This window comes from Ambystoma mexicanum, chromosome 5p, assembly GCF_040938575.1.
Source record: "Ambystoma mexicanum isolate Mex_15411 chromosome 5p, UKY_AmexF1_1, whole genome shotgun sequence".
NCBI classification, from domain to species: Eukaryota; Metazoa; Chordata; class Amphibia; order Caudata; family Ambystomatidae; genus Ambystoma; species Ambystoma mexicanum.
The window spans coordinates 1,324,309,034-1,324,597,391 of NC_090930.1; positions in this window are offsets into that span (position 1 = coordinate 1,324,309,034).

Consider the following 288,358-nt stretch of genomic DNA (forward strand, 5'->3'; position numbering starts at 1 on the left):
AACACATGTTATAGCTGGTAATGCACTACAAGACATGTGACTACACATTAGAAGGGCGTGTCGTGGGAATTGTACCTTGGATGTATCAAGAGGTGTCCTGTGTAAATCCCATACGTTGGTATGCTTTCTTGCAGAATTAAGTGTCAACTAGGTGGACAACAATGAGTCACATTGTAGATTCTTTGGCTAGAAATATAAAAGAGACACAACATATCTGTGTCATGCTGTGTCTACCAAAAAGTCTCACGGATGTTGTTTGTTAATATTAAGTTGAGAATCCTGCAAGGTGTATTACCGTCTCGATGTTGGTGTTTCACATGGGGTCAAAACACTGCCCCATCTGTTGCTAGTAGTCAGGGGTGTTGATGAAGTCAATGATTGTGTACACCGAGTGTTCATGCAGTCATAAATGTGGATAGATGCAATTACAGGTCTTCTCAGGTTGTGCTAAAGTGCAGAGTTCCTAGGATAGCTAAATATGCGAGCGACATTAAGTGTCTGGTTGATTAATTTCCAGAAAATCATCAGACTCCAACATATCCTAGCACTGATACGATAGATTTTACTTTTCATGAACATTCAACATCTTTCACCAAACATATTGGTATGATCAAGGCTTTTCTTGCGTTCACTTTAAGCCATAACCAATTTCTATTCAACCGACAATATCATCTCTAAACAAAAGGTGTGGCCAGGGGCACAAAATATGCATCCTGGCAAATCTTTGTTTTTTTCGAACACACTTACGTCTTTTGGAAACACGATTTTGAGAAAGAAATTGTAATTTGGAAGCGCTATATAGATGATGTTCAAATTGTCTGGAACGGAATGCCTGAGCAGTTTATCTCTTTCACCAAATATCTGAACAATAACACGTTTGGGATTGAATTCTCTAGGTGCACCAATAGTAACTTGCTGGAATTTCTTGACTTGAAGATTGACATAATTAACGACACCTTCCATACCAAGAAGTTTAGGAAAGCAACAGCTGTTAATGCCACGCTACATGCTAGTAGCTGCTAACGGAGGGAAGTTATTAATCACATCCCAGTTGGGGAATTTCATTGTGCAAGAACAAATTGCAGCTCGCAGGCAGCGTATGAGCAAGATTGCAATTTTATTGAGCAAAGGTTCGAGCAACAAGGATATACACCGCATTGTGTTCACAAGGCATTACAAAAGACTTACCTCCTCATGATTGATTCAATTTTGGAACATACTAGTTCTAAGACAACACAGTCTACTCAAGAAGTTAACTTTATCACTAAGTATGTACAGGATAGTGATTGCCTGTACAAAATATTGACCAAACATTGGCAGCTGTTACATTTAGATCCAGATTTAAGTCAATACATTACTACTAGACCGAAGATCATTTTTACTACAAATACGACTTTGAAAAATAAACTGAGTCCCTCTTTTCTTGAACCCCAGCTTGATCAACAAAAACAATTCAGTTGAGTTGGCTAAAACGTAGCCCCTCTGGTTTCCATAAATGTGGCACATGCAATTTTTGTCAATATGCGCTCACCCCTGCGACTAAGTTTACATGCCATCATGGCTTGAAAATACATATACGTGATTTCATCAACTGCAAATCAAAATACATTGTTTATGCAATTTTATGTGTTTGTTAAAAAGTGTATGTTGGCAGCACCATACGTGAGCTTCGAATAAGAATACGAGAACATCTCTCACACTTGAATAGCCAGGACCGGAAGTTACCATTTGCAGTACACTGGCAGACCTAGCACCAATTGGATAACAAAAAAGACATTCAGTTCGTTGGATTAAAACAGGGGACGCGCACACACCAGTGGAGGTGACCGCCAGTTACTTTTACGACAGCTAGAAGCCCGGACAATTTGTAAACTAAGGTGTACTACACTCGGTTTGAATAAGGAACATGAATTGAATGTTTTCTTTTGACGATTATAGAAAATGTGTCGAGTGCAAAGAGTCTGTTTTGCTGTATAAATGTTCTTTTGAATTATAGTGCCTGGTGACATGATTAATCGTGCCGGCAACATGGCGAGGAGTTAGTAATATCAGAGTGCACTAACATCTTTCTCCGATTGCAAAATGTTCTACAGATAACTCCTTGCTATGATACTTATCACCTGTGAGGGGAGAATGTGTAGGTCTTCAATGCATAAAATACCCATAATGTGACAAAATTCCAACATCATTTGTTAATCACTGACATGGCTGCGACTAGCTGTCCTCAATTTTCAAAGGTTACTATCAGTCTGTGAGAACACATTTGGCCAAGAAACATCTTTTTAGAGTTCACACATTAAGTGAACAAACTTTGGTTCCCAGGTATTTCAAGTGGCTATAAATGATCACACATTCTGATTCATAGGGCAGGCTGTCATTGCCTCCAACATCCCTTGTCTATTACCTGACATAGTCCAGACATCCGGGAGATATAGAATGTTCACATAACTATAATATCATCTTTACAATTTCATATTTTGAAAATGCGAGCTCTAGAATGACAACTTTGACTATAATTTATTCAATTGTTTCTATTTTTCGCAACAAGGCAACATTATTGAAAATATTCATATTCTGGAAATACAAGCTCCTAGAATGACAGGTCTGGCTATATTCTACTTAACCGTTTCTATTTTCTGTGATACTAGGTAATGTGACCGGCACTGCTCACTTCATGTATCATAAAGATATACTAATGTGTGTTTGTGCACCATGCACGTCATATCATATGTGACTCAAATATAATTCCTTTGGGCAACGTTAATCTCAGAATGTTACTTTTGTTCATTATCTATTTTATTTAGTTCCAATATTCATAAAATTAGTTTATGTGACTGCCATAGGAAACCTGAGGCTTAAATAATTTGAAGCAACTTGTAGTTGCGTATTTCGCACATGATACTATATGCCGATCGCATATAATGCCTGTAGCAACAGACGACTTTAGTTACAAATTAGGATTTTTATTTTGTTTATGGGTACCGGGAGTACCGTGGGGAAAGTCATGTGACTGGACCTGACCACGTGACTTGACGTGGTTTCCTATTTAATAGTATGAAAAGCACGGTCGCGAGGATCACACAAGCGGAAATGTGCGAGTAGCTAACACCACTGTAAAGGTGACATGGCGAGTTTGGCATAACCCAAGCAGATATACGGTAATCCACCTCAAATAACCCTGTAACGACGCATGTGTGCCATACAGTCTGATGCTTTTTCTGGAAATTAATTAACCAAACACTTAATGTCGTTCACATATTTACCTATCCTAGGAACTCTGTACCTTAGCACAACCTGAGACAACCTGTAATTGCATATATCCACATTTATGACTACATGAATGCTCAGGGGTACACAATCGTTGGCGATATCAACACTCCTCACTGCAAGCAACAGTAGTGGCAGCGTTTTGACCCCATGTGGAACTCAACATCGAGATGGTAATATACCTTATAGGATTCTCAACTTAACATTAACAAACAACATCTATGAGATTATTTTGTAGACACAGCATGACATTGATATGTTGTGTCTCTTTTGTATTTCTAGACAAAGAATCTACAACGTGACTCATTGTCCACCTAGTTGACACTTAATTCTGCAAGAAAGTATACCAACGTATGGGATTTACGCAGGACACCACTTGATACATCCAAGGTACAATTCCCACGACACGCCCTTCTAATGTGTAGTCACATGTCTTGTAGTGCATTACCAGCTATAACATGTGTTTGCTCTATTGCCCCTTTTTGGTTAGAGGTAGTTCCTTGTGACAATGAGACAGCCAGGCGGCTTGATGGAAATTAAGATGGGTCTTTATTCAGACTATTTCAAAAGGATAAAAAGAAAAAATAGGCTTTAATCAAAAATTGCTGCAATGTCATTTCTCTGTGCTTATGCTTCTTCTCTGATTCTTGCAGGGGATCTGGTAAGGACTTCTGGCAAGGCTTCTCCTACTAGTCCTCATACGCCCACCAGCCTTGAGCAGCTCTTGATGTCCTGTCTGGTTCGATCTGCAACAAAACCAAGAATGAACACACTCTCGCCTTCCAGCGTTGTCTTTATATAGGCAGAGTTTAACAGGCCAATCAGTGTTCACTTCCTCCTCCAGTCTATATAAACTCTCCCAAGCCCCGCCCCCTTTTCCCTTGAGGCATTGCAAGCTGTCCTCGACCTTGACCTCCACCCGCTCCCTGTTCCAGTCATCTGTGACCAGGTGAGTTCTTAGTTCTTTCCTGGAAGGGTTTTGGTGGGTCTCTGGGAGTCTCGTGTTTTTGTCCTGCTCTAGTATGTTGTTACAACGCTGTCTTTCATAATCTGCAGCTCCGCGGTTCTCAGGTGGGTTACAACTGCCAAGTACCCGCAGGTTCCCCATGCCACGGCAGCCCCGCCTCTCCCTGTTCGCGGTTCCTTGATTTCTCTGCCAGCTGTCAGAGTCGAACGTCGGCGTCACTTCTGGTTCGCATGAGTGCGATGTTCTGACTCTCGTGTGTCCGCCCGAAGGTTCCATGTCTTTCAGACTGCTGCCAGATTCGAACGTCGGCGTCTCTGCTACTTCGCAGAAAGGCTGCGTTCCGACTCTTTTGGGCCCGTCCTGGAGTTCCATATTACATTTCTCTGTCTGTGCTTCGCCTGGCTTAGATATCTCCTGACCCCATCATACCCCAACCAGGTGGGTCTCTGGGTCTCGGGCCCCTCCGTGGTATAACTGACCCTCTTGACTGTTACATCCCTATAACAGTTCCAACCTTCCTGACTATGGTGTAATGAACTAGTATATTGACGTACACAGGTAATCTTACATACCAATGTGTTTGGCCTTTTATGTCTTACCTTCTATTACACACCAGGGAAGGATGATGGATCTACATAATGCATGCAAATCTTGTGGTTCTTTGTAAGCACAGTATTTAATGGTCTCACATGGAATGTTTTTGCACCCGCTAGAAAAAGATACAGGTTTTCAACAACAATTGCAATAATCTCAGAGGTCTAAAATCACAAAGGTTGCATTAAGACTTGGATAATATGGCAAGGGTAACACTTTCATTGAGAACCTACATTCACCCCAGTTGTACGCAATAGTTTTTCATTGGTTTTTGATATCAGTGTTTAAAATGGCTTTGCAATTCTGGTATCAAGTGTTTTCCAAGATCTATCATCTCAATCAGATTGTCAGTGACATAAAAGGCCAAAAGTTGAGCTAACCATTTGTGGTATTTGGAACCTGATCTCTTCATGTTGAATACTTCAGTTTGTCACATGGGTTGGCATGACAATTCAGTATGCTATTTTTGGTTTACTGTTGGCATACCCTTAGCAGAAAAAGAATGCTAACATAATTGTCATATGGCATTATTAATCGAGTTTTCTTATGTTTCTTTTTCCCCTCAATTTCTCCCTTTTGTCTTCATTACATTCTTGTTTTCCTTTGCGTTTGGCATTTATTACAACTTATACAAATTACTTGATGTATTTGAAATATGTCCAATCCTTCCCTCTCTTCCACTTCATACAATGGTATGGTTCATTTGCTTTTCCCGTTATGTTGTTTAGTTGATATGTGCAATGTGATTACTTTTTGGACATTGATTAAGTGGTATCGTAACAAGTCTTGCCTTGAAAAAGACTAAAGGTGGTCGAAACACGTGTTGGCAATGATTGGCAAAGAGTGAATCAAATGACAACTGTGATTAAACATGGACTGCTTATTTGAACCTGTTCTTATTATTAAATCTAACATTTGTGACAGCGCATCTCCTTGGAACAAAAGCATCTTTTGGCCAATTCCCATAGAGTCCCATAGAAGTCTATGGGAGTGGGAACTCGGAAGCTTCTGCAAAGAGTAAGCCTACCGTGGCCGCTGTGCCTGGCAGGATCAAACTCATAGTTTGCCGGTCCAGAAAGAAGGGTGCCGGTGAGTTTACCAGCATCCTTGTTTCCAGACCGGCACACTTGTAATGAGGCCAAGAGTGTCTGAAATACGGAGTGTATCAAAGAAAGTCTGAACCAAATGTGAGCACAGAGATATCCAACGAATAGACAACCTGTGGTGGCAAAACCAGGAAACTGTTAAAGAAAAGTGGCATTGAGTTTTGACATGTTGATACAGGTGGACAGAGAAGAAACACAAGTTGGTAACCAAGTATCACAAGTCATCTGTTGCGTGACCTGTAATGGGTGAATCGGCAACTGCACCTAGACGGTCCGATGGCACAGCGAGTAGAGCGCTCACTTTGACATCTGTGCAGAGCCTGCTGACGTAGGTTCAAATCCCGGCAGGGCCAAACTCAGCCTTTCATCCTTCTGAGAAAGATAAATGAGCACCACACACCGTGGGAAATAACAAGCAGCGCTCAGATACCTAATATAAATGCTAAATTATTATTTATATTATTATAGACCAAATTACTCTCTCTCTCTGGTTTTAGAACAAACCAAGGGCAATCAAGAGCATCACAAAGTGCCAAGGATTATCAGTTGCGTTACCTGTAATGAGTGACCTGTGTGGTCCGACAACTGCGCCTAGGTCGAGATGCCCCTATGTGGGAAAGAATCAAGGAAAGCCATGATACGAGGCTGTGTGATATAATAAGTGCTGAAGTGAAAGAACTGATCTGTGTGAACTATTAAAGGGCTTGAAAAATTACCAAGCTAAACTGGAAGTTTCATTGAAAGTCAAAAGACTTCAACTGACTGTACTTATGTTGGAGGAGCTACCTTCTTGGGGAAGGGAAACCCGATATATCTAGAACTGTGTTGAACTTGGGGAAGGGAACCCTGACATATCCTGGAATTGTGTTGACCATTGGGGAGGGGAACCATGAGACTTTTTTGGAACTATTTTGACTTTGGGTAAGGGGAAGCTGAATTAAAAAAAAGAGCTGTAACAAACCCTGAACGTTGTTCTGAACACTGTTTCTTTTGGTACTGACATTCCTCTACACATTTAATATTTCTAGTTGTGAAGGCAAGTATAGGTTTTGGACACAGGCAGAATATTGAGTTGAACTTAATGACACATACTATCCCTAGTTTCTTTAGGTAGGGAAATCCCACCTTAGCTTAGGGCAAGTTAGGCCTTACTCCATCCTGAAAAATAAATCCTTTTTTTAAGAAAAGTGAATCTGTTGTCTCTGTCTTGCTTCATGATGCCTTCATAAATGGTGTCAGGTGTGGGATACATTTAATTGATATAATTTGAGGGACCCATATGTGGCTGGTAATTCAGCCCCCCTCAGGGAAGGACATGATTGTAAGAGTTCAAGATCAAGATTGAATTTCGGAACTGAAAAAATCAATTACCTGTAATTTACAGATCCTGGCTAACTGTCAAGATCTGTTCTATAGGTCAGAACTCCTTCTTGATACCCTTCCCTTGGCCACCTATCATTTGAAACACAGAGACAAAATGTTTTAATTATCAGAAAACCCCAGGCCTTTATTCGATCCGGGGCCTTAAGTCCTGTACACCTAGAACAAGGGTCCTCCTCAAACCCTTTCCATTGTTCTTCCCCGAGTTAGTGAAAGAGGAGAACAGAGAAGAGAACCCAAAGCCTATTAGAGCAGTTGAGATTGAGGCAATTTCTGACACCAGCAAGGACGTATAATGTTTTTTACATGTCTGACTACAAAGGGAGTGCGGGTGAGGCTATATCCGCTCCCGGACCAATGGCTTCTTTAGACGCGCTGCTAGCTGAACGGGCTGTACATCAGATACAGGCTGAAGCAAGATTACAAACAGGGTTGGGACGTCTGATTGCTGCTCAAGAAAAACTAAATATGTCACAGGGAGTTCTTCAGCCCTACAAAGAGGGGGATGATGTAGGGAATTTCTTCTTGAACTTCGAACGATTAGCAGCTCAGTTCTGATGGGGGGATGAGTTAAAACTATGCTTCCTGGGGCCCTTGTTGAAAGGAGAATTGCAGGCATCCTACCAATTATTAAACTTCTCAGTAATAGCCTCTTTTGCTGAAATCAAGGAAGGTCTTTTACAGTCGTAAGACCGCATTCTCATTCTTGAGGGCTTGTAGTTCCTGGGATAATCCCTGGACGGCACTGAGAAGCTCCTGGACTTGCTCAGCCATTGCCATGGTTGTGATGATTTGTTGGCGTTTCAAACTGTTATGTACTTGTCCCTCCTCCCCCGAACCACGACTCTTCTCCTCCTCACCTGTGTCACTGGTGTCAGGCTGCTTGAAGTCAAACTCTGTCTGGATTTGTAGTCCTTTTCTTTCTTTAGATGTAGGTTCCTACCTCGAGAGGAAGCCACAGTGACTGTCTGCAAATGGCAGCCCTGTGGCCCCTTTCCCGAAGAAGGACTATGTACGGGGAAAAAGCCCAGTAGGCATAAAAAACCAAGATGAAGTAGAGTCTTGTTGTGGATAGCTTGAATCCAATGAAGGTGTGTCCTGATTCCTGGGACAGATGCTGGATACCCGGTATACCGTATCAGTTCTCGGAATCAAAGGTCCTTGATTACCACAGGGAGCAGAAAGACACGTGGTAACAGTATAGGATGAAGGCAGAGATGCGAAGATATCAAGATTCAGGGAAATTTCCTGAGTTGCGGCTGACCATGTGAGAAAGGAGGCCGGTATCCTATGCCAGCGAGCAGCAGAGGTAAGCAGGGAAGTAAGAGGCTGAGTGCTGATGCAGGGAAATGTCCAGAGATGCTGATAACCATGAGAGGAAGGAGGCAGGTCTTCCACGGCGGCGAGCTGCAGAGGTAAGCAAGGAAACAGGAGTGCTGCGGTAAGGTCATCCGAAGCAGGAGACGGGAGTGAACGAGAGAGAAAGCACGGGTGGGACCCATGAGAGCGAAAGAGGTACGGGAGAAGCCCGAAAGTAAGAAAGAAAACAAAAAGAAAGCTGTACATGAACTGGCAGAGGCAAAAGGGAAACAGAATGAAACAGACAGAAGCGGACACAATACACCAGAGATAGAGGACATGGTGAGAAATCCACAAGTAAAATGGAAAGGAAAACTAGTGTTTGTCTGCAGAGAGCAACAAGAAGGAAGCGCTTGCAACACGCCATCCGCCAGGAGTGGAGCAGCTAAGACCCTCCAGGGGCGACCATGATGGAAAAAGACTATTCTTGCATGTAAGGAGTGGATAGAAACATGGAGGAACGGTTTTATGGCGACCTAACCTCCACCTATGCCATAAGCGCCAAGATCCTGCGCGCATGACACTTACAATGGGTGGGTCAAACCAGAAACATTTGCCATCAGAAATCCAGGAACCTTTAGTTAAGCCCCAGGGAAACACCAATTGAATTAGTTAGATGAACACATTAAGAACACTCTATTGTTGTGGTTAGGAAAGAAAACCCTGCCTGAAGTGTTGGAAGCCTTAGGCATAGAACAATGTGTTAATTCCCTTCTCCCTCACATCAAAGAGCAGTTTTCCAATTGAATAAACCCACCCTCTCCTTAGCCATTAAAACAGCCCAAAACTTTTCTCATGCTAATAGTTACTTTCATTTGTTACATCGAACCAAAGAAAGGAAGGAAAACAGGGGACCCCGTCAACCACATTTTTCTCCAAAAGAGATAATTGATTTCTCTTACCGATTGAGGGAACCTATTAGCAGGGAGAAAGGAAAGATAGAGAACACCCCAGACCCCAAACCCAGAGAGGAAATTAAGAGAGAGGATAGTAGACCACCTAAGCCCATGATTCCAATTTGTTTCTCTTGTAAAGAACCAGGCACTTGGCCAGAAATTGCCCACAAATCTAAAGCGAGGAGCCAATGGAAATTAGGTGTGTGGTAGGGGAGGACTGGGATGACTTAGGGTCTTATGAACAGATGGACATTTCTTTTGTGGAACATCATCTAAGTTCACTTACAAACCAATCTCAGTTAATGGAGTCCTGGTTCAGGCCCTAGTAAATTTTGGTAGTAAGCAAACAGCAATACGAACCAATCTAATACCGCCCGAGAACTTAAGAGGGACATCACTAGTAAAAATCACATGTGTTCCTGGAGACCAAGAAGTCTACCCCAAAGTGGCTACACCACACAAGTGAAAGGGACAACTACCAATTTCCCTTCAGCCATCATCCCAGGGCTGCCAGAGGAAACCATTATTGGGACCGACTTCCCCAACTTCTCATCATTATTAACGGAGGTCAACAACTGCCACTCACAATGTTCGCCATTCAAAACCTGGCAGGCAGAGCCTTTCTCAATCCTGACTTCTGTATGCTACTGGTCATCAATTCTATCAGAATTAGCATCTGCACCCCCACGGGCCTCGAGAAGCTATCAGCATATTACCCTTGTGCGGGAGGCCTTATTTATAGGGGAAGGGTATGTGAGAAACCTGAGGGTGTCCTCACTTTCTTCTCCCCAACATCCTCTGCTCAGGTGGATTGGGAAAAGCCATCGCTTTTGGATCCTGACCCCGGCCCTGGAGATACGAGGGAGGATCACCTAGGTGGAGGATATTTGGGGAATGGAAGGAGGGTGTCCATAGGTGAGACACAGTATTCCCATTGCCTTTTCATAATGAACCCTTAGTCCCAGAAGCTTTTATATGGTACTGTTGACCGCTATCCTTTCCTTCCTTTCAAAAGGACCCTCAGGAGTACCATTACTATAGAGCAACTAAGACATTCTCTCATTATATCGCAATGTTAACACCCCTCAAACTCCTTTTATTGTGTACAAGATATATAAAACCCAAGCCAAACCATGGAGTAATAACTGGGAATAATACACCCTGATGTTCAGTCTTTTTCCCTTCCATACACACCCACTGTCCCACAATTATATGCTTTTAAGACTGGACGAGGAAGAAGCAACTACGAGTAATGCACACTTCTAGTCAATTTCACCACTTTACTACGGAAACGAGGAAGAGGACCATGGAGGAAAACCATTTTGAGGGTCAGGCATGTCCCCTGAAGAGGTGTTACTGTGGTCAGGCAAAGGACTTGCCCCTGCAACCAATTGAGAGGTCACAGGTGCATAAATTCAGAGACTGGTAGAGAGACAAGGAAAACCTTCCTGGCGAGTAGGATGCAGCTGTGCAGCAGGCATGAGAGGGGCCGATGGAGAGGATGCTGAGTATTGCAGCAGGGTGAGAGAGGCACTGCGACCGTCAGGGCAATGAGCAGGTTGGAGCCCCTGCAATCTCCTATGCCATTTGTTCCCAGCTGGAGCTGGGGAACACATGAGACTCTGAAGAGCTGCGAGCCGCTGCAGCGAGGTTCACATGTGGCGAGCGCTGCTCGCTGGAACTCCCGATGCGTACCCTGGAAGCAAGTGGAAGTCGGAGAACAGAAGAAAGAGCCCCAGAAGAGCTTCCAAGAACCGGTGAGTGTGATAAAGGGAACACTCCTACAGGGATGCTCCAGGGGTGGGAATTGGACAATTGCTATTGCCAATCGAACTGAATCCTCTGAGAAAGTGGTTTGGAGACCGAATGAAAGAATAGTGAATAGCGAACAAACTGCTAAGTATTTTGTGAAATGTAGCAACATTTATTGAATACTGAACTAAAGAGAAGATGTGGAAATTATACGAGTGAAAAGCGAATGATGTGCAATTATGAACACTGTGAAAACTGTTAAGAAGCATTTATGAACAAAGTGAAAGCCGTAATGAGCACTTATGAATAAAGTGTGAAGCAAGTGTGAAAGGCAAGTTAGTGAACTTTGATGGACAATGTGAAAGCAAGGTGGTGGAAAAGGATAAGCACCACAGAATTAATGGAATACAAGTTGTGGCAAAGCCAACAGACTGCCAAGGAGGACACTACAGCAAATGGGGATTATTGACAATGTTTCAGAGAGGGAGCCTGTGCTGGAAAAAGGCCTGATGGAGTGTTTGAAATACTAAGTTTGTCAAAGAAAGTCTGAAGCAAATGTGAGCACAGATATATCCAGGGAATAGGCAACACATGGTGGCAAAACAGGAAACTGTAAAAAAAAAGTGCCATTGAGTGTTGACATTTTGATACAGTTTGACAGAGAAGATACACAAGTTGGTAACCAAGTATCACAAGCAATCAGTTGCGTGACCTGTAATGGGTGAACCATTGGGTGTGGGTGTGGTTCAGAAACTGTGCTTAGACCGAGTGACTCTCTCTCTGATTTTGGAATGAACCAATGGAAATCATTGAACATCACCAAAGTGCCAAGGGTTATAGGTTGCGTGACCTGTAATGGTCTAGACCGAGAAGCCCCTACGTGGGAAAGAATCAAGGAAAGTCAAGATACAAGGCTGTGCAATTTAATATGTGCTGCAGTGAAAGAACTGATCTGTGTGAACTATTAAAGGGCTTGGAAATGACCAGGCTATGCTGGAGGTTTCATTGAAAGTCAAGAGACTTGAACTGACTGCAGTTCTTTTGGAGGAGCTACCTTCTTGGGGAAGGGAACCCTGAGATATCCTTGAATTGTGTTGAACTTGGGGAGGGGAACCCCAAGTCCTTTTTGGAACTATTTTGAACTTGGGGAAGGGGAAGCTGAAACAAGCCGGAGCTGGAAGAAGCTCAGAACTTCATTTTGAACACTGTTTCTTTTGGCGCTGACATCCATACACATATATATTTTTAGTTGTGAGGGCAAGTATAGGTTTTGGACACAGACAGACTTTTGAGTTGAACTTAATGACACAGACTATCCTTAGCTTCTTTAGGTAGGGAAATTCCACCTTCCCCTGGTGTTTCTTGCATATATTGAAAGGGCTTTAGTTTCTTCACCACGAGAATGACTCCCTTCTCCTTGTGCTTGAGAGTTCTTCTCTGTGATGTTTATTTTGCCTCTCTGTCACGGTATTAGCAAAGTCCCAAAATCCTTCTCTGGGTTTCAGTGGACTTATTTCTGCCACTGCGACGAGGAAGATTTCCTTGGATCTCTGTTTCACTGATGTTGGGGTCCCAGACCCTTGTCTGGTGGTCAGTGCACCTATCTCTGCCACTGCTGTGAGAATATTTTCCTCCGATGCTTGTTTCACTTATGTTGGGGTCCCAGACCCTTCTATGGTGGTAAGTGTTATCTCTGCCACTGCTGCAAGGAAGATTTCCTCAGGTACTCAGTTCACTTATGTTGCGGGCCCAGACCCTTCTCTGGTGTTCAGTGGACTTATCTCTGCCACTGCTACGGGGAAGATGTACTAAGATGCTTGCTTCACTTATATTGGGGTCCCATACCCTTCTCTGGTGGTCAGTGGCTTTTCGGTACCACTGCTACGAGGAAGATTAGTTTGGGCGTATGGCTGACTCTTCTTAGGCCTGACAGCCATATCACTCCTCATGAGCAGAGGGAGAATCACCTGAGCCTGCCGCGCTTGCATCCTCGTGCCCCCTGTGGGTCTCCCGTACCACCCGTTACCTTCACTAGGGCTTTGGTATATCGCCTGGGCTTCCTGGGACAGTGGTACATCTTGCTGGCTCTTCAGGCTTCTCTCCTTCTCTTTTGCAGCATTGCTGCATCTCGGTGTGCAGCTCCGTTCGGCTCTGCTTCTCCTTGGTCTTATGCCTGAGTGTGTTCCAGCAAGACCCCATAAGGATTCTCTCAGCTGCTTGCCTGTGTTCTGCATTCTTCTCTTCCTCGGGTTTTCCTCACGTCTGCTGTCCAGGCTGGAAACTCCAGCGCGAGACAGTCTCCGTCTCTGCTGCTTCTCCCGGCGGGACTTGACAAGTTCTTTAGTCCATCGTCTCTTCTTATACATTGTTGGCAGTCCCGCCTAGGTGGACTGTCAAAGTCCTTTGTTACTTTTGACACCTTGATCTTAACCTCGTACCAGTACTAGCACCATCAGTAATCTTCATGTATTCTGTGCTTTTCTTGGTACTTTCTGTTTTGGTTGTATCCCAAATACATTGGTCTACTCTCAAGGAAGTGGCTTGTAATGGAGGGGGGGTTAGGGGAGGTTGGGGTGTGACATTCAACAGGCTGTACCACCCTAGGTGATCATCCTTATCCCCAGAAGGAGACTCCCTCCCCATGAGGTCTTCCCGCAGTAAACCACCCCTAGGGGGACTATCGGGTAGGGGCTGCACCTCCCTAGGCTCATGGAAAAGGGCTCCCTCTGGGGAGAAGTGACAATACCTGATGAATCGTCACACACGCCACCAACTTTCCGGAAAACCATGGCCTGCATTAATATTGTTAAGGAACGTGTCCAAAAAGAATACAAGATTGTGGGTTTGTTTTAAAAAGGTTTCCTAAAATTAGATTTGGGCCTGTGACTTCGTTTGGCTTCTGTGTCTCAATGGCTACTCACACTTCTTGAGAGAATGTCATACAATCCTCTTTGTTGATCTTAGCTATGATCAAACTAACATATTTTGAAAGTACACTCGTGCAGCTCATAATCATATTGTTGGTTCTTCTTTAACTGCAATGTTTAAGAATTTATGCAGCTTTTTAAGTGCGACTACAATTCAAATTTTAATTCTGTTTATTTGAAAATGTCTTTTGCATTTTTGATGCCTGGGAACTGGATGAGAGGCACCGCAATTACACGGTATAACGTCCTTTCATCGCAGAATGTTATTTCGCAGGGTTTTTTACTGTGATTTTTAACAAAAAAACCTCATATAATTTTGTAGGGGAGTTGGAACAATATATATTTGGGGTGTGGGTGTACGGGATCATATAAAAATAAAAATGGATGGGGCGTTTGAGTGGGTGAACCCCCACTCCCCCAAAACATTTTTTTATTAGTTTATTCGTTGAAAAATCCGCTGTAAAAAACACTGCGGAAAAACATCCTGCAATTAAATTACAGATAACCAATTACACACATGTCAGAAGCCTGTTTCTTTGAAGATAAGATACGTTTGTTCCATTAGTAATAAAAACTCATCAAACATCAAGGTTGTAATAAAAGCCCTCGTTAAGCTTGAAGAATATTTAACCTGTGGGTTTCCCAGAGTCTGGAAATGAAGTGTTAATAAATAGCATGTGGTCTTCTGTGACCTTCACATTCTTGCCAAGCTCCAGCAGGTTGCAAAAAGTGTCAACATTAAGGGGTAATTCATAGAATTCAGCGCATATGTGGCGCACGCAGCTGGCGCACAGTGTGCGCGTGCGGCAGTCTGCGCCAGCCGCCTGCGCCAAAATCCATTTCCGCGCACAAAATATTCATGGATTTTAACATCCATAACCAGCCGTGGCACAGAGTGGCGCAGCAACCCCACAGCAGCGCCAGTTACGCCCCTAACCCCTCCCTGTGTGCCATGAACAGCGCACAAATCCCATACATGGCGCACAGGCCAGTGGACCAGCATACAGCCCCCCAACCACGAATGTGAGTGGGGTACATGTATTACGGGGGTGCGCGGAGAGAATCACATGCGATTGGCTCTGTGCGAGCGGGCTACGTGTATTTCGGGGGTGCGCGGGAAGTTATACATGCGATTGGCCCTGTGCGAGCGGGGTATGTGTATAACGGGGGTGCGCGGGAAGTTCTACATGCGATTGGCCCTGTGCGAGTGGGGTATGTGTTTTTCAGGGGTGCGCAGGAAGTTCTACACGCGATTGGCTCTGTGCGAGTGGGGTACATGTTTTTCAGGGGTGCGCGGGAAGTTATACACGCGATTGGCCTTGTGCGAGCGGGGTACGTGTATTCAGGGGGTGCGCAGGAAGTTTCACACGCGATTGGCCTTGTGTGAGCGGGATACGTGTATTACGGGGGTGCGCGGGAAGTTCTACAGACGATTGGCCTTTTGCGAGCGGGGTACGTGTATTTCGGGGGTGCACGGGAAGTTTCACACGCGATTGGCCTTGTGCGAGCGGGGTACGTGTATTTCGGGGGTGCGCGGGAAGTTCTACACGTGATTGGCCCTCTGCGAGCGGGGTATGTGTTTTTTGGGGGTGCGTAGGAAGTTATACACGCGATTGGCCTTGTGCGAGTGGGGTCCGTGTATTACGGGGGTGCGCGGGAAGTTCTACATGCGATTGGCCTTGTGCGAGCGGGGTACTTGTATATCGGGGGTGCGTGGGAAGTTCTACACACGATTGGCCTTGTGCGAGTGGGGTCCGTGTATTACCGGGGTGCACGGGAAGTTCTACACACGATTGGCCTTGTGCGAGCGGGGTACGTGTATTTCGGGGGTGCGCGGGAAGTTTCACACACGATTGGCCCTGTGCGAGTAGGGTACGTGTATATCGTGGGTGCGCAGGAAGTTCTACACGCGATTGGCCTTGTGCAAGCGGGGTACGTGTATTTCAGGGGTGCACGGGAAGTTTCACACGCGATTGGCCTTGTGCGAGCAGGGTACGTGTATTCCGGGGGTGCGCAGGAAGTTTCACACGCGATTGGCTTTGTGCGAGCGGGGTATGTGTATTTCGGGGGTGCGCGGGAAGTTTCACACGCGATTGGCCTTGTGCGAGCGGGGTACGTGTATTTCGGGGGTGCGCGGGAAGTTCTACACGCGATTGGCCTTGTGTGAGCGGGGTATGTGTTTTTCAGGGTGTGCGCGGGAAGTTATACACGCGATTGGCCCTGTGCAAGCGGGGTACGTGTATTACGGGGGTGCGCGGGAAGTTCTACACGCGATTGGCCTTGTGCGAGCGGGGTACGTGTATTTCGGGGTGCGTAGGAAGTTTCACACACGATTGGCCTTGTGCGAGAGGGGTACGTGTATTTCGGGGGTGCACGGGAAATTTCACACGCGATTGGCCCTGTGCGAGCGTGGTACGTGTATTTCGGGGGTGCCCCAATGAATTGCCAGTGTGTGTCCTCCCAGGTGTGCCCTCTCGCCCCTCCCCAGGGCCTGCAGGCAGACCACAACACAGGGGAACACACTGCACCCCTGGCCATGCCCTACGGGCAGCCCATCCACCCTGTCGAAGCCCCCCAGCCAGCCCACATGTCACCACGCACAAGTGAGCACTGACACATGTCCCCCAGCACCCCCACCCACCCAGCATTGAGGGTCAGGCCCGACTCATGTCCCCCAGGACCCCCACCCACCCAGCATTGCCGGGCACCTGCCAGGAGGCCCCGACTCATGTCCCCCAGCACCCCCACCCACTGAGCATTGACGGGCACCTGCCAGCAGGCCCCGACTCAGGTCCCCCAGCACCACCACCCACCCAGCATTGAGGGTCAGACCCGGACTCATGTCCCCCAGCACTCCCACCCACCCAGCATTGCCGGGCACCTGCCAGCAGGCCCCGACTCATGTCCCCCAGCACCCCCACCCACCCAGCATTGACGGGCACCTGCCAGCAGGCCCCGACCCATGTCCCCCAGCACCCCCACCCACCCAGCATTGCTGGGCACCTGCCAGCAGGCCCCGACTCAGGTCCCCCAGCACCCCCACCCACCCAGCATTGAGGGTCAGACCCGGACCCATGTCCCCCAGCACCCCCACCCACCCAGCATTGCTGGGCACCTGCCAGCAGGCCCCGACTCAGGGCCCCCAGCGCCCCCACCCACCCAGCATTGAGGGTCAGGCCCCGACTCATGTCCCCACCCAACATGTCATAAAGATGCACATTCATGGGCCTCATGTCCAACAAAATCCCACTGCATGCCACCCCAGTCTTCAGACACAACCGAGTTTCCATCCACCCCACACTGAAAGGCCTATTACTTGTCACTAACCAAAAGTTAACACACACACACTGGGTGTGAGTGATTGTGTAAACCCACATTGTGACATGCACTAAACCAAAGAGCAAATACCACACATGGAAGTAAGAAATCAAAATGTATTGTGCACAAAAATATCAAAATAGTTTCAAAGCATGTAAAGAATTAGAAACAAGAAAAAAGGGCATGTCCTAAAAAAATATTAATAATGATGGCACAATCCAAATGAATGCAAAATAAAGTTTGTCAAAAATCCTTGTCCAAAAAAGTAAATCCAAAGGAAATCAAAATTCAAAAATCCATTGATCCATGGGTATGGGTATTTCGGGGTTGCGCGGGAAGTTTCACATGCGATTGGCCTTGTGCGAGCAAGGTACGTGTATTCCGGGGGTGCACAAGAAGTTTCACACGCGATTGGCTTTGTGCGAGCGTGGTACCTGTATTACGGGGGTGCGTGGGAAGTTCTACACACGATTCGCCTTGTGCGAGCGGGGTATGTGTATTTCGGGGGTGCGCGGGAAGTTTCACACGCGATTGGCCTTGTGCGAGCGGGGTACGTGTATTTCGGGGGTGCGCGGGAAGTTCTACACGCGATTGGCCCTGTGTGAGCGGGGTATGTGTTTTTCAGGGGGTGCACGGGAAGTTATACACGCGATTGGCCCTGTGCAAGCGGGGTACGTGTATTACGGGAGTGCGCGGGAAGTTCTACACGCGATTGGCCTTGTGCGAGCGGGGTACGTGTATTTCGGGGGTGCGTAGGAAGTTTCACACGCGATTGGCCTTGTGCGAGAGGGGTACGTGTATTTCGGGGGTGCACAGGAAATTTCACACGCGATTGGCCCTGTGCGAGTGTGGTACGTGTATTTCGGGGGTGCCCCAATGAATTGCCAGTGTGTGTCCTCCCAGGTGTGCCCTCTCACCCCTCCCCAGGGCCTGCAGGCAGACCACAACACAGGGGAACACACTGCACCCCTGGCCATGCCCTACGGGCAGCCCATCCACCCTGTCGAAGCCCCCAGGCCAGCCCACATGTCACCACGCACAAGTGAGCACTGACACATGTCCCCCAGCACCCCCACCCACCCAGCATTGAGGGTCAGGCCCGACTCATGTCCCCCAGCACCCCCACCCACCCAGCATTGCCGGGCACCTGCCAGCAGGCCCCGACTCATGTCCCCCAGCACCCCCACCCACCGAGCATTGACGGGCACCTGCCAGCAGGCCCCGACTCAGGTCCCCCAGCACCCCCACCCACCCAGCATTGAGGGTCAGGCCCCGACTCATGTCCCCACCCAACATGTCATAAAGATGCACATTCATGGGCCTCATGTCCAACAAAATCCCACTGCATGCCATCCCAGTCTTCAGACACAACCAAGTTTCCATCCACCCCACACTGAAAGGCCTATTACTTGTCACTAACCAAAAGTTAACACACACACACTGGGTGCGAGTGATTGTGTAAACCCACATTGTGACATGCAGTAAACCAAAGAGCAAATACCACACATGGAAGTAAGAAATCAAAATGTATTGTGCACAAAAATATCAAAATAGTTTCAAAGCATGTAAAGAATTAGAAACAAGAAAAAAGGGCATGTCCTAAAAAAAATATTAATAATGATGACATAATCCAAATGAATGCAAAATAAAGTTTGTCAAAAATCTTTGTCCAAAAAAGTAAATACAAAGGAAATCAAAATTCAAAAATCCATTGATCCATGGTGAGGGTAAAATATGTTTTTAAAAAAAATCCCCTGTCCAACTATGTACAAATATTGCAACAAGGGTCCATGAGCCCAACAAATGAAATGAAACCTATATTAAAAACCCTACCTAATTTACAACTATATACAAAAACGTGGGGCATTGTCCAAGCGTCCCAAAAGAAAAAAAAGAGAAAGGAAACCTATCACTAACTAACTATATACAATGGCGGCGGGCAAGTCCTGCGGCTCACTCTGTGATGTTGTGGGCCAGGGCATCATCGAACTCCATGTCTATCTCCTGGAGGCGGGCCTCTGCCCTGGCCCCGAGGTCTCGCAGGGATGCATCCATGGCCTGTTCCAACTCCCTGCGAGGCACTCAGACCGCCTCAATGCCCGACGCATGGAGAACTCTGCCCTGACCATGGTAAGCTGCGCCTCTTCCGCCCGCCGCCGCTCCGCATCTATCCGCTGGCCCAACCGCAGCCACACGGAAGACACTCCCATTCCAGGGTCCTCCTGCCCTCTGCCCGAGCCCTGCCCCTCTGATGTTGATGGCCCGAGCCATCATTGCTCCCACCTAGAGCCTGCTGCTGCTGCTGTCCATGTGCCCTGTCCGATGATGCCTGCGCATCCAACATCTGCTAGTCTCCAGTTGTTGGGGTGTCCACCCCTGCTGGATCGCCAACTCCTGACTCTGGCAGGGATGGGATCTCCACCAAGCTGGCTGTGTTGGTCGGGCCAGGTCCACAGGGGGCCCTGGTAGAATCTGGGCTGGAAGACGGCAGGGAGAACGACTGGCGCATAGTCTCCACAGAGTAGGAGAGGTCCGTCAGAGTGCGCGACACATGTAGGAACCCACCGACCATGGCCCCTCCCAACTGTGCCACCTTGCCATGCAGCTCTTTGTGATGGCGTGCATGCTCCCCCCAGGAAGCACGCACATCATCACAAAAGACACGGTGGTGCGACGTGACACCAATCAGGACGGAGCCCATACGGTCATGGGACTCCTCGTCTGCAGGTAGTGGAGAGGCAGATGATGTGGGCCTCCCCCCTACCTGCGGACGGGCCTGGGAGGGGCATCCCTGCTGGTGCATGGTGGTGCAGTCACAGGGTCAGGGACAGCGACATGCACAGGTCCCTCCGTGGTGACCTTTGCTGCCTCCTGACCCTGGCCCTGGACTGCACCACTCGCACCAGTGGTACTACCCCCACCAGGCCCCATGTGCAGCTCAGTAGCAGGCTCCTCCTCCTCTGTGGAGACCACCAACCTGGATGTCTCTGCACCGTCTTCCGCCTTTGCAAGCCCCTGTGGGGGCTCACCCGGCCCTTCCGCTACAGCCGTAGTGGCAGACGCGGCACCAGTCCCCTCTCTCCCGGATGATGGCAATTCCTGGGACGGTGGTTGGGCCTTGCGTCACTGCCTGGTGGAGGCATCCCTGCTGCTTAGCTCCACAGCGCCATCTCTGCCCTCTTCTTCATTCATCCCCTAGACAGGAAGCAATAACACATGAGTGGCATTGTCAAACGTCACTTCCATCCTGTCCCTCCACAACACATGGGTCAATGCACGCAACACACATGCAGAAACTGGCACGGCGCAGGCAATCAACAAAAATGTTGCCTTAAAACTCACATGCGTCATGGCTCATACTGATCCATGCACACACATCACCAGAGGGCCATGCATCATGGCTCCTACACCACTGACACAATGGATACAACGGTGACCGCACTGCATGAGTGAATCTACACATCGTCACAGACATGTTATCATGCATCCATGGCGTTTGAAAGTCGCACACACACTTCTCAGACACACAGACATGCACACCATACATGTACATGAGAGCAGCACCCATCCCTCACCCCCCATCCATGTCCAGGAACAGGGACTGGCATGCATTCATGTGTGCATTCTGCATGCATCTCCCCATGTCTCATTGGAACACATGCACCATCCATGTGGTTCACGCATTACTGGTCTCACATGCATTACCATGATGTCCCGGCGCACACACATCCATACATGGCCTATGTTACACATACAGGCAGGTAGCTGACTACCAGCACACTGCAACATGCCTTGTTTCACACAGCAATGCATGGCCACTTACCGCTCGAAGGGTCTGGGCGTGGAGCGCTGGGCTTATGCATTCCCGGACCCTCATCTGGATGTTGCTGAGGTGGACCCAGCACCCCTCTGCATCCTGTGCATTCACGAGGCACCGGGCCTTGTTGAGGGTCCTGGACCTGAAGTCCTCCCAGCACTTCCAGACGTGCTTGATGTCACGGGTTGCCACCCCCTCCGCGTTGATGGCAACCATGACGTCCTCCCAGATCCTCTCCCGTCCTTCCCTGTCGGCGCGCAATGGAGTGAAAGGGGCATCATAATGCCCAGGACATGCTCCACCAGGACACCAACTTCCTTCTCACTGAAGCTGGTGGCCCTCTGCCTCTCTGGCTTGGGGTCGCCAGTGGTCTCGGATGGTGTTTGCCCCGAAATGGCGACCCCCGAGGCAGGCGTGGTTGGGCAACTGGGTTCTGGGGCTGGGCAGAGGAGCAATGGTATCCCAGTCGGGAGTCTTCTGTTCCAGCAGGGGTGGACACAGCAACTGGACCCCTGCAGATGGCTGACATGCAGGCACCAAATAGCAGGGCACGTGGGCAGCGGGCAGGCAGTAGCAGATGGCAGGTGGGAGCGTGCTCGGGGCTCTTGGGGGCAGGAAAATGGCCTTTTGGGCAGGAGCATGGTCTTCCATGTGTTTTCGCGTGGCCAGCTTGATACGGAGTGATTTGGCACATGAAAAAAGTGCACGTCAGCGTGTAATTCGAGGAAAGGCCCTTAGCGTGTAAGCACGTCTGTGACGTAGCGCGCACGGGCGTTTCCCTCAACAGGGGTGCATAGTGGATCAGCACGTGAAAAAACCACACGTCCGTGTGTGAATGCGTGTAATTTGAGGAAAGGGCCTAAGCGCGTAAGTGACATGACGCGTGCGGGCGTTTCCCTCAGCACGGGTTAAAGGTGAGCGGGGCCAGCAGTTCGGTCAGGAGGAACACTGTAGGCACATGCAGGGCTGCCCTGACCTAGACACGTGTCCCTGGGGCAGCAATGTCATCTGCTACCCTGACCAGCCGGTTGTTGGTAAGTGCAGGGGCAGATGCAGCCAACAACACCCCGGTTGTGAGTCTACCAATCAGGACAGTCGCGGTCAATGACCCTGGCACAGCGGATGTTGCTGTGCAGGGTCCATTCCAGGGCACACAGCAGCCACTGACGCAAGTCAGGCCTTCGGTCGTCCTTCAACCTGCCACTCCCTTGGTTCAATCCACCGGTCCCACTGGCCATACTGATCAGGGCGGCATTCGCCAGCCAGGGTCCGCGCCACCATACAAGAAGGAGGAAGGTGTAATTCGAGGAAAGGCCCTTAGCGTGTAAGCACGTCTGTGACGTAGCGCGCACGGGCGTTTCCCTCAACAGGGGTGCATAGTGGATCAGCACGTGAAAAAACCGCACGTCCGTGTGTGAATGCGTGTAATTTGAGGAAAGGGCCTAAGCGCGTAAGTGACATGACGCGTGCGGGCGTTTCCCTCAGCACGGGTTAAAGGTGAGCGGGGCCAGCAGTTCGCTGTACATGCCTTTCGTGGAGACCGACGTATGTGTTGCTACTTCGTGTTGTTTCACGCGCCATCACAACTTCACAGCGGATCAAGGATGTATTTCTTATTTTGGCGGGGGTATTGGCTACGCATGTTTTTCATCATCACGCTAGTCTGACGGTGAGTCGTGCATGCTATTTTTCCCACTGCAGGTGCCCCTGTGTATCGCGTACCTGTTTTCGAGGTCATAGTAGCCTGCGTGTCCCACGTGTATGCGTTTTTCGTGTTCATGTGTGCCACCGCGTACTGTGGGAGGTTAATTCCACGCAAATAAGGCTGCAGGGGTTGCGTGCACGGTTTTACTGCAGTTTTGGGGTGCCTGAGTGTTGCGTGACCCATCACTTCATCACCGGGGTCACATACAGCCTTACAGGTGCAGGGTTGCTGTTAACATCTTGCATCCCACCCCCTTCACCCCAATTGCCCAGGACAATTGTGGTGCATACCTCCCATTGGCACTCATCCATCTGTGCCGGCACTACTCCATCTGTGCCATGGTTGGGAGGCCACCAAAGGTGAGGGGTGCCTCAGCTGGGCGTACTCCTCATGGTGGGCATGGTCAGGGACGTGGCCGGGGTGACCAGGGATTAGGGGGACTCCAGGGTGTCGAGGGTGGCCGCAGAGGGGGAAGAGGCAGGGGTGCGCCACTTGGGCATGATGTTGTGCCATGTGTCGGTGCAGTCATGCCACCACCCCCTGTGGTTCCGGTAGATGCAGTTCTTGCATCTGGCACAGGCGCCCGTGTGACCCAGCAGTCCGGTTCATCGACTGCCACGGGCCCAAGGGTAGTGATAGCTGCAGGTGCAGCTGTGGACACCACCACCCAGGCTCAGGGTCTGCCAGCGCAGGCTGCGTTGGCACTTGAAGAGTCACTGGAAGATTTCCAGCAGGTCAGGAGGAACACCGTAGGCACATGCAGGGCTGCCCTGACCTAGACACGTGTCCCTGGGGCAGCAATGTCATCTGCTACCCTGACCAGCCGGGTGTTGGTAAGTGCAGGGGCAGATGCAGCCAACAACACCCCGGTTGTGAGTCTACCAATCAGGACAGTCGCGGTCAATGACCCTGGCACAGCGGATGTTGCTGTGCAGGGTCCATTCCAGGGCACACAGCAGCCACTGACGCAAGTCAGGCCTTCGGTCGTCCTTCAACCTGCCACTCCCTTGGTTCAATCCACCGGTCCCACTGGCCATACTGATCAGGGCGGCATTCGCCAGCCAGGGTCCGCGCCACCATACAAGGAGGAGGAAGGTTGCATCTGCAGCACAGGCTGGGACCCCAGACACAGCCATGGCCTCCTGCACATCAAGGAAGAAGCCTTTCTGCAACCAGGAACTGGAATCCTTTGTGGACTACGTGCAGGCCCACAGACGTGACATGCTAGTGGGGCCGAATTGTCAAACTACGGCTGCCCATCGGAATACCCACTGGAAGCATGTTGCGGATAATGTGAGTGCATTTGGCCATGAGGTGCGCACAGCTGCCGAGTGCAAGAAGCGTTGGAATGACTTCAAACGCAGCACTAAGGCCAAGCGTGCCTCTAATTACAGCATGACTCTGGTGACTGGCGGTGGGCCACCACCTGAGGAGGATCATCTCACTCCGCACGAGGCACTCGTTGCGGAGTTCATACCACAAGAATTGCTCGAAGGAGTGGGAGAGATGCAGGACTTTGATGCCCAGTCCAGTGAGTGTTGTTGCGTGTATGTCCAGCCCATGTGTGTTTTGCCTGTGTGATGTGTTGTGCTTGACTGCCACTACATGCTATGTGTACATGGTTTTCACGTGCTAGTCATGCAATGCTTCACTGATGCGTGCTTGCTGTGCAGGACGGTGGACATGTAGAGCAAACGGGGACTGTCCTCATCACCACACTTGCACCCTACTCACATGTTAGTCACCCATATGCCCCTCCGGTCCATGTTTCTGCTCTCTGGCCCTTCTGCATGTAGCCAGGGGTGGTTTTCCTCTCAGCACTGGGACTATGTCATTGCATGACTGACGTGCATGTGTCTGCCTGCATGCGGGTACTCCACGTAGGCATGCTCCCTTGTCCCTCCACCCCCCTGCACCCCAATTACACCATTACACTTTTGTGCAGCATTTTGGCGTACTGCAATGGCCTATTCAAGCCTCCTGTGTACATGCCGACTTCCACCAGCCAACCTGCCAGACACATGCAGTGGGGTACATCCTCTGCCCTTCATGCAGGGTGTATCACTTGGACTGTGCAGATGGCAGATGCTCCACAGGGACATGAGTGCCCATTCATGCTCCATGTGCATTCCATGCATGCCCCTATGTGTCCTTGCCTGGATGATCATTGTAGTACGTGTCTTGTGTGAGCAACATTTCTTGGGATTTCTACCGCAATCCCATGCCCACTCTGGCCCTGTCCTGTATCACACACATGTTTAGGGTGTCACAGTCTGTGTGGAGCACAGTCCTCCCCCAGTTTCAGGCCCACTGACTGTCCAACTGATGTAGGGGCTTTTGCACACTTGGGTGTATTACTGAGGGTTCATCATGTGTCCTGCTTACTGTCCCATCATTATCTGCTGTGTTGTTAGTTGACTCAGATGATCCCATTGATGCTATTCAACACTGTCTGCCAATACACAGGTCTCTGTTCAGCCTTTTTCACTGAGGGGGAGGGGGGGCTTTGCTTGTAGCCATACAACCCATTGCATGCGCATTGCATGTGATGCCTGAACTAGCCCTTCCACTGGCTTTACGATTTGTGATACACATCATGAAGTACTTGTTCATGTAGATAGTGAGTAACATACACATGTTCTGCACTGCATCAACCCTCTTCTGAGCCGTGTAACACCGTTCTACATGCCTACTCACTGATGCAATGTCAAATTTACCAGGCATGCATGGCAGGTTCTGTTTTGTGTGTGACATGTCTGCTTCATGTGTCGGCTGTCTGTGTGATGTCTATGTGTATGTGTGTCATGTGCTTCTGACATGTGTACTAATATTTTTTTCTCTCCACTTTTCAGGTGATGACTCAATGGAGCCAGAGGATGGTGTTGTCATGCCAGGCACAGGGTTGTCATCACAACCACAACCCGGGACAAGTGGGGGTCGTGAGGCCGTAGACCACGAGAACCCACGTGTGCTCCAGTCCATCTTGTCTTTGGCTGGCTATGAGTCCAGCACAGATGACCACTCTGACAGCCATGTTGAGTTGGATGTGCATCAGGTCCATACGTTAGGGGTGAGTGATTCTGATGTGGACACTTCTCTGTCTGTGACACCTGCACTGACGGGCCGGACAGTGGTGGGACCTCCGCCTGTGGTGGATCGGGACGCAGGGTCACCCTCCACACCAGTCGCTGATGTGCCTGGGGGATCACGTAGACGGGGGCATGTAGTCGTGCAGCCGCGGGCAGTGCCAACCCAACGAGGACGCACAGTCATTGGGTCCCGCAGGTGTCAAGCCCAGCAACGCAGCGGCCGCGCGCCACCGAGGTATACTGAGTGGGAGCAAGACATGACTGCCAATTCAGAACGTCAGGGGGCAGCACTTGATAACATCGCTGCGAGCATGGAATGTGTGGCCCAATCCGTGCTCCCCCCTGCTAGGCAGGTGCTTCTCCAGCGGCAGGCGGTGCAGTCCATGGCCCGCTCGCTCAGGCTGGGCATGGCGGCCTCTGACAGGGCATGCCAGGCTGAAATGTCTCTGCGTCAAGCAATTGCTGCTCATGCAGAGGCACACATGGCGGCCCTGAGGGCTGAGTCTCAGTCCCTCAGATCAACTCTGGATGCCCGCTTGACATCCCAGAAGGTGCGGTCAGAGGAGAGGTTTGAGCAGCTTGAGCGTACCATCTCGGCTGAGCTACATGCTTGCCGGGAGGTGCATCGGTTGTCCAGCCAGACCACGCAGGAAGAACTCTGTGCCACACGTGTTACTTTGCAAGAGGAAGCACGTGTATCACGGGAGGTTCTGCATGCAGACCTGCGTGTCATTGCCGCACAGAACCAAGCTCACCCATCCGGCAGACTTGCTGCCGACGAGGGGCCAGCTGCTCCTAGGCATGGTCAGGCTCCTGTGCCATGTCGTTCTTTACAGGATGAGGCAGACTCGGACGACGGATTATCTTCCACACAGGTCGTGGTGTGCAGGCATTGAGCCCATGGAGGTTTTTTTTTCTCAACATCATTGCATGTGGGTGTTGAAGTGCACCCTGTCCATCCCCCCTCCTGTGGCCATTTTTGATTTTTCCTTTTAGTTTAGTTAGTTAATATTAACTATTTGATAGTTATTTTAATTAGGTTATGTAGGTTGTTCATTGTTAGTTTAATTAGTTGATATAGTTTAATATTGTTTGGCTATTGTGCATTCATGTGACGGTGTGGTGCTTTGTGGCTTTTGAAAGCATCCACTGTATGTTCCAGCTGGGCCCTTCAAGCTTGTCTTGTGTATGTGTTTGCAGCTTAGGGTCCTGACTCACATAGGCCACTTCTGCCTCCCTTATCCATGGGCTCGCTAGGATGGTTCAGTGTTACAAAATATTTCACAAGGGCTTTGGACTTCCTTAATTACTGTGGTCTGTCTGCTGCTGTTCTACTTGTGTTAACAACCTTAGTGGGGATTGGTTGTGTTTCATCCACCCCATGTCTGTAATGAATGTGGGTGAGTATGTGATTGATTTCTCCATTAATTGATGTGGATTGTGATGTATGTTATTTTCTTGCCTGTATATGTGCTTGATGCACTTCATGCCGTAGACAGTAGCTTGCAACCTTGGCCTGTCAAAGTGACAATGATGGTGGGAGGAGTTTGGATGTAGCTCTGTAACCGTAACCTGGCCCAGTGACAACCAGCATGTAGACACACACACAGGGAACTGTCAAGCCTTATTAATTTATTTCATGCCCTTTCTGCAGGAGGATGAGCCTCCAGACTACCTTTGCCAGCAGACACAGGGACGACTAATACAGAAAACTGGGCACGTTCGGTGGTGCAGACGTGTGGATGTGTGCGCAAGCAGATGCACAGGGCTTGTGCTCAGACGTCCGGCAGAAGCAGGCGTGTTTCCAGGAGATCCTGGCAAGGTGAGCAACACAAGGGCCCACACCGCAGACTACCTTCCACCAGGCCACTTGCACATGGATGCTAAGTAGCACCAGTGCTGTGGAGCTTTGCCAGGCATTGTTGGAGAAGCACACAGTACAGCTGACATGTGTTGAGGGCCAAATGCAAAGTGCCTTTACTAGTTGTCAGGGGCACATGCAGGGGCCATCAAACATATCCTCGAGTACCCCCTGCTCCATTGAAGCAGAGTAATTAGGGTACTAGCGTTCCTGGCCAGAAACTGATACAGCGCACAGGGACAACCAGCGAGGCTCAGACCTGTGGTGAGTGCATGTCATTTGCATGTGCAAATTGTCATGTCCACTACCTACTTAAATCTGCGGCGGCCAGAACGCAACTTGTACTGAAGTTGCACCTTGCTACACGCGTCTAGCAGCTCACCCAGGGACCATTGTATCATGTCTGATTCTTGACCCATTGGTCTTCCATTTTCCGCGCGGCCACATGCGCCGGCATTACTGCATTGACAGTGTATGTACCATCGGTGGCCCAAGCTAATGTATGGGTACATAGCAGCAGACAGGGGAGTTTGTTTGTGGAGATATCACTTACTTAGGGGCATGGATGCGGGTGTGTGTGTGTTGTAAACACACATTCAGATTAGTAACTCACGCTCTCTTTGCAGCATTGAAGTGCTCCTGTTACCGGTCCTGAGAGTGTGCAGGCAGGAGGCCAGCACTCACCCCAGCGATAAGTGTCTTTTTGGCTTTCATTTGACTGATTTGGTACAATGTGCCTGATGAACTTTTTTTCTCTGATTGAGTATGTGTTTTTGTGATTAGTTGTATTTTGCCTACTTTACCTTGCAAATCCACATCCACTCTCCTGCCCCTCTTTCCGGTTATCCTGAATACCAATGCCGGTCCATGCAACATATCCCTGACCCTCCTTCCCTGCAGGGGTCTCAGAGGCCTGTGTTAGTTTGATCTTGCAGGCACGCATACCACAGAGGGGGAGGTTGGTTCGTGCCACTCCTGCGCCTGGACACCGGAGCTGTGACAGTACCCATCAGTTGTTGCATCATCATTGTATGTTATGTACCGTGAATGGTACCCATCCTGTTGGACCATTGTTCAACTGTGCTACCTTGGTTGTTCTATCATTGTGCTTGTACATGTGCTTTGACATTTCCTGCTACCTCAAGTCATCTACTGGAGACTCTTCCAGGGTTTTTTGGTGCCTACAGCCTTTTTCACTGGTTTGTGGGTTTGCCTACTTGGAGTTCTCTGCCATGTGGCATTTTTACCAGTCAAGGTGGCCTCTGAGGGGGCTGGACCCTATTTACACGCAAGCTGGAACATGGAGTCCAAGGGGTAGGGTGATCCTGTAGCCAGGTAGACTTAAAGGAAGAAGGCTACATACCCCAGAGACAGTTGTTCAGAAGGTCACAGTGATGTGTAAGTGAGGGCCTTTTGTTGTTGGACAGTTGGCTTGGCCTACAGTGTTTTGGGCACTCTGGCATTGTAATTGTGGGGTACTATGTACATGATGTGTTGTGCTGCTCAATGCCTGTTCCTGTGTTGTCTTTACCTTTCAGGTGTCAGGGGATTGGTGTGGTTTGACATGCTGGGGTGTTCACATGGCCAATGTTCACATGTGATGTGTACAGGACACTGAGGGTCACTTGATTTCACATGCATATATTGAGTGCATGTCCCTAATGACACACACAGTTGCACAATGATCCACCACACGTACATCCACCCATCAATGGCCACAGGTGCACACAGATTGCATTTTCAGGCCCGCGGTGTCCCTGCAGCACATGATCTATTGCCATTTGGGTACCCTGTAGATGCATCATTTGGTTGTAGATTTCATTAGTTGTTTTCATGTGATGCTCAAGGTGTATCTGCAACACAATGGCTGCTCAAAGTGCTGTGTGCTGTGCAGAGTGTTGCAGGAGACAGACATAGCACAAGGGTTTGGGAGTTTGGATTTTGCCATGCCCAATGTGCATGTGAACGGGCATTCAGTGTTGTGTTCATGCTACGACTGTTAGAAGGCATTTGTGTCTGACTTTGCATGTATGTGAGGTTGTTGGTCAATCATTTCATCTGATTCCATGTGAGGCATCATTGTCTCATGTCAGTTTCCATTTATGACATGTCCCTTTGTATATTATTGGTCATGTGTTTGTCTTTTGCTATTGCATGCCATGTCATGGTGTAGCAGAAAAGGGTGATGTGGTTTGGCAGGGTTTGGGTGACATACCAGGGATTGTGATGGACTGTTTTGCAGGGGTGTGTGATACACACCTTTCATGTGTTCCTTTTGGTCACACAGGATTGTTTATTTTTAAGTAGCTAGGGATACACACAATGTGGCACTTCCGTTGGAACATTCTCAGGGTGGTAAGGTTGTGACAGTTGACTGTCTCTTTGTCATCATCGATTGTCACCTGGTATGTGCCAGGCCTGTGTGCACTCCGCAGGGGTGGGAGTTTAGGTGAAAAATGTGGCCAAAAGCTGGGTCCGGGCTGCCTTGCCACATGCCCTGTGCCCTCCCATGGGAAGCACCTGTGCCTGTGTTTGGGGATGTGGGGGCACCAACATGTCCACCGGTACCTCCCGCCGTGTTGCAACATTGTGGAGGACACATGCTGCTACAATAATCCTGCACACTAATGGGGGTGCATATAGTAGCTGCCCACCAGAGCGGTCAAGGGAGCGGAAGCGTGACTTGAGCACTCTGAATGTGCGCTCCACTATGCCCCTGGTTGCAATATGGGCATTGTTGTATCTTACCTGGGGTGGTGTGGTGGGGTTCCAGACTGGCGTCATCATGTGGTTGCTCAGAGGGTAGGCACTGTCCCCTGGGGAGGTGATGATAGTTGTGATTATTAGGGTTTGGGTATTTGTCTGTGTGTGACCTGCAATCATGTGCACAGGCGTTTGTACTCACCTAGGAGCCATGTGTCGCCATGCTGCCCAGCTTCCAGGCCCGGCTCAGGGCGGACATTCTGTATATGAAACTGTCATGGGTGGAGCCGGGGTAGTTTGCATAGACAGAGGTGATGATTCCTTTAGCATCGTATACAACCTGCACGTTGATGGAATGCCAGTGCTTGCGGTTTCGATAGATGTGCTCAGTGGCCCTGGGTGGACGTAGGGCCACATGGGTGAAATCTATGGCACCAAGCACTTTGGGGAAGTGTGCCACCCTGTAAAAACCCTGGACCACGGCCTGCCTTTCTGCGGATGTTCTGGGCATGTATATGTGCCTGCGGACTGAGGGGCGTGCAGTGATGATTGCCAACACCTGGTGTAGGCAGCGTGACTGCGTGGCCTGTGAGACCCCCCCACTATGGCAGTGGTCCGCTGAAATGACCCAGTGGCCAAAAAATGCAGGACATTGAGCACCTTCTCCAAGGGGCAAAATGCTTGGGAGGACAGGGTGGGGGAAGTAAGGTCATTTTCCCACTCCCTGATGAGGTCTAGGATGATATGAGGTGGAAACCTATACCTGCCATAGACGTGGGCATCCAAAAAAGGCTGGTCCGGGGTAAAAAAATGCAGGCCTTGGCTGTTCTCCTCCTCCTGCAGTGTCCCACGATCAGTGCTGCAACAAATGGGGCATTCATCGTAGCTGTATATACGTGTTTGTTGTTTGCATGCACTTTTATACTGTGCGCGGGGACGCTTCCGCCTGCCTTCATGTGGCGGACGCGTTGATGCCTATGTGCGTCTTTTGCTGTGCGCGGGTTTCCCGTATTCGAATCCATGAATACGGGTTGTTCGTGTGCGTGTGGGTGTTCCGTGCATTTCCCTGCAGTACTTTCCCAGTTACGCCTTGTTTTTCACGAATTGTTCCTCATTCCGCGTGTTACGCCCCGTGTCCCGCCCCTTTTTGGTGTGTGCGAGGATGTTGTGCGTGTTCCCTGTGCGCATCGCACACAGCGTTCTGGATGTTGCAATGACGTGTACGCCCGTGTGCGCCATGCATGGGTTTGGTGTACATCCCGAGAAAAACACGTGCAGGGACTTCCATGAATCGCACGCGTGCACGTGCGCTTACTTTTTCACGCTTGCACCAGCTTGCGCCACTTTTTTCGGCGCAGTTTTGTTCCATGAATCGGCCCCTCAATAACCAAATAAAGGAAAACAGTCTTAGATACCTGGCAATTATGGTACCACAAAAAAGAGTTTATTCTCACATATTTTTCATGTCATGTGTACCATCAAATGGTTTAAGAGTACATTTATTATACATCACGCGATACTCTGCATTCAGGGAGATGTCTTACCTTAAGCCACAGCTGTAGCCTTCCAGCATCCTTCCAATTGCAAGGGATAGCTTTCATACCTTTACTACTTGTATATGTTTTTGTTCAAATAAAACATCAAATAATGTGTTGTTGGCTCCTAGGATAGACCTAATATTTTAAGGCCCCCTCTACCAGAAATACATATAGCGGGTCACTTCAGAATGGACTGGAGCACAACGTGAAAGCATTAAAGTAAGGTACATTGCTTTTATTCCTTCATTTTGTCATCCAGCCCATTTTTGTTCTGACAAAAGGTGGAAGTGAGTCACAGGGCATAATTAATATCTCCATTGTGCCTTTCTCCTCAGTCTATATGAATACTTTGTTTTATGCCTGCATGAGATTTTCATTTAGGCATAGAACGAATAGATTCATATGGAATCCGCCTCGGTTTTGGACATTGCAAAAGAGGGGGCTGATTCCATAATAATCAATTACTAATGCGTCTACAAAGTGTAATTTGAATGCGGTTTGCAGGAAAAGTGAGGAGGACAGGAGAGTTCACCTGGTATTAATTTGCCCGTTTGCACTTCAGTTTGTGAATGTTTAAAATTGCATGCAGCAGCCTAACAGCACATAAGTGCAAATATTTGTTGTCCCCTGAATGCAAATTGCATTGAATACAAAATGACCCCCATAGAAACTGCCACTGTTTCAAACTCATGTTAAATATAAAATATTGATGATCCGGTACAGCCATCAGGTTATAGATGCAGCTAATAAATAAGAAGACTATTCCTTTGCTTGCATGTATAGAAATGAAATATATGGGTAGCTGATGTAGAAACAGACCTCATCAAGTTAACTATTTTCTAATTTAAAAACCACATTGCCTAGTGATACATGTGAAGCATCCATTTAGTTTTGACTTAACATGAATAATTTTATGTTAATAGCAGAAATTAAGCTTCATTTGGAGTTCGGCGGCAAGTGGAAAAAGTGGCGGTTACGGAACTACCTCCACCTTTTCCACTTTGCCGAATCAGGGCTTCCACAAAATGGGCGCTAATTCCACTGGTGGAATAACTGAAGGTGGAATTATTGCAGGGGCTAATTACACCAGTTTTGGGGACTTATTCTGCCACTGTTAATTCCACTGGCGCAATTAGCCTGTTAAACAAAAGAGGTTATTCAGCCACTTTACAAGTGGAAATACAACCCAAAAATAGTGGTAATTCTGTCAACAACACAGTGCAGTTAGCTCCACCTAGAAGGTGGCAGTAAATGCACACAAGTGATGAAACTGAAGCCACAGGTGCACCCAATGGACACAGGAAGGGTACATAAGGCTCACACCTTCTCCAAACACACTTTCCAACGCCACACAGGCACATACAGTTGCCAACCTGGAAATGCAGCACCTCATCCTGCACATTGAGGTGCACATGCAGGAATAGCACCATAGAACGCATGATGCAGAGAGACAGAGGAGACGCCATGCAAGGCGAATTCCTATTCCCCGGGTCAGGGCATCACCATGGGCATTAATAGATGGCCAGTTCATAACTCTTTACCAGTTTAACAGGGAGACCATTGCTGAGCTACTCTTCCTGATCCAGGATAACATTCAGAGCAGGATCAACATCCAAACGGCCTTATCAGTGCTGCTCAAGCTTGTGTCAGTGCTGCATTTCCTAGCCTCAGTACACTGTGGGCATACTTCACAGCATGTTGCAGCCCACATTTTCAATCATGCATGTGCTGGGTGCACTTTTGTGGCATGCAGCCCACTGCATCTCCCTGCCCACCACTCCGGCACAGATAAATGCCATAAAGCCATGGTTTTACTCATCAGCCCAACTGCCCAACATAATAGCAGCCCTAGACTGCACCCATGTGGCCTTGGTGGTCCCCAAGCAGCAGAAAATGTATACCACAACAGAAGCTTTACCATTCACTCAATGCAAAGAAAGAGAGAACCACAAACGTCCTCCTGTATTTTTCACTGACTTTCAATAATCAGGACCAAGTGCACACCTTGAAGTCATAACATTTATCAACTTCTAATCTGACAAACCATACTGTTTTTCAATTAGAACATAATATTTTTTATTGTTGACTAATCTTGAGTCTCCCTTTTCTCTTTTTGTGTTAAAAATACATAAATCACATAAAACGTGTCACAATGTAGTTTGGGTTTGGATAAAGCATACAGTATTATCCCATACAATACATCAGACAACAAAAGAAACAACACATAGATAGACAGTGATGGTTTAGTTTCTTAATGATTATCAGGTACTTAGTACCTATCACCTCGCAGGGGTGTTTTATTAGCAATGGATGAATTTGCAAGGAAGGGTGTTGATGCAGTGCATTTTGGCCCACAAGGTAGAGGTAGACCGCCTCCAGGCTTGGTCTCCTCTTTAATTGAACCGGGTCTTCATCAGGACAAAAACTCGATAATATAGTGAGGAATAAAACCTCCAAAATCCAGTGATGCTTCTTTATCTAAAACATAAAAACAAAAGAAAAGAGTCTCATGGTTTTATCAGGTACTCTCATGTAGTAGAGCACAAAAAAACTCTCATGTTGTAGAGAGCAAACAAAAGGGGTGATTCCTTCATCGTAGTCCACTCACCTTTAAGTGATGGACAAGCAGGGACAGGCTAAATTACTGTTGCTGTCAATCACAAACTTTCATGATCAGTGCCCTATAGGACAACAAAACACAGGAAAAACCCCCTAGTGCCTTTGGGCTAAGCAAAATTGAATTTTCATACAAATTGACAATATTTAAAATGACAAGCACTCTGGGCTCAAAAACCAGACCTTCTCTGTGGCTTGAAGGGGTGCGTCAAGGATGGATCCGAACACAGGTGTTAGTTCTTGTTCAGGCGCAGCATATTCATGCAGGCAATACGCCCCAAACCTCTAGGGGCCAAGAAAGTGCAACTGGTTGTAAACCCTCTGCTTTATCTCCCACAGACTGTGGCCTCTTATTTCTCTAAGTTCAGAAAAGCCATATATCAATGATTAAAAGGCTGTTGTAAGATATTTATAATAGTCCGTTCTGATGCAGCACACAACTGCGTGCAAACCCGCTTCCCAGTGTGTATACTTGTTCGGGAGGACCGGAGGGCGGCTCAACCGCGGTACGTATTGTAATTCGAAGAGAAACTCGAAAAAACGAATTTGAAGGAGCCTCGAAAAGACTGCCACTATGTACATAGTGCACGCCTCACCTTTATTCTCTTGACGGATGGAAGGAAACCCGAGTCACTCAGTGTCTCCAGTTGCGAGCGCCGTCTCAATCGCTGTAACGAAAACTGGAAACTTTGCGCCCTTAAAGAGGTATTTAAATTACTTCCTGAATATCACAGGGGTAAGTCAGCTGATCACATCAGCTGATCGCTTCCCGATTTGTGTGTGACATCAAAAAAATAACTGAGGCAGATATCAGTTATTGAATATAAATGATAGGTTGTCTCAATATTGGCTTGCCGAAACGGTCCAGAGTGCACAGAAGCGCACACCATTCGAAAAATCCATATTGACACATCACTACGTCCTGTGTCTTATGAAGTAGACACAGGGTGGGGACTGAATAGATAGGGAGGGCAAACATATCCCGAGCCCATTATGTCCTCGGGTTGCAAAAATGCAGTAAAAGGTTTGAACAAACTGGTTGAGAGAACTGGTTGGGAAAGCTGATTGAGAACACACGTTGAGAAAACACGAGGCAACGGGGACCAAAGCTATTCAGGGAGCGGCAGAAAAACCCATGAATTTTGGATTTTCTAAATTTTTCCCAAAAATTGCCTCGAGACCCCATAGGGCTGGAACAATGAAATTATTTAAGGAATTGATAATACATAATCCTAAAAGGAGGAAAAAGGACATATTTCTAATATCAGTCCGCACCGTGAGGCACATCATTCCCTGAAATTTGACAGGCATCCACAGTGTTGCCGGTGGCACTACTAACATGCAAGATGCAACATAGACAAATCAATATATCGTTTCCTGTGGCACAACAGTCAAAATGACAAAAACAGGAATGGTATATTGCGTAACAGAATTAACGATTATATAACAATCCTTTTTTCAAAAACAATTTCCTGCTGTTTCAAACATTCAATTATATGTGTATTCTTGTCTTGCCCTTGACTTTCCAACTTTATTTTCACTATGTTAAGTGATTCCTATCACCAGTCTATAACTCTCTAAGCCTGCATGTTGTTAGGGACCTTCAAAACACTGGACATGTCTTTGCTTTAGGAACCCTATATACCACAAACCCCTCAATAAACAAAAGCATAGGGTATAACCTGTTGTGTAGACACCATTCACTCAATGTACAGGTGACCTATGATGCAGATCTCACCATCTCACATTGCTGCACCCGCTTCCCTAGTCCCAACCAGGATGCCATGGTCTGCAGAACAGCACACTGCTGACCTAAATGCAGAGATACAGAGGGCAACGGACATCGATTGTGGGTAAGTACAAGTGCCACCACACATCACAAACTTGCATCACAAGTGAAATGCTACCTGGGGGAACACAATACAATAAACAATAAATGCATGCCATGTCAAAGCCCTGTGCATGCAGGAGCTCTACTCACACCCCACACATTACAGCCACCAACCCATAGGACTAGGCCATGCGGGAAAATGCTGTAGCATGACAGTAACACATAATGCAATAGCAAGTAACTAATCCACTAAGAGTGAACTACAGCTACCACAATGCATAGGGAAATCATACCTACACACGTGGTAGAACTGTTTACCAATGCACAATAAAAACGCAACACTACCAGGCAGTGATGGCATGTATGCTGCAAAACATGAATGCCATTCCACAAGAGCAGGAACACACAAACCATTAAAACGCACAATTACAACGGTATGCACCTCAGGACACAGGCATAAAAACACAGTATAGGACTACCACGGACAACATGTACATTGCTAATTCTGTCACAGTGCATGAATGTTACAACTGGTGTTTGAGAGATGCGTGAAAGGGGAATCTCAAAGTGATATTGCATATGTACCCTTTGTAAGGAACTCATGGTGGCAACAGTAAAGTCAGACACAAGTGATCACAATTCAAGGGTGTTTGTTAAACTAGATATGCAGGTTGGAAAAATAAATGCCTAATCTAAACCTAGCAATCTTCGACCATCAAATGAAAAATAAGGCAGTTCTAGTGGCATCTTTTCAAATAAAAAGGGCTGATACTAAAAAAAACTATTGCCAGTCCTAACACCTAAATACAAAAATAGTGTGGGATAGGGTTCACAAGAAAGAAGTGTTCACAAATGATAAGTTAGGATATGGTAGCCGGGGTTCTCCCTTCCCCACGTTTTGAGCACGGGACAAGGTGGGACTTCTGAGCAAAGCACACTTTCGAGCTTTCCCAGCACGAGATGATAGTTCCGTTCCCAGCTATGAGGACAGTCAATGGTCAAGGATCTTTTCTCTTAAAAGTCTCTTGCCTTCCAGGACCTGATGTATTCCAAAATAACAAATAAAAAGTTACTTTTCGTTTGCACATTGGGTGATGATTTTTCACCCCTGCACAGCCCTCTTCCTGGCTTAGATCCAGCTTGAACGACAGCCTCCCTCCGTTGGGTTCACTATGGCTTTGCTTGCATTCACAAGTCTTAATGTCCTTTTAAACAATGAACTGTGGACATCCCTCTGTCGGGTTAATGTTTGTCAACACACTGTTCATTCCATCGGCACCCCTCTGCCAGGTTCACTCTTGCCAACTTTTGCCATTCGCACTATTTCTTCTACTTTCTTACGATGCAGGATTCACTTCCCTTAGCTTTACACTTTTCTGCCAGTCAAAGACTTTCGACTGTACATAGGATTTTGCTAGACCCCTGTATGACCACTTTGACCCCTTTCTCGCCTCGTACCCAAGGTCTTCTGGTAACGGTAGTTTCAACAAAAGCGTCATCGCCCAGAGTTTCTCAAGTGAGCATCCACATGTTGCCGGACTCCTCTACAGCTGGTTTTTCCCCTCTCGTATTAACAGTTCTTTGTCCTTTTCTTTAATAAGCCATTTGCTACTTTTGTCCAACACAGTTTGGTTTCTTATCGGCTCTCCCTTCGACTCACCAGCTGCGATGAGACGCTTGGCTTTTCTTGCCTCTGGAGTCAAAGACGGTACCATGGTGGCCAGCATCTCTCCCTGGTTTGGTTATCAAAGGAGGAGGGCTCTGTGTACTGTTGACATGTCCTGTAACACACGCTGGCTATTGTTTGCAGTCTTACGTTTCCTTCCATGGAGGCTTTGCAGGCTTGGATCGGAAAGGGTAAGGTTGCTTCTCTCCTTATCACCCTTTCGGTTCTTGCCGCCTTTCTCCTCCTCTTGAACTGCCGTACTTGGATAGCTAAGTCGTTGTGCAGTCTGCCTTGCTCGTAGTGTGTTCTTGTGCTCTACCTTTTATCCCTGTGGGGAAGGGAAAGTGCCATCAGGTGTGTGTGATTTTGGTCAATTGCCTGACTTTGCCTGACCCTTGTATTGGGACATGTCAGGTAAACGGCTCTGTGTTAGTCCATTTTCTTTCGTGGTGAGCTAAAGTGTTCGTGTGGAAAAAGGGGGGGCAGTGTTTCTGAATATCCTATGTGGTAGGATGGGGAAAAGGTGTTAGAAGAAGGGGGATACCACTCTCACCCGTCAGTGTCCCACTTCCACTTCCTAAGGCCCCCCCATCCAGGTGATGCACCCTCACTGGTCCACCCCCAGGAATTAGATCCAATAATGATGGCCGTGTCCTGGCCACCTGGATGACAGATCCCTGGGGACTAGTTAGGGAGACACCTTCAGGTTTATCACATACCCTTCCTCCATGCGATGTAGCCACATTTGTTTCACAGGGGAACCGGGAAATGAAAATCTTAATTTACCTGGTCTTTTCCTTTTCGGTGTTCCACAGTGAAACAATAGGGTTGTATGTCTAGAAACCATTGCATGACCCGAGGGTTGGAGTCTTTGCGATGGATAATCCAAACTAGGGGTGAGTGGCCGGTAACGAGCATGAATTTCCATCCTAATAGGTAGTACCTAAGATGGGATAATGGCCCACTTGATGGCCATGGCCTCAAGTTCCAACACGCAGTAATTTCTTTTCACGTGGGAACAGTTTATGACTGGTGAATACTATGGGGTGGTCACAATCCATCACAAACCTGGGACAGGACAGCTCCTAACCCTGTAAGGAAGGCATCCATCTGTAAGACATACTCTTTGGAAAAGTCGACTACCTTCAGGATTGGGTTCTGGCACAGAGTCTGCTTCAAGGTGTTGTAACATATCTCATCCTTGTCGTTCCAATGAAATTTCTGGGGTTCGCCATTCTTAAGTTTATCTGTCAGCCGGGTTGCTTTGTCTGAAAAGTTGTGAATAAGCCTACAGTAATATCCTATTAAGCTGAGAAAAGCTCTAAGGTCTCTTTTGGTCTTGGGAGTTGTATCTAAGGCAGCTTTTACTTTCTCATGTTGGAGCTGTACATTCCAGTTTCCTATGAAGAAGCCAAGATATTTTATGGCTGATTGGGCCAATCTGCACTTCGCTTGATTAGCAGGTAGGCCAGCGTTTCTGAGGACTTTCATGATGGTATAAAGATGGAAGAGATGGTCCTCCCAAGACTTACTATAAATGACGATATCGTCAATATAAGCTCCACAGAAATCGGAATAGAGTTGTAGTATTTGATCCATGAGGCATTGGAACATGGCTGGCATGCCGTGTAGGCCAAAGGGGAGGAATAGAGGCATTGAAAACGCAGTCCTTTCCTTATCTAGCCCATATACGGGAACCTGCCAGTATCCTTTGGTTAAATCTAGGGTAGATAGAAAGGTGGCTGCTCTGAGTTTATCTATTAGGTTATCGATGCATGGCATGGGATAGGCATTGAAGTCCGAGATGGCATTAACTTGACGGAAGTCTATGCAGAATCTCCACAAACGGTCAGGTTTAGTGACCAACATCATAAGAGAGGACCATGGACTTGACGATGGTTCACTAATATTGGCTTTCAAGATTTTGTTGACTTCCTCGATCACTATCTGTTTACAAGCTTCTGGGAGTCTGTACAGTTTTACATTAACCACTTTACCTTTGGGTCTAATATAGTGGTATGTACCCTTCACTCTTGCTGGTTTTTCAGAGAATTCATCTGGAAATGAGATCAATACATCTTTTATATCTTCTTGTTGTTGGATAGATACCTCGGGTGGAATTAAGTCTAAGTTATCTATGTCTTTGGGAACCAGACAGGCTAGTACTTTGGCATGGGTGGCTGATGGGTTCCCCTGCCAGTCTTTCAAGAGATTTACGTGATACAAATGGACCTTCTGTTTTCTGTCCGGTTGGGCTACTTTATAAGTACAGGTTCCCATTCGTTCTACTATCTCATAAGGTCTGTGTCACTTGGAGAAAAGTGTGTTTTCTGAAGTGGGTAAGGGGACAAGTACTTTCTGTCATATGGAGAATGATCTTAAGTTAACTTTCTTGTCATATGTGGCCTTTTGTTGTCTCAGTGCCTTTTCCATATGAGTAAAAACTAAGTCTCAAACCAATTTCATGTGTTCTTGCATTCTGGTGGCGGTTTGCGAGATGGGAATGGGGGCCTCCTTTCGTTCTTCCCAGGTTTCCGGAGCACATCCAGGACATCTCTGGGCTCTTGTCCATAGAGCAATTCAAAGGGAGAGAAACTTGTGGAAGCCTGGGGGGATTTCTGCACTGCAAATAGTGCCCATGGGATCATTCGGTCCCAGTCTTGCCCATCCTTGTCTACCAATTTCTGCAAAATTAGTTTTAGGGTTTTATTGAATCTTTCTACCAAGCCATTGGTTTAGAGATGGTGCACAGAAGTTCGTAAGGTGGTAATGTGGAGTAGCTCCTTGACTTCGGCCATAAGCTTACTCATAAAATTTGAACCCTGGTCTGTTACTATTTCCTTGGGAAAATCGACCCTGGAGAAATACGATAGAAGATGTTTAAGGATCTGCTGGGTGTTCTTGTTTCACATTGGGAATGCCTTAGGATATCGGGTTGCATAATCCACGATCACAAGGACATATTTATTGCCTAATCTGGATGTCTCTAGAGGTCCAATTATGTCTATACCAATTCTTTAAAAGGGGACTCTGTGATCAGCGACGGGTTCAGAGGGGCAGGTAATGGGATGTGCATGCTGGTCTTTTGACATATTTTGCACGTCTGGATGAAGGTTTTTATATCGACATGGATACCTGGCCAGTAAAACTTCCCACTAATATGCACCTGGGTTTAAGATTGTCCTAAATTCTGCCTGGTAAAATGGGAATGGTCGATCTCCAGTACAACATTTTGGTGGCTCTTGGGTATTACCAATTGTGTTTTTACTAAACATTCTATAGAGGTTTTTCTTCTATAAACCAATCCTTGCTTTAAGAAGAAAAAGGGGCTCCCCACCTCTAAGCCGTCTTCCTCCAGAATTGCTTGTAGAAAAGCTTCAGCTAGAGCTGGATCATTTTGCTCGGCGAAGTCTAGGTGGGGATAGATGGTGGGCTCTTCTCCCTTCCTTTCTTCGATGTTAAGAGAGTTATCAGCTCTCCAAAAGCCTAAGTTACCTCTCTCTATTTTATCTGGCTCACTTTCTTTAAACTGAGGAAATAGAGCTCTTTCCAAAATTCCCTGAGCAATTTGATCTCCCCGACTTACCTCAAAAGGGATCTCACAATGATTTTTTAAGAGAAACTTCACATATCCCAGGAAGTCGGTATCAATAACACCTGCTAAGACATCTATCCCAAACTCACACGCTAGGTCAGACTTTGAGGCCAATCGAATGTAGAACCCCAGAGGATGTATCAAAACTAATTCTGTAGGATTCATTCCTCTTTTCTCAGGGGAGATAATAGCTTCCCTATTGCTACAGATATCAAACCCTATTGATTCCTTGGTGGCTATGGAAGGGTTGGAGGCTCTCTGACTACGTTTTTGAAATTGTAGGGTTCCCCAATTAGTTTCAATTGGGTCACATCCCACTACTGACACCATATGCAAAAATGCAGTGAACATTTATTGTATTTGCAAAACTGCACATGTCATGGTGCAAATGTTTTCTAATATGTCCTAGCGTTTTTAGAAGCAGGGCAAACCTAGTGCTTTTCTGTGCAACATTGCACTTACATTGGTGCAAAATGCCTGTAATCTGGCCCCTGATGCTTAGTAAAGGAAGATCAAACAAAGGGGCCCCTGACAGCTGTTTACATGACTCATGAAGCTAGCATGAGGTTTTATAATTCCAGGAAATAAAACATATCGTGCAACAGGCCACAGAAATGCATTGACTTATTCAGCATACCCCCGCAACCATGTAACATAGTATTAAAAGAAAAAAGGTGTTACAACCATGAGGGTCTCTGCTAGAATACAGGGCCAAATTCGATGTAACATCATTTATTAATAATTAATCAAATTACAAAGATGCATAAATAGGTAATATGTCATTATGTATGCTGTATATATCAGCATTTGTGTAATTTATTGATGTGTCATGTTGCTATGAGATTTGGAAGAAATAGGATTTTGAACTCAAAACATTCCAGTGTATAGTTCCCACCCTCTCACATGTTCAGAAATATGATCAACCTAATAAAGTTGAGGGCGGGGTGTATTCTCTGGGAGTGTCTGCCTGTTAAGTAAGCCAATGTAAAGACTTGACCAATCAAAAAGTGTGAGGTCATGATGACATAGTATGGGAATAATTACACTTATAAAAGTAGAAACACACTGGTTATAAAGAGAGTGTTCTGGAATTGAATGCTGCAGAGAAGCAGAACCCCTGTTCAAATTGGATGAATGATAATCTTGGATTTTTAACGTGAAAGGTTTAATAAAAACGAAATACGCAAATAAAAACAAAAATATCTGGGGCTGCAAAGGTCCTCATCCATAAGGAAGCCTCAAAACAGATTTACCAGAAGAAGCCCTGCTTTCAATGAGGGGAGAAACCGGAAGGGGCCAGCAGACTGGGAATTCCCTGGAAATAGTCAGGGGTACCTTCTGACGTAGTGCTTAAAATAAGTATTTACAATTCAGCATGAACATTCCCCAGTGTAATTAAACTAAGGCCCTCTTGAACCTTTTCTCTGCTTAGTCCAATGACTGGGTGGACTGGGAGGAACTTCCACTAGGAGGAGCACATTCCAAATAGAATGTTTGAGCAAGTAAAGTGGGAATTCTAAACCAAAGTCAGATTTATTTTGGATGGGGGAAAAATTAAATTTCTGCACAGATAAATTGCAGCTCTTTCTGTATCCAAAGTTAATCAAATGAAACCCTGCAGGTGTAGAATTATACCACATTGAATCCCTGCGGGTGTAGCATTATATTGGATTTGTGGAACAGTGCCCATTTCCATATCGCTATGATTGATTGATAATTTGTGACTTGTAATATCCATAGCTACTTAAAAAGATATATTGGGGATGAAGGAGTGCTTGGCTGTGACACTTCCACGTCCATAGAAAATAATTTAGAAAATGATGAGAGTCAATTGCATTAATCCTTCACTCAAAACATTACAGAGTAGGGCGAGGACCCTGCAGCAATGCGATCAATCTGTGAAATAAAGAGGGAGGGGTATTTATTCCTTTTACAGAAAATGATAAAACTATATTCCTATGTTGAATGCATGAACCACAACAATGTGCATTTTAAATAGATAGCACAGTTTCCCTAAACATATGCCGATGGACCCTAAAGCAAACTACCATTGTTTGTTTTTATTGCCATGCCTATGCTAGAACCCATCTGTACCATATCTACATGGGATTGCATTACAAAGGGGGAATTAATTTCAAATGTAATTGACATTGATGTTGTTTTTATGTGCAACCATTACCTATACTTGCTATTGAAGAGAATAAGTGTTTTAATTTGCTATGTGAAGTAGTTGAACACACTGGCCAACAAGCTGTGATGCAATTATGGACTTGGATTGTTTAGAAATGTCATTGTCTTCTTAGAGTTAGACTCAGAAGCAAAATGCATTGATCTGTTGTGTGATTGCATTTGTACAGGGTTTCTTAGTAAGATGCACACAGGGAGGCCAATTCTAGTTTCTGTAAAGCACTTACAAATCTACTAATTTCATTGTGGTTATTACCTTTCAATTGATTTTATATGAATACAATGAAATTGTGATTTCCTTATACAACCTGTGTGCATCTTGTCCAAGAATTGTGGGGTGGGATTGTATATGGAGGGGTGTTGAATTAGTGATAACCACTTGGTGAGGGATGATTATAATGCACAAGATATGCTGACATATCCCACACCCGGCCCCCACTTCAATTATATGGCCTCTCCACCTCTGACCGGTCTTACAGCAGAATGGCATATTTACACCACATGACTATAAGCCACCACCCTGCCATTCAACTTGATAGTTGTCCTTTAAAGGCACCCTAGTTAATGGGTAATTTGGTGCCAGGCACATAACCATTTCCCCTCAATTTTGGGCCCCTTTACTTTGTTGTACCATGAAAGTGATTGCTATCATTGATATACCCGTTGCCCCAAAGAATTTGAAGTTGCTGAGATTGCCAATCCACTCCCTAACGTGCTATTGCTGGAAACAGCAGTCAAACCTGTGGTGACAGATGAATTTGGTATGGTGTGGCGAACGCAAGACATTTCCATGTCTGTTGAATGCAAAATCAAATTTGAACTATTATAGACTACAGGGTTGTTTTATCAATGGGTCTGTATTTACATATTCAATGCAACACTAAAAGAAAATCACAGAGTCTTTGATTCTGGTGAACTAAGATCTTGGACAAACAGTTTCTATTACATAAAAGTATTAAGGAAGGGGCTTTATTCCCACTACACAAATTATGGATCCCATCAGTCCCAACCCGCATGCTGAATTGTGAACGGTGAGGGGTCATGAGAGTTGACGCATGAAACATCCAGAAAGATGCAGGTTGCAGACCTTAGCTTTTATTGCTATGATATGTGCTTAATGTACAGTCTTGAAAATCAAGTGCAGTGCTTGCATTCTTTGCTTCCCTGGTCCGAATCTCGGGGGATCTATTTGTAGATTCCAGAGCTGGATCTGCAAAATACAAAGCTGTTTATATAGTATTTCGGTACTACTTAGGGGAATGGGAATATATTATGAATGCCTTTTAGATAAAGCTACAGTAATGCCCAATGAACTACCTGTATCTACCAACTGCAAACTGGTCCCTTCATGTCAAACTTAGTGCTATTTTGAACATAAGAAATGCTATTCCTCTTACCATATATAAGAAAGATTGCTGTCAGTTGTGGGTCCATCCAAGCTGCATGCTCAAAGTCGAGGTGTGGCTCTCCTTCATCAGATGTGAATGCATCTGCACAATGCAAGGCAGCGCCTTCTCTTGCCCACATTAGACAAAGGTCAGGGCAGCAGAGATGGTGTAAGAATAGACAACCACTGTCTTCCCTTAACTCCCATCTTAAGAAAAAGAAGGCTTACCACCAGACATGCTTCACTTTGAGCCCCACCTATATGTGTGTGTTTAAATGCCCAGGCAATAATCCAATGGATCCCTGTTTTTCTCAGTATTGGACTACTCCACGAACATGGAGCGACCACAAGGATGTGCCCTGTCCTGTAAGTTCTGCTTTGATTGGCCAGAGCTTGGAAGACCACACCTGCCTCCACAGCACACATAGGCACTTATCCCTACATGCATCGAAAAAGCTGCATGCCAAACCTGCTAATGTGGCACTGAAGAACAAAGTGTTTGGTATTTGACAGAGTAAATACTGAAATGTTCTTCCTGTAAACTCTCTCCCTCTCCTCTTTACCATTACTATTCAGTACAGTATGATATGTTAATATACAGTGCATACTGTACAACACTGACAATGTAATCATCGTCAATGCATGTCTCTCACTATATCTCTCCCTCTGTGGAATATGTTTCTCTCACTACATTTCTTTTATCACTTACAGTAATGCAATTTGTTCCTCAGACAACCTGGGTTCATTATGTTATGTTACTGTACAGTGTATTCAGAACACCTCTGACAATAGTAAGTGTTTTCAATACCAGTCTCTCACTGCCTTTACCTGTATATCTCTATCTCCCTTATTTTCCTTAACAGAAACATAGCACTTGATATGTGGCGGATGTTCTCTCAGCTGGAGGTTCACAGAGTGTGTTTGTGAAATCTTGTTCCTAAACTGCACCAAATCAGTGACAATTTGGAGATGGTGACAAAGAGCAAGATATAGAAATTGTATAGGAGATTCAGGAGGGTTATGTTGGGACCCCCCCATGAACCTTCCACCTTCTTCTCCCCACACCTACCCTTTTATGCCATGTACCCTTGTACCTCATGCCATCTTTTCATCTGCTGCCACCTTTGTACTCACTCCTTCTCCTCACCAACCCCAACCCTGATACCACTCACCCTGCCCTCCACTACAACCACTGTTGTACTCCTGCCTTCTCTTTACCTGCCTCCACCCATGTATCCCACCTTCTCCTCAATCACGCACATCCTCCTAGTACCGTGTCAAATACTTGATAAGTTCTGGGAGGCGTGAGGACTTTGCTCCCGTAGTGTAGGTGAAGAATTCACCATACCAATGTAACTCTCTGTCTGATAATACAGACAGAGAGATCTATTAGTTGAGATATGGACACTGAATACACCCTTGGATTTGCTAACAGGATGATGAGGAAATCAGCAGCACCGGAATACTTTATGATAGAAAAGAAGAGCTTTTAGCAACACGAGAGGGAAAGGCCGAGACCCAGGCTAATTCCGTATGGGCTAAACTGTGTATGTAACACGTTAGAACCGTACAGGTAGACTAAATATCCCTCCCTCAAAATGACAGAGTAGGAAAAAAAAAGATATAAGACAGGGGTCTTACCAGAGGAATGGTTTCTTGTAGAGATATTCAGAGAGTACACTCAATATGCCTTGCCCACAGCGTACTATCCTGATGGCATGAGGACGCCTGGTGGCGGTTGTGGTCAGTAGTCTCTAGTCCTCTAGGACCACCTGTCACAACGGCACGTGGACACCTAACGATGTTCGAGCACCAGGGTTGGAAGTCTGTAAGTTCCTGCATTGTATTATGTAGGCAAGGCAGCTGAGTGTAGGTCTTGGGAATTCCAGATTTTAGGGGAGGAATAGCAGCATTCCGGGGAGTTGGCGAGCATGGATGCGGGAAGATCTCCAGTAGACAGTCCGGGTCCATTAGTGTGCGTAGAGGAACGTAGACAAAATCAGCAGGTGTTCGGGCAGTCGAGTTAGAGGTCCAGGTCTGTTTGCCATGCAAGGAAGGACGTAGACCAAAAATGCAGGATATCGGAAAGTCGAGGTAAGCAGTCCGTGTCTAATAGCCGTTCGTGGAGAGATCAAGGACAAAACAGGTTTTGCAAATAGCCGTCTTCGTTCCTTGGTCGTAATTTGAAGGAAGGCAGTCCACAAGCACAAGCAAGGGAAGACAGGAACCAAAAGAGTAAGGACAAGGAAAAAGTGGACAAGAATACAATAGACTTCATAGGTTCTTTATAGAATTAAAAATCGGAAGCGCCATGTTCCTGTACATGCAAGGATGGGAGTTCTTGCTGTAACATGACGTAATGGGGAAACAGCATCTGCCGAACTATGAGCAGGGACGAGGTGTGATCTACTGAGTGTTGTAACTGCCTTCGGAAAACGGGTTTCAGAAGTGATGATGTAACGAGCATTGCCATGCCTCCTCAGCGATCTCCGTACAGCTGGAATCTTGACATACCTGTAACGCTCACCTGATTCCCACGGAGGCGCGGGTCTTGGCAGGAAGGTGTCTGTAACACGAAACGTGATGTGCAGGATTCGGTTGGCTTCTGGGGTCGACCCTCTCCGCACTGAGTGTCGAACTCGAAGGGTGAGGCTTCTGCAGGTGAAACAATATGGGGATTAAAGGTCTGGGTTGCTGAATGTCCCTATCTCTCTCCTCCCAGCTTGACCGTTGAACCCCCCTCCCAGGTCAACGTGCTCACCTTAGATAGGTGAATGCTGGGCTCTCCATCTGCGTCTAGTGCAGGGTGCCGTTGCCAGTTCCTTCACTGGTGAAACGTGGGCCTCTTGACTTCAGAGGATGGGTACCGTCGTTGACTGCACGACCGGTAAGTTTCTGGACACCTTTAGTCTTTATAGTCTTTTATGCATGGCACTGAAGCGCCTGGAGTTGCGTAAGTATGGCAGCGCTCTTACTGTCTCTTTCTTTGTCTTTGCAGGAGACGATGCAGAATGAAGAAATCTGGAATTCGCCACGTGCCGGTAAGTGTGACACTGCTGTTGTCTTTGCAGGTGAAGATGCGGCGTGAAGAATCCGGAATGCACTGCGTGCCAGTAAGTAGAATAATGCTGTTTGTCTTTGCAGGTGCAGATGCAGCGTGAAGAATCTGGAGTGCACAGCGTGCCAGTAAGTATAATAATACCGTTTATCTTTGCAGGTGCAGATGCAGCGTGAAGAATCCGGAGTGCACCGCGTGCCAGCAAGTATTATAATACTGTTTATCTTTGCCGGCGGAGGTGCAGCGTTAGACACGGCCGCTGCCGATGGCTCAGGTAAGCAAGCACTGCGTGTGAAAGTTCGTTCTGCTAACCTGTTGTTTCTGGTCTTTTGCAGGTGCTGATGTTGCTCAGGTACAGGAATGGTAAGTATAGTTCTTGCAGGTTCAGGATCCCAAGAAGAAATGCTGGAACAGACTTGGTGAGCGTTCTGCTGCAGATGCAGAATAACGCGAAGCACGTTTCATCAATCGGGTGCGGTTTAAATAGCCTTGGAGTGATGAGGCGTCTCCTTCCACGGCCCCGCCTAAGTAAGAAAAGAGTTCCTGCTTCCAGAAGAGTTCCAGTGCTGTATCCAGGGAATGGAGCTGCCCCACCCAGGTAAGAAAGTAGTCCCAGTTCACCAAGGACTTCTAAGAGTCTGGCAAGTAAGCAGCATGGTCTGCCGCAGGTAGGTCCACCCAAGCACCTTCACACCAATGATGAGCCCGGCGCTTCCAGTGCCGGGACCGATGCTTCTGATGAGCCTGGTGCCACCGGTGCCAGGACAAGGTCCAAAAGGTCCCTGTGGGGACCGGCTGGTGCCTAGGATCAGGTTTAGGGGCCTGCTTCCAAGGACGTTGGGCTGGTCCTGGCTCCTTGGAAGCAGTGATCATGACAGTATCCCCCCTCAAGGCCCCTCCTAAGTGTGTCTTCTCCGGGGGCTTTGGCTTGTCGGGGTGATTCAGATGGAATCTCTTGACCAGACGAGGTGCGTGGACGTGTTCTGAGGGTTCCCACGACCTTTCTTGGGGACCGTATCCTTTCCAATCAACCAGATAGTATAATTTAGACCTGGAAATCTTGGAGTCTAGGATGTTCTTCACTTCAAATTCGAGTTCTCCGTCTACCAAAACGGGCTCTGGGAGTTCAGTCAATCGGGTTTCTGGTTGTACTGGTTTTAATAAGGAGACATGGAATACTGGATGTATTTTCATATGCGTAGGTAATTCCAATTTGGCAGCCACCGGATTGATTATGGCAGATATGAGGTAGGGCCCAAGGTATCTCGGAATGAAAGTGCGGGGTCCTTTTAAAGGCAGGTGCTTCGTGGATAACCAGACTTGATCTCCTACAGCGTAGTGAGGGGCCTCTTTACGGTGCCGATCGGCTGCCTTTTTGAATTGAGCTTTAGCTCTTTGCAGATGGGCAGTGGCTTCCTTAAAAGCACAGGTAATCTCCGAATGCAAGTGATCCACAGCAGGTGCTTCAGTTTCTTGGGGAGGATCCAGGTTGGAGGTTCTAGGATGGTGTCCATATAATAGGAAAAAAGGAGTCTTCCCGGTTCCAGAATGAGTCGAATTGTTGTACGCGTATTCCGCGATCCAAAGAATGTCCTTCCAGGGGTTTTCTGTTTGTTGGAGCATGCAGCGTAGATATTGTTCTAGTGTCTGGTTTGTCCTTTCGGTTTGTCCGTCCGTTTGGGGATGGTGGCTGGTTGAAAGTCTTACATCGACTGGGGCTAGACGACAGCAACTGCGCCAGAAGTGGGAGATGAATTGACTTCCCCTATCGGAGACTAAAACCGAAGGCAAACCGTGTAAGCGAACGATGTTCGCCAAGAATTCCCGGGCCAATACTGAGGCTGAAGGCAGACCCTTCAAGGGTATGAAGTGCGCCATTTTCGAGAATAGATCCACGACTACTAAGATGGTAGTATATCCCAAGCATGGAGGTAAGTCCGTGATAAAATCCATGGACAGGGTATGCCATGGAAAGGGAGGGATGTCAAGTGGCTGTAATAGGCCGGCTGGTTTTTGCTTTTGACTTTTATTCTGGGCACACACACCACAGGAGATTACAAAGTCTCTAATATCCTTTTTCCACGATGGCCAGCAGAAATTTCTTTTAATCTTTTCCATGGTTTTGGTAATGCCAGGGTGCCCCTCCATTAGAGAATCATGATAACCGGAGATTACTTGTTTTTGTAGCCTCTCACAGGGCAAGTGCAATCGTCCTCGGAAATATGGTAGGTCTTGATCTACTGAGAACTCTTTTCCCTTTAATTGCCAGTCCTGCAAATCGGTCGGAGTTAGGAGCGATTTCACCGTGTTCTTGATGTCTTCAAAAGATTGAGTGCTGACCAAACCCAAAATCCTTTGTTCTGGGATTATGGGTATTGGATCTGGATTGATCAACTGTTCATCTACTCACATTCGGGAGAGGGCATCCGCCTTTCCGTTCTTACTACCTGGTCGATAAGTAATTATAAAGTCAAATTCTGCCAGGAACAGGGCCCAGCGAAGTTGTCTGGAAGACTGAGCTTTGGCTGTCTTTAGGTATTGTAGATTGCGGTGGTCATTCTTTACGGTGACTGTGTGTCTGGCTCCTAGAAGATAATGCCGCCAGGCTTTAAAGGCCGATCTGATGGCCAAAAGTTCCTTGTCCGTAATTGAATAGTTGATCTCAGGAGGCGAAAACTTGCGGGACCAAAAGGCAACCGGATGTAGTTGGTTTGTGACCGAATCTCTTTGTGATAACACTGCTCCCATAGCAAGACTAGAAGCATCCGTTTCCATGATGTAAGGAAGTTCTGGGCGAGGATGTTTTAAAACAGGTGCAGAAATGAATTTAGCTTTTAAGTCTTGAAAAGCTTGTTCCGCTTCAGAAGACCACTCAAAACGTTTGTTCTTTTTCAACAGAGCGGTGATGGGCTGGACTATCCGGGAAAATTCAGGAATGAATCTGCGGTAAAAGTTAGCGAATCCTAACATGCTTTGAACTCCTTTTACAGAGGTTGGTGATGGCCACTTGATAATTGCATCAACCTTCTTTGAATCCATATGGACTCCGTTAGGTGACAATATGAATCCCAGGAACTCGACTTCTGTTGCGTTGAAGACGCATTTCTCAAGTTTAGCAAAAAGACTATGTTGACGCAATCTCTCGAGAACCTTTTTAACATGTCTCTGATGTTCTTCTTCCGATGATGAATAGACGAGGATGTCGTCAATGTAGACAACTACACACACGTCAATGAGTTCCCTAAGGACATCGTTCATAAAATATTGGAAAGCAGCAGGAGCATTACACAGTCCAAAGGGCATCACTTGATATTCAAATAGCCCGTACTTGGTGCGGAAGGCCGTTTTCCATTCATCGCCCTCTTTGATCCTTACCAAGTAGTAGGCTCCTCTGAGATCCAGCTTTGTGTATATACGGGCGTCTTTGACTTGGTCCAGGAGTTCAGGGATCAAAGGTAACGGGTATCTGTTTTTAACAGTGATCTGATTCAGGGCGCGGTAATCTATGCAAGTTCTAAGGTCTCCTTCCTTTTTCGGAACGAAGAACAAAGCCGATGATGCTGGAGATTTGGAAGGACGGATAAACCCGTTAGCTAGGTATTGGTCCAGGTACTGTCTGAGGTGAAGGTTCTCTGGCTCGGTGAGGGCATAGATCCTGCTGCAAGGAGGAGTTGTTCCAGGTATCAGATCTATTTGACAGTCGTAAGACCTATGAGGGGGTAGGGTGTTGGCTTGATCCTTCTGGAAGACGTCTTGGAACTCCTGGTATTCGGGAGGTAATTTGAGAATCTCCTCAGAAGAGATCGCTGCCAGTGAAACATCAGGTCGAGGATAACACGTGGTAGAACACTCTGGAAACTGAACCGTCTTTGCTCGCCAATCAATCTGAGGATTGCGCTTCTCCAACCAAGGGATTCCCAGAATGATCTGGAACTGAGGGGCCTTGATTACATCGAACACTATTCTCTCCCGGTGTCCATTATGACTCAACAGCGTCACTTCTTGGGTGGCATGCGTTACTGGTCCGGAGGCTATCTCCGTGCCATCCACAGTAGTGATGACGTCTTTTACTGCCTTAGGGACAAGGGGTAGATTCATCCTTGACACCATTTCACGGTCCACATAGTTACCGATTGCTCCGCTGTCAATGTAAGCTTCAATTGCGTGCAAACGATCCGGACGTTCAGGACTAATGAGGACCATGGGTATCACGAAATGCGAGGTCACAGGACAGATCTTAACGCTCGGCAAGAGGACCTCTACTCTTGTCGGGCGAGGTCGTTTCCCTGCTCAGAATTTGTGGTACAGGTATCCGCGGCTCCTACAGTCTTCCTAGCCGGTTTCACGGGACAGTCCCGAAGAAAGTGTCCTGAATTACCGCAATAGAGGCATAATTGCAGCTGCCTTCTTCTTTCCCGCTCTTTCTGGGTTAAAGGTCCTCTCATGCCCCCTATTTGCATGGGTTCCGCAGTGTCAGCTCCCTTATTCGAGGTCTGTGGTTTGGAAAACACTCGGGTATCAAATCTGGAGCGATCTGCCTTCCTGTTCTGTAGTCTATGGTCTAGTTGAACAACTAAGTCAATATAGTCTGAACATTCTTGTGGAGGATTCACAACCTGCGCTAGCACATCCTTGAGCTCTCCACGCAGACCTCTGTAGAAAAGCGTTATTCTCTTGTCCTCGGGCCATTGTGTTTCCACTAAGAGTCTATTGAAAGAGGCTATATAAGTCAAGAGGTCTTGGTTACCCTGTCGTAATGAGAGAAGTTCATTGTCCAAGGCCTGCCCTTGTGCATGTCTTGCGAACAGTTTCTCCATGCTGGCCTGGAAGGCTTGAAAATCGTGTAAAACCGGATCATCCTGGGTGACTAAAGGGATCAACCAATCTGCAGCGCTGCCACTGAGATAAGAAAGCACGAAAGCCACCTTGGCCTGGTCAGTTGGGAATGCAGCTGGTCGACATAAGAAGTGCAGGCGGCACTGGTTGATGAACACTGCGAATTTCTTTGGATCACCAGCAAAGCGTTCGGGCGGAGCCAAGGGCATATTACCGGGCAGATTGATTTGCACTGGATTTGAAGCTGAGGCAGAAGGGTAACTTCCTCCTGGAATGGGCAAAGGTGTCTGTCCTGCCTGCGTTTGTAACAACTGCCTAGCAAGGTCCTCTGTTCGCTCCTTAGAAATTATCAGTTCTCTTCTTAGAGAGCTCGTTTCCTGGTGAGCTGCATGTACTTCTGCTCTTAATTCCCCAAGCAACTGGGCTAGTTGATCAGTCTCTGAAGTTTCCATTGCGCCTGGGTAGGAGTTTAGTGGTGGGCTTCGCGTTCTGTAACGCTCACCTGATTCCCACGGAGGCGCGGGTCATGGCAGGAAGGTGTCTGTAACACGAAACGTGATGTGCAGGATTCGGTTGGCTTCTGGGGTCGACCCTCTCCGCACTGAGTGTCGAACTCGAAGGGTGAGGTTTCTGCAGGTGAAACAATATGGGGATTAAAGGTCTGGGTTGCTGAATGTCCCTATCTCTCTCCTCCCAGCTTGACCGTTGAACCCCCCTCCCAGGTCAACGTGCTCACCTTAGATAGGTGAATGCTGGGCTCTCCATCTGCGTCTAGTGCAGGGTGCCGTTGCCAGTTCCTTCACTGGTGAAACGTGGGCCTCTTGACTTCAGAGGATGGGTACCGTCGTTGACTGCACGACCGGTAAGTTTCTGGACACCTTTAGTCTTTATAGTCTTTTATGCATGGCACTGAAGCGCCTGGAGTTGCGTAAGTATGGCAGCGCTCTTACTGTCTCTTTCTTTGTCTTTGCAGGAGACGATGCAGAATGAAGAAATCCGGAATTCGCCACGTGCCGGTAAGTGTGACACTGCTGTTGTCTTTGCAGGTGAAGATGCGGCGTGAAGAATCCGGAATGCACTGCGTGCCAGTAAGTAGAATAATGCTGTTTGTCTTTGCAGGTGCAGATGCAGCGTGAAGAATCTGGAGTGCACAGCGTGCCAGTAAGTATAATAATACCGTTTATCTTTGCAGGTGCAGATGCAGCGTGAAGAATCCGGAGTGCACCGCGTGCCAGCAAGTATTATAATACTGTTCATCTTTGCCGGCGGAGGTGCAGCGTTAGACACGGCCGCTGCCGATGGCTCAGGTAAGCAAGCACTGCGTGTGAAAGTTTGTTCTGCTAACCTGTTGTTTCTGGTCTTTTGCAGGTGCTGATGTTGCTCAGGTACAGGAATGGTAAGTATAGTTCTTGCAGGTTCAGGATCCCAAGAAGAAATGCTGGAACAGACTCGGTGAGCGTTCTGCTGCAGATGCAGAATAACGCGAAGCACGTTTCATCAATCGGGTGCGGTTTAAATAGCCTTGGAGTGATGAGGCGTCTCCTTCCACGGCCCCGCCTAAGTAAGAAAAGATTTCCTGCTTCCAGAAGAGTTCCAGTGCTGTATCCAGGGAGTGGAGCTGCCCCACCCAGGTAAGAAAGTAGTCCCAGTTCACCGAGGACTTCTAAGAGTCTGGCAAGTAAGCAGCATGGTCTGCCGCAGGTAGGTCCACCCAAGCACCTTCACACCAATGATGAGCCCGGCGCTTCCAGTGCCGGGACCGATGCTTCTGATGAGCCTGGTGCCACCGGCGCCAGGACAAGGTCCAAAAGGTCCCTGTGGGGACCGGCTGGTGCCTAGGATCAGGGTTAGGGGCCTGCTTCCAAGGACGTTGGGCTGGTCCTGGCTCCTTGGAAGCAGTGATCATGACAATACCATTGACTTTCACATCCCTTTCCCATTTGAAGCCCTGCATGCCAAGCTCCCTCTGCCCACAATCCATGGCTCTGAGAAAGAAGAGTGTTCATCCCCTGTTGCCTGATAATGCACTGAAAGCCATTTCACCCCAGGATAAGCAAGTGATATCATCCTTGCACAGATTTCCGGGGGTGATTATCTGCCACCAAAACTTTAAGATGGTCTCCACAGATGCTGCCTTGTCGGTAGACTTATGCATGAGCAAGCTTTGGGTACTCCTTAGGCTATGACCAGATGAACTATTTTGGTTTAGTTCATGAAATTCTAGGGGAGTTAAAACCCCAAAAAGCTAATGTTTCACCATAAACATTAGCAGCTGAATAAATCTGTGTGGTCATTGTACTGCATGATTCATAATTTGTGGGTGCACTCCAGGCACTTCTCCTTTACAAACAGCAACATACCATTCATAATTGTTATCTCTTTAAAGAGGACTGTGTCCTTTATGTCCTCAAAATAAATCAGGGGTTATGCGCCATTCTTGGAGATGCCACCCCAGACATTTACTTTGATTTGATGCTTCAGGGTGGGCTTTCTTGAAACATGTTTTGTATTCCTGAATGCCATCCTTGTGAATCCTCCCAGGACAACAGTAGTGCCACCCACTCATAGGGCATCACTGAAGTCTTCCATCGTCTCCATTTAGACCGTCATGCGGGCCACCCACTGTTCAATGCTGATGTCAGAGATCATAGAGCAGAGCCTGTACTGTATGAAAAAAGCATGGTTATAATACAATTAATGAACACTCGCTTGGTTAAGGTGAGGGACAGCTAGATGATATTAGGTAGAGTGGCCTGAGTGGGGTGAGATGGAATGGATAAGGTGGAATGGGTGAGTGGGATGAGGGAGAGTGGGGTCAGTGGGCCGCGACAGAGAGGCGTGAAGTGAATTATAGTGGGTGAATTGGAGTGGGTGAAGACGAGTGAGTCAGTTGTGTGAGACAGAGTGGATAAGTGCTGTCAGGTAGAGTGGGTCAGTGTGGTTGGGTTGAGTGGGTGAGGTAGAAATGGTAATTGGTGTGAGGTAAAGTAGGTGAGTGAAATCAGGTAGACTTGGTGAGTGGGGTGCTTCAGAGTGGGTGAAGTAGACTGGCTGAGTGAGATGAGGCAGAGTGGATGGGTTCAGTGTGGTAGAGAGGAAGAGATAGAGTGGGTGAGTGGTGAGATAGAGTGGGGTCAGTGGGCTGCAGTAGAGTGGAGTGAGGTATACTGTAGGAATAGAGTTGGTGAGTGGGGTGAGGTAGTGTGGGTGAGGTAGAGAGCATGGGTGAGGTAGAGTGAGATGAAGGAGAAATGGGTGAGGTAGAGTGCTTGAGGGGTGAGGGTTGAAGTAGAGTGGGGTGGGGTGATGTATAGTGGGGTGAGATGGAGTGGGTGAGATTGATTAGGTGTTGTCAGGGATGGCACTCTATAAAGAGTGGCACAGGACACCCAGAAAGGGTTTGGGTGGTTGTGCCAAAAATAAGTGGACAGATAAGTACACACACAGCAGAAAGGAAAGAGAACGAAGAGTAGGCAAGAGTAGTAAGGGGAAAGGTACAGAATGAATTCCCTCTTGGGGTGTATGCAGATATAGGAAAAGAGTATTCCACGAACCTTAGGAAATACTCTAGCCTTCTGCACAGTTTGCTATAACAGAGGCCCACGCTGTTTGCTCATGGCTTGGAACAGCAGCTATGGGTGTCTGTAATGTAGAAACGAGACAAGGGAAGGGGCAGAGGTTGACTGATGGGAACCAACAGACAAGCTCTGTACAAAAGGGTCTACAAACAGTACAAGAGAAGATACTTACAGACAAATCCAGGAAAGGAGGTTGATAGCAAACTAGCAGAAGGCAAATGAAGGGAAAGTCATGTAACATGATAGGATAGCAGAGGACAGTAAGGAACAAGGTTGAGAGCTCAGAGGAGCAGGAAAGCAATGAGCAAGCCCACAGGAGCAGGGCTGTAAGGTAGAGAACCCAGAGGAAAAGGGCTTAGGGCAGCAGAGCAAAGCAGGCTGCACGGCAAGGAACCCAGAAGGGCTGGGCAGCAAGGAGTGGGCCCTGAGGGGCAGGGCCGCTGACCGTAAAAGGTTGCAGAGGACTGTAGAGGGCTGCTAGGCCGAGAACCCAGCGGAAAAAGGTAGGTAGTAGGCAGCGGAGCGTGATAAGCTGCAAAGTAGGAAGCCCAGAGGACAAGGGCTGTAGGCAGCCGGAGTGAGGCAGGCTGTAGAGCAGGAAGCCCAGAGGACAAGGGCTGAGGCTGGAAGACAGCAGAGCGTGATCAGCTGCAATGTAGAGAGCCCGGCAGGGCAAGGGCGGAGGCTGGAAGGCAGCAGAGCGTGATCGGCTGCAATGTGGCGAGCCCGGCAGGGCAAGGGCGGAGGCTGGAAGGCAGCAGAGCGTGATCGGCTGCAATGTGGAGAGCCCGGCAGGGCAAGGGCGGAGGCTGGAAGGCAGCAGAGCGTGATCGGCTGCAATGTGGAGAGCCCGGCAGGGCAAGGGCGGAGGCTGGAAGGCAGCAGAGCGTGATCGGCTGCAATGTGGAGAGCCCGGCAGGGCAAGGGCGGAGGCTGGAAGGCAGCAGAGCGTGATCAGCTGCAAGGCAGGAGCCTGGAAGAGCAGGGCTGAGGCAGGGAGCCCAAAAGGCTAGGGCTGTAGGCGGCAGGGTGTAGCAGGGTGCAAGGCAGGACGCCCAGAGGAGCTGGACTGAGGCAGGGAGCCCAGAAGGCTAGGGCTGTAGGCAGCAGGGTGTAGCAAGCTGCAAGGCAGGGTCCAAGCAGGAGTGATGGTAAACAGCATACAAAGATCCGTAGAAAGACACGAAAGGTGGAGGAAGGTCTCTCAATGCAAGAGGCTGAGTTACTGCAGGCAGCAGCCTTTTATACTGCCTAGCCCAGCACAGAGGCAGGCTAATTGGTTGCACCTGGCTAAGCACACCTGCAGACAATCGGCCATCTGCCTCTCTGCTCCTGAGCTGGTGGAAGCAGAGCCAATCCCGAGGGCTTCTGGGGGGTGTAGTTCCTTTGATGACCAATAGGAACAGCCAGGAATTGATGCTTATAGCCAAGTGCATTGTGGTATGCGTAGTTTGTTGGAAAAAATAATAAAGCACCAACGTCTTGCAAATGGGAAATAAAGTCCCCAAAGTAAATATAGATTGATCCAAGAGTCTGTTGTAAATAAATGATAAACAAATAGTCCATATTGAGCGCAAATGGATGCGCCCATGGGGCAGGCATGACAGTATGCCCCTCTCTATAGGCCCCTCTCCAGGCTCCCTGAAGACCGACCTACAAGAAGAATGTCTGTCACACCGTACAAGAGTCTTAATCCAAAAAGGCACATCATGAAGCACCAGAAACGGTTTAAGGTTGCAAGGTGAGAGTCTTGAATGACGGAGACAGTACAAATGTTCTGAACTTTAGATGTAGAAATCAGAAAAGACGAAGTCTTTGGAACACAAACCCCAACTGTGTGTGCATGAAGAGAGGAACTGCGAAAAACTGCTGCAGGCTCCATGATAGATTTTGCTTTGACGGGCAACAGTATGATGCTGGAAGGTGGAGACATAGGTACAGCAGAGTTGGTAGCTTTAGGAAGGTTTTCCAAGACATCCGGAGCAGCCATGACAACGTTAGGGTTAGCCGCAGAGAGTTCAGGAGTCACATCGGCGGTTTCCCCATGATTAATAGACAGTTCAGAGGTTACAGCAGCAGTGAGATCTTGAATGGCTGTAGAGAGTATCAAGGCTGTAGCAACTGGGTGTGTGGGAGCCAAGAGAGAACCAGCGGGCTGGAACGTACCTGAGACTGGTAGAGTAGAGTCTGGCAGTCTTAGTGCTATAGATACACCAGCAGGAACAACTGGAGCAGTAGTCTTAACAGGGAAACCATTCGCTGACTTTGCAACAGTTAGCATGGTGGATGTAGGATCAGGAAGAGAAGGTGCTGCGGGATCAGGTTGTGTAGCAGAGGATTCTGCTGCAGCTAGCACAGCTGCGAAGGAAGTAGAAATCTTGGCATCGGGAGCATCAGAATTAGCAGTAGCTTCAGGAATCACAGTAGCTATAGCAACCTCAAGATTTGCAGCAGGGACTTCAGGAGACTCAAATGTGGCAGGGAGTTTAGGAGCCACAGCATCAGGAAGAGCATGAATTGCAGTTGGAAGTACGGGTGCTGTAGCAGCTACAGACAGTTCAGGTGTTGCAACCACTGGTAGATCGGGTACCACAACCACTGACGATTCAGGGGGTATCGAAGAAACTGGAGATGTTGATTGCTCAGGAGTGTTGTCTGATAGCACAGCCACACTTTGGCAAGCCCCGCTTGCCAACTCAGCATGCTCGGAGTGAACTGCGCCAGTCTCCTCAGCTGACGTTGTCATTCCAGAAGAGGTTGTAAGTGTGAGTACTGGACAATAGGCAAGGGTGAGGGCGGAACCATCCTTTGACTCAGAGGGATTTCCAATCAGAAGACCACCCTTGTTTTGTGGTGTAATGGCTGTGTGAGTGATTTGACCCACGGGAGGAGTTAATTCTTTTCTGTCAGTACAACAACCTGAGTTTCTGTGGCTGGAAGGTGAAAGAGCTGTGTCAGTCTTTAGAAGGGATACATATGCTATATTTAGGTCTTCCATCTGCTTGGTATAAGTCTGTATACTTTTCTGCGTGGCAATTCCAGGCCTTATCATGTCGATCTCTAAAGATAAGATGTCAGGTGTTGGACATAGTGTCAGATGGTCTGGTGACTTGTGTCCCTTCATAAGATTCTTATAATGCAAATAAACAAAGTCATCATAGAGGTCTTCGGTCTTTCTTTTAAGGCGTAGGAGTTGTTCGTGTATCAGGTAAGTATCATTAGTTTGATCTAAAGCTTCAGAAGCTGGTGTGGCAGAAAATTCGGTTGTAGCAATGGGAAGACTGACCTTGGGGTTATTGTGGTTAGTAGATACTGTGGAAGCATTAAGACAACCGATGGTTAGTATAGGTCTTTTGTACCCAGGACCAGATGCACAAACCTCAGGATAATGACTGCCTTGTCCTGTCAAATAAGGGTTTCCAGCATTCTGGGGAGCTTGCCAAGCTGATCTTGCGCACATCACTCTGGCAACAGCGTATTCTGGTTTAGAGTCTCCCACAATGAGTGCTATATCCTTGGCTGTTGCGGTGTTAGAAGGCTTGTCAGAAGATGCAGGAGTGTTTTTCACTGTTTGGTTTAACAAGATCTGTAAGAATTCATTATCTTGCTGTAGCTCTGCAACAGATAAGGACTGCGGATCATAGTCGCAAATGTCATAATAATTGTACATGGAAGAAGGGTCAGCTAGCCAGTGAGTATAGTACCGTGTTTGTAAATCTTTGTTTACTAAGGCGAGACTGTCCTTTAGACTAAGCTTCTTGTTTGCTGTCTTTAGGGAAACCATAGGTTTATGCAAAGGTTTCTTAACCCGAAAGGAAAGCATCTTTGGTCTGTGTGTGCCTTTCCGGCCTATGGAACAAGACATTTTTGGCTCTTGCATTCTGTCAGGGATGGCACTCTATAAAGAGTGGCACAGGACACCCAGAAAGGGTTTGGGTGGTTGTGCCAAAAATAAGTGGACAGATAAGTACACACACAGCAGAAAGGAAAGAGAACGAAGAGTAGGCAAGAGTAGTAAGGGGAAAGGTACAGAATGAATTCCCTCTTGGGGTGTATGCAGATATAGGAAAAGAGTATTCCACGAACCTTAGGAAATACTCTAGCCTTCTGCACAGTTTGCTATAACAGAGGCACACGCTGTTTGCTCATGGCTTGGAACAGCAGCTATGGGTGTCTGTAATGTAGAAACGAGACAAGGGGCAGAGGTTGACTGATGGGAACCAACAGACAAGCTCTGTACAAAAGGGTCTACAAACAGTACAAGAGAAGATACTTACAGACAAATCCAGGAAAGGAGGTTGATAGCAAAGTAGCAGAAGGAAAATGAAGGGAAAGTCGTGTAACAGGATAGGATAGCAGAGGACAGTAAGGAACAAGGTTGAGAGCTCAGAGGAGCAGGAAAGCAATGAGCAAGCCCACAGGAGCAGGGCTGTAAGGTAGAGAGCCCAGAGGAAAAGGGCTTAGGGCAGCAGAGTAAAGCAGGCTGCACGGCAAGGAACCCAGAAGGGCCGGGCAGCAAGGAGTGGGCCCTGAGGGGCAGGGCCGCTGACCGTAAAAGGTTGCAGAGGACTGTAGAGGGCTGCTAGGCCGAGAACCCAGCGGAAAAAGGTAGGTAGTAGGCAGCGGAGCGTGATAAGCTGCAAAGTAGGAAGCCCAGAGGACAAGGGCTGTAGGCAGCCGGAGTGAGGCAGGCTGTAGAGCAGGAAGCCCAGAGGACAAGGGCTGAGGCTGGAAGACAGCAGACCGTGATCAGCTGCAATGTAGAGAGCCCGGCAGGGCAAGGGCGGAGGCTGGAAGGCAGCAGAGCGTGATCGGCTGCAATGTGGCGAGCCCGGCAGGGCAAGGGCGGAGGCTGGAAGGCAGCAGAGCGTGATCGGCTGCAATGTGGAGAGCCCGGCAGGGCAAGGGCGGAGGCTGGAAGGCAGCAGAGCGTGATCGGCTGCAATGTGGAGAGCCCGGCAGGGCAAGGGCGGAGGCTGGAAGGCAGCAGAGCGTGATCAGCTGCAAGGCAGGAGCCTGGAAGAGCAGGGCTGAGGCAGGGAGCCCAAAAGGCTAGGGCTGTAGGCCGCAGGGTATAGCAGGCTGCAAGGCAGGACGCCCAGAGGAGCTGGACTGAGGCAGGGAGCCCAGAAGGCTAGGGCTGTAGGCAGCAGGGTGTAGCAAGCTGCAAGGCAGGGTCCAAGCAGGAGTGATGGTAAACAGCATACAAAGATCCGTAGAAAGACACGAAAGGTGGAGGAAGGTCTCTCAATGCAAGAGGCTGAGCCACTGCAGGCAGCAGCCTTTTATACTGCCTAGCCCAGCACAGAGGCAGGCTAATTGGTTGCACCTGGCTAAGCACACCTGCAGACAATCGGCCACCTCCCTCTCTGTTCCTGAGCTGGTGGAAGCAGAGCCAATCCCTAGGGCTTCTGGGGGGTGTAGTTCCTTTGATGACCAATAGGAACAGCCAGGAATCGATGCTTATAGCCAAGTGCATTGTGGTATGCGTAGTTTGTTGGAAAAAATAATAAAGCACCAAAGTCTCGCAAATGGGAAATAAAGTCCCCAAAGTAAATATAGATTGATCCAAGAGTCTGTTGTAAATAAATGATAAACAAATAGTCCATATTGAGCGCAAATGGGTGCGCCCATGACGCAGGCATGACAGGTGTCCATAGAGTGGGGTGGGGTAGAAATGGTAATAGGGGTGGGGTAGAGTGCTTGAGTGGCTTGAAGAAGGTAGACTGGGTGAGTGGGATGAGATGGAGGGGTACGTGTGGTGAGGTAGAGGGTGAGGGGTGAAGGGTGAGGTAGAGTGGGTGAGGTTGAGTGAGTGGGTTGAAGTAGAATGGTGTGAAGCAGTGAGGAGTAAGGAAGGGTGGATGAGTGGGCTGAGGTAGAGAATGGTGTTGTATTGTGGTTGAGTGAGATGTGGTAGAGTGCGTGATTGAGATGAGCTAGACTTGGTTATTGGGCAGAGGTAAAATGGGGTGAGGTATACTGGCTCAGTGGGGTGAGTTACAGTGGGTGAGGTATAGTGGGCAATGTAGAATGGGTGAGTGGGGTGAGGTAGAGTATTGGGAGGAGGAATTGAGTCTGGTTTAGTGGGGAGGTGGGAGATGAGGTGAGGTACAGTGGGTGAGGTAGAGTAGGTGAGGTAGAGCGGGTGAGTGGGGTGATGTAGAGTGGAGTGAGGTTCAGTGGGTGAGTGGGGTGAGGTACTTTAGGTGAGGTACAGTGGGTAAGGAAGTGTGGATGAGTGGTGTGAGGTAGAGTCGGGAGTAATAGAGTAGGTAGGTTAATGGTGTGAGATATAGTGGAGTGAGATAGAGCAGTGTGAGGAAGAGTATGCTACAGTAACTGACCTTACATTTCTATATTTCCAGCAAAGACCCGACAAGCATGGTAGCTGACATAATTTCTGACATTGATTCTGTGAACACGCTACTGTCTTGCTTTTAGCTGCCAAACTGTCTTCCCGTCAACTTGTTTACTTGTTTCAACATTTTAGCCATAATCTTGCACAGATTCCTGAAGTGAAAGGACAGACATGGAATAATACTGTCAAATACTGTAGCCTAAGGTTATTGGCAATGCTTACAGCCTTCTATAAGGAGTAGTAACTTCTTCTTTTACATATGTTGTATCTATACAACATTAATTAATCACAGATGACTAACGATCACAGACAGGTTTCGCCCTGACTAGGGATTGTCACAAAAAAAATTAAAAACTCTTCCACTGATGTAATATTGCAGGTAGACACAACACAACAGAAACCTTAAGTAACCACACTACATTATCATTGTAACACAACACAATCACGTCGTATGTTGCCCCTTCTTAGCAGGTTATAGTACACTGTACATTCAATCACAGACCCAATGTTTCATTTATTTAGACCAATACAATCCAAGACAAACATACATACGTTCCGTATATATTACACTTCAAGCTGGACTCCTTGCACTTCTAGGAGCTGGCCAATGGCTGAAACCCATGCTGTGTGGCATCGTCGTGTTCCCAGGGTAAGCATGAGGTATCCTCTCAGCCATCCACTTTGACCACAGACTACAGCATAATGAAGCTGCACAACACTTAGGCCTCTTGATGCCTGTTTATCTTCTTTCGTGGATACGATTTCCCAATATTGTGGTAATACATGCAGACTGCATGAGGGAAATCCTGGGAGAACCAAGCCATTGCTGGACTGCTGGAATGGTATACCCCCACACCATAAATCTCCCTGAGCTTGGCACTCATCTCTGGCAGATGCCTTTACGCGTCGCAGGCATCGAAGGCAAAGCAGATGTACAGGGAGCAGGTACAGCTGGTGAGGTGCTCACAAGTTCCACTGGCCAGTGAATATCTCTAAGGTACCTCTAAGGTACTTTCCAGAATGGGGCTCTTTCCACCGTGTACAGTAGGAGATGGGGTACCATACAGCGTTGACTCCACCATCAGTCCAAGGCCCCTTAATAATGGTAACATTTACCACCATAGGCAGACAGTAACTGGTCATGTTAAACATGTGAGCATCTTTCAAGTAAGTGAGGATGGCACAGGGACCACTATGCAGGAGGATAACATCTCCTTGCCACAGGGGCACCATTACCCACCCCACTGCAATGGAATGATAAATGCTAAGGCACATATTGTAAGAAGTGATGCACATATTTTAATGAATGAATTGCTTATTTTTGCCAGAGAGTATGACTGTGAACTAATGTACAATAGAATGCCTGTTGGCTGGCAACGGTATTCGAACTTGTGCCTTTCCAGTAGTGACACACAAGAGACACCAGCTTTGGCTCTACCATGTAATCACTAAATGAAAGGCCAGAAAATCCCAAGTGGACCAGGGCAGCTGCAAGGCTGTATGAGGAACAACATAAAACGTAGTAAACGCTGGTGGCATGTATGTAAATGAATCAGAGTTGGATCTTAAGAGGGTTTGAAATGTCGCAAATAATGTGGTGTAGGCACTGATAGATCCTGCTCAACCTTCACTCTCTAAAATCCAAGTCACAATATTAGTTGCAGTAAAAGTCTGCTATTAGAAATTCTACAGCCCTGTAACAAATAAAATAACAACATACATGGCTAATTCTAAAACATTGTTGGTGTTGATTGCATGCAATAGGCGGATGAGTGATAACACTTCGACCCGACCATGTGCATGGCCAGTGGGCAGCGTCGGGTTCCACTGTGCAGAGAGTGGCTAGTGCAGTTACTTTCTCTAAGCAAATCTGCAAACATTTTTTTTTAATAAAATCCAGCAAGGTCAGCTGAATCCACAACTCTTGAGGACACGTACTGTAGATTGTCATTCTTAGGGAAAGATTGGACATATGGTAGACCTAGGGCACAGCTTCCACTTTCTTGTCAACAGCATTTCTTGTTTCCATGCACTCTGTGGGTGCAGATCATTTGGCAGACAAGTTAGGTATCCCTGAATCAAGAAGTACTGATTCCATCTGCTCTGTGCCCATCTCCTGCATCAGGCATCTCCTTGAAATCAATTGAGACAGTAGAGCCTTGTTAGGCTTTTGCCATTCCTGGTCAATCGCTTTTTGCGTTGATTTTGATACTGGAATTTAAACTGAAACTGGAGAGTCACACTGGCTTAGCCAATCCCTTGTTTGCATGTATGTGCCCAAAGATCACATTATTTTTGTTTCTAAATATGCCTGCCCTTACCCTCCTCACCCCCCTCCGCCCATTTTGGCATTATTCCTACTTTGAGTATGTATTTCCATATCCTCTATTATTTCTGACACATATAAGACCATTACATGACTTTTGTCCTCCACTTTGGCTCTTATCGTGTCTACTTTTTGCAGTATCTTATTTGTGTTCTTGATGTTGGCCTTATTTTATTCTTTACTGTTCCTACTTTTGTTGTTTTTGCCCCTATTATTTTCCCTGTCCTCACTGAAATTCTGACAATCTTATTCACCCCCTCATTTCCGTTCCTCTTCCTACTAGTATTTCAATTTGTCTCTGGAATGCATTTTTATTGTGCAACAATGCTTGCTCTACTTTTCAGCACTTCATGTGTCTTAATCTATGATTTGTATATCTCACTGAAACGTGGGTGTCTTCTATTAATCCTGCTATCCCTGCTGCCTTGACTTCTTACTCCGCTTCCTTTTTTCATTCTTCCCATCTATCTGATACTGATGCTGCATTGCTGCTCTTTTCTTTCTTCATGGTCTCTTTAATCTCACCCTACTCATCTTCCTACCATTTCATCCTTTGAATATCACTTTGATTCTTTCTCTAACCCCTACTGTGTCTCTTTTCTTACAGTGTATTGCCCCCAGTGCTTTATCATCCTTCTGTGTTGATATTGATTTGTTACTATCTCTCTTCTCCCTTCTGTAATTCCTGTCATTCTACTTGATGACTTTAACAAAACATCTCTTCTTTACAATCCTCCTGTTCCCTTTTTCCTAGTAACAATTCTTTTCATTTATTTGAAACACCAACCCCTCTTTTTCATATTTCTGATCCATCTCTTGATATCATCTTTACTACTCTTTAACTTTGCTGTTTCCAAATTTCCTTTCCAAGCTGCTTACCACCCTTTCCTCTCTTTTACTTCTACTTGTCAAATCCCTCACCTTTGCTCCACTGCTTTTGTGCATCATGATATTCATCATTTTGACAGATCTTCTTTTTCTTCTAACATTTATTTTTCTTTTAAGTTGTTTTTCTTTTACTTCTTTTGCTTATATTTCCTTTCTTCATCTTTTATCTTCCATGTCTTTCACATTGTACTCTTTTTACCTACCTTTTCACTTTGTTCCTTCCTGAAAACCTCCTCAACCCTGGTTGACCTCTGTCTACAATTTACTGGAACAGAGAAGGAAAACATTTCACTCCCTTTCCAGTCCTGCTGCTCTCTCTTCTCTTCATGCTTCTTGTGACTACCACTCTCTTATTTCATCAACAATGTCATGCCAGCCTCACCTTTCATTTTCCCTTGTTAACATTCATTTTATTAATTGATCCCTGGCTGAATTCTCCCCTCACTACTGTGGATTTACCTTTTTTAATTAGCCCTCTAAAATTGGCAATGGCTGTTATTCTTTTTCCTTAATTTAACCTTCACCTGCTTTAATCCTCCTGTTACATCCTCACTTTCTTGCTTACCACCTATTCTGAAAATTAACTTTCTCTTTTTTACTTACAGGATAAACCTACTGGCTCGGAGATTGGACGTCTTTCAGACAGGCTTCTGTAAGGGAGAGGAGGAGAGACTACCACCAATGTGTTTATTCTCGGCATGTTCAAAAGGGAGGCCATGGAGAAGTTGAAGCCATTATATATTGTATTAATTGATTTCTCCATAGCCTTTGATAGCATACATAGGAGTACATTGTGGGCTAAGCTAAAGTTATCAGACTGTCCTTCCCCTTTGTTGGAAATGCTCATTGCGCTGCATCCAAACACCTGTGTACGAGTAAGATTGAATAGGCAGGGCCGTTTGTCTGCACCCATTAAAGCTGTGGATAGATTAACACAAGGCTGCCTTCTAGCCTCCCTTTTGTTTAACTTATTTATCTAAGATATTGCTAGTGCTTTTGTTTACACCCGTTCCTTTCCACCAGGGTGGGATGCTACTCCTGTTAATTACTTGTTGTATGTGGAAAATATGGCCTTGCCCGACAGTACCACCATTGGTCTGCAGAGGTAATTGACGAATCTGGAAATGTACACAAGGGTTAACGATTTAAACATTAATGTAACAAAAGCAAACGTTTTTTTCATTTCGCGCTGGGAGGAAAAAATGCTATCCTGAATTTAATTGGTATTTGAGTAATAAGCAAAAATAATTTTGTTAAGATACAAAAGGGGGGTGGCGCGCACTCTAGTTCCCAGCTTTGTGTACCTTTTAGTTTTCCTCCCTCCCCCCACTGTGGGATTTATATTGTGCTATTGGAGGGGAGTTGGTTCCTGGCTACTAACATTGACTACAGTTACCAGAATTCCTTGAGGCCAAAATTGGCACTAATCAGCAACACCTGAACAGACTGCCTCCCTGAAGATTGCAAGAGGCATGAAAGCGCTTGGAGGAGAAGAGCAACTGAACTGCAGAAGGTACACAAAGCTGGGAACTAGAGTGTGCGCCTTGTCGCCACTTTTTTCTAAATATTGATTCGGGAGTCCCGGACTCTAGAGGCGCAGCACCGGGGTGACCCCTGCCTCACTTAGGAGAGCCATAATGCTGGTAGTCCCTCCTCTGCCCACCGTGGGATTTATATTGTGCTATTGGAGGGGAGTTGGTTCCTGGCTACAAGCATTGACTACAGCTACCAGAATTCCCTGAGGCCAAAAATGGCACTAATCAGCAACCCCTGAACAGACTGCCTCCCTGAAGATTGCAAGAGGCATGAAAGCGCTTGGTGGAGAAGAGCAACTGAACTGCAGAAGGTACACAAAGCTGGGAACTAGAGTGCGCGCCTCACCGCCTCTTTTTTCTAAATAATTTTGTTTATCTGGGGTTTCACCTGGATGAAACAAAGGGTGAAACCAAACTTCTAATCCATAAAAAGTCCAAAATGATTGCACTTGTAGCCTAAGCAATTCAAATAAATAGAAGGTTCAGGTATTATTCTCAGGTCCCTGTAGTTGAATTTTACACCAAGAAGGTTTTACTGGTTATCACTTATGGTGCAGAAACCCTGGTTTTCTTACTTTATGCTCAATTTGATACAGTTTGATGGCCTCTTTTTTAGGAGAGTTTTAAAGATTCCTCAGGGTGTACCGGCACAAGGTATAAGATACGAATTCGGGTTACACTCTATCGTCGTGGAAATGATATGGAAGAACCTGAGGTTGTTAGTAAAAATTGTCTCTGTGGAAGAGAGCTCCATTTGGTGGCCCTTAAGACAACTTTTAGAAAAACGCTCCTGCAACCGTTTGAATAAGTGGACAGGAAAGTACCAAAATGGCTGGACCTTAGAAGTGCTACAGCTGTCTCCAGATCAGACAAAATAAAAACTGTGCAAGACTGACTGGATAGATACTATTGAAGAGGTACAGAGGTATCGCCTGTTTTCCGGAATACTGTTAGACGTAAGGCCTCCCGGTGTGCTCCTACATTACCTACGAAAATTCCCCGATCAATACTGGTGCATGCAACTCATGTGTCTCCACTTAATCTCTTCCCTACCAAAGAAATCACGTGAGGGAGAGAACAGCTGGAGCGCAATTGAAGGTGCTGTAGATATTGTAAAGAAGGGCATCATCAAAACGATGTATCATTTATTGATGGTATGCAATGCTTTAACCCCCCGTCGTGCAATTCATTTTAATCATTTGATCCAGGATCATAATTATTTTAGAGGGTTGGATACGTTTGGCAATATATTTTCACCTGAAAACCAAATGGATGTCTTGGAGCGCTGCACTTTTAAAAATAACTGCTCCCATGATGAAGCTATGATTAAGATGAATTCCTTTTTATTTATTTATTTGTAGTTTTTATAAAGCACTACTCACCCATAGGCCTCAAAGCGCACAATCTGTAGCAAGAGTTTTTAGGGTTGTCTAAATTATTAATCTGTAATAATGTTTTAAATGTTACTGTGCAAATGTTATGTTTAATAATGTTTTAAACATGTTGATGTCTTAACTAAGAGTTAGGAATGTATAATTATGTATCTTTGTTGCCTTTTTATATAATGTTGCATGCGCATGCTTAAGTGTCAGTGTAAATACTTTGCTATCGTGAAACTGTATAACTAATAAAAAGAAAAAAAGAAAATATAACCCTATGGCTGCTCCCTTGCATTCTATTCCATTGGCTCATATTCCACTGATATACCTGTTTTCCTTCTTTACTTGATTTTTTTCAGTTCTTCTCTTTCCTATTGTAAACATGTCAATATTCTTCTTATCATTGAGAAGCCTTCTCTTGACCCTTCTCTTCCGAATATCTATCACCTTTTTCTTGGCTTCCAGTCTACATATCTGGCCAGTGCGGTCTACTGCCAGTCATTTTCCTGCATGGAGTCTAGCTCTCTTCTTCCTCCTCTTCCTCCTTCTTCCTTCTCTTCAATCTGGGTTTCATCCTGTTAATTTTCTTGACACAGCTGTTCTCCAAATGTTCCTGATCTTTATGCTGCTCTCGACATGGGAGATCACTCTATTATCTGCTCTTCTCTTTCCCATCTTGGTATATCTGCCATTGTTCAAATGTGGCTTTGCTCCAATCTCTTTAAATGCACATATTCTGTCTTGTGGGTTGTGAAATGTTCTTGTTCTTCACCCTTGCAGTTCAGGTTTCCAAGGATTGCTTCTTGTGCTTAACTCTTTTCTTTGTATACTATAACCCTTTCTTCTATCATCAATTTATTGGGCTTCCATTGTTAATTCCACACTGTTCATTTTCAAATGATTTTCTCTTTTTTTCCTTCTTTGACTCACTTGATTCCTCTCTTTCTGACTGTCTGCGGTTGGATGATTCTTATTCCCATCACATGAATCCCTCAAAAACAGAGATTCTCTTTTTCCCTGTACCTTTCCCACATGATTGTCCCTCTCCTTCATCTATCTCATTTTACCTTTACTCTCTTTCTCTTTCTGGATCTGCGTTAGGTTGGGTCCATGGCCAATAATGACTCTGACATCTTCGGATGTATAGACAACTTCTCTACTCTGTTCCTGGTACATGAATCCAGTACATCAAGTCAGATAAGTATAAGGGACAAGAAACATCCACCAGCATCCTCTCTCAGTGATCACATCCTCTCAACTGTCATCCATGGAACCCACTCATCATACAACATTCTCTCACTATGCATTCCGCATCAATCACTCACAGAATTCCATCCATATACAACAGGTGCAGGTAAAGCATATCTTCCCCCTTTACCAACACCCAACAACACCAGAGAGTGATGGACACACCAGACACCCAACTGTGCATTGTAACACACTTCACATTTCATTAACATGTTGTTCATAAAGTCCCACCTGAAATAAAAAGGTTAATCTAATTAACTCCACAACATGCTATGACATTGCTTCAGCCCAATTTCAGCTAAAACTCTACAAGTCCATCTGTGAAGGAAAAGCTATTAATACATTTCTCAGAACAACGCTAAACATATCTATTAGCAAACAATACATTTATTGCACTCTTTACCAACCTCCACATGCACATTAAGATGCACCTCACTCAACCTAACAACTCACTCACTTCACTCACCTCACTCATCACCTCGCTGCAGCACCATAATAACTCACTTACTTCACTCACTTCACTCACCTCACTGCTGCACCATAATAACCACTCTCAGGACCCACCCGGCCATCCTGACACATTCTGCACACTCAGGACCCACCCGGCTATCCTGACACAAACTACACACACTCTGGACCGACTTGGCCATACTGACACAAACTGCCCACACACAGGCCACACACTCAGGATCCACCCGGCCAACCTGACACAACCTGCGTGCACTCAGGACACACCTGGCCATCCTGGCACAAACTGTGCACACTTAGGGCCCACCCGGCTATCCTGACACATTCTGCACACTCAGGACCCACCGGCCACCCAAACACATTCTGCACCATACTCATCACATTTCACCACTCACTTCTACCACATTCCTCACCTTACCTCACTCCAAATATTGGTGAACAATTATACTACCAACTGCATACACAGAACTCAACTACTACTATTACTCTACTTCTCTTTTTGAAATGGAAATTGCCATAAACAACAAATAAAACAAATGACAAAAAAACAAAAAAACCTCTCAGATCCATTAATCGCACTTTGATTGCTCCTCGCCCCTCCTCCTGCCGGCACCAGTCGTTACAGTAACTCTGTGGAGCACAGACGTTTCCTCACCTGGCCATCCTGAAACAAGCATATGTCTGCTTCACCAGTTGCCGCACCACAGTGCGCTGTATGTAACTTCTCAGCCACTGCACACATCCCAAAGCCACCATTGCACCTTCCTTGCCAGCTGTAATGCAGCCTTCCACTCCTCTTCTCCTTTTCTACGCGGCACCCTCCAAGCTTCAATTGCCACCGGCTCCCTTATTCACAGATCAACAAGGCAACGCCATCCCCATTGACAACACGCCGCTCCGTACACCACGGCATAAAAGAAGAAAGTACCTTCCAATCACAATGTTCCATGGACGCAAAACATCAACTAAGCATTGAAACACTGCAGGGTTCTCTTTTCTTTTCTCCAGCTCCGTTACATCGAATCCTCAGTTATGACTGCTTCAAAACGCCTATTCAATCGCCAACTCCCCAGGCATTCCATACAATGTCATCAATTGAGATAAGCTGCTGAGGAAGACGGAGCTCTCCGCTCCAACGGTTTCTTTGACTGCAGCCCCACACAGACCCTGCGCTGAACAATGGCCTCGCCTCACGTCCTCAAAACTGCTCCAGAATGCGGCCGCCAACAAGTAAGTACTGCTGAGCACTTCTATGTACCCAATGATGCTTCTGGCCCAGCATTCTGCACTGCTCAGTAACAGGCCTCTAAGCCCTGAGCTCCAGGCCCCTTCAAAACTCGGTGAAAGGCTCCCAGCCCCTCTAAAGTTCTGCAATGAACTCCAAGTCCGACAACACACTGGCCGTTGGCCCTGACACTCTTTTAATTCTTCACTGATTGGGCCTCCATGTCTCCACTGCACCTCGCAGCGTCTCTTCAATTGTTGGGCCTCAAAGTCCCCACTACCCTTGCAGCGCCTCTTCACTGCACCTCGCAGCGCCTCTTCAATGATTTGGCCTCAAAGTCCCCGCTGCCCTTGCAGCACCTCTTCAATGATTGTCAATGTCCCCACTGCCCTTGCAGCGCCTGTTCAATGGTTGGGCCTCTATGTCTCCACTGCCCTTGTAGCACCTCTTCAATGGTTGTCCCTCACTGTCCCCACTGCACCTTGCAGCGCTCCTGGTTGGGTGTCCTTGTCCCCACAGCACTTTGCAGCACTCCCACCTGAGAGAGGATCTTCTCAGCCTTTGGGGGGCAGTGGATGAACCTTCCATGGTGCTGTCCCCCAGCACAGCCAGCATCCTCGTCGCCAATGTTAGGTTGGGTCCCTGGCCAATAATGACTAGTTTTTGGATGTATAGACACCTTCTTTACTCTGCTCCTGGAACATCAATCCAGTACATCAAGTCGGATAAGTATAAGGGACAGGAAGCATCCACCAGCATCCTTTCTGTGATCACATCCTCTCAACTGACATCCATGGATCCCACTCATCATACAACATTCTCTCACTCTGCATTTCTCATCAGTCACTCACAGCATTCGATTCATATACAGCAGGTGCAGGTGAAGCTAGACATAACAATCTACTCTCAAATTAGGCATCATCTTTAACTCATCTCTTACATTTGCATATCACATTTCAACTCCTGCCTTTCCTGTCTCTATCAGCCTTATAACGTTCACAGAAATGATCTGTTGCTATATGTCTTTTGCTTTGGTATTTTCATATTTTGACTATTGTCCTTCTCTTCAGGTTGGTCTGCCTGCCTATACTTTTGCCCCTCTCTAGTCAATGTTTATTCTGTTTGCCTGCCCTGGTTGCTTCCACCCTGATTCCATATATATTCATCTTTGGCTGCACTTTATTGGCTCTCTTTTCCCTTCTTGTGTATTGATTTCAAATGTATCAATGGTCTTGACACTCTGGATCTTTCATCCTTGGTTTCACTCTACCGACCCACTCATACACTTTGCTCTTCATCTTGTTTCTTTTGACAGTCTCCTATCCCCTTGTGTTCAATCCCATTTTCGATCTCTTACACTTGCCCTCTAGTTTTCTTCACACGCTTCTTCCACTCTGCCATTCTTTAGTTCTTCTCTGAAAGCTCACCTTCTTGCCTATTCTTGAATGGAATATGTACTACGTCTGCCTTGTTGTAGACCACTTCTATTTTTGTAACAGTTGTATTTAAAACAGTTCCTGTTTTTTAAAGATTTTTTAAATTGTTATCATACTCGTTCTATTTTAAAGCAATCAAATCCTAGCTACTCAAATCGAGGCCCACTCATGCTCTTTCTTCAAACATCTCAAACTCAGTTGGTATTTTAATGTTTTACTGGAATTTCAGGGAGTTAGATTCACTGCATATGTTTTCAGTGACTAAAGTTCGTGCAGTAAAGGTTTCAATGAATAATCATAATACCACATATAAGCTTTGATTCCTCCTCCTGCTGCTTATCTTAATTCACAACAGAGGAGGCAAACAACCAGAGTACTTCAGTGAGAATCCTAACCTTAAAACTAGAAATCCTGAATGTCTGGACATGGAGATTCTTATTAGTTCTTGTTTCTTCTTTGCGGAGTGTGGGGCAGAGTATGCTCTGGTTTTCGTTCTGGATTTTAATTCAGCGTTATACCGTTGCTGGTAGTTTAATAATCAGGAGCCTTCTTAACCCAGAAGCCAGCACGAAGCACGGTGCGCAGAGTGTGTTCTGGTGTCTGCTGGTGAAGACACGTTTGCAGTTTTCTCTGTCTGGGTTTTACTTCAGCGTTATACTGGTGCTGGCCCTGTAATAATCAGAATCCTTCTTAACCCAGAAGCTAGCGAAGCGCACTGTGCAGAGTGTGGGACAGAGTGTGTTCTGGTGTTGGCTGGTGAAGACACGTTTGCAGTTTTCTCCGTCTGGATTTTACTTCAGTGTTATACTGGTGCCGGCCCTTTACTAATCAGAAGCTTTCTTAACCCGGAAGCCAGCGCAAAGTGTGGTGTGCCCAGAGTGGAGCAAAGTGTGTTCTGGTGTTCAGGATTACGGCAGTACGGACGACGAGCTGTCCAGATAAAAATGGTTCAAGGTAACATATTCATCGTTTGTGATAGCAATATGAAACGCTTGTGCATTGTCTATGTCCCAGTTGAACAGTTGTTTATCCACCCTCATACCACTCTGGAACTCCTCCTAGGAGCCCGCTTCATAATCATCTATCCAGCTTTAACCAGCTGAGCTTCATACGAACAATGCCAGGAAAAGTAAGTGACAGATCCCGATTGCACAACCTTAGATAAGTTAAGATCTACAGAAAGGCACCCATAAAACAGGATGCTACAGGCACAATCTGTTTAGATACCGCTAGAGCACTTACCCGTTCAGTGGCTGCTGGAAACATAAACAAACAAGTGAAATTGTCAGCTGCAGTCAAAATCACTGACTTCTATCAACCTGCACAAGCTATTGCAAAAACTGCTAAAAAGGAGGAGGTTGCCGGTAATACAACTGCTTGACTGAATGTTTCAAACTCAGATTTCAGCAACATCGACAATAACTCATTATTAGCACTATGTTATTCCCTCAAAGGGGCTGCAGCGGCGTGCATTACACCAGCGCCACTTGTCAAAGGCTGTGAACCCCAGGTCCCAAGTAGTGGAGTCATAACTGTATTGGTGCACCAGAGCCCTCTAGTTTCTCAGGATATCTCTCAGCGTTCAGAGCCTCCGGCTTCAAATGCTGTGTTACATCTGCCTGTGTGCACTCCAGGCCGCAGGCTTTTCAGCAGTTGTCAACGTCTCCAAACCTTTTCCCAAGTTCCAGGTCAGGGTCAGCCATCGAAGTAGATGAATGCCTGAATAGAAGCTGTTATAGCAGTACAGTCGATTCCAAAAACAGCAACAAAACTACTAAGGGATTTGTTCATTTTGCTGTCAAGATATTGTTGAAACTTTGCAGAGTCATATTGGCCGAGGTTCAGAAGCAGGGTAAAAGTATTGCCTTAACTGACCAGCGACTGCAAGGTGAGGGGACAAACTGTGAATGCATCAGTAGTTCTCTCCCAGTGGCGAAAGTTGTCTCAGCTAATGCAAGCCCTACACATGATGCAACTATTGCGCCAACGGACATGAAGTCTCAGGAAGACGTACATTCTGATCTCACGCTGTACAAGACAAGAAGGGAATGACGTTTGGCTAAACGCACAAGAATGCGCAAGCAAGCAGTCAATCGGAAAATACCCCATATACTTAAAACGCAGTCAACTGACTTCTTTAACTCTACTACAATCGCCCCTGAACAAACCAATTTGATGAAGAATAAGAAAACATCAGTTCAAAGGCGTAATACCTGACAGCGGTCCACCGGCATGTTGACCAGCTGGATATTAGGTGACGTCTTACAGGCAGTTCAGCATGACATGGGAAATGCAGTGCCTATTGTATCATTGCCACATAGCGAAAGGACGTCTCCACCAACTGAACACAAGATAGATGGGGGGCCTATTTCTATGCTAGCACCCCTGATGGCACTCCTGGCTCCTCTTGTTCCATCTGATATGCCAACACCATCATATCCCTTCTGAAATAGACCTAAAACATTTAGGATGGGACGTGGTCTTTGACATTTAGTGCAAAACGCACTAATAGATCAGGCTGCTGAATGTTTGCAAGAAAATTCCAGCTTTGCGTTTTTTTTTTCATCTTCAGATTTCAGTTTTGTTGAGCCCGTGGACTTCAATGGTGTAAACTTTATGAGAGTGCACTGCCCCACCACAGAGGATCCATCTTTCATACGTTTACATCAAAGGTCGATCCAGGACGCTGGATACGTAGTTGATTGTCTGTCTCATGGGAGTCCTACACCCCTTGTATTGCCAGCTCAGACTTCCATTCCCACCCCAATGGTGACTGTGCTAACTAAAGTGGCAGTGTCTGAAGATGCTTTGGGCTGGGAATGACTTAAGACATTTTTAATGAGAGAGTTGGTAGAGGCAAAATTAATTTTAAGAATATCAAGTTGGAACACTTGAGGGCAGAACCATTTCTTGGATTCAACTGGTTCTCTTCCTCTTCTCAATAAGTTCAATTTGATTCTGCAAGAAACCTGGCTCACCACAAAAATCCATTAGCTACTAAGGGCCCCCAAGGATGCCCCTCGGGTGGCTTAATTTTTGGGATGAAGCAAAATGTTCCTCTGAAAAGTGTGAAACTGGTTACTTGTACTGATAATGTTTTGGCTATTGAGGCAGTGGTCAAATGAGTAATGGAGCCCATAGCTGTGCTCTTGATCATTGTCTATGTGACACCTGATACTATGAACTTGGAAAAGATCCACAAGACTATTGACTTTACCTGTACCACTTGGCTCGCATCTGCTGACTATGAATTTATCCTGCTAGGTAAGGACTTAAACACAGGCTGTAGAGATCATGACTTGTGCATGCCTATAAGTGTGTTAAGCCGGTTAGTGTGATGACAAAGCAGTGCAGGAATAACATGGGAAAGCGATGGGTTGACTTTTTTAAGGACTAGGATCTGCTGATGTATAATGCTAGAACGCCCGGGGACTGTCCAGGACAAAGCTACTGGCCACTGGGGAAAAAAACTTCTACCTTAGGCTACTTCTTTGGGAGTAAAATCTTCTACCTTAGACTACTTCTTTGGGAGTAACATCTGCTCCGAGAAAGTTATGTCCCTTGAATCACGAAGTACTGATTTCAGTGACCATTCCATTTTGATACTTATGTTAAATATACAGGTCGCACCAAGAGGATCGCTGAGGGGGGGCTTGAAGTAAACCATGGTGTTAATAGGATCTGTTGGACCCTAAAAATATAACTAAGGTATCACGATCCATTAACCAACTGCTTAGGTATGAATTGGAATTGGTCGAGGATTATAGTGTGAGCAACATAGGCGATTGTTTTAAAATGCTTGCATTGAAACAGGCTTGGTCAACCAACAATATCTAACCATCCATGACACAAAACCTGCAAACGGTTTTGATATCGAAATTCGTGATACCAAGCACCTTATGCGTAAGCATATAAGAAAAGCCTGAAGTGAGGAGTGCCCACGCTGGGTAATGGTGGCCAAAATAAGATGAATTAAACAAGAATACAAGAATTGGTTGAGTAGAAGGAGGTTTTCTGTCCTCAATGTGCAGTCGAAGCAAATGTTTGCTTCGCTTTGCAACAGTTAGGTATGGAACATTTGGCAATTGCTGACTAAGGCTGAAGGGGACAAAAGATGTTGTATGTAAAACCCCTTATCTGAGCAGAAATTGATAGAATAGATACAGTTTAAATACATAACCACAGCAGTGGAGCCCATTAGTGTAAGCCAAGCTGCTCCACGGCCCTTGTTTCCAAGTTCCAATGATATGTATACTGCTATTGTGCATTTGAAGGGATCCAATGATATGTATACTGCTATTGTGCATTTGAAGGGATCCCGGGCACCTGGACCCAATGGCTTGTCAAACGCGGTACTCAAAGCCGACCCATGGGCATGGACCACGATGCAAAAATGCCTATTTGACAAAGTTTGCAGAGAAAGAAAGGTACCAACAATATGACAACAGGCTTAACTGCTGCCTGTGTATAAGAAAGGAGACAGAGAACAGCCAGAGAACTATAAACTACTTTGTTTTCTCGACGCTCCTGGGAAATTGTTCTCCACCTTTGTCTTGCACACCCTACAGAGGTGGGCGGATGAAAATAACATACCACATTTTATGCAGACTGGTTGTCGCCCTGGTTCGGCATCCACCCACAACATCAGGTGTATGGATATGTTGATACGTGAGGCCACCACAAAAGGGAACCCCGTATTATATATATGGATTTCAGCACAGCGTTCAACACTGTTAACTGCACCCTATTACAGAAGTTGAGAATGTTGGATTGTCCATACCGGCTACTCGCTATTATAATCCATCTTCACACTACCACTAGTGTCCAGTTGCGACTGGACAGTTCTGGATCTCTGTCAGCTTTTGTGAAGATAAACAGGAGGTTCAGGGAAGGATGCATGCTGGCTCCCTTGTTATTTAATCTCTGCTTGGCCGATCTTCCCAGGCGACTGCTGGATGTCGAGGCCTGCCCTGTTAAAATAGGTCCCGGTCATATAACGAGCCTGTTGTACGCAGATGACCTTATCTTTCCCGATTGTACTATAAGTGGGGTTAAGAAAAAATGCAATGCCCTCATTGAATATGTGCATTTGAACGATTTAGTAACCAACACAAGCAAGATAAAAATGATGATCGTCCCCGGGCACAAGATGAACCGGGTCAAACTGGGGGTTGATTACATTAGTATTGAATGTGTGAATAGCTACCCCTATTTAGGATTGGAACTGATGGCCAGTGGGGATTACAGCGCAATCATAGATGGTAAGAAAAGAAAAGCTCGACAGCTCACATTTGCAATCAACAAATTCTCCAAGCAGACTGCCAGCTACTCAGTGGAAGGGATCATTGAGCTCTATAAACACCAACTATATTGTATGGGCTTGAAGCTCTAGCCAGGAGGGATCTGAATGGTTAAATATCATGGAAGGCCACTTTTGGAGGAAACTCCTGAATTTACCACCATCTACTCCTATGGCTCACCTCCTTTTGGAATTTGGACTGGTCTCCTTAAAGAGCCAAGCCCTGATACGCAGAGGGACGCTATATATTAAATCTAGATTGGTGCCCAAATGCCGTTGCTGCAATCCATGGGTCAGATCCATGACACTGTAGCACCCTGTCGGACCGGTGTGTGCAATTTTGCAATGTTAAACGAGGAGTGTTTCTCTACCATTGAGTGTTTCCCTGACTTTGAACATGGCACATACTTTGAAACATTGAAGGCCATTCATAAAAACAAGATTGAGCAATGGGATTGGGTAAATAATGACACCCACTTACAAACACTGCACAGCTATAAATATGTATTCAATATCTCCCATCGGTATCTCAAAACACAGCAGTATCTTATGAAGTGCCCAAGTTGGTAGTACGTAACTTTGTGCTGCGTCTCCAGACTAACCATTTACCTGTATTAGCATTACAAGGTGCCTATACTAAAATACCTCTGGAATTGAGAATATGTCAAATTTGTAAAAATCAGATCAATATTGAAACCCCAAGGCATGTATTGATGCTGTGTCCAGTTATTGTTTAAATTAAGACTCAAATTAGGGCATATAGCGCTATTCCGAATCTGGGCAGTTGTGTTTGCATGCTTAAAGGTATGAAGAGTAAATGCACAGTGGTATTCTAATCTACTAACACTATTAATTGTATTCATTGTCTTACAAATTAAATTCTGACGATATTATGTTTTGGATTTTGTTCCACTAATTCTATTCTTTCTCTTACATTTTCTTGCAAATTAAATATTTATGATATATAGGTACATGATTTTTAAATATCTTATTGTAATAATGTATTATCGTAATATTGTCGTAGGATAATTAGTGTTTTAGCATTGTTTTTAAATTGGTGATAAATTGATAGTTTTGCAAAGTTTTTTTTATCAATATACATAAATAAATACATAAATAAATAAATAAGATTCTTCTACTGAGATTTATACTTACGGATTGGTTCCTGAGATTTGTACTTTCTGATTGAGTCCTGATTTTGGAAGAATTGAAGATCGATGTTCAGGCCTTCCACCTGTATCTGAACTCCTCTATCATGACTAGAGACAATCCAAATGTGCAGATATTTCTGCAGGAAATGCACATTTCTAACGAGCAGAGGCTTTCAAAATTCTCCACAGATTTGTGAAATCCCCTGCAGATTTTGAAATGTTTGGACAGCTCCCCCCTTTGCAAATATGACATTTTCGACTTTAAAAAGGTTTTACTTAGATTTTGACTGCTCCTAAATATGACCAAATGCTTTACAGAGGTTTGGACAATCTAATTGGTTTATAAAGTTTTGCAGTTATAGTAGCAGGACTCCAAGAAAGATTTGGACACTCTGGTTGACTTGTGAATACTCATTAGAGGCCAGATCATACTTCATGATCCAGGATGCACTGGGAGTCACACTCGTAGATTTTCACAGGCTGCAGTGATGAGATTTAGAAAAAAATGCATTATCAGCTTTGGGGTTTAGACTCTAGGCAGTGGAAAGACAAACTCCAGGTCTTCTTCTAAAGAATGTTATGAAATGTGACTGATCAAGCATGGTAGGTGGATATAGTATGCACGGAGGAAATTATCGCTACCCGACCTAGGGATCAGACAAACAAACATGTGACACTGTTTAATTTGGAAACTACAACTACAATGCCGTACTACAGTTGTGAACGGAGCAAGACCACGCAGAGCAACAGAGGTTCGAATCCTGCATCCGCGCTTAGAAACTGAAGTCAGATATGGTATTAGGCCCATTATAAAAAACAATAAATAACATAAAACAATATGGTCTGACTCTTTTTTTCAATTATTGATTGTCACTTGTGTGAAACCTGAAGGTGTCCTCACATTTATTGCCTCTGGATATTTTGCTCAGGTGACCAGGGGGTTCAGTGTCATATTTCTGCATTTTAAAGACCGAACAAAAAAATGACCGATTTCTTCAGCCATATTTTGTGTTGGCTTTAAAATGTGGAAATGGGACGTATCCCCACCCCCCACCCCCCCTTGCAAGGTGATCCCTTCCCCACCCCCACCCTCTCCCACTGGTTGTTTTCCAAATTGGGGGATGGACCCCTCGAATCCCACCTTTTCCCCATCCACCAACCCCTACCGAGCACAACACACACTGACTACTCACACACACCCAGACACACACACAGCCCCACCTTCATTTACCCAACACTCCCGCACCTGTCAGTTGTTTTTTTGAAAAAGGTCTTTTGACCTAATACCGGACAGGTAAGGGCCATCATGCTTGGATCCTAACCCTGGGGGCGGACAAGCGATGGAGGATCACTTGAGTAGGGGGTCCTTGGTGAGTGAAAGGGATGCCTGAGGGTAAGACACAGTATCCCCCCTTTCTCAATTATCCATCACCCTACTCTACCTCACACTTTATGGGACACTACAATTCCTATCCTGTTTCCCCCTCCTCATTTCCAACATATTCTGGAATGAGGAAGAGGCGATCTAGGGTTAGGTAGATTACCTATGGAAAAAATATTGGACGGAAGAATATGAAGGAAGAGGCCTACTACACTACACCATTAGGTAGTCACTTTATTGAGGTCAGGCAGAGTCAGGCACTTGACAGCAGTTATACACACCTGCACTCTGTTAAGTACCACTCCAGGACGGACCAGGAGAATAGGGGACCTAAGGGCCAGGCAGGGCCTGTTAATTGGCCCAATGAGAGTCAGGCAAGGGAGGCCAAGGACTCACACCTGAAAACCCTTAACAGGCCTTAGGTGTATAAAGGGTGGGGCATCCAGCATTGCAAAGAGAAGCAGTTGGGAGAGCAGAACGGAGGCTCTGTGGCTGAGTCCAGCAGGGTATACCTTCTCAGTTCCAAGCCAGTTTTTCCATGAAAATTAGAGCGAGCTGTCAGTTCTGGATGGACCATGGGGGTGAAAGTGCAGGAGGCCGCTGCTGGAGGGGCACAAAGGATCCACAGGAGAACAGGCTGCCAAGACGCTGACCCAGGGTGTCAGAGGGGTTGCAGCATGGCGAGGGAGCTGTGCCTCCAGGGAGCCAGATCGGGCAATGCTGTATCCTGTTGGCCGTGTCCAGGACAGTGCTCGTTCCCCTTGGAGGTGTCCAGGTCCTAGGGGTATCTGAGGGGCAGGTGGTGAGGCCCTGATCTTGACGTTAAAGCCTACCAAGTCTGCCCATCAGTGCTGTGCTACTCGGTGAGTTTCAATGAAAGGGAGAAACTCAGTAACGTGCGGGAGGCTGAAGCGGGAATATTAGAAGACAAAAGTGCAAGCGGCACAACAGTGACAGAGCAAGAGAGAAAAATAAATAAAGGTGCTTGTGCATCGCGAAAGAATAGAACAAGGAAACAGTGTGAATTGTAAAGAAAAGCAAGAAACAAGAGGATGCGAGCAACCTGGAATGAAAGTCAAGCGAAAATGTGCGAGCGTTACCAAATGACAAGGGAAAAGGAAGAAAAGCGGCACAAAGAGAGAAAGACAGTAGAAGTGTACAAGTGGCACGGAAAGGCAGAAGGTGCCAAAATAGAAGTGTGCAAGTAGCAAGGAAAGTCAGAAGGGGCCAAAGGAAAGCAAGATAAAGAGTCTAAGGAAAGGGGCCATATATAAGAGTGGTCGAGCATGGGGGGGAGTAAAGGCCGTTTTCTCGAAAGTCTCTGATATTGCCAGAGTGCTGGAAAGAGGAGGTGTACAGCGCCACTTGAGAGAAGGTGGAAAAGGGGAGCTACACTGAGAGTGAAGTGGGAGCTAAATCCCCAAAGTAAAAGAAAGCCAGTTAAAAACCCCAAAGAAGGAACTGTGATTTGAGAGGTGAATCCTGACAAGATTAGCTTTTGTGTTTATAAATCTTGAAGTGAACCTTTTGAGACCAGAGGGGCCTTGACTGGGGAAGGGGACCCTGAGATACAAAAAGGAAACTGTGAGTCAAATTGTTGTAACGAGAAAGGCATAGGCTTGGGGAAGGTGAGTGAGGGCAAGCATAGGTTTGACACAGACAGACTTTTTTTTGGGATTTACGGACCTTGGTTCCCCTTAGAAACATCAGTTGAGGGAACTACCCCATTAGCGTTAGGGCCAGTTAGGCATTTCATCAACCCTACTAATTTCTTAATAAAGGTTTTTAAACTGTTATCCTTGAGTCTTTGGGCCTCATTCTGAGTGTGTCGGTGTGGAAACAAGGGGGCCGGTAATCTTACTGCCACCCTTTTTTCTGGACCGCCACACCACGAGTCTGCCTGCAGGGGCCGTAGCTCCCGGCAGGTCAGACCCTGCCGGGCTGATCGGCCCCGCTAGGCAGAGTCGTCACGGAAGCACCGGCACTGTAAGCAAAGGTGCTGGTGCTTCTGTCTCCCCACTCCCATGGAGTCCTATAAGACTCCACAGGAATGGGGAGTTACGGAATCTGCCGCCACTTCCCACTCCGCCGGGACTTGTAATGTCTCAGTGGCACAGGGAAGTCAGGATGTGGATTCAGTGTTTCAGGGTTGGTGGCAACCCGCTGGTGGTACCGGCCGGTTACCACCAACCTCGTAATTTGTCTCTCTTGATACCATGCTTGCCTCATAACACTGTACAGAGTACCCAGGCCATAGTGCATCTATGAACTGGAGCGGTTATTTTTGCATTTAATGCCCCGTCAATCAAATGCTTCTAGTAGACACTAGGTCTGAAGTGGTTCTCAATTTGTCATAAATGTTGTGGTTGTGTGACACAAAATTCGGTCTATATTTATCACAAAATATCAGTCCACCCGACAAAGGTACACACCATTGGGCAGAGTCCTCCTACTATTAAAAGAGAAAGGATTCTAAGCCCTTAGGTCTGTGTGTTTTGAATAGGGGATGATGTGCCATTTAGATGTGAGCCTGTGGAGTGGGGCACCTCAGCTTTGCACTGAGATGCTATTGCTTATCATGCTCTCAATATTTGCTTTGAGACAGGGTTTGTTTTCTGCATCTCAAAGCCAAAACCTCACACTGCCCCCAATTGGCTGATCAATATTTACCACCATTCAAGAAAAAAGGAAATGCAAATAATTCACTGTTCTAAGATGCCTGTTCCATTTACCTGACGGCTGCTTGTTTGAACAAAAACACATATTGATTATGTTGAACTGAAGATTTTATCTCATCCATACAGCAACAGCAAGCTGCAGACCCGGGATAAAGAATGACTACCCCAGGGCAAATGACGCATGGACACCCCTGTTTTTTATGAGAGGCCTGAACAAGAAAGCCAGCCAATCCAGAAACAAAGAGCCACATGGCCTTGGCCAATTGTGTTTAATTGATGCACCTGCGCTGTGGCCAGCACCATGTGGCTCTTTGTTTCTGGAGTGGATGGCTTTCTTGTTCAGGCCTCTTAAAAAAAGGGGGTTCCACAAGTGTAACACTTTGAGCAGTGACCCTAACTAAGAAAGAATAGGAACAAATAATGTGTCTTGCTGGAATGCTATAAATTAATTTCTAGACTCATTAAATATTTATTTCAGGCACACTTCAGGGGGTGAGTCACTGATTTAGTCTGTTCTTACACACCTTCAATTCAAAATGCAGACAAAAACGTACAAAAAGCTTTTAGAGTAGAATAAGCATCCATTTCGGACTCACGAGTTTGACGGTAACCCTTAAATGCGGCAGTAATGCTATTACCGCCGCATTTAAGGGTCCGCCAAATCACATGCTTGGCTGATTTTCCCCCAGCTCTGGGGGCAAATCCGCTGCGATTTTGCCGATTTTCAGCACTATTATCGCCGGCGATAACACTGCCAGCGGTAATAGCGCCAAACATTTCCCATTGGGACCAATAGGGAATGGGAAATTCCCGAGTGCGCCCAATGGGGAATGGGGACTTACCATTCCACCAAACCCGTGATCTACCGCGCTTATAGCCCCGGGGGGGGGGTTTGGCGGTAGGGCTAATAGCCCCGGCGGTAATTCCGCCGGGTTTAGCACCCAACTCGTGATGAGGTCATGTATTTTGCATTTCACAATTTGCAGTTATAGCACTCCAGAAACAAAGAGCCACATGGTGCTGGCCACAGCCCAGGAGCTTAAATTAAAACAATACATGAATAAAAAAACCTTTACATGGGTAGCAACACTAGTGTTCTGGTATTATACATGGCAACACAGGTTTACAGTTACGGCTGTAGGTAACTTGAGGAAAATCTTCCCAATTATGAGTGGACAAAATTCTCCATTATGGAGGCCAATAGACGCCATTGGGGATTGGAGGAATTACCCCCAATAATAATTCTTCCAGTGAAAACATACACTCAAGTCAGAGGCGATATGGTAGTAGAGATGTTTCCTCCAGTTATTTTTGGTACTCATAACTAGGCAGAATGGGAAAAATGGCTGCAATTTTATTGCTGATATTTTTTACTGCTACCACCATTTTTCTAATGAGGCTATATGTGTTCTGGAATTCAACAATTTCTCCTCAGCAGTTATTTTCCATGCAGATGGATCTGTATGGCATAAGAGAAAACATGTTCTGCTGCCAAACAAGATCCTTGATGAAGGGCTTTGTGAAGGACAGTCGGCTGCAGAAGAGAAGGACACGTCTCCAGTGGCCTTACAGTGTCTTGTCGGTTTGTGTGGAAGCTGCTTGTAGAATGTGGCTGTCACACAATTAAGATTGATGCAGCTCTTCAAATACTGTTTTGTGCTACAGATCGCCTGCAAAGGGCATTGTTAAGGGAGCCAGGGCCAGCCACACATTAGAGCCTCAACGACTTAGTATATTAGTTAATTACTCTTACAGCCTGATTCATGAAATTATTTGTGTGAAAAACGCAGATTTGCGTGTCTTTCTGGCCGAAAATCCCCATACTTCATACAGGGATTTTCGGGCAGAAAGGCACGCAAATCTGTGTTTTTCACGCAAATAATTCCATGAATCAGGCTGTTAATGTGAAATCTAGATCTAAACTATGCTTATTTATAAATCTGCCGATGTATCTTTATCAAGCAATATGGCGATCCATATTAAGGCTTATAGAATGCATGGTAAGAGAGCATCACCAGAAGTTATATACATTTAAGTGCTTGCAAATTGTCTGGGAACAAAATTGTATTGCTGATTGTTTTTCAGTTGCATTACTAGAACAAAAGGATGTCCCAAGAAATAATAAATGACTTCCTACCTTGATAAAACTTCAGCAGTAAGTGAGACCAGGTTATCCACAAATAGGTTTCTTCATCTACCTGTAGATGAAAGCAGACGACCAACATGAATGGTATGGACGGAATGGTTAATAGTTCTCATTTGCTGTGGAGACGCACTCGCTAGTACCAGATACTTTGCTGAGCAAAGCTCAGAAAAGTGGAGGACAGCTTTCCCTTTAATTCTTCTCTGCCCCCGGCAAGAATAAACTCGCCCTCCTGGGGCAAAGCGCTGGCGCGAAAGTTGGAGCAGAGTTAACTGGAGTTAACTCAGAAGGACCAGAGGGACGCGAGGCTCCATCGCTGATGACTGCCCCGCGGACAAGAAATCAGATGAGAAAGGTTGTGGCGCAGCCTATTGCTTCAGGAACACCGACCGAGTTGACTATGCAGTTGACTGAACCTCATGAGGCGGAAGCAAATGCCGACACTGATCAGATCCAAACATCAGTGACTGAGGTGAGCGCGACGGATGAAGCTCAAGAAAGTGATGTCCTTTTACCGTCTAACAAGTGTAATCAAATAGACATGAGTGAGGAGACATCCGCTCAGTTGGTTATACCCGTCTTAAACCTTTCTCCTATGAATCACTCCTGGGGTTCGAGCCTAAATCTCCCTCATGAAGAGTGCTGACCCCAAGAGATTATACTGTGTGACCTGCCCCGCCTAACAAACTCCCTTCTGCCGCAGACCCCCGGCATACACAGAGACCACAATCAGAAAGGCAGTGTACTTTCATCCATTCCAAACTATCTATGGAACCTCCTCACAGCTGCAGTTTAGAGAACACACAGCCGCTTGATACACTGAAATTGGGGAAATCTGCAATTGATGAAACGTACAAAGAACAACGGCTTAATGCCTCGCTCGGCAGCATCAAACCTTTAGGTATCCCCTTTTGTTTAGAGAGAGAACTGCCGACAGCAGAGGAAAATCACACATGTACATCATTTTACGTTGATCCTGGGAGAAAGTCGGCCCAAATGCATAGCGATTGCGATATGCGAAACCCGATCATCAACACAGCTGTGGTGCCGGGTGTCCTGAGTGAGCAAAGAAAACAGTTAAGAACTTTACTACCACAGATGGCGCCGATAGACCCTCCTGTAAGGGCGAATGGAAGAGCAGCCAGACTTTCCCTCGATATTGAAGAAATCTAGGCCCTGATGCAAAATCAAGAAAAAAGAAATGTTGTGTTTGGTCTTGCCTTACATGAAGACCTACCATTGAAGAATACTTACTCACCGGTTAGCAACCCTGTTACCATGAGAAAATCAAATGAGGATGTTTCATTAATAGAAAAAAATGCTACAAACACCTCAAACATCTTAAACAGGATGCAGCAGTGAACAAAAAAACTCCCACATGTGTTGTCTCTTGAGGCACAAAGAATGACGTCTAGTGCCTAGGCAGGACAAGAAAGGAGACCCAGTCGAATATCGACGAACATACCAACTTGCCAACAAACCAGCTTGGCGAATCCCCCAAATACCCCAATGAGTGAAGCTAGATCTGTGTGAGAACATTCACCAACACAACAAGATGGAAATGAAAATGCATTACCTGTCACAGCTGCTGTGATGATGAATATACAGAACATGGTAATGAGTGCTTTGACCATCTCTGTAGCCCCTTTCTTAAAGTTGTATGAGAGCATTAACGACGCTCTGAAAGATCAGGCGACCCTCTTAGCCATGGTCTATTCTAAGTAAATATACTTGGAAATGTTCACACCTAAAATTCAAACTCGCCTCGACAAAGAATTGGAACTGACCGCACAATGGCAAGTCAGGCTCTATGACCTGGCATTAGGAGAGCACACTGAAAAGACCACGATGATGAACGCTATATTGGACCTTATGAATGCGTTGTGGCATGAGAAACAGAATATTCTTTGTACGAACCAACCAAAGAAAAACTTTGTAGAGGATAACTCTAGTCTAGAGAGAGCTATAGAACACATTACAGTGCTACTAGTCACAAAATTCTCCTGAAAACACTCCGGAGCCGGAAAGTATAGACTGTGAAATGACTGCCCATACAGATGCTGGACAGGCAGAATGCCAAGCAGTGACGACCCTGCAGCGATCTGGGCTCCCTGATCGGCAGCAACTGGAACACGAGGCACCCCCCTTAAGGGCAACTGACAAACAACTTAACACGATATTCCACAAAACTCAAATTAAAAACAAAGAAGCTGAAACATCATCCCTGCAGCCCTAAACCAAAAACAAATGGATCAAGAGCGTTTTTACGCAGCCTAAGGATCCCGAGATAAAACCACGAAAGTCAGCCCAAACGCCCAGAGAAGAAGATAGCACTGAAAATGACTCTCCAAACAATAGAAGAAAGGGTAGATGAAAACACAAATAACGACAAAGAGCTAGAGCAACAAGAAATCCTCATGAATCTTTCTACTTATTCATCAGAAGAGCAATTATAGGAAGAAACTATCATCCCCCAAAACCTGCAAATTTCAGTTGATCAAATCTCAGATGACACGCTGGAAGAGTCACAACGATCTACTCGAGAGAGCCTTCAACATATTATAGATGTAGACCAACTAGCGGCATCCAGGGAAAAAACCTTTTGGACTAAAGCACTAAATAAAGGAAAGTCTGAAGAGAACGAAAGCTCTGCAGCAGCTCCTAAAGAATGAACACCAACGCTACCAGACTTTGTCTTCCAGCGATCAGCACGAGAAACCTGTACAGTGGCAATAGAACGTATGTACAGAGTAAATGATGGGTTGATACTAAATCACACCAATGTGACTGACCTCTTACAATTCATTCCAAAATTGACACATCTGGACTCAAATTATATAAAAATTCTGCAATTTGTTGAGGAAACTAGAATTGATTGGGTGATTGTCCATTTATTCTCGAGTGCAATCCAAAGAGCAATACTTAAGGGGAGTAAGGATTTTTTACCATTAGGATTTGATGTGACCCAGACGCTACCCTATAAGAAAACCACAAACCTATTAACATCTACCAAAGATTCAATGAGAGAACATAAGGCTTCATTAACCTGACGAAATGTTAGCTTGCAATCATGAAATGAACATCCTGAATCACAGACTAGGGAATGGGAACAAACTCTAACACTCCTGGTGAACTTCGACACGAAAAAGCTAAGAGATCCAGATGAGTAAAGCTGCTAGAAAAAGGCAAACAACCTAGCACTGAAAAAACTCCCAGTGCCTTGGTGGAAAAAAGAAAAAGGATGGCAAATAGAAACTAGCAATCAGGAACTGTGACTAGGTGCCTCTAAGGCTCTGTAGCTGGAATACCCGTGGCTCATCCCATCTGTTCAAAGAAGGAAATAACATGCTTCAGATGTATGAGATCATCTGTCTGCAAGAAACCTGGCTTCAGACTTGGCCAACATGCAATGGGTATATTATTTACCTGAACCCGGTGCTTAAAGGAAAACTAGGTCCTCCCTCGGCAGGTCTGCTCACTCTGGTTAAAGCAGCAAGAAATCTGGAAGTCTGTGAAGAGATAAATCCAAATCCATTTACTCAAATTGTGGTGATTTCCAATACCGAGCAGAGCTTGAAAGACAGCAGTGTTCTAGCTATTTACAACTTGTATTGTAACCCAGCTGGCAAAAATTATGATACATGTATTGAATGATCCTGCTATCCATAGACGAACTACAACTCCACTATAAACAGATGCATTTTATTCTATGCAGGGATTTGAATATTCACTTGTTTGACAAATCGGGTGTTCCAACGACTAGGAAAAATCTCCCGAACAAAGCCACAGTCTGGGTTAGAGAGCTCCAAGCTTGATCTATCTTTCTTTTGAATGGTCAATTGCCCGGAGATAAGCCACCTAAGCCGACCTGGCAAGTGGAACCATTCCCTGCATATTTAGACTATATTTTTGCTTCCCTTAAACTATCTTCTGAACTTAACAGCCTGAAGATTGTTGTAACCTTGAAAAGTGACCACCATATTCTAGCACTGAATGGAAGCATACTCAAAGCAGTATAACTTTAATTAATCTTCCAGAACTTCAACTGAACAATGGCCATACTAGGCTGCAAATCTCTGCTGCGGACAAACCAACTATGACAACAATGTTTTTAAAGACCTCGAATGGTATGGAGCCGGTGGACTACGAATGGATGCTGATTCCTTATAAAGTCTGCAACCAAACAAAAGCATCTAATTGATACTCCGGATTCCACAGGTATAATGAAGAACTGGTTGTCCATAGGTAAAAATACTTCACAGAGATAAAAAAAACTCAAATCAATAGGCTTAATAGGCCGAGCTTTCCTCATTAAAAAACAAAAGCAAAGGTACAAAAATTGGTTGTTTATGTTCAAAGGACACCAATTACAAATGGACGCAGAAAAGATGTTTAAACTAATTGGTAACGAGAACACGTGTGAATTGTGGGCCTTGGTGAACAACAACCAAAGAACCTCTTCCTCTTTGATTGCAGCAGTCCCAGAAGTGGAATGGTTTGCCCACTTTACAGCACTTTATGCAAAGAATTCCACTGAATCAGTCTGCCAAGAACTCAATACCTGTAACAAATGGTACATCAACTGGGACAGAGATGACATATTACTAATAATCAAACAGCTCAATATGTCATGGGCACCTGGCCCGGATGGACTGTCCAACAGTGTATTCAAATTACATCCATAGGCTTGGGGCTGACTTTTGTGTAGCGCTCTTTGAGAGAATAATGGAAACAAAGAAAATCCCATGTTCATGGAAAAATGCAGTGTTCATCCTGATTTACAAACAAGGAGAAAAATCCCTGCCCAGTAACTATCGGCCGATTGCACTATTAGATCCACTAGGAAAAATCTTTGCTGCCATACCTTTGCGACAACCAGTGCAATGGTCAAAAACAAATGGCAGAACTGACCCTTAGCAGGCAGGATTTGTCAAGGGTGCAGAAACAACCATCAATATATTCCTTAAAGTTGGAAGCACTGAAAGCAAATGCAGCAATCTATGCTGTATTTATGGATCTTGGACAAGCCTTCGAAAGTGTGGAAAGGGGAAGGCTATGGCTCAAAATACTGTCATGGAACTGCCCCCCTGATCTTTTGGTGGCAATACGGGAGCTTTAAACAACAACATCAATTCAAGTGCGTTTCTCCAGCAGTGGCACTCTTTCAAAGAAAATAGAAACCTGAAATGGACTTAAGCAGGGATGTCCACTTGCAGCTATTCTCTTCAATATCTATATCTCAGATTTTAACACTGCACCAATAGTGAGGCTAACATATCCTCTGGTTCTAAATGGCAAAGCAATCCCTTGGATGGTCTATGCTGATGACCTTGTCCTTTTGGACAAAACACCAATTGGTCTACATGGGAGGTTGAATGCCGTCCTTGCTCACTTCAAGGTGAATGGATTGTCTGTAAACTCCACCAAAACTCCAACCCTATCTTTCTGCAATCTCTGAAAACAGAAAAAAAGAACGTTTTCACTATTCCAAGGACCTGTTAAGTTGGATCAAGTAGAAACCATAAAATACCTAGGAGTATGGATCAACTCGTCCTGGGATGAACATGAATATGGTGAGACAATCTACAGAAAGGCTAGCTCATTAGCATGCCAGGCACTGAGTATACATAGAAAATCCATGAAACAATGGGACCTTCTAGAAGGGTTATTTTGGCGAAAAGTCCTTTCGCTATCTAAATCTTTCCCAATTCCCAGGGATAAGAGTTGAACTAGTAATCCAGTCAATGTATTGAATTATTGTCTGGAAATCAACTGATCTCTATCGGAAAACACTTACGGAAAAAACCTGCTCTCCCATTCTGAAAACGACATTGGCTGACCAACAAAATGATATTTTGAATATGTGGAAAAACAGATGCTCAAGATGGCTAGACGATTTGGACTCTTCAGAAGAATCATTAGTAGCGAATCCAGCTTGAGTGAAAAAGAAAATACAGTGGAATGATTGGAATGATTGGATAGAGACTCAAAAGGAAAAAGCTAAATACAAACTATCCATCAATCGTCCTGCTGACTCACAAGCGTTATTTCAAATTCCATCTTATATATGTAGAGTTTTCCCTGCCCAAAGACCAGATAACTCTTTATGTGTGTAAGACTGAATGTTTTGCCAAGAAGACAAGTGCTCGCACAGAGGAAACAACGGAATGGGAAATCAAACATTGACCAAAAAGAATCATTTCAAGAATATTCTGATGGAATACGATGAATTATCACAAATCATATCAAAATATCCAGACCTTCATCAATATGAAGCCATTGGTCTCAACTCAGGAGACCGATGAACCTCGTTCTTACTGGGCAAAAATAAATCGCTAATCTTTAGAATTTTGCAATTTTGGCAAGAGATAACGACTCTAAAAATATTTTGAAGATTCTGGCCTTATGTGAAATGTCTGCCTCTTCCTGAATCAATTCAATGGACCACAGACCAATAATGACTTTGGAAGAAAGAAAATAAGTTATTAAGGATACAATAATGATAGCGAAAGATAACATTTCCAAGAAATGCAAAGTGATTTTAGAGGATTTTTTTTTTGTTTTTTGCTTTTACTTTTTTTTATTACATTAATGAAGGACTAATAATTATGTGATTAAGTAAAAGGTTTGTAATAAACCAAAGTACTATTAAAAAAATAAAAAGACAATAATTCTCTTTTGGTTTTATATTACAGACTGCAAAAAGAAGGCACTTCCAGAATGCAAGCTTCCATTATTGAGTCAAAAATATTCTTGAAAGCAGCTAATGGCAATAATATAACCCAGTTTGCCTTTAATTAACATAATTGAAAGGGGATTGTGAGTAATGAGATTGTATCACCAGCCAGATGAATTCTGACATTGTATGATGATAGTTAGAGTATGGTAATATAATAAATCTATCTATGCTTCTGGTGTTACCTATCAAAGCAGACACTTGTCATAATTGATCTTCACCAACTGCTTTGTCCCTAAAGACATTATATTTAGTATTAGTAGCACTAGGCAGGCTGCATGACAAGAATGCAATGGAGGTACAGCGGCATAACATCATGCTGGAAACTATTAATACTGCCTCTAACAGTTTATTAGCTAATCAAATCAAGCAGAATACGTGGGGCTTTGCAATACCACAAGGAGAAAAGGACATACATTAGTTTAATCTGATGACAGATCCAAAGAAACAAGTTATCAGTTATAATGCTGATCTGGTTGACTCCTGTATTTAGGTGCCTGGATATCAAAAGAAGTGAGCGCAACTTCCTGAAAACGCCATTATAAATATCTCTGTGACTTATGTAACGTCTGCTCTTGAAGATTAGAGTCAGCAATTAAAAAGGAAAATTTAGGCAAACGCAGAAATTATATCACAGCACATTTTTACCTAATTCCTGTGCATAGGTGAGATGTCCTGATGTGCCCGTCCTGTATGTCTGGGTAATTCATTTTTCTCTGGAAGTAAAACAACTCCTTTTAATTCTTTGGAAAATAATAAACACGTTTCATTAGAAAACCTTTCCTTTTAGGGGGGAAATGTGAAAATGGACACTACGAATTCGATCCTTGATGATATTTCTTATCACCAATGACTCTTTACCCATCAATACAAGTTGTATATTATTACTGTTCCAGCAAGTGCTTACACTGAGTGCATTGCATTCCTGTATAATATAAATATCACAAGTGGGAGAATCCATTAAAATTAATTCATGTTTGCTACAATAAGTTTTAAACACATTGACTCTCTGGAAATGACGTTGATTGACTTTTGGCCTGATCTCAAGTGAGAGTATGAGGAATAAATAAAACACTGATAATTTTTACGTGTCAAAAAAAGGATTCCTTTTCGATTTGTAGACATATGAAGGACTTTCTGGCTCTAAAACGTACTGAAAACCAGGTTGCGTGCCCTGTAAAACTGATAGAATCCATACGTACAGCTGAGAGTCAGATGACAGATTATTGGCATTTGTTGCCAGAAGCTCTAACTCATCCCTAATATAACATCTAATACTATGCATATGGCATCCTGGAACTCAAGGAGGTATAAACATGTAACAAACAGAAAGGAAAGGATATCTTTTATTGTCATATATGATGTTATTATGTTGGAGGAATGCTGGATTACGAAACAGTTGTAGTTGAATGGGTATACTATTTTACTATAGCCTAAAGGTCCCATTAGAAGGCCTAGTAGGGGATTGTTGTTTGGTGTTAGGACTATTTCTAAATTGGTACACATTTGTCCTCACCCTCATTTCAGTGGCACAGATTAATATTGACCCAAAGGAGAGCACTGATCCTTTTTTAATGATAAATAAATATGGCGTTCCAGGTATGAAAATAATATTACATTTTCTATGAATATATTGACTGTGTTATTCAGAGTATGCTAAAGGTCTAATTGTTGACGATGGAGATTACAATGCAAATTGCCCTGACAGATTACCATTACACGAGGATGAAAATATTACTCCGCCTTCTAAAATGACTCAAAAGATGGGCCTGATCACGACTACCACCGAACTCGTGATCCGGCGCTATTAATGCCGGGAAGTTCGGCGGTAATGTAATTCCCCATTCCCCATTGAGCCCATTCGGGAATGCCCCATTCCCCATTGGGCTCAATGAGGAAAATGTGCGCTCTTACCGCCGGCGGATTTCCAGCCTGCGGTAATAGCGCACATTTTCGGCGGATTTCCCCCCAGCTCAGAGCGGGTGCAAAAACCGTCTGAAGTCCTGATTTGGCAGACCCTTATATCCGGCGGTAATAGCGCTACCGTCGGATTTAAGGGTTACCGCCAAAGTCGTGATCAGGCCCATAATAAGGTGGACTTTCTTCGGACCTATTTTATGGCCAATTGTTGGGCGTATTATGCTTAACGGTCTTGTTGAGAAGGCCACACCTACAAATTATACAAGATTCTCTGCTAGCACTGCTGTAACACTGGATTATATTTTCGTTTTTAGACATTAGTATACATTATTACTCCCAAGGAAACAAGTAACCATGCATATGTGTCAGTATGATTGTCAGTTGCTTTATCTTATACTCAAAATGACCTTACTTACGATGGCATCCAAGCACACATACAAAAGTTGCGTGCAACGGTACGCGGCAGCCTTGTTAAAGCAGTAGTAGTGCAACAACTGAAGGTGTGGTCAAAAATATTTCATGCACCATTTAAAAAGGAACTAATTACATTGATCTTACCTAAATCTTGAGCCGCATTCTTATTGATACCCAAACATAAAAAGAGCAGTCGCTCGAACCCGCAGAACTATCAGTCATTAGCTCTTATTGGATGTTTTAAGGAAAGTATTTGCCACTTTATTATTGTAAGAATTAAATAAATGGGCATTGGAAAAGGGACTAGTCTCCCCTTTCCTGACTAGTTTTTGTAAATGTTCATCCACAGTGCATAATGAATTCATTTAGCTAATTCTGTCTATGTGTGCAGTATGATCAGGAAATCATTAACTTTTCACAGCCTTCCTCGAACGCACAGCCTCATTAGCCACAAGTGGAACTTGCGAAGCTATAGAATAAATCATCGGAATGGGGAATTGGTGCTGGATTATTAAAGCTATGGATCAAACTGCATCAAGAAACATCAGTGTACATACGGTTGAACAGCGGCAGCAGGTTTACTCAAAGGGTGAATATAAACAACTGGATGAAGCGAGGTTGTGCATTGGTGCCTTTGCTGTTCAATCTCTACATGGCTCTCCATATGGCTGATCCACCTTGTGCCATTGCAGAAATCAAAACTTTTTCTCCTAAATTAGCAGATACACATTGTGGATGGCTTGCATATACCTATGACATATACCTATGACGTCCTGTTATTAGACCATAGGCAGATTTGCTTGAACATTATCAGCGGTTGCAACATACACTAAAAATAGTTTGTTGCAATTAAAATGAGATAAAGCAAAAATGATTCAAATGTACGACCAAAATAAAACCTACTAGATATGACTGGAAATTGAATGGTGTAACCATAGAGGAAGTTCAGAAATGACCACCATCACTATTATCACTATCCAGGTTTATTCTACACCAGCAGTTTTAATTAAACATGGTTGAACCATACCCTCATTAACAAGATTACCACAGTAAGGGCAGCACTTAGTGGTTTTGATTATACGGGGGAGCAGGGTCACCAAATCTTGCCTAAAGCTGGCATATAAACAACACGCTGTTCCTATGATCCTCTAAGAACTAAACCTGATAAGACTTAAAAAATTGGGTGGTTGGTTCGCGTAGAAGACACATTTTGGTGTCCTGCGCTATCATTGGCCCTGGAAATCCATACTCAGTATATTAGAACCAGACAGGGTTTAACCCCTGTAAAAACTTTAGCGATGATGATGAAAGGGATTGTGTAGATGAAGATGCGTAAGGTGACCAACATTTAATATTGAACCTATTAAAGAAATGCTTAGGTGTGAACTCCTGTTGATAGCTTTTGTAGTATGCAACAACTCTTTAGTCTTTTCAGATCTCATCGTTTGGCGAGCCAAACGGTCTTTGACTCTTAATCTACTCATAAAGCAAATAAAATCAAAGCCAGAAAGTGGGACCAGCAACACAATGCTATATCATTACGAGAGAGAGAGAGAGAGAGATCTTTACCTGGAAAGTACATGAAGGTGTAGCTTAAACAATCCCTGGCAAAGCTCTTTATGGTGAGTTCCCCTGTTGAGAAAATTAGGCGCCTGTATGGATTTATTTAAGGTTTAACCTATTGTGCACTTTGGAGGGTATGGTTCTTAGAAAACAAAATGCAAACAAAATGTACACCTGTATGATATCTACCCAACTAGGAATGTGTGAAACCTTACAACATTTAAAAATGCACTGTGATGCATTGGACGTATTTCGTCTAAATCATATAAGACAATTTGTCCACAGCGGATTAATGTTAAAAGATGAAACATTTTCAGCCTGATGCTTTCCTGGATGCCAGTATGTTGTAATAATTGCATTGATGTGTTTAGGCTAGATATTGCGAGGTCATTTAAGTAAAATGATGTTTATTAATGCAATAGTTTTGACGATGTATAGAATTCTGGACACAGACTTTTTTTTCATGAACTAAATTCAGATTGAATGGAGTGTGACAAGGTTTATACAAACTCTGACATGCTCTAATACATAAAAAAGAATCAAGATCATTATCGCAACTGGGCTGATGCGCCACATTTACAATAGTGGGACTGGCTTTCCTCTGATGTAAATGCATGCCCTCTGATGCTGCTTCCTTTGATGCTGCACATTCTGCATGCTAATTATAATTGAGCCCCTTGCTTATTTTTTCAGGACTTACCCCCTGATAAAAATCATGCCAGCATGAGGTCCAAACCTTCCAAGTTAGAGTTTGGTCAAGGTTGACAATTGTAACGTCTGTGGCTTAAAGCGATGAAAGGGGGACTAGCTTGAGAAGGAGGTGCACTCTGGGGCGTGGGGAGTGTGAGCGTTTCCACTTAAGTGCAAAATATCCCCTTTGTGCAATTTCCTACATTTCCAAAACAGAATGAAAATTTGAAGATGAAAACAGGCAAAATCCCCTTTACTCTTCAATTTTCCATGCCATTTTGTAATATTGTAACTACCTCTCATGATTCACGATTGTGGGAGGCATTTACAAAGGATTTCTGTGGAATCTTATATAAGTAATTTATAAGGCTGCTGTACACAAATGTTTCTAGGTGCGACAAGACAAGGAGGGGGAAACAGAAGGAGGACAAAACAATGATCTTACTACGCCTTCTGTCAATTAGATCGCGCAAGTGCGGGGGAGATGGAGGGGAGAAGTGTTAGGGGTGAGGTTGGAAAGGGAGACGTGCAGGTAACTCAATAAGTGCTGCTGGAGGGTGGCTCATAAGTGCAGAGAGAAGGGACTTTAGGGTTGCAGGTACAGACCCTTATGTGCAGCGGAGCGTGGAGGCACTGCAAGGGCAACTGGACAGGCTGGAGCCTGGGCCCGAGTTCAGTGGGTGGCCAGGTGACGAGTGTGCAGAGCTACCAGGCCCAATCGCTAGGGAGAGGAAGAGAGAAAGCAGAAGCGAAAAGGAAGGTCTTGAGTTGTGTCCAGAACCAGAGGTGGTTCTGCTGAAGTTTGAGAGAGGCAAAGAGGCTATTCAAGAGGGAGGTGTCACTCGCAGTCGCGGCCATCGCCGCGACTGGCGATTTCTTCCGCGTTGGAGTTTGAGAGGACGCAGAGGAGGATTACTTTAGTCCTTTTTCTGTGTTCGCTCCTCAGCTCCGAAAGCGGGACGCAACGCTGCCGGGAGTATTTAAATCCCCGCCTCCCAGCAGGTCGTTGCGTTGCAACCCCCCCTCTGTTGTTTACTTTTCGACTCTGGGTCCTTCGCTCTTCCTCTGCTCCTCGCTTTGGAATTTCTCAGGGGTTACTCCCCTTGGATGCTTTTTCCGGGGTTCCGGTTTCTCAGAACACCGTACTTTGTTTGCCATTTCTCTCCGCCGCCTTCCCTGGGCGGCGTTAGCTGTGCCTTTTTTCTCCGGCGGTCTCTCTCTCTCTCTCCCCTCTCTCTCTCTCTCTCTCTCTCTCTCTCTCTCTCTCTCGTTCTCTCACCTTGCTCTTTTTGGTCCAGTCAGAGTGGGGTTTCCTTCCGTGCTCCTCCGCAGTGCTTTCCTGGAACATTTTTGACCTCCACTGCAGCCTCCTCAGCCGCTGCTTTCTCCGCCTGCGCTTCAGGCCTACTGCTATTGTTGGACTTGGACATTTAGTGACCACCCTTCAGTTGTTTGGAGATCCTTCGCTTCCTTCTTTTTTCATCTGGGAACAACTGGCCGTCGCAGACAAGTCTTGGCACCTCTTATCAGGGTTTTTTCCCCTTTGCGGGTTTTTCCCTGCATTTTCTGGCTTGGTTCCGGAAAGGAGGTCACTGTGCCGCTGTTCTCACCCAGCGGCCACAGTGGCTTCTCTCCGTGACAAGCCCACGCACCAGAAAAAGGAGAGAGACTACCTGGCACGTCGAGGACTGCAAGAAACCATTGACTCAGAAAGCTCAGGTGAGGAGAAGGTGGGTACAGGGGAAACTCAGCCAAGGGTACTTGTCAAGTCACAGATTGCAACGCCAAAGAGTATCACGATGTCAGCAGAGGAACAGGTCCAAGAGCTGTGGAAGGCTTTTCAGGCTATGTCCCAGGAGCTACAAGGGGTCAAGACTGAGAATGCTTTGCTTAAACAAATGGTTGCGGCTAGGGAACCGACTCCCTCGGAATTGCCACCCATGGCGCTGTCCTCTGGGAAGTTTGATGGCTCCCCCAAGAAGGTGAAGGAGTTTCTTGAAGCAAGCCTGGTTCATTTCACATTCAGACCTCGTACCTTTGCTACAGATCAGGCCCGGGTGGGTTTCCTAATATCCAACATGACTGGAAACGCTCTGTCCTGGGCCACCCCATTGGTGACTAGTGGAAACGCCATTTTGCAGGACTATTCAGGGTTTCAGAATCTTCTCAAGCAGACCTTCGAACGACCACAGCTCTCCTTCACAGCCTGCGAAGACCTGTTGGATGTCTGGCAAGGCTCGCTAGACGTTTTATCATATATTTCCTCTTTCAAGACATTAGCAGCCGGAGCAGGATGGCCCGAGGCAGCACAGTATGCCATTTTCAGAAGAGGACTGAAGGAGGAAATTAAAGACGAGCTGGCCAGATCTACTCGTTCTCCTACTCTCTCAGATCTACTTTCTGCTGCACTTCATATAGAGTATCGCCTTCAAGAGAGACGAGTTGAACGTCGGAAGCAAAGGATTCCTGGCCATATCTCAGACCCCTCTGTACCCGTTCTCCCTAGTCGCTCTACTAACATCGTTACTGAAGAACCCATGCAGATCGGTGCCACCAGGGCGCCCTTGTCCGCAGCTGAAAGACGTCGCAGAAGAGAGAAAGGACTGTGTGCCTACTGCGGATCAGATCAACATCTTCTCAGAGACTGTACAGAGCTGTCAAATAAGAGGTCGGGAAACGACTACCCTCGGTGTCAGTAGGGACAAGCGACCGAGGGTCTTCGAGCTATCTTCATCGTCCCTATGTCTCTCTGTCAGTGACCTCCTCTGAATCCAAGGAGGACTCCAGGCTGATGGTCATTCCAGTACAACTCAACCTCGGAAAACATCAGGTGGAGACACTGGCCCTATTAGACTGTGGCGCGACAGGAAACTTCGTTGACACCCTGTGGGCAGACAAGGTGGGTCTCCGTAGGATTCCCCGGGCAGAAGGTCAGAAGGTGGAAGGTGTGGACGGTTCGCCTTTGTCCTCAGGTCCCATCACCCATACCACTGAAGATCTCTCCTTGACGATCAACCAACATAAGGAAGTTATGAGTTTTGATATTATCAGGGCTGCCCATTTCCCCATCATATTGGGCATTACCTGGCTCCGTCGACACAATCCTCTGATCAACTGGACCGAAAATCAAATAAGTTTCAGTTCCCCGTATTGCGCAACCAACTGTTTTTCACTGGAAGGTCGAGCTGATCTGCAACCAGTCAAGGTGTTTCCCAACAACCATGTTGGTATCCATGCTTTACCCAATTTCTGCTCTGGCTTCTCTGAGGTATTTCAGGAGTGCCTCCATGCCAGACTTCCACCCCATCGGCCAGAGGACTGCACTATCGATCTGGAGCCCAATGCCTTGGTTCCGTTTGGACGGATGTTCGCTCTCACCCAAACCGAGAGACAAGTCCTACGGAGATACTTGGATACCAACATGGAAAATGGTCTCATTCAACCTTCAAAGTCTCCAGCAGGAGCCCCTTTGTTTTTCATTAAGAAGAGAGATTCCGCCGATCTTAGACCCTGCATCGACTACAGGGGCCTGAATACAGTGACAGTCCGTGACCGGTATCCTATGCCCCTTATCACGGACATTATTGAGGCGGTGCAAGGTGCTCGAGTTTATACCAAACTGGATCTTCGCAACGCATACCATCTGTTGCGGATTGCCAAGGGTGACGAATGGAAAACCGCGTTTCGTACTCCTCTGGGCCTATTTGAGTATAAGGTTATGCCGTTCGGTTTGGTGACCGCCCCAGCGGTGTTTCAGAGGTTTATGGACCGAATGTTCTCTGACATGCTTTCCATCTCGGTCATCATCTATTTAGATGATATCTTGGTTTTTTCCCCTAACATGAGAGAACACATAACACAAGTACGACGAGTTTTGGAGCGTCTTAAGGTGAACAATCTACTGGTCAAGGAGGAGAAATGCAGATTCGCGGTACCGTCGGTACATTATCTGGGATATGTTCTATCAGAAGGAGGGATCGCCATGGATCCTGACAAGGTACACGTTATTCTTGACTGGCCGGCCCCGACCTCCGTCCGGGAGGTCCAGAGGTTCCTGGGTCTTTCGAATTACTACAGGAGATTCATTCCTAACTTTTCGGAGGTGGTATACCCCATCACCCGCCTACTCAAGAAGACGTCCTATCCTTTTTCCTGGTCTACTGAGGCGGAAAGAAGTTTCTGTCATCTGAAAACCCTCTTTTGCTCTGCCCCGATTCTGCAGCATCCCAACCAAACTCTTCCATTTATTCTGGAGACAGACGCCTCTGCTATAGCTGTCGGAGCAGTGTTGCTTCAGTCCTTTAACAAGGTGGAGCATCCTGTCGCCTATCTCTCCAAGACTCTTTCTCCCAGCCAACTCAACTACTCGGTTTTGGAGAAAGAATTGTTAGCGATGAAACTGGCTTGTGAGGAATGGAGGCACCTTCTCATGGGTGCCCGCCATCGGTTCCTCATTCGCACCGATCACAAGAACCTAAAGGCTTTACAGGACATGGAATGTTCAAACTCCAGGCAAGCTAGATGGGCCTACCTATTTTCGCAGTACGACTTCCAGATCACGTACATCCCTGGGTCTCTCAACCGTCTGGCTGACGCTTTGTCTCACAAGGATTCCCACTTGGAAACGGTAGCTGTCAAGTCTGAGCCATTGTTCCACAGAAATCGGATCCTAGCCATGGTGAGTTCTTTTCTTCAGGAGGTCAAGGCTGCTGTTGCGCAAGAGGCTCCTCATATCTCTTTTTCAGCTGATTCCCCTTTCCAAATCAAGGACGGTTGGGTCTTCTACAAGAAGAGGTGGTATATCCCTGAAGGGTCGTTGCGCCGGAACATCCTTAAATGGTGTCACGACTCACGTCTAGGCGGACACAGAAGCGGAAATGGTACGTTGGAACTTATCTCAAGGTCATTTCTTTGGCCCAACATCAGGAGAGACGTGCTCAACTACGTAAAGACCTGCCCAACTTGTGCCAGAATCAAATATGCCTCGGGGAAGCCCCTAGGACTTCTCACCCAAGTGGAGATACCGACTCGCCCATGGGGACTCATCTCCACGGACTTCATAGTGGAGCTTCCTGAGTCTGAGTCATGCACATGTATCATGGTTACAGTGGACTCTCTAAGCAAGTTAGCCCATTTTTCTCCTCTTCCTGGACTTCCTTCTGCCACCAAGATGGCAGAGACATTTGCCCGAGATATCTTCAAGCTTCATGGCCTCCCCGACAAGATAATATCCGATCGAGGAAGCCAGTACATTTCCAAATTCTGGACGGCTTTGTGTTCTCGATTGGGAGTGGAAAGGGCCCTTTCCTCTGGGTTTCACCCACAGACGAACGGCCAAGCGGAGCGACTCAACGCAACCTTGGAGCAGTACTTGCGATGCTTTATTTCCCAGCGTCAAGATAATTGGGTTTCTCTACTCCCTACTGCAGAATTCGTCTACAACAACTCCAGGCACACTGCCACAGGCCTATCCCCATTTTTTTGTACCTACGGTGTTCACCCGCGTTATCTAATGCCCGAGGTGCCCAAGTTCTCTAACTCTCCGACTGCGGAAGAGGTGCTAAGAAATGTCAAGGAGGCCAGGGACAGTGCATTGCTAAGCTTGACGGATTGTAGACAGCGGAATAAGACTGAAGCCGACAAACATCGCAGGGAAGCACCTTCATGGAAACCCGGGGACAAGGTGTGGTTGTCCACCAGATTCCTTCCCAGATGGACAAAACCTTCTAAACTGTCTCCGCGTTTCTTGGGACCTTTCCCCATCCTCTCCAAGGTCAATCCTGTTGCCTATCGTCTAATACTCTCTCCATCTCTCAGACGCATACACCCTGTCTTTCACGCCTCTCTTCTTAAGCCCTACTACTCTGATCCACATCGCCGGCCTCTCAACCGGAATCTTCCTGTCACTGCTGCCAACCAGGAGGAATACAAAGTTTCTGCCATTCACGATTCTAGATTTCTTCGTGGCCGGTTGGAATACCTCCTGTCATGGAAGGGCTACCCGGTATCGGAGGATTCCTGGGAGCCTGCTTCTCAGATACATGCCCCTCAGCTGTTGGCTAGGTTCCATCGCTTGCACCCGGGTAAGCCCGGGTGGTTGCACTCTAGGGGGGGGCATACTGTCACTCGCAGTCGCGGCCATCGCCGCGACTGGCGATTTCTTCCGCGTTGGAGTTTGAGAGGACGCAGAGGAGGATTACTTTAGTCCTTTTTCTGTGTTCGCGCCTCAGCTCCGAACGCGGGACGCAACGCTGCCGGGAGTATTTAAATCCCCGCCTCCCGGCAGGTCGTTGCGTTGCAACCCCCCCCTCTGTTGTTTACTTTTCGACTCTGGGTCCTTCGCTCTTCCTCTGCACCTCGCTTTGGAATTTCTCAGGGGTTACTCCCCTTGGATACTTTTCTCCGGGGTTCCGGTTTCTCAGAACACCGTACTTTGTTTCCCATTTCTCTCCGCCACCTTCCCTGGGCGGCGTTAGCTGTGCCTTTTTTCTCCGGCGGTCTCTCTCTCTCTCTCTCTCTCTCTCTCTCTCTCTCTCTCGTTCTCTCACCTTGCTCTTTTTGGTCCAGTCAGCGTGGGGTTTCCTTCCGTGCTCCTCCGCAGTGCTTTCCTGGAACATTTTCGACCTCCACTGCAGCCTCCTCAGCCGCTGCCTTCTCCGCCTGCGCTTCAGGCCTACTGCTATTGTTGGACTTGGACATTTAGTGACCACCCTTCAGTTGTTTGGAGATCCTTCGCTTCCTTCTTTTTTCATCTGGGAACAACTGGCCGTCGCAGACAAGTCTTGGCACCTCTTATCAGGGTTTTTTCCCCTTTGCGGGTTTTTCCCTGCATTTTCTGGCTTGGTTCCGGAAAGGAGGTCACTGTGCCGCTGTTCTCACCCAGCGGCCACAGTGGCTTCTCTCCGTGACAAGCCCACGCACCAGAAAAAGGAGAGAGACTACCTGGCACGTCGAGGACTGCAAGAAACCATTGACTCGGAAAGCTCAGGTGAGGAGAACGTGGGTACAGAGGAAACTCAGCCAAGGGTACTTGTCAAGTCACAGGAGGCCCCAGATGAGGAAAGAGATCTGCCCCCCACTCTCTGCTTGGGGAAGCTTCTGTGACTTTACTAGGCTGTATAGTCAGGCGGATTGCTTAGGAATCTAGGAATCCATTGCACTACCTCCAGCCTGGGATTGCAATGCTGTTGGATTTTCAAAGTCGATTGGTAAAGCTGGTGGACATGCTAGGCCTTATCAAGCAACCCAGTAAATCCATCAAGACTTCCGGATCAGTAAAAGTGGTGGTAAACATCATTGCCAATTGTCCCACCACTTATTATAGATCAGGGGATAGGAAATGGCCACCGAGGTGTGCCAGATCACGGGCTGCTGTGCAGACACGCCAGCATCCACTTTGCAAGTGCTCACCCCAGCAGGGCCTACGCAGCCCTTCATCCTTCCAAGAAACATGTAACACTGTTAAATTGGGTGTAGAAACACTTATTTTACAGTGATTAGAATTAGGAGGAGTCTGGCATAAAACATTTCCTAACACAGTAACAGTCCTTCCATTACGACAATGTTGCCGACATTTCCAGCATTAGGCTTCTTTCAGAATTCCGTACTCCTCAAAGTGCGTCATTGTGATTACCCCAATTCAGAAAGATGCTTGACGAAAGTTTAGTAGTTCCTGCGGAAAGCACTGTATCATCATATCCAGAAGTTTGTAAATAGCGATCCTGTTTATAAGGGTTTAAAGCAGCGTGCTTGACTTTCACATTTGAAAACAATGAATACAAGTTGTTTTAGGTCCGCGAATATTGCCTATCAATCACTATTCTAAGATGTGAAATTCCTTTAAATGCTGCTTAGATGCTGAGTAGAATGCCTGAAAAGCATGCAATTTGCCTGGAAATTGCTGCTCTTGATTATATGGTACGGCTGTCAAGCAGGGAAGACGGTATAGGCCTTGCGGCTTGTTTCCAGCTTTTATGATTCCTCACTCTAAATGTTTGCACTTCGTCTGAGAAGTAGGCGTATAATTCACTTGTCAATTACTGCGCCAGTCAGTCAGCGTTGTGCAATTTGGCAGCAAGGATTCTCCTGATCTCACTTGATATGTCTACTTCCCTTATTTTCTCTTGTGGAGTGACAGAGAAATTCATGCTTGGACATTTTTATTTGAATCATGGATTCCGAGTCACAAAGCAATATTGAAGCACATGTAAATGAAGCAGGGCAGCACACCTCTAAGCGGTAACATTCAAGATAACAACTGTGTAGGTGTAGTGTTTGCGTGCACCCCTTGCAAATGTTTCCCACAAAGTGAACATATTGCTCTTTTGTCTCGCCTGATGCGACCCGTTCATTAACAGATATTGCCACTGTTTTGGCTCCAAAACCACACTGAGATGTGTCTGATCCAGCCGCATCAGGCACTGCCTTTTGCATTTCGACTGGCTGTCTCTTTAGCACTGAACAGAGGTCATCATGCCTGTTCCTGTGCCAAGGTGCCGTGGTCTAAGAGTAGGTTCATATGCACTGAGCCACGCATCTTTGCGAGAATATTGGTGGACCAGATGTCAGAAAAGTTGCCTGGGAAGACAGACTCTGGAAGTTTGATCCTCCCCACCAATGAACTCCCATTATTCTAATATCCCATATATGCATATATATTTTTTAAGGATGACTCTACATTGGGAATTGGTCATGCTCGCACTGCAAACCAGCCTTCCATCTTCTTCAATTCTGCCGAAACAAGAAGCAAGACACACCCTGTACCCCAATGGAGTGACAGATGTCACAGCCATTTTCGCCTTCAATCGTAATCTGAAACATTTCAAAGTTAGGGTAAGTGCTGTAAAAAATACAATGATCACCAACCTCAATGTGAATTATGTACTTAGGTATTCAAGAAAGCACGCCTTTTTTTCACAGACACATGTCACATATTAAGATCTCTGATTATACATATGGGCGCAACATGTTCATTCATTTCATTCAAAGTAGCCAGCAACCTTCATTGGTGATATTTGTCCTTTTCCCCTTCGTCATATTTTATATATCTATTTTGTTTATTTCAAACCACCAAACTAGGAAGGAACAGGTTGTTGTACATGTTGTTGAGGGTAACATCACAGGTAACAAGGGGGAATGGTTACAAGATGTGGTATGGAATGCCTTGGAAATGGGGGGGTTGGGTTGTGGAAATGCCAACAACCTTTGTGGCATCCACATATTGACTGAAGAATAAGCTTTTGAGTTCCTTCCCGAACTGTAAGAATGTTGTCATGATCCAGAATGTCAATGGGATGATGTTTCTGTAGGCAGGGGCGTAGGAAGAGAAGGACGTTTCCTGTTTTTTCCTGGCAGACGAGTTTGATTTTAAGCCTAGCAATAGCCTGGCTCCTTGAAGAGCGTGGACTATGTGAGCTAGAGGGTTTTGCAGCTAGGTATATAGGTTTTCAGATGGTGAATCCCTTGTCGGTAATGCAGGCAGCCTTAAAGAGTACTCTGTCTAGGATGGGAAGCCAGCGCAGCGCCCGTAGGATTGGAGAAATGTGGTTTTAATTCTTCTTTCCCATTTTGAGCCCTTCCGTAGCATGTTGGCAAGCCCTAAATGTGGCCAGGTGCATCAGTGGAAGGCATTTTTCCTACCAATGTGGGAGATTACAAGGTCCTGGACTGTGGTTCTGAAAATCTAGCGTGGCAGGAAGGGTTTTATATTCCAGAGTAGTGCTAGCTGGTACCAGGCAGTTTGGGCCTTTTTGTTGATATGTTATGGAAGGTGTTCTATGCCTGTAGGCCGTGCACAAAAGGTCGCACCAGCGATTGCAGCACAACATGTCGTAATCCCGCGGGTGTGACCTTTTTTGCCCAACCCTCTCTCCTTCCTTCTTGGGGGCCTCCCCAAACCCTCGGCCACTATTTGGCCCCCTCTACCTCCCTCCATCCTGTCCTGCCCCGTTGCCCACTTACCTGCTGCGGGCTCCAGCCTCCAGCTGGCGACTTCCTGGTTACTTCGGTGCTCTGCAGAGTGTGTACCCGGAAGCACGGGGCACAGCACAGTGTGCTTTTGTGCACAACCTTTTCGGCTCTGCAGACTGCCATCGTGTGGAAGGACAGAGTGCTCTCTATAGTGAACTCGCCTGATTTTCTTATCTGTGCCCGCTAAAGTGTGGCGCTGTCAAGGTGCATGTCATGTAGCCACACTTGAATGGTATTCTGCTTTTCAGTGACATAGATAGACTGTGTCCTGAGGGGCATGGCCCACCCTGTAAACTCCAAGGCCCAACCTGCCACATTTCATATAGGGCGGGGATATGTTTAGTGGTTAGCTGCAATTGATGAGCTGCAGAAAAACGTATCACAGTGCACTAAGTTAGAGTGCGCTGATAAGTGAACACACATAAGAGTCAAACACAAACTTACAGGGAACAAGATGGTAAAGAAGGCTCTATGGCTTGGCTTCTTGCAATAGATACTAGAACCTCATTTCATCTATTTCTGTGAATTCTGTGGATGCAAAAGGAGCCTGGGCACAATCTTAGCCTATATTTGCCTTCTCTGTTTGCAGGATTTTTCACGCTCATTCTACACTGTGTATAGGTGCTTAGGAGGTGCAAAACAATGCTAGCATCGCTTTCCCACATCAAGCCCTCTGTTATTAATGAAGAGCACAGAGATCCTCTGCAGAAAGAGCATTCTGCTAAGAAACAAACAGATAAAACTCTAGTTATAACTGTGAATATTCCAAGCGCAGACCCAGTGCATCTGTTGAAAGGGTTTTTATTTATTTATTTAATGTGTTCACAAGGAACTTTTCACATATAAACACAACCACACATTAAAAACATCACAATGAAAAAGAAAAGAACAAATTAGGGTGTAATTGAGAACATATTAAGAAAACACTTTGTCAACATTACAAGCGTAATAAAAGCTGCTAAAGGTACCAATTCATTAAAATATTAATACCAGATAATAAACTTCGCCCCGATTGATATCTGATGATCTAATTTCACAGTCATGATCACAGTGACATTCCTAACAAAGCATTAAGACCTCTTTTCTAAAACGTATAGCAGCCAACGACCCTTTAAAGGATTTATCAATGAAAATGCGTTGCCATACCCAACCTGAGTGCACTTCCTTAAAATCCTTGAAAAGGAATGAAGAATGGGTCTGGCGCTTGCATAGTCACTTTAGGGCAATCAAGAATCAGATAATGTATATAGTTTTGATCGTGTTTTCCATTTTACAAAATCTACAGGACCTTAAATTGCAGGAAATGCCGCCACAGGCACCCAACATTTCGTTGGCAGGAAACAAATTCAACCAAAAGCGCAGACACTGTCCACGCCAATATAGCCATATAGACATTTCCTCAAGTAATATGGCAATATGTTGTAGGGTCTCACATCTAATAAACAGCCCCAAAAATAAATGGTACTTCCTAACGCGGTCAATCGTCTCAATCCATTCGGTCTCCGATACTCTCTTTTTTACTTTCAGTGGGTTCGTAAAAAGGAACTCCCCAAAGGAGTCAATGGCACTTAGTATTTCAAGACACTGTTGGTGCCATTCTATGAGGCTGGCCGGAGACTCAGATTCTAACCCATGCTTTAACATCACCCAACTTGATTCCTCTTCCACCAGGTAGATATTTCATGGAAAGTTTAGTTTTTTCCATTTCACCCAAGCTTCCAGCAAAGTCAGACCACATTTGTACCTGAAAACCAGTACTGGCACACTGGCTGGCAACTTCAAAATTCTCCTTCAAAATACTCCTTTAAGCTTGGACCATTGCCCTGTAAGAGAGAAGAATATTGTCTCAGTACCTTAGGTCACCACGGGGACCACCTTTTTACAATTGAACTCACGTACAGGGGTTATCGAGAAGAACCCACGTTTCTTATTTAAACCGACTGCCTGTGTGGCCAGTGTAGTAATCTTTTGTTTCTTTACGGCGAACCGTCAGGCTCTATTATCATTCGGGAAGATTGGGAAGCCTAAATATACAAAATAATCCACTTTCTCTAGGGTTTTGCCACCAATGAACCACTTGAATTGTCCTCCTGCCTTTCCTGGACCTTTTTGCATGGTAAGGATTTTCGATTTGAGGACGATGAGCGTTAAATTATTCCTTTTGGCGTACACCTCCAAGACATTTAACTGACGCTGCAACCCAATGGGCGTGCAATCCATTACGATCAGGTCATCAGCGTATAGTAAATTGATCATTATGGCATTTCATTTTGGATGAAAAAATTTGATATCCAAGAAGGCATCACCCAAATCAGACAGGAAGAGGATAAATAAAATTGGTGACAATAGGCAACCTTGCTTCGGGCCTCTTGCCAAATTAATCGGAGCAGTTAATCTGCCCTCTCTATCCAGTCGCACACACATAGTAGTATCCATGTGTAGAGCTATCAAGATGATAAGTAGGGCAGGAGGACAACCCCATTTGTCCAGTTTGACTGATAACATGTTCCTCGGAACCGTATGGAAAGCCATGGGGAAGGCAACATAGAGAGGTTTATTTTTTGTCATTGCACCCTTTTTTAGCAGTTCTAGCACAAACAGTTCATCTCGGTCCCTACTTCTCGAGAAAACCCTGTTTGGAAAAGATCCATCCTTCCGTTCTCTTTAGCCCAGTTTTGCAGGTCTCTTAAAACTAGGACTGTGAATATCTTGGCTGGGTAGTCCAACCGGGATATCGGCCTATAATTGGAAGTGCTCAAACAGGAGCCCTTTTTAAATATTGTGACAACAATTGATGTTAGCCAACACTTTGGCACAGCTTTCTCCCTAAGTATAGTCATGAACATACTGTCTAGGAAACCTGCCCACTTTTCTGGGTTGTTTTTAAGAACACACATTGCCATGCCATCTGGCCTCGGAGCCATAGAAGTTTTACTCCTGGAGATCAATTGAAGCAGATCTTCAGAGTCCCATGTTAACCCCCACTCTATCGTTCTTCTCATGACCCCATTCCACTCCTGCTCAATGTCAACCTCAGATTTATAGATCTCTGTGAAATGGGCCTTCCACGATTCTTCAGATATCGGGTTTATTTGGGACCTCGTTTGGACCTTCTCGTTATCTTAAATTCCAGAAGTCATGAGAGTTGTTGCTTGCTATGACCTTCAGCATTTTACAGGCGTCGCTCAGGATCATCTGATGGTGGTAATGTCGTAGCCAAGCCTTATAAACCGCATTCAGGTGCTTCATGCCCAGCTGATCTTCTTTGTCAGTCTCCTTGGCGAACGCCATAGTTCTCTCTTTTTAAGCAAGATAACCAGGTCAAATGTATGTCTAAGTATCATTTTACCCGGTTTCCTTTTTGGCAGTTGGTTATAAATCAGTACCCTTATTTGCATATGGCACATGATGCACGTTATGCATTGTACCAAGATAGCTGAATATGTCAAACAATGACTACAAGTAGTTGACTATCAAGCAGGCCCTTCTGGGTTGTATGTAAGTTGGAAAGGAGTTCAGCTGTAGGGTAGTTTGTAGATATCTCAAGTTGTGCCATGTGTGGTGTGGATGAAGAAATCAGCATTTAGGTTCACATCATATTGCATCCTTTTACATGTTGCCCTGCATTCATAAAATGTTCTTGAATGGCATACAGTACTGATGTAACAGGAGTGTGCACGAAGTAGGAATGTTAGGTGAGAAACGTCTTTAGTGTTTTTCTGCTTTGCTACATTTAGCAGACGGTAGGATTTTCAGGTTCCTCGATTACTTTGCATGTATATTATTGTTGTGTGGCACAAAACAATTACATCTTTCATCCTTATGCCATCAAACAAATTTATGTAATTTAGTCGCTATTCTTAACATGTATTATTTAACATCTATGTCCATTACTGGTATACAACTTGACACAGTGAAGTTTACTTCTTTGCTTGTGACTTGTCTTCCAATTAAATCGGAATTTTTGAGTGATTTGCACAACCGTGATTGAATCTGGCCTCAAAACACCCACAAATGGAAGTAAGCAATCTGATTTTCCAAAAGAACAATTGAATCACAACATAAAGCCCATTTCGTTTCAATTGTTTAGGTATTTCAATATGGTTTGTGTTGTGATTAATCACACATGGATCAAACAGGAACATAAGTTTATTTACGCTCGATGCGACAGTAGGCCTTAATACGCAATGGCCTGCTCAAACTGTCAATATCTTCCAGAATACACCAGTAAAAACATTCCATACAAGAATCAGAATCAGGTGAAGTCACAGTATTGCTCAATCTCACTTGCAGAAACATGTGCATGGAATTAAAAACATAGATTAAGTTTACCCTCTATACGAGACTACATTTCTATGTAATAAACATATTGTTGAAAGTGAACAACCCACCACATCTCCTCCCTTACAGATCTAAAGGGTTTACTCCATGTAATAGTCCTTTAACCAGGACGGTTTGTTCCTTGTTCTCTCTGAATTTTATTCCAGCCTAACATTTACTTGAGTATCATTGTTAGATTCTTCTCTGTACAATTGTCCACTGTCAGTAAGATTGTCACTTGCATCATGGTCATCCGTCTCAACACCATGTGGACACTTAACTAGTTTGGACATGGACCAGCACTCTCCCCCTTCCATGATCACGACATTACCCCTCACAACAGCAATCCGTTTTGGACCGATAAACTTGCTCTCTAGACATTTGGGTGTCAACCTTGGATTTCTGACAAAAACGAAATCACCTTTCTTCCAAATCGTGTCTTTTTTTTTTTTCTACCTCAAATTTCTCCTTATATTCATCTTGTGCCTCCCTAATGAGTGCCATGATCTTTTCACGATCTATGTTGACACTCCTTGCCATGTCTAACCAGCCTGGGCAGAGTTTCGTACCTTGTTGTCTGCCCTTAAGAGACATGAATGGAGAAATGTTTGTGACTGAGTCCGGCGTAGTGCAATAATTCCAAATCATTTCTCTTAAAACCTTTGACCAGTTCAAACTCAAAGCCATTGCCAATTGCAATCCACCTTTTACAAACCTATTGGCCTTTTCCACCAATCCATTGGCCCTAGGGTGATATAAGGCTGTTCTAGAATGTTTGATACAATATTTTTTTAGAAAAGCTAGCAACTTATCAAAATAGAACTGAACACCATTGTGGTGACAATTTCCGTCTGGAAGCCCGCCCTATGAAACACTTCTTCAAAAAACAAAATCATCTCTGAGGTGGTGGCCTCACGAAGTGCCTTCCACTCGATCCACTTAGAGTGATAATCAACCAATACCACTAGATATCTGTAATCATCACCCAAATTCTGTAACGGTCCTACCAAATCAACAGCAATTTTTTTCCAAGGTTCATTTGGTACACTAAAAGTGCGTATTGGTACTTGTCATGATGCCTACCCCCGGAGCACCAGGCCAGGCCCAGCACCTCTGGGAGCAGGCATCATGCCCCCGGGTAAAAGCCCAGCGGCCCCTTATAGGGGCTCTTTGGACTCTGTCCTGGCGCCGTTGGCGCCAGGCTCATGTTGGACATCAGTCCTGGCGCCATAGGTGCCAGGCTCATAAAGGAAGGTGTTTTGTGCACTTACCTGATGCAGACCATGCTGCAAGATTCAGGCCTCCCTGAGACCTGAAAGGGACTATTTTTTCATTGAGACTATTTTGCCACTCGGGCATGGCCAGGGAAGGATACTTACCTGGAACTACTTTGGGGGCTATTTAAACCACGTCCAGACAGTAGCTCACGCTTCGCGTTGTTCTGCATCCAAGCAGCTGAACGCTCACCGTGTCTGCTCCTGTATCTGGTCTCCAGCCACGCCCGCCTCGATCCTGGAACACCTGTAAGGAAAGAAGAGATGAGAAAGGTGAAAACCAAGAATTTTATCAAACTTCTTACCTACATCCGGAACCTTGACGCCAGCGTTCCTGAGAAAAGACTTTCTTTTAAAAGCATCACGTTGCTCGCTGCAGCACCGCGCTTCACTCACCTGTCCTCGGGAGTTCTTCTGGCTCCATCGCGACTGTCTGCACCGGTCGCCACATCTCTGCGCCTAGGGGAGAGAAGAAGAGACAAAAGGTGAGCAGAAGGAACATATGAGGAAAGCCTAATTTTCCGCCATAACACTTACCGGTCTTCTGTTGGTGGACCATTCCTCATTTCGGGTCAGCCCCGCTTCGTTGGCAGGTACCGCACCCCGGCCCCTATGGGGAAAGGACAAAAGACATTACTGGAGGAATATAAAGACATTAAGAGGGATCGCCCCCATCGCTAACTCACCTGAGTTTACCATCGGCAATTCAATCCCTCAACGCATCGCCTTCATTCTGCACCTGAAATAAAGGACAGATCACAGGTTAGGAAGGCAACAGAAAAGGAGGCTCTACACTTGAACTTTTGTAATCTTCATACTTACGGTGTTCCGCTCGGAAAAGTCAAGTGGATTTTGCCAGCACCATTCTGAAAACCAGTGAAGTAACTGGACAAACACGCGGCCCTGCACCAGAAGGAGGATGGAGAGTTCATCCTTTCAAACCATAAGGTGAGCTTCAACCGGGGATTTCGGAGGAAGTAAGAGAACAACGAAGGTGGCAAGGGGGAGCAAGCACACTATTCTGCAGACTGTTAATCCCCTTTCTCATCTGAAGAAGTATATTCCTACGGGCCAGACAAGCAAGATTTGAGGGTCCTGTTCAGTCGGTGTTCCGAGTTCTGCGCATCATGCTCGAAGAGGCCACTGCAACCCAGACTAGACCAGCGCCTCCGTGGGAGTCAGGTGAGCATTACAGAACGCGAAGCCTTCCTACAAATTCCCACCGAGGCGCTATGGAAACTTCAGAGACTGATCAGTTGGCCCAACTACTGGGGGAATTACGGGCCGAAGTACACGCCGCTCGTCAAGAGACTAATGCTCTCAGGAAGAAAGTGATTGTATCAAAGGAAAGAACTGATGACCTGGCTAGACAGTTTTTGCAAGGTCAAGCTGGACACACTCCTCTACCCAGTTCCGGGGGGAACCCCGCTCCTGTGGTCTAGCGTCTGTAACCTCTGTCTCCATGCAACTACCTCCGGAATACCAAGACTTTCAGGACTTCTTCCAAAAGGAACAGGCCAACACGTTACCTCCCCACAGATCGTACGATTGCTAAATCGATCTGGTGCCTGGTGCACAACCCCCTTGTAGCAGGATTTATGCCCTTACTGAACCTGAGAATCTTCATTTGAGACAATATTTAGATCAATACCTAGCCAATGGTTTCATTCGCCCGTCAAAGTCTCCGGCATCCTCAGCTTTGTTCTTCGTGCCCAAAAAAGAAGGCGACCTTAGAACTTGTATCGACTACTGCACATTGAACTAGATAACTGTTAAAAACCGTTACCCTCTGCCACTGATCCCTGAACTCCTTGACCAGGTGAAGGACGCTTGCGTATACACCAAGTTAGATCTCCGGGGGGCTTATCATCTGGTGCGAGTAAAAGAAGGCGACGAATGGAAAATGGCCTTCCCTACAAAATATGGATTATTCGAATACCAGGTGATGCCTTTCGGGGTGTGCAACGCGCCTGCTGCCTTCCAATTCTTCATGAACGATGTCCTTCGGAAACTCATCGATGTTTGTGTTGTCGTATATATCGATGACATTCTTGTGTACTCCTCTTCGGAATCTGATTACAGAAAGCATGTCAGGGCCGTCCTTGAGAAATTGCGCCAGCACAAACTGTTTGCAAAGCTGGAAAAGTGCGTTTTCCATAGCACCGAGGTTGAGTTTCTTGGATTCATCCTGACACCTAAAGGGGTCCGAATGGACTCACGAAAAGTGGATGCCATCCTCAAATGGCCATCACCTACTTCGGTGAAAGGTGTCCAAAGCATGCTTGGTTTTGCTAATTTTTATCGCAGATTTATCCCGGAATTTTCATGTGTGGTACAACCCATCACTGCACTCTTGCAAAAAAATAAACGCTTCGAATGGACCGAGGAAGCCGAACAGGCCTTTCAGAAATTGATAGCTAAATTCACGTCTGCACCTATTTTGAAGCACCCGCGTCCCGATCTCCCATATATAGTCGAAACCGACACGTCCAGCTTAGCCATGGGAGCTGTCCTGTCTCAGAGAGACCCTGAAACCAACCAACTGCACCCCGTAGCTTTTTAGACCACTTTGGTCCAGAAAGTTCTCGCCGCCTGAGGTAAATTATGCAATCACCGACAAGGAATTATTAGCCATTAAGTCCGCCTTTAAGGATTGGCGGCATTATCTTCTTGGCGCCAGGCATACCATCACCGTGATCACTGATCACCGAAACTTACAATATTTAAAAACTGCCAAGGCTCAATCGTCACGTCAGCTCCGATGGGCTTTGTTCTTTGCTGAGTTCGATTTTGTAATCACTTACCGCCCCGGCTGTAAGAATGGCAAAGCCGACGCGCTATCTCGAATAGGAATGGGAGAAATAGACACAAACTCAGAACATGTGCCGATAATTCCCGAACAAAGAATTTTGGGGATAACCTCTTTACAAACCCTTGAAGACATTCAAGCATGGGTAAAACAACTCCTGGGCTCTACAGCCTTGCAGGATTGAATCCAAAGGGGGTCTTACTTTTCGGTCAACGATGGCCTACCTTACTTCCAAGGACGCTTATTTCTGCCAGAAAAGGAATTGCAAGAACTGGTTATTTCCCGTCATCATGATACCCTGATGGAAGGACATCCTGGCATTGCCAAAACTGAATAAAAAATTAAACGACAATTCTGGTGGCCTTCCTGGCGAAAGGATATTAAATCTTTTGTGATGTCCTGTGGAGTTTGCGCCCAAAACAAAGGCCAAAAGACAAAACCTGCCGGTCTTCTTCAGCCTTTAGACGTTCCACCAGCACCTTGGCACACCTTGTCACTAGATTTTATCACGGACCTGCCCCCTTGTAATGGATACAATACTATTCTGGTTGTGGTGGATTTATTTTCCAAGACGGCCCATTTTATTCCGTTGAAAGGATTACCTTCAGCTTCTGTCCTAGCCAAGGAATTCCTCGAAAATATCATCCGTTTGCATGGATTCCCGTCCATTCTAGTCTCCGACCGGGGAAGCCAGTTTATTTCTCATTTTTGGAGAAAGTGTTGTCAACTGGCACAAATCGACGTAAGACTCTCAACCAGCCACCACCCACAGACCGATGGTCAGACGGAGAGAACAAACCAAACCCTTGAACAATACCTACGATGTATGTTGCACCAATCGGAGGGTAATTGGAAGGATATTTTATGGGTGGCCGAATATGCATACAATAACTCGGTACACTCTGGAACTGGACAAAGCCCCTTTTATACCCTATATGGACATCACCCTCGTACTTCAGTCCTGGACTCACCTCTGAGCCTTGAAATGCCCGCAGTGGACCATTTGCATTCCACGATAACTCAAGCCTTCAAGGATGCAACTGCACTTTGCAACAAGCGAAAGGGAAATACAAAAAGAATGCGAATCTGCATCGAAGTGAGGCGCCTCCATACCAAATAGGGGATCAAGTATGGTTGGCTACCAAACACTTATTGCTCAAGGGACCTCGAACTTTTAATCCAAGGTATTTGGGCCCTTACTCGATCAAAGCTAAAATTAACCCAGTGGCAGTCAAGCTCGATCTACCAGCTAACATGCGGATTCACCCCGTTTTTCATGTGTCACTTTTGAAACCAGTGCAACCAGGAACCAGATTAATAAAGCCACCAGAACCAATCCAGATTGTTGGGGAGCCTGAATTCGAGGTGAAGAACATTTTGGATTCTAAGATCTCAAAATCAAAACTTTTCTATCTAATTGATTGGTACGGGCCTCAGGAAAGGTCTTGGGAACCCAGCGACCACGTACATGCACCTCGGCTGGTAAAAAGGTTCCATCGGAATTTCCCAAACAAACCGAAACCTTCAGAGGGAACCACCTTGGGAGGGGCCTTTGGGGGGAGTGCTGTCATGATGCCTACTCCCGGAGCACCAGGCCAGGCCCAGCACCTCCGGGAGCAGGCATCATGCACCCAGGTAAAAGCCTCGCGGCCCCTTATAGGGGCTCTTTGGACTCTGTCCTGGCGCCGTTGGCGCCAGGCTCATGTTGGACATCAGTCCTGGCACCATAGGCGCCAGGCTCATAAAGGAAGGTGTTTTGTGCACTTACCTGATGCAGACCATGCTGCAAGATTCACGCCTCTCTGAGACCTGAAAGGGACTATTTTTTCATTGGCACTATTTTGCCACTCGGGCGTGGCCAGGGAAGGATACTTACCTGGAACTACTTTGGGGGCTATTTAAGCCACGCCCAGACAGTAGCTCACGCTTTGCGTTGTTCTGCATCCAAGCAGCTGAACGCTCACCGTGTCTGCTCCTGTATCTGGTCTCCAGCCACGCCCGCCTCGATCCTGGAACACCTGTAAGGAAAGAAGAGAAGAGAAAGGTGAAAACCAAGAATTTTATCAAACTTCTTACCTGCATCCGGAACCTTGACGCCAGCGTTCCTGAGAAAAGACTTTCTTTTAAAAGCATCGCGTTGCTCGCTGCAGCGCCGCGCTTCACTCACCTGTCCTCGGGAGTTCTTCTGGCTCCACCGCGACTGTCTGCACCGGTCGCCACATCTCTGCGCCTAGGGGAGAGAAGAAGAGACAAAAGGTGAGCAGAAGGAACATATGAGGAAAGCCTAATTTTCCGCCATAACACTTACCGGTCTTCTGTTGGTGGACCATTCCTCATTTCGGGTCGGCGCCGCTTCGTTGGCAGGTACCGCACCCCGGCCCCTATGGGGAAAGGACAAAAGACATTACTGGAGGAATATAAAGACATTAAGAGGGATCGCCCCCATCGCTAACTCACCTGAGTTTACTATCGGCAATTCAATCCCTCAATGCATCGCCTTCATTCTGCACCTGAAATAAAGGACAGATCACAGGTTAGGAAGGCAACAGAAAAGGAGGCTCTACACTTGAACTTTTGTAATCTTCATACTTACGGTGTTCCGCTCGGAAACGTCAAGTGGATTTTGCCAGCGCCATTCTGAAAACCAGTGAAGTAACTGGACAAACACGGGCCCCTGCACCAGAAGCAGGATGGAGAGTTCATCCTTTCAAACCATAAGGTGAGCTTCAACCGGGGTTTTCGGAGGAAGTTAGAGAAGAACGAAGGGAGGAAAGGGGGAGCAAGCACACTATTCTGCAGACTGTTAGTCCCCTTTCTCATCTGCAGGAGAGGAGGCCAGACAAGCAAGATTTGAGGGTCCTGCTCAGTCGGTGTTCTGAGTTCTGCGCATCACACTCGAAGAGGCCACAGCAACCCAGACTAGACCAGCGCCTCCGTGGGAGTCAGGTGAGCGTTACAGAACTTCCTTGACAATTCTGTTCTTGTCGCTTCTCTCACACTCTTTGCCGTTCCTCACACTCCTCTCAACATCACCATCAACTCCAGGCCACCAGAATGATTGTCGTACGTATCTTTTGGTACCTCCCATACCTAGGTGTCCCTGATGGGCTATGTTCACCAGAAGAGGTCTGATACTACTAGGGGGAATCACCTTAGTGCCCTTTCTGAGCTTTAATCCATCCTCTGACAGATTTAAATCATCCTTTATACCATAGAACCTATCAAATTTCCTCTCAATTTCATTCCTGTGGGCCCACCCTACTTTGGTCCACAATTAAATTTGTTTCAACACATCATCTTCTTTCTCTGCACTTTCCCATTCATTCTTTCCAATGGCATTATACTCAATTTCTGAAATACTAAGTCCTTGACTCTCAGGCATTTCACACACATCATCACAATTTATGGGTACTCTGGACAGGCAATCCGCCACAACGTTCTCTTTGCCTGGTATGTACACCACTTTAAAATTGTAACCCAAATGTTCTACCATCCACCTTGATATCCTGGGGGAACCTTTGGCCCACTCCACAGTGCCCATCAATTGAACCAAAGGCTTATGATCTGTTCTTACAATAAAAGTCTGACCCCAAAGATAAAACTTAAAATGAGAAACAGCCCATGATATTGCCAACACCTCTCTTTCAATGACGGAGTAATTTTTCTCCGCTCCCCTTAGAGGTCTTGAAGCAAATGCAATAATATGTTCGACCTTCCCAGAATCATACTGGCTTAAGGCAGCACCTAGCCCTAAAGTACTTGCATCCACTGATAACAAGGTTTTCCTGCCTGAGATGAAACCTCCCAATGAAGGCGCCTGGATAATACCTTTCTTTATTTGCTGAAAAGCCTCTTGACATTCACTCGACCAATCATACTTCACTCCTTTCTTCAGAAGATCCCTCAAGGGAGACTAAATAGAGGCACAACCACTAACAAACTTATGGTAGTACTCCGTCAGACCCATGAAAGAACGTAGTTGGTCCTTGTCCTGAGGCTGGGGAGCACTACTAATACTTTCAACAAGTGACTTTTTTGGAGCAATGCCAACTTTGGAGATCCTGTGGCCTAAATATTTCACTTCGTTGATGGCTATTTTACACTTGTTCGTTTGAACAGTTAAGCCTGCCTCTCTGAGTCTCTTTAAAACAGCTCTCAAAATCTTGTCATGTTCACTCTCATTGCTAGCAAATATCAGAATGTCATCTTGGAAAACAGTAACTTTGTTCAACCCTCTCAGAACCTCCTCCATCACCTTTTGAAACACAGACGCAGCCGAAGCTAGCCCAAACGGCATGCAATTGTATTTAAAAGTACCTTCAGGGGTGATGAAGGCTGTTAAATACTGCGACTCTCTAGAAAGGGGAACCTGGTGATATGCAGCAGAACGGTCAATAACTGAGAACAACTTAGGTTCACCAAGTATGGACAGAGTTTCCGAAATGTTAGGAAGAGTGTGTCTCTCAACCATTATATTTTGATTTAAGCTGCGTAGATCTACACATAACCTTAGTTTCCCATTGCTCTTGGCTACAAGAACTATAGGAGACAGCCATTCTGTAGCAGTCACAGGTTCAATAACACCTTTATCTATAAGATCATCAAGTTCATTGCGTAGCTGACACTTCATGTTCAATGGCACATGTCTCACTTTATGAATCACGGGATGTGCATCCTTCTTGAGTTTTATGTGGTGCTCAAATTGTTTTAGTCTTCCTAACTTTTCAGAAAAAACTTCAGGAAATTCCTTGGACCACACATCCTCAACCTCAGCGATGGTGACCAGATCCAGCGCACTAGCTTGCACTCTCACTCCTAAACCTCTTTGCTCCTCCCATCCTAGCAAAGAAGCGCCTTTCTTGGCCACCAAGATATTCACTTTGCATTTCCTTTCTTTGTACATTACTTCTGAAGAAAACTGTCCCAAAATTTCTATGAAGACTCTCCATAACCACACGGCCTGACGTCAGTGGGAGAGATCACACTTTTGTTTTTCTTCAAAAGTATTTGGTAAAGTGTCCCTTGATATAATTGTCCACGGATAACAGGTGTCAACCTTCATCAAAATCCTGCAGCTATCAATAATGAACTCATCCACAGGCCCCTTTGTTTCTCCGAAGGTGGCTGATATCTCAAAAACATGTCTGGGACCAGGCTCCTGCATGTTTGTCACGTCTTGAATATTATGGCTTCTCCTTATACTCTCATCGCTGGCGTTCCTGGAATCCATTCTGGGTTCTATGAGGTTTATGGATGCAACCTTACATACACTCACAAAATGCCCTCTGCCTTTGCACTTGAAACATTTAGCAAACTTGGCAGGACACGACGGATAGTTTGCTCCATGTCTAGGATTTCCACACCTGATGCATGAATTCCTCGGGTTCCACATCCCTCTTTTGTTCGCAGAGAAATTCGTCTTCCTTCTCTGTTCAACAGCACACACAGTCTGGGAGCTTTGGAATCCTTGCTTATCGATCTTGAGTTCCTTGACATACTGCAACGTTTGTTCTATGCTCCTAGCTAACTCAACAGCTTCATCTAACTTCATATCCTTGGTGAGCAACTTCTCCTGAATCCTTACATTATTCGTACATCTAAGAAGTTGATCTCTGATCAGGGATTCAGTTTAATGTTCAAATTCACATGTATGGCTCAACGATCTCAAAGAAGCAACATAGGATTCTACTGATTCTGATTGGTCTTGCACACGTTGAAAGAATTTGTGTCTTTCAAAACTCACATTATTTTTAGGCTCAAAGTGTTCCTCTAACTGTTTGAGTGCAATGGCATACTCGTTGGCATCACCAGCTTCTGCTCCCTGGGTCCTTGCTAGACACCAAGGTTGTGAAGCAAAAACGCCTTCTTTCATGCTGAACTGTGCCTATCCCCCCATTGCCACCAAGTAATTCTTAAAAAATGTCCTTCCATCTGTCCCATCTAATGGGTGGTCGGCCAGGTTCGTTCAAGAAGGACATGGGTGGGGGTATGGTAGCCGCCATGTCAAAAGTGTGACGAGTGCAAGGCGAACACTATGAGCAGCAGCAATGATATGATTGGTCTCTTAAATTCCAAAGAAGATCAGGATAGCAGAACATCACCCAGTGCAATGCAGGTTGTGGACTCCTTTAGCAGTTCCTAATATATGTGAGACCAAAGGCTAATTGTGTACTTGAGAAAGAAAAAGAAAACTTTTCATTCAAAATTCCATTATTGTCTAAGAATCCATTTGAGCCTTACAGCATGATATTGACATCACAATGCTTGTGAAGCTTCATAGTGCCGAACGCTTCACCAGCTGACGTCACAATCGCCCCGATGACTGACAATGGGCGGGTTTAGTAAGAGCCACAGGGATAACCACGTTCCTCCGCACGCTCAAATGCACGCGCATATAGCACGGCCGGCAACGTCTGCGCATGCGAGAATGGCTGCCCTGCAGGCTCGAGGGATGCTGCTCACGCAGGGGCGGGCTTGCCCAAACCTCCAAAACAAACACAGCGAGTGTTACAGCGCTTGCCGGCCTCCAGCCCTCCAAGGTACCTGCTTGAATGAGAGGTTTGATGCAGTGGCTCTCTCTCTCACTCTTCGCCCGCTGCTGCATCGGATGCAGGGTAAATAACAGCACAAGAAAAGATGAGCCGGGGGCGAGCAGTAGCACAGCTTCAATGGGTGATCCTCGTCGCCAATGCTGTGATTAATCACACAGAGATCAAACAGGAACATAAGTTTATTTACGCTCGACACGACAGCAGGCCTTACTAAGCAAAGGCCTGCTCAAACTGTCAATCTCTTCCAGAATACAACACCAGTAAAACATTCCATACAAGAATCAGAATCAGGTGAAGTCACAGTATTGCTCAATCTCACTTGCAGAAACATGTGCATGGAATTAAGAAAATAGATTAAGCTTAGCATCTATAAGAGACTACATTGCTATGTAATAAACATATTGTTGAAAGTGAACAACCCAACAGTTTGCTTGTTAGACATACACAAATGGTTTGCTTTTTTACTGCACTTCACAACATTTGTCACATCATGCAGAACAACTAGTCTTATACCTTTGTCAAATAATGACTGCAAGCAGTTGCCCTTAGCACACCATTTCTTTTCATGTGCATTTTAAAAGTACACCAGTGACACTCAAATTATAGGCAATTGGTTGGAATGTGTCTTTTAACCAGTTAATAGTATTCAGTATCTTATAATAGTTTGGACTTTGGTCTGGTCTGAGGGAGCATGCCAAATAAAATGACCCAATAAAATGTTTGTTGTGTTGAGCCCTGCCTTAGTCTCACAAACATAATGTGTACTCCCACCCTGCATTTAAATAATGGTTTAGCCTGCTTAAGTGGGTGACTATGTTGGATGAATCCAGTGTTAGTGGGATTGGCCTTCAGGTATCTGCTTGCCATATAGACTTGTATGGATGTGAGACAATTCCTAAGGCTTTAGGTGTCTTGGCTACCAATGATGTTTAGGTAGAGTTGGGTATCATTTGTGTACTGGTGAAGTGAGATGTTGGGGTCATTGGAAATGTATCCCAACATCGCCATCTATAGATCAAAGATTACTGGGAAGAGTGAGTGTTGTTGGATTCCAAAGGTGACTGGGTGTCAGTCTGACCTAAAGTTGCTTATCTGGATGGCTTGGAGCCTGACCAAGAGGTAAGATGTGAACCTGTTGAGAAAAGTACATTCTGTTTTTGAGTAGTCTGGTCAGTATGAGGTGGTTGACAGTTTCAAACATGCCAGATAGATCAGGAACAGGGGGAATGAATCGTCGTTGTCCATGATTTGAAAAGCATAATCTGTGACCTGGATGGTGGCTGCTTTAGTTCTACTTTTTGGTCTGAACTCAGATTGGTAATTGCAGATTTGTCTGTGTTGGTTAATCTGATCATGGAGTTGGTTAGTAACTGCCTACTCAACTATTGTTCCAATGAATGGGAGGCTGGTGATTGGTTGGTAGTTCAATAAATCATCCAAGTCTGAGGTTGATTTTCTTTTGAGGAGAGGGTGGGTTAGTTCAATTTGTAGCATGACTGGGGAAGATGCCATGGATGAGTGAGGCATTCGCTGTTTGATCTTGATCTGATTTTGGTTGGCAGAGAGCAGTGCAACCTCTTTAGTATATGGTTGGTAAATGATGCAGTGTTGTTAGCAAGATCTTTGAAGGTTATTTTATGTTATTTGGTCTTGTACTGCGCACCACAGCCACTTAGATGGTCTCTTTGTACACTTGCGGATCTGAAATGGAAGGAAGCCTGTGGGAGGGAAAAGCACAAGAGGCTTGTGCTGTTGGTAGCTTCAGTTTGGAAAAAACCAGTCACACTGTTTGTGATATTTTGTGGTTGTGTTATGCTTGGTGTGTCAGTGTGCATGTAGTTGTGTGGCTTCTTGTTTGGTGTTGTTTGGTGTGTGTAGCTCATTGTAGTTTGTAATGATCTTATGTTTTGCTGCAACATGTGTTATATTGTTCTGTGTTTTAGGGTGAGTAAGCAGAATATTTGAGACTTGTTAGTGGTTTAGAGGATAGTTGCATTGCGTTCTTCTGGGATCAATAAATTGGTCATGCCACGCTCATCCAAATTCAATACATTGGCTACCCTCGAGATACATATAAATGTTGTACCTTGGTTACCCCTGAATTACATCCTAACTGAACACACTGGTTGCCCTTCAATTATATCCAAGCCCAACACATTGATCATCCTCAAACATTTTCATTTTCAACACATTGGACACCCTCAAATAAATCCAAATCTAATACACTGGTCACTCTCAAACACACCCTAGCTCAATACATTACCTACCCACAAAATGTGCGTGCTGTAAGGAACAGCCGAATGGCAGTTTCATTCTCATGGATTTCTCTTGTTTTGCGGTGGATGCAATTTGTCGCTGAGATGTTTTCTTTAGTTTGAACTGTTAACGAGCCATGTTTTTAACAGTTTCCTGATGTTGAGGTGATCCTTTGTTGTTTGTATTTCCTTAGGGAGCAAGTTCCAGAGTTTCACTGCTATGCAGGAGAATGCTGATCCTTGTTACGCTCACCTGGTTCCCACAGGGGCGTCGATCGAACCCGGACAGCCGCGGCCTCCACCAGCGTGAAGCGTAGGGCAAATATGGCTGTCTGGACGGACCCGCCTAGTCTTGTGTGCTTGACTCATAGGAATATTCTCCTGTAGATGGAGAAAGGGATTAAGTCCCGTGGATTTGAGTGCAGACCCCTCCCCACTGCTCCCGCTCTCCCCGCTGGCCACCTCTGATATTCCCACTTAGTGTCCTCACCTTATGTTTTTAATGGAGGAGCTCTCCATCCTGCGTGGCTTGCAGGGGCGCGTAGATACCGGTTACTTCACTGGTTTGAGGTATTGGAGTTCTGGAAGATTATTAACTCCGGAGTTTACCAAGTTTAAAGAGTTCAATATGTCCAATGCTCACTCTTGTACCCCTTGGTGATTTTGCGGCAACAAATACTGTCTGGAGGTTGCTGGTGACGTTCAGGTAAGGGTCTGTATTACCCAACACTATCCGGTAAAGTTGCGTGAGTTTAACTTGTTGTTTTGTCCTTCTTTCATAGATGCGGCATAAGAAGATGCAGCGTATTGAAGGATAATGCCTCCGGTGGTAAATCAGGTAAGCCTTCTGGTAAAATGATTGTCTTTGTAGTCTCTCTAGGCTCACCTCACTATTCCTTTGTCTTTTTTCCCCCAGGTGTTGAGGATCGCCGATGAAAATGATGGAGGCAGCGCCGAGTCGAAGATGCTGTGGACTGGTGAGAATGGAGCAGCGCTGCAGCTGCGAAGCGAAGCGTGCCGAAGTATGTCCCTTTAGGCTCGGAATGGTGCAAGATCCTGAATCAGTTAAGGAATCAGATTAATGTCCGTAACCTAACCTCTTCTCCTACTTTCCCCTTTCTTCTAGGAGCTCCGGATGCGAGGCGGGCGTGGCAGAAGACTGGATGCAGGTTCACAGGCACGGTGAGCGTTACGCTGCAGCATGCAGAATAACGCGAAACGTGTGTTGTAGATCGGGCATGGTTTAAATAGCCTCAAAAGTAGTCCCAGGTAAGAAGTCCCTAGAACCACACCCGAGTAAAAAAATAGTCCTTGCCGAAAAATAGTCCCTTCCAGGTCTCACATTGGCCTGGATGCATGTGCAGCATGGTCTGCCTGAGGTAAGTGATGACAATGAGCCTGGCGCCTTAGGGGTTCTGAGGTTTTACTAAATGTCTGGATGCCTGCTTCCGGGGCGGATGGGCTTGGTCCAGATGCCCAGGGGTAGGCATCATGACAATCCTACACATTTTTGTTTTGAGTATTGTTTCATTTCAAGGCAGATGTTGTTGCTTGATCTTAGTGTTCATGCTGGTTTGTAGATGGTGAATTATTCCTGTATGAATTCTGCTCCTTTGCTGTTGATCGCTCTATGTGTTATCCAGAGTGTTTTAAAGAAGATGTGTTCTTTGACTGGCAACAAAAGCAGCGTTCTTAGCGCTGGTGTGATGTTTCTTCTTCTGATGAGTTTAAAGAGTATTCTTGCTGCTGAGTTCTGTATTCATTGTAGCTTTCTCAACAGGTAATCTGGCATTCCCAAATAGATGCTGTCAGTGTAGTATATTCTTGATATGACAAGAGAGATGATGGCAAGTTTTCTGTATGTGAAGGAGAAGAAGGGAAGTATCATCTTGATTGTGTGTAGGTGGAAGAAGCATTTCTTAACTATCACGTTGACTTGTGGTTCTAGTGTTAGCTCATTGTCCATTAGAATGCCAAGGTTTCTGACCACCTTGGATGGTTCTGGTGAGTTTCCCAGCTCGGTCGGCAATGGAAACTGCTGGTTGTTTGCCAGGTCATTGTGAGTAATCATGATTTCAGTTTTGTCCGGGTTGAGTTTAAGGCTGTTGGTGCTCATCCATTGGTTTAGTTAATTGAGACAATTGGTTAGCGTTGGGTTGGGATTTCCTCTTCACTGGCATTGATTTTATAGATGATTTGGGTGTCATCTGCGTAGTTGCATCTGGTGAGGCCATGTCTTTTGATGAGGTTGAGTAGGGGTGTCATGTAGATGTTAAAGAGTAAGAGTGACAGCAAAGAGCCTTGTGGGATTCCACGTGTTGTTTTCTGAGGTATTGATTTGAATGACGCTAGCCAAGTTGTTTCTGTTCTCTCTGTCAGGAAGGATTTGAGCCAGAGGAGAGATGTGTTGCTGATCCCAACATCTTGCAGTCTTCTGACAAGAGTGTTATGGTTGACTGTGGTGAAGGCTGCTGAGAGATCGAGTAGTATTAGTGCTGAGTTTGTGTTGGAGTGTGCAATGGTCTTTAGATCATGCCAGATAGACAGTACAGCAGTTTCTGTTCCTCTCATGGGTTTGAAGCCTACTTGCACCTGATCTAGCAGAAGGTTCTTTTACCACAAATTTCAATATCTGTTTGGAGACATAGCTTTCTAGTAGCTTTGCCGGGTATGGGATATTTGAAATTGGTTGCTAGTTGCTAACGTCTTCCACGTTTCCAGAGGAGTCTTTAAGGAGTGGGTTGATGTAAACCGATTTGAAGGCCCGTGGCATTTTTCCTATTTCTAGTGAGAGGTTGAAGAGGTTGAGATAGTATTCTGCCTGTATTCTCTGGGAGAGGATGGTTTTGTAGATGTTCGGTGGGCAGGGATCTGCTGGGGAACCCGCTCTGTTGCTTTTGCTCCCCAGACTGTTGAATGTAGCTGTTGAGATTGGGGGAAGGAGTTTTAGGGCCTCATTACACAGTAGGTGGAAACCATGGCGCTATTAGCGCCATGGTTCCCGCCGGTATTTTACCGTGTCCGCCCTGGTGGATGGCGGAATTACCGCCCTACTCCAAGGTGAGCGGGGGCGGTAATTCCCCATTCACCAAGGCACTTCCCCATTCCCATTTTTTCCAGATGTTGAAGTCTCCAAGGATGAAGAGCTGGTCGTGGTTAATGACTTCAAAAAAGAAGCAGATATTGTATTCGATAGGTTCTTGGAGAGGGGTTATCCCAGCCATGCACTTAGAAAAAAACAGAAAAAGAGCAGGATTTTTGGACTGATCTAATCTTTTGGATAAAACTGCCAACAGAAAAGAAACTCCTAGGACTGTATGTGTAACAACTTTCAGTACACAGAGCAGTGTCCTGAAAAAAATGATTCTCAAGAATTGGCATATCCTCCAACTTAATTCTCCTCATTTAGAAAAGGAAAAAAATCTCAAACAGCATTTGGTGTTGGCGGATAGCTGCCTTGCCAAACGCCCGACCAATTTCAAATGGGATTGCCACCTGTCAAGGGACACTATCCTTGTGGTAGTTGTGTAATCTGTAAATTTGCAAAACACTGAACTTCGTAGTGAATCACAGATACTGGCACCTTGACTTTCACAGTACATGTAAAAGCTGGAATGTGGTGTATGTTATTCTATGTCCCTGCAATAAAGTATATGTAGGGAAAACCACAATACAAGTGAAAGTGAGGATCATTGAACACCGGTCCACAATCAGGACCAAAACAATGGCCGCTCTCCTTGTGGAACATTTTGTGTCGATGGGTCATAGTGAGAATGACATGAAATGGTGGGTTGTTGACAAAATCCAGGGAACCAACACACGTGATATAGCGTACAAATTATCCAGAAAGGAATAATTTTGGCTATACAAACTTGAGACTTTTCGCTCAAGACTGAACCAACAAGAGGAATGGCAGCCGCTGGGCATATAGTTTTGCACCAAATGCTTATGCTTAGGCTTTTTCTGCTAACCTCAAGTGATGGCTTTGTTTGTTAGCATAAGCCCACCCTCCAAGTACGTCCAGCGTAATCCATCTGGTGTGCTTCTCTTTTTTTCCTAAATGTGCTCATCATTCAAAACACTTTTGATCTTTTGCGCCTCTCTTTACTGTATATCACTGGGGGGAGGGGGGGTAAAATTGTCATCTGCCTACCTGATTTTGACCCCCTGCAGCTTGGTCTGTGTCCTTATCTTAGGACGCGTGAGTCCCCATCCCCCCTTTTGGGTATACCAGTTTTGGCATATAATAGGCGTTTTTGTGGCGCTCACTGTGCGGGGATATACAAGGCACTGCCCCTTTGTGCTCTGTGTTTCATCTATCTTGCATTTGTTCATTTGCATTCTTGCACACCGGGTCCGTGATGCACATGCCGCTATTTCGCTCGAGTCCCGCTGTCGTGGAGCTCTGAGGCACCATTGGGGCATCACCATAGCGAAGGTCCGGCAGCATCTACCATGCTCTCCAATCACGTGATTTCCATGGTACCACATTGGCGTGCACTGCATCACATGACCACAGCAGAAGTGGCCTTTATTTTATCTACAGCTCAGCGCTAGTGGGACCCCACACTGCGCTCTCCTCAAGAGCACCAGATGGTCATGCATCCCGTGCACCATTGGGACAATGTGTCACTTTTTTGGACATATATTGAAGGTATGAGCTCTTCCTTTTATGTGCCTTCCATTCAGTCTTTCAATGTGCTTCCAACGCAAGGTCCTTTATGCACCACAGAAGCACTTTGCAAAACGAAGGATTGGACTTACAATACTAGTGATTCATGAAGCGCAATTATCCTCTCTGATGCGCTTGTTTGTCTTTATTTTCTTTTGCTTCTTGTTGTTCCCTCTCCTGGATGTGGTACAGCAGTAGTGAGACAGGTCAAACTCATTTGTAAATAGGACCATCATGCCCTCCCAGCCTGTGAGTACTGTTTTAACCTTCTTAGACATACAGCTAGGCGAAGTATCAACAACATGCCAGATTATTAACCCGCAGGGGTGCCTTTCTGGTTGCTTTGTTTATAGGTTCCTGCTGGTGATCAGGCTTCGAAGCCAACAGCATACCATGCACACCCTTCATCCTTCTGAAGTAAGTGCATTTTGTGGGTGATTTATCACTTATCTTGACACAAGTTATTTTTCCAGTGATTTCTTATACTTTCTATTTTTGAACTTTGTTTTAGAAACAGGAATCCAGTCCTGAAGAAAAGTAGCCCACATTGGGGTGATAGTTGAAACTAGGAAGTGTTTTACCCCTTTACTTAGAGCTCACGATGATGTTTGATTGAAGACAATCACTGTTATTTAGATTGTCTCACCTAGTAGACTTGAAGTTACATATATTTCAGTTAATTTACCTTTTTTTCCCCATCATGCCCTCCAATGTTATACCATGGTTGACCTTAATGTGATATCATCTCCCTTTGATGTGAAATTAGATTGTGATTCGAGAGGGGCATCTGCTCTTGAACCTGATTGAACAGGAAGGGAAGCTGTCTTTCTAGTCTTCACTTTGATTTTTGCTCCATATTCTTCACTCATTTCTATATTTCTTTGCACCATTATTGTTCTGCCTCAATCTGTAGTCTTTTGATACACTGGTATATGTTTTTCATTTGTATTGTATAACTTGTACATGTCAAAGCCAGCATCATGCGGCTATATTTAAATGATTAAATATGATAAAAATTAAACATTTTTTTTACTTTATTTGACCTTCTTTCCACTGTCCTTGTATTGAAATGTAATTGGCCCAGGTAATGAGGGTATATGGGCCTGGCTACTTTTCGTGTTTGTAATGGCCATGTTGGTGACAGCTTCTATGAAAGTGACTACGAATGTAGCATCGTAGGTTGGTGGTCTATAGACGAGTACACGCGTTAGATTGGTTTCAGGGTTCGAGACTAAGTGTATGATGAGTGTTTCACAGTTTAGGATGTTTAATGGTTGAGCTGTTGTTTTCTTAGGTGGTCCTTGTAAGCCATGGTGAGTCCTCCTCCTCTGTTTCTTTCTCTGTCGGCTTGCTTAATTTTGAAGTTATTGGATAGGCAGTTGTGCACTATGACCTTGTACTTCGGCATTAGACAGGTTTCAGTGAGGAATAGGATGTCTATCCCTCCATCGTATAGCAAATTGTAAATTTCATTTGTGTGCTTGGACATCAATCTGGTGTTGACTAGGTTGCAGTGATTCTTTTAATTTGTTGTGGTCTCTTTGGTGGCCATATTGGAGTTGTTCATTATTGTCACTGGATTGCATGTTTTGGTCTGTGGAATCTGTTTCTTTATTGAGTAGTTTGGTTAGGTTCCGAATTGGGTTGATGTCTTCTTTGTGATCTTTTCCTTGTTGTGGTTTTTGTGATGAATGGCGTGGTGTTGTCATTTCCCTCTGTTTTGTTTCTGTATGTTTCACATCTTTCACCTTGTTGTCCTGTTATCCTGCTGATGTGCTTAATGTTCTCGAGTGTTGGTGGTTGGGCTGCCATGTAGGGTGCTAGGTAGAGCGATTTTGGTCTTGTTCTCACAAATTGACTTATTTCTGTTGAGCGTGTGGGTGAGGGGAGTCAAGACAGTCCAGGTTTGTGGTGTGCATTACGGGTTTGAGAATGGGGCTCAAATGATTTTGAGGAGGGTATCAATCTGTTGTCGTATGTTATCCAAGTTTTTGATGAAATCAGTTGCTAATAGTATTGCATTTTCTGTAGTATCAGGGATTACAGGGTTGAGCAGTTGGTTGGAGCAGTGTTTGACTACCATGAATAGAGCTTTACTCCTGTTAGCAGGTGGCGAGATTGTTGATTCGTACTATGGTGTTTTGACTCCAATGATGACAGAACAGCGCATGCTGCAGGAGGCCATGTGGATGAAAAGGTTTTCAATTCTCAGAGTCTTACACCAGCATTTTCAAATGACTGGAATGGAGCGCTTATTATTGGTTATGGTCAAAGCATTTAATCATGATAGGACATTGTTTTATGGGTGCATGTGTGGCAAACAGTTCTGTTATGGTCTGGTTGAGAATTTATAAGAGAGTGTTGACTTTGGACACAGTTGGGCTGTTTACATTTGGTAGTTTGTGTTCTAATACTTCCAAGAGCAAATTCTTAAAGGAGCAATTTGAGCACAAGGTAGGGTTACTCACTCCCTTTTGGTGGACGGGAGAATATGTGTATAGAGGTTGTGGTCTTTCCAGCCAAGTGGAAGAGGGTTAAGACATTGGGCCTCATTCCAAGTGTGGCGGCCCCGAAACAAGGGTGCCGGTAAGCTTAGCAGCACCCTTGTTTCTGGACCACCACACTATGATTCTGCCTTTAGGGACCATTGAGCCTGGCAGGGTCAGACCAGCTGGAGCGCAACAGCCCCTGCAGGCAGACATTTCACCGAAGCCCAGGCACTGTTAGCAATGGTGCTGGTGCTTCCGTCTCCCCACTCCAATGGAGTCCTATGGTACTCCACAGTAATGGGGAATTACTGAATCTGCCGCATGACTTCCTGCGCTGCCGGGACTTGTAATGTGCCGGTGGCACCAGGAAGTCAGCCAGCGGATTCAGTGTTTTCGGGTCCGCGGCAAAGGAATGAGGCCCATTGTATCAGGGATGCTGGAAAGGCAAGGTAGAATATGTTTCCTCTGATGTGGGGAAGCAGAGGGAAGGGTAGCATGTGTTGTTTTATGTCCAAGGAATTCATGAGGTGGAGGAATGTGTCCTTGATGATTTGATTGGCTGGGGTCCCTGGCAGTTTGAGGTCACTTAGGAAGATGTTTGTTAAGTTTGTGATTGATGCTCAGGTGATGAGGTTGGAAATGTCATTGGGGATGGCTCACACCAATAAGAATTGGCAGTAGATCAGATGGAATGCAGAGGTCTTTTAGTGGAATAAGGGAAGCTGTTAGTTCATGACTGTTTGGTTGAGTATGGTACAGGAACAGGCATGGTACAGGTCCAAACTGATTTGTGGATAACTGTCACATCTCCCCCTGCGCTCCCCATGTGGTCAACATATTGGATGCTGCACTCGGGTGGGATGGAAACATCAAAGATGTGCGTAGAGGGGGGAGAAATGCATGTTTTCATGAGAAAAATAGCATAAATGTGTGTGTGTACTGATGGGTTTGGGGATGTCGGCAGCATGGTTCATGGCCCAGTATGCGATAATGTTGAGGTTGTTGTAATGAACCATAGGTTGTGAGAGCAGCAGCGATGGTGTGGTAAAGAGTAGGATGTGGGTGAGATAAAGAGGATTTGCAGCATGTTGATGCAGAAAAAGTTTGCATGCTTATGTCCTCATGAGTGTAAGAATGAACTATGGCTGTAGGAGACACATTGTAATGTCTACCTGACGTGGGAAAAGCAGAGGGTTCCTGTCCTACACCATGGACATGCCCTACCAGGCACAAATAAATGATGTCTGTGTCCTTAGCGGCGGACGTCAGTGATGAGGATGCCTAGGTAGGATATTTGGAAGAGCAGGTGACTCCCGATTGCCTGGTGGGCTGAAGGAGGAAGAGCTGTACTCCTGACCATGAACACTTCTCTGTGCTTGGTGGAGGAGCACTGAAAGGGAAGGACAAAAACAAAATCCCTAAAGTAGTCACCATTAGGTGAGAAAAGCTGAAGGAGACAGAGCTAGTCACTGTTTGACGAGAAAAGCAACCATTGGTCTAATTTTAGGGGGTGACAAGGGTCTTTGCCCCCCCAACTTTCGTGGCACACCATTTTGTTCCCCTCATTTGGCAGGGGCCCCTTTCATTTAGATGTCATATCCCACCACCTAACATTTTCAGGAAAGTACTGAAAGCACAATGATGCAGAGTGGGTTAGATGACCAGGGGCACACCTCTTGAACTGATGAAAAAGCACAGAAAGGGAGGGGAAAAGCAGAATCCCCTAAGTAGTTCCTGCTTGGCAGGAAAAGCAGAGTGATGGAAAGTGTGTTTCAGTGGAGTGTGGAGCCGAACGTGTGCCTACAGTTTCTATTGCTGCCTGTTGCCGGCTGACAGCAGACATGCTGATAAAAAACCGTCCTGCTTCACGGAGCGACAGGCAGTGGGTTTTTCTGTGTTGCAGCGATGAGGCAACGGGCCCCAATCATCGATTTGGATTGAAACGCTGACCAAGAGTCTGAGAACCGACTATCTGCTACTAATTGCTTTTGAAGCTGAAGAAGCTGTGAACCCGACGGGCCCAGCTGCTATGGTAATGTTGACGATTGGTACACAGACCAGGCAACAGGTGAGACGGCACAAACCCCCTGAGACTTCACCAACCCATGCTATGAGTGTAAACTCTTCTGCTAGCCTTGTGGGTCACAAATGTAATGCAGCAGGAATTGGTGGCCGAGCTTTCGCTAATTGAGCAGCCTCGCAAGGAACTCTCTCCGGTCAGTGCACAAATAACCCCAGTGTCAATGCATGCAATGGAATCTGTTGCAGATGTGAGGGGGGCTAGCTCTGCTTCCTGTGTAATGGGGTCTGTGAATACATCCCCACTATTGCTGGATTCTAAAATCCCACCTATCCAAAGGCTTGCAACTAATATCTTGCGTACAGAAGAACCTGAATATCTAACGCAGTTACCTTGTAAGGGAAACAATGGAGATGTCACCACGCAGCCCAAACAAATCTATGGAACTATTGATGAGTTGGCAGGACTGCTCACATGCAATGCACATTTTGATGATTGTGCTTCCCTGGAAAGCCTATTCCGGTCCTCCCCCGCTCATGGGAGAACTACAGTTAGCACTCCCTCACACCAAGGCCCTAGCGGGAGAGAGCACTGCAGGAAAGTGCTAGGGTTGGAAGAAATTAAATCCTCTGTACTGGTGGCTTGCCTGTCAAAGAATATATTGGACTTAACTTCCAAAATTGAGAGTCAAAAACGCCTAAGCTTGGCGAGCCTAAAAGGAAGAATTGGAGACCAGACTTGGTTGAGTCCAAATATCGCAATCAAGCCCCCTAATGAAGAGGCACTTTATCTCGATCAATGTAGTACTAAATTGATGGGAAAGGAGATAGAATGCCCTCCAGGGAGTGGACTTGCGAATGGTTCCTGGCAATACTCTCAACCACAGTCGCAAGTGAACTTGTCGCTCCAGCAGGAAGAAGACCATGGGTCATCCGGTCGTAGTATATCTACTATTTTCTTCTGGGTTGCAAAGGAGTGATGATGTGTTTCGATCTGATGACAGGAGTATGGAGTTTGGTCTTTCAATAGCGGCCTTGTCCCACCTCAAAAATACTCTAATGGCGGCACTCACTATATCCTTGTCCCCCTTCGGAAAGCTACATGAGTCACTAAATGACTCATTGAAGGATCAGGCCACCTTGATAGCAATACCCCACTCTAAGATGATTTTTCTAGAAGATTTTGTGTGAAAGGTACAAGAACGACTAGATAAAGTTGCTGAAACATCAGCAAACTGGCAAAACCGAGGAGAGAAGAAGTGGTTAAGTCTACACTGATGGCAGCCATATTAGAGGATTGTAAGTGGATGAGAAGCCAGCATAAAGTCCAACAGTGGACCAGCCCCAGAGGAAGTGAGGCGCTGACGTCGAGACCATTTTATTCTGAGAATCCGGCAATTCCACCAAGACTTCGGAAAGGTCACACCCTCCCAAGGGAAGATCGTCTAAAGAGGCGTGAAAGAGTGGGGCAGTTGAATTTGCAAAAACTGCTCCTACTCTGGAGCCTTGGAATTCTGCCAACCAACTCCTAGTTGTCCCTACTGAACAACTCCTGGGGAAGGCTACTCTGGCAACTAAAGAAGGGACCCCCACCCCTCCGGGCCTGCCGATACAAATATGTTTGAGATTTTCGAAAACTCACAACCAACGGGGCGGAGGGGGAGAAATTCAAAGCAGGGGGGAACAGCCTCTAACGATAAAAAAAACTAAAAATAGGAAGATGGGGCATAAACAAAAGTCCAATGGATCTTGGGCTTTCATGAGAAATCTGAGAACGCCATCTCCTATCTCCCAGGCTCAAACAGTGCTACCAATTAATAATTCCCGGTGACTGCCGGAAAATGATGATCTGAAACTGGTCTCCAACTCTTGTTTTGTGTGATCTAATTGAAAGAATCACCAGGGATGAGGAAGCTGACAATTGGAGAAACCTGAGCCAATTTTAACTCATAGAATTATACTGTCAAATTTCTCAGTTAACAAATGAAGCCCCATCTGGTTCCTCATTAAACGGCCAGCTACATGGCAAAAGGACAAAAGGACAAATCATTTCTTGGCCAAACATACATTCAGGACTCTGGAAGAAAAGAGGCAACTCTTAGCGAATGGGATAATGTCAGTTCAACAGGAAGAAAAGAGGCAACTCCCAGTGAATGGGCCAACTTTAACACAACAGCCTGGGGATTGCTCCTTTTCTCAACAGACAAGGATCAACCAGGAGCAGTCTCAGTGTTCTAAACCAATGTTTGAGCAGGCCAGATCTCAACCTAATGATCTAAAGGAAGAAAATGAAGTCTGTTTGGAATGATTGTCATCAGCAGATGATAACTTAATTTTGAATCGCCGAAACGTGATGATCCTGTTGCATCACATCTCAAAATTAAGATATATCACCTCAGAGGATATTCGGGTAGTTCAGTTCATCATTGAGAAACGCATGGACTGGGTAATTTAGCATTTGAACTCAGCCTTAAAAAAATCTACAGTGATGGAAAAAAGCAACCATCTGCTCCCACTGGGCTTTGAGTTGAGTGATTACACAGGTTTTAATGTGACCCTTGTTGATAGGGAGAACCCGGCTTCCAAAGTGGACAATCCAAGCAACAGAAAAATCCCAACGACAAAGACTTGAGAAGTCAAGGAGCTTGAGGCACTATCTACAGATCCCAAAAACCCCAATCATTCTCGGTCATGATCGATAATACAATAGTAAGGGCTAAAACCCTGACAAGAGAGCAGAAGCCCCTGTTGGATGGTGGAAACCCTCAAGACTGGGAATGGTTGGCAGTGGCTTTGACAAAACAGCGTAAGCATTAAAGCCAGATTAAGAATGGGAACAAGGTCCTTCTATTAGGTTCCTGGAATTCCAGAGGCTTTGTTGAAGAGTTCTCAAATGGAAAATTGGGCTTGGACCGCTTTTACCTTATTTGTCTGCAGGAGACCTGGCTTCGAACTAAAGCAATCTACGAAAGTTACACAGTGTACCTAAATGAGGCTACTCAGGTCTACTGACATTGGTAAAAATGGACAGTACCCTAACAGTTAATCAAGACTCCCAGCCATCCCCATATGTCCAGATGCTAAGGATGGAACGACAGAGCCTGGAGGATAATAGGAAGATGACCATTCTCCTCATAAATTTGTATTGGAGCGTTAAAAGGTGCCTATAACATGGCTTTGTTGACTCCATTATGTCAATATTGGATGAAGTGCTCTCATCAGTGAGGAACCCTTATATTATTGTATGTGGAGACTGTAATCTGCATTATCTAGATACACAGGGTAATGCGCTGAACGATTCAATGCTGGGGAAAATGGAGCTGCTATGGGTAAATGAATTGCGTAACCATGATTTAGTTATGCCGAATGGGCAGACAAAGGGGGATATTCCGGGGGCTGGGATATGGGTTAACGGGGGCGCAGCAGGCCTGTTTGGGCTATTGCTTTGTCTCTGCAATAGTGGCTTCGGCAATAGGAACATTTGAAGTTTTGGGGATGCCAGTGAGTGATCACAATCTGATAGCAATGAGCTGGGTAGTAGCACAACGGCAGCATCATGCCGCTAGGATAAACACGGTCGAAGTGACATGACTACACTCTCACTGCCAGCGAAGGAGCAGGAGCTCCCAGGACCAGCCCCCGACCCCTCCAGGAGCAACGGGCACCCGGCGGGCATATTACACCATGGCCACTACATCTCTGCCATTATTAAGGTAAGCGCCACACTCGGGGTGCTTTTCCCTGAAATTACCTCCCAATAACTGCTTCCGCTAGCTCTATCGATCTGCGCAACATCATAGGAATGATAGGCTATCGTGCAGCCTATATCCACGGATCCGAATTTGCAGCACTGCTGTTGCATGCAAAACGCCATTGAAGCCCACAAGGCTTTCACTCTTTAAAAATGGCCGTCCGTTTTTCTACTGCCTGCAGCAACACCTACTAAGCTACCAGCATCCATCACCGATAGGCTGCCTTGCCTACTTGCTCCCCTATTGGACGCCAGCAGGCGAAGCCGGCCCACTTTGACCAAGGCCCTCGGCAACAAGGCTAATACCTGTTAGGTGCCTGGCAACACTCTCACTGCCAGCGAAGGAGCAGGAGCTCCCAGGACCAGCCCCCGACCCCTCCAGGAGCAACGGGCACCCGGCGGGCATATTACACCATGGCCACTACATCTCTGCCATTATTAAAGTAAGCGCCACACTCGGAGCACTTTTCCCTGAAATTACCTCCCAATAACTGCTTCCGCCAGCTCTATCGATCTGCGCAACATCATAGGAATGATAGGCTATCGTGCAGTCTATATCCACGGATCAGAATTTGCAGCACTGCTGTTGCATGCAAAACGCCATTGAAGCCCACGAGGCTTTCACTCTTTAAAAATGTCCGTCTGTTTTTCTACTGCCTACAGCAACACCTACTAAGCTACCAGCATCCACCACCGATAGGCTGCCTTGCCTGATTGCTCCCCTATTGGACGCTGGCAGGCGAAGCCGGCCCACTTTTACCAAGGCCCACGGCAACAAGGCTAATACCTGTAAGGTGCCTGGCCACACTCTCACTGCCAGCGAAGGAGCAGGAGCTCCCAGGACCAGCCCCCGACCCCTACAGGAGCAACGGGCACCCGGCGGGCATATTACACCATGGCCACTACATCTCTGCCATTATTAAAGCAAGCGCCACACTCGGAGCGCTTTTCCCTGAAATTACCTCCCAATAACTGCTTCCGCCAGCTCTATCGATCTGCGCAACATCATAGGAATGATAGGCTATCGTGCAGCCTCTATCCACGGATCCAAATTTGCAGCACTGCTGTTGCATGCAAAACGCCATTGAAGCCCACGAGGCTTTCAATCTTTAAAAATGGCCGTCCGTTTTTCTACTGCCTGCAGCAACACCTACTAAGCTACCATCATCCACCACCGATAGGCTGCCTTGCCTACTTGCTCCCCTATTGGACGCCGGCAGGCAAAGCCGGCCCACTTTGACCAAGGTCCACGGCAACAAGGCTAATACCTGTTAGGTGCCTGGCCACACTCTCACTGCCAGCGAAGGAGCAGGAGCTCCCAGGACCAGCCCCCGACCCCTCCAGGAGCAACGGGCACCCGGCGGGCATTTTACACCATGGCCACTACATCTCTGCCATTATTAAGGTAAGCGCCACACTCGGAGCGCTTTTCCCTGAAATTACCTCCCAATAACTGCTTCCGCCAGCTCTATCGATCTGCGCAACATCATAGGAATGATAGGCTATCGTGCAGCCTATATCCACGGATCTGAATTTGCAGCACTGCTGTTGCATGCAAAACGCCATTGAAGCCCACGAGGCTTTCACTCTTTAAAAATGGCCGTCCGTTTTTCTACTGCCTGCAGCAACACCTACTAAGCTACCAGCATCCACCACCGATAGGCTGCCTTGCCTACTTGCTCCCCTATTGGACGCCGGCAGGTGAAGCCGGCCCACTTTGACCAAGGCCCACGGCAACAAGGCTAATACATGTTAGGTGCCTGGCCACACTCTCACTGCCAGCTAAGGAGCAGGAGCTCCCAGGACCAGCCCCCGACCTCTCCAGGAGCAACGGGCACCTCGGCGGGCATATTACACCATGGCCACTACATCTCTGCCATTATTAAGGTAAGCGCCACACTCGGAGCGTTTTTCACTGAAATTACCTCCCAATAACTGCTTCCGCCAGCTCTATCGATCTGCGCAACATCATAGGAATGATAGGCTATCGTGCAGCCTATATCCACGGATCCGAATTTGCAGCACTGCTGTTGCATGCAAAACGCCATTGAAGCCCACGAGGCTTTCACTCTTTAAAAATGGCTGTCCGTTTTTCTACTGCTGCAGCAACACCTACTAAGCTACCAGCATCCACCACGATAGGCTGCCTTGCCTACTTGCTCCCCTATTGGACGACGGCAGGCGAAGCCGGCCCACTTTGACCAAGGCCCACGGCAACAAGGCTAATACCTGTTAGGTGCCTGTTAGTGCCGGAGTCTGCCGTCTGCCAGACCCCCTGTCTGTGTCGCACGCCAGGTAACTCTCTCATTTTTGGCTACACTAATATTGCGGCGCAACAAGGAACTGCCTACCCCACTGCCTCCACTAGTACACGTATGTTTACCAAACGCTGATACGGCTTGCGTAAGTCTGGTCCATTCTAATAATTGCAACCGATGACCTGATTTGTCCTCATCTACGGCCACAGTAGCAAACTGTATTTATAGTATCCTTGTTTCTCCCAGTTGCCTCACATTTGCTTTTAGAGTACCATCCTAGTAAACTACACTTGATCACTATCATTTGCTCATCCTTTGACCATACTAGCCACTGCCTTAGCAAACTTCACCCAGAGTACCTGATTATGCCTGGTTATCCCACACTTGCATTCAGAATGTCCTCCAAGTAACTGTATTTGATTGCTGTCACCTGCCTGACCATTTGCTATCTGTCACACACATGCTTACTGTAACTGGCACCACCTCTACGCTGTGCAAAATACAAAAAAATTGAATTTAGATGTTCAGCTGCCTGCTCACATAGTCCTTTAACATGCCTGTGCACAGTACTTAAGCTCAGACATAGTACTCCTGCCTAGATTTAGCAGCCTTTTTATACCTACTGCAATCCTTAGCAATGAACCTAGTCCTCACTATACACCATGAAGTACCTCCTAACCTCACCGGTATGTTAGAATACTCCACGCATAACCTACATGCTGCAAAACATGCCTGCATACTTGTTGCAGTACACCCAATGCCAACGAGACTTAACTGTGTTAGATACCTAATTTGAACTACCTTTAAATGCCATTAGCCCTAGACTCCTGGTACACCATGTGCGATACTCGCAAAATCTACACTGATCCATAGTTGGTCTCCACATCTGACCATGTGACTGATCTAGTTGTTGTGCCTCTGCCTGAAATGTGCCCAATCTAGATATTGTGCCTCTGCCTGAAATGTGCCCAGTCTAGATACTGTGCCTCTGCCTGAAATGTGCCCAGTCTAGATATTGTGCCCTTGCCTCTGCCTGAAATGTGCCCAGTCTAGATATTGTGCCCTTGTCTCTGCCACTACCATGCAATTCTGGCTCACCTTTGTCATGTTCCCTTTCTGTATCATGCATAACAATGTACTTTGCAGCGGTAATAGCTACATAGCCCATAAAAATGGCCTAGCTAGACCTGCCTGCCCAAGACATCACCCTATCGCCTGCCCCACACCCTTCTTGCCCACTACACCAGCCTTCCCACTAGTCTCCCATTTGGCCCGTCCTTCCCATGGTAGCGCCCACTTAACTGACTACCTAGCCCAGAGCAACACTGATAGACCCAAGCGGGACCACCTTAGCACAAGGTCATCATGCCCCTCTACTGGTTACAGCCCTATTAGAACTATTACCCAAACTGACACACAAACTACCACTCTCGACTCAACCGAGTGGAACAATAGACTAGGTACCAGAATCCTCCACAAGAACAGCATCCATCTAGACAAACTACCCAATAAGACCAGTATCCAGAATAAAGTTTCTAACAATTCTAACCCAATCCAGCTAAAAGGAGCACTGTTAAACGTTAGATCCTTAGTCGCCCACTCCGTAGAGACCTCTGACATCATTCTAACCAACAACTTGGACTTCCTTGCTGTGACTGAAACATGGCTTCATGACGCTGCGGGACCTTCTCTTACCTTAGCCATCCCTAACAATTATGCCATCCTCAGAGCAGATAGACCTAACGCTCGCAGAGGTGGTGTAGCCATTATCTTTAAATCATCACTTGAAATCAGACTAGCCACCTCTCCTACACTAAACTCATGTGAACATCTCACAGTCAAACTGCAAACTTCCCCTAAGTACAATTACGATGCATCTAATATATAGGCCCCCGGGTCCACCTGGTTCATTTGAGGAAGATATTACATCCTTAGTAGCTGAAAACTCGAAACCTTCAGCTCAAATTATCATACTTGGGGATTTCAATCTTGGGTTTATCGACCCTCATGACACCTCAGCCATCTCCCTGGCCACTGCACTAGCTGAGCATGGCCTCCCACAACTCTGTTCCCAACCTACCCATTCGAAAGGTAGGAATCTTGACTGGGTAGCTGCTCTCAACTGCAACATTACTCTCAAGGACCCTTTACCTCTTGTCTGGACGGATCACCACTTCCTCCGATTAGATATTAACATCAGTAACCCAGTCCCTAAAAAACCTTTTATTGCTCCAGCTTGCCCAACCAGGAACAAGAGTAATATCACAGCTGAAGCATTAATACCCTTGGTAGTCCCCACCCTAAATGCACTACCAGCCACAGCTGACTTGAACTTGTTGGTCAATACCTACAACGAATCCATTACTAAAGCTATTGACAGCATTGCCCCATTAAAATATGCAAAGAGAAACAGAAAGCTCACCTGAACTCATGGTACACCCCTGAGCTCAAACTACTTAGACAACAAAAAAGCAAACTTGAAACATTGTGAAAGACAGCTCCCTCATTAGAAAATAAAACTAACCTTACTAATATCACCACTCTCTACAAAAATGAGATTATACGTGCTAAAAAAGAATCTTTCAACTCCATGATAACGCAGGCAGGCTCTAGCACGAGAGAGTTATTTAACATCTTAAAGGAATTAGAAAACCCTAATCCTCCCACTGATACCTGTACCAAGGATAAACACTGGTGCACAGGTATCCAGAATACCTCGCCAACAAAATCACGGGACTCCAAACTAAAATTGAAAATAAACGACAACAACTCACCCATGGCACTACTTCCGGTCCAACTTTACCCTCGCCCATTGCCAATAACTCAGGCTTCACCTTCAAAAGTGTAACTATACCAGAAGTACAAAAAATTATAGCCTCCTTGAAACCATCTAACTGTAAGGGGGACAGCTGCCCTGCTCAGGTCATAAAAGACGCAGCCAGGGATCTCTCCCCTTTCATTACCAAACTAATAAACCTATCTTTCACTAGCAATGCAGTCCCAAGCAACTTGAAACAATCTACCATTGTTAAAAAAACATACATTTGACCTGTCTATACCTACCAACTATAGACCTATCACCACCGTGCATTCTTACTAATAATTCTTGACAGAGTGGCCTACGTACAAATACAAGATAACCTCGAGACTAACCAACTCCTGGGAATTCGTCACTCTGGCTTTCGTCCTCAACATGGAACAGAAACAGCCCTTGTTGATCTCAAAAGCCAGATCGACGAACTCAAAGATAAAGGAAAGGCTGCCATCCTTCTTCTCCTAGACCTCTCCGCTTCCTTTGACTTGATGGACCATAAAATCCTATGCAACCACCTATCACCGGCAGCACATTTCTCGCACTCTGCGGTCACATGGATCCAATCCTTCCTTGATAACAGGACCATGCGAGTCTTCTCAGCCGACCGATTCCCATCACCTGCGCTGTCCCACAAGGCTCCTGTGTTTCGCCCACTTTGTATAATATATTTACAAAGCCTTTATTCGACAAGCTGGACCATCTGGGTGTCACCTACACCAACTACGCAGATGACACCCAGATACTCCTAACTCTATCCGGTAATTACAACTCTGACATCACCCGGATCAATTAAGTCTTCTCCATCATTCAGGCATGGATGGCCACACATGGCCTCTGCCTGAATGATGACAAAACGGAATTGCTCCTTGTCGGCTCCCTTAACACTATCCTGAAGCTCAGCTCCAAGCTACACCAGCTTCACTATTGACGGCAACACTATTCCTATCGCAACAAGTGTAAAGACCCTAGGCTTCTATCTAGACACCAACACCAACCTCTCCTAACAAGTCAACATGACCGCCTCAGCCACTGCCTACACAGGTAAGTTGATCAGGGCCTGTAGACCCCTGCTATCCCCCAGTAGCTGCCTCACATTAGCTAGAGCACTTATACAGTCAAAATTGGATTACTGCAACGGCTTATATGTAGGCGCTAATAAATATGTTATCAACAAACTGCAGGTCCTCCAAAATAATGCACTCCGAGCTGCTCTTAATATTCCTAGGAGAGAACACATATCGGCCACCAGAATATCATGTAAATGGCTATCCATCCAACAAAAAATTGATCTAAAAACTATCTGCATCATCTACAAATCACTTAATCACCTTGCCCCGCCTTACCTTACTAACAAATTTACCTTAAAACCTGCTACCAGAATCACCAGATCTTCCAACACACTACACCTGACAGTGCCCAAATACACCCTCAAAAGAGCCGGCGGAACTAGCTTCCCGGTTCTAGCCGCCCAACTTTGGAACACTATTCCACTGAACATTAAATCCATCCCCACCTTTCAACCCTTCAGAACCCAGGTCATCACCTGGCTTCTAAAAAATTACTCAGGGATCTGTCACTTACCTCACTCACCACTACCCTGCCTCTTCCGCTACTAGCTAATACAGACCCTGTATCTTGTATACGTGTCACTTAAACAGCTCAACACCTTTATAAAACTGTCTGCTTACTATCTACACCAACTGTATTTTTTGCAAAATGTATAAACTCCTGCACATTATTTCTGTAATTGTATACATGCTGCACAACTGCCCTAATATATTGCCTGTAACCATATTCTTGAGCGCCCATATACCCCTGGGTCCGGAGCGCTATACAAATTAATAAACAAACAAACAAACAAACATGGGGCAGAAATAGACTACGAATGAAACCTCTGGAAGTTCTGCAGATGATAACTCGATTTGACTCAACTTTGTCCCTCTCCACAATAACAGCAGTGAGGTAAAGGAAGCTAATAAGGCACTAAGATCTGATACAAGGAAATGGTAATGCACTGGAAATACAAATAAAAAAGGAAACCAAAATATCAGAACTGGCTCCTGTCATCAAGAGCGGCAAGAATGCAACATGATGATGAGCATATGCTACGAGTGGTGTGCAAAAATAATATGAGAAATCTCTGGGGGCTGCTTAACAATGTGGGAAGCTTTCCACTGGCTCTAGCAATTAGCCAGGTACCCGAAGACAGGTGGGTAGAGTTCTATACCAAGTTGTTTGAGGCTGGGGAGGAAAGGCATCAAAATATAAACACGGACAGTTCATCTAGGGCAGCTGGGCTTGATGGCCTGACGAATTACATTTTAAAAGAAAACGCTGACCTTTGTGCAGTCTTCACGGTCAGGACCTTTAGCCTAGTCTTGAAGACCAAACAGATTCCTGCCTCCTGGAGAGAGGCGATAATAGTGCCATTTTTAAGAAGGACGATTGCGACAGTCCTAAAAAATATCGCCTGATCGCCCGGTTGGCCTCCTTGGAAAAACTCGTTGCATCTATCCTATTGAGAGACATGAATGCCTGGGCAATGTGCTCGGGCTGCGTCAACCCCCATCAGATGGGTTTCGTGAGGGGGGTCAGTACCTCCTTAAACCTGTTCCTGGTTAACCTTCTGAAGCTTAGATCCATTGAGACCAAAGCAAACATCTAATTGGCTTTAATGGATCTCAAACAAGCTTTCGATGGGGTCAGCAGGGAGAGGCTTTGGTCAAATCTGATGAGCTGGAATTGCCCCCCTGATTTAGTGGAGGCAATCAGGGACCTCTACACAGGTACCTCGGTTCAAATGAGATTGTTGGCGAAGGGTGCCCTTTTGACGAAAATCTATACATTTCATGGACTCGAGCAGGGCTGCTCCTTAGCCCCAATTTTGTTCAATCTGCATATCTCTGATTTGGGAGAGTCTCAGTGAACAATTCAGCCATTCCCATCCAAGATGAACACTATAGATCTTCCCTGGGTCCTGTATGCTGATAATTTAGTTTTTGTAGATCAAACCCTGATAGGACTGTAGCCCAGACTAAATGCTTTTTTGTCATATCTTGAGACGAACTGCCTGCGAGTAAATGTAAGAAAATCAGAAGTCTTAATCATGTCATCGGCCCATAGGAAGCACAAGGGATTATACGTGTGGGGGACTGGTGGAGAAAGATTGGAAATTGTCGAATCTATTACCTATTTGGGAACCATAGTTAATAGAAATCTTAATAACGATGCCCATTTCGTGATGGTACGAGCCAAGGTCAAGACATTAGCGGCCCAAGGAAGTGCTCTTCTTATGGGACTTTCTCAGTACTACCCATACTCACTTTTTTATAGCTTCTAACCTATGGAGCAGAATCGATGCTGAACTTGTCGTGGAAAGTATGGGGGTTTCTGGAAGGGTTCTTCTGGCGAAAGGTCCTAAGACTGCCCAACTCACTGCCAGTAGCTGCCATTCGATTTGAACTAGGGCTCAAATCTGTTCAGTAAATAGCAATATGGAAAAACATTTCTTTATTTAGAAAATGCGTTACCATTAACGATACTCACCCATGTGATAGCTTGAGACATAGTGATCGGGCACCCTTGGATGCATGGCTTGGGATTTGGAAAGGAAATGTATGCCCATCTTAGATCGTGTGACATTCCATTAGAAATGCTGACTAATAATCCATTAAAGTTGAAAAAAAGAATGCAAGAAAGGGACTGGAAAGATAACATTGTATCAGAAAAAAATATTTTTTGTTAATAGCTTTTTTTGCAAACCCCCTTCAAGATATCTATTTTCTCTGGTTGCACTACTGTCAGCAGCGCATGCGGTGACTCTCGCAAATGCACATCTGAGAATGTGACTACCACCCGCAGAGGAAGAGAGACAGAGATATAGAATGAGACATGAGCCAGAGAGAGAGAGTGAAGAGAGAGTGAGAGAGAGAGAGAGAGAAAGAGAGAGAAAGAGACAGAGGGAGAGGGAGAGAGAGAGGGAGAGAAAAAGGAGTAGATTGGCCTGTGATATGCCTGGTATAGCTAGCTAATAATATTACACCACTCACTATTAATAATAATTATTTTGAGTAATAATGATCAGCTGGTGATGGAAGTTTGCACTTCAGTCAGTGCAACTACCTTTTTGGTAGATGATTACCCATTGGCATCCCAGAGACTTGTAATCACATTTTTTGAATGTGCAAATCAGAAGTAAGATTTCATGTTAGATACCATCTGCTTTCTAATGAAGCCCTGCTGTAGCATGTCCTTATACTACCACCCCTCCCCCCCTCCTCCACAGTGATCATCAAGGAATACGTGTGTTTGCGTTTGAAGACAGGAATGGCTTCCCTGCAATGTGTTAATCCACAACTTCAAGGTAAATCCGACAGCACTCATAGCATGTTGCACTTTAGAAAACAAAATAATTTGCATAATTGAACATCTGCTGAAGTCTTCGTACTACTTATAAATGAAAGAGATTGCAAAGTGGCACCTTTACTGCAAGTTTAAGCAACCGGAACACAGCATTTGCCAAATACCAATATGGTGACAGCACTGAGCACTAAATGGAGGCGACCATTTCGAAATTATGCAGACAGTGCCACGCAAATAGCTAAAGTTCATCGATAGACTGGTTTTGAAACATATAGCACGTAAGACCAGAAGTGGAGAATTATCCCCCATTCTCAATGGTCAAGAAAGTATCCATGCTCCAAAGAAAGAGCAAGGTCCTCTTCATCACCGAGGGTACGTTTCTTAAATGCTGCCTACCATGCCATGCGAGTATGTTAGGCAGAATGTAATTGTAAATGCTGCCTGCCACGCAATCATGGTAGGCAGCGTTTACTCATTTTCATGGCGGGGCGCAAATGTGCTGGCCAAAAGGCAGTGTACACACGTGTACACCGTCCTTTGCCCTGCACATTTGCACTCTGCCATGCAAATGTCAGAAATTCGGCAGTGGGCACCTGTGCCCACCAAAGTGCATGTGTACAGGTCTCCGCTGCAGAATTGCGAGGAGACTCAAATATGACCTCCTGTATGGTTGTTTTCTTTAGTGCCTACACCTCAGCGGTCCCTAGACCACACAACAGAACATCTTTTTGAACAGGCATTAAAGACCAACATATAGAATAAACCTATCAACTGAAAGAAAGAACAGGGACTGAACAACCGGCTGATAAAGTGGATGATGAAGATGCAGACGTTTTGCAGGTGTAGGTAGGCAGCAGACACCGATAGTGGGAGACGATGGGAGAGAGGTTCAAATGTAGAAGAGTGCCTTTTAGTTGTCCACAAAAGATCTGAGAACGTGCAGAGCTTCCACAATACTTCCACCCTCTTGGGTGCAAAGGATGTACAATGAACTATGCAGCCATAATCGGCATTTTCATCTCCCAAGGAACCATTTACATATCTTTAAAAGTACTGTAGACAAAGGGCATTGGGAATTAGCTGTCCAGATCAAGCATCTTTATGAAACACAGGGAGCAGTGTCAGGGACCACCTTTTTTCAGACGTGTCATATTGTTGATCAAGAGCCCGAGGAGGAACTACTCATGTCATCCGTGACCTCTACCACAGTATTCTAAAATATAAATACCTTTGCTCAAACTGTCTACTGTCTACTCCTCTATCCCCTTGACTGTCATCACCACTGTGCTTCCCAGTGCATACCCTCTCCTATCTACACAATTTCCACCTGCTAGGACTGTTGCTACGACTGTACCCATTGACACCAATATAACACCCTGATGACACCTTTTTTACTTGACAGCATTCCCCATGACACCTTCCCCAACACCAACACTCTCATGTGAACTGGACATGGCCTAACAGGTAACTGTGATGGCTTCTGACACCCCCATGAATGGGCCCCATCATGATTGCTGTGTGCAGTATCACACATCCCTTGTCTCTCCTGGTTCAAAGGTAGAAAAACACAGGTGCTTCATTGCATGAAATCTCATTGAGATATGACTGCCGAAGCTGAGTAGGTAATTGTTAACATCTGAAAGAACAGCCTGGGTGAAAGAGGTATGCTTTCTGATCAAACACTTGGGCAGTTGTAAGCAGTATCAGGACACACCTCAACATTTAATATTAAAAATAAGCAAAGCTCAATCAAGAGAAAGAGATCTGTGTTTCTTTGTTGGAAACCATTATTTGAGTGTTATTTTCATTCTATTGATTCTTTAGTTACAATATTAGCTCTTGTTGTTGTTTTTTTGTTTATTGTGAAATTTATTTAAAAAAGAATTTGTCAACATAATTAAAACAAGTAAATGCAACAATATAATTATCATAAAACCAATAGCTACATTATCGTAGAATTATAAAACTACACATACAAAAGTTTAAAAACCAATTTGTTAGAATATATACAAAAAACATAACTCAGATAATCAGGTATTCTGCTGATCCTAATTCAACTAAACAAACCGGTCCTTGAAAAATAAAAGCGCTGCTAAACCCCAACTCTTATTCCCAGTTGTCATCATTTGTTGCCAAACAAAACCAGCAGATAAGATATTAAAAACTTGTATAACATGATCAAAATGCAAAGTACGGTGTGCATTCAAAGATTCACACTCTAAAAGAACATGTGCAATTGTTTCAAGAGTTGTGGCAGATAGACAAAATCTGGAACTTGTGAGACTCTGCTCCACCCCCTCCCGAACACCAACAATTTCTTTTATCAGGAGTAGGTTGAGTAACAGGCATAGAAATTGGGATCTTCAGGTAAGGCTTGGGAACTTAAACAAGTAAGATGGAAAAACTCCAAGAGACCTGACATCAAAAAGGACACCAAGGACACCAGAGAATATTTTGGTCCTATGTATCTCTTGTATAATTAAAATCCAATCCCACTCCCTCATTTTCATTTTAGCTAGGTAGTAGTCTGCAACAATAGTGAATCCACATCATACTTTCCCATTAAATTCTTACATTCACAATCCATCTGTTGAGTGAAACACTGAACTTCCCCTCAATTCCCACCACAATGTTGGTCTTTCCTCTGATGTTATTTTGAGGAAGAGACAAACAGGCCGATTCATGGAATAATAAGCGCGGCGCAAGTGGGCAAAAACGTGCGAATCGCAGTGGAATAGCGATTCATGGAAGTCCGTGCGCGAGAAAACCAGCGGATGTGCGATAAAAAAGTGCGCGGCGCACGTTGGCGCACAGGCCATCTAACAGCGTGCGCCAGGTCACAGCGAAAATCGCACAGGCCACAGCGAAATTCGCACATAGCGCGGCGCACGCAACAAAAAGTAGGCGGAACACGGGCGTAACACTCGGAATGGGGAACAACTTGCCAAAACGTGGGCGTCACGGGGGAAGTACAGGGCACAAGTGCGCGGAACGCCCACACGCTCGCCTACAACACGTATTCATGGAATAGAATAGGGGAAAAAAGCGCACGCTCAAACCAGCGCACAGGCACAAACACGACCGCCACAAGAAAGCAGGCGGTAGCGTCTCTGCGGCTGTAAGAAATGTGCGCCAAAAGGTGCGCCAACAAATAGCACCTATATACTGCCATGATGAATGTCCTATACTGTGGCCCTCCTGGAAAAATGACGTGCAAAGGGGTACCCACAAACACAGACACCCGCTGACAAAAAATACGTGTGCGTGTATACCGGGGTGCGCGGGAAGTCTCACACGCGATTTCAGCAGGGTACGTGTATCACAGGGGTTCGCGTGAAGTTTCTCACGCGATCGGGCCTGGGCGAGCGGGCTATGTGTATTTCAGGGGTTCGCGTGAAGTTTATCACGCGATCGGGCCTGGGGGAGCGGGCTACGTGTATTTCAGGGGTTCGCGTGAAGTAATTCACGCGATCGGGCCTGGGGGAGCGGGCTATGTGTATCACAGAGGTTCGCGTGAAGTTATTCACGCGATCGGGCCTGGGGGAGCGGGCTACGTGTATCTCAGGGGTTCGCGTGAAGTTTTTCACGCGATCGGGCCTGGGGGAGCGGGCTACGTGTATTTCAGGGGTTCGCGTGAAGTTTCTCACGCGATCGGGCCTGGGGGAGCGGGCTACGTGTATTTCAGGGGTTCGCGTGAAGTGGGGTTCGCGTGAAGTTTTTCACGCGATCGGGCCTGGGGGAGCGTGCTACGTGTATTTCAGGGGTTCGCGTGAAGTTTTTCACGCGATCGGGCCTGGGGGAGCGTGCTACGTGTATTTTTAGGGGTTTGCGTGAAGTTTTTCACGCGATCGGGCCTGGGGGAGCGGGCTACGTGTATTTCAGGGGTGCGTGAGAAGTTCCACACGCGAATAGCCTGGGCGTGTGTATTTCAGGGGTGCGCGGGAAGTTCCACACGTGAATAGCCTGGGCGTGTGTATTTCAGGGGTGCGCGGGAAGTTTTACACGTGAATAGCCTGGGCGCGTGTATTTCAGGGGTGCGCGGGAAGTTCCACACGCGAATAGCCTGGGCGCGTGTATTTCATGGGTGCGCGGGAAGTTCCACACGCGAATAGCCTGGGCGTGTGTATTTCAGGGGTGCGCGGGAAGTTTTACACGCGAATAGCCTGGGCGCGTGTATTTCAGGGGTGCGCGGGAAGTTCCACACGCGAATAGCCTGGGCGCGTGTATTTCAGGGGTGCGCGGGAAGTTCCACACGCGAATAGCCTGGGCGCGTGTATTTCAGGGGTGCGCGGGAAGTTTTACACGCGATTTCAGCAGGGTACGTGTATTTCAGGGGTGCCGGGGAGTCCTACATGTGATTTGACAGTGTGGGTCCTCCCAGGTGTTCCCTGTACACCCTCCACGGCCCCTGCAGGCAGCCCACACCACAGGGGACTACCCTGCATCCCTGGTCATGTCCCGCAGGCAGCCCACCCAACATGGGCATGCCCCCCAGCAAAGGCACATGTCTCCTTGAACTAATGAACACGAACTCATGTCCCCCACCACCCTCACCCCCAGCACTGTGGGGCACCTGCCAGCAGGCCCCCTCCCATGTCCAACTCATGTCCCCCACCACCCCCACCCCCCAGCACTGTGGGGCACCTGCCAGCAGGCCCCCACCCATGTCCAACTCATGTCCCCCACCACCCCCACCCCCCAGCACTGTGAGGCACCTGCCAGCAGGCCCCCACCCATGTCCAACTCATGTCCCCCACCACCCCCACACCCCAGCACTGTGGGGCACCTGCCAGCAGGCCCCCACCCATGTCCAACTCATGTCCCCCACCACCCCCACCCCCCAGCAGTGCAGGGGCAGCCTCCACCAGGCCCCCACTCATGTCACCCACCACCCCCACCCCCCTGCCACCATGGGCAGACTACACCAGGCCCCCACTCATGTCTCCCACCACCCCCACCCCCCAGGGTCACCCTCCACCAGGCCCCCACTCATGTCACCCACCACCCCCCAGCCACCAGGGTCACCCTCCACCAGGCCCCCACTCATGTCTCCCACCACCCCCACCCCCCTGCCACCATGGGCAGACTACACCAGGCCCCCACTCATGTCTCCCACCACCCCCACCCCCCAGCCACCAGGGTCACCCTCCACCAGGCCCCCACTCATGTCTCCCACCACCCCACCCCCCTGCCACCATGGGCAGACTACACCAGGCCCCCACTCATGTCTCCCACCACCCCCACCCCCCAGCCACCAGAGTCACCCTCCACCAGGCCCCCACTCATGTCTCCCACCACCCCCACCCCCCAGCCACCATGGGCAGCCCCCACCAGGCCCCCACTCATGTCTCCCACCACCCCCACCCCCCTGCCACCATGGGCAGACTACACCAGGCCCCCACTCATGTCTCCCACCACCCCCAACCCCCAGCCACCAGGGTCACCCTCCACCAGGCCCCCACTCATGTCTCCCACCACGCCCACCCCCCAGCCACCATGGGCAGCCCCCACCAGGCCCCCACTCATGTCTCCCACCACCCCCACCCCCCAGCCACCAGGGTCACCCTCCACCAGGCCCCCACTCATGTCTCCCACCACCCCCACCCCCCTGCCACCATGGGCAGACTCCACCAGGCCCCCACTCATGTCTCCCACCACCCCCACCCCCCAGCCACCAGGGTCACCCTCCACCAGGCCCCCACTCATGTCACCCACCACCCCCACCCCCCAGCCACCAGGGTCACCCTCCACCAGGCCCACACTCATGTCTCCCACCACCCCCACCCCCAGCAGTGCAGGGGCAGCCTCCACCAGGCCCCCACTCATGTCTACCACCACCCCCACACCCCAGCAGTGCAGGGGCAGCCTCCACCAGGCCCCCACTCATGTCTCCCACCACCCCCACCCCGCTGCCACCATGGGCAGCCCCCACCAGGTCCTCACAATCCCCAATCATGTGCGTAATGGTCAGCCTCCACAGCCAAAAAGCCCTACCAAGTAACCCATTCACCCACATGGAAATGGAAATCACATGTTACACCCCCAATGTTCATCAAGCTAATGAACCCATGTCCGTCACACACAATGGTTGCAATTGAATGGGAAAACACACAACATGACATGCATGAAACCAATGAGATGATACCACACAGTGAAGTATGCACACAAAATTGTATTTGAAAAAATTCAAGAATGCTAAAGAAAGAAAACAAACTACAATGTGAAAGAGAAAAAAAAAACATGCATGTCCGTATAAAAACACAAAACTGCAAATCAGAATAAAAAGAAAATTATGTCCAAAGTCAAATGTAAAAAAATCTCCATGCAAAAAATAAATATGTACAAAACTAACAAGGGTCCATGAGCCCAACTGAACAAAGGAAACCTACTAAAAAACCTACCTAAAAATCAACTATATACAAAAAGTGGAGCAGTGTCCGTCGACTCCAAATCATAATAAGAAAGAAAGGAAACATAAAACTAAAGAACTATATACAAAGGCGGCGGGCAAGTCCAGCGGCTCACTCTGTGGTGTCCCGGGCCAGGGCATCATCGAGGCGGTCCAGTTCCATGGCCCCGAGGGTCCGCAGGGACGACGCCGTGTCCTCCTCCAACCCCCTGCGGATTGCCTCGAGGCACTCGGCCCGCCTCAGGGCCCTCCGCATGGAGTTCTCCGCCCTGACCATTGTGAGCCGCGCCTCTTCCGCCCGCCGCCGCTCCGCACCTAAGGCGTGGCCCAACCGCTGCCACACGGAAGACACTCTCTGTCCTGGGTCCCCCTGCCCTCCGGCCGATGCCTGCCCCTCCGATGTCGAAAGCCCCGAGCCTTCATGTCTCCCACCATGTTGCTGCTGCTGCTGCTCTGCCTCTGCCCGTGCACTGCCTCCTGCTGCCTGCACATCCTCCGCCGGCTGGGGTGCAGTTGTTGATGTGGCCACCCCTGCTGGACCTCCGACTCCCGACTGTGGCAGGGATGCCTCCTCCACCAGCCTGGCCGCACCGTCAGAGGCAGCTCCACAGGGCACCCAGGTGACTGATGGGTGGGAAGATGGCACAGAGGACGAATGGCGCGTAGGGGGTCCAGTTGAGGAGGGGGTCGGAGCAAGCCCCATCAGATGGAGGAATCCGGCCTGGGTGACCTGTCCCAGCAGGCTGACGTGGTCAACGAGCCATTCGAGATGACGTGCAGTCTCTCCATGAAAAGACTGCAGGTCACCTCGCATGGCCCGTTGACGCAACGCCACACCAGCCAGGACAGGCTCAACCCGGACCTGGATGGCCACGTCCGCAGGCAGAGGAAGGCCAGTTGACGTCAGCTCATCCCCTGCCTGAAAACGGGTCTGGACGTAGGCATCCCTGCTGGTGCAAGATGATGCAGGGACAGGATTGCACACAGGCACCTCCGCGGCCGCCTGTGCTGCCTCCTGTCCCTGGTCCTGCACTGCACCACTAGTACCAGTGGGATCCCCACCTCCAGACCCCGTCTCTGGTGCTTGCACGGCCCCCTCCTCCACCAAACCCCCCACCAACCTGGATGACTCCGTGCCATCTTCCCCTGTTGGGCCCTGTGGGGTCCCAGCTGCCCCTTCTGCTGCTGAGGAGTCCAACTGCAACCTCCGCCTCTTGGACCTCCTCCCGGCAGCTGCGGCCTGGGACGCGGCACCGGACTCCTCACTCCCCGACGAGATGACAACACGGGAGGGGAGCCGGGCCTTGCGTCTCCGGCTGGCGGTCGGATCCCCGCCGCTGTGCTCCACAGCACCTTCTCCGCCCTCTTCATCAGTTGATGCTGCAGACAGGGAGAAACAAAACACAGGCATCAGGGCACTGTACAATGGACACATACACGCATGACAGTTGCACATGAGTGGCATTGGCAAACCTCAGACATGTCATCACAATCCCCAACACACATGTCATTGCAACTCACACACATGAGCCATACCACAGCCATATCGCAACTGCCACCACCATCCCTACACATACAACAGCATCAGCAGCCAAAGGGGAGCCAGACATCACATGCAACACAGGAAGTGCACCACACATGTACACACAGCACCACACTTGCATGCATGTCTACACCTCTGCCAAGTGTTGCACTGTTCAGACGAGCATCCATGTCACATCTGCCAATCAGGCTTCCACATACCGCTGTCACATGCATCCATGTTGCATCACTGTTGCACCCTTGACAAATACACACACATGCACATGTACACAGTGCTCATACATGCAGCCGAAAACAACATACATGCCTGACATCACGGACATGTCTACTTACATACACATTCATCCAAACATGTGTGCACGCACAACTGCATTTGCCATGCAAGCCCACACACACAAGCACCATCCATGTCTCACACATTACAGCCCTTGCATGTGTCAGACCCACGCCCCTGTACACCCCCACCCATACTCGACCCCATACAAACAGATGTGCAACCGGCACAATGCCGAATAATCACCACACGCACTGCTCACAATCAGGATGCATGTACACTCACCGCTCGACTGCAGACGGGTCTGCTTCTCTAGGACCTGGACGTGGAGCGCTGGGGATATGCGTTCCAGGACCCCCATCTGTTCTTCCGACAAGTGGCCCCGGCGCCCCTTGGCATCCGCTGCCTTCAAGAGGCGCCGGGCCTTGTTCAGGGTCCTGGACCTGAAGTCCTCCCAGCGCTTCCTGACATGTTGTAAGTCCCGGACTGCCACCCCCTCCGCGTTGATGGCAGTCACGATGTCAGTCCAGATCCGAGTCCGTCCTTCCTTGTCGCCGCGGGAACTTCCGAAGAGGGCATCATACTGCCCCAGGACTTGCTCCACCAGAACACCAACTTCGGTGGCACTGAAGCTGGTGCCCCTCTGCCTCTCTGGCCGGGGGTTGTCAGTGGTCACAGATGGTGTTTGCCCCGACATGACAACCCCAGAGGCAGGAGTGGGTGGGCAACTGGGTCCTGGGGCTGGGCTGTGGAGCGATGGAATTCCAGTCGGGAGTCTTCGGTTCCAGCAGGGGTGGTCACAGCAACAGCACCCCTGGCTGATGTGCAGGCAGCAAATGGCAGTGCACGTGGGCAGCAGGCAGTCAGGCAGCAGCAGATGGCAGGTGGGAGCGTGCTCGGGGCTCTGGGGGGCAGTAGTTCGGCCTTCTGGGCAGGAGCGTGGTCTTCCGTGTGCTTACGCGTGGCCAGCTTGGTACGGAGTGATTTGGCACGTGAAAATCCTGCATGTCAGCGTGAAAACCGAGGAAAGGCCCTTAGCGCGTAAGTGCGTCAGCACGCATACGCGAATCTATTGGACCAAAGGCCCTCAGCGAGTAAGCGCGTCTGTGACGTGACCCGCACGGGTGTTTCCCACACAGCACGTGATGACAGAGCACACGTGGAAAGACTGCACGTCAGAGTGTCATCGCGTGTAATTGGACAGCACGGCAGAGTCTCATTGCGTGTAATTGGACAGCACGTCAGGGTGTCATCGCGTGTAATTGGACAAAAGTGCGCGTACACGCGATTGGCCTATGTACGTGTATATCAGGTGTGCGCGGACACTTACACACGCAAGTACGTCAGCGCACCTGTATCCCGGTGTGCGCGGGAATTTCCACACGCTATTGGACTGGGTACTGGATTTCAGGGGTGCGCGGGTCACACGCTCGCCTACAACACGCGCGACACATTAATTTGCGCGCTAAAAAAAAATAACAAGCTCAGACCCAGGATGAACATACCGTTCCTAGCAGCAGTGGGCGTGGCCTACCAAAGGAGGAGGAGGAGGAGGATAGTCAGGGCCAGAATATTCACACCCAGAACCAGCCTTTTCGGGATGCCTGATGACCAGGTGCATGGGAGGTACAGGTTTCCACCACACATCATACTGGACCTGGTGAGTGAGTGGGAGGATGACCTCACATCACCCACCCTGTGCTCCCAAGCACTCAGCCCCCTGGAGAAGGTCCTCAATGTACTGCACTTCTTAGCCACTGGATCATTTCAGCGGACAAGTGCCATTGTGGGTGGTGTATCACAGGCCACCCAGTCACGCTGCCTACACCAGGTCTTGAACATCATCACTGCACGCCCATCAGCCCGCAGGCACATATACCTGCCCAGAAGCCCTGCAGAAAGGCATGCTGCTGCCCTGGATTTCTACGCTGTGGCACGATTCCCCAAAGTGCTAGGTGCCATCGACTGCACCCATGTGGCTCTACGTCCCCCCAGGGCATCTGAGCACATCTATAGGAACCGCAAGCACTGGCATTCCATCAACGTGCAGGTAGTATGTAATGCCAAGGGAATCATCACCTCGGTATATGCCAACTATCCCGGGTCCACCCACGACAGCTTCATTTACCGAATGTCCACCCTAAGCCGGGACCTAGAAGCTGGGCGGCATGGCGATACATGGCTGCTTGGTGAGTATGAATGCCACTGCACATGCATGCATGTCAGATACTGAGCAAGGTCACAACCCCACCAATGATACCAATCACCACCTCCACAGGGGACAGTGCCTACCCTCTCAGCCCCCACATGATGACGCCAATTCGGAAACCCACCACGCCACCCCAGGTAAGATATAACGCAGCCCACATTACAACCCGGGGCATAGTGGAGCGCACATTCGGAGTGCTGAAGTCACGCTTTCGCTCCCTTGACCGTTCTGGCGGGCAGCTGTTGTACGCTCCCCCAGTAGTGTGCAGGATCATAGTGGCAGCATGTGTCCTGCACAACATTGCAACACGCCGGGGCCTATGCGTGGACATGGTGGTGCCCCCCCATCCCCAACCACATGCACAGCCGCTGCGCATGGGAGGGGAAAGGGCACGGGGGGAGGCAGCCCGTACACAGCTAGTGGCTAATTACTTCACATAGAAATCACACCCCTGTGGAGTGCACACTGCCCTGGCACATTCCATCTGACAATCAATGATGACTCAACCTGACACTGACCCTGAATGTCTGGAGGAAGAACCGTGAAAACCATATCAGCCTGAGATTGTTCACCTGGAAGTGTCACAATGTGTGCATCCCTACCCACACAGACACCACCAATGCAGTTTTGTGAAGTTACACATTCAAGCAGCTACAATGAATACCCACTTGCAAAATGCAACAAGAGGACAGTGCCATGTCAGCCAACCCAACCCCAGCACCGCCACACCACACACCGTGCCATGTCATGCTATTTGCAGGTAAACAAAGTAATCCCCACAACATGACACTAGTGTCACAATGTACAGTGTCCCTATTAGATACTTGCAACACCTGAAATGCTCACAGTAATGCCGGACCAACAACAAACTTGAGCACGTACTACCATTAACATGACATCACTAATGTTAAATATTAGTAGTCTCACCACCTGGAAATGCCTGCACTCCCACCACTACCAACTGTGCAGTGTTGGCGCCATGTTGAGTTGTAGGTGCACTGCTGCCAACATGGACCACATCTCCAGACTAGAGGTCCTTGTGTAGACATGAGGAAGGGACCTGCAAATTGGGAGGTAGACACAGAAGATGAGTTACACATCAATGCAACATGCAGTGTACAACACAACAGCAATATGCACTAGGAATGTATACACAGTATTGACTACAGACTGCCCACACAGCTCATGGGAGTCCAACGTCACTGTGTAATTCACTGTCACTTGGGCACACCCTTTGCAAGCCCATGGAAACGGGAAGCAGGAGGGGTGTGTGTGACTCAAACCCAAGCATCTGAACCAAATACATTACAAGCCTGCATGTGCCCAGCCACAATGCAGCGTATGCCCACAGGAACCACGGAAGCCAACAAATCGTCCCAAAAAAATTGGGAATAAAATAAATAAAAATGAAAATAAAAAAAAAAATAAAAAATGGCCATTGAAGGGCCCGGGGGGGTTGGGGAGGCCACCTAGGAGGTCCGAGGACAGGATGCACACCAGAACCCACCTGCGTGGATCCTGGGAAAATAAAACACCTCCATGGGCTCATGGCCCACACGGCTACCCTATTGTGGGAGTATCACTGCTGTCGCTATTATCACCCTGTGCAGCTGCATCCGGAGGTGGTTGCACTATGGGAGGCAGCCCACGCAAGGCCCTAGTCTGCTCCTCCATGGCTGCAAGCATGCGGGTGTGGTAGGTCTGGTTCTGGAGGATGAGTGTGCGGAGGTCCCCATGCAACAACTCACGGGATGCCCGGACCTCCGCCCTCGTTGCCTGCATCTCAGCTGAGAGCGTACGGGTGAGACGCTCCAGCTGCTGTTCTGTCCTTTGGTGTGTTGAAGCCTCAAGCTCAACAAGAGTCGTCCTGAGGTGAAGGAGCTCCTGCCTCAGGGCTTCCCTGTGGCCCTGGGACTCAATGGAGATGGCCTCCTGCAGAGTCGCCAGTGCCGCCCGCCTGTCCCTGTTGGACCCCAACATGTCCTCCCTGTGTGACTGGCAGATGGAGTCGGTTGCCTGCTCTAGTCGCTCCATCAGCCTTTCAGGGGGGACAATGGAAGTGGCCACCCTATCCATGGCCTGAGCCATCATCTCGGATGATGCTGCCTGTTGGGTTGCCATACCGTAAATGGATTGCTCCCATGCGGTATTGCCAGGTGGCGTACGGCCACCACGTCGGCGGGCACCACACCTGTCTGGGGCAAGGCGAACTGCGCCTTGCTGTGCCGGCACTGCCTGAGGCTGCAGGACTGCATTCCCCCTCTGATCTGCTGGCCCAGGAACAGGATCAGATGTCGCGGAGTGTGACCCTGCATCCGTAACCACCAAAGGCGTAGCTGCCAACACTGACATCCCCATTGAGGGTTCTGACCCTGGTGCAGGTGGGTGAGACAGAACAGAATCCCTCCCTGGAACACTCACCTGCGACGGCACGTAGGTCTCATCCGAATCAACACCTGAGTACAGCTCGGGGGAGGTGCAGCCAGAGACACCCCTTGAGAGCACGACCTGCAGCAGTTGTGGGTTCTCACCCACCACCACACCACGTCCCTCACTGGTGGTTGGTCGGCCCTCGGACCCCTCCTGGGTCTGCACCATCTCCACAACCCCAGCAGTATCAGGTGCGTCTTCCCCTGCAAAGACATAAAAACAAAGAAATGGAAACAGGCATTAGCACCATGGCACACAATGAGGGCTGAGAAGCAAGAGAAACAGTACTTGTTTGACACATGTCCCACATGACTAAAACCCTCCCATGCATGCACCCTCACTGCGTATGAACGGCAGGCAAATGGCACACACTGATGACACCAAGATGGAAGATGAACACATTTTCTGCATGCTGCCTGGCAGTGGCATCACACATTGCCCTGTGATTGGCAGGTGAAACACACATGCCATCACACAGATGGCATGTACCATTGCTATTGAGTGAAGATGGAGAGGAGGGCAGCACCTATTCATTCAGTCCAGTTCCCGCATGTAATAGCTTTTCTAATTCAAACAGGTCAGATTCTTTACCTGGAGCTGCCAGTCCAAAATGGTGCAATTGCACAGGGACATGTCTGAACAAATGATATCCAGGTAACAAAGTCACTCCACTTTACCATAGCCATGTCAGACATGTGACTAGAGGACTGCGACATGCCTAGTAAAAGTGGTGGAATGCAAACAATCTGACTAAATGAACAGTGAAAAATCAGGCAACAATGTTGTGGCAGGGTGACACTTCAAGGGCAACTGGCGTGCAGTTGGGCTAGATGTCTACTGTTGGCAGAAGGGATACTGCTATGGCCAAATGCAGCTGCGCAGGACGTATTGCATGAAGCACATGGCTGACCCATACGACTCAGGTGCACACACTCTCACCTGTCACACAAACAGAAGCCCTCACACACACCATGCACATGGATGACACACACATGCATGTGCACTCACCGGACAATGCCTCGTAATCAGCCAAATCTCCCACGCCTTGGATCTGTTCCTCCGTGACGTAGGTCCCAGCGACTGACTCATGTGGAGTGAGTTCCATGTCTACTACTGGAGACCCACCTCCAGTCACTAGAGTTGCGGCATGACTTGAGGCCAGCTTACTCTTTGCCCTGCGCTTTAGGTCATTCCAGCGCTTATAGCAATCATTGGCTGTGCGCCTCACGATTCCAAGGGCACTTACGATGTCCGCAACGGTCTGCCAGTGTGCCTGGCGTTGTGCAGGTGTGGTCTTCGATCCTGCAACAATGACCATCTCGTTGTCATGTGCGGACACATACTCGACAAGTGCATTCAGTTCGTCATCCGTGAAGCTGGGCTTCCTGGATGGGCCGGACTGTGTAGCCGTGTCTGGGGCATCAGCCTGTGCCAGACGAGCACTCTTCCTCTTCCGCTTGGAAGGTGGTGGTGATCCTGAGTGTCCTGCGCCGCTCTGGACACTAGGGGCAGGAGCCCTGGTGGACTCTGTATCAGGAGTGTGGGATTGCACACTCAGCATGGGAGTTGGTGCAGGCATTGGCTCTAGTGTGATGGTGTCAGGGGGAATGTCAGCAGCATGGACTAGGACCGACACTGTCCGGGCTGGGTGTGTGAGGGCTGGGGTGGATGGAGCCGCAGCTGCCCCTGCAGCCTCTCCGCCCTGCCTACTTGGTGCAGCAGATGACCGTGCTGCCACAGATGCACGTGGCATGGTGACATCAACGTGCACCAGCGCACGTGTCATAGGCCTGCTGACCTGGAAGTCAGCCATGGAGTCAGCCAGGTCTGGTGCCACAATGGGCTGGTCCAACAAGGGCTGAGCATGGATGGTGTCAGCCACATCAGCCTCAACGGGAGGGGGGGGATTATGGGTGCCCTTGACTGGTCCTCCACACATGGGGGGACAGGCTCACCCTGCAAGTAACGACCACGTCCCCTACCGGATCCACCACAGCCACCACTTGTGGCTCTTCCACCTTTGCCACCCTTACGGAATCCTCGCCTCCCAGCCATGGCACTGATGTTAATGTGCGTATGGGAGTGGGTGTAAAATATTGTCCTGGGCAATTGGGGGTCAAAGGGGTTGGGTACCAGATGGTAATTGTACCCTAGTGCTCTTGCAAGGCTGATTGTAACCCCTGGGGAAAGATGACGGGTCACGCTACGCACAGGAGCCCCAAAAAAGGGAGATGACGTGCACGCAACCCCTCCTAGACCACGTGTGCAGAAAGAAAAACCAGCACTACGCTGTGGCACCCAGTAACACAAGAATGAACGTATGCGTGTCACACGCAGCCTAGAATGACCTCTGAAGGGGTAGGCTACACACGGGGCAAGCACAGATGTTAGATACGTGCGTGACTCACCGTCTGCCAGATAAAAGAGCGTGAAAAAGGAGCGCGTTTGGTTGGCAACACCCCCGCCAAAAGAAGATTTGTACGCTGTCTGAGGAGACAGGACAACAGTAGTAGGGAACACTGTTTGAGGGAACAGGCCCAGGTAAACCAGTTAAAGTGAAAAAAGAGAAAAAGCTGTCAGAGGTAACAGGGAATACGAACTTGAAACGCCGTGAAGTAAATCGCGTGTGAAACGACAAGAAGTACAGAATTCACCCACTCGCTCTCCACGAAAAGCACGTACAAGGAAATGGTGTTCTACGCGTACCTTTTATACAGGCCCACACGTCCAGCGTCACTTACGCGGCGTGTACGCGCTAGGGCCATTTCCACCAATTACACGCTTTGTCACTTCTGCGTGTAGGGCCATTTCCACCAATCACACGCGATGACACTCTGACGTGCAGTCTTTCCACGTGTGCTCTGTCATCACGTGCTGTGTGGGAAACACCCGTGCGGGTCACGTCACAGACGCGCTTACGCGCTAAGGGCCTTTCCTCGGTTTTCACGCTGACGTGCAGGATTTTCACGTGCCAAATCACTCCGTACCAAGCTGGCCACGCGTAAGCACACGGAATACCACGCTCCTGCCCGGAAGGCCGCACTACTGCCCCCCAGAGCCCCGAGCACGTTCCCACCTGCCATCTGCTGCTGCCTGACTGCCTGCTGCCCCTGCACTGCTGGGGGGTGGGGGTGGTGGGAGACATGAGTGGGGGCCTGGTGGAGGCTGCCCCTGCACTGCTGGGGGGTGGGGGTGGTGGGAGACATGGGTGGGGGCCTGGTGGAGGCTGCCCCTGCACTGCTGGGGGGTGGGGGTGCAGCGGGACATGAGCAGGTGTGCAGGGTAGTCCCCTGTTTTGTGGGCTGCCTGCAGGGGCCGTCGAGGGTGTACAGGGAACACCTGTGAGGACCCACCCAGCCTAATCGCGTGTGTAACTTCCCACGCACCCCTGTAATACACGTACCAAGCCAAATCGCGTGTGAGAATTCCCTCGCACCCCTGTAATACACGTACCCAGCCGAATCGCGTATAAAACTTCCCGTGTACCCCTGTAATACACGTACCAAGCCAAATCGTGTGTGAGAATTCCCGCGCACCCCTGTAATACACGTACCCAGCCGAATCACGTGTAAAACTTCCCGTGTACCCCTGTAATACACGTACCCAGCCAAATCGCGTGTGATAATTCCCGCGTATCCCTGTGATACACGTGCCCTGGCTAATCGCGTGTAAAACTTCACGCGTACCCCTGTAATACACGTACCCTGGCCAATCGCGTGTAGAACTTCCCGCATACCCCTGTAATACACGTACCCTGGCTAATCGCGTGTATAACTTCACGCGTACCCCTGATATGCACGTTACCCGCTTTGCGTTCCTTGTTTGGCAGCCCTGTAAACTGGTCCAGGGTTAGCGCAGCCCTTTGCGATGATTTAGCGATTTTGATGGCTTTTCCTTGCGCGAGGGCGTTCTTGGGGGCGTTACTGGCGCTGCTGTAGGGTCCCTCCGATACTCTACGCCACGGCTGGTTTGGGAGCCTAAAATCCATGAATACGCTGTGCGCGGAAATCGGTTTTAGCGCACGTGCCTGGCGCAGGCAATCGCACGCGGACACTCTGCGCCAGCCGCTTGCGACACTTTTCTGCGAAATTCTATGAATTACCCTGTATGTTTCTTCTAAGCTACATGGACCTCGATGGATAGAAGCCCCAAATTGTAGCGCAGAACTGCAGCGGGCACCCTGGGAGGAAGAGACAGGACCCATCTCCAAAGGGAGCCTTCAAGTTTACCTTGGGATAAAAAGCAGCGTCTCCGTCTCATATGCTACGGCCGGGAGGCCTTTTTTCTTATAAAATTCAACAACAATTAAAAAATTCAAAAATCACCACATTTGTATTAACTTGGAATTTTTATCGTCAATCTATTGTGGGTCGTATACTCCGACAGGGCTGCAAGTTGACATTGCAGAGCAATCAGAGTAAAATCTAACAAAACAAGATCATCTGCATTTAAAAGATAATTGGTCTTGATGGCCGCTAGGAAAGGTGGGAAACAGCAGGTATCCTTAAAAGCATCCACTACGTCGGGAATAAAAAGATAAAAAAAGAAGAGGGGCCAAAACACAACCTTGTTTAAAGCCACGTGACCTCTCAATCCTGTTTGACAGTGTGCCCCTGGTATTCAGTCTAACCCTCATAGACGTATTGGTGTGAAGTGCAACAATCATACTTAAAAGTGCTTTTGGACAACCCCAATTGAATGTTTCCACCAAAGGAAGCCACAAACCACGCTGTGAAAGGCCATTGAAAAATCAAAAAATTAGATAAAACAGGCTTCAACTTTACCCTTGCCTCGCATTTCAGAATACTCAGAACAAACCCATTAGCACTGGTCCTGGTTCCTTTCGTAAACCCTGTTTGATGAGGGTCAAGTCTCCCATTGTCTGTTGCCCATACTAATAGGTGATGCAACAGAACGGAGCAATATTTTTTGAAGAAACATCCAGTAGAGCAATCAGACGGTAATTAAGAGGGTTGGCCTGCGATCCCTTTTTATTGATAGGGACTAATATCGAGGTCACCCATGAGTCCGGTAACTTATTATCCTTCAAGATGTTCATAAACATTTTCATTTAAAAGTCTGCCCAGAAGGGAGGATTCTCTTTCAGCACCATGACTGACAACCCGTCAGGCCCTGGAGCTCTAGAATTAGAGCTATGAATGATAAGGTCACTCAGATCTTCCTGGTCCATATTCAAACACCATTGGTCATGGGATAAGCCTCCCAAAAATGCATCTTCACGTGAGCCCCCATATATACCACTATAATGTGCTACCCATTTGGCCTCACAAATGGGATTTACGTTAGACCATATTTGCAGGTCAGAGTTAATGATTTTCCAAAAATTTTGCAAGTCTTTTAGCAACTGGGTATGCCTATAGTTCCACAGCCAATTTCGATAAGCCAACTTAAGGCTTCTATGCTTCCTTAAGTCTGTTAAGAACTTTGCTCGCAGAGCTCTTCGTAGTTCCTTTTCATTACCATGTATCACTGGGTCATAAAGGTGGTTATGGACTACCAATGCTTTTCTTCAAGGTTGCATTTGGTTGAAAACAGCATTCAACACTTCTGTATAAGGAACTTTCTTTAGAAGGTCATACAAACATTTGCCTTCCCGTACTGTTGCCAACATATTATCGAAAGACCTGATGTTATGATCGTTTCAAGCCAGGTAATTGCCCCCAAGATTAACCTGAAAAACCAAAGGGAAACCAAATGGTTCTTAGTCTTTAACATACACTCTCCAATTCAAATGGAGAGAGAGATGGTCCCTCATTGTAGTGGGATTTATATTAAGAGAAAACACAGACATAAATATCTCTGATAAAACAAACAAATAATCTAGTGCATTACTCTGAGCCTCTTTCCCAAATATGGTTCACTGGTTCATCCCCTGAGACCCCCCATTAATGATGTTCAAGTGCCAGGCTTCCATCAAGGACACAAACGTCAAACCCCTCTTTCCAATAGCAGAATTAGACCTGGAATCCTTATTATTAGATTGCCAATCGACACACAAGGCATTTACGTCACCAAAAATAATGATAGAGTTGGAATTCCTATGTATTGCCAACTCAAAAGAATCTCTTCGATGCCGTCAACAAATTCTTCTTGGGTGATTTTTACCGTGTTCCAGTAAAGATGCAGCAAAAGGCTATAGGTAAGGTCCAGGAAAATTGAGTGATCACACTCCAGGTCTACAGCCTGCATGAACGCATTCAGTTGCGCAAAAAGCATAGGCTCGACAGAAAGATCTGTTAGAATACCAGACAACAGACACATTTTCCCTTTATAAGCGTGATTTAGCAAAAGAGCGAAGCCATCTAGTATTGAAGTTTCCAAGAGCCATGTTTCCTGGAGGCAAAATACCTCTGCCTCTACCAAGTTGACACTGCAATCCTGAAATAAATGATCTGAACCACTGGTATTCCATGAGATAACCTTCAAATCTTTACCAGTGGCAGCTAAAGATTGCCATCATTGAACTGTCGACGTGTGGGCCAGAGAAGCCACCAACAAACTCCAATCTGAATTATCGTTTGTGTTGTGCAAGCCAGCGTCAGGAGCAAATATCTCTCTGAGCCTATCATCTACCCAAAAACATTTTATTTGAAAAACAGGTTGCATTGGAAGATTTAAACCCCCTTTTCTCCCCAAAGTAACAGAGTTTTCAGTACATTGAAGCAGCGATGAATTGAAATGACTCACAAGCGTGAACAATCTGATTCAATAGCAAACGTGAATGCAAATGGAGGATAACCTTATCCAATTGTTGGTCGTTCCAAAACTCAACCTGAGTGATGTCTCTTGTGCTAATATATGAAAGCAGGGGGACACGCCTCAATACAACAGGAACAGGACTGGCAGATAAAACATTTTTCGAACTGTAAAACCTCAAACGTCATCTATGTAATTGAATGTCCATGTGGGATGAGATACGTGGGCCAGACGAAACGACAAGTGAACAAACGGATAGGGGAACATAGGTCACGCATCCGCTGCAGGGTCCACACAGCGCCCCTGGTCACACATTATATAGAACACCAACATGGAGTGGATGACATGAAATGGTGGGTTGTCGATACCATCCTTAACAACACCAACACCACCAGTGCCCTTAACCATAAGGAAGCCTGGTGGATTTTTAAATTAAAATCCACCACTAGGGGTCTCAATTAGGCGGTGCCCATCACCTTTAGCTGAGCATTTTTACATCCCACCCTCTACACCTCCTCGGGCTCGGATACTATTCAACCTGCCTCCCAGGCTTTTCTAACTTAGATTACCTGAATGTAATATTCTAATGATGTGACACCTTTATTGACCCCATGCAAAGCTCGTTGCCTGTATCATTCATGTATGCTGCATGCATCCTTTGCTTCAATGTTGCGAATCTTTTTGTTGACGGATGCTAATGACACAACTGATTATGCCACCCGATTGTAAATCGATTGACTATGTGTTAACAAAGAGTGTGTTCTGCCTGTTGTAAAGAGCACACTCTTTGGCGTTCCTAAAGTTCCCCTGACTTTGGGAAAGATAAGCCTTGTTGGTGCATAAACATCTATGTATTATCCAATGTTGGCCGTTAAACAAACTTACTTACCGTACTTGTATTTTATCTTGCTACTTTGCACACTGATACTAGTATGCCAACATCACATACATTTATGGCATGACAGGTGCCAATTCCACCAATTCTCTTACGCTCCTACCATACATTTTAGTGACACTGCCGCGTCATTGCACATCACCCTGGCAACAACCAAGCAGCACTTCAACAAGCATGCGCATCAGGTTTCACACTTGTCACCCGCGCATGCCCATTAGTCTGCGGGTCCCTTTTCCAACCCGCGCATGCACTCGCAGACCCAGCACACAGCTCTTCTCAGCTATACATGCCGGCTCCAGCATTACACTACCCGCTGACACGGGAAGCTGACGCTGCCTCTTCTCGACTCCACAGAGCTGATTTAAACTTCTCTGGATCCCTACTTCCTTGCAGGTACACCGATGGCCTCGCTGCTCCCTTCTCTTTCAGCCCTCCTTTTCCCCCCGTTTTCACATGAATTGCTTACCGCACGGCTGAGCTTGGCTGACATTAGACTCTCTCCAACATTAGACTCTCTCCCTCATTTGTCTCTTTACGCAGCGGCATGTCCCTCATCCACACATTTGTGGTTGCACTATCCAGACGGCTGCTGCCGCCAGTTTAAAAACCCGGGGCTCCCCTTCATTGCGAGCTTCTTGCTGCAAGCTCACAGCACTCCCACGAGCCCACGCATAGCTGATCTACATCCATCCAGAAGATCAGGTAACCTTTTCATGTATAATGGATGCTTGCCCCCATAGGCAGCATACCCTCTCGTGTAATTACATGCACTTCCAGCATTTCATTTGTTCTGAACAATCATTTGTTCCCACGTCTCTTTCCTCCCATTTTTTAGACATATGCTCTGAGCACAGCCTTGCTCTTCAGACAATTGCTGCAAGGTTCCATTCACCACAACAACATTGGAAGTCGATCTCCATCACCCACTTCAATTTTTCCAGGTCAGTCAATGGACAGCACAAGCCCACAAGTCAGAGTATGTTTGACACACTCTTTGCCCTTAGGGGTTTTTTAACTTGTTTTTAGTACATGCTAATATCACAGTTTTTTGCCGCAACACCGCAGTGTTTTATCTACACTAATTACGTCTTCACTTGATTCCTCCATTTAGGGAGACCGGGTCAAGACATGTCACAGGACAACTTTCCCACCAGGGCCTATCATGCCCGTCCCCACACACCATCTGATAAATATCTAGACGTAGACCAAAGACTAGGTTATCTCCCCGAAATGTCCAGTACAACATTGGAAACAACTATCAGGATGTTTTTGTGAAGACTAAACTCCGGTTCACTAATTACAGTTTCACGTTATATGTGTTTCTTTGTACATAATTGCTGCAAAATTACTCTGCTTCTATGTACATGTTTTAGCAAATTCATGACCATGTTTTAAGAATTTGAATTGTGGCTTCAGTTTGCTTTCTATTTGTTCTCTTTTCAATATGTCTGCCAACTTTTAGGCAAGTGTTGTTCAAAAAACTATTAAACACTATGGGAAACTAAACCCATATCCTTTGTGACATCAGCTGAATAAATAAGCTAATAGTCACCTGTGATATTCCTTTTTGTATTCTTATACCTACTAACCATGAGCATACAGCTCCTTTGATACTTAGCATGCAAAATGTTATAATCTTTGCAGCAAATAAAAATGTAAAGAGCAATTGATATAAATATATGTGGCAGGACGTCACCTCTTTGTTTCAGGACACTCCTCAATAGGCTGAGAACATTAGGTCCCTTAAGGACCATGTTCTCCCTGCCCGGAATAATCTTTTCGAACAATATTTTATTAGAAACTGGCCCAGCCCGAGGCAGAGCTCCGCCCCCCCCACTGAGTCCTCAGATACACTGGTAGTGCCACTCACGTGCCTGTTCTCCTCCAAGGTAGGGAAAATTGGCACCAAAGGGTCAGGTCCATAATGCACCAATGCACGGAATAAGGGATGGACACTAGAATTAATCACATCTCCCGTTTCTTCTTGGATAACCCCAAGGTGGTCGACCTTGCCCCAATGCCCATATGGGAAGAGAAAAGTGGTCTAAATTCTGTGGCCAGAGGATTGATGACAGTTAAAGTGCCAGCAGGTGGCATCTGGTGCACCGTAAAAGAAAGCGGTTGACTCATTCTATCATCGACTCCTGAGTAGAGCCTGAATCCGCTGTGACTTCTCTAAGAGTCACTGATGTTACTATCTCACTCACTCGAGCATCTGAAAGAGAAGGACCGTTGGAATGATTTCAGCCTCCCTCCACCTGCATTTCATTAGTAAAGCCACCATCCAGGTGAGACTATGGTAGAACCTCACACTCAATGGGGGGATCCTTTGCAAAAATGCTCCGGATCCTGGGAATTTCTTATTTCTTACAATTTTTTTTTATTTTGGGGTTTTTCTAATCTCAATTACCACCTCTCTTTTTCTGACCTTTTCTTATTTTTTCTCTGTTGGACAATGGAAATTCCTCCCTTACATCACTCCCACAGGCTCCCCCTCTTGAATTGCATCCATAACCACTTCCACCTCAACCTCCCCTTTCCCCAACAAATCCTCTACCACCTGCAGTACACTTTCTCTCAAGGGGGAAGTGGAGGGGGGTAGACGCATGATTTGCAAGGAATAGATATATCTTCAACATTTATGACCTTACCCTCCTCTGGCCAAACATTACTACCATTGCTACAACCATTAAGGGTCACAGGCATAGTTGGTAAAGGAACTGGTGGAATTACTGGGTGCACTACCTTTACAGACACCCCACACAATACCCTTGAAACAGGCAGGAGTTTTCCTCACCATTAATATATCTCTCGATGTACGTGTATCTATCATTTAGTCTATTAATGGCAAGAACCTAGTCCCCGAGGAACCCACCTATCCTTTCATGAGTAATCAGTCAGGGCCTCAAGGGCCAGGTTTAGGCTTGCCTGCAAGGTACAAATCAAGATGAACATAGGATCAGCTCTAATATCAAGAACTTGCTCCTTTGTTGCATGTACATCCGCCTTAGCTAAAACCGGGGAAACATTCCGAAACTGCAGGGCAGATGGACCAAAAAAGCTCAGATCATCTGTTGGTCCAGTCCAGAGGTAATAGTATGCAACAAACCATGGAACACACTTTTTTATAGAATTATAGGATTTGAAGCAACATGAATAGAAAGCACGGCCGCAGGGGGCACTACAAAGGAGGAGCTCACTGTGCTCATTATTCAGGGTTCAGGGGTGATTAATAACGGCCCTGGACGTATCTCCCCTCTCCATTCTCCTTTGGGCCACGAGGAGCTGAGAGCTCCTTTGCTTCAGCATCTGCCCCCCATTCAGCTTGCACGTCAGAGTCATGTATAGACAGAATTTCCAGGTCAGTCAGTTCTCGCAGGAGACCCTTGCTGGCTGACAACAGGGCTTGGAAAGTCTTCCAGGACAGGCCTGCTAGAAAGGACAGTAGCTGGTGAAGCAGGAGAAGCAGGCGCAATAGCTTTTAAGTGTGAGCGAGAGGAAGAAACCATTGCAGTCTGTGACAATCCCGGAACCTGATTTGGCAAAAATGAAGACAACCAGTTTCACTGTTGTTACACCAGTGTAATGTTGAGCTGGTAAAGCAATACCAATGAAGTCATTATTAGAAATGCCTGTCCGTGCTGCTTCCGAGTAGATCGAAGACAAAAGGAGCGGGTAGAGGCATGAAAATGAACCACTTTGCATGAAGGCAGTACATGGGGAGCAGACACAGCGAGAACCCCATGCTACTTGTCGCGACCCCCGTCAATTTCCAATATCTTAGTCATATAAGTAGTTGCAGAGATAGTCGCAAAAGGAGGGTACAGAGAAAGGGCTTAGGCTTGCCTTTGTATTTCATTTTAGACTCTGGGAGCAACACACTAGAAGTCAGTCCTGCCACTGCCGATAGCCGCATGGAAGAGGCTGTTGAGGCGATCCTGCCCCCACCTCCTGAGTGGGGGGCGTCTCACCGAGCTTACCTTGAGAATTACTCCCGCTCCCACTCCTACGGTCGTACAGCGTCAACGGCATCTAGCAAGATAAAGAACTCCATCACACCCTTGCAGCTCTTTCAATACTCACAGGCAGAATGGAACATGCAGCTTGAGCAAAATCCTACAAATCTGCGAACAAGCCAGATGTAGAAATGTTGGACTGTGAGAGCTAACTAAGCAGCCGGGACTCCTCACTGGCCGAACTGCAGAACTGTAGCTCTCACACTGTGCTCGATCTGCGCTGTTTTAGGTATTTTAAGGTGGAGCTTGAAGTATCCAATAAAGAAAGAGAAGGCAGACTGACGACTTTCAACAGCGTTCTCTTGTGCAGTCTCTCCAGCAGAACTGTAGCTCTCACATTCCTCACCCTGCAACCCCTGCAACCAGTATTTTGGCTGATACTGCTGCAATTTTAGCACTGAACTTCAGCGAGCTCTGTGAACAGTCAGTAAGGGCGTCCTTCTGCTCTTTCAGCTCTTTATCATTTTGTTCCATGAAAATTCATCAATATTAGTCTTCTAACAACGTTCTTAGATATCACTCAATTGTTTGTTCCTCTTTTTGATCATCAGCATGCATGTATGCCAAAGCATGCAACCATACTCTGCAACTTTAATGCACATAAATCGGTTGTTATCAATATGCATGCATGCAACAGAGTAACTATATCCTTTATCACTCTTTAACAGTGTGCAACATTTGCATTTAATGAGGGTGCCACAGGATTCCACAGCGATTGCTGGCTCATGCATATCAAATAGTAGTCTCAATTCAGAACACATTTGTTTAGTTTGGGTGGCGTTCCCTTGTATATGTTATAAAGAGATGCAATATTGGTTTCAATGGGCTCTATGGAAAAAACATGCTGAATTCAGTGGGCTGAAACATTAGTGCATGAAATAGAACTTATCTCTGCCCAGCTGTGCTCCTGCTTTGCACATTACCAAACCAATGCAAGTAGTACATCTCTGATTGTCTTGGTGAGGAAGGACTGGAATGTGGTGGACCTAGTGCTGTTTGTGGGAATGTTCAATAATGAACACCAAGGATGGGGCATGGCTGTATATATTTGCAATTGCGACCCAAGATGGCCACCATCAAGGGTACCTGAAATAATTGAAACAATAGGTCCTAATGAACCATGCCACTGTTGCCAGCCCATCACTTCCACAGGGACCCATTTTTCTCGAGGCATGACTTATGATGTTCCATGCTGCTGGCTGGTGTTGGGGAGTGGGGGCGATTGTGCAAGGCCCCGAAGAGGTTCTGGATAAGGAGGAGATATACGTGTGTGGTGTAGGTGCTTGAGGAGGGGTGCACCGATAGAAGCTGCATTATTGGGAGTGTCATATGTGTTTGTGTGTAGATTGTGTTGGGAGTGAAACACCATCTTTGAAAACAGCAGCCATTTTGAAATCGAGGTCTAGCGCCACGCTGCAGCCAAGGCAGTAGGACCAGGCCCAGAATATATAAATAAGTTTGTGCATGAGGGTTGGGGTTGCAGCATAGGCAGCAGTGAGAAAGACCAAACCCGCGAAGGTTCATAAACCACTCATTGTTTCAAACTGTTAGCACATGTATCCCAGAAGGAATGTGCCCTGCAAGGCCATGAGGGGCTGAGAGCTCCTTGTGAGAAGTTATCCCACGAGAAGGAGGATACATGCGTCCGACCTTCACCAGTCCAAATCCTAAAGGTATAGTGGCCAGATACCCCCATTCAGATACCCCAGCATTCCAGTGTGCCAGCCAGCCCCCGACCAATGAGCATAAAACTGTTAGGATACAAATCTATCAAGAAATATCACAGCAGTAAGAATAATTCACCCAACTGGGTCCCTGTGATTTGTGCTGCGAGGTCCCTGAGGGGAAGGTAAGAAATCTAAACGCAGGGTGGGAGTAATTGGAGTGGCACCAATGCGTCTGGGATCGAGCTGGATTTTGTAAGTTATCGTGACCTCGAAAGTATCCCCTGCGCCCATATCTGCAGTACCAGGTGCACAGTAGGCCACAAATAGGGGGTGCAATGATTTCTGCTTATAATTGTCAATTAGGTGTTTCGCCCCTGATGACGTTCGGAGAAGAACCCCAAGTGAAAGAAGATGGAGTATAGAATCTGGGACCAATGGCCTGGCATCTCTTATGCAGCAGGATGCGTATGTATAGGGTCGCACCAACCAGCTTCCAACATTTGTAACCTATGTGAACTACTTCATAGCTGACGACATGTACTCATAAAACGTACTGTCTTGGGTGGATCTGTCAGTGCGCTCCGTGCTATCAGAGTTCTTTGCAGGCATGTATTTTTCTTTGGTGTGATCAAACCTTGTTCTCCTTGCAAAAAGTGTTCTGGGTGTTTTTTCCCTAGCTGGTTGTATTTTTTCTACGTGTGTGCGTTGGAGGTTTGCCAGACAATGGTTATCCTAGCCATGATACTTTTGTGCCCCAGTATCTGTCATTACCTGTGGTCCACACATCTGCTGTTGTTGGGGGTGTTGATATTACATATCTAGAGGTTGTTGCTGTCAGCTTGGGCACTGAAGGTCGTGGTCATGGGAATGTATATGCTGCTCTAGAATGGTGATGGCTGGGTGCAAGAGCTTAGGAGAATGACAATTGGATGCTAGATTCCAAGAATGTTCCACAGGGCCATAACCCCTCCAGTCCTTCAGGTATTAGACAACGTTCACAATTTTCTTATCCCAAAACACTTTTTCCTAATTTCTATGTTCACCCTGTATGTAAACCACTGAGGGCAACTTAAAAATATAAACGTTCTTGGGATCCAATTTCAAAAGTGAGGCATTGAGCACGGTGCATATTATCATGGTGTAAAGCATTGTTAGCCAGACAACTACACGGTTAATCACTTCAATGACAGTGGAGAGTCCTAACACATGAGCTCTATATTCTATTGGCACTGGTAACGATTGATAACATGTAATGAGCCAGACTCAATGTCTGGCTTAAATTGGGTCTAGCCCTCATCTTTTACCATCATACGATTTGTAAGGAACTTGGACTCTGTATACATTGTCATGGGCAATCAGCAGAACATCACGTTTGTGTGAATGCCTATTCTGTGCTACCAGTATGTGATTAGAGTAACTTACCGGGAGTATGCATGGATGGAATCCATAATTAGCATGAGATTAGTAAGATTGATGGTGCTGTGGATAGTTGCATTGTGTGCAAACTCACTTGTCCAGACATTTCTTCCAAGTAGCTTTAGCATGTTGGATCAAGCAGTGCAGGTACTTTTCCACTGCAGGATTTACTTGTTTTGTCTGACTGTCTGTGGGTGACAACATATGGATAGACAGACTGGCCCATCTCCTACCATGCATTGGACCTTCTAGAAACACAAGGTGAACTGTGACCCTTGATTAGCGATCATACAGTGATGGTCCCAGTGTAAATCAACCAAATATTAAGCTACTGGCTGGTAAATCGTGCTCTTTGTATATTTTAGCAGCTCAGTCTTTTAGCTTTGCCACAGACTTCCCGGAAGAGAGGCTAATGCAAAGACTTTGAGAAGCGGTGACCGTTACCATTGTTACAGGCTAAGCAGCTGAAGAATTGTAAACATAGACTAGCAAGATGCCTAATGAGAATGCATATCAATTCCTGACATAGGTTTTAATAAAACTGAAGGTAAACATAACTTTCCTGTACTTGCAGCATTTCGACACACAAACCTATTGTTCCTTCGTTGTGTCCACCAAGGTTTTTTGGTACAAGCATAAAACAGCTTTGTTGTTGCTGTTGCTTCTGTGTGCAGTCTAAAGAGAACCTTAAAGTAATAATCGGTAAAATATAGAGAACATTAAACTTTGCAGCCACTTATTGCATGAGCAGACTCAAGGAATTGATTATGTATTTATTGGTGTTACGGGTGGAAACACAATCCTTTCACCCCAATAAACTTTAAAAAAAAAGAAAAGTAGGAATGAAAACAAGAAAGAAGAAATAAATACATCAAATACACAATCTCTAACAAACAATGAATACATCAGTTAACTCATTAAAAGCTAATAGAAACAAGATTTGTGTTGAAAAATACACGTATTAAATTGTTAAGCGCATTTAGGAAAGATTTCCATAAAAAATGTAATGGTGGCTAACATTAATGATAGTTTGTATGCAGCCATAATTTTATTCAAAAATTCAAATACATTAATGCAATTTATATCATGAAAACATTAAAAAAAATATGACTAACATTTTGAGGCTAGAGCCTTACATTCAACCAATTTTGTGATGAATCTAGTAAGATCAGTCCCTAAAACAACAGTAGAAGCCTCCTTTCATGTGGCATGGGAAAGGCAGCCACAACCTTTTCCTGGCATTAGGGGCAGTATTATGAGGGAGGATCACATTGGAGGAGACTCCTATTGGGGAATTGTTGACCTTTTTAACTCATGATTCCCCTATTCTCTCTGAAGCACTGATGGCATATTGTAAAATATAGCAAAACAATGTAACTGCCATGCATGTGACATCTCCTAACCCCAATAACATCCAAGTCAACAATCAAACAGAAACAAGTAGACATAAAAGACTTAAATCCATTATGGACTTCAAGATCCATAATGCTGTGGTACTGGGATGAGGAAGGACCAAGAGTCAATGAGGATCAAAAGTGCCACTGAAGAGAATATGCTGTCTAGTTGTTTGAAGGCAAGGCACCTCGGTGGAGAAGGAAAAGAAGGAGCAGCAGAGGCAGGAGCAGTCCAGGAAGATACTGAAGTGGTTGAAGCTGCAGGTGAAACAGGAAGAGACTTCCCTTCCCCAAGCTATGGCTTGGGATCAGATCATGTACGGAACAGCATGGGTGAAGAAAGGCGAGGAAGCAGATGTTTTGGAGTCTATGAGGAGGACGGTGGATCGGGAGAGCCATGGTTGCTGAAAGCGGAGCAGCAGAGGCTCCCATAGAGAGAGACCCATATGGCAAAAGAACCGAAGAGGTACTCGAGATTCCGAAATGCTGAAGAGAAGAACCGCTGTGCGGTGCAGCACATGAGGAGGACTCAGAAGCTGCCAACAGTAATCAGTGAGCCTCAGAAGAGATACAGGGCACCAGGTGCTTTGTATCATTTGCCACGTCCGCAGTTAAGCCACAGGGAATCCGAGAGTCAACAGAAATACAGAGGGAGAGGCAAAGAGAGTACAATTGATGCTTAATGAAACTCCTTAATTGCTGAAATATAAGAGAGCAAAAAGGGCACAGTTCTCCATTCATGAACCATCAACTTGGGGAAACCTGTAACCCACATTGCCAACAGCCAAGAAATCTTAAAGAAGAAGTAAGAAGGCAACCAGGGCGCAGTTGTTCTTTCCTGAGACACCAGTTTGGCGAAATCTGTAACCCATATAGCCACTAAGAAGAGATCAACTGTAGTAGTAGGAGTTTCTTTCCTGGTAAATAAAGGTTTCAACTGTAAAACCCATAGTTGGTTTCTATGGTTAGTCCATTGAATTAGTTCAGTTTTTGTTTCCTTGATAAATTATATGTTTTAAAAAGCTGAATAATGAACTTTCAATTGGCACCAGTATTTTCTTATATAAGGACAGGTATTTCCAATTTTCTAGAGCTTTAAGAGATAACATACCCATCTTATATCTCGTAACTGCAACCTGTACAAAGCTTGCTAGTTTCAGAACCCACCTCTAAACAGGTCTTCGAGTCTATCCCAGTCGGCCCCATCATCTGGTCTCATTACTTTAGCTTCATAAGTAAGAATAGACCTTTGCCTTAAAGAATTTCATAACAGGGATTAGAGAGAAGCGCCTATAGCCTGTACTAATTCTTTCAGCTTGGCCAGCGAGCAAGATACATTTCCCACAAAGCCCTGAGTATTGTGCCGCACTACAATTCCTTACATAAATTGGAAACCCCAAGTAACCAAATTAAGGGGCACTTCACTGAAAGTTTTATTTAGTGTCCAATTGAACTTTTTGCATTTATTTTAGTGATTAGCGCTGAAGACAAGGCTCTTTGTTTTTGTTGGATTAATGCTCAAACCATTTGCCTTCACATATGAATCTGAAGCCACCAATTGGCATTGGAGCCCAATAGGGGTATAGTCGAGCAGCACCAGATCATCAGCATACGCCAACCAACTGACCAGGGCATTCCCACATTTTTGGGGAAAAGATCTTATGTGACCTACCGTCTCCACAATATCAACTATAAACATATTGAATAGAAATGGTGCAAGTATGCACCTTTTGTGTAAGGCCATATAGGTTGAAATTGGTTTAGACAGAACACCCTGGGCATTCAGCCTACTTTGTATCTTGGTGTCATCATGGAGATATCATAAGATTGCTAGATAGGTTAAATGACAACTCCTAATCTGGAGTTTCGTCCAGCGGATAGACCTGTTAACACAATCGAAAGCCATCTAAGGTCTATGAAGGCCACATAAATAGGTTGTTTGTTAATGATTGCTTCAGTTTGCAAAAGAGACAGAATGAGCCCATTGAGAGAAGTTTGCAAGTACCTTTTTAATCCTACTTGGTTAATATCAGGGGTCTTCCTATCTGTGCTCAGTTTAAGATGTTTTTGTAGGATGGATGAAAAAACCTAACTAGAGACACCCAACAGAGCTATAGGGTGATAGAATTTAGGAGGCACCCTGTCTTTTTTTAAAGATGGGGACAATAATCAATGATTTCCATGAATGGGAGTGGAATGAGAGAGAACTATCTGATTAAATAAAGATTTGTAAATGTTGGACCACAACTCTGGCTGACTGCTCATGGTGACGTTGGAAAGGCCATCCAGGGGCATGTGATGGTTTCATTTTTTTAATTAGTTGATAAATGTCATCAGCATCAAAATCCAGGGCCCAAGCTGGGTCAGAAGCTGTGTTTTTAGATACACAGAATGGCTCACAGACTTGATCCTTAGTGCATACATGCTGTAATTGTAATTGGTTGTGGTCAGCGTTAACCTTTAAATACTCAGTCTTGTTCTTAGCCCTGTTGCCTCGAGGCCCAGTAGGCACACCTGTGTAAGATTGTTTTTAAAATATAACGTTATGTATGAAACTCAAACACAAGCGTTCTATTGGCACTCTCTTTGCCACCGTAATAATTGCTTCTTCAGAGCAGACACACAGTAATAAAGCATTGCAGAGTATCACCTTCGAATAGCAGGGCCAAACAGAGGTTTCCTTCCACTCCCTCCAGACTCGCAGCGGATTGCAGTACCCTGCACTTGCGCCACACTTCTGCAGCGCTCTGTGTCTCCCAGAGGGTTTTGAGCTGCGTTCCTCCACCCCTTCAGATGAAGGTTTTAGTAACTAGCAGCCAGCAGACAAGCAATGAAGAGCAGTTAAACCAGTGTAGTAGACTGCAAGGAATCGAAGGTGTTTATGATCTGTAAGAAATGTATTGGTGTGGTGGGCACTGAGGGTATAATGACATAATTCTGTAAAAGCTAGCTTTATTGCTTGAAGCTCCTTGACACAGATAACATAATTTCACACAGATTCTCTCACATTGTGTGAGTAGTATGCTAGTGGATGCAACAAACTGGCATTTTGGACCATGTGTGGCAATATTGCTCCAACCACAAAACTGAATTCTTCATTCTCAGCCACAAATGGAAGCGAAACGTTAAAATGCCTAAGCACAGGATTGGTGATGAATGATAGATTGTGGTCTTAGCACAACCTTTTCTACATTGCCAATGCAACCATTATCAAACAACTGAGTTTTATGAAGGCTGCAATATTTTTGGATAAAATGTCGATAAAAATGAGGAAAGCCTTTGCACCACTTTCAGTGTAGTGGGACTTGGCTAATGCAATAATGCCTTCACATTTATAGGATCCAAGTGGACCCCTTCTCGTAACACACTGTCACACGTTTGCGGATAGCTTTTATTCCTCATTGCAAAACAATGTTTGCTTCCATGTAATGGCCCACCTCCTTTTCAGAGAATTTAAAAATGCCATCAATATACATAATAGCATAGACATGTAAGAGTCCTTAGAGCCTTTCCTCTAGAAATTCTGGAAGGCAGCAGTTGAAAAACATAGTAGAACTGGTTTCTGAATGGCGTTTCGCACATGCTTTGTTTCCTACTAGCACCAGTTGTTAAGTTCTCTGTACATGCAGCCCTGTATAGAATTTTGCCAAAATAAATGAAGGGGTCCAGTCCTTTAAATTGACACACCATGCTGGATCCGCATGTAGGTATGCAGTTACCACCAACATTCCACTCCAAGATCCCATGCATTCACCCAAGCATTCCAGACACCAGCATTCAAGCCAGGACATGCAGTCTACTACAAACAACAGGTCCAACGAGTCCAACAGCACAGAAGTTCGTGCAAAGCATTCCTGCTTTGAATGTTACTTTTTCACTGTCTTGTAATGCATGCAGGTGCATAGATTCCCATGTTTTGCCACCAAAAAATAAAGATAGGAGGAGTGGAATAGTGAATGAATCCATTGGCTAGATTGTTTCAATACACACCTTTAAATGCTTGCTTCCTTAGGGCACTTTAAATTGTGTGAGAAGTTTTGAATTTCTCAAATATCTTTAGAACATAGAAAATAACATAGCTATATTGTAAAAGACTTCTAGTCAAATGTAATCAACATATATATTTGATGTGCAGTGAATTGTTGCAAGGAGAGAAAACGAAGCAGACGTTGTACTAGTCCGTATTTCCTATCAATGCTGAGTGAGCAGAGAACAATGTTAGAAGTGTTGGGAAGGAGAGAGGGTCTTCCCACCCACCTAGGCGATACCGAATGATACATACACCCTAAGAGAACACATCCAGTGAGCAGGAGGGAGGGGGTGCACACAGAGGAGGGTGTGCAATCACTTTTGTGCATGCATTGCACGCTATATGGTACATGTGGGTGTGAATGCCACTCTGGCGAATGGCAGCCATCTTAGAATGTACGCCCAAGCGCGGTGAACAGCATTGTGTGTGTTAGTATTGGATGCCTTGCATGAGTGCAGACACCACCCTCACCCTGGCCATGTTTCAGAGATCCATAAAATTCTCCATTGTCCAAGAAGTTACAGGCCCTCACTCCCTGGGAAGAATGCACCCTGCAAGGTCAAGAGAAGGGAGCAAAGCTCCTCTTGGCAGCACCATCCCACAGAACAGATAGCAAGGCCCTCCTGCCCCCAACGATCCCAACATGAGAAATACAGCTTTGCAATGCCTTCATCCTGGGAGCCCCTCATGCCACATCACCATCCAAACCCAGACCACCAACCATAAACTGTTTACACCCCTCGATGGATCACTAAGGCAAGGTTATCGCACCTTCAGAAATGGGTCACGTGATTTGTGCAGCGAAGTGCAGGGTGATATCATAATTATAGCCTAAATGTAAGGTGGAGGACATTGGGAGTTGCTGATCTGTCTGGGAGCAAATGTAGCATGTGAGTTAGTGTGACCTTGGTTCTCCGCTAGAGCCCATCCCTGTATCTGCTACTTGCATTGTCACAATGATAAAATAACATTGTTTGTGCAAGTAGCTAATTCATTGTTAGGTCAGCCTCACCGCGGATGACAAGCCCAGTGACGCCCACATGGACGAAGATGGACAGATGAAAGCGGACCAATGGCCTGGCATCCCATATGGAGCAGGCCCTACATGTATAAGATTCCTCCAATCCGTATTGTAAAATTGTACTATATGTAATGCCGTCATTAGTGACATAGTTTGTGCTTATAATGTGCCGCAGATGCCTATGGAGCTCAGAACGTTCAGCGGCAGCAGAGTTCTTTGCTGATGTACTTCTATTTCGTAGAAATAAATACTTGTTATTCTTGCAAGCATGTCTTGGCCCTTTTTCCCTAGCAGGCTGCATTTTTTCTGGTGTCAGCGTGCAGGGACGTGCCTTCATTTGGTGACCCCGACGTGATCCCAGCAACCCCCGCACTGACAGAGGCTTTCACGCCGCTTCTCCGAAGGGGCCACGCCCACCTGCAGTGACCATTTCCAGACGCATTAGTCCCAGAGGTGTGCAGGAGCTGTTTTTACAGAATTCCTGTCTGCTCTTTGAAGCGGAGAGTGGCTCCGGAGAGAGTGCAGGCCATTGTTGGGACCCAGTGATGGAGGAGTTCGGGTGAACACGCATATGTGAGTATACCCTTGCAAGTCATAACAGGTAGGGGAGGGGTATATGGGAAAGAGTGTGGGTTGTGAGCATGTGGAGAATTATGTTGTTTGTATGGTATGAGTGTGATTTGTTTGCTTTTAATATTATTGATTTTTAAGGAGAACATTACGGAAAGGAAAACAGGAGTGTACGGAGCCTGCCCGAGTGAGGGGAGAAGGTGGTACGACTTATATTGTGTAACAGAGGAAAAGGAAATACATAGGCGTCCCACATAATTAGTGGGCTCAGATACAGTACTGGTTGTTCTTTTTGCTTGTTATTTTAGCTTATTGTTTTCCTGTTTGGCGATTTTTTTTGTGTAGGGTGGAGGCTTGAGAATGGGCATTGTGTAAATAGCAGCTTGTTTTGAGTGCGTGGAGTGCAAGAGTGGGTGAATGTGAAGGGGAGGGTAGGGAAAGTAATGTGGGCTGACAGGGAGGAGGGAACAAAAACATTATTTTTTTGGTTGTGATATTTGCATCTTGCGCAGCGAGCATTTAGAAGCATAGGGACGCTTTAGACTCCATACATCGCTGCAATGTGAGGGGAGACCCATTTAGAGTGCATGTACAAGGCCTTACCCTTGTACTGGGAGAGAATTGAGAAATACTATAAGCAGTGGTTGACAGAAACACGGGGGCCGGATGCCCCCCTCATGGCCAGAGCAGGGCACCCATAACAAGGGAATTCTGAAGCATATGACTACATTTCTAGCAGCGAAGTACAGAGGTAAACAGCTACAGAACAGGAAGGAAATGTTAGACTTATAGAAGATGATTGACGATGTGGAAGACCCCAATGAGGGAGTGGCATGGAACACCCATGAAGGGGACAAACAAGCAGAAGCGGGTGGGACACAAACTGGATACAAGGGGATTGTTCATTGGCATTACACTAACCCAACAAATGTGTCCACCCCGGCCACGACCCCTCCACCCCCATATTTACCCACTCCAGTAACCACTCTGGCTCAGGAGTGCGCAGGGCAGAGGGAATTAGAAGGGGCACTAGAATCAGCGCAAGCAGAGCTAGCACGACTGTGAATAGCACAGAGCAAGGCAAAGGGGAGCAGACTAGATGAGTGGAGAGCAGGGGACGTTTTGTTCAGATTGGATAGTATGGTAATAAAGGATGTGCATATATAGAAGAACGAGGATGGACAAGCATTCAGCACAGGGTACGAAACTGTAGGGTCCGACAGAAGTTTAGGTAGAGATCCGGGAGGTGATGAGTGGAGTACCGTAGATGAATTTGAGGATGATGGTGAGGAGGAACCGCAACATAACACCTGGAGTGGAACATTTGTTGGATGAGAGGGTAAGGAGGTTTGGCCGGATGGAAGTTGCGAGGTAAGTGCTGGAAGAAAGGAAGGGAAGAGAGTAGGCCTACAGATGCCTCTAATACAAAAGGGCGTGTGTAGGGCACATTATGTACCTTGGGCGCAGATGGACATGAACAATTTGATCAAAGTTATCCCACCATTAACACCACGTTCCCGATGTACCAACAAACTATAGGCCCATTACAGTGTTGGAACTGTGGGAAGTGGGGACATGTTTCCAGAGAGTGTAGAAGCAGGCCAGGGCTTGGATATAACATGTACAATAATTATTATCCACAACCGCAGAATACACAACAGATGCTGACGCCAAGGATGACTTCCATACCCTATGAAACACACCAAGCATACACAGGGGCTCAAGCACAACAACAGCAGCACCAACAACACCAGAATCCACAACAGCGGTACCCACAACCAACTATGCCACAGCACAGAAATGGTAACATCCGTACACCCAACGAAGTGCCGAATGACACCATAGTGTCCTACTGAGGGGTGAGCGTAATGGGGAACAACACTTTCACATTCCCTGGAACAAACACATAACCAAATTAGAACAGCCCACAGAGAGCATGTGTGTGCCCAGTCCTATCTATGACAGTCCGCCCTGATGAGGAACCCTTGGTGGTCGCAGAGATAGGACTCAAACACATTTTTTATTGTAGATACAGGTGCCACAAAATCAATTATGCATCAGTGAGGGAGATTTCCCCCTATCAGGCCACACTCTTGACAAGCAGGGCTTCTCTGTGGCTGTCTCCATGGTTCCATATACTAAAGAGGTTGACATCAAATAGGGGGGAAGGTGGTGCAGGCCCCCCTGCTATATTCTGAAAAATCCCCAGTGAATTTGTTGGGCAGGGATCTGCTCAGAAAGCTCAATATGAAAATCTTATTCACAGACAGTGGCATAGTTTGCGCCATGCCAGGGATGTGCGCCATGAGGGCAATGCTGAAAATCCATGCAATGGCAGGAGAAGTGGTGGTTCGTGAAATTCCCTCCGGACATGTTCGTGTATGGAATAACTGTGCTTGTGGAGGCGGTGCCTCATATTGGCAAAGGGTGTTGCCGAGTACCCACATATTTCATTTTTCACCCTGTTGTGTCCCCTGAATTGATGTCAGGTACAATACTGTCCCTAGATTTACAAGGATTGGTGATTTTGCAGAGAAAACTGTTGCAAGTGGTGCACAGTACTTTGCATTGACCCCATGGTACCTCTGAAGGGGGTGACTGATGCAGAATTGTTTGACGACAAGCCAGATGATGGAGAAATAGTGCTAGCAATATGTATCCCCTGTGAAGTAATGGTGCAGTACTGGAAGGTCCAGTGTCCCATGATGGCCCTTGCAGCCCCACCCCAGTTTTTTTAGGCAGATTTAGAGCAGGTGCCCGAGAGACTGTGGACAACTAACCCCCATGACGTCAGGCTCCTACAGGGAATGACCGCAGTACATATAACACTGAAACCAGGAGCAGTACTACCCCGAGTGAAAAAGTATACACTCTCAAGGGAAGCAGAGGAGGGAATTAAGGATACCATCAGTGCCCAATCAACCAAGGGATAATTTAACCATCTACCTCCCCATGCAACACGGCTATGTATCCTGTAAAAAAGGTGACTGGGGCAATTGTAGAAGGATTCAAGTTTTGTGCCTCCTAAATGATGTTGTGCAGCAAGAGTTTCCTGTTCTTCCTAACCCTGCCACGATTTTGTGTAGCATCCCCAAAGAAACAACCCATTTAATAGTGATACACCTAAAACATGCATTTTTCTCCATACCATTGCACCCAGACTTTTACACATGGGGGGATGAGGTTCGAACCCACGTGATTAACTCAGGGGTACTGTGAGAGCCCCAGCATTTTCAACAGAATACTCCACGCAGATTTAGGCAATATCCAAGTGTCCAGCATGATCATTGATGATCTGCTGGTGTGCAGCAACACTGAGCAACACTGCAGACATGACTCGATTACACTTTTACAGCTTCTAGCATCATGCAAGGGGTACAAGGTTGACATGGTGAAATTACAGTACTGTCTACAGGAGGTTTTATATCTAGGGCAGTTAATATCATCGAATGGCAAAAGAATAATACCAGGCTGCGCTGTCTCTATGCGTGCCACCCCACAGCCCACGACAGTGAAGGAAATGCAAAAGTTCCTAGGGTTGTGCAATTACTGCAGGGCATGGATCCTTGATTACGCAGCATACACAAGGTCATTCTTACACAGCCTCAAAGAAGCATAAAAGACTGAACATAAAGTGAGTGGTTTGGAATAAAGAAATGTTAAAGAGTTTCAATGATCTTAAAGAAGTAATTTCAACTACCCTGGTGCTAGCAACCCAAGATTATACACAGGAATTCTACTTATTCTCACACTCTAACGTCCAGCTCATGACTGCTGTGTTGACACAAAAAAAACACAATGGGACAAAAGCCACTGGCCTATTACAGTGGCACGCTAGACTCAGTGATGCAAGGGCAGTTCACTTGTGAACAGGCATTTGCAGCAGCTACATTTCCTATTGAGAAAAGTTCCACCATTGTGATGGGTTGCTCCATAACTCTCTACACGGAACATGTAATTTTAGCCATTTTAGAAAGATCGAAATCTACTCTGAGTACCCAAAGAGCATCTGCATAGTAGATGATTCTCTCAAGTGCAAATATTTACATTGTATGGTGTAAAACAGTGAAACCTACAACATTCATAACAGAAATGTGCACTGATGAGGATTTGACCAGACACAACTGTGCAACATACAAGGGGGAGGAGGATGATATTCACAAGGCAAAAGACAGGCCACTCGAGAGGGTCCTCTTTGTTGATTGGTCAGTGACAATTGGCGAGGACACAGGCCTCAGGCATACTGGCACAGTGGTAGTGTGCCTAGTGGACGGTGAATATGAGACATTAATTCTAAAAGGACTACCAATGCATTATTTAGCACAGGCAGTGAAGCTCATTGCAATTATTGAAGCTCCACAATCATCACAGGGGTGTCACATGACCATTTATTCTGATTCAGCATGCGTCACTACAACAGTGTACGCCAGTCTTTTGTTATGGAAAAGGAGGAGTTTTATTAGGGCGGATGGGTCTCCAGTACAGCATGCCGTGTTTTTGGACAAACTAATCTTTGCACTATCACAGCCTTCCGTAGTGGCAGTCATTAAATGCGCCAACCATGTTAACAACAGTGACAAAGTGTCACTCGGAAACGCCACAGCAGACACTGTGGCCAAAATAGCAGCATATCTCCCAGTACCAACTGTAGCTGAATATGATGTCACAATACCTGCCAGTGACCAGCCACCTGTCTCATAGAAGGCCCCACCGATAGCGCAAATTATTGAATTACGAGGAAGGGCCCCAGAGGTGGAAAAACAGTTGTGGGCAAAGGGGGGTGCAAACAATCCTCTACTGATTTATTGTGGAGGCAGAAAAGCAGAGATGCCACACAAACTGTTGAAAATAGCATTTGATCAGCTCATCACCTCTCTCACAGCTCCAAAAACCAGATTTCTGCTGATATCCAAGAGGATTGGTTTATTCCAAACATCCAGGAACGCTTGTCAAGTATGGTTATTAGATGCACCATGTGTCAAAGTTTCAGCACGGGCATGACACTGCGAACACTGAGAGGCACTCTACCCCGCCCACTGGGCCATTCCACAAGTTGCATATCGACTATGCAGACATGGGCGAGAGATGCAGCGGGTCCCGGCATCTGATCGTTGTTGTCTGCCCCTTTTCACATTGGGAGGAGGCCAGTCCATGTGGACATCTGGATGCCAAATGCACAGCAACATTTCTGGGCCACGAAGTGTTCCCCCGATGGGGCGCGTGTTATGTATTAAGGTCAGATCATGGCACACACTTTCTCAATGAGTTGTTTAAGGAGATTACTGCACTACTTGGCATCAAACACCAGACATCCGTATCAGTGTGTACTCCACTATATATCATGTGGAACACGGGTCACCACCATTCAACTGTTTAGGTACAAGCATTTTTCTATTGGCAAAGTAGCATAAAGAGGGGTAATCAGTCTCATTTCTGTTTATATCTTTAGCGATTTTAGTTCCCTCCGAGTACTGATCCCCCATCAACAAAAAATTGGGAACTTACCAGAGTACGGTAAAACATCTTACATGTGTGCAATGCATTTTATAGTAGGTATATTTGCTATTTCAATGTTTGTTTTAGGGATTTATTTAGGAGCTTCCTGTATATTAGAGGGACATATAAAACAGAGGGGCTGGGGTAAAGGAGGACATTATAATTTCACTGTAAATAATAGGTGAAATGTACACTTAAACGAAACTGAACATCACTCAAATGAATATATATTTTTTCCAAGGCCCAACTTTACGCATCAACATGTCAACAATTCTGTACACAATAAGAATTCAACCTCTCGCAGTGGAGTGTTAAAATATATTGCTAGGTCCCTACTGTTTTCAAAATTTCACAATGCTTTCTATAACATAAACCTTACTGATGTAAATAATATTAGTAGTGTTATTAATGACTATATAGGTGCACTCAAACATACAAAGAGACAAGCGCGAGGGCAAAGAATCCGACACTAACCACGGGCCTGGTCTCAACGCCATAGAAGATGTGCATCACCCAGAGCTTTCTAATAGTTGGTATATGGACATGAGCTTGGTGGGGAGGAACAAAGCGAATGGCAGTTGTTATGTGTGTTTATTGATAACGCATGCGTCAGGGGCACCCAAGGTCCTAGTGCCACAGGAAGTACCAATTCTAGAGACACAATGGGCCTCATTATGAGGTAGGAGGTAGCCATGGTGCTATTAGCACCATGGCTACCCCCTTACTGCATTCCGGGTCTGGGTTCTTGAAATAGGAACTTACCAGGTCATTCCAACCTTGGAGGACCCGGTAAGTCCCCATTCTGAGAACCATTCCCCATTCCCATTCGAGCCCTCTTAGGGCTCAATGGGAATGGGGATGGAGCTAATAACGGGCCCGCTAATAGCTAAACCAGGCGTCCATAGCGGCACCCGCTAAGGGACCTCGGATTAGGGCGGTAAGGGTTTACCGGCACCGGTCTCCTTACCGGTGCACGTTAACACTTACCGCCCACCTCGTAATGAGGCCCAATGGCTAGTACATCTTATGCTATATAGGCTCAGGAGCACTTTCCAGGCACACAATGTGAGGCTCGCACTTGTTGATCCAGATCGCCAGCAATGCGACAAAAAATACAAAAGGTAGCAAATGCCTGCAAAGACTCTACCTTTTGATACAAAGACTGAAATACATAAACAACAAATGGCAAGAAACAACAGATAGCTGCATGGCAGAGGGTCTAATGGGATACGAAGAAAGGGTTCTGGCCCAAGTGGAAGAAGCATGTGCACCGTTCTGGACTGAACAAATCCCAAAACTAACATGGATTGAAGCAATGGAGAAACCGGTGAAAGTGCACAGAGAAGAAACATATGAACTTTGCATTCATAGTGCAGGAACAATATCTGAGGGGCCAATGCACATTGCAATACAACTCTGCATATTCCTGATCTCAAGAAAGGCAAGGTGACAGTGATATATTACTATTGGGTGTGCGGCCAACAAGTGTACTTGCACCTCCCACAATCATGGAGGGGCTATTGTTCGCTAGCAGTGCTGCACTCAGCCCTGCTTGTGATCACAGAAGTACATTTGCAAGGGGGACCAACAGAGTCTTTTGCCCTTACCACCTTTCCAACCTCTGGATAACAGACAAGACACCCGTTTCCAGAACCAGAGTTCCACACCCTCCCTGGGAAAGGATAAGGTGAAACCCTGCGAAGGAAGAAGAGTGTGAACTATCTGTCCAAAGACTCATCAAACTTGCTCGATAAAATACCGAACAAATACATGTTCTTCAGAAAAGCAGAGACTTTCTTCGCCTCCTTGTTACTGCCTGGTGTGCAAGCTGCAGCCAATGCTAACTGACACAGCTGGCTAACGACACCAAGCAATGGTTGAACATCATAAAGGTGGAACTGCGCGCCCTGAGGCTGATGACGATGCAGAATCGATACATCCGAGATATGCTTACTGCAATCAAAGGAGGCGTGTGCAAAAAGGTCAGGGATTTCTGCTGCGTGTTTGTGCATCCCAAAGATGCTGAAAATGTATCTCTTTCGCACATAATTGAAGCTGTACACAACCTGGGAATGTGCATGGAGAAAGAAGCTGGAATACAGAGTGAAGATTGGTTTGATCTAACTTTCTATTGGGCTCCATCCTGGCTGGGGGCGTTTGTGAAAATGCTAGTGCCCATCATCTTCTTTATCTTGGTCATCTTTTGCACGTGCCAAATGGGACTCTGATGTTGTGCCAAAGCAGTGCCAAAGCAGTGCCCAATAGCGCAATGAAGATGGTCTCAATTGGGGTAGACCCAAAGCACCTTGTGGTACCACAGAGAGCGGTACCCAGACAGATGACCCAAACAAACTCTGCATGACAGAGATTTATCATCCCTTATACCCCTGTGGCACAATCACCCCCCCCCCCACCTGTTCCTGAGAATTATACAGAGCATTGGGTTGATTTAGCTCGAATGGCAGTTGTATTTCCCTGAAATGTACCCCAGTGGAATATGCCCAGTCCAGAGCAAGTTTGCAAGATGTTTGCAGAGCATGGGTCCCAAAGGATGGGTCGCCACCATACATGGAAGCTGAAAGGCTGAAGAGGGTGGAGAGGGGGAATTTGGTGTATATTGGTGAAGCGGTGTAGAAGCCACAAACCCACACATTTTGACTTTTGTTGAAATCTGGGGAAAGGGGTGGGGTGTCAAAATTTCATGTAGCCAGTAATATCCAGAGGGTTATAACAGGTAAGCATGCGCAGGTTGGTGCAGATCGGTGAAGCGGTGTGGAATTGTGTAAGGAATAACGCTTCGATAAGTCACAAACCCACACATTTTGACTTTTTCTGAAATATGGGGAAAGGGGTGGTGTGTCCAAATTTCATGTAGTCAGTAATGTCCAGAGGGTCCTAACAGGTAAGTATGCAAAACTTGGCGCAGATCTGTGAAACGGTGTGGAATTGTATAAGGAACAGTGCTTTGCTAAGCCACAAAGCCACAAACAAATATTGAGTTTTGGTGAAATCCAGACAAAGTGGTGGGGAGTGCAAATGTCATGTAGCTAGTAATGTCGGGAGGGTCCTAACAGGTAACTATGCAAAACTATGCAGATTGGGCAAATAGTGTGGAATTGTATAAGGTACAACGCTTCGCTAAACCACGCACCCACAAATTTTGACCTTTGCCGAAATCCAGAAACAGTTGTGGAGTGTCCACATGTCATGCAGCCAGTATTGTCTGGATGGTCCTAATAGGTAACTCTGTACAATTTAGTGCAGATTGGTGAAACAGTGTGGAATTGTATAAGGACCAACGCTTCACCAAGTCACAAACCCACAGACAAATGTTGACTTATATATATAGATAGATAGATGTAAGATATTCTCTCTAATAGGTATAATGCTGCACTAACCACAGTCGCTGTAATATCGAGTGGAGTCCACTTCTTAACACATGCAAAGGGATAAAGCAACCAGCATATCTTTTGGCTCCCAAACTCTTCGGGATATAGCGCCAAGCATGCTTCTTTGCTTCAACCACAGTCTCAGAGATAAAGTGCTCAGAAGGCTCAGGGATATAGTGCCTAGCTCTTTCCTAAGTGATATATAGGGCCTCATTACACAGACGGCGGTGGACCAAGGTGCTATTAGCACCTTGGTCCATGCCAGTAAAATACCGGCACCGCCTTGGAGGAAAGGGGAATTACCGCCCTATTCCAAGGTTGGTGGGGCGGTAATTCCCCCTTCCCCCATTGCCCTTCCCCATTCCCATTTTTGCCCCATAGGGCATAATGGGAATGGGGAAGGTGCTAATTACGGCACTACAAATTGCGGTACCGTAATTAGCTCCTTGGTCCCTTTGCGGGTTGGTTTTTAACGCCTGCAAAAAGCAGGCGTTAAAGTCTCCAACCCGCAAAGGGAACTCGTAGTAAGGCGGTAAGGGTTAACGGTCACCGGTACCATTAACGGTGACCGTTAACCCTTACCGCCGTCCGTGTAATGAGGCCCTCAGTCCAACTCATGCTCCAGTGATATAGTGCACAGCTCATGTTGCAGGGAAATAATGACCAGCTCACTCTTCACAGGTATGGTGCCAGGTGATATGGTAACACTCCTAGGTCTTTTAAAGTTTCAGTCTCTCACACATCTTTACTCTTTAAGACTCACGTGCATCTTAGACCTCTCCATATTCTCAGTACTATTAGCTTTATCACACATGGAAGCTGGTGTAGCTTGCCCCAAACTGCACTCTGCTTCTGCCGCTTGGGTCCTGGCTGATGGTGTCACTGTCCTGGTATCTACTGCTTTTGCCCAAATTTCTCAGGCCTTATATATGTCTCCATAACCAGGGCACAGCCTCTTGTGATGCTGTATTGGTTGGTATTGAGCTCAGTGTGTTCTAAACCTCCGAATAGGCTCCTGTACCCAAATGGTGACATTAGCCTCACTGCTAGCATGATTTTGGTCCTCTGGGGCTTGTCCGATCCCTGGCAGCTATCTTGAGATCAAGCAGATGTCCTACTTGCGCTTGTAGATCTGCATTACCCTCAGCTCTTCAGGTACTCTGACTGCTCCTGCAGCTCCATCTCTCGCCGTGTTCTCTATCCTTTTTCAGCATCAGCTCAGTGTCCACATGGTTCCCACCTGGCATACAGGATCAATCAGTGAGACATGGTAAGCTCCATCCCACTTAAGCAGTGTCTATGGTTCTTTGATCTTCTTTGATTATCTCTGCAAGAGTCTATGTAGAAATATGAGACTCTGCAGCATTTGATGGTGATCGGCAGTGTTTATTTGCAGCACCGCTGGGTCTTTGTTAGTGAGTGTCTGAGAGGGTTCCAACTCACATACAAGAGCCTGCAGTGAAGAATGACAATATGCTTGATACTATCGGGTCACTTTGGTGCCCGACTGACCTTTACCTAAGTCTCATTATTAATACAAGTCTCCCTTGTCCCTTACCGCATGTATAGCTGATAAAAAGGTAATAAGGCAAAGGGAAGCTGGGCATTACCATAGTACAGGTCTTCAGAGGCAATACCCTCAGGCTCAGAGAGGGGGCAAGAAGTTGGAGGGGCGTTTCTGTGACTCGCACCCTTTACTGCCTCCAGGTAAAACACAGATCTGTCTACGCCACTAAAGCCCTTTCCTTGTCCATAGTGTCCACTCTGTGCTTTGGGGTTGGGTCAGGCTTCTAAATTTGTTAAATGACCCTCCTGACTGTAAAATAGTTTAACATCCATTTCCTACCAAGTCAAACCTTCAAGCTACCTCACTGAGAGACTCAGCATCTCCGGAAGCGTATGATCTACCAGTAGTAAGGACATGTGCAGGGTCTGCCCATACATTAAGGAAATAACCAGAAGACAAGCCTTCTTTGTCTACACCTCCAGAGTCTGAAATCTCCTCCCACCAACCCCAGTGTCTCCTCTCACTCCTACATTTCAGGAAGGAGCTCAAGTCCCTCCTCTCCAAAGAATGGCTGCTCCATAATACTGAGGTCCACAAATCATTCACTCCCCGCCTAACCTAAGAATGGGTGATCTGCTCCTCTTTGTTTCCTCCACTGTTTACTTGTAGATCTCTTGCTGACATACTGCCCACCCTCCCTCATTGTTAGCTCCCCGCTTTCTAGCATTTCTCCTTCCATCACTGTATCCTTCCCCCTATGATTTGCTAAGCGCTCCATTGATTCCTGATGCTAGGTCTGTGCTAAATACATATCCAAATAATAAAAATAATAATAACAATAATAATAATAATAACGATATGATTAAATATAAACCAATTATTAAGTTTCAGTCTGTTTGTTATCGTTGGTATATGGATTTCTGAAAAATATGTGGATGATTCCTCTGCTGTGGAAAAAACATTTTATTCCTAATGATCACTTTTTTCTATTTTAGGAACATGATCTCGGCTGTGGAATTTGAATACTTCAATTTGGGGAACAACGGGCCACACTGCTATTGTCTATCTTCCATTTCCTTAGCCATGTCCATCAGACAATATAAGAGAAACTCGCCTCCTGAATTCCCCTGGTCTAAAGGGTGGCAAGAACTTTTCCTCGTACATGTGATCTGGATTAAAAATGGTTTATGGTTTAATCTAAAATGGTTCCTTTCGGGGGAGCGATGGACATGCCCTTTGCATCTCTATTCCAAAGTTCATCTAAGGTCCACTGTCCCAAGTGGAGCCCTACAAGGCCTCTGTCCTTGCAGTCAGCTGATATCATCAAGAGGGCATGGCCATTAGCAAGCCAGGAAGGGCATTTTCCTGGACTTTCCACTTTTGTCTTTAAATAGTCCTGGCTAGAGTTGGGACTAAGTGAGGGAAGTGTCAATCAACTTTCCTCAGTGGTTTCTGCTTCCTGTTTCTGCATGGGCTCACTAAAGGAACAGGGATGATGGATCATGGTAAAATAAATGTATGTTTAAAAAAACATTTTTGTGGGAATGCATATGAGTGTGTTTCTGTATTAAGTTAGTGTTGTTTGAATGTGGCTGCGTGAATGTGGGCGCATGTGTGTGTATGTGGGTGTATCTTGTTATATATGTTTATATGCATGGGAATGTTTTTGCATGCATGGGTGCAGATCAACAGATCACAGGGGCCTCACAGCCAGTACAGATTTGTCTTCTTATAATGGAATTAATGACATACTTGCCTTCTTAACGTGCCATTACTTTTATTAATGGAGGATGGGTTTAATGCCATTTTAAGCTTGTTTTCTTACAGTGACTTTACAGTGATTACGGGGGAGAGGGGTGGCTTCATGGCCTCCGTGGTCTTGTCTTCTGCAAGTGGCATTACCAAAATTAGGGATTGGGGAAAGTCCCAGATGACATTGGCCCTTTTCTTACAAAAGCATTACTAACGTAAATGGGGGTTTTCATAGCTGTTCACTGTGATTTTACCGAACACATTTTTTCGATTGATTTTTTACTGAAAAAAATCAATCGAAAAAAACACAGAATTTTGTATTTTTTGTATTTGGGGGTCACCTCCCAAGTGCCCCATTTCTCTATGTTTTTAACCCCACCCCGACTCCTTCCCCACACGTTTTAACCCCTTACCCCATATATATATATATATATATTTTTTTTAAATCAGTATTTTTTCGATGGATTTGTTTTGTAAATAATCCATTGAAAACAATGTTTTTGGTAAAATCACGGGAAACCATCAAAGCCTGTAAGGACCTGTCTTCTTACAGTGGCATTACTGGCAATGTGGCCTAAATCAACATGTATGTTCTTCTATCGGAGTACTACCATATTTAGGCATAGTCAGCATGGACTTGTAGTCTTACAGTGGCATTATGGGCAACACCAACAATAGTGTTTTTTATCTGAGAGTACTGGCATACATGGGCTCAGTTTACATGGATATGTTTCTTAGACTGATATTTTGGGCAAAGCCACATAAGTATGTTCTTAGATGGGAATACTGACATAAACTGGCACAGCCACCAGAGACATGTTTTTCTACAGTGGCATTACGGGCAAAGCCAAAATGAGTGTGTTTTGACCTGGGAATAATAGCATACATAGTCACAGCCAGCATGGACATGTTTTCTTACATTGGCACATTAGGCAAAGCCAGCTTGAGCGTATACATTCTTTGGGATCCTGACATATATGGGCACAGCCAGCAGGGACATGCTTCCTTACAGTGGCATTACTGGCCTTATGGTAAAAGCCAACATATCCATGGAAATACAGATATAGGTTGGCAGGGCGAGCATAGGCAGGTTTTCAGGCAGTGGCATTAACAGCAAAGTCAAAATGAGTGTGTTCTGTTGTGGGGAATGCAGACATATATTGGCACAGCAAGCATGGAAATGTTATCTTAGAGTGGAATTATGAGCAAAGCCAACATGAAAACGTTCTTACATGGGAATGCAGGTATTTATTGGCATAGCCAGCATGGATGTGTCCTCTTACGTTGGTATTACTGACACAATGGGCAAAGTCAACGTGAGTGTGTTCTGTCAGGCAAATACTGAAATATGATGGCATGGGCAGCATGAAAATCTCTTCTTACAGTGATATTTCTGGCCTTTTGGGCAAAGCGAAAACGAGTTTGCTTTTGTATGGCAAGACTATCACATATTGGCACAGCAAGCATGGGCTTCGCTTGTTACAAGGGTAATTGTAGTGTGTATGCAGAGACGAGGGTATGTTAAATACTATTTTATTAGGTTATTGCTATACATAAAGAGAGCCATTCCTGCTCCACTCTCCAGCTGCTTTCCAACTGCCACCATCCCCGATGCTCCATCTGATAACCCTAAGAAGCTAGGGAGCTTCACGTGGCTGTACCTCTGTGAGCACAGCTTCTGAGTGAGCAGCTTCACACTACACCCCCCCTTCTCTTCACACAGTTCCACCATATCCTCCACCCAGTGGTGAGGTCCTTCCCTACACATATTCCTAGAGATACCCTGGTTTCCGACACCTCCTTCCAGACCTCAAACTGAGCGATTCTTCAACTGTTCCAGTCAGCAACAGAGTTTTTGCTACTCACTCCGACATCCCTCACCACACTGTCAGATTTCCTTCTCATCACCCTCTCCATATTCCACACTTTGCCATCTTCCAATCTAATGTCATGCCTGAACACCTCTTTTACCTTGATGGGTTTCGAACATTTACAACCTCCATCCCTGAGGGCCACGGGCAGTTTGACTCTTACCAGGTGCCCCATGCAGGAAGGTTGCTACTGTTCACACCCATTCTGTCACACAACAACTTGTTTCTTGTGTGGCTTTTCCTGATATTCTCCACCACAATCTCCATTTTACTCCCAGACACAGAAACTCTTTCCATCCAAGCAGGCAAGAACTTGGTGTTCGCCTTCCTCCTCCTGCTGAGCTCAAAAGGCAAAATGTCAGTGGTGCAATGAGGGGTGAACCTCTGAGCTATTAGAGATTCCCTCACCTCAAGTTTCTAATCTCTGCTGTTGGCCAATCCCATCTAATAGTCCTCTTAAGTACCCTGTTAAAGTGCTCTACCATCCCGTTGGTCTGGGTGATATATGGCACTCTTCCTGTGTATTATGGAGTGCGTACAACAATACACTTCTATCTCTCTCGACCTGAATTGCGACCCATTGTCAGTTACTATAGCACTCGGATAGCCCTCTTGAGCACATACTTCCTCAAGAAATTCAATCACACTCTTTGTCATCACATTGGGTTTTATCAGAACTCCTACCCACCTAGTGAGTAGATCTATCACCACCAGACAGACAGACAGACAGCACACCATTGCTCCAAATGGGACCAAGAATATTCATCCCCAACTTGTCCCACGGCCACCCTGGGACATCTATGACCACCATAGGATACCTGGAACCCACACACACTTTATCGCTTTTATCACAATTGATGCTATTTTGTACATCCCTCTCAATCTGTAGGTCACAGGCTGGCCACCAATAATCACTTCTTATGCTTTGTTTAGTCTTTACTATGCTCTGGTGTCCTTCATGTGCAAGTTCTATGAGACGATCCTGTACTCCTTCAGGCAGAACTATTTTGTCACCTCACCATAGCATTCCACTCTGGACAAATAAATCATCCTTCACATTTCGCAAAGAGAATAGACCCAATTCTTCAAACAATCTTCTACCAGGTCTCCCCTCCACCAGATGATCCATTATTTTACACAAACCAAGATCCCACATCATGGCTCCTTCCCACTCCTCCCGGGGAAAGGGTAAGGAAGAAACATCTAGAACCACCTCCTGGTCCTCCTCTTTATTCTCTTGTTCTCCAACTAACGTCATCCTTGATAGACAGTCTGTGGCATAATTCTTCACTCCTAGGATGTATTTGACAATACAATTTTACTCCTGGAGACGGGGCACCCATCTCCTGATCCTGTCTTGTCTAACCTTTTGAATGTTATTATCTGCACCAGAGCCTTATGATCAGTATGAAATTCAAACTTTGTTCCCCAGACCCAACTTCTAAATTTGTTGGCAGTCCATTTGATTGCAAGCACCCCTTTCTCTGTCTTGGTATCATTTGTTTCAGCACCTTTCAACAATCTGAAGCTAAGGCAATGAGAAACTCTTTCCCTCCTTCTTCCAGGGTCAGGAACGCTCCCAGGCCAACATTACTGGCATCTATCATGATCATGGTTCTTATACTCCTCCTAAATGTTGTAACGCAATGCCCCTTTAATAAACTTGAACTTTTCCTTACATTTCTCATCCCAAACAAATGCTCCCTTCGTTCTGACTAACTCTCTCATGGCCACAGTGTATTTTGCAAAGTCATGAACACATTTCAAATAGTACTCGCCCTTTCCAAGAAATGTCTGTACATGTTCACGGCAGGTGGGTCTTGGCATCCCCTCAATGGCCTCTTCTAAATGTTTCTTGGAACATATACCTTCTGAAGAGATGACATGCCACAGCTATTCAATTTCTTGCAACGTCATTCCGGCAGCTCGTAGTTTCTTGAACACTCCTACTAACCTCTCGTTATGGACATCAAAATCCTTAGCATAGACGAAAATGTCATCTTGAAAACACAAATTGCCTTCATGCGCATCAAACAGACAATACATAACTTTCTGAAAAAGAGAAGACGCTGATATGAGTCCAAATGGCAGACATTTGTATTGGAACAACCCCTCTGGGGTAATGAACGCCATCAAACATCTGGACTCCTCATGCGGCCTCAGGTGGAGGATATGGTGGAACTGGGTGAAGAGAAGCGCTGTGTAGTTTGAGGCTGCTTCCTCAGAAGCTGTGCTCACAGAGGGACAGTCACATGAACCTCAGAACTTCACGTGGCTGCCCCTCTGTGAGCACAGCTTCTGAGGGAGCAGCTTCACACTACAGAAATATTGGCATTAATGGACAAATTGGACACATCGAGCATACATGTGTTTGTTCTTACAGTAGCAATTCTAAGTAGCAATTCTAAGATTATTGTGTAAAGGTAGGATGAAAACGTCTTTTTAAATGCCCAGAATATGGTGGGTAATGACATTATTAAAATATTAGTGTGTACTGTTAATGACCAGGCATTTATTCTTTTTTTATGTGTTACTGCTTGCTAGGGACACCCCGCTTTCACTGAAATTGCGCAATCAGAGGGAAAAAAAGGGTGTTTGGGGGTTGCTGTGTTTTTGTGCAAAAGCAGCTATACAACATGACTTAACTGTACATTGTAAACAGGCTCTTTTGAAAATGTTAATACTTCCAGTATATATTGTAGTCAAAATAAAAACTATCTTACCAACCTATGCATATTATCAAAACATAGATTAACCAGATACATTATTTTGTAATAGAAGGTTATCATTACAAGTTGGACAGTCTGGTACCATACACCTGTTTTCTTTTCTTCGGAATACCCCTATGGGAAATGGGAAGTGGACAAATAGCACCAGTGAGTGTTCAAGCTTCCTTTCCATATGATCAAAGAGCATTTTGGGAACATAGGAATGATCACAGATCTTTATATTTGAGAACTATGTCTGTGATACAAGGGTGTATGCTTGAATCACTAAGTGCATAACACACACTGGGCTTGGCGCCATTTCATTTTTCACAACACTCACTCTGATATTGAAAGGTTTGTAACATTGAAGAAAATATACTGATTGGGACAGCCACAGACTTTAGATGTGGGGATAAAACGGCTGTGACATCAGTCGCTTCTTTGCTATCCATGTGCTGTTATGAAATAATGTTTCCTTTCCCTGTGCAAAATGTTATCTGGGTCTCGGTGTGTCTCAGCCAACCCCCCCAAAACCATTGTATGTTTGTGGCATTTAGTTATGAGCATACAATAAAATAAATCAGCAGCTACCAGGCCTCCAATATTCAGGGGCCTCTATATTTAAAAAAATATATATTGTGCATTTGTAAGGCGCTTATTCATCAAGTAAATTGTGTTTCAAAGCACCCTAGATGGTAAAGGTTCTTGGTATGTGTTTTGGTGGAGGGAATATCGGGAAACCCTGACAACATTTTGAAGGTAGCGCTCCTCATTTCATGTTGCACCATTGGTAACCATTTTCAACATAAGTAGCTAATAATGAAAACATCTGGCAGAGTTGCGATTTGGACCTTATGTACTTTTTTATTTCTATGCTTCACATTCCATCAATGTGCCACCGTACTCAAGCAAAGCAAAAAGTACGGTTACATGTAATTATAACTAATGAAATAATAGCTAATGAAAAAATAACGAATACAAAATAACTAATGAAAAAATTATTAATTCATTTTTTGTTGTTTTGGGTGGCCTCCCCCAAATCCCCCTTTTTAAAAATAATAAATACTTTTCCCCCACTGCCAAAACCACTATTCCCTCTCACAACCCCATTTTTAGTTTTTTCAAAATTAGTTATTTTGGAATTAGTTGATTTTTCATTCGTTATTTTTTCTTTTGTTGTTTTGGATTCGATATAATCACTGCATACCAAAAAGTATACCTGGGCCAGTGGAACACTTTACTGGTTCCTGTTGGACACTGTAAAGGGTCCACCTTTCCCTCCCTAACCCGTACCTTCTGCCTGGAACCCTCTGTATCCGCTCTCCTAATGTCCTTCAAGTGTACCCATAATATTCTATCCTTCTACTACTACACGTATTATTGTGCCATTTTAATGGCGTTCGCCTGTTGCACAGTGCACTAGTGCTTGAAGTCTAGGTGAGCGGTAACAATCACACCATTGTAGGATATATTTGGTAACAGGTAGAATCTGTTGACATTTTGAAATGACGCCTATGAAAAGCCTTTTGGTATACATCAATATATTCCAGCCAGTATTCAGGGCTGTGATATGAATGCACACTGAAGCATCCTCACTTTTACTTTAAGGAAATTATAATTTACAATCAGCTGTTTGCATATTGTCTGTGTGCCGCTGGCATCGCAATCAGCATTTGCATATTGTGCGCTTCACGGTGACACCTCAAAAAGAACCCTGTGGAGCTGAAATTTCACTGATATGCATATCTGCCGCACATATCTGAATATCAACTCCAAGGCAATAATCAGGACGTGGTGATCATAGGGAGGAAGGTAGAGTTCATCACTTGTCAATTGTTTTAAAGCAGAAAAGAGAGTGTTGAGGGCTCAACAACTGGCATATGCTCAGAAAACATTGGGAGGTCATTCAATGACCCTCTACAGCATCAGCCTGTGATTGGAAATATCTTGTTAAATCTTCTAACTCGTTTTGTGAATGCACATAATAAAAACATGAAGTATAAAGAGAAAACAATCACAAAGCTAAAATACATATAAAAAAGAGCAGATATAATATTTGAATTATAAACCATCGTGCAACGTTTCACTCATATGGTACCCTACACATGTAGAGCGGGAAATAACCTCTTCATTTTAGCAGGTATGGAAATTTGAGATGGACAAGTTCTTTGCGATTATTTCTAAGATATGAGAGTATTTCTGGAGTCTTTACTGAAGGCAGTATGAAAAGAAAATTGCATTTTGACTATCATAATGACCAAGAAATTCTCTAACAAAGGGATGTATTAGTTCTCCTGAAAATGAGCAGGTTGCGAAGTATGTCTTTTATGGCCTTATTAACCCCCAGCACAGTTGAAGCCTCCCACTGGCAAATTCTCCTGCCCTGCAAGTAGAAGTTAGCGAAACAGCTCGGGCAAACCTTGAATCCAGGGATGCCATTTCACCAAAATGCCTGGGGTAGGGGAAGTGCCATCACATGACCCTCGACCCACTGATGACATCACAGGATGGATGTCATTTGACTCTGCTTCAAGTGACATCACAGGATGTGATGACAAACGACCTTCAGATTTTTCATAAGTGTCTAGCGCCGGTGTTTCCAGGTGCTATTATTTCAGCCAGATATAAGAACCGAGGCACAGAGGGAGGCGTGATTTGTCCGTGATCACACATTTGGGGAATGTCATTTTCCAGTTTCAACGTGGGGTATATATGTAAAACATACATAATTCAGTACTTGTAACATGGTAACCGAAATCTCTGATGCAGGCTACAGCTAGTGTATGAAACATCTATAGATCATTGGACACAGAAGATGTAGTAATTATCAATGGTGTTGCTGTGTTAAACTAGTCACTGACCTGGGGAGGCATGCACTGCTGTTTCCCTGGAGCAAAATGCTGCATGAGCAAGGAGTGAAAATTAAATATTTGACCAGTATTTAGTATCAACAAAATTCCCTGGTTATAAATGTATCTATGAGTCAGCTACCACTATGAAAGAAGAACCCTATTAGACTGGTCTGCGTGCAAACAGGGGAGTGCACCTGATAATGTTATCTTTGCTGGAGAATTATACCTGGGAAAGGTTATTTCAATTCTTTCAACATACCCAAGACCCCCCACAGTTTTTATTATCTAAGCATAATACTGGGTGCCAGATGACTTAAAAAGCCCCCACCATTTAATGTAATATCATTGCTGCACACATAAATCCGTGGCACCACACAGTTATTTTAAATTGAAAACACCCACAAGTTGCTTCTCACACAGGGACTCACTGGCAGACTTGAAGGCATGCATTGCACACTACCCCTTTATCAGACCCAGTGGTGCCCCAAAGGTGTAGCACAAGCTTTGGTGGCCCCACTGTGGGGGCCACCCCATGTTCCTTAACAAAGCACAGGGAACATCACAGCTTATGCCGTTGCAGGGGCACGCACTACTGCAAGTATAAGAAGTAAATATGTGTTTTAATCAAAGCTTACATGTTTCATGTAGCGTGGAAAGAAGAGGGCGGTACATGGTCCACAAATATACCAGCCACCAGTGGAGGCTGGTGAGTTGTCTTGTTTGGAGGATGTAAGTATTTGCCACAAGTATGGGATTGTGACTGAGGTTAGCAAGGGAACCCAAACTAACGAAAATGGGTTTGGGGGGCAGAGGGGGGATTCTTCTCCCTCACCTGAGAAAATGTTTTGAATAATGGGTTAAAATGGTGTGTTACACAGCACACTTTCTGTCCACCTTTGGTTAAAAGGCCAACCATTTTGGAAAAAGGTCAACAATCGGTTTTATAGGGTGTAGGGTAAATCATGAAAAAAGTACAATAGGTGCAAGTCACCAAAAGTGCCCAGGGCATTTCCCAATGCATTATCATGCCGGTCCCTGAAATACATGTGCCCATATATTTCTATGTTGGCTCCACCAACATATGATAGTATTCCCATATAAGACCATACACATGTTCGATTTAAGATGTTTTTTTTATAGTATCATTACTGCCAATGGGAACAAAACTGGCTCTGCCAATATATGGCAGTATTCCTAAGTAAGAACATACTCCCGTTGGTTTGGCTATTAAAAGTGACATGTAACAATATGAAAACCTGTCCAAACTGATTCCAATGTAAGTCAGTCTAGACCCATAAGAAAACATATCATGCTTCATTCATCATGGATGCTCAGTTAATAAAATGTCATGCTACAGTAAAAAATATACAGGCCGCTACACCAAAACATCAGTCTAGCGGGGTAACATTACTTATCATGCTTGCTTTTTTAAAGATGTCGAGCAATAAATGACAGTAAGCAATGGCTAGACTGACTGCACCAAAATGCCAGTCTAGCCAGGTAATGACACACATGAACTTGGCTCTACCCGAAAATACCAGTAAAACATGCAAAGTCAATAAAGGATGTCGCAAAAATGCTTCAATGATTCCCAGTCTTCCCTGGCCTTACACACACATGCACATATGCATCCCCTTTCACCCACTGGTCACTCACTCATACATCTCCTCTCACATTCATTCACACTTCATTCACCACACAGGCACACACCCAATCACCACCCAGAACATTAAAACACACACTACCACATGAATACTCATTCACCCACCAGTCACCCACTCACACCTTCTCTTACATCCGCTCATTGCATTTTCTACACAGGTACACACCCATCCACCCAGAACATTCAAAAACACCCCTTCACATTTATAATCATTCACCCACCAGTCACTCACTCACACCTTCTCTTACATCCACTCATTGCATTCTCTACACAGGCACACACCCACCCACTCAGAACACTCAAAAAAACACCTTCACATTCATACTCATTTACCCACCAGTCACTCACACCTTCTCTTACATCCACTCATTGCATTCTCTACACATGGACACCCATCCAGAAAATTCAAAAACATACCCTCACATTCATACTCATTCACCCACCAGTCACTCACTCCCACCTTCTCTTACATCCATTACTTTAATTCTCTACACAGGCACCCAGCCACCCAGAAAATTCAAAAACATACCATCACATTCATACTCATTCACCCACCAGACACTCACACCTTCTCTTACATTCACTCCTTGCATTCTCTACACAGGCACACACCCACCCACAACATAAACAAAATACCACAACATTCATACTCATTCACCCACCAGTCACTCACACCTAATCTTACACCCACTCATTGCATTCTCACACCCACCCACAACATTCAAAAACACACCATCGCATTCAGACTTATTCACCCACCAGACACCCACTCACACTTTCTATTACATCCACTGATTGCATTCTTTACACAGGCACTTTGAGGTTGGTGGACCACATGATCCACCCATTACAGGTACGAAACCAGGAATCTTGAGTTGCCTCTGAGCCGTTCAAATATTCAATAAGCAAGTTGCTTCTCCAAGGCAGCTTCAAAGCCACACGGTTTCTGAGATTTGATTTCCACTCTGCAGTTTCAATACTTCATTCACATTTAGTTTCTTATTTTCTTTCAGTACATTATTAAACATCAGCTTAATATTGGTAGGTTTGCTTTTTCATTCAGTTCGTTACACGATTAGCAGATTTACTCTTTTCATTCAATTCGGTATTCAATATTAACAGTTTTCTGTTTTCATTTAATTCGGTATTCAATATTAGCAGTGTTGCTGTTTTCATTCAATTTGGTTTAATGCCAGTATTTATTCCCTCTCTGCTGTTTGCAACCTGTGTAACCCGCCTGGGGTTCCCCAGCACTCACCGGTTGTACACGTCTTCCGCCGGCAGTCCTCTCTGGCCAGTGCTTCAGCTTCTGCGAGCTCTGCTTACGTAGGGACAGGATTTTGGTCAGCGTCAGCGAGCTCAGTGCCTCTGCGAGGGCAGGTGCTGCGTTCATGGCATTTGTGCCTTGCTGCAGCTCTTTTTGCTCCCACTTCATGCGGGAGGCTTCCTTCTTCATAAGGGAGGCTTCCATTAGTTTGGGGATGTCGTCTGGCATTTCGTCTTGGATCCCACCATCGCTGCCTCTGGATTCCATAGGTTTCATAACAATCTCCATCCAAGTTCCGCAGGTCTCTCTCTCTTACTCCTGCATGTCTTGGCCTTTTATATACCTGTGGTCCTTCAATGGGCTGCAGGTGTATTCCATCAGTCAATTTGCCTGACTCTGATTAAGAGGTCATGCCTGACCTTCATACCTTCCATGCATCTTCTTTGTCCCAATACCTAAGTGGTGAAAGTGAATGGTGTTCATTACTTTTAGAACCAGAGTGGGGAGACTGTGTGGTGTTTATTACTTTTAGCTGTCTCATCCTCATCTCAGTACCAGAGTGGGGAAAGTGTGTGGTGTTCACTACTCTTAGCTGTCTCTTCCTCGTCTCAGTACCAGAGTGGGAGGATTGTGTGGTGTTCACTACTCCTAGCTGTATCTTCCTTGTTTCAGTACCAGAGTGGGGGAGAGTATGTCCCAAGAGAGGAAAAAAGGGGAGTTGACCTGCAATAACCCATACAGTTTGGGGAGGGCTAGTTTGGTTGACATTAATATAAGGGGATACTATGTCTTTCCTGAAGGCATCCCAATCTCAATCCCCAAGGACCCTCTGTCCAAGTGGTCCTCTCTCGCTTGTCCACCCTGAGGGCCAGGATCCAAAAGCAATGACGTTTCCCTGGCTGACTGCATAGAGGATCCCAGAGGTGAAGAAGTGATACTACCCTCACAGCACACAGTTACCCACCCAGAACATTCAAAAACAAACCATCACATTCATACTCATTCACCCATCAGTCACTCACTCATACACCTTTTCTTACCACCAACCATTTCAATCTGTACACAGGCCCACACCAACCCACCGAGAGCATTCAAAAACACGCCATTACAATCATACTCATTCACGTACAAGTCACTCACTCACACCTTCTCTTACATCCACTCATAGCATTCTCTACACAGGCACACACCCACACACCCAGAACATTAAAAAAAACACCATCACATTCATACTCATTTACCCACCAGTCGCTCACACCTTCTCTTACATCCACTCATTGCATTGTATACACAGACACAGACCCACCCACAACATTCAAAAACACACTGTTGCATTCACACTCATTCACCCACCAGTCACTCACTCATACCTTCTCTTACATCAACTCATTGCATTCTCTACACAGGCACACTCACCCAGCCAGAACATTTAAAAACACACATCCCATCACATTACTTCTCATTCACCCATCATTCACATACAGATATCTGAAACGCACTTCATGCATGCAAAATACACAGCATATTTTAAAAGCCTTCTTATCTTTTTCTTGCAACTTAGGTCTGCCCTTACAGGTCACCTTTGGCTCCTCCGTGCTGTTCACAAACAGAAACCAGCAAGCTGTGAGATCTTCCTTATTCCTGTATGACAAAGCTTCGTATATCAGTCTTCTTGCGTATCCTCATCAATGTTTGTCCCACTAAGGTCGCTATACCCACTAGCTGACTTTATCTACTCTAGCTCCTGCTACAAGCATTGGTTATAGATAAAGGCATCTATAGAACTCAACGGGCCTCATTACGAGTTTGGAGGTAGCCATGCCATTTTTAGCAGCATGGCTACCCCCAAACCGCATACCGGGTCCAGGTCCCGCAAAAGGAGACTTACCTGGCCATTCCGACCTCGGAGGGCCTGGTAATTCCCTTTTGCGGGACCAGGACCCGGTACGTCCCCATTCCCATTGAGCCCGCATAGGGCTCAATGGGAATGGGGAGGATGCTAACAATGGGCCCGTTGTTAGCATCCTGGTCTTCTAGCGGGTCCCGCTCTGCACGTCAGGTCTGGCCAGGCGTCCAGAGCGGGACCCGCTGCAGACCTCGTAATGAGGCGGCCCGGAATGAACAGTGTCGGTCCCTTACTGGCATCGTTCATTCCGTGGCCGCCTTCCTCATAATAAAGCCCAATGTCTACATTACCGGCATGTGATTTGACATTCTTGAAACAGTAACCCTAAATGACTAGCCAGCCGAGTCCTACAAAATATCCTCTTCATGATATTGAGGCATTGTAAGTGTTAATATCTCCCTATTCCACAGCTATTGACAGTTGCTGTGAATGAAAGCATTGCTTCCACATCCGATTTTGCTCAAGTGGACTCTAGGCCCAATGATCATTGCCCTACCTAATAGTGAATCCAAGGGCTTACAACAAGGATGGCCACTAGCACCTGCTCAGTTTAATCTCTTTATCTCCAATGTGGGAGATTATTTAAGACAAGCAAGATGCTTCCCCCCGAAAATAGAAGGAAGACCAATAACCTGGAGGCTGGATGGTGACGACTTGGTCCTTTTTTCCCATCAGGCTACAACACCAGCTTAACAAGTTGGAGGAATACGTAGATCAAAACGGCTTGGCGATCAATGTAGCTAACAATAAAATATTTGTCCTCCAGTCAAGCCATGTGAGGCGGAATGGGAACTTTGTGTGGCGCTTGCGGAAGAAACCATTAGAACAGGTTGAAGCATTCAAATATTTGGGAATGCGTATCAACACAAGTCTGGCCGACATTCATAGTGAGAAATCGCTTAGAATGAAAGCAGATAATCTGACCAGTCAGGCAGTGAAACGCGATAAGAAGTTCTGCTTATTTTCAATAATACCCTTGCTACAATTCTATAAGTCAAAAGTAGTAGCTGTTCTGACATATGGGTCCGAATCGCTCCTGTTTCTGCCATATGCCTTGTGGCCAAATTTGGAGGGCATTTTCTGGAAACGTGTCCTAGGAGTGCCGAGATCGACACCAATCCAAGTTATTCGCCTCAAACTTGGTCTATTGTCTTTAAGATCAATGGTAACTTGGAACTCTCTGGCAACATATAGCATTTTTATTGAGCAATTCAGCACCATTGTTGGAGATCTTGAAAAGGGTGCTAAATCATGGAAAGTTCAAATCTTAGTGGAGTGGAGGAAATGCTGTAAAGGTTTACTGGATAAATGATGTGTTAAGGAAGTCTACAAACCCAAATATGGTTATGGTGAAACTATGACGGCAAGATTGGATTGACACATGAGAAGAAGCAAAGAAGTTTAAACTTTTCAACCACATAAGATACAAAACCAGATCATATAGGGCAGTACCAAGATATCTGTGCAAATATCCAAACAGTTATTACAGAACTCAGTTCTTCAGATTATGGATAATAATGTTCTTAACAAAGGAGGTACTAGCTAGCAAATCTTGCACTGAGCCTAGGGGTATTAAGTGTAAATACTGCTATGATGGGAAAGAAGTTGAATTGCCATACCACATTGTTTTTTTTGCACAGGGGGCGAATGTCCCTAAGACTTAAGCACTTTGGCACTTTTCTATGAAAATATACCACTTTGATCTCTGAAGAATGGTGGACAATTTTAATAAGTGGTACATCTACCTCACTAATCTTAGATTGTATATTTTTAAATGAAAAAATACCTGTGTAATTGTTGTAACATATTCTGTTTTCTGCACAGGATTAACTTCTCCCGGAACTGAGTACTTTGGCACATTTCTGTAAAATGTAGCATTTTGGCCTCTGAAGCATGCTGGAAATTATTAAAGTGGCAAACCTAACTCATTAATTCTGATGATTCGGAAGTTTTAAGATTGTGATTTAATTGCAATGATAATGATGTGATTTTTACTGTGTGGATTTAAATGCAGAGATCATGTATAATTTAATGGAAATTTGAGATAATGTGTAAGGTGTAATAGCAAATGCTAATTTAAAAAAGATTGTGAGTTGCAGGAGGGGTGTCAAATAACTCACTAATTTGAAGGATTGGCCTCAAAAATGGCAAAAGTGAAATGGTAAAATATACAATTTCATTTCTTTTCAGGAACATGGGTGAATCTCCCCATTGGTAAACATGTCTATTTGACATTTACTTCTGATGCAAAGAACCATAAATGTAGGCCTGCATACAAAATATTGTGCCATTCGAAACTATACAAGCAGCTAGATTAGCTAGTGAAAAACACACTGATATTACTGTAGTTAATATACGTCAGACATCAAAGATGAGAAACAGAAACTATTAGATAATCTCCTTACTGAACCTGAGACAGAGGACCAGTCCTAGCTCACTGTGTTAATGTGTATATAAGAAATACTACAACCCTCAACCCTGGCGCACACCCATTACTGTACTGTGGCACAAACAAGTTAAGAAACTAATTATTGCCAGCATACCTGATTCCAGAAAGAGTCGTCTCAGGCAATTAGGAAGTTCTGGTAGGTAATAATGAAATTCACTAACTGGATTAGTCAATGGATGAAGAATATATAATTGGAATTTATTTGTATGTCCAATGTATGTTTTACAGGACTCACAAAGTCTTGAACTGACAACTGCAATTAACAATAGTTTATGGCAGTTGGTGAGCATGCGCAAGTGACTCTAGGTCACATGGCCTAAGCCCCACCCACCTGTCAATCACTGCTAAACTGTTGGTGCTTTCCTGCTTTGCCGCCCTTTTCCACTACTTAAGCCGCTCTCCAGACTCTTTTCCTTTGCAGTTGGCGAGCAGGTGCAAGTGGACCTAGGTCACAAGGCCTAAGCCCCACCCACCTGTCAATCACTGCTAAACTGTTGGTGCTTTCCTGTTTTCCCACCCTTTTTCTCTACTTAAACAGCCCTCCAGCCTTTTCCCTCTGCAGTTGGTGAGCAGGTGAAAGTGGACCTGGGCCATGTGGCCTAAGCCCCACCTTCCTGTAAATCATTGCTAAACTGTTGGTGCTTTCTTGCTTTACCCCCCTTTTTCCCTACATTAGCAGCCCCCCAGCCTCTTTTCCTTCGGAGTTGGTAAGCAGGCGCAAGTGGACCTAGATCATGTGGCCTAAGCTCCACCCAACTGTCCATGACTGCTAAACTGTTTGTGCCTTCCTGTTTTGCCACCCTTTTTCCCTACTTAAGCAGCCCTCCGGCCTCTTTTCCTTTGCAGTTGGTGAGCAGGTGCAAGTGGACCTAGGTCACCCACCTGTCAATCACTGCTAAACTGTTGGTGCCTTTCTATTTTGCCACCATTTTCCCTACTTAGGCAGCCCTCCTGCCACTTTTCCTTTGCAATTGGTGCTCAGGTGCAAGTGAATTCAGGTCACATGGCCTAAGCCCCACCCACCTGTCAATCATTGCTACACTGTTGCTGCCTTCCTGTTTTGCCACCCTAATTTCCTACTTAAGCAGCCCTCCTGCCTCTTTTACTTTGCAGTTGGTGAGCAGATGCAAGTGGATCTAGGTCATGTGGTCTAAGCCCCACCCACCTTCTTAGTCCTGCCTTTTCCTTTCTGCTCTTAATGCTTAGATGAAGGGCTTCTCTTGTCCCGGGCAAACAAAGTAAAGGGCAAATGAAGAGACAGATAATTCATGTTTGAACCTGTTCAGACAAGGAGGACAGAGGGATCTAACCCCTGCTCAGACAACAGGCAAGCATGCTCTGACATGTATTTTCTCCCTCTATTCCTCACGGGCAATCCCCATCATCAACAGAAATGCCAACATCAATGACATCGTCTCTCCTCTAAGGCATGGACTCTACAATGCAGCAACCTCACCCACACCAGCCTCAAGCCTATCAGCACCACCTCACCATCCACAACATGGAAGTTGATGCTTGCCAAAGTCTGCTCAGGGATCACCCATGCAGCAGAAATCGCCATCCTCATCATCACACACTAACTTGATACCATCTTCATCCCAGAGACCTGGCTGACACCCACCTTCACCCACATCCTAGACATCCTTCTCCCCAACTGCTACAGCATCGAACACAGAGACCGACTGAATAAGACAGGCAGAGGTCTTGCAGTCATCCACAAGAACTCATGGCCCTACACCAGACTTGACGTGGACAACATTGGCTCCATCAAAGTCCTCTCCTGCCATTTCCAGATCTCCCAGATGGACACAGTCACCTTCCATCAGAGCCTTCAGTGACCTGGTCACCACCATGTCTCTCCTGCACGCCAACAACATCTTCCTAGGCGACTTCAACCTCCCAGGCAACAAGGGCACCAAATAGATGAAGAAAGCTTTCCTCAGCCTTCTCGTCACCCTTAGCCTCACACAGCACATGAAAGACCCAACGCTTGTGAAAGGTAACATCCTCAACCTCATCATCACTGCACTGCCTTCCCTCCACTACAGCTCTCCTCTCCCGCTTGATTCACATGACCACCTGGCTGTGCCTTTCAACATCCTGCACACCACTCCAGTCAAACACTCCCCGGAGAAACCCATCCGGCAAACCTTCAGGTCCTTCAAGAAATTCCCGGTGGAAGACCTCACGGAAGACCTCGCCAAGCTCCACCCCACATTGACTGAACACCCCCCAACCGAACTGCAACTCTCTTCTGGAAGCACTGAATGCCACCCTCTGAGCATCCATCACCCGGCACACACCTCTGAAACAATGCACCTGCAAACCAAAACCTTCAAAACTCTGGTACTCACAGGAACTCAACCTCAGCAAAAGAGTCATCAGGAAACAAGTGAAACCTTGCACTGCTCCTGGACCACATCTGACCTGGTGCTCCTCAGGGAATTCTGAGCAACCCACCAAAACCTAATCAACACAACCAAGGCCTCCTACTATCAGAACACTAAAGCAGAAGCCAACAACAAAAGAAGAGCCATCTTCAAAGCGGTCAAGAACTGCATCAACCTGCTACCTGACCCTCCCATATCACACTCCATTGAAACCTTCTTCATCGACAAAATCAGCCCGATTCACCAGCATATAGACAGCAGCTTTGCATCCACAGAACCACCTCATGTCCCTCTTTGTGAAATCACCACACCCCGGACAACATTCAAGACACTCTCTACAGAGGACCTGGTAGAGACCTTGGCTTCCCTCAAAGCCACATCATATACAAAAAGCATCCTCCCAGCATGTATCCTCAAAGACCCTCCGCACAGAAGCTCACCTTCCCTACCTGGAAATCTTCAACAGCTCCCTAAAAAAGGCACTTCCTATCGACCCTAAAGACAGGACAAATCCTCCCTGTACCAGAGAAACCCATTGTGGATCCCGACAACCTACGTAACTATCGCCCCATCACTCAACTTCCCTGCCTACGTAAAATCATTGAGAAAGTGGTAGTCGCGCAGCTGCAGAAACACATCGACAACAATCTCCTCCAAACCTACCAATCCATGTTCAGACCCAGATGTAGCACAGAGACAGCTACCATAAAGGTGGCTGACGACGCCCTCAACATCCGTGACGATGGCCACCCCTGCCTGCTGGTTCTACTCAACCTCTCAGCTGCTTTCGACACTGTAGACCACCAAGCACTCACGTACACCATACATCAGTGAATGGGTATTAGCGACCTTGTTCTACGCTGGTTCAACTCCTACCTCACCAACCACCAGCAGTTTGTTCAGATGGACTCCTCTAAATCTTTCTACCCATCACCTGTCGAGTCCCGGAGGGTTCCATTCTCTCCCCAGAGATCTTCAATCTATACATGGAGCTGCTGGGAGCCCTAATAGCCACACACAATGTCCACATCAGCCAGTGCACTGACGACACACAGCTATACCTCAAGATCGACTCGATCAAGGACATCCAAAGGCTTAAAACCTGCCTATCACTGATTTAGTCTTGGATGTCCAGTGCATACTTGAAGCTTAACTCCTCCAACATTGAATTCCTTCTTCTCACCAACAACACTGAACACCCAGACATACAGGCCTGGCTATCAACCATGAACCCTGAGGGCTTAAAACCTGAGTTCACCTGCTGTGCCAAGTCCCTTGGGTTCCACATCGACAAACACCTCTCCTCCAATACACACATAGCTAAGAAAACTCAGTCTGCTTGGTATCAGCTCTCACTACTGTGGAAAGTCAAGCCGTTACCCGCTCTGGACAGCTTTAGATCCAATGTTCAAGCACTGGTCCTATCCCACCTGGATGGAGGCAATGCCCTTCTCGAAGGCATCCGGTCATCCTCCCTTGTGCCCCTGAGAAGTGTCCTACACATGGCTGCACACTGCATCAAGGGTCTACGCAGATACAACCAAATCACTGTGGTCCTCATCTACCTTCACTGGCTCCCACTGTACACACAAATCTTCTCCAAGTCTTGCTGCATCATCTATAATGCATTCAACCTCAAGTCACCAAGCTACCTCATGGAGAAACTCAGCATCTCTGGGGGACAGCGCACCACTAGAAACCAGGACACATGCATACTTGAAATCCGCTTCTACAAAAAAGGGAAGGGCCAGAAAACAAGCCTTCTCTGCCTACACCCCAAGACTATGTAACCTCCTCCCATCAGCATCAGACTTGCCCCCACACTCCTACAATTCAGAAAAGAACTCAAGACCCACCTCTTCAAGGAGTCTCTCCTCATCAACACCTAGGCCATCACACAGCCCTGCGCACCACCTGAACCACTAGGCAACAGCTGTCTTTCTTCTCCCCATCACCCGTTACAGCTGTACCCTTCCTATTTGCCCCTTTGCATCCTAGCCCTGCTGTATATCTGTTTCTGTTGTTACCTCTAAAAAGCGCTCTGTCATGCATCTTTACTGTTGTATACCTCTGTACAGCACTCCGTTGTGTATCTGTATTGTTGTATACCTCTGTAAAGCGCGCTGTTGCTTCTCAAAGCTAGCTCTGCACTCAATAAATACCATAATAATAATAATAATCATGCCAGGATGGAAGGACAATTCGAACAGACCCATAGTCATAGGTAAAACAACATTAATCCAAACAGCCAATAATCCAGAAAACAAAGGAGAAAATAATAAACCCAGAAATAATCAAGCAAGGTAGGGTGATGAAGCCAAACAAATTGGGGAAAGCAGGTGTCAGTATTCAACACAGGGAGTTCTGAGAGGGTACAGGTTGGGTACTGTCGTGTAGCGAACTCGCACCAGAGCTGGTCCGAGTCTTCTCACAAGAGGGCGATCTTCCCAATGATACGCCCCTCTATACATATCAATACGACGGACAGAGGGGTTTAATCACTTGAAAGAGCAGGCAAGCCAAATTATCAGTGCACCAAGCTGCAAAAGATGAGAGGAGCAGAAATTAACACAACATCAATAAAAGGTAACAATAAACCCACTGTAGGGTAAGAGAACCAACCTCCTCCTTGGATACTGCACTAGTCTAGTTTGGGTTGATTTTTGTACCTCAAGCCTTGAGTCTACCTCTAGGAAACACAAGGAGAATATCACTATTCTATTCAAGAACTATTTCAAAAGAAATCGACAGGGTGAAACTGTATCTTACAAAGTATCAGCCGCTAGTGTACACCTGAAGAGAAGGTGACAGTAGAGGAATCCAGGATCAAGCAACAAACGAGGGAGAGGAAGGTTAGTAAGGGACAAGCGGCACAAGATACGCACTAGTGACGGGTAGCTGCACAGATTGATATTTCCAGCAAGGTGTCCATAGTCCTGTGCATATGAAAGTTTGTGTTGCTTTTTCCAGGAACATGGAGGGAGAAACAGGTCTTGCGGAGTGTGAGGAGACAATCCAGGGACAGGCAGGAATCAAACAGGAGCACACAGTAAACACAGACAAATCCGATAGACAATTCAATTCGAGGGATAGGCAGTAGTCAGAGTTTCAGCGGCTGCTTACCACAGACAGTTCCGGTAGGCAAAATCAATCCGAGGGACAGGCAGTAGTCAGAGTTTCAGCGGGACGTATTACAGGTAAGTCCAGTATGCAACAGCAGTCCGAGGGACAGAACAAAGATCAGTAATGAGCAGGCAGCCAAAGTCACAGAGTCAAATGGAATTTGAAACAACTGGCAGTGAACAACTGATACAATAGAGCTTCCGTCCGTACTTAACCACAATCACAAGCACTGAGCTGAGCAATGGCATTTCTTTTAAGTTCATCAGGGGAGGCGGTGACTGTATCGCATAACGGAGCGAGAGGTCATGTGACTGCTCCGAGTTGCAGGGCGCGCAGCTTTGGATCGCAGAGATGTCGAGCCACGTAAGCGTGCCATCCGAGTAGTGCGTGGCCATGGCAACCTCCATGGCAACTTCCAACGCCGATAGCGAGGGTAAGCCAACAAACAGAAAACACGGCACACATGCTTTTACCGAGGTAGAAGTAGAGCCTGAGAGTGATACACCAGGAATTTATTAACAATTGCAACAACTATCAAACTGTTCCAAGAAGGACCCTAATGAAAGAACCATTATGCAACACAACAGGAGGTGCCCCAGCTTGCAAAATGAATTAACAGAAGACAGAAGGATGGGGTGAAGTTCTAACTACAACTACCTTGGTTCCCTCTAATGCTAGATTTCGCTGATGTGCCACTTATCTAATAGCAGACAGGATAAGGAATGGTAAAAACCACAGTCCTAATGTGCAGCTGGTGGCAATGTTTTGAATCTGGGGCAGCCTCCTGCCTAAAAGAATGTCAAAACACTGTATAGTAAACACAGTGTGTGACGAAACAGGCAGTATTAAAGCAAACACTAGGTCAGTCTATTTGCGGTAACAATTCAAATGTAATGACCTGTAGACCCAATTTAATGTGTACCATTACTCTAAAAGGTATAATGTGAGTTATCAGTTCGATTATAGAGATGAAAATAGATTTTTTAGAACATTCAGATTGTTCACTATGAATTTTCTCTCACTAAAGTATTTGAGAAGACCAAAAAGTCTATAGCTCACTGAGGAAAGCCCCTCGGAATATCAGGGGTGTCCAGCCAGTGGAGAAGCAAAACTGTGTAGTCTCTGCCAGTTCTTAGTCTACCGGTTTCAGTGGTTTACAAGTTATTTACCCACTTTCTTCAGGACAGTCTTCGTACCCCGATGAATATAAGTTTTTGCATCAGGAATGTAAAGGACGGGTCTCTGAATTGTTCGCCCCTTCTTCCTATTACTGCTGTGTAACACGTGAGCAGATAGGTGGCCCTCATTATGCTTGTGCACGCATTGTCCAAGTGGTAAATGCAAGCGTTTCTCCTTTGGTTGCTGAGCCATCCAAGTAGTGAGATGGACAGTCACAACAGGCACTGCTAAGCAATCATGCACAGGGACACTCCTGCAAGTTGTAAGCGTTTTGCTAAATATCACTCGCCGGCTGCTTGGGTCAATTTCCCCTGTTCGCAGCCAGCGAGTGTTATTTTGTAACACGCTTACAACTTGCAGGAGTGTCTGCTGTGCGGATGCACCCCAACTTCTGGCACACCACAATTGCCAATCTACGTGCCACTGCTGCAGGGGAACCTACTCCACATAGCCTCTTTAAGATGTGGGCTCTTTATCGCCTTACCTCATAACTGGCCCCTGCAGCCCTAACCTGTGGACAGACCATGGGACACTGCTCTGTGCCTACCTGACGGAGACTGCAGGTGACACAGCTGCTCACTGCCCGATACATGTGCTGCATTGCACTGCCCATCTCTGCTAGCAGTCTGATGCGGTGATGGGCTGGGATGTGACAGCATGATACTCCTCACCACTACTGCAGCCGTGCCGGGATGCAATGCTCCCCCCTTATTAGCTCTGGAACCCACCTCCTTGAACACTCTACAAGATTTACTGGCTGTCCCCAGCACTTACACCATAGAGTGCTGACACACCTCAGTGCTAAAAGACTGCCCTACTACCAGTATTTGGACACCACACCTGCAATTTGTGGTGCCCTTGCAGGGCTTGTGGGCATCAAGATGACTCACTGATGAGGCCCAACAAGGCCGAAACATATTTGGGGATACTTGTGGTCTCGTGCAGAAGGGATGTGACCTAGCAGTTTGGGCTGGACTGCCCCTTTTGGGGTGGGGCCAAACCTGATGTGCATATGGTCTAACCCCTTCTGTAATGGCTTGGCAGGCGAAGAACGATGGTCTGGAGGGTTGCCCAGAGCAATGCCAGAGGTAAAGATTCATTCTAAACCTTCCAGCCATCACCTCTTTGTTTTTGCTATGCCAATGCAGACACGACAGCCCTTTCCGAGATAAATACATACTTGGGCAACCTACCATTATCAGTATTGGCTGATGAAATCAAAGAAATCCTCGATCAGCCCATATCTTCGGACGAGATATCCAGCGGCATTGAGGTTCTAACATGCAGAAAGGCCCCATGCCCTGACGGCCACACAATGGAGTTTTTCAAACACTTTAAATCCCGCTTTGTCCCTTGAGTGGCTGCCTTATGGGAAGAAACCTGCACTTGTGTATGCCCCCTCACACTACGCGAAGCCGTAATCACAGTCTTGCTTAAGCCTGACAAGCCAGCTGAGCAATGTGGCTCATACCGTCCCCTTTCCCTCATAAATTCCGATATTAAAATATTCGCTAAGGTACTGGCATTTAGGTTTGCCCCTTACATGAGACACATCATTCACCCAGACAAGTCTGGCTTTTTTCCAGGCCATTCTACGGCACTTAATCTAAGGCGTCTGTTCAATATTCTGTCCTAGATAGACTCAGAGACGCAAGCAATTTCAGCGGCTCTAGATGTTTAGAAGGCCTTCGACTCAGTTTCCTGGCAGTTTATGTGGGCAATACTGGGTAAATGCAACTTCGGGTCCGGGTTCATATCATGGGTGCGTCTTTTATATACATCACAAACTGCTAAAATCAATGTCAATGGGTCACTTTTATCTCCCATTGACATTCATAGTGGGACCTGATAGGGGTGCCCACTATCACCCTTGTTATTCGCCATCCTGATGGAACCGTTGGCAGATGCGATCCGATACAGACACGCCCAAAGAGGGATCAGACACTCGGGTGAACCCGAAATTATCTTGTTATATGTGGATGACACGCTCTTATCGCTCTTATTTGTGCAAAACCCAACATTGCACCTAGCCCAATCATGCACAAAGTCCTACTCTTTGGAACCTTGTCTGGGATTTGCCGGGTCACCCCTGAAAATTAAGTATCTAGGGATAGTCGGTATGCGACACCCGACTCCACTTTACGCCCGCAACTATGGAGTACACTTACCCCAACGTAGAACGAAACTTCACACTTGGGCGAAACTCCCACTCTCAATAGCGGGCCCTGTGGCGCTCCTAAAAATGATCACCCTCCCAAAGCTGTTATACATTCTAAATATAGCAGTGTGGCCAGGAACTGCGTTCATTGACATGCTGAAAGTGGCGATTCATAACTTCTTGTGGCACGCAGGTGTGATAAAATGGGACACATTGACTAGACCTTAAACGCATGGTGGCCTTGCGTCCCCAGACTTTGAAAAATACTGGGTTGCAGCACAGCCGTATTGTGCAGCCTATTTGACAATGACACACACCACCCACATGTTAAAATCAAGGATGCGGTTGGCTCTCGCGATATGCGTTCATAGATACTACCACCTCCATGGATGGACCCTGGAGTCAGCGACCCCATCGTTACAACGGCACTGTCTTGGTGCAAGATATGGAAAAAGCTTGACAATCCCGCTCGTTCCATGGAGACTTGCCACTATGGGACCTCTTTCTGTTGTTTCCTATAATAAGCAAAGATGCAGTGAGACAGTGGGCAGCAGATGGGGACACAACGGTGAGGGATGTCTACAACATGGGGTCCTTTATTACATTCCAGGTCCTGCCAGGGCCTTTACAGAGACACTCCTTGTGCTGGCCACAGTATGCAGGACTTCGCCGAGCTGCTAAAACAACCTGGTCAGAGTTTCCTGTGCTACCTCCCGATGACTCACTACTAGACATAATCACGGTAGGAACCTAAATTCATGGTGGAGTGGCCAGACTATATGATCTGCTGCAGTGTCGAGGTAATAAGCCCCTCACGAAGCTCCGCAAGGCCTGGACCAAAGACCTAGGTATAGACATTACTAATGAGAATCGGGAGACTATGTGCCGACAAGCCCAAGCAGTATCTTTCAATTCCACATTTCGCCTCATACAATTCAAGGTACTACACAGGTTCCACTACATTCTGAACAGACTGCATCTCTTCTTGCACCAACTTGGCACTATGACCCAGATGTCACTCAGAAGGTGTGGGATACCTCCACGTGCACTGGGACTACCCAAGACTAGGGGAATCCTGGGTTGGGTATGTGATATTATGTCTGAGATACTCAACTGCACTGTTGAACCCACCGCACTGAGCTGCCTATTGCACAGGTTTGAGTGGCTGCGGCAAGGCTTCCAAAGATTGGCGAACCTCTGTATGTTACTGGCAAGCCGATGTACATTGTTGCTATGGTTGTGCCTGACTTGCCCATCTGTTGCACACTGGCTACGAACCGTTACATGGGCATCTGACCAGGAGGAGCGATGGACTTCACTACAACCTAGAAACTGTGAAACGATTGACATATGGCTTCCTTTCCACAATTACTTGTCATTACAAGAGAATGTCCAGGACAATGGAACTCCCTGGCCACTCAGTAACTCATCCCCCCTTTAATTATGTTGTCCTTTTTAAGTTGCTGCGTGTGGACCTATGCTACCATCTACCCAGCAATGCGACTCGACTACTGTTTAATCAATGTGAGCATTTACAAATGTGAATTTACTTTTCTGTTAATGCTGCTATTTCTATCCTTGTTGCAATGTCAAGCATCTTATAGATAAAGTTTTGAAAAAGAAATTGCATAGATTCCCCTCCGCTGCTGCTCTAGCTCTGCCTCTCCACATTAATGTTTTATATGCAGGCTCCTGGAGCGCAATACCTCCTTTCCTAACTGATGACCTGCCTTACATTTAGGGTTTGTGCGGGTGGGACGGAGTAAGGTGAAGAGGGAGAGGAGCCTGAGTAATGGGGATCACCATGCGTAATCATAGCATTAATCCCTCACTCACCTTTTTCGTCACCTTCCTCACATGTGAGGACGTACACCAGATCACACCAACAAACATGATGAAACAACAAACATCACACCAACATGATATGATATGATATGATTGGTTATTTATAACGTGCTTAATACCCAGAGGTTTCTAAGCACGGACCTGGGGATCGACCCTGAGTTGCTCTGTGTCGTTTTGCTTTGAAGGCGAGCACATTGCCGCTGAGCTATCCTCCCGAGACAAAATGACATGCAGCACCTTTATTCTGCAAATATTCACCACCACATACCGAGTAAATCTGGCTTACCATACTCAATACAGCCACCCCAACATCAGAGCCATGCAGCATGCCCGAAGTCTTTAATGTTCCATGAATATAGAAGCTGAAGCGCATGTGGCCGCTGAACTGATGTTAACCAGCAGAACCCCAGCAAGCTGGTTAAGGACACTGATACCGCCCGAGTGGATCCTGAATGATATGTGGTAATCCATGGAGATGATCCTCCGAATCCAGTTTCTCAAAGATGAACACTTTCTTACAACCCCACTTGGACTTGCCAAAAGGTACAAATAGGTTGTCACTTGTCCTAAAGGACTTAGTTGTCAACATATAGTCCAGAACCATCCTTTGTGCATCTGAGATAAAACGATGTCTCTCTTCTTGAAAGACCTCTGCTGAACCTAATGCTAGCAAACTCATGTTCTTATCTGGGTGAAAACTGGAGCAAATGCTGGGCAAAACCTTGGTCTTGGTCTCAGAACTAACACGCATGGCAACATTCTCCAGTAGGGGCGTCTACAGCCAAGAGCCCCTACATCCCCCAGCCTTCTTATGATGGAATGGCGACCAAACATGCTGTCTCAGCTGCCTAGGCTGAGATTTATAGCTCTTGCAAACTCCAGAGATAAAGACCTGGTCGCATATGCTTTTACCATAATGCTGTTGATCCAAATGGTCATCGACCTCCCCTTTAGAGAACTTTCAAGTCACCTCAGAGCCTAGAGAATAGCCACCCATTCCCTCCAGTTGGAAGAGGGAATCGTGTCCAGAAACACTTGTGTCCAGGCGAGTTATAAATGACATATCATATCATATGAATACTGTGCCCCCTCTTACACATGCAATCTGCCCTGCACTTCCTGGCCCTCCAGAGTCACCTCCCAACCCACCTGACTGGCATCCATCTTCAGGATAACAGTGTAGGGTTTTTCCAAAGTATGTGGAGCCATTGGTGAGAGCTGCCATGACCCCAACTGAAACGTATGGGTATTGGATGGTATAGACGGCAATGAGGCAGAGTGGAAACCCCCACCCTTCTCTCTTCCGCTATACAGGAATAACATGCTGTTCCCACTAAGGTGTAAGGGTATGAGCAGAGTTGTACACCTCTCCTACATCCTCTCCCAAAACAGATCCCTGGTTATAGGGAAGCATGGGTATCTTGGTTGGCATAGGTGGCAGACGGGCATTGCCAAAAATGTGTTGGAGGATGGGGTGGCAGATGTGTAATATAATACCTTCTTCAGGCAGGTCTAACTTCCCCCTGCCGGCCAATTCCAGACCACTGCCTTGCCTGCGGGATGTGCGTGCGTGATGGGGCGTTTACCGCCTAGCCCAGATGCAGATGCACGCTGCATGTGCCGCAATGACAATAGCAGCACTGAGATAGGCTGGGGACCCCATTACAACCAACCCCGGGACTATCATTAAGGCCCTCGCTTCCCTCTGGCCTGTAACTCACGCCCCGGAGCGTTACCTGTCTGGTAATTCCCCTCCAGCGTGTGGTTTATTGCTGAAATGAAACATTTTAAAGTGCCACCTTACAATGTAAAAAGAACTACAATAACATATTTTCTTTTTTAATAGCTTATTTTGCAAAACAACACAGTCCTCTTCAAGATATCTAGCTTTTTCTCTGATTGCACTGCTATTATCAACATACAGAGTGAGAGAGCGAGACACACAGTCAGACATGGAGACAGAGAAAGACAGAGAGAGAAATATAGCTCATAGAAAAAAAGAGAGAGAGAGAGACACAGAGACAGTGAGAGAAAAAGAGAGAGAGAGAAATTGATTGTTCTATGAAATGCCGGGCACAGCTAGTTATATTCAAACTAGATACAATAGAAACATTGCTTAAATCTTGTCGCCAAAGCTTAAAAAAAAATATCTACTATGCCGAATGCACACTAAATGTAAAAAACAAGATACTGCAAAGCTTTTGAAGCAAGCAGTGCTGCTTGGCTCCTCCTGCACCTCCCTTCATCTCCCATCCAGCCGATCTGGGTTTCCGGGAAAAGATGAAAGGATGCCTCATGCAGTTGTACGACCTAATTTAGCTCAGGTTTTCATGTTGGCATACAGATGACGGTTTCCTAAATCGGAAGAGGCCAGTGAGCATCTCTGTTTTTCACTTGTTACATTCTCCCGGATTCAGGAAGGCTAACCTTGGAGTAAATTGGAGCATCGCTGAGATTCGCACCTGCGCGTGAGACACATCTAGACTTGGTCAGTTTGCGAACCAGTTAACCATGACAGGTACAACAACTTCAAGATGCCCCTGGGGAGCTCCTGGTATGCCCCAGAGCAAGCATCTTGAAATTGGGCCACTTCTTGTCCCTTTTATAACTTGAATCTTGAAGGATTTTGCAATGACTTTTGTATACTGAAGAGTAGTTCAAAGTGAACACTTCCAGATGAGTTGCTGGTTGAAGGTCTTATACCAAGGAGCCAATGCAGTAAATATTCATGAGAGGAATTAATGATGTTACCATCAAGCTAACAGCGTTTGCTCTCATTAGTATACAAGACATTGCTGCTTCTTTAAATGTATTTCTCGAGAGGATGGTCTGCTTCGCTGTACCATCTGGTTACCAGTAAAAAGGTGAATTCTTATTTGCAATATAAGCGATCTTGATGCTCCCCCTCATAAATGTGAGTTACTTATGCATTCAAAACATGAAGCTTGTTTTACATGTGGTTTTACATTTTCCCATGATGCACATTTTTTGGAGAAAAAAAAACAATTCGTATCCACGCATCCGTTGTTTTCTAAGGAGCTTGGCATATAGTAGTTGCTTATTTTCCTACTTACAGAGCCCAATTACATATTCACATAAATATATGCCCAAAATATTGGAATGTGAAATATGCAGTTTCCACACTGAAAGAATGATAGCACAGTGATGCTTGAGGACATATTTATGTAGTCATGGCTGTACACTTCATTTCAGGAGTAAGAGAAGTACGTTGCCTTTTCTGGTCTGATGCAATAGTAGTAGGGAGCAAAGAGGAGACGCGAGTGGATGTGAGCATGATCGGCTCTACATCTACCCTCCTCTTCAGTTGTTGAATAGATTTACTCTGCTGAAAGCGTCGAAAATAGAAGCTGGAAACCCTTGGTGAATGAAGATGAAGTCGATCAGTGCCTTGATATGCATGGGTGTAACCACACATCTCAGGCAAAAGCCATACCCGTGCCACAGGGATGGATGCATGCACAAAATGGCCACAAGGCATTATGCTATTATGGCAGAAAGCAATGTCCTGAAAATTACAGGATCCATATGGTACAACACACAGAAATTGCTGTGGGTGTGGATTAACAGCAGTGTTGGACCACTAAGCCTGGAAGCAAACAGGCTGCAGTAGTGCACATCAATGGGGTGTTGTGGTGAACTGAGGCTGGCAAGCCAACGCTTGAATCACTGCCCCTTAGTGAGGGTTGAGCAGCGAGGACCCTTGAGTCATGTGATCCCACCCAGTGTGAGAGCAGTGTAATGTGCCACAGGCAGAGCAACAGGGGGACCCGGGCAGAGGATCTTTGGGCTTCCGGTGGCCCTGCCAGGACCCCGAACTGAGAACCAAGAGATCCGGTGCCAGAGTGAGGACATAGGGATGGGTGGTAGAGTTGGGTTTTGGTGTACAGAGCAGCGATGGCCCCATAGCCTGTAGGGTAGAGCACAGGACTCAAGAGCGTGGTTATTGTAACCTTGGGTTTTTGCTACTGGCTGTGGGGCTCCAAAATAAGAAAGGGACGAATTGGAAGTCGAATTGAGAAGGAAATTAGTGGACCCCCCACTTGCTATACGATAGTTAAGGTGAGTAGTGAGTACCATAGTAAATCAATCAAGTGAATTGCTAATTACTGATTTGGCTGATATTTTGCAGACAATTTTGTACATGGGTGCCTCCCACAGACTAGACATTTTGGGCAAGATCCTTAAAAAAAATATTAAGAAAACAAAAAAACACTTTCGGACTAGTCCCCATTCATTTTCCCATACACAAAAAGGGCAATTTTTGCCAGACCACACAACGAAAATCACTGGACGGATTTGGACCAGATCCCAAACAACCTGGGCACGAAGCGTTGACTTGGGATCCTTTGCAGCTCTGGGGTTATCCTGTGTTGTAGCTTTTTAAATATTTGACTGAGAAGGGGGTGCCCCTTCTCACAAAAATATAGATATATCTCCCATGGTACTTTGCAGCAGAGAGACTGAGAGGCGTTTCAGAAATGAAAAAGCAGCCATTTTCTCCCAAAATTGTATTGCTAATACCTTTTGACTTGACTTGCTGGATGGATAAGAATGACATTTTAAATACATAAAGTTTGTCAAGGGCCCCCCAAGCTACACATTTTGGGAACAAAACATCATAACATGAAAAAAGCTATTCAGATAACAAAACATTACAGTTTCACGGTTTTCAGTCCATTCATTTTACCGTAGAGAAAAAGTGCAGTTTTTGAACAGCAGTAGCTTGTGAACCGCTGGGCAGATTTGGACCAAATAAGAAAGAACTGGAAAGCGTGGATTTACATGTCTTGGCTGGTTTTGGGTAAATCATCCAGTAGTTTCTAAAATATTTAACCGAGAAGGATGTGCCCTCTTTTCCTTAACACTTTTATATCAGCCTTGGTGCTTTTTGCAGCAGAGAGGCTGAGCGAGGCTAATGACCTTTGACTTGCAGGATGTATTTGGATGAAATTATCCAATGAAACTGTTTGTCAAGAGCCCCACTACACTGCAATGTTTGGGAACAATTAGTTAGAAAATGAAAATGTTATGAAGAAAACATAAAAACTCTGTTTTCAGACTACTCGTATTCATTTTCCCATAGAGAAAAAGTGTTGTTTTTGAACAGCCGTAGCATGACAACCGCTTGGCAGATTTGGACCAAATAAGAAACAATTTGGGCACAAAGCACTATCTTAATTTCCTTGAGTGGTTTGGGATACATCCATCCAGTAGTTTTTAAAAAATGTGCCCTCCTGTTCCTTAAAAGCTTTTTTATACATCATCCTTGGTGCTTTGCAACAGAGAGGCTGAGAGGCATTTCAGAAATAGAAAGACATTTTTTTTGTTTTCTCAATGCAAGTGATTCCAGTGATATTACAGGCGGAAGCCACACATTAAATAAATCACAAAAAAGGATGGAAAAATGAAAGAACTCACAAAAAAGGATGGACGTTTTCAGATTCCATTGGTTACTTTATCAAGTGGCCTGAGGCTTGCTATGTCTCCCTGACGGAAACACTTAATTATCCCCGAAGTGATTCATCTCTCCTTAGGTAGCGGTGCTGTGCCGATTATCAAGGTAAAGGGATAGAGAAGAAATTAGCCCTATTCCCTCAATCTAATGTCTAAATTTCTTATATATCCATTTATTTATTTATTTATTTAATTTATTTATGGCATCCCATCATGACTTCCCCAATGCACTGAATTTCAGGCGTTTTGTTGAGATAAATCTGGTCATCTTAAATAAACGTAGGTTTTTTTCAGTGAATATATATATATATATAAACACACTAAACTGTCTTGCCTCAGTATGCACTGAAAACTGTATATCAGTTTCTGGCAGTAAAACAAGCGCCACACATCTATCTCTTCCTCGTAATAACCTCCTCAATGCCAGAGTAAACCCTGATGCTTCTCCTTTCCAACATATTCTATTTCCCACTAACATGATCTGGCCTCGGTCCAATACATTTAAACAGTGCAACTGGGTTGGCCTATAGACCATCATTTGCCGTTAGAGTCAATTCCGAACCACAGATAAGCGGTTATCCCTGTGGCAGAGATCCAATATCAGGTAATGCTGTTAAGAAGCTTCAGCTCCTACACTGCTCAGAGCCATCCACTCCAGTTGCATCCTGCCCACAGCCCGTGAAGTACCCGGCTACCTGCGGCCTACAGTATTTTAATTGGGCCTTGCATGGTTAATGTGCAGTCTTTCATTTTGTAGAACCAACCACTGTATCACCATACATTTCTTGAGAGCCACAGATACTTTGGTATTCCCAAATCATTTACTAGCAGCATTGCCCAGCTACTGTGTGGAATATGATCTCTGATAGACAGCTAAGGGAGCTTTTCTTTTGTTTGGGTCGGATCACCCAATAATGACAAATTAAAAATGCAAGAAAACTGCACAGTAAAGAACTGTCCAAATGGTGGGAGTTTACAAAATTGGAGAAATATATAGAGACTAAAGATTTAGTCTCTGCTAAGATTTGCTACAAGCTCAAGGTCAGTTTCCACAGAGTGCTGGCTATTTACCAAAATACACTGTTTAGAAGACCTTAAAAGGAAGAAAGCTTTGAAATCAAGCATAGCAAGGCCCTTTTATTGCAGAAAAAAATAAACAGAAGTAAATTACACTTAAACATGTTTATTGTTGATTCCTGATTCCCTAATGCAAGGGACAAGTGAACATTTTGCATTGTACAATAAGTCTGTGTATCTTGCATACTTCCAACTTCTGATAAAGAATAACAATTCAAAAGTTGAATCATCTCAGAATATGTATTACATGTTGATCTGTGATGGTAACACAGGGCACTGGTTATTGTACAGAGGGTTTCAGCAGGGCTATGTTTGTGTGTGAATCTTCATGTTTCATTTACATGGTAAATGTATTCTGAAATGCAGACCAAAAGGGCATATTGTGGTATTGTAAATAAAATACCACGAAGGGATAATTTCATTGTCTAAAGTGTACTTAGTCCAGTATTTACTTACCATTAGTGATTCCGGTATAAGAACAATTATCAGGCGGTACTCTGAAGTTAGGCTCACCACTATACCACAAAATAACAAAAATACCACCAACCAAGATTACCACCTACCAAAAATACCACCTAAATACCTCCTACACTATGCCAGGCTGGCAAAGCAAAGCGCCCTGAGCCTTGCATGGCTCACTGAGAATATGAAGCTGGGAAACTGAACTGTCAAAGAGAAACAGTGTTTTCCTTGTACATTTCACACTAATCATTCACACATTATCACACTGCTCAGATAACTGAACTCACAAAGGATAATCTTTAAAGGGATAGTTTGCTAAAAAATGATATTGTCCCAATTGTTCGGGCAGGTATTTTTAAACATAATGTAATCGATCCTAAAAACAATTCCTATGTATCTTTCCTTAGTTTTCCTCACTTTAACACATGAAAAAAAAATGGGTTGGCCTTGACCATCTAGTGCTAATCTTATACTGGTGATACATCGCCATAAATTCAAGTGCCCTCCCGGCAAGAATACAGATAGCACACCCCTCAAACTGACATCACTAGACGCTTACGTCCCTTTTCACAACGCGAATGCATGTCTCGTGTCAGCGTTCTCTGTGCCCAAGCTATTGACGTGTCTCTATGGAAATGCTAGGATGCTTCTTTCCTCAACAAGTATAAACAGACCATTTCTGAGCAGATAAAATTGCTTTTTCAATCGTTTCACTGTATTTAGTTTCAACCGCCGTGACTTGTTTATGCTTTGTTCCACAATCTTCCTAGTGCGAAGCCCGGCAAACAGGTACTTACCCTAGCAGAACTGAGGTACTTTCATTTTATTTAAATATTTGTCGTATAATGGCAACAATACAGCCCTACCAGTACGAGCCAGAGTATTCCAAAGAGTAACTAATGGAAAGAGAAAGAGAAAGAAGCAGAACGATGGGGAATCGGATGATTGTTGGTAAGATGAATCACCGGAGCATGAGCCTGAGCCTAGTTGCATGGAAGACGTTTTCACCTGGTGTACCTGCAATCGTTGCGAGCTCATGCCAACCGAGGTGGAGAAATTCTGCCCACATGAAAACTCTGGCTTCTCTGCCTACATAGCCAAAGAAGACGCACCACCGCTATGCGTTACCGAGCTGCATGACTTCAGGGCAGCCTGCCTCACAAGGTCCGTGTTGAGGATTATGATGGTGCTTATGCACAAACTTCACGCAACAGTTCTCCCTCGCAATCCAAGTAATGAGTAAGTATATTCTAGATTTGATGTAATTTTGACCACTGAGATGACTAACATTTCATGTTGTTCTCCTACATTGTCGTTTCTTCGATCGATCACTGACAAATCAATTTAGAATACATTTCTCTCGCTTGTTGCAAATTAGAGTGTTCATGGCTTACGTGTCTTTCACTTTCAACTAAAAAACATTATTTCTCTATGGCCCAAACTGTTTGACTTGAATGGGTGTTCACTTTTGTAATCTGTTGATACTTCAAAGTACATTTTTCCAGAAAGTTACTTTTCCAATGGAAACTATGCCATAGAATTTAAGATGCATTTTCGAATAAGGTGGTACACTTATCTGGTTCATTCAATTGAAATAATTATGTTTCTCTTTCACTAATGATACAGGCTGGTGGCGTACCTACTGTTTACATGGTGGCTTTATGGGAGGCTTGGATTAAGCCTTCGGCGAGTAATACCCGTCTGTGTCGTTGGAGCCAATTGCGCCAAATTCCCCAGTGACAGTGGACAGTACAGGGGATTTTCACATACTATGTTGCAACCACAAGTATAAAATCTGCAGTTTGTTCGTGCCATCAACATCACCAAAGTAAATACAATACAAATGATCATATACGAATAGGTGTTTGAATTTTTCAGTGAGTCAAGAACATGCTCAATCGTCTATGAGGGTCATGGAAGAATGGTTGGTGCCCTTTTGCGCTCCCCTTGTCCTCATCCCACCCCCTCCAGTAGAGGGTGGGTGGGAACACTCAAGGTGCCAAACACCATGAAAAACTCAAAGGGATCTTCCAGACTCCTTTATCAAGACCCTGCCCCAACAATCAACATAAGTTTGTGTCCCTTCAGCAGTGTTCAGGGCCTTTTGTGCTCGCCTCATGCTCATTCACCCCCCCCCCCCTACAGTATCAATGGCAGTTCACACCTATGACCATGCACTCCCAAGGGGGCTGGGTGAGTGGGAACACTCAGGTTGCCAAATACCATGCACACCTCAAAGGGATCTTCCGCATGGTGACCACTGTTCATATGGCCTCCCCAGACCCAGTGTCTCCAGACTGCCCTCTTCAAGACCCCGCCCCAGCAATCAACATAGGTTTGTGTCCCTTCGGCAGTGTTCGGAGCCTTTTGCGCTCGCCTCATGCCCATCCATCCCCCCTCCAGTGTCAATTTCAGTTCACACATATGACTGTGCGCTCCCAAGGGGGCTGAGTGCGTGTGAACACTCAAGTTGCCGAACACCATGTGCACCTCAAAGGGATCTTCTGCATGGTGACCACTGTTCACATTGCATCCCCAGACCCAGTGTCTGCAGACTCCCCTCTTCAAGACCCTGCCCCAGCAATCAACATATGTTTGTGTCCCTTCAGCAGTGTGCGGGGCCTTTTGCGCTCACCTCATGCCCATCCATTCAACCTCCAGTATCAATGGCAGTTCACACCTATGACCGTGAGCTCCTTGGGCCCGAATCAGAGGGTAGCCAGGTGACCAGTGTAGTATCATACAGGAAATCAGCATGGGAGAGGAAGAGAGACAGCAGAAGCAAAGAGGAAGGTCTTTAGGTGCTTCCGGAACCGGAGATGGTTCTCCTCAAGCTTCAGAGATGCAGAGAGGCTGTTCCAGAGGGAGGCACCAGCTGAAGAAATAGATCTACCACCAACTAGTTGCTTGGAGAAGCAAATGACCTTGAGGGAGTTGGAGTTGGAGGAGCGAAGAGTTTGAGTAGGAAGGCATTTGCGCAGAGAGAGTTGGAGGCATTGAGGACTAAGGCGTCAGAAGGCCTTGTGGACAATGCAGAGGGTCTTGAACTTAATCCTTGCAGCCACTGGGAGCCAATACATAGATTTCAGTGCTGGAGAGATACAATCCCTGGGCTTGAGGCCAAGGACAAGTCTCGCAGTTCTGTTCTGGATGAGTTGCAGAGGGCAGAGAGTAGTAGCAGGCAGATTTAGAAAGAGGCTGTTGCAGTAGTCCACCCTAGAGAGAACCAGAGCGCTAGAGACAGTGAGCAAATGGGGGAAGGAGAGGAAAGGAAGAACACCTCTGAGGAGGTGCAGTTGGTAGTTTGACTTCTTAGAGAAATCAGAGATGTGAGGAGAAAAGGAGAGTGTGGAGTCAAAGAGGTTCTTAGCCTCACAGGTGGGAGCAGGAAGAGGACCGAGGGAGGCTGGCCAGAGAGTGACATGAAAGGAGGGTGCAGGCGTGCCGATGAGGAGAATCTCCATCTTGCTTCCCACAGGGATCATGCATCCCACAGGGACGTGCATCGCCCAAACCCTTTATAACCTCTTCACAAGGCCGCTGTTCAAGATCCTTGATGCCCTGGGCATCTCATACACGAACTATGCTGATGACACTCAGGTGCTTATCCCCCTCTCGGGGGATTACCTGTCCGACCTGAACACGCTTAACTCCATCTACTCTACGATCCAATCTTAGATGGTAGAAAACTGGTTATGCCTCAACAGCGAGAAAACTGAGCTTCTGCTGATTGGCTCCCCATCCACCATGGGCAAGTGGGACAAGCAATACAATTCCTTCACCATAGACAACATTCCTATCCCCGTCTCCCAAACGGTCAAGACCTTGGGTGTCTACATGGACTCGAACTTGAACATGAATAGGCAGGTCAATGCCATTGCATCCTCCTCAGCCTATTACTCCAAACTTCTCAACGCAGTCAGACCGTACCTCTCCCAACAGAATTGCCTCACAATCGCCAGGGCAATAATTGGCTCAAGATTGGACTATTGCAATGCCCTTCTAATAGGGACGTCAGGTAAAAACCTTGCTAAACTTCAATTAGTCCAAAACAATGTCCTTAGGGCCGCCACTGGACTATCACGTTGGGACCACATCTCTGACCTTAGGCGTCAGGTCCACTGGCTACCCGTTAAGGAAAGAATCATCTTCAACACTCTTGCCCTCACACACACATGTCTCCACAATCAGGCCCCCCAGTATCTCGTCCAGAGATTCCCTAAACCCTGTGCATCCAGGCCATCCAGAGTGGCCTACTCTAGCCTGATCACTGTACACAAAACCCGCAGAGTGTGTGCTGGTGGCACCAGCTTCCCCACCATGGCAGCCACCCTCTGGAATTCCCTTCCACCGCATATCAGACAAATTGACTCTCACACTGCCTTTCGCAAGGCCATCAAGACTAGTCTCTTCAAATAAATGTGCCTGTTTTTTGTCCACCACCTAGGACCCCTACATATGTAACACTGTATTTGTCTAAGAACACTTCTGAGGTAGCTTTTTTGTAACCCTTAATCAAGCCTTCCTACGCACCATTTACAGCGCCTCACTGCCTACGGGCTGCAGTGCGCTTTACAAATGTAAAAAATAAAAATAAATTAATAAATGACTGCCATTAAGGCAGAGATCGTTGGTGGCGTACCACTCCTGGATAGCAGACAGACAGTCAGAGATGATAGAAGGAGAAGAGGTGGCAGAGAAGAGCTTGAAAACGAGCTGAGAGTCACCCGCATAGCACTGAAAGTTGGAGCAGAGAGCAGCAATGCGGTAGGCGAGAGGTGCCAGGTATTGGTTGAACAGCCAGGGAGAGACGTTAGACCCCTGGGGAACATCACAGGTAGAGAGTGAGATAGAGGAAAGGAAGGACCCAAGTTAGGCCTGGGAGGGTCGATCAGAGAGGAACGAGGTCAGCCAGGCCAAGGCCTGATCAGTGATACCCAGGTTATCACGGAGACGATTGAGCAACATGGCATGGTTGACCGTGTCAAAAGCAGAAGAGAGATCAAGTAAGATGAGGACAGATGGGAGATTATGATCAGGGTTAGAGATCAGGTCTTCATGGATGTTCAGGAGAGCAGTTTGTGTGCTTCTGGCTGCTCTGAAGCCAGACTGATGGTCATGGAGACAACCAAGAGATTCAGTGTGAAGATTAAGCTGGGAGATGCCCAGCTTTTCCAGGAGTATGCCCAGGAAAGGAGTGATGGTGATCGGGTGATAATTAGCTCGGCAGGAGGGGCAAACTGAGGGTTTCTTGAGTAGAATGTGCACAAGAGAGTGCTTCAGAGGGGAAGGGAAGGCTCCAATGGTGAAGGAGTGGTTGCAGAAGTCAGCCAGGGCAGGAGCAAGGGTGTCAATGTGGCCCTTGATGGTTTTGGAAGAACAGGGGAGAACCTGTTTTGATGAGACTTTCATAAATCAGACTTGTCTAGAGACCTTGTCTGGGGAGAAAAGAGGAAAGGAAGAGAAAGAGGGAGGAGATGTGGCCACAGGGGTGCCGGAGGTAAAGGAGAGAGTAGATGGAGGAGGAGCAGAGGACGAGAGGGTAGACAGGATGTCCTGGGTTTTAGAGATGAAATGAGAAGCCAGGGCCATGCTTAGGGCCTGGGAGGGGACAGGAGAGATAGAGACTACAGCAGGATTGGCCAGCTCCTTGCAGACTTTATAGCGTTTGGCTGAGTTGTTAGATGCCGCAGAGACACAGGCTTGGATGTGGGCTCTCTCCTTAGTGCGGACAGAGAGCCGGTATTGCCTTTGGATTAGGCGGTAGGCCAGTTTGTCAGAGGATGCACAAGAAGCTAGCCATTTCCTCTCTGCCACTCTGCACTTGCGTTTAAGGGTGAAGAGGTCAGAGTCATACCAGGAGTTGCACTTGGTTTGGGCTTCAAACGGATCTTCATGACAGGGGCAAGAACATCAAGAGTATCAGAGATAGAAGAGTGGAGCATGGAAAGGGCTGTTTCAGGGTGTGAGTCAGCAAGAGGAGGAGGAAGAATAGGAGAGAACGTGGTGGCGAAAGCCTCAACTGACAAACGCTTCATGGGTCGGATGACCGAGAAGGTAGGTGGCAGTGCTGGTGTTGGCTTGGCCTGAGGGGTAGAGAGGGAGAGATGGGAGGAAAAGAGAAAGTGATCACTCCAGGAGAGAGGAGTGGTGAGGGGGATAGAGAAGGGGAGGTCTGTGGAGATCAGAACATTCATAGTGTGCCCTGCAGATTGAGTCGGGCCAGAGGGAAGAATAGAAAGAGAGAGAGAGTCGCAGAGGTCCCGAAAAAGTCCAGAGGAGGGACAGGAAGCGTACAGGTGGATGTTAAAGTCTCCAAGACGGAGGAGTTGAGTTGTCGAGGCCAGGAGGGAGGAGCAAAGGTCTGCCCACTCAGAGAGGAAGGAGGTGATCTGACCAGGTGGCCGATGTATAGTAGCTATGATAAGAGAGTGGACAGGACAGAGAGAGAGCCTGCAGATAAGGCATTTGAAAGTGGAGTAGGCCTGCATAGGAATGACATAGGCAGGAATCCACTCCGGGAATATCAAGGCTACACCCCCTCCGGAACAGTTGGATCTGGGAGGGGAGAGGATCTTGTAGCCATCAGGGAGGAGAGTGTCAAAGGTTTGTGCCAGAGCTGGCCGTGAACCATATCTCGGTGAGACCGAGGATATAGAGATGAAGTTCTTCCAGGAGGCGGCAGATGTCAGAGCAGTGTTTGACAGCTAAGTGAGAGTTGAGAGTGGCCATATGGAGAAGGTTGCCAACCTTGAAAGACTTCTGGAGAGGGGTACAAATCAGAGGTATGCCTTGCTGAGATGTCGAAGGAGCCCGAGGGGGGGAGATGAGGAAGGAGGAGAGGGCAAGGTAGCCAAGGAAGAGGCAGAGAGAGTGGCAAGGAAGCCGAAGAGGGGAGAGAAGGGACAGTAGGAGAAGAAAGGAAATTGATGAGGCGCGAGAAGTGTCTATCAAAGAGGAGAAGGTTGGTCTGAGGGCCTTGGACCAAGACATTCTGTAAACATTAATGATGACATTAGAGGAGTGGAAGGGGGCCAGGAGGGCCTCCCACTGGGTGCCACCATTAATGGGAGAAAAAGCACAGAGACCATATGAAGAGTTCATAGGTCTGGCAAGGGAACGACAAAGATTATGTCGGTGAGGGTCTGTCTGGAGGAAGCACTGGTATAGGTGTCAGTGATAGGGAGGCCTGGGTTGGAGACCAGGATATCCTTTTTGAACTTCTTCCTATTAGACTTAGTGAGGAACAGCAGGATAGTTGATAGAGACGCAGTTTGAAAAGATAGGATAAACAGAGAGCACAGTAGAGTAGTTGGGGAAGAGGAGAGAGGAAGAGGGGTGGAGGGGAAAAGTGGGGGGACACTAGGGGAGGACACAAGGAGGGGTGCAAGCAGTCGAGACAGAAAGGGAAAAGACAATAGTGGACAATTTACTAAGTAGACAAGAGCAGAGATGGAAGAGTAGCCAAAAAACAAGGCAGTCCGGTAAGCAAATCATGTTAACAGTGGATCAGGAAAAGAGCAGTCATTAAAAAGAGAACCTAGAGGAGGGTGGAGCACAGCAGAACACAGAACAATATACAAAAGAACAAAGCAGTTGACAAATGATAACCTAGAGAAGGGAAGAATACAACAAAACACAGAGCAATACAATGCAAAACAGGGCAGTCAATGAGGAAGAGCAAAGGGGGTGCATGTGTGCAGGAGGCTGGAGAAGGGGGGGCACGAGGCACACGTGATAGGGAGTATCGAGGGACCACGCGGTCAGGGACGCACAATGTGACGAACCAGGGATGGAAAGTGCGAGGAACGCGTGGTCGGGAGTTGCGAGGAACAATCGATTGCGGGATTGCGAGTGATGCAGACTCTTTTTTATTTATTTTTACATTTATAAAGCGCTCACAGAGCCCGCAGGCATCGAGGCGCTGTTACAGGAATTGTTTGTTTTTCTTAGTTGCGTTTTTTTTGTCTTAGTTACGTATTTATAACGCGCTTAAACACCCAGAGGTTTCTAAGCGCGGACCCGGGGATCGAACCTGTTGTTGCTTCGTGTCGTCTTGCTTCCAAGACGCGCACGCTGCCGCTGAGCTATCCTCCCGGGACTTTGTTTTTATGTTGGCAATAAAAGTATGTGGCTTTTATTACACATAACAATAATAAACCAAACAAGATTACTGTGTTTATGTCACAAATCAACAGGTGTGCAGCATTATCATGGGCACTTGGACCGTGAAACAGGAACTGGGCCTACTTGGCTCACCAAGTGCTCCCATTGTGGGCTCTCAGGTCCGTGTGTTGGGGACGACATCTTGTCTGGTGAGCACTCTTGCGCTTGCTGGCAGCTTCCTTCCAGGCCCATGCCGTCACACCTGAGCGGGTCCAGGACCACTCGTGTTCACCCAAAAGACCCTTGCTCTCCTAAAGCTCTATTCGTATACCCTTGTTGCTAGTATGTTTGAAATGTTTGAAATACCTGTATGGAATAATTAACTCCCATTTACTGATAGGTGTGTTCTATTTGTGTGGAAACGCTCAGGGTCAGAATAGACTGCTCCTACCAGGATGTGATCATGTTTTTAAATCCTACCCACAAAGGAATGTCCCACGATGCATGCTGATTTGTAGCGTTTCTCTTATCTGTTAAAAGATATTCCTGATGTTAGCTTTGGTTTCATACATCTTGTGAAAAAATGTGATTTCCAACCTCCTATCTTGTTGACTACTTGTGTCCCCAATGCTTCATGCCATGCTGATGTGGCTGCGACTATCCTCAAAGAATGAAAAGGTGATGTAAATTGTGCATTTGAAAAAATATATATTCAGCAATAGTGTTCACTACTATTAACCGCATATTGAAGCAACTCATTAAACTGGTGAACATGGCCCAAAAAAGTTGGCCAATTTACTATAGGCAGTATGAGCAGGCCTATACCCTTGCGCTCTCAAGAGGATAGGTGGGCAGGTATGGCAGATGTGAAACATTGGCATCGATGCTGAGTGGGTGTCAACAAACACGTCACACATTCACATAAACGCCCACTTTTCTAAGCCTTTATAATCCAAATATCTAGGATTATACGTTCTGCTATTGTAAGACTGTCAAAGTTACAACCACCCATGCCTTATACACAGCATGTGCACCCTCACAGTAACATAATTAAATTGGCTAAGACAGAAAAAAATGCGAAATTGAGACATCTCAAAAGGTCACTCCCCACTAAAGAACAATTTCAATTTCACAAGAAAAGTATCTTTAATCGTTATAGAAATGTATGTAAAAATTATAGGATACAAATTCATCATACAAATAATCAGGCAATGACACGTAATCTATGTCGCGATGATAGACGCCCCACTTGGGCCTTGTTACGGTCAAGGGAACAAACATCGAGCCCACACCAGACCTCGAATATCACTGCAGATGTCTGGATTAAATTCTTTGGGCAAAGTTAGAACGCCTGGGGGTACCAGCTCACCTCATTGCCCTGATTGCTAAATTACATCATAACACCTCTAACTTGGTAAGGATAAATACATCAGGAGCAACTACCTTACCAAAAAGGGAGATTTCCTATCCAGCAAGGCTGGGCCACTTAAAAATCCAATGGCTCGCCTTTGCAGATGATATTTTAATCTTTGATCGCACACCCTATGGTCTGCAAAGAAAGCTCAATATATTTGCAGACTACTTATACAATCACAATTTACAGTGTAACGTCCAAAAATACCATCCTGAAAACGGCACTGGCCATATATATGACTCACACAATGCCATTATTACAGGTCACTTACCAGCGTTCCGCTGTCACTCTGACCTCCAGTGAACCACAACTATACAGATTGAACCTGTTCCATTGCCTCCTTAAAACACAGGTAAGCAGCCTAAACAATGGCTCAGTATCTAAACAGAGATGTACATTGTCCCTCGATTCCTAGATACTTACACAGAGTTATCTCCTCACAGATTGAAACTGTCCTATTGCCCAGCAGGCTATAGAATGACACATGTTTGACTCAGAGTGTCTCCCCTTAAGCTTTCCGTGCACCAGCCAGAAGCAGATACGGTAAGCTCTGTCTGTTTAATCAAGACAGACAATCACATTTAATGTGTATAATCAAATAATTATGTAAATCATGCCACCAATTTCTAGTGCACCCCTTGACAGTGCCTTAAGTGGCACTACAAATTGAGCCGGGGCTCATTGAGTGGGCGTGGCCTAACAGCGGGGGTCTTGATGGCCCGTTAGGCCACGCCCCCTTGACGAGCCCCGGCTCAATGGGCTACTGCCACCCCTGCCAGGCAGCCTTTTGTAGAGATTAGCACCCTCTCCCCTATGTGGGAGAGGGTGCTGATCTCTGCATTTATTTTGTATAGGCTTGCCTGGCAGGGGACAGCGCCTGCCTATTCAGCCTTAATGGTGGTGCTGCCCCTCGCCAGCTGGGGAGGGGCAGCACCACCATTAAGGCTAAAAGGGTGAGGCCACTGGAAGCAGAGGCCTTTTTCCTAAATACTGAAACCCCCGCGAATCCGCGGGAGCTCCAGTATTTAGAAAGCAAGGCCTCTGCTTCCAGCGGCCTCACGTTTCTCCATAATGGTGGTGCCGGCCGACGGGAATCTCTTGATTAAAGGGATGCCTCACAGGTGCGGTGCCACCCTTATGGCTGAAAGGCATTTTTTTCTGTAGCCTGAAGCTCTCGCACACGAGCGAGAGCTTCAGGCTGTAGAAAAAAATGCCTTTACGTGTAGTGGCCGGGGCTGTCAGGGGAGATTACTGGTCTCCGGCAGGGCCCCGCCTCAAAACGAAATTTCGGATATTGCCGGGGCTCAGCCCTGGCAGGCCCCGGCCCACTTAAAGACCTGCCCCTTGGCTATGCTTAATTTATTTTGACAGCATACACAGAATATCTAGACGCCCCATCGGTCCTGTCCTGATGAAGGCCCCAAAAAAAAGGCTCATATAGGAACCCCAGAAGGGCCGAAACACTGTGGTGTAGACTTTGACCGTTAGAGTCCCAGTGCCCCAAAAAGACGCACTGTGTTTTGTTGTAAATGTTGTTTAACTGCACTTGCATCTTATGTTTCACTTGTTCACTTGTCTCGATCCCTGCCTTGATGTACCTAGACAGTAGGATACCCATTGAACAGACTGTGTAGACTCCAGCACAAATTTTGTTGTTGGTATTTCACTTGCTGCAATTCATTTTGTTATGTCAAATATAATGTTGTCGTTCTGTGTTATGTCTTCAAATAGACATTGATATTTGATTGTTCTAAATTGCAATTAACATTTTTTGAAACAATGAAGGGGGTACGACCATCATTAATTGAAGAGTTGTTGTATCAAAAAGCCTAGACTGGGTTGGTGGTAATGTGTGTTTCTCCATTGATCCGTTCAATTGTGTCTGTAGACAAGTTAGGCCTCCGGGCGGAATAGGGTCTTGACCAGGAGCCCTTTTGTATTGATATACTTTAAGACTGAAATGCATGTAACCTTGCACTGTTTCAAACTTTTCTGATTTTGGTTCTAACGTTACACTTCCTCCCTAATGCAGAATAGATTACAAAGGTAACATTACAAAGCAAACTACTTTTGAAAGAGACATTATAATCACTAATGTTTTACAGGGTGATCTCAGATCAAATCTATGGGCCTCATCACAACCCTGGCGTTAAGGGGTTAACGGCGCCGTAAAAGGCTGCGGCGCTGTTAAACCCTTAATGCCCGATTCACACTTTAACGCCTGCTTTTTGCAGGCGTTAAAGTCCAACCTGCTAAGGGACCTTGGTGCTAATTACGGCACCGTAAATTACGGCCCCTATGGGCCTAAAATGGGAATGGGGAAGGGGCCATGGTGGATGGGGAATTACCGCCCCACCAACCTTGTAATGGGGCGGTAATTCCGCCATCCACCATGGCGGAATCCGGCATGGACCATGGTGCTAATAGCACCATGGTCCAACACCAGGGTCGTAATGAGGCCCTATGTGTTATCTCGGAAGGTTATTAGGTGAAATCTGAAATGTATATTATGACCAAATCATGTACACTGTTTTTGAGGGTATATTCATACAAATGTTCTATTTCTATTGCAACAAGAAACCTTTTAGTATATGGTTTGTAATCATTTTAAAGTACTTTGTGCGGAAGAGCTCTGTGCGATGAAACATTTAACATTACAGTATGATTGAAATGTAATTTTTTTAATGATTATTCTCTCCAAGAAAATTACTGAAGATGTGCAATTAGAAGAGGCACATGGACCAGAGGTATTCATAACCTAATATGAAATACAATTGGGCATCACATTGGATTGGGAATACATTTTTATAATGTTGTAATATTTTGAAGTCCGTCAAGTTGGTTCTGTTTGTATATATGTACATTTGTTTGTTTGAGTGGAAATTAAATTTGCTTGATTTAAACCATATAAAAATGCTCTTTTTTTCTGCTTGATGTTGCGGTCGTCAAAGAGAAGGACACGGTTTCTAAGCTAATTAAGAAAACGAGGGTAACAAACAACCCAGTTTGTTTTGGAGAAGTTTTTAAGCAGATGTTTTAGTCATATTATGTTTTTAGTTGGAAAATCATATCTTGTGCTGTACAATGAGCATGTTTTTCTATAAATCCGTTAGAGACCCAGAAGGAAGAGGAGTATAAAGACAACAACTGAAATCAAAGATGTTGCCTGCCAAAAGGATTTCACAATGCAGCAACTACTATTTGAGGCACAGCGTGGTCTAGTCAATATTCAGACTCGTGATGCATATGTCCGGATGCCGGAAAATGAATGGAATCTCACCTGCGAACCGTACAAAGTTACCATGGGTCATTGCTACTTTGTGCAAACCCGACCAGATGAAACTGAAGACAATGAAGATGCATTGCAATTGCTCGCAGACCCTTTGACACAATCTACACCCTCTATAAATGTTCCCCCCCAACAAACATTCAATGTTACCTGTTTCTCCAATTCCTGCGGAAATATCACAGCCTGAACAAACAGAGGCTGAAGCTTCAACACAATTGACTGAGAAATGTGCTCAAGATCTCAAATTCAGTTTGCCTAGTATGGGGGAATTGTCCACCACCGTCAAGTCGCAAAACACAGTACTGCAGAACGATTGGCTAGTAAAGGAGCAAAAATACATTGTATTTGACAGCTGGCAGCTAGAGATTGTACAAATGCTGCAATGTGATCATAAATTATGAGGGAACATAGGCAGGGAGCCATTGGTGAATATATCTTGTGTATTACAAGGCACCAACCTGAAAATCCAGGCCAGCTGTGTCCTCCTTCATAATATATTTTCATGGTCTGCTCAACCAAAGCTCGGCAAAGTGCCTGCTGGAAATATACTTTGTTCAGCAGCTTTACTGTTCAGTGAATCGAATTTTAGTAAGATTCCAGCTTCTCTCGATTTGTGGGACTTGTGTTCCTTGCTAAAACCCATTACTACAAATATCAGAGGTAATTCTTATTCCCTGCTATTAGTCATGCCTGGAAACTCGAACAGATGTCAATAGACAGTACATTCTCTGGCAAACATTTCAGGCTAGCTGGCGACAGACAGTGTGACAGTCCAGGGTTTTCCACGAATTACTGCACATACCACTTTGAAGACTTTCGGTCATCGTGCAGGTGTCTTCTGTGGCCATGGAGAAACATGGTTTCATTAAATCCATCGAACATCTAGTTCCAGGGGAATGCAAATAGACCTGATAGGGGCTAACAGGAACGCTTCAATAGTCAAGGCCATGCAACAGCAGTTTCCACACATTCGGCATCAATTTGATGTATGGCACATTGCCAAATCAATCAATAAAACAATTACAGCTGCTGGTAAAAAAAATAAAAAATGGTTTGGAAAGCCTTTTAAAGTGTTCTCAGTCTATCAGCAACCATCTTTGGTGGTGCTCCAAAACTTGTTATGGATCTTTCGAAATTCTACTTAAAAAATTGTGTTCATTGATGCACCATTGTTCCAACGCACACTCATGGACAGAAAACCAACATTTCCACGAATGTGAACATGGAACTTTATCTTCGGAGCAGTAATGCGGGAAGAAGTGGTTGGTGCCATGTTCCCCACCACACAAAGCACTTGGGAAGATTGTGTATGATAAAACACTTACAAGAGACCTGAAGGGACTCACTGAATTCAGTCATATTGGAGATTTGGAGGTGTTACATAATATGTGCCTAAAGTACAGGCCCAAAAGGTTGAATTTCGGCAGAGGCAGTATGGAGGCCAGAACAAGACTAGCTGTACTTGCGCACAATGAGAACGTTGGGAGGGAACAAGTGCAAACTGAAGGAACATTCGGGATGCTTCGTTACCTCATGGCCTTCACAAAACACGGCACCAAATGGGTGGCTAAGCCATTATACCAGGAAATAGATTTTAAATTTGGGAAAGATCTGACATTAACTGTGTTGGCCATGCATACTCATGGAATGAATCCTCATTTTGTTCCCAGGACACATACATTGCCACAAAACATTGTAGACAAGCCTTGTCCTCCAAAATCAGAACTTGTTGAAAGGTTGATATCCAGATTTAAATGATTTGTAGTTGTCTTCAAAATCTGCTCACAATAACATTTTAGATATGTTCCCCAATGTTTGGATAGTGCACAGAAGAAATCTAATGCTATTACTCTTGCAATTTCAATGCTAGATAATATATTACAAAGTATTTATTAATACCGATATAATCGGGTTTATGATGCATTAATGTATATCTTTTACCTTTTCTTCATTTATATTGCTTATCCTCTGTCTAGAAGACACATGTCTGGGATTGCTATTGGCACTATTGTTCAGAAGAGAATTGCCCTAGCACTTCGGTGCTGGACTGCCCATTTGGGTGGGAGAAAGACTGATATGCAAATGGATATTTCCCATCTGTGAAAGGTACATTGAGGCTTGATGTCTTTCAAACCCTCTGCTAGACCCAAACCCCATGCACACATGCAATCCATAGCACTTGTGCTGATGGCTTCTGTTACGTAAGATTTCCATAGTAATGATAAATCTTCCTAACCTGTGTCAACCCCAGAACATTTGGCTTTACTGGTGGATTATGTTTTCTTGTACCCCTGTGAGTGAGAACCATTTTCCACACTCACAGAATATTTTACTCTTTTAATGGGTGTGATTTTTTGGGGTCTCCATAGTGTCTTTTAAAATATATCCTCTTTCACAACTTGTTAGAAATAAGTTCCTGTTGTTGCTGGGTTGCCCTAGGCGCTCCATTTTTACTTTCTCTTGTTAACCTTGAGAGAACTGCAGTTCCCAAGGGTTGACAGGATCTTTGGATCCCTTTTACATTTTATTAAGTGAGACCAGCACCCGCCACCTTATGTTGAATGCTGGGGAGATACTGAGTATCCCCTTTCTTATTTTAAGTAAATGTAACATTTATGGTACAAGGACAAACTTACCATTAATGGCTGGTGGCAGTAATTTGTTGAACACTTTTACTGATGTGACATGCTAACCTCGACTTCATTAGAGGATTCAAACCATCTTCACTTTATAAGAAATGATGTTCTAACCTTTCTGCAAAGTGTTATCCTGAATCAGAGTTATAGGTTTATAGTGTGCTTAGTATCTGTGTTTCACTAGATCAGAAAAGTATATTCTCCAGTTGAAATTACTATGTGATTTCTTGCTGAGCCTCATAGTACAACTGATAGGGTCTACTCCTGTTAGGTGTTCCAAATAAGGTTATATGCTTTGGTGTGTGTGCCTCAAGTATAGTGTTGTGTTTTTATAAATGTGGTCATATATAATGTGATAGTACTTATTCCCCCAAGATTTAACCGGGCCTACTCATATTTAAATAAACCATTTATTTTTACAATGCATCGTGTTTCAGTGTTTCTTTGGACCGTTGGTATTAAAATTTCATTTGTATTGTTTTTATAGCCCTCTCTACCTCCTAAAATAAGACTGGCTGCTCTGTCTGTCTACACTACCCTGAACTCAGGTTGTACAGCCTTATACTAATAGTGGAGTCTTGGACTACCTCAGTTGAATGATTTTACTAAGCTCTTAGTTGGACTTTGGAAAAACTCTCCTAACAACCACCCCTTAGCAGACGCAATAAGTCATTCCAATAAGGTATATGTTTTTTATATGGTCGAAGTGGAGGCGCGTCCTGTCGACAATAAGTTTGATGAAAGGGCAATGGAAAGGGTTAAAAAGGATGTAATCGCAGACACAAAATCTATCCCATGGCTGCAGTTGGCTACATGGATCACTTGACGGTTTCCCACCGGCACAACCGATACCTTTTACGAACGAATATCTCATAAAGGTATCCTCGTCTCCCGGCTGGCTGCGCTTGGAATATCGGGCAAAGTGCTGGCCTTTTTTATATCCTTCTTGACTGATCGGGGCCAGTCTGCATATCTTTTTCCTTTTCTCTCTTCTTCTCGCCCTATTTTCTGTGGGGTTCCCCAGGGATACGCCTTGTACCCGGTGTTATTCAACATCTATATTTACTCTCTGATTATTCTCATCCGCTCCCATGGCTTCAGGTGTTACACTTACGCGGACCACAGACATATCCTGGTTCGTCTTGATCTTGACCGGATGGTGTGTCAGCCCGTTTGTTTGACTGTCTGGTAGCCGTGGGGGATTGGATGAGTAACAGTTGGCTTAAACTCAACGGTTAATTTCGTGGACTTAATATTCTCTTGTGAGCGTTCTTTGAAAAATAAATAAATGTATTACATTACAGACTATTGATATTTTCTTAAAAAATGATGTTTTGCTTTCCTATTTGGGACACGAAACGTTATGCGCTGTGAGAGAATGTGTGGTTCTGCGTCAAGTAACGTTATGGCCTGGGTGATGACGAGGCACGTTTGGCTACACTGCCCACAAATGTCATGAAAATAGGTGGAGCACATGATGTCAGTTTGAGGGGCGGGAGATCTGTATTCTTTGCATGTGCAAAAGTGAGGAAACCTAAGGTAATATGCATAGGAAAAAACTTTAAAATCGATTACAGTATACTTAAAAATACATGCCCGAATGATCGGGACAATAACATTTTTGAGTAAACTATCCCTTTAAGTGTGTGTCCACCCAACTGCCAGCACCCTCGTCTAGCTGCTGGACACTCTCTTCTTAGTTTGGAAACAGCACACAGGATACTCTGTCAGTGCCTGCCTGCACCGCCCCAGGATCATCAAAGCTCTTCTGAGACGACTGCCAGCCAGGATCCCGAAGCCTGAGAGAGTGAGACTTCCTCCCTCTGCCAGCCTTTTTCAACCCTCTTAGCTAAGCCTACCCACTTTGTCTGTCCTACTGAGATAACATATAGAATGTTCCTACCTTTCTCTATGACATCATCTGTCATTCAAAACCACCTCCCGTTTTGTCCATCTGCCAGCCCTCCAGATAGTTTTGAAGCACATGACCAATCTGCCGTCTTAGAGCAGAACCAAATCGGATGGAAAAGTTACATTTACCCCGTTTCCTCCTCTGAAAGTCTTTTAAACAATTAGGAAAATGGACTTTGCATTACACACTTCTGACTTGTCACGTCTTCCTTCAAACACAGTGCAGCTTTGATTATGCACGTTTTTTAGACTTATCAATCTGCACCAAGCTTATATAACCGGCATGAACTGATTTGCACGGATTGTTAGTATGGGGTTATGTTATATGTTAGATGGATAAGGTAAATTAGTATATGTTATAGTTTCATGTTTTTATTTTAGTGCAACTCAGCCCACAACTGTGGTATCGTGATGCAAAGTGATAACACCCCGTTATGCAATGCCGAATGCAAAACCTTTATTTTTCTAGCATGTGTTCTCTGCATTCCCAATATTTTCATCTATTAGATACAGCCTGAGTCTCACACATGAATCTCACACTGGAGTCTCACACACTTGGCCCTAGTTGAAATTCAGACCTTTGCTAAAATGGGGATGTTGAAATGTGGAGCTACCCTTGTTGAAATTCAGAATACATTTCCCTACACACCCTCCTTTTTTTCTGCTGGGACATAACCAAAACCACTGCAGGAAAAAACAAACTTACAATACTGCCGGCTTCAATATGTGATCAATGTATGATCCTGGGCACGCAAAAATCGATTGTACCTTGATCTTAACACTTAATCCAATCAAATAGAGCTATGGTATGGTATGGTATTGTTTATTTATATAGCGCCTATACACAGGCAAGTGTTTCAAAGCACTCAAGGAGAGAGCCCTTGAATATCTGAGACGATAATAGTCTTCACATGCAGAGTAAGTGCATGAAATCCATTTAACATTAGGGATATAGCAAATAGGCCTGACAGTGATTCTGCAATTTTAACAGTACAATTAGGGGTGAAGACAGGGGAGAAACAGACAGATGATCTTTAATGGTGCTCTGTGAGCCAGTGATTCAGGCTGAAACTGTGCACACCCTAAACACCCTTCGGTGTAGAGTTGAACATCCTGGGACAAGTGTGGCCAATAGGCATAATCTTTTAAAAATGTTCAAAGTTTTCTGGGGACCTCTGTGGCCTGCAGTTATGGTGTCATGTAACATCAGTTCCTGAAATGACAAAGGCGCTACCTATTGGATTTGGCCTGTCACGGATTCCCTAATCATTAGTCCATCTTGTAACTAAATTATCTTTTTGTTTTTTACTAACAACCTCTATTCCTCTTTCCCTTTGCAGTCCTCTTCAGTCAGAGGATTTTGTTTTGTATCTAGCAAATGCTAGTAAAATGGCCCAAAATAAGATCCCCCTTCTGCTCCGTAATCAAGTCTTGGTCTGCGGTATCAAAACTCAATTGTGCCACAGGCTGTTGAATTGCTTTTGGAGTTTTGGAGCGTGTTATCGCATCCACCTGTATTTCACAAAGCGGGTGTTGAATAGAAATTAACTCCCCCATTACAGCTTCAATTTTGGCTAAATGGACTGTCTTGTCATTTCCTTCCTTGACCTCACCTGCTGTTTTCAAATGACCACATGTTTTCCTCCAATAGATTATCAGGTCATTTTCTGAAACCAGTTTGTCTATAGCTTGAATCATCTTGCCATGTTTGAGCGGCTTCTTGTTATATGTGAGCATACTTTTCACCTACATACTCCACAAAACTATTTCACACATAATCAAAATCAGTGACTAAAACTATTTCTTTATGTCTATTTTCTACTACTGTACATATTGCCTTATACATGGTGGCCAATTATGCAACTTGACTGCTTTTGGGGACTATCCTGACACTTACTCTTAGGGTGTCATCACATTTCAACCACACATTTCCTATTCCTGCCATGAGCTCTTTTTCAGCATAATTTTCTACATGGTATGCACATCCATCTACATACACAGTTGGTAAATTCTTACATGTTTCTCCATTGAAAGCTTTGTGTGGGGATTGCTCACATTCATTTAAACTTGTCTCTAGCTCTGTGCCATCAGGTGCACAGACAGCTGACAAACATGCAATTCTGCTATCCCTTGAGAAATTGGATTCTTTTTATTCTGTCCATATCTCACTTCTACTGGAAATCCATGAAGTGCTACTGTCCATGAAGTAATACTTTACTGGGCCAAATTCCCTGATCTGATCCTTTTACTTTGCAAAAATAGAATAGGCATGTAATATGTTTCAACCATCACCCGTCCCCCTTGAATTATGGGACAGAATGTTGTAATGCCCTGACAGTGGTCAGAAGCGCTTTTTCACATTCACTAAATTTGGTCTCTACCTGTGAGAATGCCTTGCTAGCATATGCAATGGTTTTGTTATTTGCATTGATTTTTTGATATAACACTGCTGACATGCATTGATCTGCAAATCCTATTTCTACAAAGAAATAAAATGCAACGTGTTTTCATCTATTTCATCCATTTCTATTGCCAGTTTTTCTTAGGGTCCAAATATCTCCAAAGACTGCTTCTCTTTTTGGCCTCGCATTTCATCCTGACACATGAGAATGAGAGTGACACTAGGCACACAGCCATTCTGAAGATATACTTCCACTGCACTTTCTGATTCAGCAACAGTGTGGCATTCTTTTACACTGTTGCTTTGGGTCATTATTTGTATAGGTTTTAATGGTTTTTTGGCTAATGATCACAATACCCAATTTTCGCCGTCAATGAGCGGCAATAGTCTCCTCAGGCAATTTGCCTCTATGAGGAAGGGTATTTCATTAATGGGTGTAACCAACACTTCCTGTCTCATCCTATGCTTTCCTATCTTTATATCAACCTCAGTGACACCTTCGATAGGTATTTCTTCCCTATTGAAATTGTGCACAGGGCCTTCACTTTGCCTCACCTTTACATGGTTTTGTGGGGATTTCCCTTCATTGATACTTTGCACTAATTCATTTGACATTATTGTTGCTTGGGCACCTTTGTCAATCATTGCAAATGCATTACGTTTTTCTTCAATAGTGAAAGGAGCATAGTACCTATCCTCAACGTCTTCTAATACGCATACAAAATGTGAATTTTTACTAACTTCAGGACTTACTTTTCTTAGGTCATTTTGACTTTTTGCTAGGCAAAGAGGCATATGAAATGACATTTTACCCTCCTTTTTGCCCACTTCTTTTTGAATTTCTTTGTATATGTTTCTTGGTTCAGAACACATTGGAAGTGTAGCCACTGAATGCCCCTCTGATTTTGAGCCATCAGCGTCCACACCCCAATTTCTCATTGTGCTCTCCCCATTGCCTGGGCCCTCTCTATTTGCCTCTACTCTGGAACCTATTTTCAGAAATTTCACATGACAGCATGTCAGTTTCTGGCATGTGGCACTCATCTGCATTTTGTACGGCACCTGTCATTTCTGTTTCTTGGAATATCTGTGGCTCAAAATACTTTCTAGGTGACTGGCCCGCACCTGCCTTTTGAGGAATAGTTTTATTACTGTGGGTATATCAACAGTATTTTGATGATCAAGTAAGGATAAACTATCTGTTGATCCTGACTTTTCATTTTGTGTTTAATTTTCATCTTGAATATTCTTTTTAAATCTACTTCTCTATTCTTTAGGCTCTTGTTAATTTTCTATTTTTCGCTCTTCATTTTCACCCACCTAAATGATCTGGTTCAACTCCCTTTATGTGTGTATGATGATTCCCTGGAGCCTTCGGTGATCATTTTGTGCTTTGGAAAAACCTTTGCTTTTTTCTGAAGCGCGCACCCCCCCTCCATGAGCATTCTTCCCTGCAGGATAAGTAAAAGTATGAATAACCCGGAAGGAGACTGCGCCCAATTATCGAAAAGGTTTCTTTATTTTTAAGTGCCCTTTGAATGATGACACGTGTTTCGGTCTCCCTGAGACCTTTTTCAAATCAGGGCTATTAGTCTTGAATTCTTCTAGTGCCCCTATTACATTTGGAATTAGTCCTCCACAATAAACGGGTTAGATCCCTCTCGTACCGATACAGCGTTTAATCGCGTTTTGCACAAAATCTCGAGGGGGGGACTAATTCCAAATGTAATAGGGGCACTAGAAGAACTCAAGACCAATAGCCCTGATTTGAAAAAGGTCTCAGGGAGACCGAAACACGTGTCATCATTCAAAGGGCACTTCAAAATAAAGAAACCTTTTCGATAATTGGGCGCAGGAGTACCATTCCGGGTTATTCATTTTACTTATCTTCAAGGGGTTTTTTTCTTGGCTAAACCCACAATCCGGTGAGACGCGACCATTTGCATTAAACTAGTCACGTTTGAAAAACGCCTAATCTCAACAAAGCTGATGTTGCCATGTTAGACCAAACCGCTGCAGCCAAGAGTTTCTTCCCTGCAGGGACTGCCCGTATCATTTCGCCTCAGACTAGGCCCTCGCTGGTTGCAACAATACGCCAGCAGAGGGAACCTTATCTCATTTGGTCCTTTTCTCTGCTCCCGGCGCTCGCTGACGCATTTCCTTTCAATTCTCAGAATTCAAAGGATTTAATGTTCAACGAGCGCCGGAGTCACTGACAGAGGACTCTTTTCAGATTCATATTGATTATATTTCCTTTTTTATTCACAAAAAAAAATTGAAAAAGTGGGAAGATGAGAGAAGGCTGACGCATTACCCATTGACAGACAAAAAAAAAAGAATGATTACCTAATTTTACCAGAATATACATGGCGGCCCAATACTCTCCACTCGCTGATCAAGAATGGTCAGAGGAGGAGGAAGAAGTATATGAAGAAGATGACAGGGCTATGGCTAACAGTGTCAAAAGAGTGCTGGGCCCCTCGGTGGAGACTACCATCAAGAAAGCGGTATCTGACATGCTGCTGCCCATACAACAGTGCCTGTATACCATGGAAGCCCATCTAATGGCAGCACCACAGCAGGGGAAAAAGAAAACACAGAAGAGAAAGAATACTTCTGAAGGGGGAACTACTCCAGCTTGCAAGAGTAAAGAGGACTCTTTGACCCCCCCCCGAGCAACCCAGAACCAGAACCAGCCTCTAATACAGCCAATACCGCCATCATGGATGCCTTCTCCAGGCTTAAAAAAGCCTTTCTGACCAGGAAATAGACCCCTTCCGATCCCAGACCTCTCACCCGGAGGAAGACAATATGGGTGCTAGACCCTCTATCTCGGAGGAGTACCATCAGGGCACAGACGAAGAATACGAGGCAAGAAAGAAGATCATAATGATGATCTATCTCCCCAAACCTCAGAAGAGGAGGATGAACAGGACACTGGGTCAAGACCCAGCACATCTGGGAACGCGGCAGCCCCCATTCCCAAACATCAACCTGCCCAGCAGTCTGCCCTCGATGGAATTGTCGTCCCCGAAGACCTGATACATCCCAGATCATCTGACTGGGCCCTGTCGTCCAGGGCCATGGAATATATTCAAGCAAGGTTTTGTCAGCCCCTAGAGAAGGAGGTCAGAGCCAGACTGAAAGCGGAATGCCCCCACCCTGACATTCCAGGAAAGATGGCCCTAACGTCAGAACTAGATGAGAGGATGATCCTGTTTTTGGGCAAGAACGCCAAGGACCCCGAAAAGGGCACTGACAGAGCCTGGAGGTCCTGCCAGGACAAAGCCCTAGATATCATAGGTCCTTTAGCAAAAACTAATGGACTTGGCGGAAAGAGCTCTGGACACTGGTAACCCAGTTGACCCATCCATTCTCTCCGGATGGTCTCAGAGAGTGCTCTGTTTCCTCGGCAATGCCAACTGCACCATTTCAGCAGAGCACAGGAAAGGCATAGTCGTGAAGCTTGACCCTAAACTTGGTGACCTCGCCAGCATGGAATCAGGCACAGCCGCTCAGGGACTTCTGTTTGGTGACCCCTTTGTAAAGGAGATGTCCAAATTTGTGAGCACAATTACCGCCTTAGATAAGGCACAAGCATCAATCAAGAGAGTTTTTTCCAACAAGGTTTTTTCTTGGCCCGGACGAGGGAGGGGTTGCTCCTCTGGCTGTTACTCCTTTGATAGAAGGGCCCAACAATCAAGAGACCAGCATTCCAACTGTCAGGATAGATCAGACACATTTTTCCCTTCCCAGGAAGAGGAAGGGGCCGCAGCTGGAGAAGGGCAGCAAGATACCCAGCACAACAAGCTTCAGGTCAGTGTAAGCATGGAGGGCGCCAGCGCCGCAAACACCCATAGGAGGGAGGATAGCTCTCTTTGCGCAAGCATGGGACTCCTTATTACCCGGCTCACTACAATACATTTGCGAGTTGCAAAGGCTAAAAGGTCAGCATCAAAAGCAGAACCTTTCTTACTCACAGCGTTTAGCACTCTCGCCCCAAGCAAGGACGGAACTCAACTGGTAGCTCACTCATATGGAAGCCTGGAATGGCAGAGCGGTCTTCGGCTTGACCCCAGACATTGCAATAGAATCGGAAGCAAGCCGTTCAGGTTGGGGAGCAAGATGCGGCTCCGTGGCCAAGGGTGGGACGTGGTCTCCCCAAGGGCTGGAGATGCATATAAACTGCCTGGAACTTCTAGCGGGCTCATTTGCAGTTGCTGTATCTTACTCAAGATGGACATCTCTACCGTCAGATACATCAATCATCTAGGTGACACCAGATCGAGGCCTCTGGTGGAGCCGACCAAAGATTTTTAGGACTTCTGCCTGGAACACCAGATCTCTGTGACAGCAGAGTACCTCCCAGGACTCAGGAATGAGGTAGTGGATTGGTACTTCCGCCTCTCCAGTAACTACAGTGGCTGGAAGCTGGCCAGAGAGATCTTCACACATATCTGCAAATATGGAGCCCCTTCGCCAAGGATCTCTTTGTGTCTCGTCTCAATTGCCAGCTCCCGGAATTCTACAGCTGGGGGCTGGATCCAGCGGCCGTGGCGACAGACGCAGTTCTGCAGAGGTGGACCAGGGGAATTGCTTACACCTTTCTCCCGTTCACCATGATAGCCAGGACTCTGGCAAAGGTCTGTCTGGAGCAAGCAGAGCTTGTCATAATAGCCCTTGTCTGGACCTCTCAGACTTGGCATCCAGTTCTTCTGAAACTTTCATTGGATTCTCCAATCCTTCTACCCCAATTTCTGGGTTTGCTGTCTAGTCCGATAAGTCAACGCCACCCCCTTCTCTTGAGCCGGTTGTTGACACTAGCAGCCTGGAGGATTTCAGGGCAAGATGGAGAGTGCCAGGCATTTCAAACAAAGCAATCAGCCTCATCAAGGAGAGCTGGGCCCCTTGCAACTTCAAAGAGGTACTCCAAATCCTGCAGCGCCTGGACTCATTGGTGCTTTGAACACAGGGTTCACCAGTTTCAGCACCTGTAGAGGAGATCTTAAATTTCCTAGCTTCGTTAGTAGAGCATGGTCTGGCATACATGACAGTCAATGCCCACCATTCTGCGATTTAAGCCATGCAAAAAATCATCAAGTGCTGCCCAGCAGGAGAACATCACATCGTTTGTAGGCTACTCAAGGGTATTCGCCTAACAGTACCACCTCCGGCCCGCTACAACAAGCTTTGGGACATGAACACGGTACTTAATCTGTTTCTTTCCTGGCCTCGGAATGTGGAACTATCACGTACAGCTCTCTCTGGCAAGCCCATCACCCTCCTCTGCCTAGTATCGTGCAGAAGAGTCTCTGATGTTAGAGCTCTGGACTTTGCAGGCAGGACGTTCTCCCCAGACGGAATAGTCTTTCACATTTCTAGGAGAACTAAATGTCACTCATGAGTGATATTGTATCCAGCTTTTAGCGTGCAACCCAAGCTATGGGCCTCATTACGACCCTCCTGGTCTGGTAACAACGGTGCCAGTAGGCTCACTGGCACCGTTGTTACCGGACCAGCAGAGTACAAGTCTGCAAGCCTGATGCCTTTCCACCCACAAGGTCTGACCTGGCGGGCGGAACTGCCCCCGCTCACAGACTTTGACAGAAGCACCGGCACTGTTGCACACGGTGCCAGTGCTTCCGTTCTCCCCATCCTCATTGAGTCCTATGGGACTCGAATGGGGAGTTACTCTTTCCAGCATCTGGCTTCCAGGACTGCCGCGGCTGCAATGCCCCGATAATTCCCCAAAGCCAGGCACCGCAAAAAACCACAACCCCGGCGGCACCCGTGTCGTTTTTACCGGTATGGTTACCTCTGGAGTCGTAATGAGGCCCTATGTCTTGTAAGGTGCCTTAAGGTTTATGAAGAGGTGACGGCTCCTCTTAGGGCCAACAGCATGAGACAGCTTCTCATAGCACTCCGCAAGCCAAACAAAGCAGTTTCTGCCCCTAGCCTAGCTCGTTGGGTACGCTGGACTCTCACCCAAGCAGGAATTAACACCAACAGCTTTGGCACGCACTCAGTAAGAGGCGCCATGGCTTCCAATGTCTTCCAGGTAGGGCTCCGCTTAGAGAACATTATGAGAATGGCTGACTGGGCAGGGGAGTAGGTCTTCAAGCAATTCTACCTAAAACCGATAGAACAAGCCGCTACTATAGTGGTAAGTAAGCTTTAAAGTAGAATAATGTGAGCCTCCGGTCTTGACATAGATTAAAGATTTTCCAGAATAATGTTTAAGAAAGTGTTAATTCTATCAAAGACACAGAGGGGAGCATTAACCCGCCCGACTAAAAGAAACTGAACAATGCAAAGCGGGAGCGTGTTGATTATTCAATCTGTAATTTGAAATTTATGATTGTTGCTTTGTGATATACAATGTACAGTTGTGAATCTTCTTTGACTAATTTCTTTCCCTCCTACACATCTAATAGGGTTGTTGTAGACACCAGGTAACCCTCTGATGTTCTCTCTTTTCGGATAGGGACTTCGGACAAACCCTCTTGACCTGGACGATGCACCAAATTACGCACAGCTACAAAGCTCCTTTGCACGCGCATCTGACATCTCTTTTGCATGGTTCACAGTGTCGAATGAGGAAGTGGTTCTTGGCTAACAGCTATTTGGATGGGCTAAGCATGCCTCATTGGTTATTTAAGTCACCTATTCTGTGACCAGTTATGGACTTTATCTGAGCATTCTGGGAAGTGGAGTTTATTATTCCCAGGACTTACCTCAATGGTCTTTGGTTTTTGTTTAAGATGTTTAAATGTTTGTTAAGGGATTTCTGCACAGTGTTTTTCATGTGCTTACGTAACACTAATATACTTTGGTGCATACATCTTGCTGCTAGAGATTTCTCTATTGAACTTAATGAAAGAAAGAGAAGCATAATGTTCGCCTCTGTGTCTTTAATAGAATTAAGACGTTCTTAAAGGTTATTCTGAAAAATCTTTATTCCATAATATTGTTAATAGTCAATCAAGACTAGAGGGCTTTCAAAGAGCCTAGATTTCTTGGTAATACTTTTTCATCAATATGATCTCCTTCATAATTCATCACCAATACATTCAATGTTCAATTACTCACTAATTCCATACAATTGCTAATAGTCAATCAAGAATAGAGGGCTTTTAAAGAGCTTAGATTTGTTGGTAATACTTTTTCATCAATATGATCTCCTTCACGATTCATCACCACCGAACTTGCTGGTTGCTATTATTGCTACAAAAAATAGTATAATCATCTTTTTTTGTATGCCATAAGTTGATCCCTGGTGTTAAACCAACAACTACTTTAAACCATTCTTGGGTACATTGGTTACACTGTTAAGCTAAATAATGGTATTACAGTTAGAGGCTATACTGACCTTTATCCTATTTCTTTTTTAATCCAGGAATGGGTTTAGTAGTAATTCTTAGGTTCGAAAATCGTACAGTGTTCACTATGACTAAAGGAGTTTTCTAACCTGTAAAGATTAGTGTATAAGCAGGGACTTCAGTAATGGAACTGTCTTTATGTGGACAATTGTGTCTAATCTTGTGAAAAAAAACATTCTTACCCTTTGGAAGATAGCATTTTGTTTGTATATTTAGATTTCAATAGAATTGAAGGTTGTTGTATCTCTAGGAGTCCACTGGTTATAGGATTTCAGAAGTCCATTCCCAAATAACCTTTGTAATGGCTGCCTCACTCGTGGTGTTATACTGTCAGTATTTTGATTTCCAGCGCAAGAACAGCACATGTCCATTCTAAATAATAATGCGGGTCTGAGTTTGTAAAGCAAGTTAATTTGTCAGTGTTATATAGACACCTAATTTAAAAAGGGTTCCAAAGGTAGAGGGGTGTATCAAAAGTATTTACTCAGGTAGGTAAAGCTGCTGGGCTATTCTTTTAGCCAAATGTAATTTTAAAGAAAAAAGATGGCTGCTATATATTATGGTGATAAATTATGATGCCATCACATTTAGACGTGAGTGACGTCATGTTTGTAAACATCACCCGCAATGTCTATGGGTGAAAAGTTAAGTATGTAAAAAGTAGTGAAATATTATTTTTAACATTATTAACAATTGTAAACAATTGACCCAATGGATAACCAGTATCATGTGATTAAAGAGTACTGGAAATATTTATTTGAAAAAAAGTGACTTGATATGTTGTCACAAATGTAAAACAATGTTTTTAAATATATTTTTTATATTATTTTTGCTAGGAATATTGTCAAATGGGAATAATATTCCTCAAGAGAGTGGAAATTTAGGAGCTAGTCTCATAGCCATAAAAGGGACGTAATGTTCTCCCTTGTCTGGGTAGATGTGCCCCAATGACAGCTAATTCTCTCTTGTTTTGACAGGATCTCTAGTGTCCAATCTTAGATGTTATGATCCATATGCAGATCCATCCGGTTGATCCCTTTGCAATGAAAGGGGATCCAAGTGAAGTTGTTTAACTTCAGGTAATTATAAGTAGGCTTGCTTAAGGTGATATCTTCTAAGTAGGCTGTATTCCTGTCTCCGTAATGGAGTTCACATTCTGTATGGTTGATAAACCACCAGTTACATTTCAACAATTTTTATATCAGTGCGAGTACATGCAGATGTTTCTATATAACCAATTCACAGAGTGAGGATTACCCCTAATGGGTGATATCAAATAGTCATATTAGTCTAAATTAAGAGAGTCAACATTTGTCTAGATTTAGACAGTTGTTGACCTCATTGAGGTCCCATCTTAAGATCATGTTTGTTGCTTTCTCCAGGTCGGAGTTCACATTCTTCATGGATGAAAGATATTCATTCTCTATTGCTGGGTACATTCAAGGATAAAGTTACAGTTATAATGCTCAAGAACACAATTTGTTATTCCTCATCATGATTGAAAACAATACTTTAATCATGGTTTTTCATGAGGTCCCATCTTAAGATCATATTTGTTTCTGTCTCCAGGTCAGAGTTTATATTCTTCATGGATGAAAGATATTCTTTCTACATTGTGGGGTATACCTTAGGGAAAGTCATAGTCATATTGGTCAAGAATACAGTTATTCCACCTCATGATTGGAAACAATCCTTTAATCATGGATTTTTGTAAAGTGACCAGGATATATGTTTTTAAAGAAAAGGGCCAAGATAATATTCCTCATTTAATCCCAGTGGTGTCATGGCATCCAATTTGTGAATCCAATATAATTCTCGCTGCACCAGTCTTTTAGACAAGTCACTACCTCGTGGTAAAGGGTACATTACCTCTAGGATAACGCATCGCAATTGTGATATGTTGTGTCTATTTTCTTGGAAGTGTCTAAACACTGGCGATTTTGTGTTGCCAGTTCTAATGTTGGACTTATGTTCGGTCCAATGTTCTTTAGCTCTACGGGTGGTCTTTCCGACATAGTATTTGCCACAGGGGCATCTTAATGCGTATATTACATTTTTAGTTTCACAAGTAGTAAAGTCCTTTAGTGGTATTTTCTTGCCAGTATGTGAAATGTGATGTCCCAAGTATTTGGCTACCAACATTTTACTCAGGCTGTGATGTTCCCAGTGTAGACGCTTACAAGGCCACAAACACTTGTTTTGTATTGAGATTTTGTTTTGCAGGGACTGATTCATGACAGATTCCGTGGTTTAAATGGTGAGCACTTTTTGTATTTTGCCAGCACAGTTATTGGAACATTTCCTCTCTCAGATTATTTTTCTGGTTTTCATTACTTTTTTTAAAGTCCAATACTATTTTGTCTGGCGCTCTTTCGTCTAAGGAGTAGGTCTATTGAACTTCATTTTTACATTTTGCACTTTAAGATATATGTTCTCTTATTATCCGTATATTCATGGGTGCTAGCTTTTGATTTTCACTATGGGTGCAGAAGGTACCTGGGCATATGTCATTCTTGCAGCCAGTCATCTTTTCCAGTTTTAGTGCTGCTTAAATGTGGTTAGTTGGGGTTTTGCGATGTATCACAACAGTCAACAACAGACCGGCCATAAAACAAGGGGCTTGCAGCACGCTGCTTAACCAAAGTGTGCGGTCCATGGCAAATAATGTAATCTCACTGTATATTATCTAAAAACATTGTGAGTTCTCAAAGCCTGCAATCATTTATACATAAAAATACCACTGTCAAAACAGGACAAAATCAGTTTGTGATTGATGTACTTCAACAGGTATAACCGAGGTTCACCGAAAAATGGAAATAATGGCATTTGGAGCAGGAAACATTTTAAAATGGCATCAGGCTAGAGGTGGGCAGGGGGAGGAGGACACCATGTGAAATTGGGGCATTGGAGGAAGAGTTGGAGACCAGGTTCCGAGCAGAAAGTTTTTTTATAAAAGCGGGGTTCACTACAGTTATGATATAAAACTAGATCGGGAATGAAAGTGTGTCAGATGAAAGGATGAGTGTTGGGGGGAATGGGAGAGGGCTAGGGAGGGAAAAGGGATCTGAAGGGAGTGGAGGGAGCATGCCAAGAGGAAGGGGGCACTTGGGGAGGGCAAGGAAGAGTTTTGGACTGTGCACGCTTTTTACGTATACCTGCAGTGGGTTGCAAGTGTTTTAAAATATAGAGTGGCCGTGCACACTGGCCGTGGCCAAAAGCCCTGCTAGTGGCCTGGAAGCATTCTAAAAATCTATCAAATAACAAAACCCTTCAAATTCAAGGAAAAGGTGTTAGTTGCAGGGACGTTAAAGTGAGCAATACATTGCAACAAAATCCTTGAAATTCAAGGAAAGAACTTTAGTTGCAGGGAAGTTAAGGTGAGAACTTAACGCAACAAAACCCCTGAAATTTAGCAAAAGCCACCTTAACTTCACCCCCCATTGTGCAGGCTATGACCACATTGATGACATCACTAATGACATTACTAATTACACGTTGTATGAGAACACTGATGACATTACAAATCACTTCAATGATGCCCTCACTGGTAACACTAATTACATTGTATATAACTGATTACATCAATAATGTAATTAGACATAACATCATTTATAAGTTAGCTCATGAAAACTTTGATTACCTTAATAACAATTTAGGCAATGTACTTGACAATAGCAAAAGCTGGGGTCATTGGCCAGCACCAAAGGCCACAGCTAGTGGTCGGTTAGTGTTCACAAATACCTATGTGCATGGTTAAAAGCTATGCCTGGAAGCCCATCACTGTTTTAAAATATACTGTGGATACTGTGGGCAACAATGAAAGCTGTAGTCAGTGACCATGGCTAAAGGCCATAGGTAGTGCCCGTTAATGTTAGAATATTCAGTTGGCACAGCCAGGGGGCCTTGGCCACTCGCTAGTATTGTGTTGGAGACAATGGCTAGTGGCTGGTTAGTGTATATAATTTACAATGGGCACGCCCGAAGTAACTAGTGGCTGCTTAGTGGTGTATAATACAGTGGGCACAGCCGAAGGCCATCGCTTATTGCATTTTATTATTTTAAAATATACATTGGACATGGCCAAAAGATGTACAAACTGCTCAAGGTCAAATTCCATGACTTGTGACCCATTTATATGTTAGAATATATAGTGGGCACAGCCAAAGATTGTGGGCAATGGCCAGTATTGTGCTAAAGGCCATGGCTAGTGCTTGATCAATGAATATAATATACAGTGGACACGGATGAAAGCTGTATCCACTGGTTAAGGACAAAATCTATGGTTGGTAGGCTGTTTAAATATTCAGTGAATATGGGTGAAGGTTGTAACCACTGTCCATAATTGAAGGCCATGGTTAGTACCCATTTAATTGTTCAAATATATTTGGCCATGCACACTGACAATGGCTGAAGGCCATGCTCACTGCCTGTTACTATTGTAATGTAATTAGTGATGTCATCAGTGATGTGATCTGTGATGTCATCATTGTGGTCATAGGCTGCGCAACATGGGGTACGAAGTTAAGGTGACTTTAGCTGAATTTCAGGGTTTTTTTTGGGTTAAGTTCTCACTTTAACTTCTCTGCATCTAAATTTATTTCCTTGAAAAAAAAAGAATGTTTTTCCTCATAGACTGAATGGGGAAAAAACTTTGCTCATGCCTATAGCTGAAACCGCTGGGCGGATTTTCATCAAATTTGCGGAAGGAGCAGCGGCTTGGGTGCCGAACGCGTGCTTTTGTAGATTTGGTTGAAAATCCGTCTATTAGTTTCTTTTAAAACGACCAAAAAGTAGGTCACAAAAAATGTGTGATATCTATGTCCGCTCCGCGCACACACTTCCCTGTTCGCTCTGTGGACAGGACACCGATTGGCTAATCAGCTTGCGTCATGTCCACGGACATGCAACGAGTTCGCTGATTGGCTGGAATGAAGCGTGAGGTGCGTCACATTGTTTTGATGCACCCGCCATCTTGGATCCGCGGACAGCACGGAAACGAACCGGGGAGAAATACAACTTTGGGAGTGTGTTGGTGTGTAAGAGTGCTTGGGGAGGGTGGGGGAGTAAGAGATGGGTCAAATGCTGTATTTGTTTAGGTGGCAGGCACCCCTGATGTGTTCGTCATGTCCGCGGCCACCTCGGCTGTCCGTGGACATAACAAATGCAGTAGCCCAAATAGCCAGTTAAAATGTTTGATTTTCTGGGTGTGATCTATGGGTGTGATATGCTGCGTACAACCACCGCAGCATATCACACCCATAGATCACACCCATAGAATCAAACATCTATCAAATATTTGCAAATCTACAGTTTGTGTACTGTTTGATTTGTATAGTTTGCATGTGAAGTTTTGGCTACGTCATGTAATTAAGATTGTAGAATTTGGTAACAAGAACTGCAGTATAACATATCCATGGAAGTAAACATTTTGTATTGTGGTGTATGGTTAGTTGTTTGCTTCAATGGTTGTGTTATGGAGCAGAATTTGTGAGTTGTATTATAATATACTAACTGTTTGATTGTTTGTGATTGGATATTTTTTTTCATGACTTGGGTAACTGGAGAAGATATTCTTTTTCAATTTCTGTGATAAAAGAAAAGATCATGTTAGTGTAGGTAGTTTATAAAGAGCTATTGCATTGCATAATAGACATTTCTGCATTATTTTGACCCTCATATTTAGTAGTTTACAAACTAGTGTACTGTGCAATCTGCTCAGTTTCTGTGTTTGTTTCTTAAATCATTGGGTCTGTGAGAAAAAAAATCCATGTTGGATAAAAAAAACTTTTTTTGTCATGTTACAGTACATTTCTTTAGTTGTTTTCAGTGTTTACTTGTAGTTTCTGGCTAATGTTCTATCTGTTGGCTTGTTGCAGATTGTTAGATACCTGTTAGCAAATTCCAACTGGTTATAGTCTTTTATTTATATTCTCAAGCTGCTTTCTATCTGTTGGGTTGTTGCAGGCTTTTGGGGCAGTTAGATACCTGTTGGCATATTCTAAAGGTTTATTTCTTGATATATTTTAGTGGTATTGATTTATCTGTTTGGTTGTTGTGAAATCTTGGGGCAGTTAAATACCTGTTGGCATATTCTAACTGTTTATTTCTTCTTATAATTTAGTGGTATTGATTTAGGTGTTTGGTTGTTGCAGAATCTTGGGGCAGTTAGATACCTGTTGGCATATTCTAACTGTTTATAGTTTTCTAATTGAAATTTTGTTAATGTTTATGTACAGATTAGTTATACAATTTTGGTTTTAAGAAGATTAAATAGGTGTTTATAAGATTTGCTGGTAATCTCTGCTTTAGACTAATGGTACTATCATTACATTCGAACCATCCACAATTCTTTTTTATATATGCAGTGTAGTGACCTGCATTGGTTGTGGCGCCTGCATGGTAGATTATACCTATTGTTGTGAAGGTTTTCTTACCAAGTGATATTTGACCATGTATGAATCCAGTCAGCTTGCAGTTGTTTTTGGTACCATCTGCATTATAACGTAAAATAATTAGTATTACGTATTTACTATGTGTTCGTATTTGTAAGGTGGAGTGATTATCTGAATTGCAGGTAGTGCAGGTAGTACATAATCTGCCATGGTTTGCATTTTGTACAAGTTGCTGAAATGGAACAGATTCACAGTTAGGTATGGATACATACACAAAGCGTTCATTAGGGATTTGTTCCTGTGCCACATTGTTGCAGAGAGTGCATGTATGTTTCCACATGTATGAAATCTGGAAGATTTAATTTATAGGTATGTTTTTCTTTTCCAGTACTTGTAGTAAGTACATTAGAAATTCTTGTGGATCTTCTTGTGAGTTTATAGTGAGTTTGACCATTCCAGCACAGTAGTCCAATTCTTGCCTTATTCCATGAACACTGTATGTGTTGTCAGGATTGTTGCTTGCATTTCTATGAAGGACTAACATTTGCAAACACAATTGGTCTGTATTGTGCAGGTAAATGTTGTGAACAATTGGTGGCAATTGGAATAGAATATTTATTGCTACATTTGCGTAGCAATTTACACCAGTTATATTTGAAAATTTGAATGGACAAGATAGTTCTGTATCCAAGTCATTTCTTCGGAGTGTGTGTTGCTTCTTTGAAGAAGTACCTGAGTTACTTTGAGTAGTAGATTCTTCTTTGGTTATAGTAATTGATGACGTATTAGCTTCTTTTACTCTCTTTGGAGGATTTGCAGTGAGATCCTGATGCATTTCTGTTTGAAGTAATTTTATTTTTTACAATGTTTTCCTTTCTGTGGAACAGGATAGGTTTTCAGATGCGGTTGTACAGTGAACATAGTCTATTGTATTCTAAAATGCAAGGAATATCAGCGTTTACTTTACTTGCATCAAAGTTGATTAGAAATAGGCCATCAAGTGTATGTAAGCATGATGTGATTTGTGAATGGTGACTGTGTATGCTAGAGTTAGAGAAAATTGCTCTCTGCATACATACATGTCTTTGAAAAGAAGGAATCGAGCTGTTGAGCGTCCTATCCTTTTTACTTCTGATAGTTTGTCAAAGAGAATATTGACAAACTGAATGTTGTTGTCACATGGGTATGTTTGATAGCCAACAACTGTACCAAGTGCTCCATTAACTAGTCCTTGCTCCACATCAAGTTTACCATTAAGCATTACTCTACAGTTTAAAGATAATTTTAATAGTTTCTCCAAACCAGCTGTGCTGGAGATAGAGTTTTCTAAGGTATTTAGGGGCCGATTCATGGAACAAACGTGCGCCGAAAATCCACGCGCAAGCAGGCGCAAGCGGAAAAAAAGAGGCGCATGCGCACGCGTGCGATTCATGGTAGTCCCTGCGCGTGTCTTCCTCGGGATGTGCGCCAAACCCGTGCATGGCACACACGTCACTGCAACATCCCGAAAGACGTGCGCGACGCGCACAGTGAAAGCGCACAACCTTGGCGCATACACTAGAAAGTGGGCGGAACACGGGGCGTAACGCGCGGAATGGGGAACAACTTGCGAAAACAAGGGCGTAACTGGGGATGTACTGCAGGGAAGCAGAGGGAACGCCCACATGCACCCGAACCACACGTATTCATGGAACCGAATAGGGCAAAGCCACGCACAGCGAAAGACACGCACAAGCCGATACACGTCCGCCACACGAAGGCAGGCGGTAGCGTCCCTGCGCATTACAAAAGTGGCAACATACAGCAATTGTGCGAGCGGGGCACGTGTATTTCAGGGGTTCGCGTGAACTTTCTCACGATCGGGTGAACTTCCTCACGATCGGGCCTGGGGGAGCGGGCTACGTGTATTTCAGGGGTTCGCGTCAACTTTTTCACGCGATCGGGCCTGGGGGAGCGGGCTACGTGTATTTCAGGGGTCCGCGTGAACTTTCTCACGCGATCGGGCCTGGGGGAGCGGGCTACGTGTATTACAGGGGTCCGCGTGAACTTTTTCACGCGATCGGGCCTGGGGGAGCGGGCTACGTGTATTACAGGGGTTCGCGTGAACTTTTTCACGCGATCGGGCCTGGGGGAGCGGGCTACGTGTATTTCAGGGGTCCGCGTGAACTTTCTCACGCGATCGGGCCTGGGGGAGCGGGCTACGAGTATTTCGGGGGCGCGCAGGAAGTGACACACGATTGAGCGGGGTACGTGTATTTCGGGGGTGCGCGGGAAGTTACACATGCAATTCCATCAGGGTACGTGAATTACAGGTGTGCGCGATATCAACAGGGTACGTGTATTACAGGGGTGCGCGGGGAGCAGCACACTTGAATTGCACGTGTGGGTCCTCCCAGGTGTTCCCTCTACACCCTCCATGGCCCCTGCAGGTGGCTCACACCACAGGGGCCTACCCAGCACATGTCATGCAGGCACCCCACCCACCATGCCCATGCCCACCAGCCAACCCACATGTCAACTTGCACTACTCCCCCCCAACGCATGTCCCCCTGCACCCCCAGCCACCAGGGGCAGCCTCCACCAGGCCCCCACCCATGTCTCACACCACCCCCACCCCCCAGTCACCAGGGGCACCTGCCAGCAGGCCCCCACCCATGTCCAACTCATGTTCCCCACCACCCCCACCCCCCAGCACTGTGGGGCACCTGCCAGCAGGCCCCACCCATGTCCAACTCATGTCTCCCACCACCCCCACCCCCCAGCACTGTGGGGCACCTGCCAGCAGGCCCCCACCCATGTCCAACTCATGTCTCCCACCACCCCCACCTCCCAGCCACCAGGGGCAGCATCCACCAGGCCCACACCCATGTCTCCCACCACCCCCACCCCCCAGCCACCATGGCCAGCCCCCACCAGGCCCCCACTCATGTCCCCTATCACCCCACCCCCCAGCCACCATGGGCAGCCTCCACCAGGTCCTCACAATCCCCAACACAAATGTCATTACAACTCGCACACATGAGCCATACCACAGCCATATCGCAACTGCCACCACCATCCATACACATACAACAGCATGAGCAGCCAAAGGGGAGCCAGACATCACATGCAACACAGGAAGTGCACCACACATGTACACACACCACCACACTCGCATGCATGTGTACACCCCTGCCAAGTGTCGCACTGTTCAGATGGCCATCCACGTCACATCTGCCAATCAGGCTTCCACATACCGCTGTCACATGCATCCATGTGGCATCACTGTTGCACCCTTGTCAAATACACACACATGCACATGTACACAGTGCTGATACATGCAGCCGAAAACAACATACATGCGTGACATCACGGACATGTCTACTCACATACACATTCATCCAAACATGTGTGCCCACACAACTGCATTTGGCATGCAAGCCTACACACACAAGCACCATCCATGTCTCACACATCACAGCCCTCGCATGTGTCAGCCCCACGGCCCTGTACACCCCCACCCATACTCGACCCCATACAAACAGATGTGCAACCTGCACACTACCGAATAATCACCACACACACTGCTCACAATCAGGATGCATGTACACTCACCGCTCGACTCCAGATGGGTCTGCTTCTCTAGGACCTGGACGTGGAGCGCTGGGGATATGCGTTCCAGGACCCTCATCTGTTCTCCCGACAAGTGGCCCCGGCGCCCCTTGGCATCCGCTGCCTTCAAGAGGCGCCGGCCCTTGTACAGAGTCCTGGACCTGAAGTCCTCCCAGCGCTTCCTGACATGTTGGAAGTCGCGGACTGCCACCCCCTCCGCGTTGATGGCAGTCACAATGTCAGTCCAGATCCGAGTCTGTCCTTCCTTGTCGGCGTGGGAACTTCCGAAGAGGGCATCATACTGGCCCAGGACTTGCTCCACCAGGACACCAACTTCGGTGGCACTGAAGCTGGTGCCCCTCTGCCTCTCTGGCCGGGGGTTGTCAGTGGTCACAGATGGTGTTTGCCCCGACATGACAACCCCAGAGGCAGGAGTGGGTGGGCAACTGGGTCCTGGGGCTGGGCTGTGGAGCGATGGAATCCCAGTCGGGAGTCTTCGGTTCCAGCAGGGGTGGTCACAGCAACAGCACCCCTGGCTGATGTGCAGGCAGCAAATGGCAGTGCACGTGGGCAGCAGGCAGTCAGGCAGCAGCAGATGGCAGGTGGGAGCGTGCTCGGGGCCCTGGGGGGCAGTAGTTTGGCCTTCTGGGCAGGAGCGTGGTCTTCCGTGTGCATACGCGTGGCCAGCTTGATACGGAGTGATTTGGCACGTGAAAAATCTGCACGTCAGCGTGTAATACGAGGAAAGGGCCATGCGCGTAAGCGCGCGTGGAAACTGCACGTCCGCGTGTAATACGAGGAAAGGGCCATGCGCGTAAGCGCGCGCGTGGAAACTGCACGTCCGCGTGTAATACGAGGAAAGGGCCTATGCGCGTAAGTGACGTGACGCGCGCGTGCGTTTCCCTCAGCACGGGTTAAAGGTGAGCGGGCCCAGCAGTTCGCTGTATGTGCCTTTCGTGGAGACCGACGTGTGTTGCTGCTTCCTGTTGTTTCGCGCGCCATCACAACTTCACAGCTCTCAAGGACGTATCTCTTCTTTTGGCGGGGGTATTGGCTACGCGTGTTTTTCTGCATCGCGCTAGTCAGACGGTGAGTCACACACGCTCTTTTTCCCACTGCGGGTGCCCCTGTGTATCGCACCCATTTTTGATGTCATAGTAGCCTGCGTGTCCCACGCGTACGCGTTATTCGTGTTACTGGGTGCCACCGCGTACTGCGGGAGGTTCAATCCACGCACGTAGGCTGCAGGCTTGCGTGCACGGTTTTACTGCAGTTTTGGGGTGCCTGAGCGTTGCGTGACCCGTCACCACATCACCGGGGTCACATACAGCCTTGCAGGTGCAGGGGGGCTGTTAACATCTTGCTTCCCACCCCCTTCACCCCAATTGCCCAGGTCAATTGTGGTGTACACCTCCCATTGGCACCACTCCATCTGTGCCAGCACTACTACATCTGTGCCATGGTTGGGAGGCCACCAAAGGTGAGGGGCGCCTCAGCTGGGCATACTCCTCGTGGCGGGCGTGGTCGGGGACGTGGCCGTGGTGACCAGGTAGTAGGGGGACTCCAGGGTGTCCAGGGCAGCCACAGAGGGGGAAGAGGCAGGGGTGCGCCACTTGAGCACAATGTTGTGCCATGTGTCGGTGCAGCCATGCCACCACCCCCTGTTGTTCCGGGGGATGCAGCTCCTGCATCTGGCACTGGCACCCATATGACCCGGCAGTCCGTTCCATCGACTGCCGCGGGCCCAAGGGTGGTGGTAGCTGCAGGTGCAGCTGTGGACACCGCCACCCAGGCTCAGGGTCTGCCAGCGCAGGCTGCGTTGGCACTTGAAGAGCCCTTGGTAGATCTCCAACAGGCCAGGGGGGAAACCATAGGGGCATGCCGGGCTGCTCAGACCAAGACACGTGTCCCTGGGGCAGTCATGTCATCTGCTGCCCCGAACAGCCGGGTGTTGGCAAGTGCAGGGGCAGATGCACCCAACAGCACCCCGGTTGTGAGTCTGCCAACCAGGACCGTTGCGGCCAACCACCCTGCCACAGCTGATGCTGATGCGCAGGGTCCATTAGTGGGCACCCAGCTGCCACTGACACAAGTCAGGCCTCTGGTCATCCCTCCACCTGCCACTCCCTTGGCTCAATCCACCGAACCCACTGGCCATGCTGGTCAGGGCGGCATTAGCCAGCCAGGGTCTGCGCCACAGTCCAAGAGGAGGAAGGTTGCACCTGCAGCACAGGCTGGGACCCCACACACAGCCACGACCTCCTGCACGTCGAGGAAGAAGCCTTTCTGTAAGCAGGAACTGGACTTCCTCGTGGACTACGTGCGGGGCCACAGCCGTGACATGCTAGTGGGTGCCAATAGTCAGACCACGGCTGCCCAACGTGACACCCACTGGAAGCATGTTGCGGAACATGTCAGTTCATTCGGCCATGAGGTGCGCACGGCGCAGGAGTGCAAAAAGCGTTGGAATGACATCAAGCACAGCACTAAGGCCAAGCGTGCCTCAAATTACAACTTGACTCTGGTGACTGGCGGTGGGCCTGCACCAGAGGAGGAAGAACTCACTCCGCATGAGGCTCTCGTTGCGGAGTTCATACCACCTGAATTGGTCGAAGGAGTGGGAGAGAAGCTGGACTTTGATGCCCAGTCCAGTGAGTGTTGATGCGTGTTTGTTGAGGACGTGTGTGTTTCACTTGTGGGATGTGTTGTGCATGATTGCTGCTACATGTGACGTGTACATGGTTCTGATGTGCAAGTAATGCAATGCTACCGTCATGCATGTCTCCTCTGCCTGCATGCGGGACTCCATGTAGGCATGCTCCCTTGCCCCTCCTCCGCCACTCTGCACCCCAGTTCCACCTTTGCACTGGTCTGCTCCAATCTTGCCAATGTGTAGTTTCTTGTCCATGTGTCCTGTGTAGATGCTAACTTCCAGCATAGAATCTGCCAGACATATGCCATGTCGTACAGCCTTAGTACTCGATGCAGGGTATCTCACTTGTACTGTGCATGGGTCAGATGTCCCGCAGGGACATGAGGGCCCATTCATGCTCCATGTGCATTGCACGCATGCCCCTATGTGTCCTTGACTGGATGATCACTGTAATATCAGTCCTTGGTTACATACATTGCCTGCCATCTCATCAGCCTTCCCATGTCAACTGTGCCTCAGTCCTGCGTTGCACACATGTTTAGGCTCTGACAATCTGTGTGGCTCACAGGCCTCAGCCTGTTCAATGGCCAATGACTCGGTCCAACTCTTGTTGTGTCTTCTTCACACGTGGGCGGCCTCCGGAGTTTCCATCATGTGTCCTGCCCACTGTCCCAGCATCATTTGCAGTGTTGTCATTTGAATCACATGAAGCTGTTGATGCCAGTCAACACTGCTTGTCAATACACAGGTGTATGGTCAGCCTTTTGATACCATGATAGGCATCCCTGCTTTGGTACTGGGGTGGAGGGGTGCTTGGCTTCTGGACATGGTACACATTGAATGCACAATGCACGTGATGTCTGATTTTGACATTGCACTGCCTTCACATTTCCTGGCACACACCATGTAGTGCTTGTACATGTAGGTAGTGAGTGGCGTACACATTTACTGCACTGCATAGACCCACTTCCATGGAAACTGCCACCTTTCGACAGGTCTGATCACTGAAGCTATTCAAAGTAGACCCAGCATGCATGCCAGGTCATATGTTGTGTGTCACATGTCTGCCTGATGCCTTTGCTGTCGGTGTGTGTGTGTGTCGTGTGCTTCTGACATGTGTATTGACCTTTTCCTCTCTATTTTTCAGGTGATGACGCAATGGAGGCAGAGGATGGTGTTGTCATGCCAGACACAGGGTTGGTAACGCCACATCAACCCGGCACTAGTGGGGGTCGTGGGGTGGTAGGCCACGAAAACCCCCAAGTGCTGCAGTCCATCTTGTCTCTGGCTGCCTATGAGTCCAGCCTTGATGACGACTCTGACGTCCATGTTGAGTTGGATGACCATCAAGTCCATGTGTCAGGGGTGAGTGATTCTGATGTGGACACTCCTCTGTCTGCGACACCTGCACTGAGGGATCAGACAGTCTTGGTTCCTCCGCCCGTGGTGGATCGGGACGCAGGGTCACCCTCCACACCAGTCACTGATGTGCCTGGGACATCACGTCGACGGGGGCACGTAGTCGTGCAGCCGCAGGCGGTGCCAACACAGCGAGGACCCCCGGTCCTTGGGTCCCGCAGGGGTCAAGCCCGGCAACGCGGTCGCCGCGCGCAACCGCTGTATACTGAGTGGGAGCAAGACATGACTGCCAATTCCGAATGGCAGGGGGCAGCAATGGAGAACATCGCTGAGAGCATGGAGCGTGTGGCCCGATCTGTGCTCCCCCCTGCTAGGCAGGTGCTTCTCCAGCAGCAGGCGGCACGGTCCACGGCCCGCTCGCTCAGGCTGGGCATGGCGGCCTCAGACAGGGCACGCCAGGCTGAAATGTCGTCTCTGCGTCAAGCAATTGCTGCTCACGCAGAGGCGCACATGGATGCCTTGAGGGAGGAGTATGCTTCCCTCAGATCCACTCTGGGTGTCCTTATGATGTCCCAGAGGCAGCGGGCAGAGGAGAGGTTTGCACAGCTTGAGTGTACCATCTCGGCTGAGCTACAGGCTTGCCGGGAGGTGCAGCAGTTGTCCAGCCAGGCCTTGCAGGAGGAACTCCGTGTTACATGTGCTATCTTGCAAGAGGAAGCACGTGTATCACGGGAGGTTCTGCATGCAGACCTACGTCACATCGCCACACAGAACCAGGCTCACCCGTCCGGCAGACTTGCTGCCGATGAGGGGCAAGCTGCGGCTAGGCGTGGCCAGGCTACTGTGCCACGTCCTCCTTTCCAGGATGAGCCAGACTCGGACGACCATCTATCTCCCACATAGGTCGTGCTGTGCAGGCGTTGAGCTCATGGAGGATTTTTTTTTGGCTCAGCATCATCGCATGTGGATGTTGAGCAGCACCCTGTACCTCCCCCCTCCTGGGTGCCTCCTCTCCCCCCGGGTCGTATGTGGCCATTTTTGATTTTTCCTCTAGTTTAGTTAGTTAAGTTTCTGTTTGATAGTTAGTTTAAATAGGTAATGTAGGTTTTCCATAGTTAGTGTAATTAGTTAATAGTTGATTTAGTTTAAAATTGCTAGTCTATTGTGCTTTCATGTGACGGTGCGGTGCTTTGTGGCTTTTGAAGGCATCCACTGTCTGTTCCAGCTGGGCCCTTCATGGTTGTCTTGTGTATGTGTTTGCTGCTTGGGTTCCTTGACTCACATATGCCACTCCTGCCTCCCTTATCCATGGGCTCGCAAGGATGGTTCGGTGTTACAGCATTTTACACAAGGGCATTGGACTGTCATATCTGTGGCATGTCTGGTGCTGTGTGACTTGTGTTGACACCCCTAGTGGGGATGATTTAGGTGTCATTGTCCACTGTTCAGCTTTTGCTAGATGGGGTGTATCATGATTAATGTGGACATTGATTGCTATGCATTGTGTAGTATGTTTCATTTCTTTCCTGTACATGTGCTTGTAGCAAATCATGCTGTAGATAGTGTTCCACACTTTGGAGGTGAAAGACGGACTGATGTTGTGATTTGTGATGTGACTCTCTGACATGGTCAAGTAATGAGATGCCTGATGAGACACACACAGATGACTTTGAAGCATTAATCATGTGTTACATGCCCTTTCTGCAGGTGGATGAGCCTCCAGAGCACCTTTGCCAGCAGACATGTCCCATTGGACGACGGAATTCTGGACCCGTTTGTTGGTGCCCACATGCACATGTGTGCAGAAGCAGAGGCACAGTGATTGCAGACCCACATCCTAGTACTGCTGACATGTTCCAAGGAACTCCAGGCAAGGTGAGCATCACAGGGGGGCCACGACACAGCAAAGCTTGCACCAGGCGAGTTGCACATGCAGGCTTAGTCACAGCACTGAGGGTGAGCTTAGACGAATATTGGTGTTGAAGCACACAATGCAGCTCAGATGTGTTTGTGGACTGATGGCTGCTGATAGTAGGGTTGTCTGGGACACATGCAGGGGCAGTGGCACATACCCTCCGGTACACCAAGGTCCATTGAGCCACTTGTATCAACCATGTAGCCTTCCGAGACATGGAAAGGGGCAGCTCACAGGGACATGCAGCAAGGGACATACTCGGGTGCAGTGCATGTCTTTTCCACGTACTTCATGATAAATGCACTGCCAACTTTGTTTCGGTCATGGTGGTACACAACTTGCTCTGTAGTCATGGCTTGCAATATGGGTCTGTCTGCTTACCCAGGGAACATAGCATGTTGTGTGAATTGTGACACATTGGTGTTCCATTTGCCACGCACCCAGCAGCGGCTGCCTTACTGCATTGACTGTGTATGACCCGTCACAGGGGTGATGTTATATATGGGTACGAAGCATCAACCACAGATTGTCTGTTTGTAGAGTAGTCTGTTGCTATGGGGCATGTTTGGTGTTGTGTTTTTGTGCAATTGGCACGTACAGGTTGTTGACTGTGTCTCTCTTTGCAGCATTGCAGTGCTCCTGTAACCGGACCTGAGAGTGCGCAGGCAGGAGGCCAGCACTCAAAACCAGAGCTAAGTGTCTTGTTGTTTTTCTTACAAACTGCTCTGCATAGGCTTGCTGGGGAGTGTACTGATGCATGGATGTATGTGTGCTTCAATTTGGTATGTTATTTTCTCCCTAATCACCCGTGATCCTATGCAATTTTGAAACCTGTACCCTCTACCCGGTGTTCCTGCTTCCCGTGCCTATCCAAGCAACGTTCCCTGACCCTCTTTCCCCACTGGGGTTGCGGATGCCTGTGTAAGCCCCGAACTTGCAGGCGCCAAAACCCTAGAGGGGGTGGTTGGTTCGTACCACTCCTGAGCCTGGACTACAGAAGGCCATGACAATGATGTCCAAGTCTGTTTGGATTGTGTATGTGTTCATGCAGGTTGTACATTTTCGTGCATTCCCTAGTTTCATGTGTCATTCCACCTCCCCTCTCCTGCCGCTCATTCCAGTCATCCAGTGTGTCAACACCTGTCCCGACTGCATATCCCTGAACCTCCTTCCCCACCAGGGTCTCAGGGGCCTGTGTGAGTTTGACCTTGCAGGCACCCGGGACATGGTGGGGGTGGTTGTTTCGTGGCACTCCCGCGCCTGTACAGGGGACCTCTGACAGTACACATCCATTCATGGTGCATCATCCTATGTCATGTACCACACATGTCTCACATCCTGTCGTGACATTGTTTTTCTGTGCTACCTTGGTTGTTGCATCATTGTGGTAGTACTTGGCCCTTGTGAGGTACTGCTACGTCAAGTCATCTACTGGAGGGTGTTTGGGTTCGTTTTCATGCCTTGGATTTTGTGTTTCGGAAATGAGTGTGTATTCTGAGGGTTCAGGCATCTTTTTACACACAAGGTGGGAGATGGTGACGAAGGGTTAAGGTGATCCTGTGGCCAGGTGGAATTGAGGTTTGGGGGCTCCATGACCCAGGTGCAGTTGTTCAGTGGGTCATGGTCATTTGTGAGGGAGGGGGGGGTTGTTGTTGATTGTTGCCTTGCCCTGCAGTGTGATGGGAACTCTGACATAGTAATGGTGGTATCCCATGTACATGTTGTGTTCTGCTGATCAATGCCTGTTCATGTGTTGTGTTTTCCTTTCAGGTGTGAGGGGATAGTTGTGGTTTGACATGCTGGGGTGTACACATGGTGGATGTTCACATGTGATGTGTAGGGAACACTGATGGTCACTTGAGTGCACATGCATATGTGGAGTGCATGTCCTTGCAGGACCACACACTTGCACTCTGATGCACTACATGTACTCCCACCCTTGCATATCCATGTGTACACTGTTTGCCTTCTGGTGCCCACTGTGTCCCGGCAGCACATGTTCTGTGACCGATCATGGATCCAGTACATGCCTGATTTGATGTTTGACGTGGTCTGTCACTTAGATGTGATGCTCAGGGTGTGCATCACACACAATGGCTGTTCACTGTGCTGTGCGCTGAGCAGTGTGATGCAGGAGTAGGACACTGCACACATGAGCTGCAGTGTTGATTTTGCAATGCATGATGTGCATGTAGACAGGCATTCATTGTGATGTTACGTCCACGACTGTTGTAATGCATTTGGAAATGACTTATTTTGGGTGGGAGGTTGTTGGTCTGTCATTTCATCTGATTCCGGGTCAGGCAGCAGTGTCCGATGCCACTGTGCATTTAGGACATGGCAATGTGTACCTTATCGTTACTGCATTGGTGTATGGGTATTGCGTGCCATGACATGTTGATGTTTGGGAGGGTTTGTGTGACATGACAGTGATGGCCATGGCCTGGTTTGCAGGTGTGTGTGATGCACACCTTGCATGTCCGTGTCATCCGCTTCTCAGAGCAACTAGCTGGGGGTAGATTTCTCTCCGCAGCAGGGCCCTCCCCCTGGAACAGACCTCCGGCCTGACTTGAACTTGAGGGGAATCATCTCCAGTTCTGGAAGCACCTCAAGTCCTTCCTCTTTGCTTCTGCTTACTGTCTGCCTCTCCCTTGCAGAATTCTCCACTGGAACTGCACAGGAGCTGCAACTGGGCCACTCTCACCGACCTTGGTCCCTGGCCCAGCCACTCTCCACTTGCACTGCCTCCCTGGCAACCCCTGCACTGCAGTACTGTCTCTCTATCCCTACAGCCCTCCCTTCCCAGCACTTGTCTGTACTCACCTTTGTAGTTGCCACCAGGTGACCTATGTATTATTTTTTCGGGTTACTTCCCCTGTACTGGACTCCCCCCCACCCTTCCCCTTGCACTTTTCCCATTCCCCCTACCCCTGCACTTGCACGATCCCAATGACACCTGGCCTAGTAGTACCGTTCTCTGTGTTCCCTTGTTGCCCCCTCCCTGCCTCATTGCGCCTTGGAATACTTGTGTATGGCCCATATCATGTCATATGTCATATGTGTGCCTTTTGGTCACACAGGATAGCTTGTGTTTAAGTAGCTAGGGATGCAGACGATGTGGCACTTCCATGGCAACTATCTCAGGGTGGTAAGGTTGTGACAGTTGACTGTCTCTTTGTCATCATCAATTGTCACCTGGTATGTGCCAGGCCTATGTGCACTCTGCAGGGGTGGGAGTTTAGGTGAAAAATGTGGCCACAAGCTGGGTCCGGGCTTCCTCGCCACGTGCCCTGTCCCCTCCCATGGGCAGCGCCTGTGGTTGGGGATGTGGGGGCACCACCATGTCCACCGGGACGCCCTGCCGTGTTGCAACATTGTGCAGGACACATGCTGCCACAATGATCCTGCACACTACTGGTGGTGCATAGAGTAGTTGCCCACCAGAGCGGTCAAGGGAGCGGAAACGTGACTTGAGCACTCCGAATGTGCGCTCCACTATGTCCCTGGTTGCAATATGGGCGGCGTTGTATCTTACCTGGGGTGGTGTGGTGGGGTTCCGGATTGGCGTCATCATGTGGTTGCTCAGAGGGTAGGCACTGTCCCCTGGGGAGATGATAATAGTTGAGATAATTAGTGTTTGGATATTTGTCTGTGTGTGACTTGCATGCATGTGCAAGAGCATTTGTACTGACCTAGGAGCCATGTGTCGCCATGCTGCCCAGCTTCCAGGGCCCGGCTCAGGGCGGACATTCTGTATATGAAACTGTCATGGGTGGAGCCAGGGTAATTTGCATAGACAGAGGTGATGATTCCCTTTGCATCACATACCACCTGTACATTGATGGAATGCCAGTGCTTGCGGTTTCGGTAGATGTGCTCAATGGCCCTAGGTGGACGTAGGGCCACATGGGTGCAATCTATGGCACCGAGCACTTTGGGGAAGTGTGCCACCCTGAAAAAATCCAGGACAACGGCCTGCCTTTCTGCGGGTGTTCTGGGCATGTATATGTGCCTGCGGACTGAGGGGCGCGCTGTCATGATTGCCAGTACCTGGTGTAGGCAGCGTGACTGCGTGGCCTGTGAGACCCCCCCCACTATGGCAGTGGTCCGCTGAAATAACCCAGTGGCCAAAAAATGCAGGACATTGAGCACCTTCTCCAAGGGGCTCAATGCTTGGGAGCAAAGGGTGGGGGATGTGAGGTCATCTTCCCACTCCCTGACCAGGTCTAGGATGATATGGGGTGGAAACCTATACCTGCCATAGACCTGGTCGTCAGGCATCCCAAAAAGGCTTGTCCGTGTTGCGAAAATGCGTGCCCTGGCTATTCTCCTCCTCCTGCGGTGTCCCACGATCAGTGCAGCGACAAATGGGGCATTCATCGTAGCTGTATATACGCGTTTGTTGTTTGCGCGCACTTTTATGCTGTGCGCGGGGACGCTTCCGCCTGCCTTCGTGTGGCAGACGCGTTGATGCCTGTGCACGTCTTTTGCCGTGCGCGTGTTTCCCGTGTTCGGATACGGTCCGAGTGTCATCGCGTGTGATCGGAGGGGAGTGTGCGTACACGCAAGTGGCCTGGGTACGTGTGTTTCGGGGTGCCCGGGAAGTTCCACACGCGATTAGCCTGGGTACGTGTGTTCCGGGGTGCCGGGAACTTTCACACGCGATTGGTGGAAATCCACGTGTGTTCTGTCATCACGTGCAATGAGGGAAACACCTGCGCGCGTCACGTCACTTACGCGCATAGGCCCTTTCCTCGTATTACACGCGGACGTGCAGTTTTTCACGCGCGCTGAAATGCGCATGCACGTCTGTACGCGTCACATCACAGGGGCGCTTGCGCTTGAGGGGCCTTCTGTCCAATGAAAATGTGTATGCGCATTTTTCACGTGCCAAATCACTCCGTATCAAGCTGGCCACGCGAAAACACACGGAAGACAACGCTCCTGCCCAGAAGGCCGAATCACTGCCCCCCCAGTGCCCCGAGCAGCCTCCCACGTGCCATCTGCTGCTGCCTGCCTGCCTGCCTGCCTGCTGCCACCGTGCCCTGCCATTTGGTGCCTGCACATCAGCCATCTGCAGGGGTCCAGTTGCTGTGTCCACCCCTGCTGGTACAGAAGACACCCGACTCGATTAACATCGCTCCACAGCCCAGCCCCAGGACCCAGTTGCCCACCCACTCCTGCCCCTGGGGTTGCCATGTCGGGCACATCCACATCTGACCCCAGTGGCAACCCCCGGCCAGAGGGGCAGAGGGGCACCAGCTTCACTGCCACCGAAGTTGGTGTCCTGGTGGAGCAAGTCCTGGGGCAGTATGATGCCCTCTTCGGATCGTCCCGCGCCAACAGGGAAGGACGGGATAGGATCTGGGCCGACTGTGTGGTTGCCATCAACGCGGAGGGGGTGGCAACCCGCACCATCCAGAAGGTCAAGAAGCGCTGGGAGGACTTGAGGTCCAGGACCCTCATGAAGGCCCGGCGCCTCGCGGAGGGGGGCCGGGGCCGCATGAGTTCCATCCAGTTGAGGGTCCTGGAACGCGCATACCCAGCGCTCCACGCCCAGGTCCTTGAGAGGGAGACCCGTCTGGAGTTGAGCGGTAAGTGGCCAAGCATTGCTGTGTGGGACAGGGCATGTTGCAGTGTGCTGGTTGTCTGATACTTGCCTGCATGTGTGACATAGGCCATGTACGCATGTATGTGTGCAGGGACATCATGGGAATGCATGTGCGACCTGTAATGTGTGAACCGCACGGTTGTTGCATGTGTTTGAATGCGACATGGGGAGCCCTGTGCAGATTGCACACATGAGAGCATGGCAGTCTCTGTTCCTGGACATGGGTGGGGGCGAGGGATGGGTGCTGATGCCAGATACATATGTGGTATCCATGTCTGTGTGCCTGACCTGCGTGTCTGTGACTTGTGAGTGCCATGGATGCATGACACATGTCTGTGACAATGTACAGATTCACTGATGCAGCCTAGTCATCCTTGTATGCACTGTGATTGGGGTGTACGGGGCCAGATGGATGTGACTGAGGTGAAGTGTGTGCATGTGATAGGCATGACCCATGATGCATGTGAGTCCCATTACATTGTATGAATCGAGAGTCCATTGGACATGCATTGAAATGTCCATGGCACGCACCATGACTGTCACTGTGTGTGTTTTGCCTGGACTGTCACATGTGTTGTGGTGTGACATGATGGAAGTGTACTTTGACAGTGGCACTCATCTGCTATTGCTTCCTGTCTAGGGGACCATTGTACAGTACCCTGATGCTTGTGTTCTATGTCTCCCTCTATGCAGCGGCTAGTGAAGGAGAGGGCGGAGACGGCGCTGTGGAGCAAGGCGGCGGGGATGCCCCCACGGCTGCAGCGGAAGGGGTGGGTGAGCCCCCACAGGGGCCTGCTACGGCGGTAGACGGCGAGGAGCCATCCAGGTTGGTGGTTTCCACAGAGGAAGAGGAGGCCGCCACTGAGGCGCACATGGGGCCTGGTGGGGGCATCCCTGCTGGTGCAAGTGGTGCAGTCCAGGGGCAGGGGCAGGAGACAGCACAGGTCACCGTGGAGGGGCCTGTGCATGTCGCTGTCCCTGAACCTGTGGGTGCACCACCTTGCACCAGCAGGGATGCCCCGTCCCAGGCCCGTCCGCAGGTAGAGGGGATGTCCATGTCATCTGACTCCCCTCCACCTGCGGACGAGGGGACCCCTGGCCGTGTGGAGAAGGTCCTGATTGGGGTCGCGATGCGCACGGCTGTGATTCGTGATGCCGTGCGTGCTTTCCAGGAGGAGCACGCACGTCATCACGAAGAGCACCGTGCCGACGTGGCCCAATTGGGATCGGCCATGTTCGGGGGTTTCCTGCATGTGTCGGCCAATCTGGCGGCCCTCTCCTCCTCTGTGGAGACTATACGCCAGTCGTTCTCCTTGCCGTCTTCCGGCCCAGATGCCACCAGGGCCCCCTGTGGACCTGCCCTGACCAATGCAGCCAGCTCGGTGGGGATCCCATCCCTGCCACAGTCGGGAGTCAGAGGTCCAGCAGGGGTGGACAACACAGCAACTGGACCCCAGCAGATGGAGGATGTGACGGCATCATCGGGCAGGGCACGTGCACGAAAGCGTCGGTGGTTTCCATCATCCTGGATGCCGTCGTGCTGGCAGAGGCAGTGGCGTCGGAGGCAGCAGCAGGCTCGACGTGGGAGGCATCATGGCTCGGGGCCATCAAGATCAGAGGGGCAGGCATCGGCCGGAGGGCAGGAGAACCCTGGGATGGTAGTGTCTTCTGTGTGGGAGCAGTTGGTCCAGCGGATAGGTGCGGAGCGGCAGCGGGCGGAAGAGGAGCGGCTCACCATGGTCAGGGCGGAGTTCTCCATGCGTCGGGCGTTGAGGCGGGCTGAGTGCCTCGAGGAAGCTCGCAGGGAGTTTGAGGTGAACATGGGGTTATCCCTGCGAGACCTCGGGGCCAGGACAGAGTCCCGCCTCCAGGACATCGACATGGAGTTCGATGATGCCCTGGCCGGCAACATCACAGAGTGAGCCGCAGGACTTGCCCGCTGCCATTGTATATAGTTATATAGTTAGTGGTAGGTTTCCTTTGAATTATTTTTTTTTTATTTGGTTGCGATTGGACAATGCGCCACTTTTTTGTATATAGTTCAGTTTTTAGTTAGTTGACATAGTTAGGTTTAATTTGGTTGGGCTCATGGACCCGGGATTGTCTTGTATATAGTTCTTCTATGGATTTTTGGATTTTTTGGATTTTTTTCATGGACATTCAACTTCTTTTTGTTGTTTTGCTTTGTGGTTTTTCTTATTTCATTTCCATTCTTGTTGATTTTCAATACATTTTTATTTTCATCCTTCAATGTGTCGTATCATCTCATTACTTTCATGCATGTCATGTTGGGTGTTTTAACATTCACTTGCAGCCATTGTGTGTGACAGACATGTGTTCATTTGCATTACTTATATTGGGTGTGTAACATGTAATTGCCTTTGATATGTGGGTGGATGTGATAGTTGGTTGGGCCTTTTGGCAGGGGAGGATGGCCATTACGGACATGATTGGGGATTGTTGGGACCCAGGTGCAGGGGGGCATGGATGAGACATGGGCGAGGGCCTGGTGGAGGGTGCCCCGCAATGCTGGGGGGTGGGGGTGGTGGGGGACATGAGTTGGACATGGGTGGGGGCCTGCTGGCAGGTGCCCCACAGTGCTGGGGGGTGGGGGTGGTGGGGGCATGGATGGGACATGGGCGAGGGCCTGGTGGAGGGTGCCCCGCAATGCTGGGGGGTGGGGGTGGTGGGGGACATGAGTTGGACATGGGTGGGGGCCTGCTGGCAGGTGCCCCACAGTGCTGGGGGGTGGTGGGAGACATGGGTGGGGGCCTGGTGGAGGCTGCCCCTGGTGACTGGGGGGTGTGGGGGTGCTGGGAGACATGGGTGGGGGCCTGGTGGAGGCTGCCCCTGGTGACTGGGGGGGGTGGGGGTGCTGGGAGACATGGGTGGGGGCCTGGTGGAGGCTGCCCCTGGTGACTGGGGGGGTGGGGGTGCTGGGAGACATGGGTGGGGGCCTGGTGGAGGCTGACCCTGGTGACTGGGGAGGTGGGGGTGCTGGGAGACATGGGTGGGGGCCTGCTGGCAGGTGCCCCGCAATGCTGGGGGTGGGGGTGCAAGGGGACATGAGTTGGTGATCATTGGTGCAAGGAGACATGTGCCTTTGCTTGGGGGCATGCCCATGTTGGGTGGGCTGCCTGCGGGACATGACCAGGGATGCAGGGTAGTCCCCTGTGGTGTGGGCTGCCTGCAGGGGCCGTGGAGGGTGTACAGGGAACACCTGGGAGGACCCACACTGGCAAATCACATGTAGGACTCCCCGGCACCCCTGAAATACACGTACCCTGCTGAAATCGCGTGTAAAACTTTGTGCGCACCCCTGTAATACCCGCACGCAGCCCAATCGCGTGTGGAACTTCCCGCGCACCCCTGAAATACACGCGCCCAGGCCAATCGCGTGTGGAACTTCCCACGCACCCCTGAAATACACGCGGCCAGGACAATCGCGTGTGGAACTTCCCGCGCACCCCTGAAATACACGCGCCCAGGACAATCGCGTGTGGTACTTCCCGCGCACCCCTGAAATACATGCGCCCAGGACAATCGCGTGTGGAACTTCCCGCGCACCCCTGAAATACACGCGCCCAGGACAATCGCGTGTGGAACTTCCCGCGCACCCCTGAAATACACGCGCCCAGGACAATCGCGTGTGGAACTTCCCACGCAACCCTGAAATACACGCGGCCAGGCCAATCGCGTGAGAAAGTTCACGCGAACCCCTGAAATACACGTAGCCCGCTCCCCCAGGCCCGATCACGTGAAAAAGTTCACGCGAACCCCTGAAATACACGTAGCACGCTCCCCCAGGCCCGATCGCGTGAAAAAGTTCACGCGAACCCCTGAAATACACGTAGCACGCTCCCCCAGGCCCGATCGCGTGAGAAAGTTCACGCGAACCCCTGAAATACACATAGCCCGCTCCCCCAGGCTCGATCGCGTGAGAAAGTTCACGCGAACCCCTGAAATACACGTAGCCCGCTCCCCCAGGCCCGATCGCGTGAGAAACTTCACGCGAACCCCTGAAATACACGCGGCCCGCTTGCCGTGCTGGTACAGGGTTAGCGCAGCCCTTTGCGCTGGATTGGGGATTTTGATGGCTTTTCCCTGCGCGGAAGGCGTTCTTGGGGGCGTAACTGGCGCTGCTGCAAGGTCGCTGCGCCACTGTGCGCCACGGCTGGTTTTGGTGGCTGGAATCCATGAATACGCTGTGCGCGGAAATGGGTTTTGGCCCACGCGGCTGGCGCAGGGATTCGCACGCGCACACTGTGCGCCAGCCGCGTGCGCCACTTGTGCGCTTAATTCTATGAATTACCCCCTTAGTCTTGTTGTGGCTTGTTGACATATGGTTAGTGTCATACCATGTACGTCCAATTTGTCTGTGGAGCAAATTTCAATTATTGGTTGCATTTCTTTTTTCAACATTGTTTCATCAAATTTTGAACAGCTTGCAAGAGTTGCCATCAAGGACATACAATTGAAATTTTTGTGTGCTAAGTTTTCCATGACATCAGTAGCACATGATTGATGGCCATAGAGTGCATGGATGTGCTGGGTTTTCAATATTGATTGTGCTTATTGGGGTAGTACACCAACTCTAATACTTTTTAAAATGTTGGCGTATGTGAGGTCTGCAGACTGGCGCATGTTTTCTGTTAATTCTCTGTATTGGAAATGTTGCCAAAGGTTGACATTTCCTTTGCTGCCAAGTTTTACGGCAGAGTTTGTGTCCTAAGGTTTTAAAAATAGGTTTACCTTTCACTGGTGTCAATTGAAGCTCTCTGAAAACAATAATATGTGTTTCGTCCAAAGAGATCTTCGTAGTTTGTTTTGAGTACTTCTTGTAATCTGAGGTGAATCAAAGCCAACATTAGGTTGGAGACCATGCTCACTTCATCTATTAGTAGCCTTTTCATTTGTTTTAACACTCTGCGTAGTTCCGTTGCAGCTTCTGTAGAAAGTTTGTAATATTCTGATTTGTTTTGGTGTTCTGTTGGAAGGAGTAGTAATCAGTGTAAAGTGACACCGCCTATGTTGTAGGCAGCTAAACCTGTGGGGGTAGTCACAACAGCTGACAGTTTTTTGTTTTCAATTGTTGAAGGAACTTGTTAATGATTTTGATTAAGAATGTTTTGCCTGAACCAGCTTGACCACTGACATATAGTAGTATAGTTTTGTAATGTTGGCAGGTACATTCTTTATTTTCATGTTGTACACCATGTGCAATTTCTTTTGTTACTTCTTGAAAAATGCTACCCTGCTCATTGTTCAGTTTTTATTGCAGTACAGTTAAGTCTTATGTATCTTCTTCATAGCGAGACATGGTGTTTTCTACTTCTGTCATAGCTAATTCTGCCTCATTTGCTATTAGTGGCTGTCCCGGTGGTTCTTGGCTTCCTGTTACAGAAGGTTGACTACTGTCGGGAGTGTCCTTATCTAATTGGGCCTGGAGTTCTTCTTCGTGTTGCTGTCCATTGTGCAAAATTGTTTTGTACTGTGTAAGGTTTACATCGGTTATAGTGCTTCCATTTGCTTTGAAATTGTCTTCATAGCAGTCATAGATATCTAGTAACTCTTCTTCTTTTCTCCATGGTTTAAAAAGTTGTAGCAGGGACATGTAATATAGTTCTTTATGTTGAGGAGTTTTTAATGACAATTTGATATGATTAATTAAGCTTTGTTTGGTAAGTTTCACTAAGCTGTCTTCACAATTTGTCACTCTGTATCTACCTTTATTTTCATCAGGTTTTATATTATTTTTGTATGTGAAGTTTTGGGTTATGTGGTATAGACACATGGTTTCCAAAGTGGTACTCCTGTTTGGGTAGCATGTGTCTAGTAAATTGTTTTTCAAAATGTCTTGGCTGTTGGGATCATTTTTGGCCATTGTTTCTATGTCGTCGTATGATTTGAGAACTCTTTCTAGGTTTAGCATGACCAAGCCATACTATATTTTCAGATTTCCCATACAAAGCAGTACCGGTTAAACAATTTGCAGCTTCATAGCAGCCACATTCTCTATGAGAGAGCATTTTTATGCCTCAGCTGTACAATTTCTGAGACAGTGTTTTGTCCAATGATAGGTCATCCCAGAGGTCTTGAAGCTCTGTTTTTTCTGCTTTGGTTAAGTAGGCTGTAACAATCTGGTGCAACTTCAGTGGAATTGTCTGCAATGTACTGCACATATATGTTTGCCTTCCATAAGAGGGCAATGATTGCATTGTAATCATTGATATATTTAGCTTCTTCTGTTCTTTTTGTGTAATATGTGTTACCCTTTAACACTATGTTTAAATGAAGACATGAAGTTGTTCACTTCACTTGTTTCTGTAACTGGTCTAGGGAAACCAAAGCGGCATTTGGTGTAGTATTTCCCTTTGTTTTTGTATTTGCGACCACAAAATTTCCCACATTTGTGTCTTTGAAATTGTACATTTGTTGCTTCTGATGGAATTTCACAACTGACATATTTTTCGATAAACTGTAAAACAGTGGCATCACTGTCTTGACTAAATTTAGGAGCATCTTTAATCCATAAAAGCATGTGGATACGTGGTGCTCCTCTGGCTTGGTATTCTTTTCTGCAAAAGAAGTGTTGCACTTCTCTGAGTCGTGGAACAGTTTTATTACAAATAAAGTGTAGCATAGCAATGAAGCGATGGAGGAAATATCTTGAAACATTAACAGGATCTAGAGAGCAAAGTTCTCCAGGTGTTAGTATTTCTATGTTTGTTTTGTTTTTGTTTGATTTGTGTAGGAAATCATGTAAATCTTTCCATGCATATTCTGCACAACTTAATGTAACAAACCAAGTGGGTGGGCCAAGGTTTCTTATCCTACAACGTACATCTCCGTGATGTCAGAACCAGTACTCTTTAGTACCATGCATGTTTGCTAACAGATTTGTAATGCTTGATTGTAAAACCTCATCTTGTTCTTGCACTTTTTGTAGTAATTGCGTAGCTGACATATTTTGAATGTAGGTACCTGATTTCAATGTGTGTGCAATTCTGTAGCATAGAGTTGCTAGTTCACTTTCAAAGAGTAGGTGGAATATGTATTCCACATTTTGTCTAAATCTGGGATCTTCAGAATACATTCGTAATGAGCGGTATTCTGATGCTGTTATCTGAGTGGGTCTATCACCGTACCTTCCTCCTTTCCCAGTAGGAAAGAGTAGAGGAAAAGCACATCCTTCTATACTTTTCCCCATATGCTGATTGGTGATCCTTTCGTTTGTCACATTTGGTACGTTTCTAGTGCATCTTCTATGGTGTCATTAGAGTGTAATTGATGAATTGTATAATGGTCTGAAATATTGGATACTGTAGCTGGATCTAGAAGTTCAAATTGACCAGTTTCTGGTGACTCTTGAATTATTTCAGTTGTTTGCCTTAAGTTTTCTTCAATATTTATTTGTTTGTAGTATTCAATATTGTCTTTTAGATATTGCAAGGCTTGTCTAACTTTATGTAAATCTATGAGTTGTTGCCAATTTCTTTGTCTTTTGTAGGTACAACATTTACTAAGACAATTAAAGATTGCTCTATTGGACGTTGCACTCCAAGAGTGTGCACATTTTCTTTCAGATCTAATGGTAAATAAACTACTTTGCCACAAATGCCTTTCACTATTTCAGAGGGAGGCAATTTTGCTGTTTTTGGTTCAAGGCGTATTATTGCTTGAAATGGGTGCACTGTTTGAATTATGATGCTCTCATATAAATTGAGTTGTGGCAGGGGTTTTGGTAGTGGGAATAATTCCAAGTTATTTGTGATAGCACGTGAAGGAGTTTGGTTGTTGTCAAGTTTTGTAGTGCAGTAACTGCAAAGTATTAAGGGGTCTATTATTTCATATTTGTTTTCTGCTATAAGGTAGAGAGCTAATTCAAACCATTTGGAATCTTCATTGTCTTCTATTTTGTATGTTACATCTACAGGTTTTGTGTTACTTTTATAAAACGTTCTGCGGCAACACACACACACATGGTTTGGTACTTCAGCGGATGTACTTTTACATCTTAGTATTTCTTTTTTGTATGTGTGTACTAGACGGTTGCCATCTGTACATTTGTTGCTAGTCTGCTGTAAAGCTATTGCACTTTGTAAGTGGCTTTCACTTCCAAAATATTTTCTCTGGATATGCTCTATTTCTTCGATTAGGTCTTTGGCTGTACCATGTAGAAGATTGTTATTTAAATTGGCTAGTGCTAAAGCAGGACTTTTAGCATAGTACAGTTTATAGACTAGATTTCTTATAGTTGAATGATGTGTTGATATAATTTTGACATGATGGAAGGTGCTTTTGCAGATAGGGCAGGCTAATGAATGTCCTTGTAGTCCTGTGTATTTGCTCATTGGGCAGGTATCCATACTTTGTAGTAGTTTCATTTTGATTTTGTATTTGCCTTTCACATACTGATTGAGGAACTGGCGTAAAGATTTGAAAGATTTTTTGGCAATGTTACACACTGACGTGCACAGCCATTTGTATACTGGACGTTCTGGTTCAGTCAAATGGAGAGGTGATACTGAGTTTTCTGGGGATATTTTTGAAGCAGTATTTCTTGCTCCATTATGGTATTATTAAGTTTTTCATACCCTCGTCCACTGCTATGTATGGCAATTGTGTTTGTTTGCTTTTGTTTGTATGCTTCTTCATTGAAATATGGTTCTGTGCTCGTGGTGTGACTCCATTCACCTCCACAGATATTTAAGAAGTTATTTTTGTTGACGTTCTGTTTATTGAGAAGTCTTTTTTGTAATTTAGTAGTTAGTTTTGTTAGTGGTTTCATTGTGTTTAACACTAAAATAAATAACTTCCTTTTGAGAAGGATTGCACTGTCTATGAGAGCTTCTAACATTAATGTTCTACGGTAGGTTTTAAGGGTTGTGCATGATTTCTCTCCTGTCTTTATAAGATTCTGAAGGACTCTGTGGCAGAACATTTCTTCTAAAATACTTTTTTGGTATGGTTACTTGCCACTACATCAAGATTTATAGGAGCAGTGTTAGCAGCAGTGGTAGCTGAATTTTTGTTAATCACTTTCTGTTTTGTTTTACATTTTGAAAGAGGAGGGAACGTTTTTGTACTGGAAGCTTGTTTTGTTTCGCTTAATGACTCTATTAGATCTTTTGTTTGAACTTTTTGTACAAATTCTGCTAGATATGGATGCTTATTTTGGACACTTTTATTTTCATTTCCTCTACTTCTGCGTTGCTTTCTACAGACTTGCTTTTTGGTAGGCATTCTTTGGGGTCTGTTAAAAAAAAAGGTATGGGTTGGACTGTGAGTTCATGAGTGTCTGAGTATGATGGTAAGGATGTATGTGGTGGTGTGCATTGGGCAGCTACAACTAGTTGGGAAGGCTATTCTTGTATTTGTGTGTTACTATATTGGGGTTCAGATGACAGTAGAAAGTAAGCTAGTGGGAGGAGAAACACTAATACTAAATCTAATGGTATGAATTAAAACAGTTCTTTGTTCTGCAATATTAACATTCTATGGGCTGAGTTATGTCATTTGTACGCCAAAAAACAGGGATTTGTGCACCATTATGCCTGCAAATCTCTGTTTAACAAACGGGGATTCGTGGGCAGAATGGTGCACAAATCTCTGTTTTTCGGCACACAAATTCCATAAATCAACCCCATAGTGTGTTTGAGTAACAGTAAGAATATTGTGGTAGTATTGTACTTACTTTTTTTGTTTGGAATGAGCAGGTTTCTTCTGAGTTGTTGTTTGTACTTCAGATGCTGCTGCTTTTCAGGAGAGTGGTCTTCACTGCAATTGTAAAAGAAAGAAGTTAGCAATTTTGTGTGTTTAGAGCACTGATGTTAATTTATACGTTGATTTTTATGTTTTTGTAGTAGTATTGTTGTTTGATATCTAAACATAGTGTGTGCATGCAGTTTCCCTTGACTATGTGCAGCCTTTATATTTTACTTACAATATGTTAGTTCAACATGCTTTGCAAATTAGTAGAATACTAAGTGTATGAAACTCACTTGGTTTCTTAAGGCTGTGTTATTGAATGTTACGAGATAGAAGAAATAATGATATACTTATTTTGCAAATGGCAGAAACTGTATAGAAAAGCATGGAATCTATGCATTTGTGAAGGTGTGGGTAAAAAGTAGAAGGATGTGATTTACAGGCAGTGGTGTTATTTCAGCTGGGAGCTTTTCAATGATAGTGTCTATATGCCTGAGTGTATAAAGATGCATGACCTTATCCTGGCTGTGTGTAATTTTATAATACACTACTAAGGGGGTAATTCATGGATTATTTGCGCTGAAAAAAACGGGATTTGTGCGCCATTCTGCCCACAAATCCCTGTTTAACAAATGGGGATTTGCGGGCAGAATGGCGCACAAATCCTGTTTTTTTTGGCGCAAATAATCCATGAATTACCCCCTAAGTGTTTTTCTACAATTCTAGTTTTATTTCACCCATTTTTTAATATTATAATTTTTTAGATAGTTATGTGTGTAAAAAAGAATTTAGATAGCAGACAGGTTTGGAAGTGACAGTTGATTATAGCAGATGGGAAAAATGACAGTAAGCTCATTTTATAGGTTATACAGGTTAAGTGGCAGTTACTCTGTTAATATGCATTTATAAGTGTTGTACATGTACTGTGCAGAAAATATAAATACCTGTAGTTTGTATTCATGCATGTGGATATACATGCAGCTGCAAGTAGAAATCTTGGAGACTTGTACAGTAGTTTTGTATTAGGTGCTTTCCAATAATATGAGACTTGTACTCAGAGTGAGCAACAGTACATTTGAAGTGCTGAACTATGATGATGGACGTAGATGTAGAGGTCTTGGATGTGATTGGTAGATGGTTGTGTGACTGATTAGCTGTATCCAATGAGGGAATGGCACAGAGAGTGAAGTGGAAATGGTAGTAGGGCTGCCCAAGAGTAACGCGCTCCGTAGACATCGCGGCTGTCCGTGGACAGGGCATGCTACATCCGGGTTTACCAGCAAATCCAGCATGGAAAGGGGACTATAGGGATTAGCCAATCAGGTGTTGAGGTTGTGGATTTGTGTTGAAAGAGGCTGTGTGTAGTGAAGATGGCAGAGGTGGAGAAAGTCAGGGTGTTGGTGCTTGCAGATATGTTTGCGCATGGTTTACAGCAGTATGCTGAATGCAGGCATGTAGCAAACAATTTCGATGTTAAAGGAGTGGAGGTGGTGTGGAACACTATGCCTGATTGCAATGTACAGTTAGTTGTACAAGTTTGTGAAGATATGGGCATGATGAACAGTCCCCATGTGGTAGTTTTGCACTGTGTTGCTTTCCAATTGGGCTATGTCAGTGCCGCTACTTTGTTGGCAGATTTGGAAAACTTGGTTCAAGCAGTAACGAGCATCCTTCCAAATGCCAAAGTTATTTTTTCTGGATTAGTACTTAGGGCAATATGGGACAATAGTTCTGTTTTTTGTCCTCAGCAAAACATTGCTAGGTGTGCAATCAACCGAGGCATCTATGCTTTCATGCTTAGAGCTGGTATGTTCTTCTGTAATAATGAGAATATTGATTCCAGTAGTACTGTTTATTTTAAAGAAAATGTCATTTCTTTATCTTTTATGGGAAATGCCATGCTGTGTTGGAATGTAAGGGTTGCTTTGGAGAAGGTTATGTGAAGATTCTAGGAGTAAAGTAAGAAAAAAAAGAAATAAAAATACAAAACAACAGGTGTCTGTCAAGCATCTACAAAAAAACAATAAAACAGCTCTTTTCAGAGCCAACCTCAAAGGGGAAATGGGGCACACTATTTCAATTTAAATTCACCACGTTCAGATTTTTGATATGTCCGCAGACATGGCGGTAGTCCACGGACAGCGCATATTACATATTTGCAATGAAAGAAGGACTTGGAAAGGTCATGGACATGTTTCCAAATTCCCAAGTAATTTTTTCCTGTATTGCGCAGAGACAAATGTGGATGCGTTCTTCTCTATCTACAAATAGAGAAAGCGAGGCACAATGTCAATAAGGCTGTTTGTGCCTTTCTAATAGATGTTGGCATGTCCTCTTTTCACAATGAAAATATTATGTTTCATAGCACATACATTTTTCGCAGAGATGGAGGCCACCTTACTTATGCTGGCAATCATATTTTTCTGAGAAATGTACAAAATGCATTGCAACCTTTTTTGGAATTACAGCCATCCATTTTGCAGTAGGTGTTGACCATTTCAAGATTTTCGATATGTCCGCGGACATGGCGGTAGTCTACGGACAGCGCGTATTACATACAGGGATTTTGGGTTGGAGAGGCATGCAAATGAGAATGAGCAGAGCAAGGGATTGGTCAGTAAAGTTTACTGGGTGTGTTGTGTAAGGAAAGAGTTTGTCAGAAAGTCTTTTTCCTGAGAGAAGAACAGATAGCTATAGCTGTGTGTTTCAGAAAACAGATTATCTGGATTTTGGGAGACTCGTGGATACATTGGTTGGAGGTGCATGCAGAACGCTGTGGAGCAGCTGTAGATCTTGGATTCCCTCATGTGGAAGGGCACTGGCATGGAGTGCGTGGAATGAAGTGGCTGGACTTGGTACCTCTCTGTGCTAGTTTGGAGACACAGCATCATCCAGACATAATTATAATTCATTGTGGAGGGAACAGTTTAGGACATGTGTCTGGAATTTCTTTGCAATTTGCATGGAAAGAAGGACTTGGGAAGGTCATGGACATGTTTCCAAATTCCCAAGTAATTTTTTCTCATATTGCACAGAGACAAGTGTGGCTGGTTCTTCTTTATTTGGTCCACAAATGGAGAAAGCAAGGCACAATGTCAATAAGGCTGTTTGTGCCTTTCTAAGAGATGTTGGCATGTCCTCTTTTCACAATGAAAATATTATGTTTCGTAGCGCATACATTTTTCGCAGAGATGGAGTCCACCTTACTTATGCTGGCAATCATATTTTTCTAAGAAATGTACAAAATGCATTGCAACCTTTTTTGGAATTACAGCCATCCATTTTGCAGTAGGTGTTGACCATTTCAAGTTTTTCAAACACAAACAAACACCACCAAAAGGCTCTTTTCAGAGCCACCACTTCCTCCCAGAGAAAAGTGCAATGGTTATGATAGGGCAGCACCCCAGAATTTT